Source organism: Solea senegalensis, linkage group LG6, assembly GCF_019176455.1.
Source record: "Solea senegalensis isolate Sse05_10M linkage group LG6, IFAPA_SoseM_1, whole genome shotgun sequence".
Lineage (NCBI taxonomy): Eukaryota > Metazoa > Chordata > Actinopteri > Pleuronectiformes > Soleidae > Solea > Solea senegalensis.
The window spans coordinates 9331157-9619514 of record NC_058026.1 but is presented as its reverse complement, the minus strand read 5'-3'; the positions used below and the strand labels follow the sequence as shown (position 1 = coordinate 9619514).

General features: G+C 40.6%; 11 protein-coding genes across 23 annotated transcripts; 5 read left to right on the top strand and 6 right to left on the bottom strand.

Annotated features, from left to right (window-relative positions):
* Positions 1–1830: 1830 nt before the first annotated feature.
* LOC122771438 (ecto-ADP-ribosyltransferase 5-like) lies at positions 1831–3390 on the bottom strand. The gene is made up of 3 exons (XM_044029011.1): positions 3002–3390; positions 2770–2871; positions 1831–2689 (listed from the first exon to the last, which is right to left on the bottom strand). The coding sequence occupies exons 2-3, from the start codon at positions 2863–2865 to the stop codon at positions 1895–1897; spliced, it is 891 nt and encodes a 296-aa protein (XP_043884946.1). The 5' UTR covers positions 2866–2871; positions 3002–3390; the 3' UTR covers positions 1831–1894.
* Positions 3391–5239: 1849 nt separating this feature from the next.
* On the top strand, positions 5240–13011 carry LOC122771136 (von Willebrand factor A domain-containing protein 7-like). The gene is made up of 15 exons (XM_044028506.1): positions 5240–5354; positions 5718–6044; positions 6254–6455; positions 7552–7637; positions 7742–7835; positions 8201–8329; positions 8415–8601; positions 8679–8826; positions 9129–9264; positions 9356–9508; positions 9921–10013; positions 10221–10330; positions 10923–11087; positions 11284–11607; positions 12136–13011. Exons 2-15 carry the CDS (start codon positions 5844–5846, stop codon positions 12574–12576), a joined length of 2469 nt encoding a protein of 822 aa, XP_043884441.1. The 5' UTR covers positions 5240–5354; positions 5718–5843; the 3' UTR covers positions 12577–13011.
* A 240-nt stretch (positions 13012–13251) lies between these two features.
* Positions 13252–73119, bottom strand: LOC122771138 (cytoplasmic phosphatidylinositol transfer protein 1-like). Of its 3 annotated transcripts, XM_044028509.1 has the most exons (10): positions 72780–73118; positions 28545–28693; positions 25045–25133; positions 24001–24008; positions 22938–23009; positions 19448–19543; positions 18654–18809; positions 18463–18526; positions 17014–17153; positions 13252–16766 (listed from the first exon to the last, which is right to left on the bottom strand). In XM_044028509.1, the coding sequence occupies exons 1-10, from the start codon at positions 72825–72827 to the stop codon at positions 16761–16763; spliced, it is 828 nt and encodes a 275-aa protein (XP_043884444.1). In that variant the 5' UTR covers positions 72828–73118; the 3' UTR covers positions 13252–16760. The 3 variants fall into 3 exon arrangements, with proteins under 3 accessions (XP_043884444.1, XP_043884442.1, XP_043884443.1); XM_044028507.1 differs by lacking the exon at positions 17014–17153 and having other exon boundaries at positions 72780–73119; XM_044028508.1 differs by lacking the exon at positions 13252–16766 and having other exon boundaries at positions 16773–17153; positions 72780–73119.
* A 4957-nt stretch (positions 73120–78076) lies between these two features.
* Positions 78077–82694, top strand: psmd12 (proteasome 26S subunit, non-ATPase 12). Its single transcript, XM_044027282.1, has 11 exons — positions 78077–78289; positions 78655–78714; positions 79218–79346; positions 79457–79564; positions 80016–80120; positions 80359–80508; positions 80684–80818; positions 81046–81158; positions 81459–81633; positions 81940–82017; positions 82274–82694. Exons 1-11 carry the CDS (start codon positions 78182–78184, stop codon positions 82481–82483), a joined length of 1371 nt encoding a protein of 456 aa, XP_043883217.1. The 5' UTR covers positions 78077–78181; the 3' UTR covers positions 82484–82694.
* Positions 82695–84705: 2011 nt separating this feature from the next.
* On the top strand, positions 84706–121676 carry helz (helicase with zinc finger). Its single transcript, XM_044028188.1, has 33 exons — positions 84706–84747; positions 88404–88643; positions 90383–90419; positions 91224–91348; positions 92643–92699; positions 92976–93024; positions 93711–93786; positions 94143–94341; positions 94547–94654; positions 94777–94918; positions 96042–96197; positions 96353–96623; positions 97889–98015; positions 98161–98370; positions 99987–100117; positions 101180–101359; positions 103613–103714; positions 105470–105648; positions 107905–108023; positions 108822–108967; positions 109366–109513; positions 110075–110258; positions 111125–111353; positions 113124–113406; positions 114800–114845; positions 115903–116090; positions 116335–116539; positions 116686–116768; positions 116882–117386; positions 118283–118541; positions 118653–119210; positions 120407–120651; positions 121273–121676. The coding sequence occupies exons 2-33, from the start codon at positions 88419–88421 to the stop codon at positions 121674–121676; spliced, it is 5976 nt and encodes a 1991-aa protein (XP_043884123.1). The 5' UTR covers positions 84706–84747; positions 88404–88418.
* A 3802-nt stretch (positions 121677–125478) lies between these two features.
* Positions 125479–135882, bottom strand: LOC122770625 (voltage-dependent calcium channel gamma-1 subunit-like). The gene is made up of 4 exons (XM_044027586.1): positions 135280–135882; positions 130502–130576; positions 127996–128142; positions 125479–127915 (listed from the first exon to the last, which is right to left on the bottom strand). Exons 1-4 carry the CDS (start codon positions 135515–135517, stop codon positions 127683–127685), a joined length of 693 nt encoding a protein of 230 aa, XP_043883521.1. The 5' UTR covers positions 135518–135882; the 3' UTR covers positions 125479–127682.
* A 6130-nt stretch (positions 135883–142012) lies between these two features.
* On the bottom strand, positions 142013–150863 carry LOC122770624 (voltage-dependent calcium channel gamma-4 subunit-like). Its single transcript, XM_044027585.1, has 4 exons — positions 150286–150863; positions 146046–146129; positions 144823–144963; positions 142013–144343 (listed from the first exon to the last, which is right to left on the bottom strand). The coding sequence occupies exons 1-4, from the start codon at positions 150506–150508 to the stop codon at positions 143787–143789; spliced, it is 1005 nt and encodes a 334-aa protein (XP_043883520.1). The 5' UTR covers positions 150509–150863; the 3' UTR covers positions 142013–143786.
* Positions 150864–161379: 10516 nt separating this feature from the next.
* si:dkey-246e1.3 lies at positions 161380–162728 on the top strand. Of its 2 annotated transcripts, none has more exons than XM_044028974.1 (3): positions 161380–161616; positions 161773–161869; positions 161962–162728. In XM_044028974.1, the coding sequence occupies exons 1-3, from the start codon at positions 161532–161534 to the stop codon at positions 162317–162319; spliced, it is 540 nt and encodes a 179-aa protein (XP_043884909.1). In that variant the 5' UTR covers positions 161380–161531; the 3' UTR covers positions 162320–162728. The 2 variants fall into 2 exon arrangements, with proteins under 2 accessions (XP_043884909.1, XP_043884910.1); XM_044028975.1 differs by having other exon boundaries at positions 161383–161616; positions 161980–162728.
* Positions 162729–163106: 378 nt separating this feature from the next.
* On the bottom strand, positions 163107–173248 carry xpnpep1 (X-prolyl aminopeptidase (aminopeptidase P) 1, soluble). 2 transcript variants are annotated; one of them, XM_044028378.1, is made up of 20 exons: positions 173092–173248; positions 171916–172040; positions 171496–171559; positions 170914–171018; positions 169935–170027; positions 169505–169648; positions 169285–169380; positions 168361–168442; positions 167803–168013; positions 167014–167103; positions 166882–166932; positions 166670–166728; positions 165371–165448; positions 165198–165269; positions 165006–165066; positions 164832–164901; positions 164255–164428; positions 163734–163810; positions 163512–163610; positions 163107–163382 (listed from the first exon to the last, which is right to left on the bottom strand). In XM_044028378.1, the coding sequence occupies exons 2-20, from the start codon at positions 172030–172032 to the stop codon at positions 163263–163265; spliced, it is 1863 nt and encodes a 620-aa protein (XP_043884313.1). In that variant the 5' UTR covers positions 172033–172040; positions 173092–173248; the 3' UTR covers positions 163107–163262. The 2 variants fall into 2 exon arrangements, with proteins under 2 accessions (XP_043884313.1, XP_043884311.1); XM_044028376.1 differs by lacking the exon at positions 173092–173248 and adding an exon at positions 172266–172351.
* Positions 173249–174564: 1316 nt separating this feature from the next.
* Positions 174565–186715, bottom strand: cusr (Copper-only SOD repeat protein). 2 transcript variants are annotated; one of them, XM_044028365.1, is made up of 10 exons: positions 186504–186712; positions 182152–184225; positions 181723–181822; positions 180348–180422; positions 179022–179117; positions 178629–178761; positions 178400–178514; positions 177202–177326; positions 175541–175621; positions 174565–175087 (listed from the first exon to the last, which is right to left on the bottom strand). In XM_044028365.1, the coding sequence occupies exons 1-10, from the start codon at positions 186541–186543 to the stop codon at positions 174996–174998; spliced, it is 2931 nt and encodes a 976-aa protein (XP_043884300.1). In that variant the 5' UTR covers positions 186544–186712; the 3' UTR covers positions 174565–174995. The 2 variants fall into 2 exon arrangements, with proteins under 2 accessions (XP_043884300.1, XP_043884301.1); XM_044028366.1 differs by lacking the exons at positions 174565–175087; positions 175541–175621; positions 177202–177326; ... (1 more) ...; positions 178629–178761; positions 179022–179117 and adding an exon at positions 179938–180145 and having other exon boundaries at positions 186504–186715.
* Positions 186716–189010: 2295 nt separating this feature from the next.
* add3a (adducin 3 (gamma) a) lies at positions 189011–275733 on the top strand. Of its 8 annotated transcripts, XM_044028370.1 has the most exons (17): positions 196655–196736; positions 203171–203208; positions 213371–213455; positions 244471–244714; positions 253751–253889; positions 255157–255308; positions 255642–255722; positions 259791–259940; positions 260162–260305; positions 260846–260944; positions 261716–261889; positions 263052–263309; positions 264418–264522; positions 264606–264692; positions 265739–265765; positions 267001–267124; positions 273069–275733. In XM_044028370.1, the coding sequence occupies exons 4-17, from the start codon at positions 244520–244522 to the stop codon at positions 273311–273313; spliced, it is 1980 nt and encodes a 659-aa protein (XP_043884305.1). In that variant the 5' UTR covers positions 196655–196736; positions 203171–203208; positions 213371–213455; positions 244471–244519; the 3' UTR covers positions 273314–275733. The 8 variants fall into 8 exon arrangements, with proteins under 8 accessions (XP_043884308.1, XP_043884305.1, XP_043884303.1 ...); XM_044028373.1 differs by lacking the exons at positions 196655–196736; positions 213371–213455 and adding an exon at positions 189011–189029; XM_044028368.1 differs by lacking the exon at positions 213371–213455.
* The last annotated feature ends 12625 nt before the right edge of the window (positions 275734–288358 follow it).

Genomic DNA, 288358 nt, shown 5'->3' with positions numbered 1-288358 from the left:
CTGTGTTGAGTATTATGTCGGTGTTGTGTACCCTGTAAGTTTTCTTCGTTATAGACCACTAAGGTACAGGGTGGCCTGTGCATGTGTCGCCTGGCTGATTTCTTTGATTTCTTGTATTTATAGCATGTACACATTTCAATATAATCTGTGTCTTTATGCGTATTTCATCCAGCACGTACTCCTCTTATCTGTAACAGCTTCCTGCTGCCTCTCTGTTCTCGGGAAATTAAAACGCCCTCGGCCAGGAGAAGGGAATGAAAAACAGAAAAGCAATGCAACAAAGAGAAGGGCCTTTAAAAAAATGTTGATCATTACAATTGTCAAGGCCATTGATTCAGTTTTGTATGCAGCTGCTATTCCACTGCAACATCACCTTATTCCTATAGATTTCATCTATGCCTTTACTTTTTGCATTTGCTTACTTTTGATAATTGGGGTCTTACACCCCCTCCACTACCTACACAGGGCTGGAAAACTTGTCTGCTTAAGGAAAAAGTGACTGGAATGTATTTTGTGCTCCATATAACTAATTTTGAATGATTTCATGTTTACATGTTTTATTATACATTCAGACTGCATAACCGTAACTGTCTGGTTTTGTTTTTCTTGTGGATCAATAGTCATTAGTAATGTAAACACTGTCCACGGTCATGTTAACTTTTTTTCCTCTTTTGCACTATTGTTATTGGATGTGGTTGATAAATGTACACGCACGGGTCTACTTTAAATCATGCTTTTTCAAAGTTTAAAGCAATAAACTGATGACTCTTGTGTCATGTTTGCAATTTCCAGTAAGCATTCGAGCAGGTGACACACTCCACATACAGTATACAGCAGGCCTCACGAGTTATGATCAATCAAACACGACAGCAAAATCAACGCCTTAATTCTGTATCGTTTCAATGGTTTGGGATCTTGTAATCTTGAGGAATTAGTGTATGTATTTATTTTATTTTATTTTTAAGTTGAAGTACCAGAGAAACTAGATATGTTACAGCAGCAAAGGGTGTAGCATAAATAATAAATAGCATATATTAATTATGACAAAATAATCACGGGGGGAGCTGCGGCCAATCCCAGCTGACGAAGGGCAAAAGGCAAGGTGAGACGCTTCGGATAAAAGCGTTTGCTAAATGTAAGTTACACCCTGAACAGATCGCCAGTCCATCGCAGGGCAAACATATGGGCACGAAGAGCCATTCACTCACACACCTACAGTCAATTTAGAGTGTCCACTTAACCTCTCCTTAAATGTAAATATAAAAATAGTCATAAAAGCAAGTGGAAATAAAAAATAAAGTCAATAACAGATGAAATATAGCAACATTTTAAAGATGAGGTAAATCTAAATTAGCAATAATATAATTTAGGGTTTCGATTTCAATTTAGAGGTGTCCAGTTCACCGAATCCCCCCCCATATTTCAACCGGGGCTCTAACCCGGGTCTTCTTGCTGCAAAGGAAAGAGTGCTAACCACTGCACCATCCATGTGGCACACTATGTCAACAGAGACATTTTATTAAAAGTGGGTGCCATGTGCCTCTGCCAGAGAGAGCACAAGAGGGGGAGGGTTTAGAAAGCGAGAAGGCAGAGTGTGGGAGGATCATACTTGCAGAACTTTGAATAACTATATCAGCTGAAGCAGGGTTAATCTCATTCAGGATCAGTGTTGAAGTAGAGAAATCTTACCCCTGTAGGCACATTTAACTCAACATGATGCATTCACAATACTGTACGAGTTCTTTGATGAACCACATAAATGAATGACATTTCTAATATCATCTTTAAACCTTATATACACAAGACTTCATAGTTGCGTCGTGTTTTTATTAGAAAGGTGATCCTAATGAATAGAAACTCCAACATAAGTCACAAAATGACAAAAGAGTTATTCTCATCCTTCTTTAACCAATGGCGCCGCATGTTTGCGAAAAAGTGCACAGTTTAAATTGGAGAGAGTCGTGCCTGTGCTCTTCAGTTTATACACGACGTCACATGGCAGATTCTTGTGATCAGCTCTCCTCTCTATTCTTGTTACTTTAAAAACCTCATGGGGAGGAATCAGCGCTTCCCTCTCGGACTCTCCGAGCTTTGAGAACAGCGAGATGTCCGCTCCGAAGCATGTCACAATCTCAAAGCAAGACTTGTCGCCGAATCGATCAGCGCTTGGGTACCAACCCATCGAGCTGGAGGTAAAGGAGCCAAAGCGAATCACCTTGTTGAGGACGTCTTGTCCAAAGCAGCGGTTTGCTCTGCGGTAGCCAGTCACGCATCTCTCGGCTTCAGGTTTTCGGGAGTTGAGCGTTTGAAGAGCATAGGTCAGGAAAAAGTGAAGTGCGTGATACCTGAACTTGGTCAAGTACACAGACCTGTTGCTTCGAACGGCATCATTGAAATCAAGGTAGACCTTTGGTTTGTCGAGAGTGTAAACATAAATAGCCATGATCTGTTCTTTACCCAGTCCAGAGGAAGGTTTCATTCCCTTCTTACGCTTCCATTTTTTGTTGTAGTTTTTCTCGGCTTCGACCCAGGCCAGGGTGAAATTTTTGTCGCCGTTTTTCTCATTTGGCAGATACAGCTTCCTCACCCTGTAGTCCATCTTGTCCTTGCAACCAGTGTACATGTCATCCACTGCATTCAGAGCCAGATCCAGTGGGACTTGACTTTTTAACCCAGATTCTGCAGACGTCTGCAAACATAGATTGATGATACATGTCAATACAGAGCAATCACACCTGAGAAAGACCACGGGACGATTTATACCCCAACCTTTGCAAATCCTGTACAGATCGCAAACATCAATATCATCACTGCGGCCAAAACTCCCATCATGGCCATCTCTCTTCCTCCAGGATTCACCGGCATTTAAACCTGCACACAAATGCACCTCTTTAAGTAAACATAGCTTATGAAAGTGAAACACTATCAAAAAGAAAATGTTAAGAGTCTGATAAAACACGAGACGTCAAATTTGAAGGAATCCGAGCTTTTGTTCACCTACCGCAGGTGACTTCACACATGCTGTGTGGTGATGATGTGGTGATTGAAGGGAAAGGCGTGTCTTTCATCAGCTGCAGGTCGTTCCAATCAGGGGTCAAACCTTCACATACAACTGCAGAAACCTCTTGGATGAGACGTGAACCAAACTCAGTTGCTAATATCTACATTCTTGAAGATAATCAGAGACATCTCACTGTAAGCTGTTATCTTTGCATTTTCCAATTATGCAGTTAGATTGATATGTTTACATCAAAAGTGTTTGGGTTTTTTTAAATTAACATCACATCACTCTAATAACTCACAGTTTTTGTCAAGCTTGTAGAAAAAGTAAATAGAAGAGTAAATTCTGACCCTTGTCAGTGATATTACCTTCCACATCAGTGGAAAATGGTCTAAAATGTAGAATAAAGGGTGCATTTGAAAGGGTCCATCTGATGTTTGTATTGAAAACCGTACTTTTCTCACTTACATCAACACTGGCGTTCACTTCTCTGCAGCCACCACTGCAGCTACAAGACAGTTCTCTGTGTGAATTATGAGGACTAAAGACATCAGACATGTTAATTTCATGGTTACATGGATTCCAGTGTGTACAGAGGACTCCAAAGTATGATTTTATTCGCATTTGATTTGGTTTGAAATTCAAATCTGCCTTTTGCATTGCTGTGCTGTGTACTTTGTAGACTAAAAGGCAACATCAGTCATTTGTCAAGACATCTGTGATTTTGAAAACCTCGTGGGGGGTGGGGTTCAGTTTGGTTCACATCAGCCCCGATGCATGAATACATCTCAAAACAGGACACATTATTGCCAATAACATCAGATGCTGCTTCGTTGAAGCTGTCAAAGTGAAAACACAGTGTATGTTTGTGTTGATGAACATGGTGGTTAAAATGTCCCTTAGTGCTGTGAAAGGCTTCTAAAATGACATTGCAGAATTTGAATGGCATCAGTGAGGTAGAAGTGGAAATAATGGGATATCTGTGATTACCTGTTTTTAAAATGCTTTATTGAAATGGAGTTTGTTGCATTTTTACTGTTGGGTACATGTAACTAGTATGACTAGTTTTCTTCCAGGTTGACCGGTAGTTGACCAAGGTGGCAGCTTCAGGTCAACAGCCATCATACGTGTCGTAATGGAATCTGCTGCAGAGGTAAAACTTCAGGATTAGTTATGTTATTATATTTAAGATTAGGTCATGTGGGAGACACACCTTTTAAACACAGCGAACATAACTGAAAACAAATGAGGAAAAAATGTTTTTATGGATAGACATTAACACATATTGTACAATAATAACTGACACTATTATTTGTGCACTGTACACACATTTAACCTCTCAAAGAATAATGACACTGTTGGCAAAAACTTTAAAGAGCTGAACGGGTATAACCCTGAAGCAATCAAGACACACCTTTTTAGCTTTATTTATTTTTTGATGTTATCAGCAAGCAAAGGGGGTAGGCAGTGAAATCAGGTGAGCCCTAAAAGCTTTCTGTTGATCTAATTTTTCAACGAAATGTAAATAATATGAAATGTGTGTGTGTGCATGTGAGCGTGCCGCTCTGTGTTTTTTTTTATTCTAGTAACTAGTGAAACCTCATGGTGACGCATGGACTGTCTTTGGAAGGAAACGCGGGGCTGGTGCCAATCCCAACACATAGAGACAAACGACCATCCACTCTCGCACTCACACCTACGGTCAATTTAGAGTGCCCAATTTGCCTAATCTCCAAATCTGCATGTTTTTGGAGATTAGGCAAATTCCAAAACTCCATGCAAAGAGGCCCTTGTTCTCACCAGGTCGTGAACCTGGCTCTTCTTGCTGCAAAGGCAAGAACAGGGAATTTAATTAATTATGAATAATGTTACATGACAAAGTTCTTTTGGGTTGAGTTCTTGGGCTTTTCTCCATTTGTCTGCATGTGCTGTGGTTTTCTTCTTCAGTCGGTCCAAACACAATTGAGATCAGTACTAATCCAATGTCTGCACATTAAGAATCACTAAGCATGTCAGACTGACAGCTAACTGTCATTCACAGTGTCAACGTCACACAGATGAAAATGTGTGTGGGAGCTCTTCAATGGAATCTCATCAGCTCAATCATTCAAAACAGCCGTTAACTAAAAGGAAAGAATGAGGGTGCATGCACACACACACACGCACACACGCACACACGCACACACGCACACGCACACGCACACACACACACACACACACACACACACATATAAAGTCAAGTTAGAGGATAACACACAGGAAACGCGCCAATCTACACGTAATATTATCTACCAAGTGTGGACATGGAATCCTGAGAGTGCCGACACCTGAACAAGACCCGGCTGCTGAAGAGGTAAATTTGCTGTTTAGTTCTCTATATTGAAACACTTAGTCTTCCAAATTAGGCCAAATATTTATGTTAAGATATACACTTGTAGTTTTTTTTGGCATTTATGTGGCAAGTTTAGATTCTTGGATAAACTGAATTATTATTATTATTATTATTATTATTATTTATGATGAAGCTTGGACAGGTTTTTTTTTATACCACTGTGGCACTATATCCGCTGGTTTGATTTGAATGAAATTCATTTGTTTTTATTTTATTTACTTATTTTCCTCTCCCTTGTCTTTTTTCCTCAGGTGTTTCCATTTGCCACTCTCCTCGTTTAAACCTGCTTCACTGCCAGTAACCTCTCTGTGCTTTCACACACAGTTTTCAGCTCAAAGTGACCGTGTTCGGGGGACTTGTCTGTGGGGCAGTACAGGATACCGTGGAGACCGTGTCTATGCAGATACATAATCATCCTCTTTTAATTTCACCTCCTGCATTTCCCGCATAATGACTGCCAGGCTGACAGTCACACTCCTGATGGCAGTGAGCCTCTCGCTACCAGGCCTCATCCACAGCTTCCAGCCCCTCTTCACATTTGATGGGAAATCCAGCACTCACCTTCACATCACACAAAGGGCGGTGCTTTGGAAGACGGCTGAAGTCTGTCGGGATATCGCTGCCTCTGAGGGACGAGACTTCAGCCTGACTGTGAGTAGAAAAGCCACACTGACACTGTGCTACATTAATCTACCATTACTTGTTTCTTGGGTCCAAGTTTTCACATTGCTTTTCAGGGTCAACTCCCTTGTGGAATGTGATGCTGAAGAATAAAAATGAATGACTCAGCTGTTGCACTGGGGAGTTTTCCATCAGTTTTCCAAATATGAAAGATAAAATGAAAAATATTTTGTCTCCAGATTGATGACAGCCTGTCAGCTGACAGTGTGCAAAGGGCCTGTTCTTCTACAGGTGGATCTTTCCTCTCGAGTCTCAGGTACCGCGCTTCCATTGCCGAAATGTGTTTCAGCAATGCAAAAGTGGATGTGGTGTTTGCCCTGAGTGAGAAGCACCATTTTGATAGTGAGACCTTCCAGAAGGGACGAGATATAATCACATCAGGTAAAACTTCTTTTTTTTTGTTATGTTTCACACGTTGAAGCGGTTCAAATAAGTGAATTTGCATCCACAAAAAGATGCTGCTTCCTTCTTGATTTGAAGTTGTCATCACACTTTCCATGTAGTTAGTTTACAAAGGTCAGAGTGTAAAGACCAAAAGAGTTTCTCAGGAAGACGGTTAGAAACTGGCACCGGATGGTGGCCTAATCCGTGTTTGAAGTGGGCACCCTTGCAGGTGCCATATGGTTTTATTAACATGGGCCCCACATGGAGAGCCCATGAGGGCAAACACAGGTGGGGGCACCATGAAAACCACAGACAAACCAGCCTGGGAAACCATATTATCAGCATAAATATGGACAATGCTGGCTGGCTTTATTTAAGTAAAGATTTCAATGGTACACATTCCAGACACCAGAGTAAAAGTGACTGAAAAGTCTTCATTTCAATGATGATCATATCTATGGAGGACGGAAAGTGCCTAAATTAAATAAATAAATACACCATTCATTAAATGTCATTCAATAATTAAAATACCAATACAAAAACAAACATAATTATTTAACTATTTCATTAATTATTTCATGGTCCGTGTTGCAGTGCATCATTAATTTATTTCTATTTATACACAAACCACATGTTTGAATTCTAAGTGACTAATTCCTTGCCTCAAATGATCTTAGAACTGCATTCCGGGACACAGAAAAATACTTATTTCCGGTTTATATTTGTTTTGTATATGGCTTTCTCCAGGCATGCGACTTCAGACCAAACCAATGAATTGGACTAGATCAGCATTAGCTCCGCCCACTGACAGATAAAATGAATGATGGACTACAACATGGACCATGAAATAATTAATTAAATAAAGTTAAAAAAAAAAAAGATGTTTTTCTTTACATATAATGAATTGGTATTTTAATTAATTAATGACACATTTAATTAATTATTTAATGGTGTATTTATTTATGATTTATTTATTTTGGCATTTCCGCAGTCCATACATATCAGCTACACATTTTCATTCAAACATAGACCACGTGTACACTGCAGCTTTAGCTTGCGCCTCACTCTCTCTCTGTGTTGTTCCGCTTTCAAGGCGTGGCTGCTGTTAAGTCCAGCGTGAAGTCGGATAACTTTGTTGCAGGGAGATGGATTCTCGGACAAGTCTGTCACACCCTCCAGGTGAGGTTGTGGATTGCTGTAATGGGTGGATAGTGGTGTTTTCGGAACTGACGGGAATGATTCAGATGTTACTGTGAAAAATGTGTCATCTCTTCTATTCTAAGGATTTCTACAGCCACAGTAACTGGGTGGAGCTGGGAAACACGGCTCCTTACGGCGCTCTCATCACACCAGACCAACCTCTTGAGAATCTGGCAGGTGGGATATTGTGTTTCAGGGTGGGGTTGTGGTTTTGGCAGTTTGAAATTCAGTCACGTGCTTTATTGAGAAACAACAAAGCACACTGTCACCTCATCAGTCACCCACCAGTCAAATAAACACCCTCCCTGCTGTGACTCACGCAGATTGCGTACATTTGTCTATTATGACTTTTTTAACAATTTTATTTCAACACAAGTCAGTCAGTGTCCCCAATTGCACTTTCCATTCCAGCTTTTTAACCATGAATCACAGTGTAATATAACATAAATATCAATGTCTCAGGGTAGTATAATTCAAATTACCCTGTTTCCAAGTTAACTACCCATTTAGTCATTCATTTGCTCATTTATTATATTTTGCAGGCTTAAGTGTTCCAACCTGCAGAAACTGTAAAGGACAGAACTGTGCTGACAACATTCTGCCTGACGTGCTGCAGCAGGGGCTTCTCACTTCAGGCTACTTTAATGTCTTCTCCTCAGAAAAGCCTCAAGGTAGCTTGAATGAATTCTCTACATTTGTATATGCTCCGTTATTTTGTAGCACGATGCAAAACATAATATCTCTCTCTGCCGCAAGGTAAATGCAGTCATGGTAGCTTTTTTGACAAGACCAGCAATCGAGACCCAGTTGGGGGCATCAATAAGGATGACGTTGGGTCTAGTCATGGCTCACTTCACCACACAGCAGCTGACTTGGCAGTGAACGCCACTATGGAGCTGCTGGAGGACATCAGACTGGCTGTTGGAGACCAGAACTTCCTGCAGTATGAGCCATTTTGTGAATTTCAAAACAAAACTGGGTCAAATAGGATAAATAACCTGTAATCATTGTCTCTTACAGACTGATGGGTCTCTCCCAATCCTCTGCGCTGTGTTTCATCACCAAAGGCAGTATGTCGGATGACATCGCCACAGTAAAGAGCGTTGCCTTTGGCTTCATCGACAGTAAGAGGGGAACCGAGCAGGAGTTGTGCTTGTCCGAACTACAGGTGTTACTTTTTTTTATTTGTTCTGTGAGGGAGTGACACATCATCACAATGTCACAAAATATAAAGTAATTATTGCCTGACCAAACATATTAGTACATACTGACTTTTTAAAATTCTGGAATAGTCCAAGGTCTAATCATCGGCGTCGGCTGACACTTTTCCAAGCACTGTATACGACTGACAGCTTGCCCTGACTGACTGCGGCTCCACCTGCCTCTGAGATCTTTGTCAGCGAACACGTGCAAATATCTGTATAAATGTGTAAATTTGAATATAAATGTTTCTGTTTCTTCCTCTTCAAGGTGACAGTCTTACAGGTGGTGAAGATTCCGGGAAAGCCTGACAATTTTACATTTACTGTCGATGGTTCATTAAAGGACATTACTGTGTACATCACAGGAGCCTCTTCTCTCACGTTCAAGCTCAGCGGCCCCACAGGTGTTGTTAACGCTCGTGTTATGTTATGGTTTCCTGTATCTCATGATTTTTTTTCCTTTTTAAAAAAATAATAATAATCTGTCTCCTACAGGTTTATCTCAGAGCTCAAGTGAGACCGGCGGTCCTCTGGCGTCTTCCACTGCAAAAGGAAACCTGCGTCGTTTAAGCCTCAACGCTGATAATCAAACAGGGTCATGGCAAATCACGGTGAACTCAAATAGCCCATATTCTGTGAAAGTTGCAGGTCAGTAATATAAAACATGCAAGTAAAGCTTTCGCTTTACTAACTTTCTTTACATTAACCTATTTAGAAAAACTGAAATGTTGTGACTGATGAACCAGGATGGTAAAAATGTGTTTTTCAAAAACCCATATTCTGATTCTGTGGCTCTGAAACTGATTTTAGATTTTAGGTGGGTTTGTGGAATAATGAGGAATCCTAATGTTGAGGATCTAAGTGATCTCGAGGTGGTTGGAATAGCTCTAAGATGCAGGTTGGGGCAAGACCGTAATGTTATGTGTCATAACTGCTGCATTCTGTGATATTTGAAGATGGAGGGAGGGGAAAAAATGTTTATAATGTTTAATTGTTCACCTGTAACCACTTTGAACTCTTGAAAGCTTTGATTTGATTTATTTCTGTGGGTGTATATCAGGTCAGAGTTCAGTGAACTTCCTTTATAACCTTGTGGAAGCACACGAAGGAGTCCATGCAGACTTCAGTCTCAAGGAGGGACGTCCTCTCTCAGGTCTGACCCAGTTTATAATCATCTTTGTCTTTTTACACTTTGTTCTCAGTCTAGAAAGGCATGCATAAATAAAAGATAAATGTATAAATAACATAATGTATTTGTTTATACTTGTGCCTCATAAGACAGACTCTTTATCTGTGTTTACTATGTTCATGTCACAATAATAACATTTAATTTTGTTCTCTTCTCTCTCACAATGTTCAGGCAGTAATGTCAGCCTCATGATCTCTGTGACAGGAAGTGACATAGTAAAGGTCACAGGGGTCACTCTGTTTTCTAGCTCAGGGTCAACGGAGGTGGACGGATCACTACAGGCATGTCTGATTTTACATTGCTTGGATCTGACTATGACACTGGTCTCATTAAATACACAGTGATAATGTTAATCTATGGGAGGTTTTTATGTGTGTACAAGTTGATTTTCTGCTGAACATAAAAAAAATAAAAAGTGCTGAACACAAATCTAGTCCCGTTCGGGCAAAATGAACTCCACGAAAGCTCAAAATCTCTGGATATAAAACAAGTCACTGTTCCGCAGACAGCCGTTTTATATTAAATTGTACATATGCTCAACAACGGCCTTCAGTATTAAAAACTGTTACTGCAATCTCAATTAAATAAAAACATTTAAATGATCCTAAAATATTGTATGTCACATTTCCACCAGCAATATCTATGAAAGAGTGAGAGAGCAGTAGCTAAACTCCTCCATTTTCAGTCGCTCTAGTTTAGATAAACAAAAGCTGCGGATACCTGCTTCGGGAAAAAAATAAAACAGGTGAAGACTCAAGTCTGCGAGTGAGTCCGGCATGAAATTGTGGGATATAATGACGACGTGATTCTGAGAAGTTAATTTAGTATACTGCAGTTGACTCTTGTGACAAAGAATGTTTCTGTCCACCACAGGCGTTGGGAGGGGGCAACTTCTTTGTGACATTCACTGGAATCCCAGCAGGTGAATTTGTGGTTCTTCTTAAAGGGGAGGACAGCAACTCCGCCACCAGGTCAACAACCACCAGTTTCCAGAGACAAGCCTCCACTCGGATCAAGACCTCCAGCATTTCTGTTACTGTGAGCAAGTTCTGTTACGTGCATCAATTTATCACTGCTTTGCTCCAGCATTTATAACGTTAAGGGTTTGTGCTTTCGTGGTGACAACAAACCTTTCTTTACACGTGTTTTCTTTTATCTTTTGCTACTTATCAATATAATAAGAACATACCATATCCTTAGATTTCTTACACTCTTTCTTCCTCTACTTTTCCAGACCCAAGTCACCAACATAAACGTAGAACCGGGCTCCACCATCTCCATCCCCTTCACAGTTGCCGCAACCTCCAATGGGGTCGTCAATGACTCCGCAACGGGAACGTTCACACTACGAGCCATCAATGACCGCAGCTATGCTTCCACTTCACCCAGCACAGTCACTGTAGCGGCAGGAAGCGGAGGCGCGGCCAGCGGCACAGTGACCTTGACGGTGCCGAGCAGTGCTGCATCCGGGACTGGCGTGACCCTCAGCATTGAGGCGGAGAACACGGCTGACGGTGACATCAACTACGCTGTTGTCAGGTTCTCTGTGACTGCTAAGGTGAGAGAAAGTTCTGTTTTAATTTGATTAATCACTGAACCTATTTGGTTGATTTTAGCACGTCAGCAACAGGCGGAGACAGAACGTGAAAGCGGGTTTTCGACTCATGGCAGCGACAGCTACTCTGCTGGCATCTTATATGTTAAAGAGTTTGAGGCCCTTTAAAGGTAGGATTGGAGATCCTGCAAAAACAGTTAGAGCAGGCTACACTTTGAATTCAAATGCCCCTTTCTTCAGACTTCCCTCCAATGAATTGGTTACAATCGAGGTGTGAAGATGATTTTAAGCAATACAGTAAAAAATGCTCCGCGAAATAATCTCCCACCCCATCTTTGAATGAAAAGTTACTGTATTTTGGGAGTTTTCTGGCTGGACCATTGTTAGAGCCAGTATTTTAATGTTACCTTTATCTCCATCGTGCTTTGAGGTCACAGGTCATGAAATGATTTGATCTAGTTTGGTTATTTTTCTCGGCGATTCCTCATTCATATTACCTCACCCTGCTGGCCTCTGTTTCCGTGTGTCCAGGTGACAGACTTTAGTCGCCCTGTGTGTCAGGAAGTCAGAACAACGTCCAACTGCTCATCCTCTGTGTCGTCCTGCTCTTCCTCCCAGTGGGAATTTGTGGCTAGTTTCACCGACGGCGTAAACGGCACTGGCATTGAGAACGTCAACATACGCAAAGGGAACGGTACATTAAGTAGAAAAACAACAGCTGGGGAAGGGGGAGAGGAGATTACGGTGGTTACCTTCAGCACCTCCTGCTGCAAACAGACTGTTGAGCTGACTGCTATTGACAAAGTTGGAAATGTGGCGACCTGTGTGGGACAGGTTAGAGTCAAAGAAATGACTACAGCCGCACGTGCACCTGCAAATAGGATTGTAGCTAACACAGCAGCAGGAGGGCACACTTGGAGCTTATCATACCGTTTGTGGATCATAGTTGCAGTTTCTCTGCTTTGGAATTGAAAATATTGTGGAGATATCCCGTGAATCATATGAATAATGTCGGTCTTGAAAAGATGCATCACTCAGTAAATAAAGTGGCCCATATTGGCCTTTAGTGATATCCAAACGATGTATTCCCAAAAATGGATATAGGCAGCAGCCCCAGTATCAGCCAGATTCTAGTAAAATAAAATAAGTAAAATAAAATAAAATAAAATGTAGTAGTTTTTCCACAGATTACTACTACTTTATAGTGGTATAAGTGGTTATAGTAGTGTTGAAGTTACTTTAATGCAGCCTCAATGGCCCCAGCTTTTCAAAAAAGTGATTATTTACAAGTGTTTTCAATGAATAATTAATGTGTACTTCGGTGGCAAGATTTTGTTATAGGGCTGTTTATGGACATGTTAATGTTTTGTTTTACAGGTGCAGTGGTAATAATGATGATGATAAGCAATAAAGTGTATTTTAAATGCAGGTCTTTAACTGGTCATTTCCTTCTACTTTCACCATTGCTGGTAAATCTACATGGTATATGACTTTATAATTCTGTTTACCCATCTACGAAATAAAAAAAAAATGCAATAAAAACTCATCTCAAGATGAGAGATCACAAAGTTGAGAGCTCACAATGAGCGAAAGGCGGAAGCTGCAAAACGCACACTGCGGTTTTCATTGACAAAAAAAATAACACGGTTCCAATAACTAGTAAAGTTTAATTGTCTATTTCAGAAAAAAGAAACAATAATTACAACAAAGAGTCTAATTCACCTCAGAGGGCAATAAAAATATAACAAATACAACAATAGTTAAAAGTGGAAGAACTAAGAGCAACGTCCAGAAGCCCATCAAAACAGGATTATGGAAAAAAAGAGGAACAATCAAAAATCACAACCAGTTCTCCAGCTAACTCAGCCATCCTGGATGGAAGGCACCAGTTATCAGAAGACAGCATGACAGCCTGGCCCAATGCATCGGGGCGGAAAGGGGGAATACAAAATCAAAGTACAGCAGGTTTACTACAAGAAAAGAAACAACAAAAAGGCCAAATACCTTTTACTTAATATGGCAAGTAAACGTCAAAGCAGCCACCCAACTGAAAAGAAAAGCTTCATTTTGTTTTAGAATGTGTACAAATAATTTTTGCCTTGCAAAGGTACCGAAGCAAATGGAGTCAAAAGTATGCCACTACACTGAGGAGTCTTGAGACTCGATTGGGGGGAAAAAGGAAAATGAACTGATTTCAGTATTTTCAATAATGACAATGTCATAGATACGTTCTCGCATTGCTCCTGAAGTAAAACAAACCTTTAAATTGTGTCCGTGAAGATGCCGCACTAAATAATATCCTTCTCTGTTGAAGTCCACATCCAAGAAACCTACTCTATTAGATATCAATAACAGTATTTACAATACCTTATGTTACTCTATTAAACAGAGCAGAGCTTAATGTTACACAATTTAACATTTTGTATTATTTTCAGAAGCCCATGGGAGATCAAACCTATCCCTGGATCTCTGTGTTCCTGACAAGAGAGATGGTCAATACCAGAGTCATTATTGTGTATAATCTATAAATAATAGATCAATACAGTGGGCCACATGCTGGTAGACAACATTTCTATCCTAAAAAAGGCAAACACAAAGCTACAGTTACAGATAAATAGCTACAGTTCTTTTAGTAATTATTTTTATTATTTTTTTTAACAAAAGGCAAGTGAGAAACTGTACATATTAACAATATTTTATGGCAAGACCAGTGAGGCCACTTTCTCTGACCTGCTCTCTTCAAATCACGATGCTGTATTACAGAACTTTGGTCCACCAAACCCAACAAGACTGCAATGTAACACATTCCTTCATTGTCAAATAAAGTGTCAAAGACGGAAAAGTGCAAAATGCATTTGCGCGGTAAAGTTAGAAGTAACTGGCCTGAATAGTAGAACATAAAATGACGCGTTTCCTTAAAAAGTAATATCAAGTTAGCCCTGTTACTTGAAAGTCTGATGACATTGTTTGATATGATTGTTTTTGATCTGATTCACGTTGCAGTTAGGCTGTTTGTGTGGCTGTCGCCCACTTTTAATAATAGGTTAATTTGCCACGTTTGAGCTAGAAAACAGACAAAAGTTAATGTGATGGAGTTTCGTGTTTCGCTGAAATATACGAGATTTTAGTTGACACATATGGAGATGACAATACAGTTGATGGATGCAGAGGCACTGAGTTGAAAGAGTCTGTCGGCCTACAGCATATTCTCTGGGCATGCTTACATTTCACTCAAAATCTCCTTTTTAAATGAAACAAAATTAGTACAGAGCTTCACTACTTTCAAACAGTTACTAAATAAACTGTACCAATCCAGCCATTTATAGTCTATATACATATATACTTACCATAATATGTATATATGTTATGATCATTCCATGCAGCATATAGAAACCCTTTCTTTGAATCATTGTTGAATGGGGAAAAAAGAGGAGTTTTCCATCCAAACTACGTTCTGTCACCATGATTTGTTTCTCCTTTAGGCTCCATGGTAGAAAGTATACGAGTACACTGCAAAGAATGTTCTCATTTAAAAAAAATAAAATAAAAAAAAATATCAGCAATCCTGCAAATGCTATGTAGCTAACATAGCACACAGTCAAGTCAGCTTGACGCATGTGCCCTCCTTCTCAAATTAGCCGTCGGGTTTTTGTCACCTCCACTGTGCACTACGATGGCCTTATTCCTACACGTGACGTTTATGTGATTGAAGTGATTGAACAAAATTGGATCACATTTATGTCACATGACGTGTCCAGCATTAACTTCAGGCAACATGAGTTTTCTTTAGTACCCTGACCACTCAAGTCAAGTTCGTCAAGAGTAAGATATATGCAGTATTAAAACCGGAGTTTTAAGAAATTTTAGAACTATTTACCAGTCATGCCAAAACCATGCACGCAGATTTAATATCAGTTTGACTTAAATGTTACTGCTTATATGCAAATGCTTCAAGGATAATAATGTGTAAACATTCTAACAGTTAAGTAGATTAATATAGTCATACAATATTTGTATTGTAATATTTGTGGAGGTATAAAAGGCGGCTGTTTGGCAATAAGCAGGGAGAGAACAGTATTATCCCTGCTTTTGGAGTGTGAGCCAGGTAGAGTCCGGGAGACCTGAGGTGTAAAATCTCTCAAAATCTATGTACTGATTGTACTGATTGTACTGATCTTGCATCTCAAGTATATTCTGAGTTTGGGATGGAAAATGATTACGACAGTCTGATCCACAGGCCACTTTGAATGCCTCTGGACACAGTAGATTCATGAGGGCACTTGGCTTTCTAGTTTAACATAATAGGTCTACTGTGCTAGTCTGTGTCATTTATGTCACTTTTAGTTTCCAATGTGTGTCGTTCATTTGCACACACTGTCAAACTCATAAACACCACTGGCCCAGTGGTGCTAAGGCAACTACTTCATAGTTCGATAGCACAAAAGCAATCAGCTCATTTCATTGGAGAAACATAACTGAGGAAATGATGAAAATTCACTTCATATAACATAAGGTACAGCCACTCACCCAAAATAATATCAGATGGTCTTTGTTTTGATTAGACATCATAGGTGGTCCGTTACGATAGCTTACTCAACGTGTCATAGTGGCTGAAACTACAGCTGCCCGGACGGTATCAACTAAACGGATTAGGATTTCTATACTCAAGATTATGAAAAATCACTGGCTATGTCTGGCAAACTTGAATGTTTGGGCACTGGTGTTTGGAGGTTTGTCATTGGCTCCTAAGACAGTGGGGTTGAGTGGGATAAGCTGGGGTGTAATGGTGTCCCAAGGCTCCGTTTACTGTTCATCTATCTCAGCAAGGTCAGAGTTGGAGGAAGGTGGTGTGGATGTTTGGATGTGGTTTGACACGGGTCGCGGGCTCAAAGCAGAGCCCTGAGGAGCGCCACTTGGAACAGGTTCAGGAAGGGTCAGGGTTTCCGGAGCAGACTTTTTGCGGGGACGGTCCTTGGGGACAGAGAGGGACTCGGGTGCATCAGTGCACATGGGGGTAGAGGGGGCGCTGGCAGGGCCATTGAGGGCAAAGGAGGACAAGGGTGTCTCACTGATGGAGATGGACGGGGGGAACATCCCGATCTTCTGGTTGGTGGCCTCCTGTATGGTCCGCTCAAACTCTCTCACTTCATCCATTGTCATGTCTGAATTGGAAAGAAATCAATTAAGGAAAGCAATTTTGACAGACACATGAGGGAAACAACACAAACTGGAGATTACCATAATCTGCCACAGGCGTACCCAGAAAAACACAGACTTATCATATTCTTAACATAATGAATGACATATTATGTACACATTGACTTAATCTGGGCCTGAAGTCACAGTGCTTAAAACAATTGGAGAGAGGGCGAGCAATGGAGTAAAGGAACAATGAAAAAAGACACATACACTTCCTTTGTCATGGATCTCTATGTCATCCAGTGAAGATGAGTTTGTTGTGGAATGTTCTTGCCCCTCAAGGCAAACCTTAATGTTGGTTTTCTCATGCATTGATTTCTCGTAATCCCGCACATCATCCAAAGTCATATCTGGAAGAAGGGGGAAGGACATGTGGAACGAAGTTTGAAATGTTGGTCACTCCTCTGCAAAGGCACTCCAGTTGACAGGTGGGGGAGGAGACGGTTTGGTGGCAAAACATGCTCTGTGAGTTTTTACCGGATGTTAGACGGTTAGGTTAAAAGTAAGAGTGCTTGCTTCCCAGGATGCAGAAGATCTACAGAAGACAAGACTAATCTGACCCACACCATGAAGGAGGAAAGGAAGGATGAGGTCAAGGAACTGGCAAGATTGAAAAAAAAAAAAAGCATCCACAATCCACACCAAAAGACGTAGATGGAACATTGGAAGCGGAAAAGAGGCAATATTGGCAATTAAGGGTTCACCTATTCAACGGGCAAAACCATTCACCATTCATTCAAATAAGACAATTAAGAAAGGAAGGATCCAGGCTGGTTGGTGCAAGGGATGGTGGTTTACGGAAAAGACAGGAGAGAAATGTTTCATGACAAAGGCAATGGGCTTGTCATCGCTACGTGCAAAAATGCTGCAGCCACTTGTGAATGCAAACAAGGCTGCCTCTTGTGCAACCAGACAGAGGCAGCTTTCATGTTTCCTCAAGTGCAAAGACTTACATTTCCAATTAATCCATGTATTTAACTGGTTTGGACAACATGGTTTGGTATATGATATGTTTACCTTCAAGAGTTATGAGTCCTCTCTACTTTCTTTATCATGAAACATTCAAGACCACTAGGAAACTAGAGTGCAGTGTTTGTTATTAGTTGGTTAGTGCTGACACCAAGAGGATCCATGCCATAGGGCAGTGAGCAGGACTGGCAGGGACATAAGAGTTTGATGCAGGTGGAGTGATTTTTCATGCAAACTTTACAGTAATATAAATAAACAGTAATCACACAACAGCAATATACAGTATATGGGCAACTCTGACTAAAGGCAATCTGAATTGTGTATTTGTTACATGTTAGAATACTTTTAACTACAACAATAATGCAGAAACCATTCAAGTTCATTTCACTTATCGTTCGGGTAAGTAATGTGACTGTTGATATGTGGACTAAACATTTCCCTTAAGTGCTCCTTCAGAAGCCATCCCTCTATTACAAGTTCTATTTATAAATTGCTCCACAACAGACAGGTGGCCCACCCTTAGCACAATACTGTTTATCACCCTTTGCTGTTATCTTGTTGATTGGGTTACGATCACTTACTCCCAAGTTGAAGCTAATTTCTCTTCTTTTAACTTTCCACTGACTAAATTGTTGACTGAAAATGGCTGTGACTTAGCCGTGGCATGTAAACAGCGGGACTGCGGCTTACCAATCCATTCATCCACCCATGCAAACGCTTGTCTGTGTCCCAGCAGCAGCACATCACGAATCACCTATGACACAAAGAAGAACAGTTAATAACACAAGCACTTTTAGGCTTCTTTTCTTCTTCTTTTTTTTTTGCTTTTGGATGCTATCATGTGTAAAATGAAGTGACCTCTCCCATCTATGACCTCTCACCTTGTGAACAAATTGCTCCACTCTTGTCTGCAGACCCCACACCTCAAACTTGACAGTGACCAGTTTGTACGAGCACATGATGGGGTTGTGGGTGTCTCTCCAGCCCTCCTGAAGGATCCCCCGTGACGTCTTCTCTGATTTGAAATACCGCAAGTCCTGCAATGAGGGAGCATGAACGCGAGTGTTTAATACTGCCATAATTAATCCAAACCTTCAGGCGTCGTTGTTTCTGCGCCCCAGTGGAGACAGACTTGAGGGAGGGCCTAAAATTAGTTGCATGACTGAGCGCCAGTATTAAACACCATTCGCATTATCCCTCTGGTCCTAGGAGAGTCTCTATCCAGGCTCATTAGAACCGAGGCAATCTGTTATCAAACAGCTATGAAGAAAATTACCAGCTCTCTCACTTCAAAGACTCTGAAGTATGAAAAGGTTTTCAGACTGCAGATGAACGGTGGGCGAGACGGGAGACGCATATCAAGCAAGTGCAGCTGCAAAACAAGTGGAATCGAGGTTTCTCAATTCCCCGATGTTTGCACGAGAGCAAGTGTTTGGGCTTCAACAACAAATCCAACCGATAATAACACAATCACAATAACACCAAGTGTGCTCGTCTTTTGTTTGTGAAAATCATCCCTGGACAATTACAGCATGTAAAACACTTTCAAGACAGAAAAACATCCGAGGAAGCTCAAACTTAAATCACACACTACTGCACAGTCACACATTATATTTACTTAAAACGTAACAGACACGTGCATCTAAATTAAAAACTAATACACAAACCTACTCACCTCAGACTCTTTATAGTAGCGCTCAGGGATCTCATCGTAGGCGATGTCTACAAAGCACACCTCCCTCTCCTGATCCTTCAGCTCTGTGTCGAAGATCTGAAAGCAAAAATATTTCATATGTTTGGCTATCAATCAAAGCTTCCAACTTGGCAGGTGACTTACAAAAGGCACCGGTGTGTGCAGTGCCAATGTTAACGCTGTTCAGATAAGAAATGTCGGAGATGTTCTGCTCACAAGGATAATAATAATGCACTCATCGTTTGGAAAAGCCACAAAAGTGTAATTCCCTACACAAACGTTAGGGGGTGCTCTATGTCCATGTCTCCAGTTTGTTGCCAGCTAAACTATACAGTGCTGAAAGCAATCAGTGTGTCACATGCATATTGTTTCTTTTTTTTTAATATTATTATTTTCTATCTACATATCGGTCCATTATTACAATCCCAGGGTCACAGCTCCTTTTCCTTGCGTGTGTATGTGTCTGCATGCGAGTGGTTTGCAAGTGTGTATGCTTGGGTGAATGTGTGTGTGTGTGTGCGTGCGTGTGTGTGAGTGAGAGTGTGAGAGTCTAGGCGGATCCTGGAAGCGGATTGGTCGTGTACACAGGAGGTTCCAGTATAAGAGGCCTGACCGTCCCAGCTGCAGTGGACTCCCCTTAAACCACTCACAGTCAAACTGCCAGCAGACATTTTGTGCTTGTTTTGAATACACTTTTAAAGTAGATGGGGAGAGGGAGTCGCCACGTTCATGATGCGATCAGGTTTTCCCCTAGGCATGGTCCGACACACACACACACACACACACACACACAAAACAGCAGACTGACACAGGAAAAAAGGGTGACATATGTTTGCATTTACAGTGAAGTCGGTCATTATAAATGTCACACGCTTCATTTGAGAGATTCCTCATTAACTCAACTAAAGGCTTGTTACAAGAGGATTAAACAAAGTGCAAAGGTTTTTTTATACATTGCTCCTCAAAGGGGGCCGTCTCTATTTTGGAAAATCAGAAATTCTTTCCCCAGTAGGCAGGAGCAGCTTTTCAGAAGCTGACAGCTGATTGAAATGATTTGAAGTAAGACTATGACTCTGCAGGGTGTCATCCTGTGCCATGGCCCCACTTTCTGATGCAAGCCGATTCAAGACCCAGGTATTATACTCGATATATCCTGGATATATAAACAGCATGGCGAACACAGCCATTTGCTGCCCGCAGTACACAAATTCCCCCTCTTTGCAGAAAAACACAACTTTTAAATTCACTTTCCTTTTTCTCTCATCTTCTCTTCTCATCATATTCTGCCTTTTTACAGCGCAGATGTGCAGGCACAGTGAGACTGATATGTCAGCATGTATAAAAGCCACCAAGCGACACGAATGGAGACTGAGATAAAGAAAGAAGGAGAGGGGCAGAGATGGATGAGAAAAGAAAGTGATGAGTTCAACAATAAAGAAAGAGAGGAGGAAAAAAGATAAGAATGACAGAGGAACCCTGGGTTAGTTTGATCAGACGTAAGAAAGAAAGGGACACAAATCTGTGGTAAGCATGTACGCATCACTTTGCAAAATTAAACACGAGTGCACGGTCTAATTGGATGAATTCTGGTAGTCAGTTAATAAATGACTTTCAAGCAAAGCGAAGCTGAAATGGCGGTAATGTGGTAAAATTAGAGAAGCAGAAATAATTTATGCTTGGGGAAAATGAGACAACACCTTTGAATGACTTCTCCGTTGATTATAATGGACACTAATGATGCCAGAAGTGGTTAGTAGAGTGACTGGGTGAAATGAAGACAAAAACAATGCCACAACCAGTAACAGATGTGCTCTTCTTTCCATGTGTACGTGTACCTCTTAGGAACATGTCTGGTAATTTCTGTCCAAAAATGACCCCAAAAGATGAATTTGTCACAGCACAAACAACGCAAACAAAGCACATTCATTATGTGCTTAATTGCAATCATTAACTGACTATAATTAGACAGACGTCTGCTTCGGCGGGATATTGTATGCAAATAAATTGTTAGCTTTTTTTGACAGTGCACTTAAAATAGAAAACTAAATGATTCAAGAGAGTAACGAGTGACTTTCTTTCCTCATATCTGAAGTCTGTACCAGATATGTTCTTCTTTCTCTTACGCTCACTCAGTGACATGACAGATGCATCTCTGCTCAGATCCTCGGGCCTCCGAAACTGTCAGTTTCAACCAAACATAATAACATAATCAAACACACACAAGCGTTGTTTCTTCTTTTGTCCACGAAGTGCATTCGCTCAAGGAGACTTCTGCTCTTTAAATAGAATAATACAGTCTTTCATGTGATGCCCTGTCATGTCAAATAAAAACAAGCATGAGTCTAAAACGTCACTGCATGTTTAAAGCACACCGACAGTCCATTTATGTCGCTTTCTGCAATTTAGTCCAAGGCAACTATTCTCCCTATAGTCTGAAGCGAAATACAGACTCTTGGGGTTGGAAAAACAAAAGTGCAAAGACAAACGGCCCATCGAACAAGTAGAGCGGTTTTTGGAAGACTCTCTGGGCTCTTGGATACTTGGCACTGAGATGTGTTGGGAGTGAATGCAAGGTGCTGTGAGTTGCCAAATCCTCCGGGAGGATTTTAGACACGTAGTTTTTGTGGAGGGCGTTTTCTACCATATGTCTGCTATGTGATATTTCACTTCATATATTTCTGTACGGACAGCACTGATACATTAAGCTGAGAGACTTGTGTGGGAGCTACAGCCTGACTGATTCATTGACTGTGACTATGAGCTAATATACCAAATTGATACCCAATGTATATCAAGAAAATGAAAGGGTGGCAACAAGGTACTTTTGAGTAAGTCTATAAGGTAAAATCACTCGCTGAAAAGACAGAATAGAATACATTACGTAAAGTATATATTTGTTATAAGTATATATAAAAATCAAGCATGGGTCAGGTAATACCAGTTATGGGACAGTACTGCCACCAACACCTGAGCCAAATCTACTTAAAGGAATACTTCACCTACTTGCATTTACTTGCATCTTTGTATTATTAGAATATGGGTAGTATTTTTGAAAAATTGTGCTTCCCAACCTCAGTATACCCTGAGTCGAGAAATATTTTCCTTCTTTTTTTGTTACGTGCCCACCAGTGATACTTGGTCCGAGGCTTGAAACGGCAACACTAATTCCGCACTTTTTAGACCCACTCGTAGGGGAACGGGACCTCACTCCCAGAACAGTGTCCGCCATCTTTGCTAACAGCTACGTTAACAGGACCAAGTGTCACTGGTGGGCACGTAACAAAGAAATGAATGAAGATATTTCTCAACTAAGGAGAAACTGAAGTTGGGAAGCACCATTTTTCAAAAATGCTACCCCTATTCAAGTAAAACAAAGCTAAATGATAGAAGTAGTCCTTTAATTTGTACTCCCCATATGACAAATCAGTGTTTGATACTGGACTGTTCACACACAAACACACACTGTACTCACATTGTCATTGCATCCTTTATTGTCCTCATATTTTGTCTCTATGTGGATGGAAAACTTCGGCAGGAATGAGCACTGAGGATAAAGAAAGAAAGTCCTAAGTAAGCAAGTAAGTAAACAAACATGACAGGGCTATGACATATAATATATTAACATTCTTTTTTCAGATAGTGACAGCTGTCTTGTGGCATGAAAACTCCTGATGATACATACGCATGAACAGAGGATGCCCACACACATAATACAATGGAGACACATTGTCCCCTCTCCCCCTGTGATCCCCACACCCTAAAGCTGCACCTTATCCAGGGTTCCCACACCTTAGCTGATGTCAAATGATTCCCTCAAAGGACCAAAATGTGCTGACAGCAACTTGTAAGAGCTTTTATAGATTTGCAACACACTCGCTCTGCACCTGGACGAGTGATTGTCCTTGGGATCTTGGGCAAACCAGTCCTTGTTATTTTCATGGGTGGAATTTGCATTTCCCAGTAATGTGCTGTCTTTGCTTAACGTTACTCGCTCATTGCTCTGCACGTCGACAGTGGACAGAGAGCGAAAGTCCACAACAGCGCTAGTAATTACAACTCGGCGCCTGTTCTGCGTTGGCGTAGACGTAACAGTGGTGTCGTAACAAACAAGGGCACATGGAAGGCGACGGGAGACATTTGCCGAAATATCAACTTCATTTCTTTCTTCATAAAATTCAATCATGTTTGGTGACCCGTATCGATTTTCAAAAAAACGTGCAAGGACCTTTGAATTTGTTTTCAAATTCACAAACTTTCAAGAATTTCAAGGACCCTTGGGAACCCGGCTTATCGTAAACAAGTGTGTCTCAAAACTGCGTCTGCTTATTCTGCTTCAGTTTCAAGTTTTTGCTGGGGTAAATCACAAATAATTGCACGTGGCTTTTGTACACATGCATGAACGCTTCTAAATAGGGTGAATTACATTTACTTCCGTTCAACAAGATATAAACGTACAGGAGTTCAAACGCTCAAAAGGAATTCTCACAAAAGAGAAATTGCAAACGGTGAAAAACAAAACAATAGTGGATACTTACAGTATATTCTAGAGCGTGAGGCGCAGGATGTCGTCAGATCAGAAAAGAGACAAAACACAACAGAAACACAGTTAGGCTTCTCAAAATTCAGATTAGAACCCGTACAAAATGTGTGACACACTGGACCTGTTTGCACAAAATTGTGACTCTCACGTCTCTCATGCCCCCACACACCGTGACTTTCCTCTGTACTTTGATTTGCTCTCATCAAAAAGAAACCCTCTTTAATCCTCGTTCCACTGTGTGCAGCCCTTCTCCCTCAGATCAGAATCATTAAAGCATCACAGAAATGATCGCTGCTCTCCTGACTGCGGTCGTCTGTAATGTTAGTGGTTTACGAAGTGACCCTGCTTCCACCGCAGCACGCACACTATGTCAGTGTGGATTTGTAGGAAAAACACTGCAAATAATGAGCCAACAAAAAGTAACTGTTCTTATACACAGTGTTTTTCCAGCCCTTGTAAATCTACATTGTCTACTTCTTTAGAATGTAAGGTTACAGACACTATTGATTCATGTTGAAAGCTCCTTGTTCCTCATTTGTCATCAGGTCCTTGACCTTTTGCATTACATTTGCATTTTGCTTACAGGGATAGAAAGCCTCTCCATTTCCAGAGTTGCTGTTCATTTCACCTCTGGATCCCCGTGTGCATAAATAGCCTGCTCGTAGAAAACCCCACCATATTATGTCCTTCAGGTGTAGAATATGAACAATCTGAAAACGAAAGCATCAGTGCTACTTGAATTATACAACGGCCGTGAAGCTGCACTGGCCCATGTGCTACAAAGAGCTTTTTTTTGTGCTTGTGGAAAACCTCCTGAACTCAGAATCGTGATTTTAACATTTTTTTAATACTAATTGTGAAGCTGACGTAGTTTCCATAAAAGCTGCACTACAGTGCCAATCTTTGGATTTGATGATGATGATGATGAGAGTGGTGAGTGTGTACTGTATGTGTGGCCATGGGCGGTGCTTGGTCAGTGAGAGCTAAAGATTATATCACACTGATTGGCTCGACCGTCCAGAAAACACCTTTCACTCACCTGTTATGGTGTAAGGGTAGTAGTTCCACGCTTTCTCTGTCACGTAGAAGATTTTGGGAACCACTGCTCGAGCCCAGGTGGGTAATTTACTGCAGAGAGACGTTGAGAAAGGCACAGATAGAAGAGGAAGAAGACTGTGAGTTGTAAATTGCTTCCGTTGCTTATCGTGGCAATCATCGAAAACTTGTTCAATTTGTGAAAGGAAATCCGCTGAAATCCGAGCATAGAAAGGTTGTAAGAGGGATTCTACCAAGAAGTTGAATTCAAGGACGCTGATACACAAGACTAAACACATAAGGCTACTAAATACAGCTCTACAACCAACATAAGGACACAAATCTTATGATCACATATTTTAATGTAGGAATATTACTTTTTTTCACATTTCCACAGCTATATACACGTACAAAAACCTTCACAGCTGAGAGCGGACAAGTGCAACCACAGTCTGATCTGTTCTCCTGAACCCTCAACAGCCTTTATTCAAGGGCACTTCAGTAGCAGCACTAAAGGGAGGAGCACAAGTGGTGCACTTTGACTTTTCCTTCCTTTTAGCTGTGTTTCATCTCTGTGTGATGGTAGCAATAGGATGAATTATTATTATTAATAATAAAATAAAATCTGTGAACTAGAATCAAGCCAGCAGATGATTAGCCAAGACTGGATGGAGTGAGGAAGAGCGAGCCCATATTTCTGGGCAAAGAAAATCAAAATCATTTACATCTCTGGCTCAGTAATGGTTATTTTTTGTCATAGATTAATCAATTTCATTGGGATTAAATGTTCTGGTTTTCGTTGGTCTTCCATGACAGGAAAATGAAACTGACAATTGACATTTATATGGACCAAACAACTAATCAACTAAATGACTCTGTCCCTGATTTTGAACTCTGTTAAGACTGATTGCGTCTGTATGGAGAACTTAGTTATGAAACATGTCAACAACGATGTGCACGGGCTTTTATGTGGCCAGCTTTCAAGCTCTTCTCCCTTTGATTGACATGGAAAACAGTTTCTTGAGGACAAAAATGGCGCCCACTGTATCGTGACGGCTGTGAATAAAAACAGTCTTTGACGCTCACATTGTGTGAATGTTGGCAGGCGCTCGCTCTCTCCCTCTCTCTCTCCATAACACTGACACTGACTGACACTCCTACACCTCCATCTGTTGATTTCTCCCATTCCCTCCTTGTTCTTTTCAAAATCTTTGCCAAAACGCTGCTGTGATGGAGCCCAAATTGCCAAGCCGGCAAGCACGGTGGGTGGCTGCGCTGCGTTTTCACACCCAAAGTCAACGTTTGTATTTAGAAATAACTGAAAATAAATTAAAAAAAAAACTACTTTAAGTATTTCTAAGGCAGCTCTTACTTCAATCATAAAATGAACCATCCCTTCTTCTGCTCTGAAAGAAGGTTATTGACAGAACACGGGCGGGATCGATGTTCAGGTCAGATAGGTTCATGCCAAATGTGAGGTACAGTGTGAGGCAGATGGTGAGGGTTAATGAGGCAGCTCAAGTGTGACACGAGTCCAGTTTGGCAGTGATCAATTAGAGCTAAATGTTTAGTTTTTACAGAGCCAACGATGAGTGTCCAAGCTGAGTGCAGCTGAACAGTGCATAGATTTAGTAAAATACAATATACCATACTGATAAAACCCTTCTCTGGTATAAACTGAGAGAGAGAGCGAGGGGGGGAGTATGTGAGCGTGTAAGGGAGAGAGAGCAAGAGACACAGATGTCATGTGATTTTATTTGGTGTATGCTCTGGAAAGGTCAGTTGTTTTTTCTCTATTTTATCAGCATATAGAAACTGGACAGTGGAGATGAGCATTTGGGTGGTTTTAAACCTTAAGTTTATTTCCATCCATCCCCTCTAAAACCTCCCAAAAAAGAATTGTAGAAACCTAAACACACCATAGATTAAAAATAACATAGCAGGTGCAGTCTATAGATTGTGACGACAGGACACAATATAAACCTACTTTTGAGTCCGTGTGCAGCAGAGAGAGCCCTGTGCTTCTTTTCGTACCAACTAAACATTTTAACAGGTGTAAAAACTGCTACTCTGTGACCTTGAGGAACTTCATACAGTATACTGCTTTGTGTCTACAATACATGGGAGAAAAAAAACCTCAACCCAACGTATCTCTGCTTGTTCCCTCTGGCTACTTTCTTCTTCTCCACTGCAGAGCAGAGCTGTGCTGACTCAACACAACTGGTTCCCCAGCACCAGAGAATGCTGACGCAGGTATTTGTGTTCAAACAAATGTCCTATAGCACCCACTCTTCTTCTCCTCTTTTTTACGCCTTTAATTTATTTTTCCGCCAACTGTAAATCTTTACCTTCTTACTGTCTTCACATTCACTCTCCCTAATCTCTCTGTGTGTCAGCAACACTGTGTGTGGATGGGTCTCTTACACACACAGCTGCATGTGAACATACACACCCTGGTGCATCAAGATGTTCACAGGGTGCAGTGAGATGCATCAGCATGGGATGATATAAATGCGCTGGACAGAGTCAAGGAAACCTGTGACAACTTGGGCAGCAAGTGTGTATCTGTGTGTGTGTGTGTGTGTGTGTGTGTGTGTGTGTGTGTGTGTGTGTGTGTGTGTGTGTGTGTGTGTGAATCTTAATGGACTGAATGTAAAGCTTAATGAGTCAAAATGCTGATACACAATAACCTTTGTATACCAGATCATTGCTAAGGATAAGCTCAGACACTGAATAAGTCCAGAGACCCTAGGTGACTCAGCAGTTATAATAATACAAATACTAATTAAATACTTTGTTAGAAGAAGTGGTGGTTGCTGGTCTTTAAAACAGGGGAAGCTCATTTTAGGCCCAGTTATTTATACATAAATTCTTACATAAATTGTGAAAATGGGTAACTAGGAAAAAGGAAATGCAATAATTATGTAAAACTTAAATGCTATAATAGTATTTGCAGTGTATAGGCATAAATGAAAACGAGCTATATTGCAGAGCAAATAACACACACCGACCAGCTATTTGTCTACAGTCTTCCCTCACAAATCCACACAGGACTGAGGCAGGGAAAAGGCTCCGCTGTCGTGCACGTTTCTGCACCGCTGTCAATCAAAAACTGGTTCTGTTTTTTCAGACAATTCCTCCAATCATCATGCAGAAGCCCGCCCACTGCTCCACTGACTCAGAGAGAAGCTGAGCTTCCGTGGAAATGATGTTTTCGCTGCCTTTGTCCAATCGCAAAGAAAAAACAATCAGAAAAAACAAGTCTGTGTCTTCCCATAGAGAAGAGTTGAAGCTGAACTTCCAGTGGTTTAAATACAGAGGCTGCTACGGGAATACGAAAATCACGTAAGACGATCCGTGATTCTGAACAATCTGCTTACAAGTTCCGCTGCTATTTTTTACAATAAAACATGTCCTACGGTCAAAAAGGATTCAGTCCAAGAAAGAGGACACACACGGTACAGTGAATGATGTGTTAGAACATGTTGTACATCTTCCACCGACCTGTTGAGGTAGACTCGTTTCTCTGTGAACTGTCCTTGGCCGTGTGTCGGGTCCTCGAATGGTATGTTCTGGACGACCTCCACCCCTTCCCCTCGATCGCTCTGCTCATGGCTATGTTTACTGATCATGTACAGCTGTCCAATCCGGTACTGAAATACAAAACACAGAGAAAGGATTAGTCACTGAATGAGAGCAGTCTGGGAAAACTGAAAACCTTAAAACAGCAGCCAGAGGACATTTAGATGTGTTCACGGGCGAAATAGTCACAAGTGAAGTATCAACAGGAGTTCTTCATCATCATCATCATCACTGGATGATCACGATCATGTGATATGACTGTTACTAGACTAAATGGAACCAGATGGAGTTTGAACACAATACACAGTTTTTGTGTCTAGTGAGAGGATAATGGTTGAAATCCTGCAGCTAACTAGTGGTTAAATACAACACAGAAACCACTGTGAAGAATATTTCTGATATACTGATACATCGCTTCAAAGAAATGATAGAGAATCACGACATAAAAATGTCAAAAGATATGTTAGTTTCTTGTATGTGTTTACATATTACATTCTGCATTAGTAAGAAGTCAAAACAATGGAATGTTTTTTAAGAAGCAAGCAATAATTGCACTTATCTCCAGCAAAACAAGATCACAATGACAGATTTTATGATAGGTGCCACTGTTGTGGACAACTGTCACACAGCAAGTCAGCAAAGAATAAAATTCAAAGCTTTTTTTAAGAATTTTATATACACAGTACATGGATATACAATTATTTAACTTGTTAAAACTGATTTGGTTCAAAAGTAATCTATGACATCTTCAGTATATCTTCAGTATATAAATGATGCAGCAAGACTATCTGTATTCATTAATGCAACCTCAGGGTCGGAAATACAAACAAGGCGAGTTGAAGTCTGGTTCTTCTTTATTTCTTCCTCACAGACCATGGCTGTGAGAAAGTCGGGAAACTTTACTCCATCATGAGTTGAGAAGCATAATGAATGAAAGAACAAGTTTGCCCAAGGAATGTCTGTCTGCGTGTTTCTGAGTCAGGGCTCATGTTTTATTTATTTATTGGCTTTTTTCAAGCCTGAGTTGAGAAAAAGGTCAGAAAACAAAGCAAAGTCGTGGATAATTCCACTGCAGTGATGTATCTTCAACAAAAGGGCAGACTTACAGCTTGTTTTCAGCAGACCTTCTTCTTCTTCCCAAAATATACAGAAATGAAAAGATGTGGATATAAATTAACAAATTCAAAGAGAGAAAAAAAAGGAGCTGACTGTGAGTCAGCAGCTTTGAGGGAGGGCAACATGAAGTTTTAAAGCAATACTTTACCAATTTAGCTTTGTATTACTAGAATAGAATAGTATTTTTAAAAAATTCCCAACCTCAGTTTCCCATGAGTCAAGAAATATCGCTAATTCCACACTTTTTAGACCCACTCGTAGGGGGGCGGGACCTCATTCCCAGAATGTAAACAGTGTCCGCCATCTTTGCTAACAGTTACGCTAACAGGACCAAGTGTCGTACCAGGACCTGGTGGGCACGTAACTCAGGGGAAACTAAGGTTCAAAAATACTACCCCTATTCTAGTAATACAAAAGCTAAACGGGATGAGTGAAAGTAAGGTGTATATGGCCCCTGAAGCTGCTCTTCCGTTTCCACCGGGCACTAATAACGAAGGGGAGCCAAAATCAGCGGCTTCTCACTGGATTCCACACACTCTCAACGACCTTTACCTGTCATAGCTGTACGCTGAGCTGTGAAATGCTGTCGGGTTATAAGGCTGCAGGCTGAAAACGATGTCAGGACCTGGCTGTTACTGCAAATCACTGATGAATAAATAAATGGAACAATTATGTAAAGGCCGACATGTAGGCCAGGCCTGGTGGGATTATGTGGGCAGCTACAACAAATTCTATTATTGGGGATTTTAACCCTTGGGACATGTGGAGCTTCCAGAAAACCATGATAATGTCTGATGTTTCATGATGCTCAACAGAATAAACATCGACAAACAGGCACAAACAAACAAGATCAAATGTGCAGATTTGAGCTGGAATCTTTGCCAAAATAAATGATGTGTTCATTAATTCTGTGACATTTGCTTCATGGAAAAATAATTCTTTTTTGAAAACATGAAATTTTAAATATTTTTTCCTAATTATTTACTATATTTACTATGATAAAAGCTCCAAGTATCAAATAAGTGTGTTTGTTTGACAATCTCACCACAGTTAAGAGGTTTTGATATACTGCAGGACATTGTTTTTATCTCATATTTCCTCTGTAGTTCTGGTAGTTTAAATGATGGGAAGACTCTGCAGACTCTGTTTTGTTGAAATGCAGATGCAACAGTCAATCATGGGCACATATAGAGCTGCAACTAACGATTGTTTTCACGTTCGATTAATCTGTCCTTTATTTTCACGATTTATCGAGCAATCGTTTGGTCCATAAAATGTCAAAAAACTTTAAAAAATATCGATCGGTGTTTGTCAAACCTGGAAATGATGATGTTCTCGAATGTCTTGTTTAGTCCACAAACCAAAATGATTCACTTTTAATAATTTCTTTGTCATATGGAGCAAAGAATTGGAGAACCTATTCACATTTAACAAGCTGAAACAATCCGAAATCTTGTTTTAATCATGAAAAAAAGCTTGATAAACAATTAATCGGTTTGAAAAGAGTTGATGATCGATTAATCGAGTAATTGTCTCAGCTCTAGGCACATACAGTATATTCAACAATAAGAGGAAAAGTGTCAGAACATATTGTACTTATCCTAGATTGTCTTGACACAGTGGTCTCCTATATATTGGATAAACAAAAGGACGAATGTAACCTATGGAACATGCGTGAATTGCCATTTATCTAGAGGATAATATAGGCTGGTTACTAGACACAGAGATTTTTTTTTTGTTACAAAGGATTCCAAAAAATAATTGGCTAAATTAAAATAGTAGTACGTTATTGTAAAATATTGTCAGTCAAGCAGATAAATTTAGAGTAAACAGACCCATGACGGTATATTTAATATACTTTGGGATCATGGGGTCTTGGGAAACCCTGGGATAATGTACATCACATTCACATGTACGGGTTAAATAAGTTAAATGATTGCCAACTTATCCAGTGTGGGTTGGAAGCAGAGTACAAGCTGGAGAACAAGCAAACTCCACACACAAACGCTCAAACCCAAGAACTTCCACTTTCACTCTGTGAATCAGTGCAATGTTTTTATATATTAAAGTCAACAGTTTGTTGACTTTATTGTTGCACTTTTACAGTTGCACTGCTTCCGTCGCTCGGCTATACATTACCAAACAGACTTCTTCCTCATTATGTATGAACCATGTGCATTATAAATCCCAAACACAGCTGCATCTCACCATCGTCTAATCTAAACAATGGTAAACATGTAAGAGTGCAGTGTCAGAAAGCCTCACTGGAATAAGAAGAATTAAAAAAAAACACTACACTGACAAAATCCCAGTCACAGTTATTATGGCATAAGGCGTTGTCTGACCTCTGTCGCATGTGATATAACGGTGTTTTTTCATCAACAATTTCTACATTTCTACAAGCACTTACTTGACTAGCACTTTATAGTTTGGCTTACTTGAAGCACTTACTTACTTCTAGCTCTTGTTTGTACCCAAATGTTGAAATGCACTTATTGTAAGTCTGCTAAATGACATGTAATGTAATGTAATGTAATGTAATACCGTTGTGGCGACAACAACACAGTGGACATCAACGGAGGACATCCAGCAGTTCTGTTTTTCCTGCTCGGTTTGTGGCTGTTTGTCTTGACAAGACTTTAAGCTTCGCATTAGAATAACATTTGCGGGCGTTCACCTTGACTTCCATGACACAAAGTAATGTTTTTCTGTCGCCCAATCAGCTGACTCAGGTCGTGGCTGGAGCCGGTACTCTGTACCCCAAGGGAAAGGTGGCAAAGAATGGAATGGCTGTGACTGGTTATTTTGGTACTATTCCCAATGGAAACAAAGAAAATACATAACATACTGTGACAAACCGATCCGTTCCACTTGGTGGAAACACAGCCTTTGAGGGATTATCTCAGATGCATGTAGGATGTTTCCCATACATGTATTTTGTCACACGCAATATCAACACTGATTGCAGATTATGATTTCCTTTTTTATTTTTTTATGGAATTCATTTTTTTTTATTATTATTTTAAAATGTGTGTGTGGCTTCTCTCTTCCTCTCTCTGTCTGTCACAGCCACACTGGCTATAAACAAGATCATTTGGTCTTTGCAAACAGAAATCACACCTGTGTTTATTTGCAAATAAAGCAAGAAAGTGAGATCTCACTGAGCTACAACCGTAGCTCGACCGGAATTGACTTGTGTATCAAAATGTAGTGAGTGAGTGAGGCGGAGGATACTATGAGGAAGGTGACACAGGAGCACCAGAGAGGATTTTTAGGAGTCATTTGTGTAAAAAGCAAGGATAAACCTGGAGAAAGTAAGAGAGAGGACTTAATAGAGAACGTTGATAATGGGACACAGGATGGCAGAGGCAATATGTGATGAGCAATAGGCACCACAATGAATGTGCTTGACCATGAAAAGCCCTAAAAACACACTGCTCCATGTAAGGGAAGGTCTGCACAGCGACAAATAAGAGCTTGTCCTCCTGACTCGTACACTAGCCCTATTATTTTAAACAAAACAGGCAATCACTTCAGAAAAATACAGCAGTACTTATGAAGCAATACTTCATCTGTCTGTTGTCTGAAATCTCAACAGCATGTTCCATGATTTAGCTTTCATGACTCAGCAGGATACAGAGGCACGATACAAGCCTTGTGTTTATTCGATTTGTCTGATGACAAGGCCCTCCGGTTTGTCGTCCGTCATTAATCAATTCAAATAATCTATAATGTGTTGTCATCAGTGCTGCTCACTGCAAGGGTCTGGTCATGATTGTTAAAACCAGAATAAGTGAAAAGGCTGCACTCTGAAGCGTGAAACCACCTGAAGAGTCTCTCCATCCACAAACAGCTCCTGAACCTCCTGCCTTTTTTGACTTGAAGTCAATTTTATCTCTACAGTGTAGCATCACACACACCGTTTGCCTTTAAGGGCCTTTAAATTCTCTACAGCAAGTATCATTTTTCTGTCCTTAAAATATGCCACTATTCATGAGAAAGTGCACATTTGTGAGTTTGGATCATTGGCATTTAGGGCCTGGTCACACTTTACTTATTTTATGTCCACAGAGGGTCACTATTTACATTTCCACGTGTGTGTTCATGGCTGCAGTTTTACATCATTAATACGACGTTCCGTCTCGCATGTGTGATTTCACGTGGTCACAAAAGTCTGGGGTGCTCGCATACATCGACACCAAAAATCCCCTCATTAACAAAGACATACAGTATATCATCCGACATCTTCCACTGGGTCATAATTACAGCATCATGTATACTTAGATAGGTGGATCGTGCCCATGGTGAACACAATAGTGCATGCAGATATGCAATTGCATATACCCTAATCTAATAATCAAAATTCAAAATTCTTTGTCATCATTTAAATTATTCAAACTTTTCACACATTTGTTTTCCAATTTTTCACCCCAATTCATTTCCATCCCTTTCATTTCTTTCCACCTGAAAGTGGAAAGAAATGAATCAGCCAGAAAAGTATATGACTGTGTTTTTAATAAAACCTTAAACACAAAAAGGTCTATTTATTAACAGGGGACAAGTTGTCAGGTGGCCTCTGGAGTGGAAGAAGATATAAAAGTACGAATAAACAACGTAGCGACGTTAAGCTTCATCACTCAATTCAGTACGTGGTCTATCTGGAGTCTCTCAGCCTTTCTGTGCAGTCGATAATGCTAGAGCACCATCATCGAGAAAGTGGAATGGGGAAGGAGAACAAAGGGAGCACTTAACATCCTTGTATGGTCAGTAAAGACACGGTACTGTTGTCGTAGCGGCTGGAGAAGGTCAGAGGATGAAGGAGAAAGAGCAGTTGAGGGAGTGAAATAAGATGAAGAGAGTAAGAGAAGTCTGATGCACCTCTATATTTTGAATTTGAAACTTTTTTTCAAAGTTTGAGTTCAACTTGTCAATTTCACATTTGGAAAGGATATCAGATACAAAGATAAAGTATAAATAGCATTGCCTTAACTTTTGTTGTTAGAGATGAGTTAAAAAAAAAAGCTTAATACTTAATAATAAAGAGAGTGTCAACGACATTTACATGGTATAAATATGGACAAATCTATGACCCCCAATGCTGCAAGTTAATGCCTGTTTTTCTAGCTTGACGTACACCTTGCATCAGAAAAAAAGCTATTTGGTTGATTTGCCAGGGCATACCGTTTCTTTCACAGGCTGTAATCAAGTTTGCATTAAAAAATGAGACACTATCATTCGCCTTCACAAGCATAAGGTTCTTACCCGACGAGAGAAGTGAAGCCTCGAGAAACCGACTATAAATGAATGAGTGAATAAATAAATAAATGACTGTTATTTCGCATGTATAATGACATTCCAGTAATCAATAATGGATTAACTTTTGAAAATAACCTTGACAGGTGCAGAACGCTGTTGTAGAGAACAAAAGTACCAGTGAGGACATAATTGACCTGCAGTCAAACAGCAGCCAGGTCAGCACACCTCGATATTTGAATGTCAATGGGAAGTAATAGCTCCACTAATAGCTCTGCTAATCACTGTGTTCCACTTGTAGAGGGCCACATTAATGCCCTTCAGGGAACACCAGCCCAACAGAAAGCCATTTTGTGCTTGGCAGATAAGCTACTGAAACAGGCCTGTCACTTTTTTCCCAAAAAACAAGTTAGAATGATGACCTGTAAATCATTGGAATATATTTGAACCCCCACATGGATTTAGATTATTATTGAACTTCAAATAAATCCACTGAAACACTGCCGACATGTTATGAGCAGGCAGAGCGCCCGGGAGTTTAGTCGCTACGTTTTCTTGGTGTGACAGAGTGGAATAGCACCAGAGATCACACAGAAAGCACAGAAACAATCCTACACTCACAGCTTGTATAATTGAACTCAGTGTGCTTTCCTTGTTTACTGAGGGAGACACATACATGGTGTTATCACACGCCGAGGACCAGTGGTAACACACGCTAAAAGGTGGGTTATGGCCGCCTGGGGCAGCCCACACACAGCATCGTTTCAAGGAATGGCTTCATACACATGACCCTGCGTGAAGAACACAAGAAGAAGAAGAGTAAGATGACAAAGAGAGAGCGGACTGACATCCAAAGTGCGTATGTATACAGGAAAAAGGCGGTGTTTTTCCATACATTTCCCAAAATGCTGGAGACTTTTGTATAACCCTCCCTATTTCACCAGTGGCGTCACTGCAGAGCCACATTAAAACACTGAGATGAGGAGCTTTTACGTACGGGAATGTTCTGTACCCAGGTGCCACCTAAACTAAACAAAGGACTTTTCAGTTGGTGACAACAAGTGTGACTATAAGACCCTATTGTTCAGACCTGGTATTCACATCCATCCTGAGTGATCCAAACTGCCTGTACACACAAGACTTGCTCATTTTGTTCTCGTGAAAAGACACAATGTCAGTGTGGATCTGCATGTTAATATGCCAGGCGTTGACAGTTGTACTTGGCGCTGGCCCTTTGGGATTGAATCACTCAGGACAGGATGTTAATACTGGATTTGAACAGGGCCAAAACGAAAGACATCCTCATTGTCATTAGTTCCTGTATGAGAAGAAAGAATGAATTATTAATTGTATTTAAATAAGCAAATAGGAACAACCTGATACTTTATTACAAATGCTGACCGTTTTATCTCCCTCTCACCTCACAACCATGATGGATGTCAGCATTAAGGTTGGTGATGAATTCTGGCTTAAATTTAAAATAAGGATTTTATATATGTATTCCCTCTGCATGTAACTGATTCACAAAGATGTCAATTAAAGGAAAAAGACACCACAATCCCAAGATACACTGTCTTAATTTAGACATTCACTGTGTCATAATTAAGCAACATTATGTTTCTTGTGTCTAAATGCAACATTTTTACATGAGAAATATTGCACACTTTCACTACTAGAAATCTATATATTATTTTCATGGTCCAAATCCTGATAATATGAAATAAAAAATGTATTGTTACTGTTGAAGGACTACAGTCTTTCCATACATCCGTCTCTTACACACATGCACACTTAAGTGTATAAATAAACAATCACAAATGTGCTGAGCCCATCACTTTGCCATTTCATTACCTATGATGGCAAAGGTGCACACACACACACACACACACACACACACACACACACACACACACACACACACACACACACACACACACACACACACACACACACACACACACACACACACACACACACACACACACACACACACACAATCTTGCTCCCCTGTTCTGGGCACATTTAATCAACTGGGTAGCAGCATTCAGTGCACTTGGGCTGCTCTCTCTAGATAAGATTATCCTTCAGTTGTAGGCCTGACAGTCAATAGGTAGAGCGCGAGTGTAATTAGTGTGTGTGTGTGTGTTTGCAGAGGCAAGAGAGAGACAGACAGCAAATGAAGAAGACTGAAAAAAAAAGAAAGAAAGATTGTGATTAAGTTGGTCGAGACGAAAAGACAGAGGCAAGTTGTCGAGGCTTCCTCTGAGCGCTCCTTTAACTGAGCACCATAAACACAATTAATCAGTAAACAGGACGGAGACACATCTGCGGCGCGCCAGACACATCTCACATTTGATCCTTCGCGAGAAGCCTCTTCCCGCTGCTCTCTCTTTTGCCATGGGCACTCAGCTGACATAGGGCGATAGGCGGAGTCCATCACAGGGTCACATAGAGACAACCGTCCACTCTCACTCTCAAATCTGACAGAATATCGATTACTTGTCAATGTCAATAAAAACACGTACAACTACACTTGAAGGCCAAACGTCCACTGGGATATTTCATTTTAATGGGAATTGCATTTCCAAAATAGATTTCAGTTGGCGTATATCGATTCTGACGCCAGTTCCCTTGACCTTTTGAGTGAAACAAAATGTGCAGAGGTGTCCGCCTGTGATTCAACCCGATACCTGTCAGCTCCAAGTTCCTGCTAATGTGAGATAAAGTGCTGGCCAGCTGAGGCATACGCCAGGGACACACGCCTCACCTCGGACACACCTATTAATCACCCATACTATCATTATTCATCATATCATCACACATGTAGACAGGCCTGGGCACACACAGATGATGCACAGGACAAATAAATCCAAAGATAAATCCAACGCCGCTGGCAGGCAGTCAGATAATTTCCCGAGGCTGAGATGTTAGTCATAACAACGTGAGGAAGAACCACGAAGGTGTTGAAAAATCCTTGAATCCCTTACACTAAAATGGTTACCAGTATTTATTCTCTTTGGCCGGGAACGTGGGTTAATTGCACATCTTCCCAAAAAAATTCACATGGACACAGGTTGCAGTGAAAAAAGAAAGCGATCTATTACTGGATGTCGTACCAGGTACCGTGACGGAAACACTGAAGATATGCCGCACAACTCGGCTGGAATTAAAAAAACGTCCGTGGACAACAAATTCAAATGCTGGCTGAACGAGAATAATAATAATTTATTTTCTACACCTGTCTGGATGAAGAAAAGCTCCTCACGGCTGGAAAAAAGCTGGAGTCAAACCCAAATTGTCAACCGAGATGGAGTTAAACCCAGTTTGATGTTGGCGACTGAATGAAGGTCACGGTCATGTTCTATGAATTACAGATTGCAGCCCACAGCTGCAACAGCTAGTGTGACAAGAGACAGTAACATGCCAATGAGGTGTGGGTGTGTGTGTGTATACTTGTATGTGTTACCTCTTTAGGACCTTTTCAGGACCAGTAATCCCTCATGCAGGATTTCTGAGGAACTAGATTAGGGCTACGATTTGACTTGTGGTTAGGTTAAGGTTTGGGTTAAGACTTTGGTTACGCTGATCAAATTAATGGTACTCAATGTCCTTAAAGGGATAGCTGTGCAAACCTGTGTGTGTGTGTGTGTGTGTGTGTTTGGAGGAGAGGGATGGGCCAGAGCATATGCTCAGTATTCTGTGTGTCATTGGCTTTGTCTTGTCAAAGTCAGCAGATGTACATGCTGTAAAATGAATGAGGGGCGTGCAGTTACTTAATGAGTGATATGGCGTATTGTATAATTATGTTCTCACACATACACACACACACACACACACCTTTTTCCCCACCTACCTCCACAGAGCAGCAGCAGCACACAACAGTTTTTCCTTTTCCTTCCCACAACGACGCTGATTTATGCACATTTTCGGTCATGTTCACAGAACTGACCGGTTGTTAAATTGACTCCATTCATTGACCAGTGACAGTCTGCATTTAGAACAGCACACATCCACCAGGGAGACAAAGCTGAACGGGAGAAGGCCTTTGGGAGAAATATGAACAGGAGGTCAAAGCAGACTAATTAGCAGCACAATGTCATGCTTTGACACATTTAGGAGGCAAGTGTTTCACTTGGGATGTTCTTTAACTCAGAAAAACAGAATCAGCTCATACAAAAGAAGAGTGGAAAGAGGAAAGAGTTAGGGATGCTTGTAATTTGTTATTTCAGTGTCAGTCATGACTGATTAGACCCAATCAGGAGGTGAACTTGGACATCTACTGTATGTCGTCACAATCCCATGAGATTTTTCTGTTTCTGTGTTGCACCGTAATATAAATGTGTATGGCGAAAACCTTGCTCATCTCGTCTTTTTTGTGGAATATGAGGTATTATAGGACACAAAATAAGCTATCATACATTATATGACTAATTAAGTCATTATTATACAGACAAAATTATACTTAAACTTTCCTGATAATACAATCTTCCCTATAAGTGCAGGTATCACTTCAATATGAGGACTCTCTGAAATCAAGCCATCTTCATTTCAACATGTCTTTTAAATTTTTAAAAGTCTCACTGGTGGAGGTGGCGGTCGGTGTGGGTTACTTTTAATTCACGGCGGTGTAAAAAAAAAAAAAACTTTCTCTACTTTCTCAATTTCTAAGGAGATTTGGTTTTTAATCTCACATAAGGGGAGCAAAGCCCAAGGCACATTAAGAGAGAATTGATCCAAAGACACCGGGAGACAGGAGGTAATATGAAACGAGAAGGCATCGCTAAGGCGCAGCTAAAACAGAATATGTGTGAGAGAGAGAGAATTCACTTCCATTATATTATTCCATCTCCACTGCTACTCTAAAAACACAAAAGACACAGGCTATAAAACCCTTACATGTCGCAATTTGTGCTATAACAGTAACACAGCAGGCACCAGTGCCACGACAGTCAATGTACATTACAATACATATCAGTGTCATCTTTATCTCTCTTCAAATGTTTCCACTTCAGACTCCAGCTTTACATCTGTGTGACTGCAACACAGCAGGTTTGGATAAGAAATGCCAGTTGCCATTCTGTTCATTTTGAATGCTTTATACTACTCATCAGTGCAACATTCTGTATGTTGAAATGAGTTTCCTGTGCAAACACATGCACACAGGAAAAAACCAAGAGCTCCAAAAGCTGTGATATACAAGCAGATGGTCATGAGTGAACACTGAATTCCACTGAAGAGCCAGAAAATGGCCGCCTTCGGTGTCCTACGAGCACTTAGGTATAGCTCGACTGCCGAAGGCCTTGAGATGCTTTTACACCAAGCACCACTTCCTGCTCCCTTCTCTTCACTTCTGTCAGTCTCTCAGTCCCATTCTCTCTGCAAAGTAACATCACGTCACACGTCTCCTGTCAGTCACATCATCTCCAAAAAGGTCCTTCTTCTTCTTCTCTCATCGTGTAATTTTCCTCTCGAGTTCTGATTTTCCATCTATTTTTCATCGCCACACTGTTGTCTTTCTTTTTATTTGAGCAATTCTTCTTTTCGGTTTTTTTTTTTCTTCCTAACGTCACTGTGACATTGGAGGAGCACATTCCCTGAATCTGTGATCATGTCATAAGGAGAGATTCTGGTACATTTGAATACTTTTACTGTTTAGAATTCAGTTGCGACTACGAGGGATGCAAAACTTTAAATGTACAGTGTGTACAATTAAGCAACATTTACTAGTGAAGTTGAACAGTGCAGCTAAATATCCTAAATGGAAAATAACTTACTTAGATTTTCCACACCGGACCTTTGAGACAAAAGCCACAGATGTATACGCAAATGTGTGGTCACTTAATACATCTCCTCTATGCTATCTCACTTAGCGGTTAACACACATGCACATAACACACATATTCTCTAACACACACGTGCAGCATTGGTGCACAGAGGCCACAGCAGACAGGAAACAAAGACAATGTGCAGTGACAGAGACCGAAGACTGTGGACTATACTCTAACATTGGCTTCCGAGTCTGCATTCAGTGTCTTTCTTCACTCCCCTTTCCTCCTATTGAATAACTCACTGACCATTCTTCTTGTAAATACCTTCTCCAACCATGCAACCATCCAAGAATGCAGCTCAAGACGGGTTTTTCTATCCAAACCTGACCCAGCACAGAGGCTGATATTTAGTTACAGGCGGCATCTGATGAGACCTAAATAATAATCTAAAGATGAACTGCTCTTTGCGAGGTTGACTTCAGTTTCTCCGTTATTTCCTTTGTTGCACATGACTGACAGAGCTGTGTGCACCCCATGATGCAATGTTCTGATGTTCATGGTAGATGGCAGTGAAGTATTCGTGTGTCTTCATGAGTACAAGTCTCTGGTCTTTTCTCATATCACCTGCTGTTTAACAACCTCGTCACAATCCGGCATCACTACTCCAGTCTTTGTATACATTTGAAATCCTTAACAAGGAATATGAACGGCTACATTTGTTCGTGGCCCGTCTTCCCATCCACTCAGAGAATTTGTCAGCGCGCAGAGTGCAGTCAATCCGCCTTCTCTGTCAGAGCGGCACGACAATGGAACACCATCTCAGCTCATATCAGAGAACTGGGCACATGCAGTTCATTCAAATCTCATTTCAAGAAATGGCTCATTAGTAATCAGCTCTGTCAGCACTAGTTTTATCCGTGCTGAATTCTCCGGGTTGCCAGCTGACCCGTTGCTATATTAACCTTCATTATTTTTTCTATTTCAAATGACTGCATGATTATTTTCTCTATAGGACGACTGTGTCCAGGGACTACAGATGAAAAATGGCTCATTGGCTAACTCTGGTGCATTTATAGTGAAGTTTATTCATGTGTATTATCCCTGTTGACTAAACCAATAAAAGAAAAAAGAAAAGAAAAATACTGAGCGTGTGCGTGTGCCTGTGTGTGTGTTAATGACACATTAGTGTTACTCAACTCTTAAGTTAGTGTAGGAGTGCAGGTGAATGGAGCACAGGGAGATTGTAGACTGTGAATGACAAAGACAGAGAGTGAGTGAACCTAACTTAAATGAAAAAGGTCAGGATGGGTGAAAGCAGCTTTGATGGGAAGCCCTGCTGGTGTGTGTGTGTGTGTGTGTGTTTGGTGCCGGCTGAGCTTCTAATGTTCTATTTTAAGCCATGTTGGTTGAAGTCTGACTTCATCACGGCCTAAAGACAGTCAATTTCCCCGGTTTCCTCCTCTTGTCTTCCCAGTCTTCCTTCACTCATCGTGTGGCTTCATGTCCTGGTTCTGTGTTCCCAGTCTGTTTTCCTACCTACTAACCTAATTTAAGGTGCATAAAAACAACATCTTCCAAACTACTGGCTCTAAATGTATAAGAAAACTCTACAAAAAGTAACGATCGTGTCAATCAGTGCATCAAACAAATAAAAAAAACAACTTTCTACTCTTTAAATGACCAATTACATTAAAATAATATTTGAAATAAATGTATTACACTGTGACTTGGCATTGTTAATCCTATTGAAACCTGTATATTTCGAAAACCAAACTCTGACGTCATGAAAGCTACACGTGGCAAAGCACAAATCATAGTAGACCTTTAGGTTCGGCTGCTTCAAGTCTCAACAGCTTCCCTGTTTGCCGTTGAACAAGCGTCTTTATTCATCAGAATAATTACTGCATGAAGTTCCCTGAACTAAGCCCCCGTGTTCCGTTAACACCGCACATCCCCAGGTGATCCCATCACAAGTGGGCAGCTCTTGTTACGTCAGCTCACACCTGGCATTAGCATTAACACGAGAATGTGTCTCCAGTCCACATGTGTCCCGAGGGACCAGATCTCACACCAGTGTTCCTTCCTGCCTGGGTGCGACATGACAGCACCAGCCTGTCAGCGGAGGTCAGCGTGTCACCCGCCATGTTCACAAACAACCAAGCGAGGAGGTGAGAGTGATGACGAGATCACTTTCCATTTAAATGAGTTGGACGTGTTGAGAACCTCTGAATGTGGTTGTTGTATAATAAATAATAAAACAACAAACAGCTTGAATTGTCACTGGTTATGAAGGTATTCCTTTTCATTGCTATGCATATTTTTGATTGATTTAAAAAAAAAAGTAAATAAAGTATAATAAAATAATAATAAGGAAAACTGAAAATAATCATTCATTGGAAAATGAATGATTCATTGGAAAAGGTAATTTAGTTTAAATCCAGAGAGAGCGTGAAAAAGACCTGTATTAGGTGTGAAGCCAATGAGTCACTTCATGATTTTAACTGATTAATAATTACACTATTGAAATAATATTCCTGAATACTTGTCAGCTAAGCACCTGCAGGGGGGAAAAAGAGGGGGGTAAGGCCAAAGCAGAGGGTGTTAACTCACGTAAACAAACACCAGTGGCAAAAAAAAATAAAAAAAAATCATCTGGCTGATTAAATAAAGAAGGTGCAATGTCACCTTCTTTATTTCTTCCCGGGCACCGTTAGGGCTTTACAATAACACAATAAAAATAGTATCAAGTGCAGTACAACTGTAGCATGTACAATATGTCCCCATAAACACCACAGTGTGCATAGCGGCACTTTATTTTATTGCACTATTGGCATAACTGTGTGTCTACGAATGGCAAATAAAGCTCTCGAATCTTATCACAGCAACTATAACAGTTGCTGCCAATTCTAAATAAACGCCGCTCGCCACGTCATCTGTTTATTTTATTCTTTTATTATCTTTTTACCCTATTCTTAATTGTGTCTTTATGTTGCACTGTACGAGCACTCGAGGAGTAGATTCTTTAAACGCTCCACAAAGACTGGTGTTCGACGAGTGAGACTATGGGCTCAGTTTTCTTGACTATTGTAGGACGTTTCCCTGACACTGAAATGCACTTTGCCTGTTTATTTGATACTGCCTGCACGTAGCACAGCCCACTGCCACTTCGAGCAGAGGTGTTGGTATTTTAACATAGATAAGAGAGGATACAATACTACAGTTTGAGAATTGATGACATAATCCAGATTATACTGAAGCTACAGACACGTTGTCACTTCATTCATAGAACGCTGGAGCAGGTGCACATACATCTGTAACCCGGGAGTGTGAAAAATAGCAGCGTGCACGCTTAATACTACCGTTTGCTGACCTGTGCGCTGCACAGTGTTAACTCTAGTTGTTTCAGCTGCCGTCACCTTATCTGTCCAGCAGTCATCTTTGGGTTTCAGCAGGAATGCATCCGTAGATCAGCACGTCTTTTTATGAGCCACAAACCGAATCGCTGTGAAAGACACGCGTCATGTCGACCGCAGTGTAACCCCCAGAATCAAATTCCGTTCGTCGGCGGTTGTAAGCACAGTTCTGGTTGCAGCTGCCTTTTCCTTGCCATAGTTTCCACTAGCAACAAATACTTGATCATTAATCGATTACTAAAGGAATCGAGTGTTTTTTTTAAATAATTAAAACGAGCTGTCTGATTTTTCAACTTTTTAAATGTCAATATTTTTGCTCCATAATACAAATGCATTATTTAAACTGAATAATTTTGGTCTGTGGAAACACCTGTCAGCATTTTTATGGAGCAAATTAATCAATTAATTAAGAAAATAATAGACGCAGAGGTTAATGGGATGCTCTAAATGGACCGTAGGTGTGAGTGTGAGAGTGAATGGTTGTTCATCTCTGTGTGTTGGCCTTGTGATGGACTGGCGACCTGTCCAGGATGAGCCCCACTTTTCGCCCCATATCAGCTGGGATTGACTCCAGTGGTCCCGCAACCCTCATGTGGAGCATAATGTGGTAAACAGTGAATGAATGAATGAATGAATTCCCCAAACTATCATCTAACATCTCTGTTTACACTTGAGAGGAATTTCACTTCGTCATGTCTTCATAGTCTGTGCCCAGCGGATGTAAACAAGCTTTTGCATAATGTCACATAAATTCACAGTGTGTTGATTCACCGGACAGAAATCTGGCCGCGCGTTCTACCAGTTTAGAGAGTCTGGCATCGGACGTGGCGGCTCAAAATAAAATAAACCTCAGTTGCTGTGACTTAAACTTAACACTCTTGATTCTTGTCTGCGCTTTGTTATTTATATTGGTTGGAACACAAAGAAACTGCGGCACGTTAGGCTAAGTCTGAGGAAATGCAGACAGCTGTTCAGGCTTGAATTGTTTGAATTGTGTGAATTTGACTGGGTTTTAAGTCATGAATGAATTAATCGAATTGATGCACTGCAGCTCTGTTGAACGAAGACTTTCATTCACATAACTACATGAAGTTTAGTCACCTACTGTAATCAAAACTACGTGCAAATGAACCAATGTGAAGATGTATTTTTTCCCTTTTTACTAGTAAACTTTAGATCCTCAACGAAATATGGAAAAGACACGAATGACACGCGGCTCGGAAGCAACTCGCCTTGGATCGATTCATTCAATGCCTGTGCTTGTGCTGTTGTTCGGATGAGCAGCGTGTGCCGATCTGAGAGCAGCCGTCCGAGCATCGCTGCGCTCTGTGTTATCCAGACGTGTCCCTGATGACACATCTGTGGATGTGGTTGACAGATAACGGGAAAATGCCACTGATCACTTTATAAGGCAATTTCACTCACACATTCCCCCTCTCTCTCTCTCTCTCACACACACACACACACACAAAAACAGAACCACAGCCGCAAAGACTTCACGTTGCTACCAAGGCAACCAAAAGCTAATTATAGTCATAACTAGACTCTGAGCCACAAACTTGCCCTTCCATGGACAACCACACAGAGCAGCCAGGTAATTTATGGTTGGCGAGCTGTCAATGAGTCCGTGTCCTAGAGGGCCTTTTCTCAATGGACGTCAAGTTTAAGTGAAAATGCATAAAGTCTCCATGTCTCCATGCCTGGGAGATACTGTATCAACTGCCAGTAAGGACTGAAAGCACACATCACCATATGTTTTTATGCTCGCAGTTGGCGACCTGTACGTACCCACATCTGTTTTCATCACCTGACACAAGTGCTGATTAAATATTAGGCATTAAACTAATTGATCACACTTCTATTTTTCCTCCTAATCCTAATAAAATCCTAATAAAAACATTTCATGTGCATATAAATCAAATTGAGTAGCTGTGAATAAGCTGTCACTTATCCACTGACACACAGTGTAATGTTTTGATTTAAAGGTACAGGTAAGGTTTGATTGTTTTTTTTGTTTGTCCACCCTTTTTTCTGATAATCCCGTGTGGATACATCATGGATATCTAGATCAGTACGATTGATTTCATGAAAGGAAACCAAACTTTTGTCAAATCATCATCATCGTCGTCCTCCGCTTATCTGGGGCCGGCCAAACTTCCCTTTCCCGAGCCACATTGACCAGCAACGACTGAGGGATCCCGAGGCGTTACCAGGCCAGAGTGGAGATCTAATCTCTAGATCTAATGTCCTAGGTACACCTCCCCTCACCAGATGCCCAAACCACCTCAACTGGCTCCTTTCAGTGTGAAGGAGCAGCGGTTCTACTCCGAGCTCCCCCCAGATGACCGAGCTTCTCACTGTATCTCTAAGGGAAAAGCCAGCCACTCTCCTGAGGAATCCCATTTCGGCCGTTTGTACCCGCAATCTCGTTCTTTCGGTCATGACCCAACCTTCATGACCATAGGTGAGGGTAGGAACGAAGATTGACAGGTAGATCGAGAGCTTTGCCTTCCGGCTCAGCTCTCTTTTCGTCACAACCACGCGGCAAAGCAAATGCAGTACCGCACCAGCCGCTCCGATTCTCCGGCCCATCTCCCGCTCCCTCGTCCCCTCACTCGTGAACAAGACCCAGAGATAATTGAACTCCTTCACCTGGGGCAAGGAGTCATTCCCTACCCAGAGAAGGCAATCCACCAGTTTCCTGCTAAGAGCCACGGCCTCAGACTTACTGGTGTTAATATGATCAAAAAAAAAAATTTATTTCTTGTGTGTGTGTGTGTGTGTCAAACACTCTTCAGTACCCTGGACAGCTACAGTTTCCTCAGAGACAAAAAAAAAGTGGGTGCAGTACATTTCTAACAGCCATCAACAACGTCTTCTCATGTGCATGTTCCTCATATCTATTAGACCTACCAACGAGTATTGCAGGGGTAAGGGTTCTGTATTGCACTTCTCTGTCCGTCCTAACATCTCAAATAAGCACTGACCTCACATATGCCAGTGGCACAATACACTTTCTGCATGACAGAGATGTCAGTCTCATTGCCTCGACATTAGGAGAAGACCTCAGGGGTCACTGAAAGCGAGTGGGTAATTGGTGCTAGAGTTGACATGGCAGATGCATAGTGGACTGCAATTGTGGGGGAATTGCTAATAATTAGAATTACAGAGCCTGTCAGTGTGAATCTAATCCTGTTTAAATTTGGACTTGAGCCCGATAGTGTCCTGGTAGGACACAGTGCAGCTCAACAGCTGCTGGCAAAAAAGTGGAAACATGAATCCTCTGGTTGCACAATGAAAGCCAGGGTGCCGGGTGGAGTGGAGCTATGTAGTTTGAATAGCAGATTCAATGAGCACATGGATTGTAAAGTCATTTTGTGTGAATCCATGAGAGGTTATCTGAGATTCATAATTAGATTCTCCAGAAAAATAATAAAGTAGCGAGGCTAAAGATTCTTCACACGCATGTGAAGAGGGCGATGAAATGCATGACTTGCATCACATCAAGCGCATCAGATCCAACATCACAAAGTTAATTCCCAGCACACTGAACGGCACCGACCGAGGGCATCTAACGGTGTGCGAGTATCTGTGGAGAAGCTAAATCAAAGTCCCAGCACAGTTGTAAGAATAAGCTTTCATCCTGGGGAGCATCCGCATGAATCCAGTTTGCGGGAAAAGAGCAGGATTAAAAATAGGCCTGTATGTATGATAACACGGAGACACCTTTTTGCTGAGCTGTTCCCAATGGAATTAAGCAAGGAAATGTCAGATACGGAGAGACGTCTGTGAAAAGTATGGGGCAGTGGGTCAAATCGGGATAACTTTTGCACAAAGCACTACACACAGGAAGGCAGACTTAATGCAGATTCCTGGTCACAGATCCAGTACTCACAAAGGTCAATGAATCCTCAGCTATTTTGATTATCGATTAATCGGTTTGAAGCTTTTTTCATCATTTAAACAAGATTTCAGCTTCTTAAATGTGAATATTTTCTGGTTTCTTTGCTCCATATAACAAAGAAATTCTTGAAACTGAATCCTTTCGGTTTGTGGGCAAAACAAGACATTTGAGAACGTCATCATTTCACACAGAGACATCAGACCCATCTCCATTCCGACTTCATTGGCAGTCAAAGATGCAATCCGTGTGCATGGCAACGTTTACCCCATGTTCGTGGAAGTCGCACACCTGCTGACCGCTTCCCAATACACCCAACTAATGAACTGTCAGAGCAACAAAGAAGTCAGCTGGAGAAAATGGAATAAAAGAACAGAAGACTCAGGAACGGTAGACGCATATAAAGGAGCTAAATTGGCAGAGTAACATGGGAACCAAAACACTCTCTAAATCTCTCCCCTTGTCTTTCTTGTGGAACATCATAGCTTCCCGGAAAGCAGGAATTGGCTAATTGGGAGATTGATGGTCAGAAATAAACAGAAATCTAAATGAAAACAATAGAGCGCAGACTGCTGCAGACACACGTAGAAACCTTCAGAAACAGTCAGCAGCGATATGGTTTGTCAGGAATGTCGAGCAACAAGATAATGTCGTTAGCAAACACCAATTCTCACATTTCCCAATCCTGACCGGACTCCTTGTTAGTTGATTCTGTCACTTACAGGCAATTGTCTGTCTGTGTGCCAAATTGCATTCATCCCATGATGCTCATTATGTGCAATTTGCTTCAGTCTCAATGGTCTGTTTAATCTGGAATTCCCATTTCTACGTCTGAGATGATATTGAATTATACTGTAAGAAAAACGTTCCGATGACTTTCATTCAGCCCCAGCATGCACAGGCAACATTTCAAAAACAATCTAAAAAGTGAGAAAATATAAAATTCGGCTTCGTTCCAATCTTTCCATTAGCACAAGAAAAGTATTTGATGGAACAGAGTGGCTTGCCAGCTTCATTCTCAGAAATAAATTACAAGCGGCGCAGACTGTATTTCCATTTAACAGCCGATATGTGAAATGCCATCAAAAAATATTGCCCTTGCAAAAGTGGAAAGCGCCATTGGGAATTTGAATCTGTCACATGGATTTTGATCTTTGTTGCTTAAACTTTTTGTAGCTGTTATCATGTTACACACCGAGACAATATCACAGATGAGGACTAAGTTTATCTCGTACTTTTTTTTTTTACCACTTTCAGCCTCTGCAGAAGCCACTCCAAATTTCTGCATGCACCTACAAGTCGTTTCATCAGAAGAAGCGTGCATGGATTCATCTGCGTAAGGACTAACGCAGAAATTGGCAAAGGAAAAAATGATGTCACTGCTGGATGTTTCATCATCGTCAACAAACCAAGAAAGAAGGGTTAGGGTTAGCAAATGATTTTAACTGATACTTTGGTCTGGGATGGTGCAAGAACAAGATTAAATCACACTATAGTAGAATCTACATTCATAATACAATTTGATCAGCACTTTGCCCGAAAGATGTTGATTTAATTTTGTAATTCAGTAGTTAGTATGATAATGGAGCCATGGCCAATTGGAAAGGGAACTTGGCTTGTAACTGGAAGGTTGCCGGTTCAAGTCCCCACCAGGTTGAAAGGGGCTGGAGTACCCCTGAGCAAGGTACCCAACCCCCATTGCTCCTAATTCTAGGATGGGTCAAATGCAGAGAAATAATTTCCCTACGGGGATTAATAAAGTATATATTCTATTCTTACAAAGAAAATGTGCACGATACGGTTTTAGTGCTATTTCAATTTGTCGTGAATATACTTGGAAGCGCTCTCCATACTCAAGTTTACTCTGATAATAAGCTGCTTAAAGACTCGTTCAGAGAACCGAGCTGTGCACTTTAACACATTTAATGCACCAAAACAAGGACAGTAGTAAATAGTAAAGTATTGGCCAATGTTGTTGACTGAGCTACTGACTGTGAATGAATGAAAGTCTGCACCTGTGAGAAATGTGCCAAGGTCCTGCTTTTAAATGGTGGTTTTCAGGCGTTTGTTCTGTTATTCCATTACTTTTCAAAAGTAGTAGTAGTAAACCTGTGTCTATCATTCTGTTACTTGGAATGTGTGCCTTTAAGTGTCTATTTGTTTTTTGACAACAAGGAGGACGCTATTTGACCTCTCACTGGGTTTCCATAGCTAAAGTGTGTAAGGCTGACAAAACTACCCACTCACTCTTTCTCTCGGTGGCATTTGATTTGAACTGGGTGATAATCCACACCCATGTTGTTGCTTTCGTATTCGTTTACAATTCACTGAACATTATCTAAACTTGTCTTCAGAGCATTTAAGGTCAGAGCTCAGCTCTTTTCACCAGATGATTCAGATGGAGCAGCGCCGGCCATCAAAGAATGATATATTAACAATTGCAAATGACTTTACTTCAATGAGATATAGAACTACATTACATTGTGACCATCATGGAGTCTTCATCATGGGGGAAACAAAGGGTACTGAAAAACATATTTAGTCATAGTCACACAGAGAAGAGTGTGTTATTAAAGCAGTAATGTGGCCTCCTTCACCTCATCACCTGCAGGTGGATCAATAAACAGATCAATCTCTCCTCACCAAGTGTCCACTGCAGTGGCTCCCTGAGGGGAGATGACTGTCTGTGAACGTGAGTGAGAATGAGACAGAGGTGTGTGTGTGTGTGTGTGTGTGTGTGCGTGCGTGCGTGTGACATTGTGTTAACATTTCTCTCAGCTGTTTCAGAGTGAAAAGTGACGCAGCTACAATCTTAAGACATTTCCGTAAGAGCGCAGTGATGAGAAATTGCTGAGTACAAAGCCCCTCTCACATACTGCTGAGTAACAGAGAAAAAAAAATTTGATTCACATCTGCCTCGATTCCATATGAAAGAGTATTAGGGCCAGCCAAAGAAAAAAAAAACAGCAGCCGGAGTGTGTACGTCTTTGGAGAACACCAGTTCCCTGGACCTTTTTTCTTGTGCCGGATGTTTTGATTTTATTGTTTCCTGGCTTTTTTTTTTTTTGCCTGTCCCGATAAAGAACTTCTTTATAATATGCACGCTCATGTATTTTTTTAATCATGTGGATGTTTGTTTCAAAATGCTCCTTACCCCTTAACTGTCTAAATAATTGCTGAAGGCTTTGCTCTCTTTCTCTGTCTCTTCCTCTCTTACTCAACTATTTGCTCGAGAGTAACCCTTGACAAAGAGGGTCATTTTACCCCACTGGAGGTATGAATTCTTTACAATCCTGCTGTGATGGCTCACACAGCGAGAGTGAGTGCGAGAGAGAGAGAGAGAAACAACAGATGCACTGGAATAAATGGATTAAAGTGGACTGCAATGGACTTACACATTTGCATTACAGTGTGTGTGTGTGTCTGAGTGTTTTTCATAGCTATTAGTGATGTCACAGCTTTGAGTATCGACTGATTCAGTCTTTTTACAAAATTACAGACGTCCGTTTAGGATTTTATTCTCAAAAAGTCCACATCCTGTAGCTCACGTGATCACTGCAGCGTGGCAGAAATGACCTATGACTGTATTACAGTCACAGAAGTCATAGAATGCTTGTATCACACATATATGTTAGTTATGGAGGTCTACTTACATATATTAACTTGTTTTCATGGTTAAAAACCTACTAGTCGCTGCAAACGAGCCGATCAAAATATCTCCTCACTGACGCTCTCGTCAGCCGCGCCGTTTCAGACCAAAACCACACCCCCATAATGTGGACTGTGTTGTGATTGGCCAGCCAACGAGAGCTTTCCCACTGTCCTGTGATTGGCCAGGTACCTGGAAGTGACGTAATAGATAGGCCAGCTCTCAGATACACAGCTCCCCCTCTGGCACGGTGGATTCTTTGCATCTCAGCAGCTACAACGAGAGTAGTTCTTCTTCTCCTGCGGTTGAATGTACGCAACCGGATGTGCCCAGACTAGTGCCCGCACCAGGAGGCGCTACAGTGGTGAGAGGAGTGGTGAGGATTTCTGATGACGACATCAAATTAAGGAAGTGCCGATCCGCTTCGCAGAGCCCAGGAAAACAATACAACACTATTTTCTCAGCAGTGGCTGAACTGTTTGTTCTGAAACTTTAGGGTTTCATAAATGAGGTAATGACGCAGATATACACACACAAACGCAGCGTTAATTGGAGCTTCCGGTCCATGTCGCCTTTAAATAGGTTCAAATGGACGGTAAAAAAAAAACAGTAAAATCTGTGTACGAGCTTGTGTCTACAACAAATCGGGAAACACATTTTGAAGCTTTCCCTGTTCGGTGACCATATTCAAATAGACGAGAAGGCATAAGGCTTGAGAAGTCCACACGTCTTTCCTACTCCTTTCAAACATAAAACAAAGGGATTTGTTTAGTTTAAAATGTCCTTTTATCTACATGAGAAAATGATAGAGAGCGAGAGCAAAATGGAGAGAGAGAGAGGCATGAGGTGCTGTGGTCAGAGAGTGAGCCAAGTCAAGACATTTCAGTCTTTGTAAATCACTTGAGAGACATTTACTATGTAATGGATGGTGCTGCATTCAAAGTCAGCTTGGAAACATTTCAATAAAAGGAAAACCCTACCTTCACTCATTCCAAGTGTGGGGGGGGGAGGCTTTGATCTTTTGGAAGAACCATAATGATTATAATTATCTCCAATCATGTCCAGTTCAACTTACTAATGGCTGCAGAATGACACAATTTGAAGCTTGTTCTTTACACTGAGAGTGATGCGAATTTTCACAGTGCTTATTTATCGAATTTATCCAAAGTGATGTTTCGTATGCTGCGTTGCTGTCAAGTGATCAGGCCTTAGAGGAAATGAGACAGTGACACGTCAGACACAAGATTCAGATTCAGACAGGAATCAAGATATGGACACTTCAGTAGAGAGTCATTGTAATGTATTATAAGTGACTTTCATAACTGTGGCAGCTTTTTTAATTTAATTGCTGTTGACCTTTATTGGCACTTTTCCACTATTCAATTCTAGCACAGCGCGGCACGGCTCGTCCATTAGTGACAGTACCTGGTACCTGCCCCGGCGAGACCGGAAGAGTCATGAGCGTGACGTCCGACACAAGAATCGAATCAAACAGAATAATGCCGAACTGTAGATCAGGTAAAAATAACCTTTAAAAATCGTGAAAACATGTGTCAACATTTTCAACATTTAGCAAGGACGTTTCTAAACATCTGTCTGGAGTAAGTAACAATGTGCCCGATACCAAACTGTGTAGAGTTGAGCCGTGCCGAGCCGAGTCCTGCTAAAACTGTACAGTGGAAAAGCGGCAAAAGTCATCAGTGGTCCAGACAAGAGAGCATGTGCTTTAGATCCTCCCTTAAACACCAGCACAAATGTTCATTTTTACACAATAAGCAATGACAGGAAGTCGATGAGAGACTGCATTATGATGGCTACACTAGCAGCTAGCAGTGATGTACTCTGCAGGCTGACTAAAAGGCTTTAGTCTGAGTGCCCTTGACCTTCTGTCTTTCTGTCTGTCTGTAACTAAAAGGACAAATAGCAGTGTTTCCAAAACAGTGTCACTAACAGGGACCATTGATTCAAGTCTCCATACACACAGCAGAGAGAGAAGAAACAGAAACAGACAGGTGGAAAGTCAAAACAATGTTAAAAAGAGAAAGAACAGAGCACATGAACAGTACCGTAATACATTTCGGGCCCTGTTCAGACCTGGACACAACTGGACTCCAGGGTGTGTTGTACCTGTATTTGTGACGGGATAGATCATAACTCCATTTTTCAACAGGGCCTTTGTGCCCCAAAACAAAAAACTCCAACCAGGCAAGTCACACACAAACCATTGATTATCAGCAAACACCCTGCAAAATACAGGCATCACTGTTTGGACTTGGCTGTAAAGTGACAGGGAAGCATTTTTACTGCAAACATGACTTCCCGTATTTTGTCTCAGGTCTTCTGGCCCTTAAACAACCCAACACAGAGCGAGATTCCAGCATGTAAATCACAAAGGTTAGGGTGAGATTTTCTTGTGATGTGAGAACAGCTCTTGCAGCAGGATATGGGAGAATGGTGTGAAGATAATGTTTGTTAACAAGACTGGAGAGTGTTAATGACATCAGTGCAACTGTAAAACAACACAAACTGAGAATCTCAGCCCTGAATAATTCAGTGTTTCCTATTTATTTTCTAATCGGTCCCACCGACGTTTAATAATATGAGCTCTTACTATTGTAGTGCTGCATGGAGGGCCTTTGCCTCATGCAAGCTTGTGCTATAACGCACTTGTGCTATTGTCCATAAAGTTTTTACTGCACATGCCGTCTGGCCTAACCCACATAAAAGCAAGCATTAGGCCCAACAGCACAAACTCTGACTCTTACAAAGAACCAAACAGTACTCACGAAAGCACATTCATATAAAGGCTCTATGTAAACATATTAGTCTGATTAAACTAACATGTGTGGATAATATGATCCATACTCCTGCCGGACAGGAGTCAGACTTGGCGTTCTGCACCAAAATGTACTCCCTGGTCTTTGACCCGGAAGTAGAAGGAGATGACGTATAAACTGCAGCACTGTTGCCGGAAAAGAACAAACTGTGCATGTAAACAAACTGACTGAACCCATATGTGGCTTCATAACTCTGGTCGCAATTAAAAACAGACTGTAAAAATGACTGTAGCTCAGTGACCACAAACTAGCCACACATGGTCAATCATTACTGAAGGCATGCACCTTATTCCTCCTGGGTTTATTTGTTTTATAGTGTCAGGAGCAGAAGCCACTGATGTGGTGAAACGAAACCCTTTTCAGACCAATAAACAGAGCTTGTCAAGGTCAATACGGTTGTTATGAACTTCCCAGCCCCACCTTCTTCTTTTTTTCTCAACTCAACACTGCTGTGTGAGGCATTTAAAAATGAGTACATTGTCTGGGCATACCAACAGACATGTAATAGACATGAAAAAACTTCTCATCCTATGTCACTTTTGACTTTCTTCCCACACATGACCATGATTGTGTAATCTCTAGAAAACAAAGCCTCTACTGCATGTGTAGCTCTCTGTACATACCATGATGCCAGTGTAAAAACGTAATCCATATGTGTTATCTGTAAGTGATTTTAGCACCACCTCTATTTTTCCCCCTCCAGCTGTTAGACTGTCAGGATGTCTGTACTTATTTTCGTACTTTCTGTTTTGTCCTCAACTTTCTTTCTCCTTATCAATTCCCTTCTTTCATCTTCCTCTCCCTCGACACATTTACTCCCAGAGCTTGGAAGCCACACATTGAAGGGGTGGGTGTAGGCAAGGTAGGTAAACAAATAGAGAAGGGAACTAGACGTTCAGCCTCATCATACGGTTCAGCCCTCTGGACTGGTTCCCATTTCCCTGACCAGCTGCTTGCGTCATCCATCTGCAAACATGCCGCAAATGTGCTTTTCACACACACCCACTTGGTTGGGAATAATCAATCAGTGCAGCAAAAGGCACAAGGCAAAAAAGGGAAACCACCGTGAGTGCATAATGGTTTTCCCACCACAATGTTTTGTATCAATAAAGGAACACAAACAAAACTACAACAAAAAATAACAAAGTAATACTGAAGCTTTAATAAAACACCACAAACTATTTCATTGATGTTTAACGGTGGGTACACTACACAATGTAGAATGTTCAATAGCTATGTTTGTCAAACACACACCTCTGGACTCCAGATGGAGTGTTATCATGTTCACTGTAACAGTACAAAAGAGGGAATACTAAAGGAAGGAATGCTCTATTAAAGCCTTCTAAATGAGGCTTTCAGAAATATGCACCTCAGTCCAGTTTCGCCTCCCACTGACGTCAAAGCCCTATTAAGGCCAAATCAGCCTGGCAGCAATGCCTCTCTGGCCCCTTTATTGAAAGGAAATCACTCAGCTTTTTTCCAAAATATCTGCACAGCTTATTCCTGGCCATTGTGTGTGTGTGTGTGTGTGTGTGTGTGTGTGCACTGTGTGGCTCATAATGTATGTGAGAAGCTGTGTGGGTTCAGAGGCCAAGGAAGTTGCATGTTTGGAGTGAGACAGAGACATGACACGGCCATATCTTATTAATTACACAGCGAAACAAACTACAGACTATGGAGAAAGAAAGACATCTGCTACATAGCTCTATCGCACACCAAGTAATTATTCTGAAGAGAGTCACCTTGAGTTGACTTCAGTGTATACAGAAGAGGCATATCACTGGCATGACATGCATTAGCAGCCTCACTAAGAAAGGCCTGTTTCGCTGTGGTATTCTCTCCGTCTTGCAAACTGCCACTGCCTCTTTCCTTTCCTTTCTCCGTTCTCCCGCATGATGTCTGCTGTGTCGCGCTTGTTAATGAGTCCTTTTGAATTCCAAACAGAAAGTCACAACCTTCCGTGAGACAGAACTCAGACAGAAACAACTTAGCCAGCATAAGCCATTTGCTGGTCTATTGATCGTGATGATCACTTACGCAAGGATAAGCAGGAAAGAAAAAAAAAAGGCAATTCACCAGTATGTGGCCCTAAAAGACATCGAGTTTTGTTTCAGATCAACAGTGCTGTCTCGATTTGTTGTAAAGCATGCGCACACACAGGATGCAAAATAAAGGAATGCCTGTATGCAACCAGGTCAAGGTGGGAGCAAAGGCTAATTGTAGCACAGCAAGAGGATGTAGCTTTTAAGTGAGCTCCGGAATTGTGGCACAGCGTTTTGAAAAGGCATCGTCCTCAGGAGAGAAAGATGTGGGATGAGAGTGACTCATACGCACGCAAACACACACACACACACACACACACACACAAAGGCACAGGCGTGCACACCAAGAAAAGATAATGTGTGGGAAGTGTTTAGCAGTGCGAGAGCAGCAAACAAACGGTTCCTTTTGGGTCAAAAGGCAACAAGCTGGAGAGTAAAAATAAGCACGCGGTGATCGATGTGGAATGAATGATGTCACCGCCACCTTGGTGACTCGAATCAGCGAAAACAGGGGCTTGCAAAAATAGACGGTTGCTACATAAACAGAATCTGCATTTTAGCGGTTACCTGAAATACAGATTTTTATTTTTTATGTCCCTCCCTCTACCAAATGCTACATGAGTCTTTAACACCGGTTTTGGGGTCTCATAAGAAACTAGTGTAAATACACCAGTACATACAGTATATATACTGTAATGCTGCTATATACATATATATGTATTATACATATATATATATACACACACATATATATATACATATACGTATACATATATGTATATATATATCCATAGATATACACATATATGTATGTATATATATATATATATATATACACACATACATACATATATATATGTATATATATATATATATATATATATATACATACATATATACATACATATATATATGTATATATATATATATATATATATATATATATATATATATATATATATATATATGTATACACACACATACATACATACATATATATATATATACATACATAAATATACATAAATATATATATATATATATATATATATATACATATACACACTAGTTTCCATAGTAATGTAAGGAGCAGCATGACCGTGAAGAGAAATAACCTCACTCAGGAAGGGACAGTAAAATATACTAAGAAAATCAGTAATTGTACATGTTATGAGGATTTTCTTGGGGGCTGCGAGGAGCAGCTGGATATTAACCGGAGCCGAGAAGACCGCTTGTTAAGTCCTCTTAAGGTCTATTTAAAGAGCTAGCACATCTGCCCCCTGTTTGCATTTCCAAGGCTATAAAACCTGGAAAGTGAAAAGAGGGTGAACCGTGATGGAGAAGAGATCATCTTTATGAGACGCACACTTAGACTGTTTGCACCACAACCTTCAAATGCACAGACTTGTACATACAAATCGACTGTCTCAAGTGATTTTTTTTTGTTTGTTTGTTTCCACTCGCTTTATACACTTAAGATGGCTATCGAGAAACATTGCACTGTTGTTATGGTAACGCTATGAAATGGAAGCACACACACAATAAGCGCCGTAAAGCTGTATTATGCAATTTTTGCATGTCAGCGGCCTCCAAAAGCATCTGGTTGAAATCGGAGGAATTAAATGCGTCAGAAATGATCAACAAAGAAACACACGAGGAAGCAACAGCACGCAGCACTTATTGATGTTATAAGGAGACACAGAAAAAGGAAAAAATATACTACTCCATAAAATATTTTCAAGAGATGGACAATAATATTATAATCAATACTATGTTAAATTCTAAGCAGCATCTGTCATACGTCAACAAATGTTAAAAATGTGAGAAACATTTTTGTCTGGGAGCTGCAGATAACTCCACCGCATGTAACGTCCTCCTCGAGTCAGCCTGCCTGCCAATCTGGAGGGACAATTTAAATTCTCCCTGCATCATATCACTTTTCACATCACAGCGTCAGCGCAATTATTTCATAACGTATTCTACCGGACGATGTTCAGTTCTGTGTCTTGGAATCAAGATTCCGTGGTATAAATGGGTTGACTGGTCAGGATTTAAACTTCCTCATCTGTGTGTCGTCAAACTCTGTCAGGCTGAGTGGGGGGAGGGGTTCTGGTCAGCTGCAGCTACACACAGTCCTTTCATAGTCAGGTGATTCAAACTATTAGAAAACAAGTCTATCCTACAGCTGGCATAACATCTCTGCAGGCTTTTGCTGTAGTGAAAAACAAACCCAATGGATTTCTGTATGACTTCTGAAAGCTGGGAAGTGTATTTAGTTTCAGCAAATATTACTTGCAACCACAAATGGACAGAACATGTCCTCCTCACCAGGATTTCTAATCTCATCACTTTCCTTTAGGACAATTCCCAAGAAAAACAGTAACACCTAACCCCTATTCCAAAGGCATCCAATATGACATGAACCTGGCCTGTGCACGTCTTTATTTACACCCAATTCAACTCTACAGTTAAATTGGCTTTGAGACTTAACTCAATGTCAACATACATTGTAAAAAAGTGGACAGTGGAACATGAATGAGAATACAATTTGGAAAATAATAAAATAAAAAGCCCCAACATCTCAGTTTTTCTTTTCCGATATCAATGTGTTAAACAGCTTGGCACACACTGAAGAGTGCTGGCATGTAGATGAGTACAGAGAAGCATTCAGAGCATTGAAAAGTACATTTTTCTAAAAATGTAGCAGCGGCTTCACAGCAGCTCTTCCTGTGTGAACAACAGAGCCAATGCGAGACGCGGCAGGTCATCAAAACAGCCGTCACACTGCACACACAGACAGAACAGATCGTCTTAAAGTAACTGAGAGTAAATAACTGCACCAAGCTTATGACCTACTGACCTCAGCTAATGTTTGCATTCTTCATTTGTGATGTTTTTCCCAACCCCACAGACTCTTTCCAGCTCTTGGGGGTTTTTTTTGTGGGTTTTTTTTCCTTCCACTTGTCACCTCAGATGGAATGGTGTTCTGTGGAGTTCAGATCTAAAGATTAACCTGGCCATGATTAAGTCTTCAGTAATCTCTTATGCGTGACAAAGTTTCTCCACTTTAGGATTGGATTTGTCCTCAGTGAACTGGGAGGCAAAATGTTCCTGGTGAGTTCTCAACTCAAACATCATGAGTTGGATCGTCAACAAAGATAAAGCAGTTTTCAAAATGTGACTGGCGAGCAACTTATGCAGACATTTTGTGCTCATTTAATTCACCCCGGATAGAGAATTTCCAGGGCCAGCCGCGACACTCCTATAGGTCAAGAACAGATTCTCTGTTTCTCCACACTCATTTGTGTCCTGTGTTAGTGACATTATACAATTAAAATCAGATATTCATGTTTTTAATCTTAAACCTAAATGTCTTAAACAAAAGCAATGCCACTGCCAAAATAATAATAATTTAAGGGATCGTATAAATAGATTTACTGGAACTTGCTACCCAACTCCACCCCCTTCCCTGACCACCATGTAGCCTGTGTACACACACACACACACACACTTTCTTCAGTCAATACATCTTAGCAGGCATTTCTGTCCCTAATCCTCTAAATCACACTACAAATCAGACATGGTCAGGGCTGACTCAGTTGAAAATGAGGGAAAACACACACACACAAACACACACAGTAGGGAGAACATCAATCCTAGCTCTTCTTTTTAAGACGAGGGGTTAAGAACGTGACCTAACTTTACTTAACAGTCATGTGAGAGGAAGGTACTGTAAATCTGACCCAACACCGCCAGCTTCTTTCTCTATCACTCATCACTCACACACATACTTTTCTCCCCCTCCCTCCCTCCCTCTCATCCTATCACTCTCCTGTCAGAGGAGGAATGACTGAACATCAGCCTTCACTGAGAAACCATTAAGATAAGACATGGGGTTTATCAGCTTCATTTCAGCAGATATTCAGGGAGTTGATGATCTTCAAGTTCCTTTATCACTGTTCCCTGGTGTGGCTGAAGATGTATTGACCATACATCTTCCCCTGGCTTACTGCTGTCCCTCAAAAACCTTGGACACCCAAAGACATCTACCACGACTTCATTCTCAATCTACTACTAATCCACTCGTGCTCCAGAATGGCCAATAAGAGAGGGAGCCAACTCACATGCACTATGTTTCGCTGTACTCCTGGTGCTGCACTGGTGATTATGTATCAGCTTAAATATCAAACCTGTCAGAAAATGTCTCATCCAAATAAAAGCATTTATCCTCTAAGTGACAACAGCGGAATAATAAAATAAAATACAATTGGCTGCAACCTTTGTGATGTAACGTGTTCCATGCTTGTTAGTTTGATAAAAGCAACAAGCGCAGGTCGTGTCAACATCGAGAGCTTGTCTGAGGCATAATATGAGGCCTATCTAGTGCAATATTTCAAATAACCTCAAATGATGCTGCTACTGCAAGGCTAATTGCTACCCAGTGCTGTGAGGGAAAAGGAAAAAAATATATACTTTCCCTTTGCTTCACAACAAGGAGTCATATTAGAGAACATACTGTACTGTGTGGTTTTTAATAAGGATGTCTGTGATTTATTTTTTATGACAAGTGTAACAGATGGCTTTAGGGAGTGAAGAGAGCATTTCTGGTGGCTGAACAGATCAGGAAATGACAGCCTCGGTCCCCTTTGGTCCACATCTAAAAAAAATAAAATGAATAGGATTTCACACAGACAAAATGGGTATTTTCAATCGTTCGGTCCACAAATCATCAGGCAAATTAAATTATTTCTGAGGACAAGGTGATGCCGCTACAGCACATTCTGTTTGGAGTGACGAACACATATTCACTACACTGTGATGTCAAATCAAGAACATTTGCCGCACAAGTGCACTTTGTGTTCGGTGCCCATAGAGCACGTGCGTGTCAAATCTGCTGCATTTGCACAGCATTTACTCACAGCATCACCTAATAAGAATAAACAACCAATCGAAATGGAACTCTCCACACGCAAGCAACAGATTAGTTATACCTGGAACGTCAGCGCAGCCGTATACAGTTAAGTTGCTTCATAGAACATGAACTGTTGGGCTGTGATTGACGCAAAAAGCCCCAGGCATGAGAGAAGGCAAGACACCATCAACTGCCTCTTATTTTTGATAGTGATCCTGGATGGTCTCACAGTATAATCACTATAATCCACTCTGCTATGGGGGTAATGGCAGGGATGGATAGCAGTAGTTACCATAGAAACGAGAGATGATAATGAAGTCTGTAAGCTTATGGCTATCTATAGTCAAATTAGAGTGTGTGTGTGTGTGTGTGTGTGTGTAGCCGCATTCTTCTAAGATGCATTGCACCTGTGTGTGGGCTGGAGTCATACCAGAACAGCAGAACAGCACGAGAACCAGTGCACACAAGTATATTCTTATCCTGAGTGTCAGAGTGTGCTTGGTAACATGATGGGGAAGGAGAATTTGGATGGAACTTTCGAAAAAAAAATCCAAAAGCAGGTGCTCCCATATGAATGGCAGACGCATACATGCCCACATACTTAAGTCTGACCTGTTTTGATTTAAAAGGCTGTCAAATGAATTACAACAGCTTTGAACAGCAAACACACACAACCTTCCCATTTATGGGCCTTTACACAACAGATAGATTTTTTTTGCATGCAAATGTTTGTATTTTTCACACCAGCAATGATCAGGTTGTGCTGTTGCTTTATTTCAGGTTCGGGTTTAATAAAGCTGACCTGATTACTGCAGTGTGGCAGGCGTGTAGCCCCTTCTCACATTCTGGTCAGATGAGGGCGATGCCATGTGTGCTTAGTGAAGTAGCAGCGATGTGATTTTGAGGGTTTGCTGATTTTAATCAGATATTACTTTTTTCTTTTTCCAATATAGTCGATCCACCAATTTTGACCAGAATTGGACCGATACCAATACTGAGTATCGTAATAGTGTATCCCTGCTGTTGATAATGTTAGGACTTTAAAACAACAAGTAAAAGAGAAGTAAAAAAATAAATTAAAAAAAGACCTAGATCAATTTAAAAGCCAAAAGTGTGAAGAACCTATTACAGCAAAAGTGATGTAAATGATTTTTCGATTCAAACAACACTTATATGCCCTTTTTTAAAACCACATCTCTGCTTTCACTTAGTGCTATGTTTGTTTTATTGAAATCTCCCACACTTAAAAGTAATGTGCGTACAGTACCACACCCATACCGATCCCTCCAACATCTGCTTTTGCCAGAAATCCATTCCATTATTCATGACACACATAAGGGGTTGTTGAAATTTTAGTACATTTCCAGAATTTGCACAAAGCCATTAATGGAAGTGCAGGAGTCATTGTGCAGGGAAAGATGGCACTGACGGCTAGAGAAACTTCAATAATGCAACAGGGCTATCAATCAGTTTCAATCATCCATCCATTCGTTTAGCCTTTAGCATGTAATCGTGCTATGGGCTTCACAGCTGATGGCTCACTTCTGTCAGTGTGGGTTGTGCAAGAGGTCCCGAGTCATAAACTGCGGAAACACATGGGTGCAGAGAACGAGGCTTCATCCACCCACACATTTGTGCTACAAACATATTTAACACATCAAGCTGCAAGCATCAAGGCCTGTTATCACGCAAAACTGCACCAAAACATTTGAGAGAGAAAAAATAGGAGGAAGAAAACACTTTTCACACTAGTCCGCTGCTGTGTGTGTGTGTAAAACTCTACTGTTACGCATGTATTCACAGCTGAGCATTTGTCGGACAGACATCACAATGATCAGTGTTTATATCATATTCCACGTCCCCTTTTTCCATTGTCACATTTATTTCCACCTGCCGTACATCCAAGTTACATTTCCATCCGCACATGTCCAAGCTTCTTGGACATGTGCAACACAAAAATATTCCCTTAATGTTCCAGGTTGTGAATGACGATCTATTGATTTAACAGAAATATAACAGTAACATAGGGTGACCTAGTGGTCAAAAACCTTTTTACACGGAACCTAGTACAGCTTCTAAACGGACACGTCAACCTACAAAACTGCTAGAAATTTTCCAGTACATTACCCAATCCCTCTATCTATCACAGCCATCAAGATATCAAGGTGTCCATGGTATAACATTAAAGGTCCATAAAGCCACATCCCTTTCCTTGCAAGCCTTTAATCAAAGGCTTGAGACCAACAGTTAACTACTTTAACTGTTCACAAATCACGCTTTAACAAGTAATCCTGTAACACCACTGTTTTCGTAATTGATTAATCTGTTTGGTTTGTTTCCTCAGTTATTCGATTTGTAGTTTATTTGATTTGAGTGTTGTCATGAATCTCAGACTTACAGACGTGGTCAGATGGCTTGATCCGTTTTCTCTTTGCTTTCAATTAAAACAGAAAACACTCAAGCAGATGAATCAATAATCAAAATAGTTGGCGGTTAACTTGGTAATATATTAATAATTGAATAACTGGATTAATTGTTGTTGCCACATAGAGTTACTACTACAAAACAAAATATCACCAATTCTTTGTCAAAATCGACTCACGTACCGCGTTTAATGTCTGTACATATTACTTCCCTGAGAGTTAATGCATATCGCCATCAATGACACTCTGTCTAACCACTGCTTTTGGAATCTCCTCTGATATAAACAACAAAGATAACAGGTGCTCATGAAAGTCTCAAATGTCAAGTACTTTAAAGAGGCTCTCTCGAATACGAGCATCAACTCTGCTGTTCTGCCCAAGGTTGACACACTTTTACCATATTTGGGTGATTTTATACACACATCTATTTGCAATTATTGCAGACTGTAAATATAACACTGTTCCTTCAAAGTCCTCCGTCATATTGGTGTACATCAAAGTGTGTTATTCTTATCTCAGTGTGCTGTTTCGGTAGTGTCTGAGTCTCAGTTTAAGCAAATGAGCCCACACTGAGCAGTAAGCAGTTTCAATTAAGATGTCCAGACCAAAAGTGGCTCTGGTCTTCAGAATCAGCTGCTTTCTCTCTCCATGTTCAGCCATTAGTTATAGATTTAAAAGCCTTTCGGATGTCAGGAAAAAGTAAATATCTCCACAGAGATGGTAAGAGAGATATCCTTTATCTCCATGGTGAAACAAGGCCGCTTCATGCATATACTTTGACATAAAGAGACTCCAGCACACTTAAGTGCCTTCCACATTTGATAAACTTAATGTGGACATGGCATTAGGAATTCTAATTAGAAAGTATAGCTATATCTCTAATGTTCATATGTCTTATGTACTGATGTTATAACAGTAGGCCTATAACGCGAGTAAAGATACAATATACAATCATGTACAGTTATTTTAAAGTAAATTCAAAAGGCTCAATTAAAATTTCATGAGCCACTTTTTTTACGGGCAATAAATTCCATTTGTTTCAAGTTCAAGTAATCATTTAAAAGTAATTGTGATTTTAATATTGACCCAACTTTTTTCCATAATCGAGCAGCCCTATTACCAGGTGTGTCAGAAATAATATATTACTGTTATTTGATCAAAATTAGACAGCAATTCAGCAAGTACATTTACATGTGTGTTGTGTTGGTCTTAAAATACATGTTAACAGACGGAAATTGTACTCAATCGAATTTTCGAATTGGCCTAACACACCAAGATAATGGTATGGAAGATAAAATATTACTGCATGAAGACCTTCAGTCCAACCAGAGTTGGACTCAAGCTGGCCTGGGGTGCTCTGTGCATGGGCCACAGTTTCCCACCCCCGACTAATATCCAGAAATAATAGAAGAACCCGTAGCACACCCACTGTTTCCCATTTCATCCTAAGCAGACTTCCAAAAGGACATCACAAAGCTTTTACCCTCTTTCAGCAGACAGAGACCACTGTTTCACCTCACACATCAGCTGCAAAGGAGTGCCGTCACTGAACAGACAATGAGACGATGATGATGATGATGTGCCGCCCTCTAATGTGCACATGCTAGTTACTAGTTACCAACATGCACACTTCAGCTCAGAGTGTGGGTGTGTACAAGATACAGAAGCAGAATTTATTCCTCTGATAAGTGACACTCCAGAGTGCGACTGCGTGATGATCTAATGTAACTCTTGTGTTATGAAACAGCCTCTCTTTCAATCATACACACACACACACACACTCATACACCGCCATCTAGGAAATGAGAATAGGTCTCATCCATGGATAATGGTCCATCACAACCCATGATGGTTTCCTCTAGAAGAGTAAATGGCAGCAAATGGGAAGTTGATTGAATCACAGCATTGTCATGTATACCAGATGGCAAAGGCCTTGCACCTTACCATGACACCAAAGAAACAAACAGCATCTAACAGGCTCTATTTCATAAACAAACCCTGGAGTGGATGGGGCAGATTCAATCATAAAGGAAGAAAACAATATAGTGAATAATGGGTAGCAGCGGGGATAGTGCAAAATAACAAGGGCGTCACGTTGCGAGCCTGGAAGTCTTTTATGTGTTGGCAAGCTTCCGTCTACTTGACCATAACCCCTGACCTTGCTGTGCGAATGGTGAAAACAAAAGGAGAGTTCCACATTTTACATAACTTTATATTGCAACTCATTACATCAACCTTTCTAAATACAGTAACACCCAGCCTTCCAAGGACACCGTCTTATTTAATTACCTTGTCTAAAAATATGTTCCATTTGTCTGGAAAGATGCCTCAGTGTCCACACTGAGCTGTAGCTTGTTAGTTCATGCTGCTTTTCAGTTCTCCCAGGCTGTGGATGCACAAAATTAAAAGCTGGCGTCATGGAAACATGCTCAGGGACTGAACAATGGCAACCAATCTAGTTAAAGAGCCCTTATTAAAAGGGGTTTTAACAAACCAGCAATCGCTGATACATTGTTTTCTTTACTGTGATAAAAGTGACCTGGACTATTGCCAGCACTGACGTTGGCTTCTTATCCGTGTTCGTGCACTCCATAGAGAAATGGCTGCAACGATGTTTGTGCAACATAAATGGTCTGAGTTATGGTACTTCATGGATTCACGACAACATGAAAACATGACAATAATCAAGTTTTGATAAAAATGAGCGCCGCAGATGCAGCTGTACAGTTTACACATCATGGTGTGAGACTAATTTACATTTCACTGGGTGAGTGAACTCTGTGATTTTTTTTTTTTGGCATCTGTGGGTCGTTCTACGTTATAGGATATTCATTTTCTACAATAAATTCTGCCTCGACTTAAAATTTGGAGAGTTGTTGCCTTAAAAATAACAACCCAGGTGTCCTTCCAACATCCATCCGGCCATTCATCCAAACATCCTTCCATTTATATAGTCACCCATCTCTGTGCAGACCAATCTATTTCCTCAGTCAGACGCTAGCTAAAAAAGCAACTTCCCTTTTTAAAGGTTATGATAGGATCTCACTTAATGAAGACGTCCACATGAAATCTGTTAGACATTCATTCAACTATTACACGTCAAACATACTCTCAATAGAGATCATGTAAAAATGAGACTCGCCTTCTGCAATGGAGACCTGAAAGAAAAAACCTTGTTCAGCAGATACAGCCTGGTTATTTTTTTAAGTATGAGCACAATTCTACGAAGGCCTTAGGGCTATTTTTTACTGCACAGACAAAGCAATTGCAAACTTTAACTCGCACTGAAAATGTACCATTCATAGGTGATCAGTGACAATACAGGTTTCAGGAACTGGGCGTGTGTTGTTGCTGGAGGTGACTCAGGTTAGCCTAAATTTTGGGTGACGTCAGCATTTCTGTCATGAGCTTGGAAAAGGGCACGTCAGCCACAGACAGGAAGGTGTAAGTGAGAGCTGCTGGGGTTGCAGTGGTTGATAAATGGCTCGGCTTATAGGACAGGACGGAGTTATTCTCAAGGCACCTAAAACTGAAAATGATTATTTCTTATTCTTAAACCATTTCTCTAACACAGAAGTTTGTCTTTTCAATAAAGTTGACCTGAAGTTTGATGTTATTCAGACAGGAATTTCCAGTTACACTGAGTCATCCTGGCCCTAATTATTACACAATAAACATAATGACGACAAATGACTTTGGAAACTGGAACTACAACAGGGGTTGGGAGTAGTGACTTCAAAGTGTCTGTGCTGCCAGCCTTCCTGGCAACACTTAACAACTGCGGGTGACAATAAGTCACCTAGAACCACAATGTGTTTTTACTTACTATTTGAAACAAGAAGAGACTATTTAATGAGACGGTCAATGCCCCCCTTTTACCCCTGGCATTAAAATGTGTTTTCTGTAATCTGATTACAATCACATAGCGCCTGACCACAGGTGTCAATACACCTGAGATGCATTGAGGACGGATCTGCCAAACCACAACGGGAGGGGGTCGGAGACGCCTTGTGGCCACATAATGATAGATAATGCAATGAGTCTCTGATGCGTCTCCAATTCCACCCACAACAACTACGTGAGTCACTTCACATGTGGCTATCAGGATGTGAATCTTTGCAGAAGAAGAGGGGGAGATGATCTAAGATGGGGACCACGGCGATCGGATAGCAATCAGATCTTGATGTGGACACCTGAGACGTATAGGTTAATACCAGGTGTAAATCGCACCTGCGAAGCGCTATCTGATCAATATCTGATCACAGAATACGCATTCTAAAGTCAGGTGTAAAGGGGGACAGTCACACTGTTGACCCTGTTTTATTGAACGTTTACGCTATCAGGACCATCATTTACAAAATGGATATCATGCTCTATTGAAGATCACCTGAACGTAAACTCCCAAAATAAAATACTCCCAAACCTCTATTCAAGAGAATAGAGGTTTGAAGCACTTCCCCATTGGCTTCACACCCACAGACTACAGTCATTGTTTACAGTGCATGTCTTCATGCCACACACAATGCTGAATAATTCCTTTTACATAAATGAACTAGTGGTAATTATTATATAGCGTTGTTTGCAAAAAAGGAAATTCGTTTGAATAGGAGTAGCCAATAAATAAAATTTTGGAAAAGGAGGGAAGGAAAAACTGAGGTAAGTCAGCAGAGACATGCCAGGCACAAACCAAGACAGGCAAGAGATGATTAAGATGACGACAAAAAAAAACTGCGGCTCACAGAACAACTCCCACCCTCTGATATTGCTAAATAATTTTGTCCGTGTGTGTGGTGTTTGTTAACGTTGTATAAACACAGCTCAGATAGCCGGTCCAACATCTGCTGTAGTAAGGCAATGATGACGCAACACATCCAAGCAGCAGACTGTAATCTCTTCCCAGAGACAATACACAGAAAGATGTGACCTTGTGTGTCCCCATGACTCCATAATCTAAGCGTTCACACACACACACACACACACACACACACACAGTGTATTGCTGCCTCACCCTGGGGAATTTCAAAGGAAAAAATCCCAGAACTTCCCGCATTACCCCACTACGCCCTCTACCCTTTCCGTCCTCTCTGCCATCCTTTTCCTCTATCTGGTCCTTTTCCTCAACCCCTCACCTAGCGTGCTTCATCTTTACGGAGCATCCACCCATCCCACCCTTCCTCTTTTAATTCCATCAGTCTTTACAGCCTTCCTCTCCCCTCAGGAAGGCCAGGAAACATCGTGTCAACTTTGAGGAGACATTAAGCACAATGTGTGCAGCCATGATAAGGACAAACAGAAAGAAACTACCGCCTCCAAGACATTTCCCTCTGGTCTATTAAGTAGATTTCTTTCCAAGTTAGAGCTGCAGTCAACTAACAATTACACCCTGCTTCCTGAGATTCCTCAAAATAGAGCCTCACCAAGAAGCAAAGGGCAGAGTCTATTTGTGCATGAGATGATCACTCTCCTTAGTGTCTGCTCATATGTGTGTATTTCACTATGTGATCGACAATCACATTTCCAGTTTGGATGGTTTACAGAAAATGGATATAAGACCCATGAGATTAGACTAATAATAATAATAATAATAATAATAATAATAATAATAATAATAATGATAATAATAATAATAATAATAATAGTATGTGTACATTAGGCAGGGGCCTTGCATTTCGGAGGTTTCTACAGGAGCCTGAGCTGACAAACAACCAAATTTTCCACTTTGCATTTGAAAAACAATGCAAATGATAAAGAACAACATCCTCTCTGGTAAGCAAAGGCCACCATCGTTCACTGATGCAGTTGGGAAAGTGGTGAGCAAAGGTAATCTCCATGTGTCACAATTTGCAGCCTCACAATTAGATATCACTCATTCTTACAACCTCTAATCTACGTTGAGACAAACACTAACCATTTTTGGATTAACACCAGCAGGTAAACAAAACGTGATAAGCAGTTGTTGTTGTTTTATCATTTTGTGACATGATTCAAAAGTTGTGAAAATCTTGCAATGGAAAAATGTTGGTTTCATTTTCAAATATCCAATTTTTTTTTGCCATTACATACAACTAATGGATGGCGGTTGAATGTCCCACCTGTATATAAACTGAAAGCACTGATTCTGTATTGTACAGGAAATCCCATAGAACAGGCCACACTCCTTCACAGCTTCCCATGACCTCAAAACATTTTCAATCCAGTAGAGTAGAGTTTTTGCTTTCAACCGCCGCCTTGACCTGCAATCTTAACGAATTCCAGGAAGTGCTGCTAGGCAATTATTTTTGGCCATATGTATAATTAAAGAGAGCGTGTGTTTTATGTTTTTATGGCAGCACTTTATATTTGCTCAAAATTGATCACAGGTAGAACCGCTCATTAACAGTTATCAGCTCACAAGCAGACGACTGGAAGTGGAAAAAGTTCTCAAAACTCCTCTGGGCATTAAGGACATGTGGTAAAGGAACAGAACTGAGCTGACCAGAAAATGCGTAACACACACACTTACACCCACACACAAACATTATCACACAGTCACACTTCAAAAGGTATCCAAAAGTCCATGCTAGTAAAACTGCAAACATATTGTTCCTGTTATACCGTGGTATAAGTGGATGGTGTTTCCACTCTGACCACAATGAGTCAGTGGTGAAACGCCTCTTTCACTGCTTGAAGTCGGAAAATATAACACCGCCTAGTGGCAACCAGAGAGAATAATAAACTTACTATTCTTGTCAAGGGTGTAATGCAAATGCACAGGCCTTCATTAGTAATTAGTAATCTTTCAACTCCTTTTTCCAGTCCTGTGAGAAATGCTCATCATCTTGATGCCATGCAGGTTACACATGTTGGTGCAGACCAAACGTCACAGCTGTCATGGTAGCAAGAGACTGGCGGGAAGATTTGAAATCCCCAGTTTTTCTGCCCTCATGTCTCTCCCTTTGTTCCAACTCAGAGTCTGACAATCACAGCATGTCAGTTGTGAGACATGCGGAGAGAAATTATTCCACCTGACAATGTCCCGGCCTTCAAAAACCAACGACACCCACGCATCACAACAGCACAGGCCATGGAGAGGAGTAAGAAAACAATTAGATGGGTGATAATTGAAACAGGAGCTGTTGTGCTGTATGGTATGCATGCCGGGACAAGAGGGCCATCATCTTCACCTTCTAAATATAGACCGCGTCGTGAAACCAAACAGACAAATAGACAGAATACACACAATGGCCCCTTGTCTCTGATATTCTTCGCTGAGGGCTGCACAAGTGCAACTATCAGCATGAGACACCATAAGTGCGGAGGAGTCCCTCCCCCCAACCCCCACAACCGCTCAGCACTGTGTTAGTGTCACCATGCGCAATTAGGGCTGCATGGATTTAGTGAAAGGTAATTCAGAGAGAGAGAGAGAGAAAGTGAGTCTGAATCAAGAACAGAGGCGAAACTACAACATTTCAATGGTCTAATCTTACAGGGAACGTGTAATAGACTGTCACCTAATAGGAGTGTTTGGACCAGAGGTCTCAAACTCGGTGAATGGCAAAACTGTAGTGAAATCAGTTTTGAGTGGTCATCAGGACTAGAAAAGTGCTATATAAATACAGACCATTTACCATTACCAACTATGTATCATCCTGTATGAAAGCAAACACTTTTATTTTGAAATCCTGTGAATTATTGTCATGAATACATTGTTATTGCATTATCATGGTGGAATATTGTGATATAATTTTAGGGTAATATTGCCCATACGTGATCATATTTCACAAATTTCAAAGTAAAAGTCTTTGTTTTCAATATGATATGATGCACACTTCACGATAAAAGCATGTATATGACACAAAATAAATCTATTAATACCATAAACAAACAAAAATAAGTGTGAAATGAAGTAAATAACAACATGGACAGCTACAATTAAAACACTAAATAAGCTTATGTATAGAATTTACTGCTGAATGTAATACATTTAACAATTGTGAAAATATTGCTGGCCAATACAGTTGAACAGCAATATTTACATTCTGAAGAGGTCGTGGGCCATGTTTTCATTATAACATGATATTAAGTGATGGGCCGCATGTAATTGTTTGGGGGCCACATATGGCCAGTGGGCCAGCAGTTTGCTACCTGTGCTCTAAACAGACATGTAAGAGTGGATGGTTGTTTGTCTCTATGTGGCCCTGTGATGGACTGGTGATCCTCATGTGGAGGATAAAGCGACAGAATTTGAGTGATTGCACACAACTGTAATAATTTTCACTTGACTGGCCCCTAATGACCTGAATAGTGGCCCCCAGGTTATTTGAGTTTGAGAACCCTGATTTAGACAGACAGAGCTGCTGCTATATACACAAACACTCCTTCATCAGGTAGAATTGTTTGACAGAGTACTATTTCATGTGAAGGCCACTGCTTACATAGTTTCTGTTCTCTTAGACAAAAACAGAGGCAGAAGAATAATATCCAGAGAAACAGAAATCACAAGAAGTTACGCACTGCAGCCCTTACAAATGACTTACAACAAAGAAAAAAATAATATGGGCGTACAGAAAATAAAGAATCAAGTGTTGTGAAGTCTGTCTTTCTACCCATGCAGACTGTGTTGCGGGATGATTGAAGCTCTAACTGTGATCACAGAGAAAGTACACCGTCAACTTCAGCTCAGCGGGATGATGGTTCACACACACACACACAGGCAGTGAGAGAGATGGAGGGACGAACTAGTTTCCTCCACTTCATGTTACCTCATGTCTGGAACCGCACACACGGGAGTCATGTGAACAGCACCGGACCGCAGACATTGTGAAGGTGAAACAAAGAAGAGTAGAAACGTAGAGCAAACTTACCTCCTCCACCGTGAGTGGCATGCATATCCTGTACTCCTTCATTAACATCTTCCCCCTCTTTGCTGTGAGTGTGTGTGTGAGTTGCACAGTGTGTCAACGCAGCCCCAGTAAATGCTCCCTCTGCCGCCCGACGGGATGTGTGTAATATCTGGAGACGTGTCAGCGCATGTGGGAGGATGGTTATCCCGGGTTAAGAAACACACTCCGCGTCACGGCTGACTTCGTTCATCAGAACCAGCGGACACATAAACACTCTCTCTCTCTCTCTCTCTGCGGTGGCGAACGACAGATCAGATATGAGCTCGGTTCAGGACTGTCCCTCCTATCACACTGACACGTGAAGTCACACGCAAACAGCGCGGAGCAGGACCGGAACGCGTGGGCTCTGCGACTTCAAAATAAGAGCGACAGTCGTCTGAGCATGCGGGATTAGCACAACAAGAGGGGTACATCACCGTACGTGCATGATGAATGCATTCATTTTAGTTATTTGAACTAATGCATTTAACTATTCACCATAACGCCACCCTCCCAGTGGTGGGCAGCGGAGGACAAGAACACATTTCCGCCTTGCGTCACAAGACACACACTCAAGTGCCCTCTAGAGTGATTAAAATATGAGGAAGTGGCTCATACCCTACTGGCTGCCATTCATCTGTGGCCTCTAAAGCAAAATATATGTTTAAAAAATTGATTGTTTATAAAGGAGTGCATTTTACATTAAGAAGTGGCTCAGAGTTCCTCGATGCCTGACCACCATAGGCCTCTATGGCGTCCTCAAGTTGCCCCTCACCAGTCTCACAGAGGAATTAAAATGCACGACTGCAGATGACACTGATCCAATCCCAAGACACGGTGGTGAGGAACAATGCACCAACCTTGGCTACTGGGCAAATGGACGCCAGCAACAGTAGTGGAGGAAGCAACATCAGCCCTCAGACATGCGGACATTGTGGGGAATGTGGAGTCAGGGGCCAGAGTCAGCATGTAGCCATCAAGACTGCATCAGAGGCAGCAGAGAGAAGCAGCCAGGGGCTCTGGATAAAGAGGAACAACCCTTGCTGGGCCCCAAAGTAGCTAGCAACATTAATGCAATGCTTAACAATTGGGCATGGGACGCAGGCTCAGGACTGATCACCCTGCAGCTGGCCGCCTCTGGTGAGGGTGTATAGCATGAAAGGGCCGAAACACCCTATGAGCCAGAGGAACACTACTGATGATGCGTCCCAAATTCAACCAACCTACCCTCAACCATTCCCCGTAAACTTTTGAACGTGTTTGCACAAAGGATACTAACACCTTATCCTGTGTTTTGAAATCCTATAAGATGCCCTTCCAAACCAAAATGGTGTCTTTATGAAGTTCTACCCCTACATGACAGTGTCCCAACGGGTGTCCTTGAAAGGATATTCAGTGCTGTGATAGAAAGTGATGCTGTGCTGTAAATGATTTCCCTTTATAGGTATATACTTTTCGGTGTGTGAGAATGTGGGAAATTATATACTAGTTGCACCTGCCCCACCGGTACGCAGTAAGTGCCCTTTCAATTTTCAGTGCATGTAGTGCATGTGTTATTCCTTGGATCTGATCTACAGATAATAACAGATGTGTGGGTGTCTGATGTTAGTCATATCCAAAACACATTGTTGTTGTAACTGTCTACACATGGGTCACATGGACCATTCTGCCGACAGTGAACTGCATAGCCCTTAGGAAAGCGCTGCTACACAGCAACATCAAGAGGTCTTTCATACCAATTGCAATGGCTCTATTATTTTCTAAAACACTACTGTATACTAGAACAGTGTCCTTTATCTGCACTTTATCTGTATTTTTGCTTATCATTTATAAACAAAAAAAATCTTTGTTATTAATTATTTTTGTATCGTATTTATCTATTTATTGGGTTGGGATTTGTTGGGATGTGTTTTTCAATAAACCCATGTAGCCAAAGACAAAGTTACCCATCTATGGAAACACAATTACTGTTATTATCATTATTATTATTATTATTATTATTATTATTATCAATGTTGTTATTATTATTATTATCGTTCATTCATTGTCTGTTACTTTATCCTACACATGATGGTCACAGGGGAGCTGGAGCAATCCCCACTGATAGAGGGTGAAAGGCGGGTTACACCCTGAACAGGTCGCCAGTCCATTGCCGGGCCAACATACAGAGACGGAAAACCATTAACTCACACCTACAGTCAGTTTAGAGAGTCAAATTTACCTTACACACACACACAGAGACACACAGGGAGAACATGCAAACTTTACACAGAAAAACCATATGCTGAACCTGTATTTAACCCAACAACCTTCTTGCTGTGAGCCAACAGGGCTAGCCACTACTACCCCATGTGATCCAGTATTATTATTATTATCGTTATTATAACAATAGACAAAAAAACTGGTGTAAATCAAGGCTGATGAATTGTTGTGATGCATGTAGTGCTGTAATATTATATAAATATAATCATATTAGTAGTTTTATTATGGTTTTATTCTGACTGACTTTTATCATCAACACTTCATTCCATTTTAGTTTCCCCACAATTGATGTTTGCTACGTCTTTTATTTTGAAAACTATTTGACCGCATGTGCAATTGCTTCATGCCGTTTGGCTGCACGTGCTGTAATCAGCCCAAATGTCCAAACATGCAGACAAAAAAAATGTTTTGCTTAAAGCTATGCTTCTTGTTATTTATTTTGTTACATTTTCTTTTTAAATACCTTAGTTACAGTTAAGGTTGCATAATTACCACTGAATACATGTTTTATTTATTTATTTTTAATAATACGTATTTGAATAGATTAGAAAGGAAATGAGGGTCTGCTTTTCTCCCACTTCTTAGTTGCAAAAGCTGAGCTGTCGGAAAGTTGAAGCGGTTAAAGAGCAGCCCCCGTCTTTCCACCGCTGAAATACGAGGCGACACAGCAGTGAGAGCCACAGCCCACAGCACAGGAAACATCACTGCACCAACCCCACATCTGTCTCACCCTCTGTCACGTCCTCTCTCCATTCTGAGGCGGGACAGTTTGAATTTGGACAGTGACACATTTATTCTGGTACCAGCTGTAAATCCTGTGAGGTTTGAAATCAGACTTTTGGGAGATAAATGCTGACTTTCAGCCTTAAAATAGGTTTGGGGGGGTCTTCATATAACAAACCTGCTGGGTAAGCAAAGCCCCCCTGCTCCAGTTCGAGGCAGGAAATGGTTAGTGATGTGTCGGACAGGAAGAGACAGTGGCTAATCTATTTCACATGCTGAATATGTAACTCAAAGAGAGAAGGTACAATGAGATACAATGAGTTCAGACCTGTTATCTGCATAATGAGTTTCATTGGATGTTCAGACTCTTCATACACACTTTATGTGTACAACACAGCCTTATAATAGAGTCACATGGCTGCTCATACACTGAACTTAAGTTACGTCAAACTCAAGGCCCGTGGGTCTCATCCAGCATGCAATAGAATTGTTTTTTGGCCCATAAGATAATAGTCTAGGGCCTATTCTGTTTGGGGTTCTGTTTGTGCCAATACTAAACATAATGGACCCTGGACAGGTCGCCAGTCTGTCACAGGGCCACATATAGAGACAAACAACCATGCATGTTTTTGGACTGTGAGAGGAAAGCGGAGAACCCGGAGAAAACCCATGTACACACGGGGAAAACATGCCTAACTGCAACATCCATTGCTTAAATCCAGCCTGAGACCCGGCCAGAACCTTCCTGCATCATCATAATCAACTGTTCAATAGAAGTCCTGCCAAAAAAGATCTGTCATACATGGGATACATGAGTTGTCATTCATTTTCCACAAGAAATTGCTTTTAAAATATCAGGATGGTTATTTCATGTCTGATAGTCTGTGTTTAATGTAAAAACCATATAGGCCACAGGGCAGAGACAGGCTCTCATGTTGTGAGTGGTATCTTTGAAGCAGCTAACCATATGTAGTGATGACCTATTTTCAAGTCTGTGTTGATTTGAGAGGAGAACATCGGCTGATGTTATCTTGGTTGTTGGGTTGTGGCAGTAAGCGCTGAAATAGCCAAATAGGTTTACCTCTGCCCACTTTTCTAAAGGTGAAACATGAAAACGAGGAAACAGTGTGAAGCATATCACTTACTGTCTGTCTACATCAGCTGAGTTTAACAACACATTACGACTTGTTACTATCAGGAATGTAGGCATTAAGGGGACACCTACTGGAGGAGTAAAGTCATTGCGCTGTGTTCATTCATATGCTCCCGTCCATTCACAAAGGTCTTCATTCATTGCACTCCACGTTTTATAGTTCAAGTATTGCATGCTGTCTTGTGATATTATTGTCAGCCTATTATATATGTCCTTGTCCATGGTAATGGTCACTTACATAAAACATTTCTATGAAAAAATTTGTTGATTGCAGTAGGGAAAATCTGCTATTACTATCTATGCTATCTACTTTAAATTCAAAATACTTGTCAGACTTGGTTCCAAAGCCTGATTATCAGATGAAACCTGCATCACATTAAAATGAGTGTCACAGACTGGTGCATGGATTAAATGGGTAAATCAACTGATCAGTCTGCATTACAGCTCACACACAACGGCAGACAGTCAGAGTAAATGGAGCAAATGTTATTTCAGTCCACTTCATCTAAAAATGTCTTAGTGATTATTTCTTCATTGTGACAATGTTGAATACAATTTGGCAGTTGTGTCACACATTCTCATAGCCACTACAATAATGTAGCTCTTGTTGCATGAGTAAGGGAATTGAATCAGACTTTAAAGTTGACAATTACATCTCTATTTTGTATGGAGTGGTTTAGAGCTGTCACTTTTGAATCAAGTAGTGTACTTCTTAACATTCTGTAGTTTGCACAATGCTGCGTGACTTTAATCTCTGACTAGTTTCTTATAATTCCGACTTTTATCTCTCTCTTTATCTCTTATAATGGTGTCTTCTAAACACAGATTTGTATCTTAAGTGACCGAGAAGAATTTTTAATTTAACTCAACTTCCTCGAGTACTCGAAATAAGTTAAACTGCCTGTAAAATTACACTAATTGGCATTGATTACAGGTAAGTAAAGAATGTCACATTAAAAATGAGCATTAAATTCACTTTAAGATGTTCTACCTCTGATATTCTACTGATATATTTTATTGATCTTAATTTGTGGTATTTCGAGTAATTAATAAATACTAACCATTTTACGATTAAACTGTGGGTCCTCATTGGGTCCTTCAGGCGCCTGGGGCAGTTGTTTCTCTCTCTCCGCTGATTGGTTACGTCCCTGAGTCGTTCCTTTGACAAGCAAAATAGTGATCGCCTTCGTTCGGCAGTGTGAGCAAAGAAAACCTCCGCACATTATCATCGCCTTACACCGCAAACATGTCCGAGGAGCGATCTGAAAGATCCGATGGCAAGATTGTGAAGATGGAGGTGGACTACAGTTCAACTGTGGACCAGCGCCTCCCGGAATGCGAGAAAATGGCTAAAGTAAGCAAAGCATGAAAAAGGCCCTAGCCGGCTGAGTCATGGTGCACCAGGGTTACTCTATTAGCTGCTAGGCTAACACACTCTTACTTTATTAGTTTCATGCAACTATTATTTTCCTAACTGTTCATCGCGAACGTTTACCTATTTTTAACGGTCATTTGTTTGTTTTCACTCGCGTGCGTCTTTATAACGAAACTAGCTAGCATACTAACAGTCTTGTCTTCAGGCAACAAAGCTAATCTGCTAGTCACGCAAAGTGCCTGTAATACTGTGTTTCTCGATACAAGGAGAGTGTAGAGTTAATGTGTTATTGTGTTAGAAATGAATATAACTGATACATTATTATTTGTATTTTTCCACTGCAGGAGGGGAAACTGCAGGAGGCCATTGAGAGCTTGTTGTCATTGGAGAAGCAAACTAGAACAGTAAGTATGTCAATGTGGGGCAACTTGTTTTCGTTCCCTCATAATAAATAAGGACGTTGAGCCCCAAATGAGAATATAATACGTTGTTATTAATTATCAGTCCATCCACTAAACAGTGCATTACAACTTAAACCATTACCACACATTTTAGTGTATTATGTCTAATTCAGAATACATCCTGGCTCTTTGATTGATCTAGTGTAAATTGGTGTAAAAGGTCTTACAGTACTTTGTACTTACAGTTCCTTGTATTCTGCTTTTCTGTTCATTAAATGAACAAACGTGATATCATTAAAAGTGTTTTTTTTAAAAGCTGGTTTCCTTCAGCAATAAAGTAAGGTATTGTCACGTTTATAATTAAAGATGTGTCATAAGCAATGTAAGAGGTTTTTTTTTTTACAGTCGCGTCAATGTCAAAGGTATTGGATATTTTGAATTGTATTATTTGTGTACATTATAGTCTACCCTGTGTGTTTACTTGTTTGCTCTCAACACTTGTTTAGGCATCAGACATGGTGTCTACCTCCAGAATACTGGTGGCTGTGGTTCAGATGTGCCATGAGGCCAAGGACTGGGATGCCCTGAATGAAAACATCATGTTGCTAACGAAAAGGAGGAGTCAGCTCAAACAGGTGAGATAAAAACAGCAAACTAATTTGAGAAGACATAATACAAACAAGGTTTGTCAGGTTTCATTATACAGTAGACAAACCGATCTATGTTGTGCTTTCTGTCTCTTCAGGCTGTTGCCAAAATGGTTCAAGAATGTTATAAATACGTGGACTCCATGACTGATCTGACCATCAAGCTGAGACTCATCGACACACTTCGCACTGTGACTGCTGGCAAGGTCTGAAATATGTTTGTTTTACACAGTGCTGTAAACTGCAGACAAAAACACATTTGCTTTGGGGGCATTTTGGAACATTTCCAGGAAACTTTTATTACATGTTGTAAGATCCCATGTTTCTTCTGTCAGGGTACTACCAGGGTTCCCTAATAACATTTAAGACCTTTTTAAATAAATAAGGACATTATTTTATACACTTAGAATTAACAACAGTGTTGCTACAATAACAGTTAAAGGGATATAATTGAGTATGCATGTCCTGTATTGCCAGTAGATGTCAAATAGCGATGCTTCTGACAGTATTTTTTAGATGCATCTGTCTCTGGCATAAAAATGCAAGGACAGAGAGATATATATATAAAGGGAATATAAAGGGAAGTGTGTGTGAGAAAGACAAGGTTTTGGTTTTGGACAATGGTTTTTCTGCCATCTAAACATGTCCTCCTCACAGATCTATGTAGAGATTGAACGTGCCAGGCTGACAAAGACCTTGGCTGGTATCAAGGAGCAAAATGGAGAGGTGAAAGAGGCTGCTGCCATTCTCCAGGAACTGCAGGTAAAACTTGTCTGTCTTTTGTAAGATGAAGATTTAGTTAATATGATATAACATAATATATATAACATATGATATATCATAATATAATAATAAGTTTGAACTAGTTTGATTCTTTGGGAGGGGAATCAATTTAGGCATGTTGATAAATTTATTTCATCACCATATTTTGTGTGTAAAAAAAAAAAGCACAAATTTGCATGGCGTTGTATTTGCATTGTACTTTTTTGTCAATGCTCAGGTGGAGACATATGGCTCTATGGAGAAAAAGGAGAAGGTGGAGTTTATCTTGGAACAGATGAGGCTTTGCATTGCTGTTAAGGATTACATTCGTACCCAAATCATCAGCAAGAAAATAAACACCAAATTTTTCCAAGAGGAGGGCTCAGAGGTAAGAAAAATGCCATGAAGTGAGTGTGAGTCAAATACTGCTGTATTCTCCCACAATTTGAAAAAACCTTTGAAAAGCATGTGGTGACCTCCCTGCATGTTCATATCAATAAATCTGCAACAAGTTTGTGTTGCTGGACATTAACCCTTCCCCTTTGTCTCTCGGGGCATTTTAGGAGTTAAAGCTTAAGTATTACAACCTGATGATTCAGGTGGATCAGCACGAGGGCTCCTATTTGTCTATCTGCAAACACTACTGGGCCATTTATGATACTCCCTGCATCTTGGAGGACAGCAGCAAGTGGCAACAGGTACACAAGCTTCTTCTGTATGCAGAAAAGAGTTAATAATACAGTAGTGTGCACCGTTTTGTTTGTTTATAATAGAGTATTTGCAAAGGAAAAGTATATGACAGTGTGTGTGTGTGTGTGTGTGTGTGTAGGTATGTATGTATGTATGTATATATGTATATATCTGTTCCATCCATTTATTTCGCTTGTTGAATGTCACTTGAAATTTTGATACATCTATGTTTCAGGCCCTGAAAAGTGTGGTTCTGTATGTGATTCTTTCACCTTACGATAATGAGCAGTCAGACCTTGTGCACCGAATCAACACAAACAAGAAACTGGAGGAAATCCCCAAATACAAGTAAGGCATACTTTGTAAGGTACACTTCATTGAACTTTAGGTTTCACCCTAAATTTACTGGGTAAGCCACTGAATGAGATCTTGGCCTACGGTCATCTTAATTGATAGTCATTGCCAATATTATTCACATTCTAGCCAGTAGGCTAGTCATTTTAATTTTTCCCACCATATCATATGTGTGTATGGTGGCCACTCGGGGGAAATTGATCATAGCGATCGTAAGAAATCTCATGCTTGACCACCTATAGGAATTTGTGAACATAATAGAAATGTTTGCATGTATGCTTCCTGTATTTCCAGGGACCTGCTAAAGCAGTTTACCACAATGGAGCTGATGCGCTGGGCTTCTCTAGTGGAGGATTATGGGAAGGAGTTGAGAGAGGGCTCAACTGACAGCCCTGCCACAGATGTCTTCTCTTACTCAGAAGAAGGGGAGAAAAGGTGGAAGGATCTGAAGAACAGAGTGGTGGAGCATGTAAGTTCATTGGACATGAAATCTGTTTTAAATGTCAGGAAATAATACTTTTCTAAATGATTGAGGTGAAGGGGTTCAAAACATTATGCATTGATAAAAATATGTGCGAGGGTACTAGCCACTGCAATTTGCAAAAATATGCAAAGGGGGAGGGGTTGTAGTGACTGTTTTTTGTTTTTAAGGTTGTGTTTTTTACAGTACACTCAGACAAGAACATCACTTGTGTTATATTTTAACCTCATAATTTGTGGTAATATTTATTCTGCTGCAGAGATGTTTATAATCATGGTCTCTCTTTTCCCACAGAACATAAGAATAATGGCCAAATATTACACCAGAATCACAATGAAAAGGATGGCTGACCTCCTTGACCTCTCCATTGATGTAAGCAACACTTTTGCTTCGTAATTAATGGAAGCTCAAACTAAATGCAAAGAAAACAGATTTGCTTTGAAGATGTGAATGTTTTATCATAGAAATTAGTTAAATTGCCATTGTCAAATTAGATGTTTCTTAATGCAGCTATATGACTTTAAGATATACTTCTAGAGATAGAGGACATACATTTTCAGGATTTAGACTGACTGAAGAAAATGTTAAGACAAAAGCCTGATATCTGTCTGCTCAATTATTTTGCCAGGAATCTGAGGAGTTCCTCTCCAGCCTAGTTGTAAACAAGACCATCTATGCCAAGGTGGACCGGTTGGCTGGCATCATCAACTTTCAGAGGCCAAAAGACCCCAACGACCTGCTCAATGACTGGTCGCACAAACTCAACTCTCTCATGTCTCTGGTCAACAAGACCACCCATCTCATTGCCAAGGAAGAGATGATCCACAACTTGCAGTGAAACAGGAATAATATGTTTGTTTTTGTTTTGGCCCAAATTTGTTGTTTTTTCTTGTGTGGAAATCCTTTTGAATATACAATTCATTGGCAGACTGTATATGCAGCATTATTCCAATGTCATATAATTGGAGAAAAAAGTGTGCAGCACAAACACAGCACCCCAACGTTGTTCATTTTTTACTGTCTGGTAAATAAACACTTTAGCACCTGGACTCCATTCTCGTCCTTCTGAGTGTGTTAGCTTCAAATTAGCATTTATGATTGTATAGCCAATATATCATTAAAAGGCTAACTTAATGTGAACAATAAACTTCTGACATAGTGAATAATTGTATGGGGACTGGCATGTTTTCTCATACACGTCTCTGCAGTACATCATCTGCAGAATAGTTAAATGTTCTGAGTCAATGCAATGTGATAACTCAGTCAACAGAATTGAATCCATATGTCTGCTGTTACTGATCTTATCCATCAAGTATTTTTCATGATATAAAAAGGTTGTTTTGAGAAACAATATTAAGGAAGTGTTTTCTCATAAATGTGATGACGGGGAAATAACCAGAGCATCATTAAAAAGAAGAGACGATGGGAAGTATCCCTAATATTTCTTTGATCTTCAGTTCTCCACCATAGTATCTCTAAACGTTTAATCTCAAAAATAAAAATGCAACCCTGAAAAATTCTGTCATGGTTTACAGATAGTGCATATGCCTGTATCTGTAAAGCTAATAGGCCACAGACTCATACTCCAGGCATAGTTCTGAGGTCAGCTGACCAGCTGTTCTCACATGTGCCTTGATCATGACTAAAAAACAGGCCTTGTGCCATTTTTACCTTTTTGGTTTTATTTTCTGTTCCAGCTTGCCTATTTCGTTGTTGTATTGTTTTGTTCTTGTTGTTTGTATATTATTGTTAAAGTTTTTTTATTATTATATTATTATTATGGTTATTTGGTTGTAGACATGAAAGCGTCATGTAAAACTGTTTGTCCCTGAAACTGTCCTGTTGCTAGTAGGTGGCACAATGACTGGCTTTGCAGGTTATCATCGTAAGATCAAAAAGCATAGAGATCGAGGGGAAATCTGATGTGTGCTATTTCTGCAGACAAACTTTTGGCCACAGTAATCAGCATACAGATCAAAGGACATTGGAGGTAGTGTCTGTCTGGGCGGAAGCCTACTGCGTGGCTAGTGAGAACACAACATGTGAAAATGGGTTTTTTTAGTATAATTCCTGCTAAATTGATTGGATCACCCTAAAACCCATTCATCACATTTCTTGAAGGTCCTGGTGTGCACACACACGCGTTTGGTGAGTACTTGTGCATGGAAAGGCCCTCAAAAGTGTGCTCAATGGGTAACAGAAAGAAGATCAAAGGAAGGTGAGGGTGGCGTCTGTCTGGGTGGAATCCTGCTATGTGGCTAACTATAATTCCTTCAAATTACCGGATTGCACTAAAACTCACAAAATTTACAGCAAGTTTGGTAAGTTTTCAAGCCAAGCTAGGCCCAAAATGTGAGCTAAAAAGTAAGTGAAATTAAAAGAAAAAGATGATGATGATGATGATAATAATAAAAAAGAATAATGAGAGCAGATACAATACTAATTCACACTAATTACATCTCTCTCTCTCTATATATATATATGTATATACTGTCTATATATACTGTGTATATATACGCACATATATGCAACAATGGAAGAAGGCCTATACCAGGGGTCTCAAACTCAAATGACCCGGGGGCCAATGAACATCTAGTCTGCTCAAGCGGGGCCAGTCAAGTGAAAAAAAAAGTCAAACTTTTAGAAAACGTGACTGTTCAGTAGGGGGTACTGACGATATTTCACAGAATTTCAAAATAAAAGTGTTTGTTTTGATTTCGAACAATATATAGCTCATAATGAAAACGTATGTAGGATGCAAAACTAATTTATTAATAAAAGGAGCAAAAATAATTTATATCTGATAAATTACATCAATCAGAGGGCCGCATGTGGCCTGGACCGCGAGTTTGAGACCTCTGCCCTATACTAACAATAAGCACAATGCTTTCAGATATTCACAAGTTCATAGTCGTTAATAAGAATGCTTAGTAGAATTCGGGCTAATCTAACAAACAACATATAACACACACACATACACGAATACGCACGCACACACGCACGCACACACAGCAGTCCTCTCAACCTTCAGAGCTGTACATCCCACTATGCTTTGCGACGGTCTGACAAGTGGATCCAAGATGGCGTAGAAAGTGAAGCTAGGTAAGTGTTGACTTCCCATTATCAGCCCTTTCTGTTGTCTTTTTCATCGTAAAGCCACTGACACTAATCCCCTTATTAAATCATTTGAATAATGACAAATGCTTTGAGTCAATGCACAGATTACAACACGATGTCATTTCCATTATATGTGCCTAAACGCCGTGACTAAATTGCAGGCCCGAACCCGTTTTGTTTCGGCGAACCTCGCTAGCTAGCTCGCTAACATGAACAAGACAGCTAGTCTTGTTGTGAGCTTGCCAGTTCGGTGCCATGAAAGGCCGTATTCTGGCGAGCCAGCTAACTTATAGCTACGTACACCCTGTTTAAAGTGGCAACATCGTTTACCGTGTGCTAATGCTAACGCTAAGTTAACGTACACTGTGGGGACATTTTTTAGGGCTTTTGTGGCGCTGCCGTCATCGCTCTGACTTGCAACAGTCATGACAAGTTTAGCAGACAGACCACAGCTATAACTACCTGGCGAAAACAAAACAAGTCGCCACCGACGTTTGTGTTTAACATCGTATCCGCTCGTGATATCTGCTAGCCAAGCCTAGCGAAATCCACAATATTTTATTGTCTACACGTCGCTGCCATCGAGCCTGATAACGTTATATGTACTCCAATGGGCTGCAGACGAAGCTGTAGTCACTGTTGTTGGATACAAAACTAGACCAAAAACAACACTGGTGTCCACCCACTCTATCCCGCCAAACTATTTGTTGATGTCCCCATGAAGTACCTGGCTTGCCAACACCAACATTAGGTAACACTTCTTCCTACAGACCTTTGAAATAGGAGTTAAAAAACTGCACACGTTTTACCTCCAATAAATACGGATTGATCTCCGATCTATGCTTGTTTTTAATCTATGAGATCATTTAGAAACCCTCTAACTCTTTATTTGTCACTTAAACTGCAGATTTGACTAAATCCATTATTCTCAATTGCCCCTCATTTTTTTAAACTAGTGAAATGCACTTTCCAGAATGCACCGTAACTTCTAAGAGGAATAACTTAATATGTATGTGCTGCAACATTCTACTTATTTGGTGTTTATTTCTGCCTCCTTAATTGATTATTGCCTTGTTATTCCTGTTTCCATCACTTTCATTCCTTTAGTTGTCCTATCTGGCCACTTGTCAATGCATACAATATATTACAGTTTGTTCCTGATTCCAATGTGTAAAAGATTATGCAGATGCAGAACAATTTAGTAAAGTAGAAGTTCCACTGTTTATTACGTCCACACATATTGTCCTTTTGCTCATATATAGTTTGTTTAAACGTGTGTACTTTATGTCTGATGAAATTGTAGATGTACTGTCTTTGTCAACATTTGATAGCAGGGAAAACATTACAAGGGGTAAAGATATATTTTACTTGATTAATGTTAATTTAAGGTGTTATCAAATAGGTTATAGTCTGTCAATAGCAGACTGACTCATAGGCAGTGCCAGTTGGGTTAAAGCAGCTGTAGAGGCTGGCCAGGATAAGATCCCCTGCGAGGCGCACATTTACACAAAGTCCACACCAAAGGCTCTATCCGTCTCTATATTTTTGTGTAGATTATAAATGGGCCTTTACAAGTCACAGACATAGTTTCTTAATGCTGGTTACCCCATAAGTAATTGTCTGAAACAGTTATTGCAAGGTAAATATGTATTTTATTAGGATATTAAGCCCCCCTTTTGGGCATAAAATCTCTAATGATGTTCCTTCATGAAAAGACAGTTTTGGGAGGGGCAGCTAGATTTGGCATACAAGTTCTATTTTTGACACTGGAAGATTAGCTGTACTCAAATTACTGAAACAGACATGTGGAAATGGGACCAAAAGTTATTTGGCCATCCGCCAAGGTTAATCATTTGTGACCCTGCTGTTCCCCATCAGGTCACAGTGTACCTTCCTCATCCTGGTTTACACTGATTTGTGTGAAGGAAGGCATGCTGCTATTAGTAATCCCAGAGTGAAGTTTACACTATTGCTGGAGCCCTGCTGCTTTTTATTTGTTGCCTTTAGGGAATTAAGCTGTTGCTGCAGCCATAGATACACATGATGGTCGTTATACAGCAAACGCAATGTTGTATCAACCCTAGGTTAACGTGTAATCAAGGTCAGTATTTAGGACAACAAACACCCTCCTCCTATCACAGGAAACCAATGAGCTTGGATAAACCTGTTATTTGGCCTTGTATTCTTGTCTAGCTAGGCTTCATATTAGGGTTTTCTTCTTGTCAGTAAATAATAATTATCAGTATGTACATCCTTGCTGCATATCTTTCTTGGCTTTGCTATGTAATGCCAAACAGGTTTCTGGAGTAAATGGTGAACTAGGGATGAAAAAGTGCAATGCCTAGTAAGCTGATTTTAAAAATCAGCTTACTAGGCAGCTAAAAAAATGTTGTCTTCTTACCTGATGATGTCTGCGCCAGGACTTGATTAAATGAAGATGCTACCTATTTAACTATGTTTACTGTGTACTGTTGTACTGGGGTGTTATTAATCAGAGTACAAGTATAAACACCACCCCACCACCACCTACAACCACACACATTCACATACTTACAACTGAACATGAGTTTCTGTACAAATGTAATTTTATGAGATAAACACTCTTGTCTTTGCTTTTATGTCAGTAATCAATTATATATGTTAAATAAAATAATAACTATTATTAATTACTAAGTACACAACCCTCTATGTTTACCCATATTTATATTGCTGCATGTAAAAAGATCTTTATTTTCTTGCTTTATTTTCTAGTTTAAACATTTTCACACAAAAACTTGGTGATTTGTGCAACCTGTTTTTGTCCCACTATCTGTCTTTCTCTCACATATATAAATACATTGACAAAATACCCATTTGTCATAGTCAGTTAGGCCGTTATGGTATGTGTATTTTGTACCTTTCTGTTTAATACACAAGTTATGATCCAAAAAGATTATGATTCATACAGAGGAAGACACATTGAAACATTTTGTTCATCATATTTTGATGACTTTTTATTAAGGATAAACCAACACAAAGACCAGAGAGTCGTCTGAGAGAAATTCAAGCCACTTGTGCTTTGGGACACTTGTGCCACATTATTCATGATCAGTTATTTTCGATCTTTCTGTTTTGTGTTATGATGCCTCATTTCTGGGTCCTCTTGCACATTTTCTCCCCTAATAATTGTTTCCCTCTTATTATGTATTTCATGCATTATATCCGCATTGAACATGCATTACAATGACATTACTAGATAGCCTATACATATATAATGTAAAAAAAGCTGGAAGGTATAATGTGTTTATATTTGTGGAATGTGTTTTTTAATGCCTATTCAGATTATAATTTGACGTGTTTGAAGAAAATGTGTCCCCCAGACATAGGGAAAATAGTCTTTTTTTTATACTGAACCATGTCAGCAGCATAATAACAATTAAGTGTCTTCTCATGACTTAAGCAGTGAGAACAATTTTCTTCTCCGATATTAGTTAGCAGCTGATCATGTCATCATTGTTTCCATTAATTTTATTTTTATTTTTAATCCACTACTTTATTCTATCTTTATAGATATATAAGGAGATTATCTTATTGTTCAACCCTGTTTAAGCACAAATGTTAATGCTGTGTTACCTCTTGCTTTTATTTTTTGTTTCCAGAAGTTTTGTCCCTGAGTCATGGCGGACAGGAGAGCGGAGAAGTCATGTGAAGAAGCCAGCAGATCGTTAGTCAGGCGGGAGTACGAGGCGGCAGTTAGCCACAGCACGGACGCCCTGGTGGCCCTTGTACCCCAAACTCCATCCTCCGGTGCCCCTGTACCACAGAGCCCTTCATCCATTGTTGCCACCGGATCCCTTCGCAGCCGCGCCCTGCTCTATCGAATTGCTGCCTTCCTGCAGCTGGTGAGGACCAGTGCAGTAGCAAATATTAGTTAACTAAGTGAACAGTTTTTTCTTAGTAGACCACCAAAATTGACATTAATGAAGTGGAGATTTTAAATTAAATTCTACCAGTTTTAACAAAATTGATCACATTGTCAAGCAGAAAAGTCTAAAAAGTTTTTAGTAGTATTCATTGGACTGATGATTAAAGAGAGGAGAAAAGAAGGGAGTAGTAAAGGAATGTCTTAAAAGCTAAAGCATCTCACATCATCTGTCAAACACGGTGGAGGCAGTGTTATGGCATGAGCTTGTCTGGCTGCCAGTAGAACTGGGTCACGGGTGTTTATTGATGATTCGTCTGCTGATAGCAGAAGCAAGATGAATTCTCAAATATACGGGGCTGCACTGTCCGTCGATACAATGGCACTCCATAGTCCAAATGCATAATGCACATAGTGCCAAGTGACACAAGAGCTTTCCAAGGTAAAGCAATTGAATACTGTTCAAAGGAAAACTCCATCATTTGATACCCATTTTTTAAAATTCTTTTCATTTATAAAAGTTGAAAGCTGGAAGACACAGCCAGCATTTTAACTTAACATTAAGTAAAGCATTTCAAGGGAGAACACCCATCTGTTGATGTTAATGGGTTCCACACTGCAAGAAGCTCCTGACATGAGTTTCACCTGTATTAAAAAAATTAAATCCTTGTATTTACAATCTGGTTACTATTAAATGTGCTTGATCACAAACACTAGCCATTATTTGATGATTATTCATCGTCACACTCAAAACTACAACACATTACTAGGAGGATAAAGAGATAATCAGTCTCTTAAATGAATCCCTTTGATATACTTAGGAATAGTCACATTAACTGTTCAGTTTCTTTTGGTTGGAGGAGTGTAGCATTTTCTTGGAAATTAATATAATTTTTGAGAACATGTGACTGTTGGATAGTCATCAAAAAGTGTTCTCATACCCCTAAATAATTTCCGCATTACACCAAAATGAGGTCAGCTGGTCATTGGGATTTCAATCTGATCAATTACTTTTTTAATTCCTCAATCATCAAGGAAAGAAAGAGTCATGTGAAGGGTTTGGATTTATTTCCACTTGCCGTACATCCAAGTTCCACTCTTATCAACAACACATAGAAATATTCCCTTGATGTTCCAGGTCCTGAATGACGATCTATTAATTTGACAGTCATATAGTGTGACCTAACGTAACATAGTGTGAAAAACCTTTTCACACCAAACCTAGTACAGCTTAAATGGCCACATCAACCTACAAAACTGCTAGATATTTTCCAGTACACATCTCCCTATATCAGAGTAGTCAAAGATGCCAAAGTACCCTTCATCTCATGAACTTAACTTCAAAGGTCCACAAGGCCACATTCCTTTTAATCAAAGGCTAAGGCCAACGGTTAACTACTTTAACTGTTCACAAATGACACTGTAACAAGTAATCATGCACCAATCATTCAAACTAACCCTAGACCATATTAACCCAATACTGGCTCCTACATTATAATATACACATTTTTTTCCCCTACATGGCACAGTTCTGTTATCTTCCAAGAGCACTAAAATTACATCAGTTACTTGAGCCCTAAGATTATGAAAACTGCTTAGGTTCTGTAATGATAGTCTCCATCATGAGGCAAATATAGCTATTTTAGGAGCTCATGTGAAGCTTTGACCCTCAAAGACCATTTGTTCATGTTTTAATTTTTTTCTTCTTTTTGCCAACAGAAAAAATATGATGAAGCAGATGAAGATTGCAAACACAGTGAGTAGCAGTTCAAATTGTAACCATATGCTGATAATATAAAGTGTCTTTTATTTGTATGTGGTGGTAGACAAAGTGAGCACGCTGCTTTGGTCTGTAATTTGCCTCAGTTTTTGTTAAAAAGACACGGAGGCCAGATAATATGTTCCATTGACATAGTTGGCAAATCTGTTATGAGCCTGATGTAACTTGCTGTAGACCAGGGGTCTCAAACTCAAATGACCTATGGGCCAATGACTGTCTTGTCTGGTCAGTCAGGGGCCAGTCAAGTAAAAAAAAAAGCCCATCTTTTTTGGGAAAAGGAACAGTTGCGCTGGACGTTATGACCTCAAAATTACATATCAATATGCCGTATTAATTCCTTTTTTTATATGTACTCTTGCCTCGTGTGAGATTTTCCCTCTTACTTCTTCTGTCTTTCATGCATTATTCTGTACAGCACTTTGGTCCACTGTGTTTGTTTTAAAGTGCTTTACAAATGAAGTTGGATTGGATAATTTCCAAAGTGGTTGTTTTAATATGCAACAATAAAAAAAAATTATGCAAAATTAATCAATTTATTTAAAAATAAAAACATATAGAAATGACTTGTTAGAACTTGATATTGTTTGGAGGGGCCACATGAAATCGATTGGAGGGCCACATGTGGCCCCATGCCGCAACTTTGAGACCACTGCTGTAGACAGTTTGGCATAATGGGGTATGCAACAATATTCCGACCTTGAGCTCAATGAGCTCAAGTGAAATATACTAAAACTAAATTTTCTTTCTACCTTTTCCCTTGTTTTCTTTGTCTTGTCTCAGTCCTGGTAGAAGAGATTTCCAGGGGAGATGGGTCGCTACAGGTCAGCTTCCGTTCCATGCTGTTGGATGGCAGCTTGCAGGAGGTGGCCAGCATCCTCACTAAGGCCTTGTATGGAGAGCCAATGGTATGTATAATGAGCAGCGGTGACAATACATGCATATATCTAAGAATAAGATGAATATTTTTTTTCTGAGATGCTTCAACAACATCAGTTATGCCTAGAGTGTGCAAAATAAAGAAGTCAAGTTCCTGTGCTGCTGGATCGTTTGCAGGAGTTCTGTATACAGTCATTCAAATGTGCTTACAAAATCACACAGGGAAGAAACGCATGCCCTATTAAAAATAATTTAAAAGGACTGTCTTCTGGGTCATTCACATAGTTGAAGTACTTAATTTGGTGAAGAATTAATAGAATTGAATATTGGAAACACATACTGTGAAGTCATTTTTCTGCAAGGCCACAAATTCAAGATGTAGCCTATCTGTGCTTCTTTCTGAATGTTAGCACACACTCAAGGTCACTTTTTATGCTTTCTCTTCCTTTTGACTTATGTGTCACTTTACTTCTCCAAACCACTTTCTTTATACAATAACACACTTTTTGCCAAGGTACCTCCTTTAGCTTCTCTCTTCTTCTGTTTGCAACCACTTCCTGCCCACTGCAACACACACACCCCTCTAAGTAGTCGGAGTCATGCAACTTTTAAGCAAGTGAGGACAGACCTGTTTACTAGGCAGGGCTCTCTCTCTCTCCCCTGTTTCATATTCTCTCTATCTCTGTGTTTTAATTTAGACTCAAGCTATTTTTCAGTTGACTTTGTGAAGATTTTTCTAGTTTGTCAGTGGTTGCATACTAGAGACAACTGTGTAGCAAAAACTATGACTTTTCTCAGGACAATGAGGGAAGCGCATGAGTAAAAGTGAAAACACTGGAGGAGGCAGTCAACTTTGGTTCTACTCTCATTAATTTGCCACTTCATTTTGGGCCAGTGTGCGGTTGGCACCCAACACAGTGTATTTAAGCTTTGCTGTGGAATGCCATTTTAGTGCGTTGCCATTTGATACTTAGCTATTATAATGTACCCAACTGCCAACTATTTCAGGGACTGACCCCATGTCTTTTTCAGCCATTAGGGGACTATTATTTATTTTTAATTTAATAGTAGTTTTAGAGAAATGACTGGGTTATGTGCAGTACTTATCAGTTGGCCCATAGGTGACTTCTTATTACTTATAAAATAACAAAAGTGTAAAACAATAGAATATAATTTTTTGTTGTTGTAATGTAGCATGTTAATAGGCAATAATTTCTGGAAATAACATTAATAATATTACACCAAGAAAAGTACCAGTTTTTAATATAATAAGAACTATGAACTTGTGGTGCTAATTGCAGTATTTTCTTTTTTTAATCATAGAATGGCATCGTTGCAAAAGACCTGACCAGATTAAAAATGCTCCTTTCAGAAATTGAGGTAAGTATTTTCTGTCTGTTAGTTACTTAGTTTCTCATTTCTTTGTGGTTTAGCAGCTGAGTCATAAAAATGGTGACTGGCCTTATTCAAACTCTAACTTCATTATTTTGCACTCTGCCTAGCTTGTAGCTATGGTGGATTTATTGTTATTTTAATAATTTTAATTTGTCCAGTACTGCATCCATTTGTATGTGTCTAAGTTAGCAGATGATGATGATGATGATGATGATAATGTTTTTTTTTTTCCTTTACCCACTTCATCTCTGTCTCTGTTAGACTGTAAATAGGGACATGGCACCACAATACACAGATGACCAGGAGGAAGGTGAGCAAATAAAGTACTTAAGGCACCACTAGTTTTGTTGTTTTCATTTTAAATCCTGCGATCATTGGCATTTGGATTGCAATGATGTGACTGAAAGTCAGTCTTTTATATTAGCAAGCGGTGATGTGTGTGTATGCTCCAGCATGTCTTGAATAAACCTGGCATAATAGAATATTTCACAGCAGATATTGATATTTTTTGATGTGAACTAGTAGGACAAACACAAGTTTTAACCTGTATAACTACTTATAATTAGTTAGAGTAGGGCACACCGAATACTTTGCACTTTAACCTGTAGAGGCCTTTTTTGATAGAAAAACAACAACACAACTTAAAATATATATGCTGATGTTTCTATAATTTTCTTGATGTCTTCCAATAAAGTCTTCCTAATAAATAATCAAACTGTATGCTCATTGCAGCATTGCTACAACAAAACTAACTAAAACACTTTAGACTTTTGTACAGTACTGTATATATCATGAGTCAATTACAATACTGCCCTCATCTTGTAAACACAGGAATAATCACCAGCATGTAAATACAAAAGGTTGTAGTAGTAGGTTGATGTTTTCAAAGTCTTCACTTCACTTGAGGATATTCTTCACATATTAGCAGCTATCTGAAGCCTGTAATGATGTTTTGGCTCAGTGTCATATTGACCACTTGACTTTTTGTATTGACAGAGGTTGAAGATGGCTGGCACTTCCGGCCACCTCCCCGAGGAGTCACCAGCAGTGAGGAGTACACCCTCTGTAAAAGGTATTTTATTGTAGTAGTAATATAGTAATATAGCCATGAGGAAATATGTACAGTCATGAATTATAGTTGTATCTGTCTTCACACTGAAAGAATCATTTACTTAATGCTAAAATATTTTGTGAAGTTGCACAACTCATATGGTGAACCTCAAGACATCGTCTTGCAAGTCTTTTTTTATCAATAGTTATGTGTGTTTCATTTGTCCTCCATAGCCTCTAGCATATGTCCCATGACAGCACAGAGAACAAAACAACTGGAAATTGTCATTGGAAAGCTATAACTATTTTACTTGAATAATTGATAGATCAACTACTTGTCTTGGCACCACTTCAGCATGCTGTTTACCTTCCCTTTAGGTACTTGGAGCAGGGTCTTTGTCGGTATGGGGCCCAGTGTACATCAGCTCACTCACAAGAGGAGCTGATGGAATGGCAGAAACGCTATGCTTCACGCCTCATCCGCCTCAAACAGCAGCAGGAGAGCAAGCACTTCACAGAAAACTACATGGAGACCCTGATAGAGAAGTGGATGAACTCTCTCTCCCCAGAGAAAGTGGTGAGCAGTTGTGGTGCAGTGCAAGCTCAAAAGAGCCACTGTCAAACAGCAAGGAAGCAAATACATTTTTAAAAAATTAGTGAAAGACACTGCCCCCCCCAATGGATAGCTTTTGTTAAGCTTAATTGTAGAGTAATTCATTTTGCAATAATGAAAGTACTGAAAACTGGTTTTCAACTGAGTCGTTTTTGTTTTGTTTTTCTAGCTAAGTGACTATTTAGATGGAGTGAACGTAGAAACCAGCTCCAGCCTCTCTGTCACTGTTGCCACCAAAAGATCCTCGCACTCCTGGACCTTCTCCTTGTTTTGTAAGGTAGGTAGTATTGTGTTCACGTGATAATGATATTTACACAAGTTGTCTTGCCCTGTGAGAAGGATCATAAAACTGATCATATATTTATTCTTTTTGACTATGTTTCCCTTTCCCTTTACTAGCCGGCTAGAAAGCTGTATCGCATTGCCCTGCTCTATGATGCCCACCGACCACATTTCTCCATCACTGGGGTGTCTGCTGGGGACCAGCTCCAAAGTGTCCCCAAAGGCTGCCAAGAATGGACTCCAGGAGAACAAACAGCATGTATGCCTATGTGTATTTTGTGACCAATAGAGTCTTTATCTGCATTTTGGCTTGACCTTTTAAAGCTAACTGAGAAATTCAAACCCAAGCCGTCTTCCCATCGAGTGGAATAGTTTGGTTTGGTACAGTACACTTCCATTAGAATTAGTACCAAAACAACCAGCCCTATACGTTCCATTTTTTTGGCACCATTCCCTTGGGGTTCCAGAGAAAATGGTACGGTAAGGCAGCACCCACCCATAGGTTTTGAGATCCTGTTTTTAAGTTCTCATCTTTGTGCTTGACAGGTTTGTTTTACCTTGGTCATAGTTGACTCTGTTAAGAGCAAAATATAGTAACTGTATTTAATGTAATCCAATCCTCTGCACGTTCCAAAATAATATATAGTATTCCATGTAGGGATATCTCGATATTTTAATATATATCGACACGGGACAATATCGCTTGTATTGATACAGTTCATTTTGCATTAAAATGACAATACATGGCACACGCACCTATTTCTCCTCTCCCTCTCCATGCGTCCCTACACACACACCGGGGCGTCTACCCGTGGGGGATGTGGGTGTCTTAAATGTGACCGGCTGATGATTGGCTGTTCTGCCTTAAGGCCTCCCATGGCTCACCCTCTCTCTCTTAGTTACTTCCGTCTCCCAGTGCACCCGTGATTATATTGACTAGATGTTACCGCCCCCAATTACTGTGATATCAAAATAAACAGCAAAAAGTAACAAAATATAAAACCTAAATAACCCAAATATAAGCCATTAAATTATATTACTTATTTCATCATAATGAGCAGCTTCATGGCTCCTACACTGACATTTGGCATGTGGCTTAAATTTATAATGGACTGTTTGTTTATTATAGGGTTTGCCTCTAGAAAACATTTTATCTAATATGCTATAATGCTTTGGGGGAAACCCCAATTACATCACAGAAAAAATACCGAGATATATATCGAGTATCGCCATTCAGCGAAAAAATATTGAGATATGACTTTTAGTCCATATTGCCCAGTCCTAATTCCATATTCCAAAGGTATTTATTTATATATGCACTAATATTATGGAAGTTATGTCTGTTTTTTTGTTTTTTTTAAAATGAACTACTCTTCTGACAGTGGCAGCAGACAATGGCCTGGACAACTGTGTCTACAAGGTAGCAGTGAGCTTCAACACTGAGATCTTTGGCACCTTTCGACAGACTGCTGTTTTTGACTTTGGCACAGAACCTGTGCTAATGCAAAGGATCATGGTGGATGCTGCCTCTATTGAAGGTATGTTGATGCAGCTGTGTTTAGAAAATGTATATAAATAAATATACAATTATTATATATTCAATATATAACCTTTTTTGAACATATTTGGGTGTTTCTTCAACAAAGTACTGCAAATAATTATTTCACCTCCTCTCTTGTCTTTTGTTTTCCAGATCTAGAACATTTGATGGCCGCCAGGCAGCAGCTTCTGATGACTGCAAAGCGCTGGGACTCTTCCTGTAAAACCATAGTAGAGTTCACTCCAAATGAGACAATGGCTGAACTTGAGCGCAGCCTTCTTTCCCGCTATCAGATCCCCCTGTCAGCTGATCAGCTTTTCACCCAGTCAGTCCTTGACAAGACTCTGACCAAAGACAACTACCAGGCCAGACTGCACGACCTGCTCTACATAGAGGAGATTGCACAGTACAAGGAAGTTAGCAAGTTAGTACACACCTTTTGATGGATTCTTCAAACCAAGGTTGTAAAACAGCAGCTGATTTCGAATATTGTCATTGCAAGATGATCACTGTTAAATTTCACGAAAACATGTAAGCCTTAACCAGTGCTGTTTTAACAGGAATGCATTTTTCACATACTGCAAAGTCTGGAAAACATTTCAGAAATTAGACTTAATTAAACTGAATTATAATTATGTTGATACAATGCCAGTGCCTAAGGCTGATGGGTGTATATGGTGTCAGTGCACCACAAGGTGTCAGACTCGAACCTCAATCTGAATTTGCAATGTTAGTGATCTGCCACAGTTTTCACACACTAATACCCAATCCTGTATTCAGTAAAGTGAGTACAGTATACATCATTCACCAGAGAGTTTCATTTCTGGCTTTCCCTTTGCTCTTAATTGGATTCTATCTCATGACACTTTCTCATTTTACTTGGTCAGGATTTAAATAATAGATCTCTTTCTGGTCTTACTTGCACAATGACATGTTCTTTTAATCTTTCAGAATTTCCAGTGTGCATATAAATAATCCCCCGCCTGTTAAATCATCCATGTTGTGCTAGACTATAATACTTTTCATGACTCAGTCTTACTGGGCGAATTAATTCCTGTTGGGTTACTCCAGACATTTAAATGATGGTTTACTGATAACCTTAAAATATTTGTATTACCGTAAATCTTATTTTAGTTCAAATGTGTCTCACTATAATTGCATAATGAAACCATTTTATCTTACCCTTCTCAGAAATGACAGGAGAACTTTTATATCAAACCTTTATTGCACTGCAATGCCATGTCCAACTCTATTTGTCTTGGGCTTGCTCATGCGATTGCATTATCACCCATAGTGTGTTTAATGTCCACACAGTGTGTACTCACCTGTACCAGTACAGTACCTATACTATACTGCAGTTTTCTCTCTCAAGCAAGAAGTCTCTCAAGTCTGTGTTCCTTACCATAATGTTATTTGATTAATAATTTGGTTTCATCATTTCAGGTACAGTAGAGGCAAAGAGGCAGTAATAATTGATATAGAACCAATTTTTACCACAGGTTTTACTTCAGAGATTATGTAAAAGTAGAACTCACGTTTGCCTTGGTCACAAAATAATGTTTTGGCAAATTGGTGCTATTTTAATAGACAATTAATAAAGTAACAATATTTTATAATTTATATTATTGGTTGTGATGTTTTAAACTGATCTGCCAAAATCTAACCAAATGTTTGTGATTGTCCTCCCAGGTTTAACATCAAGGTGAACCTCCAGTTGGTTACCAGCTTTATGCTGACTGGCATTTCAGTTGGAGCCAAGTATGCTCAGAATGGACAGCTCTTTGCACGATTCAAACTCACTGAAACACTTTCTGAGGTAATGGGGTTGTTTGCATCAGCATTTGCAGTAGACTCTTTTTTTTTTTTTTCCTCTCGAATACTTTACCTAATTGTTGATGATACTTGTAGTCCAAACTTGTCAGCTAGCGAGCTCTTCTGAGCGTTGTCTTTTATTACCTTAGGACACATTGGCTGGACGGTTAGTGATGACCAAGGTGAATTCAGTACTTCTTCTGCCTTTGGGCCGTGAGGGGTTCAGCCATCCACCTCCTGGTGTGAAAGAACGTGTTTATGAGGCTGTGATTGAGGAGAAGACCAAGGACTACATCTTCCTAAGGATCTGCAAAGATTGCTGTTTGGAGCTGGGACTACAGCCTGACAGAGAACTGCAGGTATAACAATATGATGCAATATGACTACTTATTAGGCACCTCCATTCAAAAGAATAGAACATCAAACACACACTGCTACATATCGATTCACATATGTCCAAATTCTGATTATTTACATATTAAATTATGTAAAATAAGACGGTATGAAAAGGCGGAACTCTGAAGTGCAGCGTGCCGTCACCCGGACATTTTATAGGGAGCACATAACAAAGAAGCATGACTTGTACATCACTATAACTGCACACTTTGTCATCGATGACTGGCGGGCTAATGTCACAGCTGTTGAAAATGTAGCCTGTAAAAGCATGATTCACATTATGATTTACATTATGATAGATATGAAATATGTAATTTCTGATGTTACAAGTTAAGGTTGCTGCTATCTTTGTTTTTTTACAATGCAGTTTACAGTACAATCCCAGTTTACACTGTTTATTTTATACTTAGTTTATTTAGTGTAGCAAAAGATAATGGAAATAATTAAACTTGTTTTTCATTACAAATTTGCTGTTGTTGAAAATAGCAGTGGGTAAGTGACGAGTGATTACACACTGAGACAAAGACTTTACAGAAGAGAGTTTGAAAGTGCATCAAGATGCATTGAGTTGCATCGGTAATTGTTTTATAATCAAATCGTGAGGTACCTAAAGATCCCCACCCCTATTAAACCATATGTTATTTGTACCAAATAACATAGACACTTCCTATACTGAAGCATGGGGCGTCTTTGTCTTGCTGTCACTGTCAGATGCAAAATAAACCTCAAAGTGGAGAGGGTTGCTGTGTGCTCTTGTAATATAAAACTTGTTGTTGTACAGTCTTGGAGATGTGACTTAGTATCTGGCTGATGATTGTTATTACATTAGAAAACTGACGATGAAAGGTTCATCCATTCTATTTTTTTCATAAAACAATAATACGATGAAGGTATTTTTTTTTCACAGGAAAACCACCTGTGTGTGTGCCCTGGCTGCACTTGTTTCCCTGGTTCTGAGAAATATATTAAATGATACTACCTTTATTAGCATCCCTTTGATGTATTACTCCTCCCCAGTCATCAGCAGAGGAAACAAGGTTGCGTTTGTTCTCAAAACAACCCTCCACCTTTCTATAGTGGGCACATAATCTTACGTATTCTTGTACATATGTTGCATGCATATATGCTTATCCATCTACCTATCTCTTGATGTGGATTGTACAATATACGGCATAGCAGTGATGTTTCAAGTATTCTCAGCGTTACATGCGCCTGATTAAACCAAGTCATCAAATGGAAATGTAATGGCTGAATATAAGGACGCAGCAAATTATCTGATTTAGAATCACAATCGGGTTGGTTGAGGTGTTTTTGACTAAGTTATCAACTACCCTGCTGTGATCAATTTTAATATTGGTTTTCCTGAATAGTTGATGTTATGTTATCATAATTGGGTAAAGGTACTTGTGGATACAGTGCATTGAAGTATTATGAAATATCTTGGAAAATAGTCAATCATGTAATAGGTTGCACGTTTTTTATCAGACCCTTGTTCTCTCAAAGAAAATTGATTTGTGGGGCTTGATATGGATGGTTTGGCAGATGATTTAGTACGCTCTTGGTGTTTCCTCTGTGTCAGGTGGAGCTCCAGTTCCAGCTGAACAGACTGCCACTCTGTGAGATGCACTATGCCCTGGATCGCATTAAAGATAACACCATCCTTTTCCCTGATGTTAGCCTTGTCCCCACCATCCCATGGAGCCCAAACAGGTGTGTATACTCGCATATGCTCAACTCTCTCAGTAAAAGTAATCCTCAACAGATTGATTGTACAGAAACGTCTTTAATACCTGCACATCACATTAGCTTGACAAATACCCTCATGAAGAGTACACCACATTAATTTGAGAGTTGCCTGAATATCCGTCTCCTTGCTGACTTAGCTGTCATTCTGAAATGCTGGCAGCTTTATGCAGCTTTAGATATCTCTCTGAAGTCGACAGGTGAGAGGAGCGAAGCAGTAATCCTTATTGACTGGAGCTAAAGTCACATATAATCTTGTGATTTTCCAGACTGCTACTTTATCTCCACTCCAGACTGATGTAAACCTCCGTTTAATTGGAAGTTGGATAAGTGACTGTGTTTTATTAAATATGGACCAAAGAGTTCACATTTGCCACAAATCATGGTGCAATAAAGCTTTTCCAGCTTTTTTTAAAGCTTTTTTTTATGTAATAACTTGTGCAAAATGAAAATGCACTTTCATCAAAAGGGTCTACACTGCATTTTGCCTTGAATGTTTTGAGGAGTGAATCAAAAGACTGAATAACCATGCTGTCACGTCCTCTCCACATCTTCCCTCTCACAACTTTACTGCTTGAGTTAATAACCTTCAAAAACCAGATGTATCTGCATCACTTCAATAAATTAGCTGCCATGCCTCTCCCTCTGGACATTGTTTGATTGTTATGTCCTAATTTGTCGTATCTGAGTAAGGATGGAAACTATGCAAACTGTTGGTGTTTTTTTCTTATTTTGGAAACATTCATTTTCAGCCAAGAAGAGCTTGTTTATATTTACCCTGGTTACATTTAAGGAGAAAATATGGTGTGCAGTAAATAGTTGCAGTTTTCGTCATTCTTAACAGTATCCTTGATCCATCTTATTTGCACAAATAAGCACACACAGGTTTGTGCAGCTATCCTTCTTAGAACACTGGATTGACCTCTGTTAATTTCAAAGCCCAAACTGAAATGTATTCAGTACAGTAAGTTCATTTACACATGCCCTATTCATTCTTCTAATCATTTCCCTATCACCTTTCAAACTCAGGCAGTGGGACGAGCAGCTGGATCCCCGTCTGAATGCCAAACAAAAAGAGGCCATATTGGCCATCACCACACCTGTCGCTCTTGCCCTACCCCCAATCCTAATCATCGGGCCTTATGGCACAGGCAAGACGTTTACCCTGGCACAGGCTGTTAAGCACATCCTCCGCCAGGACCACAGCAGGTTTGTGCATGTTATTTTCAAGGTGTATTTTTAATTTATTTTTTCAACTTTCTTCAAATACCTTAATGTCTCCTCTTGTATTGTTGTAGTCCCTTTTAACCACAATCCTACACATCTTACTGAAATGTAGCCCAAAGCAAATCACTGTCATGTCACTCTCAAGAGTTGTTCCATTAGTGCAGCCTAATACAATAACTCTGCAAATACACCGTCTCCATGAAGGTTATTATGCATCCAACTTAATGGTCATTTTGAAAGCTGGGTGAAATGGAGAACCTTTTTTGTACCAAGGGCCATTTGAATGTTTATAACATCCTTTGAGGGCCATACTAGGTTATTGAACAAATATCTGTCTTAGTAAAGCCTCTCATGTCAAACTGCAGTGATGATGGTGCTAATAACATCTGGCTCTCCAAATTTAGGTCAGTCAGTGTTGATTAGGAGCCTGTATTATGAAGCTGGGTGATGAGTTGAATCTCTTCTTGATCAAGGATTGCCATGTGTCCACACTAGTTTCGAAACTGAGCTTCTTAACAATATAGGGGTTTTTCACATTAAATAAATATACTTAAACTATTGTACTTATATTTCAATTTAACAGTTTGATTCCCAAAAAGAATCTAAAACATTTGAGGTCAGAACAACATACATAGACTGTTTCTCAGTACATGGAAATCAAATCTAAGCTGTCTGATGTCTTTTATTAGAAAAGTTAAATAATCCCCAATGAAGGACACTTCAGTCAGACTGACCTCATCACACATTAATTACCTTTCTATTTTTGCCATAGAAACAGTCTGACTTGTATTCATTATATTTTGTGTTGGTTTTGTTGTCGGCTGGTTTCACATTTATTATTCTTAACTTATTTTTAACCTGTTTTTCCAGTCCCCTTTGTTTACATTTTTAATGTTTAAGTTTTAAATTAATATCGATATATTTGCATATGACACACAGAATGAGACAATATTGTTTTGTCAATATTAAGCAAATCCTCACCATTGGTAGAGCCATGTCATCCTGGATATCCTTCTGCAGATATGACCTAAAATGTGTATTGCAGTAATTGTATTGTATTATCGTATATATGTTTTTAAAGGTATACTTCACTCATAACATGATTCTTCCTCTTTTCATTTAACAAAATGGAATGTATCTGAAAAGTTTGTTTTTACAATTGAACGGTTTTATTTTATCAATGATTTTCCGACAAAAACTGATGGAAGTTAAAACCCATGAAAATCAAACAGTTAGGGTTAATGGAAGACTTTCAAAATTTGCCTGCCAACCAATCATGTTGGTTCATTCTGTCCTATGGATAGTGGCTAATCCATTACCTTTTTATCACTCACTGACATTTGGAGTTATACAGGCACAGCTGTAATGGAGGTGGCACGAGATGTTTGAATGTGCCGTCACCTCAGATTTAGCCCCAAGCCAATAACAGCCTTGGGTTTAACATTTAAAATTTAGTAAAGACTGGACTGCAAAGTGAATGTAGACTGCAAAATGTGTGTCCATTCACATGGACCTTGGGACTCAAAATGTGCAACAATAAAGGGCTTCCAGATTTTCTTATTTCCTTTTCCTTAGTTATCTGTGTGTAAACAGCGCATTAAGTTATGCATTTTCCTGGTTCAGAAGCAAAGCAATGTTGCACAAGCACATTTAGTTTTCCCTGGTCTTCATTAAAAGTAAATGCACCACCTCGGGACAGTGTCCTCTAAACAGAAGCTCACAATATTTTTCTGCTCTGTCAATATGTGTGTACTGTATATATGTAATGTAAAAGAAAAAATGGGCTGTGTAGTAATGTAATATTCATTTGGCATTTCACTTAGAAGTATGTTTAATATTCTATGTTTAGGATGAATTATAGATATTTTAAAAGCCAAGACAAGGGGAAGTGACCTCGCGGTTGTGCTACCTGCTTATCAAACTGGCAAAATAGTGACAATTTCATATGTAGTCCCTGCTCAGGCATACCTTGTATGTGTTATTATATAAGGTTATTATTATTATATTAAGTTATGTCTCGCTATGTAAGCTAATACATTTTTGCACAACTCTTCACTTGTTCTAAGTGATAATTTAAAGCAATTTAAAAAGACAGTTCATGCACAGATTTCATAAGTGACATCTACTGAAGGTGATAGTGTTGGTTTTACGTTTCTTGGGTTTGTCTTTGCCTCCAAGTATAGCAGCTGTTTGTTATGTTTCCTGTCTGACTTTGTCTGTGTCTGGTCTGTACAGGGTCTTGATCTGCACCCACTCCAACAGTGCAGCTGACCTTTACATTAAGGACTATCTTCATCCTTATGTTGAAGCAGGCAATCCACATGCCAGACCTCTCAGGTAAAGAAACACTCTCATCAAAACACCATGTGATGTCTGAAGCCTGTTTACTTTGAATTACAATTAAGATTTAAACCAATAATCTCTTGACTGGAGCTCAGCCTGTGTATGCCCACTCCCTAAACTGAAATAAAAAAGAAAGTTGTATATTCCTAATTATCCCTGACCTCTAAATGCTGGTGATAAAGAGACACATTTAACCTATTGCAAGTCAGTAAAACATCAAAACAAATCTCACATTGTTGGGCAAAATATCTGCCTAAATTTGCTTTAATAAAGAAAAAAAGAACTGTTTAAGTTTATTTTGTGTTTGTTGTTGTGATGTATACATCACATGGAGATTAGTTGTTGGAAGGCCTGCTGTCATAATGTCACATCCGTATTGTTCTGAGACTATTCATTGGCTGGATATGCAGACAACATGTCAAATTTGGGAATATGACTCCAAGAACTCTCCCTGTTTAAGAACTCCACCTGGAGCCAAGGAACACACACACAGATGCACACGACCTGCATACACTGCACCAGTGATTTCCAGTCATATTTTAGAAATCATGGAGGTCACGGATGAAAGGAAAGCAGTGCCAATTTGACCATCCATGAATTAACATGACAGCTTTGTGTGCCTATACACACAGGCCTTGGGACCGTACGGGCAGTCAAATGGCTTGTTTCACAGAGTGGATGGGCTGTTTTCAATGGGTTCAATAGAATTCCTCTATAATCACACACAAGCACTCCTAAATCTGTCCTATCTTCAAAAAAATCTTTTAGGGACCAGTCGTGAAAAAAAGCCAGACCGTCGTCTTAAACTGTGGGTAAAGCACTTTGTAAATGCACTTTTGTAAGTCGCTTTGGATAAAAGCGTCTGCTAAATGACATGTAATAATGTAATGTAAAAAGCAAATACAGAGAATTTCCTCTTTGCTTATTATACATATTAGAAAATAGTATCTGAGAACATGTGAAAAATTACAACTATGGAGTAAAGACTGAAAACAGTATCTCCAGTGCTCTGTTCAGCCTTTTTGGTATGTCTAAAAATATGGCAGAGCCATAGTTAGCATAACTTCTCCTTAAAATGCTGTAAAGATACAAAAACCCTGAGGACTCTTTGTCAGCCATTTACTCATATGTAATTGCACCTGCTCCTCCACTACTGCCTTTGCTTTGCTAGCTAGCTGAGATGTCTTTGTCCATGTGTCTGAGAAAATGAAGTACAGAAGAAGAACAGAAAAAAATTGCAGACTCCTGGTGTGAGGCTGCAGGCACCAGAGAAAGAGAGAGGACAGGACTGTAGTTAAAGACATTTCCCAGTTTTGGGATCACTTAAGTGCATCCAGCGCTGTTTGTATACAGTATGATGTTAAACTGCAACCAAAATGGTGCCTCTTTACATATTTGTTCAACAAATGTTTTGATGTTGGAGCATTGTATACGTTATATTTTGTACAAACACTGACAAACATTTACCTGCATTGATCCCCACTAAACCGTGTGTGTGTTTGGCTTCTCCAGTGAACAGGCCCCAACTGAATGTTGCTAAATTTTAATTATTTTTTAAATTTTAAACTGAAAATTGATTGAGCCTTTTGACACGATATGATGGGTCAAATAAATCAATAAATCAATTTGTGTTAACCAAAACTAGTACTTGTTGAATTGATCAACAAAATAGACTTGAATTTTTGATGACGCATAAAACATACTTTAACAAACATAGTTTTCCTAATCCTTTTTCATCTCACTCTCCAGGGTATACTTCAGGAACCGCTGGGTGAAGACGGTCCACCCAGTTGTCCAGCAGTACTGTCTCATATCCAGCACACATCTCACTTTCCAGATGCCTACAAGGGAGGACATCCTCAGGCACCGTGTGGTGGTGGTCACCCTCAGCACCTCCCAGTACCTCTGCCAGCTTGACTTGGACCCCGGTAAGTTATATATCTCCCTTGTCAACTTGGAACATGAGAATTTCTTTGAAAAATAGTAGAAGAACTGAAATATAATTTGCAATGTTCAAATAATTTTCAATCAAAAGACAATTTATCAGATGTACATAAAAAATGTCCAGTGAAATATGGAATATGTGATGTGTCTATTATGATCTTCAAATTTAACTGGTCAATTCAGGAATTGTGGAAATATTTTAAATGCCAATGTCATGCTATATGGTTAAAAACTACAATATACTATTGCCTTCTGAAATCACTTTGCTTTCGAACCTCATCTTGCTTGTTTCTTGTAAAATAATTACCCGAATGGTCCCTTTCGCATTCATTTTCAGTGTGAAAAGGGTTAGGGAAAAATAGAGACTGAGAATGTGAGAAACGTGGGATATATGAGGTTTTGGGGTTGCTGTTGGGTCACCCCAATCACCCCTAAATCATTTCTGCAACACTGTGCCTCTAAACTCTTTACCTCTGTTTTTTTATTATTCCTCTTATCTTTACTTTTGTTACCATTGTTTTGTCCAAACTGTAACATTATTATCAGTCCAGTGACAGATAGCAGCTACAGAAATGTAATTAGGATCTCTTGTTTTAGAGATAGGTTCCCCAAGGCTGGCAGCTGTGTCCCAGGTGAAACATTAGGCCCTGTTCTCCTTCATGTCTACACGTTCATCTGCTTGGTTTTCATAAAGACCAATTCTGCCTCTCTCTAGTCTCCTTTCCAATCTCTACTTCCCTGCCAGGGGAAACATTCCCATTTGTAATGACCCATGTACATCATTTGCGAGCATTATGTGGCCCTTGCGTGTTCATGTGGATCAAAGTAAAAGAGCAAGTAGGCGGGATGCAGCAGGCCTCCTCTTGACTGCAATGTGTTGTAGAGGTCAACAGAAGTGCCTGGCCTCAATAATTAACAATCTGATACAAGGGATAGCACATTTATACAACGTCCCAATGGCTGCACTGTTCGGGCAAGACAGGGAAATAATGAACAGCTCAAAGCAAGCTTTGATAGCACTGTCTGAAATTACTCTCCTCTTGGCATTCCATTGCTCTCAACACAGTGAGATACTGTGCAACTTGGCTGTTCCTTAATTTATACACAATGCTGAGAAATTACTCAAGTGCATGATTTGAAGTTTATGCCTATTCTCCAGATGTTACTCATGTGCATTATTGTATCCATATTACACTATGTCTTCCCAGTAAGTGACCTCTTTGACATCAAACAGTCTTTGCTATCTAACAATTCATTATCATAGACTCATTATTACATAATTGAAAAAGGATAAAATGTAACCATGTTGTGGAGATATTTAACTCATCTACCTATCGATAATTATTGTTTTTTTTAAACTTATTTCTAACATGAAAAAGAACCAGATAAGAAAACACAATTAAGAGAACGGTGCACAACTTCTCTCTTTAATAACTAAATGGCTTAAAATATGCTTAAAACCAAAGGTTTTGACAACACCAGAGAAGGTATAAAAGATACATTTTAAAACAAATTCAAAGCCACATACTAAGGCATTAATGCTGCCTCAAGTTGCTCTTTTTTTTCTCTTATTTCCAACCATCACATTTCATATCTGCATAAATGTTTCAGTTGAAATGGTAGTCTGGCTTCAGACTCTGTTTTCTGGTTGTTATTCAGGCTCTCTCTTACCTGCTCCATGCTCCTCATTTGCAATGCCGTTTCATCCCCTCCTCCTATACAGTTGAGCACCGTTTGAGCTTTTTAAATCAGGGTTTGACTACTGTTCACCTTTGGTTTGAAGTGCTGGTTAAAAGAGAGAGGGTGACTGAGAGAAATAATGTTCTAATGTGTCTGTAATTAAAATATTCTCATTACTTACACTGGTCATCATCTGAATAAACTGGGCTCTTGTTTGATTATATTCACTTTGAAACGTAGCAGTGTTTCATTTGTGATTTTGCGAATGTTACATGTAACCTAAATCTAAGTAAAATTATTTCTGAGGTTTGTGTTACTGTGTTGTTTTGGTGAATGGCTGGCTACACGTTAACACAGCTTTTATAAATCATCATTGCGTTAGACCTGCATTATCCTATATTTAAATATGGGCAATGGATAGCTATGTTGCAGCTGTGATTGCTGCTTCAGCTAAGCAAGCAGTGTTATATATGCCCCCTTATCAAAATATAATAAAATTATATAGGCATCAAATGACACTTTTTTTCCAAGTAACTTTGGTTTCCTCTTTGTTATGGCAGGGTTGTTCTCTCATATCCTACTGGATGAAGCAGCCCAGGCCATGGAGTGTGAAACCATCATGCCTTTTGCTCTAGCTAGCAAGACCACTCGCATCGTGCTGGCTGGAGACCACATGCAGGTAAATACAAGGAGTCAACAACGAGTCTGCAGTTGTGGAAAAAGGTCACATTTTGGTCTTTGCTTGTATGTAAATCTGCAGATCACATCAATTCACATACACTTAAGGTCTGGGGTTCATTGTCTCAGATGTATGGAGGCTTCTCTTTGTATAATTAGTTAAATTAAAATGAAACTTGTTGACATTGAAAGTTATATGTAACACAGTGTGCTTTGCTGTGGATTACTCCACTCTTGCTTCAAATACAAAGGAACTGACAGTTGCCATTGTCACTAAACCAAAGACAATGCACAGGATTACTGGTCAGCAGTGGATATTTCTGAGCCAAGAGTTGGCCATGCAGTCTTATTGTCTAGCACTTTACCGCCCATGTGAGGGTAGGGGGGGAGGGGCGGGAGCCAATCCGAAGGGTACACCCTGGACAGGTCACCAGTCCATCACAAACCCTGGCCATGCAGTAATTGCTTCAATTCATACTACATTGTATACGGGTGTATCTACCTTTCGCTCTCTCACACTTCCGTCCATCGAAGGATTTTGTCATTTATTCCTTCATCTCCCCATTGCTCCCACAACATTTTGCCTCATCTGTCATAAGTGGAAGAGCCTGCTGAATTATCAATGAAAGCTAAGGCTCTGTTGATTTTTTTTTTTTAAATATATGTAATCTCATGGATATATGTAACTTTAATAATGTGATGGAATGGTGAATCACCATTAACATCCTTTGAAACTAACCTCACTCTTCTTTCTCTCCCTGCCCGTCTTTGGCTCTATCCTTTGTCCCTTGATTTGCAGCTGAGTCCGTTTGTGTACAGTGAGTTTGCACGAGAGCGTAACCTGCACGTCTCACTCCTGGACCGACTGTATGAGCACTACCCCAGGGAATTTCCCTGTCGCATCCTCCTGTGTGAGAACTATCGCTCCCATGAAGCAATCATCAAGTAGGTGTTAAGCCCTCAACACTGCCTTGTGTTGAAACGATGGCTAAAAATGTGGAGGAAAGATGAGACAATAGAGAGAAGAGGTGATGGAAGGAGGAAAATGGGGAGCGAGCAGTAGAGGAGAAGAGTTGAAAAGAAAACTAGGTTCTAAAGTCTACATTCATGCAGGGACTAGCTTTATGAAAAAAATAAGGAGCTGTGAATGAGTACACTTCAGATGTATGTTATTTCATATTTTTAGCTGGGTGTAGTTAATGTTTTTATGATTGGATTTGCTTTAAATATTAAAGTCATGATCAATGTTATCATAGACATCCATATCCATAATTTATAATTTTAAATATCTTACAGAGAAAGTGTTCTTTAAAATGTTTTTTTTTCTCTTACCCTTCCTACAGCTACACGTCAGAGTTATTTTATGATGGGAAGTTAATGGCAAGTGGAAAGCAGCCCTCTCATAAGGACTTTTACCCACTGACCTTCTTCACAGCCAGAGGAGAAGATGTCCAAGAGAAGAACAGCACTGCTTACTACAACAATGCTGAGGTATGTGCTTGAAGAACATTGCAAAATAAATTTGCTGGGTATGGAATGAAACACATTTTGATTGGTCTATCTGCAGAATAACTTTGGTCATTTGTTCTGTCTGACCTTGGACCCTTTTGTGGACATGTTCCCAAATCATAAGCAGTGCTTAACAAATTACCACCATCTCTTTGATATCCATGTCAGACCTTTCCATTTTAGTCTAGATGGACGGAAGAAGACTCTTGATTATACAGTTACCCGATTTCACTTCCTGGTTGATTGTGGTTCCAGCTGTAAATGAAAGGTTCCTTGTATACTTCTTTGCACTATTGTCAATTAGTACAAATTGACTATTAGTTTTTCTTTTTGAAAACCACACAAACAACTACAGAAAAGAGAATCGACATTCTCTTCACACATGCCCAGTGTAGGGATGCAGATTAACTCTGATCCTGAGCCCAAATCCTTTTCTGGATATTTGAGAATTCCCCTTTCAAATGAAAACATAGCTGAATGAATGTGACGTTCATTTAAACCTTGCGGTCTCTTTCCTGTTGTGTTGCTTCGCCATCCCCTCAGGTATTCGAGATTGTGGAGCGAGTGGAAGAGCTGCGCAAGAAGTGGCCGGTGGCCTGGGGGAAGTTGGACGAGGGCAGCATTGGAGTGGTGTCCCCATATGCTGACCAGGTGTTTCGCATTCGTGCTGAGCTACGAAAGAAGAGAATGCATGAGGTCAGCGTGGAGAGAGTGCTCAATGTCCAAGGTGAGAAATGGCCATACCATGAATTACAAGCCAGAATTTTTCTATATGAACTAAAAGAGAACCTCAAAATACTGTAACTAAAGCTTTAATAAATTGTCAAAATGTTTTGTTGTAAATGTTTATTTCCCTGAAGTGATAGCACAATTTACAAAATCTGATTGAAACTGAATCTATGATCAGCCAATCAACACCGTAGCTCCACAGAATACAATTAAATCCAAAAATTGATTTCTCTGATTTATGAACATTGTTAACATTTCTTTCATGAACGTCATATCATAACAGTCAGTAAAATAATTTTTTTGCCTGAACAGTAAAAATGTTGTTGATGTAATGTACATGTTACATCCTTCAATTCACCAAATCTCAGTACAGCTAGTTAGGACTGCTTTTCACAATCTTTCATCTTCTCCTTAGTGTGGCTTTCATTCATTGCATCCAGCTGCTTTGTATGAGCATTAACTCCTTCATTAATCACACATAAAACAAGTCGATGGATGCACACACTCGCACACAGGAAAAGTGCTCTCCAGTTGGTGCTTAGACTTGAACATATGTTTAAATTATGTTTATTATTATTGTTTTTTTATCTGTTAGCCTTTGGAGTCAGATGAAGATCAGACGAGTAGACAATTTGTTGCAAGCAATCTTAAGAAATGGCTTCATTTTCCACTCCAAGTATCATGGAAGCTAATGGATTCAAAATGTTGAGATAAAATGTGTTAAGATACTGAAATATTCTGTTGCTTACTTTTTAGTCAAGGGAACTGTGTGCTTTAATCCATCCACTAATCTGCTTCTTTTAGTGATATGTGTTACTTGTACAACTATTCTCAGAGTACTTAGAAAGGTTTTATTGTTTACAGGTAAACAGTTCCGGGTGCTGTTCCTTAGCACTGTGCGGACACGGCATACCTGCAAGCACAAACAGACGGCCATCAAGCGCAAAGAACAGCTGGTTGAGGACTCGACAGAGGACCTCGACTATGGCTTTCTTTCCAACTACAAGCTACTCAACACAGCTATCACCAGAGCCCAATCCTTGGTTGCAGTTGTAGGAGACCCAATAGCACTGTGCTCTGTTGGGCGCTGCAGGTAATTATGAGCATTAAAGCCTGCACTATGTAGAGAATTATGCTTAAAGCGCCTTTCTACTTCAATTAATACTTTGTATAAAGGCGCAGGGTATCTCACACCATATGTTTTAAAGGTTGGGTGCAAAGTCGCATGTAATTTGTTTCCTTTTCTGAGCTTTTGGTTGCAGTCCTTATAGCTATAAGCTATATTTCACTGCAGAATCTTAACTCCATTTGAATCTCTTCAACTAATCTCTACACCTACCACAACTCCCATCTCCATAGCAACTGTCTGTTTTGTCTCTGCTTGTCATCTCCGTGAGCCAGACCCATTTGCTGTTGCGGTTGCTACTAATGTCAGCCTGCAGAGATTGAACAATTAGATGTTTCCAAAAAGGGCACATTATTTGACCAGCGTTGAATCCTTTCCCAGAAACAAAAGGTCTAGGTCAACGAAGTAGATGAAGAGTGTGTCAAGATACAGTCAGTAGGAAGTAGCTTAGGCTAAGCTGGGTGTGGATGTTACTAAAGGTTGGAAGCCAATTTTTTTTCATGCTTGTTTTCTGACTACTCTTATCTTGGTACTAAGTGTAGTGTCAAGTTTTGGAAACGATTAATTGTGTTCACAAAAACTGCCAGCTCATTTGTTAATAGTTTATGGAGAGATTCTATATGAGCACTCCCCCTGTTTTACTAGGCACTGTTTTGCCTCCAAGCTGTACTTTGTTTCCATTTAGTGCGTTTCATCTTTTTGCTGATTTTCCTTTTACTTATTTTCCCCCTCTCTTGCATCTCCTGTGCGTTTGCAAAGTTTGTTGAAAATAGACATTGTTATTTTATATTCAGTCCCAAAAGAAGGGGAAGCAGGAAGAAATCAACAAGATGATTAAGGATGGGAACAACATGGCAATTTGAGAGTCGATTGTCGAGGCCCCCGTGTCGTATTTTTGTCGAATTGTCGGACTATTTTTCTTTTCTTTTTTTAAAGCAGCAGCGTGGAGGGTGGAAAATATTCTACGCTGTACTGCTTAATTTTAGGCTCAAAAACATGGCTGTAATATCCAGAATGGACCATCAAAGCAATGACCAACAACTAAACAAAACAAAAAGAGATCAATCACGCTGATCTAATCGCAAATAAAATCAAACAGCAGTAAGAGTAAAATAGGTGATAGAGCTGCGTGGATGAGCTATAATGTCATCCGCACCCGCTGCTAAATAACAATAATCAACCCGCAGCAATGTTTTTTTCAACAATTAATACCTGCAACCGCCAGCCACCCAATTGTTGTAGCAGTCTCCTAAACATAATATGTTGTTATGGAACACAGCAGCTTCGCAGATCCTCTAGGTCAACTAATTTGTCCCTCATTTCAGATCTAGTCAATATGTTAACCTACGTATTATTTATTTATTTATTTGTTATTTCAACCATGACGTTCACGTGCGCAATCCACCCGCTCCACGGATTACTGATGGGCGCGTGTGTAACCGCCAACCGCGCATCTCTAATAGGTGAACTTATCTCACCATTTCGGCCTAGTTTTTGTTCAAGAACACAAGCATGTCCACGTGTTTGGGAAGAAGGCGAGTGCGGAGTCTATTCACTATTAATCCCGCGGCAGAGAAATTTTTGTTTTTGTCGAGGTGAGTCTGTATCGATTGTCGTCGTTTAGTCGAAAAAAAAGTCTCATCCCTAAAGATGATCTATAAAGCACTCAAACAAGGAACAATGAAAGAGAATATAAGTCAATTTCTCCATCTGTTATTCCCCTTTTTTAATTTCCAGAAAATTCTGGGAACACTTCATCTCCATCTGCCACGAAAACACAAGCCTACATGGCATTACCTTCGAGCAGATCAAGGCTCAGCTCGAGGCTCTGGAGCTCAAGAAGACCTATGTCCTCAACCCACTGGCCCCAGAGTTCATCCCACGTGCCCTCAGACCTCTACAAGCGCATCATTCTTCTTCACAGGCTCTACATCTTCACCATCATCCACATCCTCAGCACACACAGCCCACCTCCAACAAGCAGGGCCCACAACAACAGCAGCAGCAGTCACCCCCCAAGGTAAGGTGTTTCTCAGAAAGCAGGACATCAAACAGATGTGATGTGCGAGAGTAAAATTGTTGAAGCGATTTATGCTATGTGGTGTATACATAAATCAATACATTAGTGTTTTAAAAACAAAGATGCAGACGGAGTGGGGAGGCAGAAATGAAATTAGGTAAGGTAGGTAGGCAAGCCAGGGTAAATGGTGTTTTAAGAAGCTGCGTTATTGATAGTTTTTCTGTGTTCATAGGGTAACCATTTACTGGTTTGTGGAAATGGCAAACACATTATCAAGAATAAATTGAATGCTGCATATTAGAGAGGAAAAATGATAAAAGCTTTAATTTCCACCAGAGGAAATCACATTATCATTCATTTTAGACCCAGATAAACAACACAGATAGGGAGCTGGCTTTGCAGGTCGGCAGAAGGATGTGATGCCTGATTGTTTACCTGAGGTTGAAATGTCTTTGTGTGTCTATCCTCCCTCCTGCCCTGAGGTAAAGGTTAACGAAATCACCACAGCTGCCAACCTGCTGCCATCACCCACTGGGCCTAATGAGCCACAGCTCCGCAGTGGAGATGCACACACAGACTCTCTCTCTCCTCTGCTCACTCTCTTCACATTTATATTATATAACTTTCAGCCACAAAGCACAGACTGTATATGCAGTACCAGTATGTACTGACAGACAGACAGACGACTTTATTAATCCCTTTGGGAGGTTCCCTCGGGGAAATTAACAGCTCCAGCATCCATACACAGCACTGTTAAAAATAGAGAATAGAATAAAATAAGATAGATAAGATAAGTATAAAATAAGATACTAATATATAGTTTATCTTTGCACACATAAATGTTTGTAATTTAAAGCTCAGACCAGTTTCTCTACACATGATTGATGCATGATGTATGCAGCCAACAACAATTACAAATGTGATTTGATAATATAATTTTCATAATTTGAAAAAAAAAAAGTATCACAATACCTCCTGAGAAAAATCTGTTGTCGTCTGTTGCTTCAGTGAGACATTTTCATCTGTTGCCGACCAATATCACAGCAGTAACTCACTTTTATTCTTAATAGTCAGGTGCAGTTCATTGAGATGTTGCAGCTTTTTTGGTTGATCATTATCCACTATGGGTTGATGTGTTGAAGTTACTGCACAGGACAGTGTAATAACTTGCATACAAGTGTGTACAAGGCAAACATCGATGCTATAAACGGATCTACAGCGCAGCAACAGAACAAACAGCGTAACCTTAATTTATGATCTTTTATGATGATATGGGAACTGTAAAAATTGTTTTGGTGCATTACGAACTGTTGTGAGGCAAATTGATCTATGGCTGGCTGCCCAGTCTCACAATTCTCAGTGACTTAGACATTATAATTTTCTTTTCTTGCAGGGAAAACATACAAACCACACTGAGCACCTGCCACCTGAAGGATATGGTAAGTTTAAAAGCTACACACATTTACATGTTATCAAAGTGAATTGTGAAAAATGTTTCTCCTGTGTTTTTACCTCATAATTCATTTTTGTCTTGTCTGATGTTCGATAAAAAAATATTTTTCTTGTGTTTCAAAACATTTTGTCTTACTTACGTTTTTTTTTCTGGCAGTAACTCATCCTACATCCTGCAGCTAATCCATAAGTAGAGCTGTAGAAAACCAGTCAAAATCAACAATCAAAACAATTTCATGCCATGTTGCAGATTTTTTTTTATTTTTATAGCTGACTTATTTTCAAGAATTTAACAAAGAAGACAAAGGAAATGGGTAATGGAGTAACAAAGGTGTCTAAACAAGCTGCTCAGAGCTTTAGCTGGAAGGATGAGCGTACAGAAAATGTGTTGTAAGCTTCAACAAACCTGAAGACAAAAATGACATCAGTATACACTATTGCTGAAGATGTAACAATGTAATACAACAGCACACAAGAGAAAACATCCTCATTACAATTCTGTCCTCATTACTGTATTTTTTGTATTAGAGACGGGTTTTGGAAACTTGGCAGTGAACATAGCCATTATTTCTTTTTTCTATCTAACTACAAGCATACAAACACACATTGACAGCTTGATATGAGCCAGTCTAATGCCCTGGCCCAGATGGGAGCATGGCTGCCTGAAGCTACTGAAGACACCAAAGTGATGCAGCTGTGAACAGCACAGCAAGGATTTAATAGGATGTTCACAAGGGCAGACGATCGGTTTGCTTCAGCCATTTACAACTGCAGATTGTCAAGGTGCCAAATTAGCTCTAACTGGAAAAAAGAAAATCTAATGAAATGTGCGCACATCTTTTCTTTCTGTCCTTTATGTCAAGATCAATACAGGTTATATTAATATTTTGTCTTTCTCAGAATTGTAGTGTGTTGTCAACACTTTCCTATCTAATAATAAGATTTAACTCAATCTTGTGTGCCGCCTTCTGTCACTTTGTCAACACTCCAGGGTTAAGAAACATATGATTTCACTTGTATTACATTTCCACACTCTCATTGCAGTCCAACCCAACCCTGCCGTGCTCATGGGAAACCCTATTCGGGCATATACACCACCGTTGGGTGGTACACCAGCAGGCATGGGCAAATCACCCAGTCCTGTGCAAAGGATAGATCCACATACAGGTGCCAGTATCCTGTACGTTCCAGCTGTGTATGGAGGAAACATGGTCATGTCCATGCCACTGCCAGTAAGTTTTCTACATCTAATGACACATTTAAATAAAAATCCTATATACTGAGCTACTATTCAACTAATGTTTAAGTCTCATATTTCAACTAATATAATCATCAAAAGTGCCACATGGTGTGTTGAGTAAAATAAAGATAAAATTCTTCAAAGGTCTTTCTTTCCTTGTTGGGACAGTCCTAATGTTAACCTCCCTATATTCTGTCTTGGAACACTTATCAATTATTATTCTTTTTTTTTTCTAGTTGCCTTGGCCAGGATACCAGAATCGCTTTGCCATGGACCCTCGCATCATGAGCCACCCTGCAGCCATGGCCTACAACTTCAACCTGTTGCAGGCACAGAATCGAGGCTCCCCCATTCCTTACAGTGGAGTGGCCCACCCCTCTCCTCTAGGAATGGGCCAACCCAGTCCTGATAAGGAGCCACAGGCAGACCCCATAAGAAACGGTTTGCCTTTATTTCAATCACTTCATCAAATAACCACCCAAAACTGTTTTACTGTAATACTTATGTCATCAAATACAAAAAAGAAATTAAACTGTACAGAAAAGCAAAAGTTTTAAAGTTTGTTTTGTGTTTTGACTTCATCTTAGGTAAATTGGAAGCATGTCCTAAGTCAGAACAGAGCCGTCTTCTGACACCAGAGAGGAAAACGGCTGACATGAAGGAAAAACAGGTATGTGTGTGTGTTTTTTTTTTTTTCATCTCTTCTATGTAGATCGTTATTGCCAGAGCTGGAACATCATACGACGTGCCAACTGTAATTTTTTGTGCATATTCTAAATTCAGGGAGATTTAGACACAGGTCGAGGTCTAGACTCACAGACAGACGGGCTGGTTGGATTTCCCAATGCGCTGCTCCATCGAAAAGACCCCCCATCCGCGCAGAGACCCCTCAATTACCACCTGGCACCCCCCAATACAGCCTTTCCTCCTCATCCTGCCAGTGGAAGACCATTTCCCTCACAGTATCCAGTCTCCAGGCTTCCTTTTCGGGTCAACCAGCCTCAACACCCAGGGATGGCCCAGCAAGGACAGCAGCAGCAACAGCTCAGTCCAGCCTATGCTGGTGGTAGCCACAATGCTTCCTTCTTCAGTGGCCCAATACCTTCTCACAGGGCTGTTCAGTCTCCCACTTTGGATGGATCAGAGTCTGGAGGGGTTGAGGAGATGGGTAGCTCCATAAGGACTCCAATGGGCCATCCAGGAAGCCACCACCCTGGCCTGTCGCAGCATAACAGGGTCAATAGCTTTGGGGAGGATGGACAAGATGGAAGCTTGGGAGATGGTCTGGGTGAGTGCTCATGTAGATATTTAAACCTCGCTAAACAAAGGAATTGCTTTTTCAATTTATTGACTAATTTACATTTAATGAGCTACCAGAGTGATCAACGTATCTTTAAATGTGTTACGGAAGGGAAGCTGGTGAAGCTTTATCATATGGTCCCCGTCAGTTTCCCATTATTTATTTTTTGTAAAACAAAATTTGCAATGTAATAAAAAAGGCTTTAAGTATTGTGAAACACTGGACAAGGTCAGTTTTTTTGTGTGTTTTCCAAGAGGCAGATTAGAATCTGGTTTTCCACACAGTTTGGTCGATATTATGTTCACTTTTACCTACATTTTTACTGAGGCTGTTGACACTGTTAATTACATTGCTTTTGCAAGATTATCTTTCTAAGATAAATCATAGATTTTCTTGTTTTAATGTTAGATTTGATTACAGTTGGATTACATTGTTCACAATGCACTAAACAGACAGCAATGAGAGATGAGATTCGGGACAAAGTTCTTTCATTGCTCTGCCTTTTTTGTGTAAGATATGTGTTCTTCATTACATGAATTTGCAAGTCGATGCTGGTTAGCAAAAAAATAAGATGAGTATTCTTCATGTTAAATTGCCATAGGACTTGGACATGTTGCTTCAGTGTCCGTGTTAAGGCTTAAACAGTAAAGACGCTTGTAATTTTTCAGTAAATCTATGTGCAAACCTGAATCTTACTTTGTCTTTTGTTGCTGTTGCTTTTAATGGCACAGAAGTTTTTTCTTCTTCTCGGTTAGGGTTCTTTGTCCTAAATTCAGCTGATTTACTAGGAATTGATTTACAATGATCTTTTTTCCCTGCCTGTAAAACCACCAGGACAACACCAGTGACCCCAAAAACTAATCACATGGTTCTTGCCCTTTCAGACCTCCAGGGTCCCTTGGCTCTAGAGGCCCTCAGCCAGCAGCAGCAGCAGGCAGCCAGACTGGGCCAGTGGGGAGAGGTAGCTGGACCTTTCCTCCAGGGCAATGTCGCCTTTCCATTGCCTCAACAGCTCACCCACCTCGCACAGCCTGGCATGCCTCGCATCCCCCACCAACTTCTCCGAGCTGCTAGTTGGGGCCTTGGTGCCAATATGGAAGATGACGCTGTTTCTTCTGCCTCCACTGGACCACCGTACTCAAGGTAAGATTGTTCCATTACAGCTTAAATATTAAACAGTTTGGTAGCATGTGCATACTTTTGTTTGCCTTTGCTTTAAATGATGACATAAATCAATGCATTTTCAATTCCCAGGTACCCAGGCCTCTTGAGAGAGATGCCCCCACAGGAACAGCCTGAGCCCAGGGACGCAGCTGAGATGCAACCCCCACCTCAGTCTCGTCTTCTCCAGTATCGGCAGTCTCAGTCCCGTACCTCAAGTGACCCTACATCCTCCATGGGCACCACCTCCAATCACGTTGTCCCTTTCCCATCAGGACCTTACTCCCATGATACCGGTCGTGACCTCCTTAATGACAACCTTCTCAACAACCCAGCTCTGCAGCAGCTGCATGCAGGGAACCCCCTTTATAATACTGGTAGCTACCCACATCAGCCACCAGCTCACTCTACCAGCCCTCCTCCCTCCCAAGTCAAATACCTTTTACAAGAGGCCCAGTGGTCCCACAGTGGAGCTACATCAGTGAGCCCACCTCAGCAGAACCACCTGTTGGGGAACCAGGGCCATAACCTTCCCTATGGACTTCCCATCATGGCTCACCCCACCAGGCAGGAGCAAGTTCACCTGATGCAACTTCACCACCATCAGCAGCAGCAGCAACAACAACAGCAGCAGCAGCAACAACAACAACAACAACAATAACAGCAGCAGCAGCAACAGCAACAACAACAGCAGCAGCAACAACAGCAGCAACAGCAGCAGCAGCAGCAGCACAACAACAACAACAACAACAGCAGCAGCAGCAGCAGCAGCAGCAGCAGCAGCAGCAGCAGCACCACCAACAACAAAGTCAAGGTCCAGACCAGGAGTCCTACCACCCACTGTCCCCCAGAACATCAGCAGCCACAGCCCTTCAAAATGTAGATGAGGTAAGCACTATTCATTTATGTAACTCTCTATCTGTGATTTAATATTTCAAAGAAATGGACAGTAGACCATACCTGGTTAAGCAAAATCTTGGTCTTGTAAATACGTCTTTGAGAAAATATTATTTTTATCACATTTTTCTTTTCCAATGAGAAAACAAATATTAACCATTACAGGAACATAAAACAATGATTTTGATAATTACCAATGATGTTAATGTAGGGTATCTGTGGCATAAACCTTACATAGGGTGGTGGTCTAATACATTTGTTAAGCACTGTACCTTTCATAAGCTGTTTTTCAGTTAAACGACTCGATTCAGTATCACGAGGAATTTCCTATATACTAATGCCCATGACTATGCTTTCATCAAAAAAGTGAGCACTAAATATTAATATAAAATATGATAATAATATAATATTTTTTTTGTTACAAATTGAATTGAAGTGTTCCATACAAAAAACTAAATAAACCTAATGCTTTTGCAGTCAAGCTGCTGCTTCTAGCAACTGAAAAATCAATAAGCATTGTTATACATGGGAATGTGTTGGTATTGCACTGTTGTGCCTTTACGGTAGTAGTAATGTGTTACATACAATCAATTCAGTCATGTAATATATGTTTGAATTTATGTTAAATCCAGTTGTACGATTCTGATTTGATGCACACATACACTTAAGCGTCAACTCTTCACAAACACACACAGTCTGTATTGATTTATATGGCAATATAGAAGGAAAAACATGGTGATGGGATAAACTGTAAGGTAAACAGTAAGGGATAAACTGAAGAACTCATTTTAATTTGTGCAGCTTAAATACTGAGGTTTCTATCTATGACTGTCTTGCTAGATTAAATATCTCACTCTTGCCTCCTTTTGTTGTTTTCCATCCTCACTGTATATACAGTATGAACCTAGAGGTCCAGGTCGGCCACTCTATCAGCGCCGCATCTCCTCCAGCTACCCGGATGAACCGTCTCCAGCCAACACCCATAACGCCCTGACTCAGCAGTCCCAACCTTGCACATCAGACCACCAGGACCACTCTCATCCACACATACAGCATCACCAACACCCACATGCCCACTATGTTTATCCCTCACATGAGTCCTGGCCCAGCAATGGTGGGGGTCCGGGTCCGGGTCCATTCCAGAACATTCCATGTAATGGAGCCGGCACACTTGCTCAGCACCGGGACATTATGGGTAGGTATCATTAAATTTGCTGTTGTTGGGAATTATTGTTATTATTTTTGTAAGTTTAAATCTGTAGTGTGTAACATAAACCTTTAAACAAATGTTTGTTATAGTCAAATGAGTCAACACAACTGCGAATAAGCTCATAAAATAAGATCAAAATACTGTGGTGCTGTTTAGATCTTATGTTGCCCAGTGATAATCTCACACTGCACACAGGAAGTGATACATTTTATGTCAAGACAGGTGGAGGTGCTAGCGAGACTGATGCAAACAAGTTGGTGTATAAATGAAAACATAAAAGTGCCCACACACAGTTGCAGACATGAATTCAATTTTCAGTTCAACGGCTTTCAGCTTCTTGCCCCTGCCCACCCCTATGCTGCCGCTGTTTACACACAAATGCTCCCTCAGTCCGGTCTGATAGTATTGCTTGACAGATGCCAATTTGGATGTGGCATACAAATAATAATAAATTCTGTTCACAAAGACCAAACAGAGGCAGAATAAAAATGGCCAATAGTTATGCACTTTAGCTTTGAAATCATGGCTGTAAAATCTACAACTTAAATGTTCACTCCAAATTTAATTTGCCTCCCTTGTCTTCTTGACTTGTCTCTCCATGTCCAGCTTCCAAGGCCCTTCGTCAGACAGAAGAGCAGGTGAAGGCTGAGGTCACAGCAGCACAGCAGACGCACCCACACTCCCTCAACTCCCTTCAGCACCTTGGACAGTTTCCTCCTCTCATGCCCAGTAACAAGCAGCAGCAGCAGCAGCAGCAGCCGCAGCCGCAGCCGCAGCCGCAGCCCCCGCAGCTGCCGCCTCCACAGGCTCCTGCAGAGCCAGGCCCGGGCGCAGCAAATTTAAACAAACCACCCACCATGTCCTACGCGAGTGCCCTCCGTGCTCCACCCAAGCCTCGAGCTGTTCGCCCTGAACAGGCCAAAAAGAACAGCGACCCTCTCTCTCTCCTTCAGGAGCTGAGTATAGGAAGTTCAAATGGTAGCAATGGGTACTACTCTTACTTTAAATGAGTGTCACCTCTCCCATGTAATATGTGATTAAATAAAGTAATTTAAAAAAAACAAACAAAAAAAGCAAAACTTTTGGAAAAAAAACAAAAAAAAAAACAAAAACAAAAAAACCAACAAAAAACCAACAAAAAACAGTAGTGCAAAATGCATTTACAAATTGTTTATATCAGTAGGTTTGTTTAATGCATTTTGCTTCATTTTAACTTTTTATTTGTAAGTCATCTTTTCTCCCGTTTCACATATCTGTCAAGAAAATAAGTATATATAAAGAATGCATTACTGGTATATATACATACTCATTATGTATATATGAATATATACTTATATTATCTACACTTGTATATGTACGTAATGCTAAAAAAAGTTATTAAAAAAATTTAATTAAAAAAGGAGACTTGGTTGACCACTTAGCTACCTGTTTTTTCCTCCCCCTTACTGAAGGTGTTGTTTGTTTTATTTTTATTAAGTACATTGAAGTTTTAAAATTTTGTATTCCTCAGTTTTGAGTGGTTGTTAAAATCTTGATTTTCAGACTGCTGTAGTCTGATAGTGGTAACGGACAAAAGCTGAGTGGTCAACTGACGCAGTGTATAGAAGTAGATACTTTTTCCTGTAATCTGTACATATAAAGAAACTAAAAGACTGAATTGTATGCCACAGGCATGTCCTTAAATTCCTGTACCATTAGAGCATTTGCATTATGAATTCATTTTCTCTTTGTTGGCTCCTGATCCTTAACTCTTTCTTTGACCTGAGGGTCATCTTCAGTAATTTTTAGTGATTAATGTGATTTATTTACTGAAGAAAAATAAAACGGATACCGAGAGCATATTTTGCTTTTCACCTATGCCTCATCAGCAACAATAAATACAGTTTAAAAATGGCAGAATAGCCACAGCCCTGTTGTTCCTGCTTTGGTTTGCGTTAAGGACCAGAGAACAGCAGACTTCACTCTGTGTGCTAAAGCTCTCCTGATTATACTGCTTCACTTGTGGCAGACACTCAGTCATTTTATTTTAAATCTGTCTTTGTTAAAGTTTATTTCTTTCAAGACTGTCTTTATATTGTGGCTGTTGTTTCTCATCTTTTGTCAAATGTGGTGACAACAATGTCTTCAAGGTTTTTTGCTTTTTTTTTTTTAAAGTAACTGCTCCTTTCGTCTCATTAAGTTTATGTTTTGTGTTTGTTTGCTGTACTCAGTGGGTTCGTGAAAGTGAAGAGAGAGTGATGAGGTCAAAAAGTCGCGTCATGAGTCTAGGTAAGTTGAAAGTGAGGGTGTGATCGAGACTGCCAGTCAAACACTTTTTAAACACAATGAATTTTAGCTCGTATATTGACTGTATAATATATACCCTGGAATTTGAAAATGTTTATATAAAGAATTTTCTGGGTGCAAATTCTTTTTGTCTTTTATTTTATTGGAAATGGTCGAACTGTTGGACAAACTGGTTTCCCCAGATGTTTTACATCAGAGATTTTCCTACTTTGTGAGATGCCTTCAAAGTATCGGAGGGTTTTGCCCATGTACCCTTTCCCATTTTCTCTGTGTGACAATCTTTGAATCCCAGATTAATATGAACTAAGACGTTCCTTTTTGCTCCCAGTTTCACAGATGTGTAGATCATTTCCCATAAAATATGAAGTCAGAAGCACATTCTTGTTCTTGATATTTTCTAATCACAGGGCATTAAAAACAAACCGTAAGATGAATTGGAAATGTTTTCGAGGTCGCTCCTGATCATTCAGATGGTTAAGTCATCGGTTTGTAGACTGGTTAGATCCGATTGATACAATGACATTGACTCTCACGCTCTTTAATCCCTGTGAAAAAGTGGCAGCCATGCCTTTTTAATCTGCTTTAGCCACATAGATTTTTCTCTTGCATCTCAATACACATGAATTTCACTGCTGACAAAAACCGTACTGGAAACAGTCGTCCAGTGCCTAATTCTGTTACATGTAGTTCATTAACTGTGAAAACTCCACTGCCCTGTTTGCAAGTTGATCTGATTGTAAAACATCATGGCGCCCATATTGTAGTCAGTCAATATTAAATAAAAATGGAAAAAAGAAAAAAAAAACTGTATACCCCACAGCTAACTAGTAAGATGTGTTTTGAACAGTTAGCAGAGAGATTTCTACACACATTGGTTTTATTTTACGTTTTCACATTGTAATTCCAAGTTCTGGATTTATTTGTTTATTTTTCTATGTTTATTATTTTTTATTATTGTTACTATCACTTAGCCGAGAACAACACATACTTGTAAATATGCATTTTCTAGGTATTTACAAACGAAAACTTTGGGAGCGCCTCAATTTTGTAGAAGCTGCTCAAAGAAGAGGTATGCCCTTTTTAATTATGCAAATTCATGAGAAATAAACAATTACAGAAATGGACAACAACCCAACTTTTAAAACATTTTTTTTAAAACTGTGTCTGGTTTGACAAAGAGGAGAATTTATGTTGCAGCTGTTAAAAGATGACTAATTCACTGTACATGACATGTTTTTAACTACCTGTTGCTGGATTTGTCTTTTTCTGACCACTTGACAGCTGTACAACAATCAACATGGATTTCTTTTTTCTCTCTCTCTTTCATTGTGAAGACTTTTTAAATTTTCTTTCCTGCATGTTAAACTAGCCTGGCTGGATTTATCTTTGTTTTTATCAGTTTGTATTGATTTGTGGTTAAAAAAAATCAAAAAACAAAACAAAAAGGAAAAAAAAAAACACGCTTTTGTTCAACAGACAGTCAAATTTTGGCATATTATTTGATGTGTACGATAACTTGTGACATTATCAACAAAACGTATAATATTTTACTAACATGTCAATCAAATATGTACTGGTCATGTAAGTTCTTTTTTTTGTTTTCTGCAGTTATTAAGCAGGGCCTAGAGCTGAGGTTGCTCCCTGGTGTGTGTTCAATTTCCAAATCTCTGTTTGTTTAAGGGAATCCATTTTTCCAAACCACAGTCGTTGGCTAATCTCTGAAGTCGTGCAATACTAATAGTTCACCGCTTCGTCAGCTACACTTTTATTTATTTTGAAGCAGAAGAGATTGAGCCAAAGACATTTTACATGCATTTTATTTACAGTTTGTTCAGAAATGAAGGGTATATCGACTCTTCAAAAATGAAGTTTTATTTCAAACGTTTCACCTCCCGGTATTGCACTATGTATCACCATTTTTAAAGTCGACATTTTCTTTCCTTTTTTGAAGATCGCAAACACCTTGTGTGTGTGTGTGTGTATGTGTCACATGGAAAGGGAGCAACCTTTTGCCCAGCCAGTAGAGAGCACTGTGTTCAGCCTTTTCTAAACGCCACATCTCTTTCCCATTTTCCGTTTGCTCTCATCTGTTCTTCACTTGCTGCAGTGAATTAATGGCACACCTGTTCCCTCAGCCTCCCAGTCCCATTGGCTCCTCCCTCGTGGGTACAAAGTAATGAATAGATATGTTTTACTCTTCTTCATTTCAATTGGTGGTGGTTATAATAAAAGATTTAGACTGTGTTTAAAAGGTTTATTTTCTCTTTTTTATTATTTGTTTCTCTATTAAAGTGTTTTTATTGAAACGTGTTGAGTTTGACGCCTTTTTTTTGGACGGTAGCTTTCGATGGGTCCAGTGCCAATAGTTTTTACATTTTTTTTTTTTTATGTTTAAATTTGACCTAAAGCATCGACTTTGGACTTGTGGTCGATCAGCAGTAGCATCTTCTGTCACTAACATCCTCACTTTGTTGTTATGTAAGCAAAGGAAGGTCGGGCACACAGTGATGTCAGAAGAGAGACGGATGTTTTCTGAATCAACTTTTAATGTTCATCACAAACACTCTCACACACACAATCTACGCTAACTTCGATTTCTGTTTGATTTCATGCTAAGTGCAACGAAAAAAGCCAAAAAAAACTCGCAACAAAGAATACAGTAAGCTCACGTCAGCGTTTGCCAATACTATACTTTTACTATAAATGTTTGTTTTTGTTTTTCAGTCAAAATATCACCAAAGTCACAGTTGAGAAAAAAGACATGTTTATAAATAAATCATAATGAATTAGCATGGATGACTGCAGCTGCTCAACCGACAACTGTGCAATTCATTCTCTAAACACAACAGCTTTACACAGGCGGGTCAAACACATCAACTGCTGTCAATTACTAACATACACGGTGTATAATGCATATGTATACATGGTATATACAGTATGTATACATAGTAGCACTTATTATGGGTGATGCAAGGCAAAGTCAAATCATTTGGTCCGATTGAGTGACGGTTAAATACAACCGCAGCATCGTACAGGGATTTTTTCTGTAATTTGTTTACCTAAATGTCTTGCAATTTTGACCAGAATGTATTTCAAATAACCAGAATGACGCAGTGTTTTTCTTTTAATTCATAGCGTTGTGTTCTTCTTTGTTGTGATGCCGCACGCCACCTTTGGACAAAATGTAGCTGAGGCCTCGCCGAAGTTGTCCTGCTTCTCAAACCCAGCTGGACCTAAGTGATTTGAGCTTAGCCTTGCAGCACTGGTCCACATTTTTAAAGCTGTAGCTTACCAGCATGGCCATTCATTCTGTAGACCGTTACATGCAAAAGAAAGTCAAAACGACAAAATGACTGATGGCAGTTAGTATTCAAATCCGGGTTAGGGTTACTGTACATTTTACAATGGGTTAATATGTTTATTTTTGTTGCTTTTCCTTTATTTTATTCATTTTTCTCAATTGGCGTAAGTTTGTTTAAAGCAGGGGTGTCAAACATGCGGCAGTGAATTTGTTAAAATTTCACATCATGATTACATTCTGCTCATAATGTGACTTTTCAGATACCTGTGACTAAATGTGTTGTGCCTTTGCAGAGCCACTGTGTTCTGTACGTTGTGTAAATGGTAAATTGCACTCTTGTTGTTTATCGGTTATTTTATGCCATTATTTTACTGGTCTGGCCCACTTGAGATCAAATTGCGTTGTATGAGACCCCTGAACTAAAGTGAGTTTGACACCCCTGGTTTAAAGGCTGAGCTGGCACTTTGTGATTGTTGGTGAGTCTCGAGGTCACAGCTTGTTGCTTACAGATGATGACCTTGTGGGTTTTTAAGCTTTGTCCTTTTTTTGTACATTTGATCCATACTCATACACAGTAATATGTACACACAACAATCTGTGACAATGAACAGAGAAATGTTTGTAATCAGATTTTTTACAGCTGTCAACATGAAGTAAAAGGCCGCCTCTGTGCACGAACTGGAACTGAACCTTTTCCAGCACCATCAGTGCTGTGCTGTGACTGTGGGTGTTTAGCATTCAGCCTGCCACATACACACACACCTGCTCCGTGCTACTGTTTTGCTCTCAAAGTTCTATTTTAATTGGATATTTATCTATTTGGGTACTAAATGAATGAACTAAAAGAGATTTTCAATTCGACCTGTTTTCTTCTGTCTTCCTTCTGATAGGTGACTCCACGGCTCCATGGCACACACAAAGAAATCATGTACATATCAAACATAAAACAGCACTTCCATTAAACTTGGGTTAACGTTAACTATGGACACAAAACACGGAAATCAGTCAAACGTCTTTGGTTTTTTCAGATGATAAAAAATAAGTGGTTAAGAATAAGGAGCAAAGGGGAGCAACACAAAGGGCCGTTTCAGGTGTAGTACCATTTCGCCCAGGTCTGTGATACAATGTGATTAACGCCACAAGTCACATCTGAGCGCTGGTTCTCCACCGTGAATCAGACGCAGGAAGGTGGCGAATATTGGAATTGTCTATATGACGCTCCGTGTGGGTATGCAGGACAAAGTAAACATTTAAAACTCCAACCAAAGGACAATATTCAGGTTGTTGTGTAAGTGTTGGGAGGTAACATTTTTCCATCATGGTTATTGTCCATCCTCACCAGAGCCAGACTCTGTCATCGTGTCGTCTGCCTGCCGGCCATAAAAAGGCACAGTCGCTCTGCTCCCGCGTTAGTAAGTCTGTGCGGCCATCACTCTACTTGATCCGGCTCAGCATCCATGCAAGTCTCCCATGGATTCCTGGGCATATGGGGCATGGATAGGAGCAGGAGGGCAATGCCAGTGAGGAAGAGGATGACAAAGCCGGAGCACGCACAAGCAAAGGACCAGGAGTAGTAGTATTCGATCCAGATTGTATCCTCACTCTCAATCATTCGCTTGACGGACTGACGCATCACCTCCAGTGAGACAAACATGCACAGACCTGGGAAAGGAGGAGAGTTGTGTAAAAACCTGTTTTTTTCCAGACACTACATGTAAGATTCTGTGTTTAAGTGGACTCACCTGCAAATGCAAAGAACATGCCAGCTGGTTTGAGGAGGTAGTCTCTTCCTTTGCCCTTGCCAGTACACGATCCCACCAAACAGAGACACCCCAGTATTATAAAGCCCAGACAGAAGATGGAGATGGCAGCAGCAGAGATGTTGTACTCTGAAATGAAAGAGATTTACATGGTCCATGTCAAAAAGACCATTGGATTTTGGAGGAAATTTGTGCAGTTGTTGGTGTCGGGTCCGGCCTAAAGGATGAGGTGTACTTTATTCTACTTTATAATCTTTATCATTGTTGTCAACTAATCCCACAATGCGACCTGAACCTGGAATGTCTTTATTTGAATTTCAATCTCTCTTGTTGAGCTACTCAAACAAATTTGGGAACAGTTTTCAGCAGCAAATTACCACATATATTTGTTAAAGGGCCGTTGCCCAGGGCAACAGTACAACACTGAAGATCTATGGCAAAGAAGAGCAATTTCTTTTGTTGTCTTTGACAACAGTAGAATCATTATTATATCGGTTTTGATCTTTTCCAGGACTTAGTCTAATCCTAACCCTACTTTCACTTCAAAAATACACTATCGGACTCTTCTTTGGTCCTGGCGCCGACAGATACGCTGCATTTGTGAGACAGGAACAGAAGCTGGCTTTTTTTTTCGGAGAGGTAGAGAAGATGTGAGGCCTTTGATCTGCCGCCTGTTTGCCTGTGAACATGCCCCAGGGAGAGGCGCTCCTCTGGGGCAGAGAGCCTTCATCTTCTACTGACAGTCGACGACAGACCGTATCACGAGCACTCTCGCTGTGAAGCTTGTTGGCTAACTCAGTCTGAAATTCAGGATCAACATCAAAACGATACCACCAGTTTCTTCATGTGATGTGATGTGATTTGACGTGACGTGACGTGACGTGACGTGACGTGACGTGACGTGACGTGACGTGACGTCAAGCCCCGGCATCTGTTGAAATCAGACAGTCCCGCAGTGGCACAGTAGTGTTTATGCGTTTAAGTGTCCTTGACTATTCCGTTTTTAAAACACTTGTGTTCATTTACTTATTAATGGTGAACTCACAGAGGCCAGTGACAGATAGCATTGCTGTGTATGGATGAGTGTGCCTGTGGTGACACACACACACACACACACATACATCTACTATGCTCATTCAACCTTACGTACCATTATGGTAAAGCCAAATGGCTCAGTCAAGAGTGAACAGCGCAGCGGGGAACCTCGGCCAGCGCTGCAGTCGTTCCAGTAAACTAAAGAGTGTGTGCCTCAAGGGCTGGCTGTCAGCACTGGCTGTGTATGTGTATCTTTGTGAGGACCAAAAAAAACCCAACAACATATAAACTATAGGGCGTGAGGACATGTTGAGAATGTGAGGACAATTTTGGCTGGTCCTCACATTCTGTCTCGTTTTGAGGGTTAAGACTTGGCTTTAGGGTTAAGGTAAGGCCTTTAGTTGTGGTGGTTAAGGTTAGGGGAGGGGCTGGGGAATGCATAATGAGTGTCCTCACTATGAATGCTGCATAAACGTGTGTGTGTGTGTGTGTGTGTTAGAGTATGGGGGCAGGGTTTCCAATGAATGTCTGCATTTCAGCATCTCGGAGTTCGGGGGGGGAGGATTTGTGTGTGTGAGTGTATGTGTCTGTAAGACTTCATGTATGAGTCTGTTCACATTTACACCTCATTAATTGGGTCTGACAGTGCTCCACATGTGCTCTGCCCCCTGACGCACATTACATGGAAGGCCTGTTATACAATAATGGGTTAACTGACATAAGTGCTTCTGTCAGGGTCACTGAGGCCAAGGAGGAAGGAATGACGTGTAAACGTATGTACAGTACGCACACAGCATCTCCTGCACGGGTCCTAAGGTAATGGTATATGAAACACAGCTCTTGTGTCAGCAGCACACACACACACACACACAAGAATTCTGCCCCCAAATGGTGTCCACCATGTGAGAAACAATCTGTAGTTTCCTTATTTATTTGCGTATTCATCAAAACTGTACCCTGTTTGTATGTTTGCAGATTTACTCACTGGATGGCTCGCTTTGATGTGAAGAAACTTAAAATCCTAATGGCCTGCATGCACTCAAATTCAAATATCAGTCCCCAGAGTCAGAGCTTGGAAAGACAACTTTTAACCAACTAATGAAAAGACCGTTCCGGGTCAAATGTTCTGGAGTTTTCTTAGTGATAGTTTTGAATATTGTGCCTTCTCTGATGTTTTATTTATTGGTTTAACAGTGTGTTTTGTCATTGACAGATGGTCACATGCGCCTGCTGTGATGCCGTCGACTGTGCTGCGGTCTGAAGTGAAAGATGAATGAAATTCCACAGAGTCCACAGAGGGCGGCAGCAGCAGCAGGTGAGGTCAGTTGGGAAACTGGCATGAAGCTGTTTTGAAGTTGAACTTTACACAGACTGGGATGTGCTGCTGTTCCAAAGAACATATATATAAAACACATTCATAATTAATCCCCCCCACCCATTTTCAGAAACCTACCTTTTTGTGTTTTATATTCAAATATCTCACTCTCCTGCCCTGGAGTGAAGTGCCCGAAGTAAGTGCAGTTTCCCGCTGTGGAAGAAAGAAAGGAAAAGAAGTTAAGCCCAGATGAAATCATATTTTTAATCCTCTTTGTAGGCTACACAAAAAGCAAACACACTTCCTATTATCACCTTATAAAAGTTGCTGTCACTAAAATGTCAACCTATTTGCATTTTCAACAGGCATGGAGCAGCATTATCATTCACTGGAGGTCATATTTGAGCCCACACAATTATTATTTTATTATTTATTATTAAGTCACACATTGACCGTTGTTTTTGCTCCGTTTTTGGGGGACTATTTCTGGCCTTAAACACTTCACCATTCAGCACCAATCTGTTTTTGTTAGTTCACGGAACATATCAGATGTAACGGCCGCATGTGTCACAAGCGTGCCTGCCTGCGCACTATAATGGCTGAGCTTGAGCTCCACCTGCTGTGGTTCACATGTTAATATGGCGCTTTAATGGCGCACTTCACACAGCATCAGATCGACCTCTCGATGTTTTTCCAAAAGTGTCTCACAGATTGACACCCTCGGGATAGAAATATCAGCAAATTTCCACTTTGTGAGACTCATAAAGTATTATCTGTTAGCATTAAACCACTTACGTGATGTCGAGCAGATTCCTGCTCTGCGTTTGCTCGTTTAGCTGTCAGAGAGACAAGCAGACGTCACACTCAATTTTTACTGGCTGAACGAGGTGTAAAACCTCAGGGATTTGAGCAGATGAAGTCAGACTGCTTAATGTGTGTTATCAGATGGTTGTTGGAGTTAAACTCTTTGATGCTACGCCAAGTTTCAGCACAGCAACAGTTGAATCCAGTTGTAGAAGCAGGCTCAGTGTCGTGTCATTTGTCTTCCCTCAGTATTGTGCTTGGGGTACAAATGTGCTTAAACTGTATATTGTTGACATAGACGGGCTCACACTGGGTTAGGCTCCATTATGTAGGTTTGGATGATGTGTATGATATGATATGTATAAGCAGGAGGATAAGTGACTTCCTCTCACACAAAGTCAGGTACATGTCAGTGATCCTGGTTCTGCTATGACGTCTCACCACTCATAATATGCTGTACTGCACGGTATCGTATCACAGTAAGAGCTCAATGACGCATGATGGGAGGGATAAATCATTTTGCCCCAGAAAGCCTGGAAATAAGCCGAAGGGTTGTCAGGGCGGAACATTAAATGAAATGACACGGGGGTAATTATATGAAACAATATTTCGGCGTCGCGTTTGTGGGAGAAATTAAGTCAGTGTTCAAAGATCAAGCTTTTAATTGCTGCGTGCTACACTGTCGACCCACATACAGTAAAAAAAAAAAACCAACATGTTTTTATGAATGAGGACAGGGACTGGTCATCAAAAAAAGAAAGAGAAAAACAAAAGGGCTGTTACTAAGCAACAAGCTCCACTGTCTTTCACTGTGGAAGGCACATATGAGGATGTTAGAGGCTCATCAACTCCTGAGCAAAACTGAGGAGGTGGAAAAATATCTTTGAACCTCATTCATTTCCCCCCAAACTGCTGAATATTCATACCGTTATAGGAATGCTTATCCACCTCTGTGTTATGCTGCAATGAGAAGCAATGCAACTCTTTCAACACCATAGACGTGTTGTCTAAATGAGATTCAAGTCTAATGGCTCTTAACCTCAGTACAGATACATCTGGGTTGCTGTGCATGTTTAAGTGGAGCCGATTAGTATTTATTGGGAGCCACACACACACACACACACACACACACAGATACTGATACACTTTGGTAGTGGTCCTTTCTCTGCCTGGCTGTGTTGACAAGCCGGAGCTCTGTAAAGCCTCTTGTCCGTCAACTTTCCAAATATCGGGACTACGCTGGATTAGCAGTGTCTGTGTTGTCACATCGATTGTCCTCTATGTTTTTGATTCTGATATCAGTTGAGCGTCGTACATTTAGGAACTCATACCATAATTATCAGGCTCCATATAAATAATCCTGGCTGGAGTCATATTACACATATTCACACATTCCTATATATAAGTGAGTGTTAAAGACATCACTGGACATGCCTCATCCCCTTATAAGAAGTCTAAGGGTCACTATATCACCTGAGTTCCTAAGGACAAAATACCAATGGTTCCACTTGCGTTTTGGACCACACAGCCCCACCCCAGCATTTTGTAATTTGAGCAGCTACATGAGTCGCACAGAAATGCGAGGCTGCAGGAGGGTCTCGTGGGAACAGTTCTGTGGGACAGCAGGCCTCAGAGCTATGCCTAACTCTTCCAGACGGCCCCATCACTCAGAGGGACACTGGCCGCGTCGTAAACACTCCAACTCTCGCGGCGTCCAACCGAGACAGCTGAGTATTTACATGGCCTATATTTATAACTACAACGAGTGCTTGCTGAGCAGTTTGGACAACATTTGGCCACCAGAGCACCGGGTTCAGAGTGTTTGCGATGTCTTTGAGAATTAAGCACGAGGCGAGGGACACGGAGAAGCCTTGCAACCTGATCGCTAAAGAGAGGGGATATCTGCAGTCGCTCAATTAACAGTTTACAGCAGCTCAGAAAACCAATGTGAAAAACTCAGGGATGATACCATCTAACCTGATACAGCATCTGCACTCAACCTTAACAAGTCGCCTCATATTTTCCAGCTCAGACTCTCACAGAGAGGAGGACCTGCTCACGTACAGCTGAAGTCCTGCTTTGGATCAGAAGTTGACGTCTTTTAAGACATTTGGCATCATCATAAACAATAATGCTCCTCTCCAAATACAGCCATTAGGCCTGGGGAAACATCTACTGCATGTATTTATATCAGTCTATAATATGATGTAATATATATAAAAAAGATCATGTTGATCTATAGTGAATCCTGTTTTTTTTGGAACATGTATAGATGAATATGTCTGAGGCCAACTGGACTTCAACTAGATCTCTTCATTGCTTGTCAGTAACTGCTTTACATCCATTTTCTTCAGTTACAGTCTGTTCTTTAAGTCAAGCAGCACTAAGTGCGTCTTTTATCATACAACACAAACCTTTACTACTGCCTATGACCTGACCGCCTTAAAGCAGCATTATTATTATTGGCTGTCGTGGAGTAGATATTTAGATTATTCACTTAAGCAGAAAGAAAAGTGCTGATAGAAATGTGTAACCGACTCCACTTATAATTACTATGAATACTGACTCATTATCTCATCACATGTATCTTTTTATGGAGTCAAAGAAAGACCTTTTTTTTTTATCTACTGCTTTTATAATGAAGCTATAGTATGCTTCTGACTGGGGATGCATTTGCTTGTTGTTTACTGATAATAAATACTGTGTGGACTGAAAAGACTCTAATTTCCTTGGGCTTAATGTGTTTATTTTATTTTCACATGTTGACTTGTTCATGGTTCATGTGCCACATGTTCATTGAAAGTTGGTCAAACGTCAGTTCACTACATACAGTTAATTCTTTAATAACGATCAGGAATCTTTGGGACCAGTGACATGGTCTATGTTAGTTCACAGGCTGCTTGTGTAGGTCATGAACAGGTGTCCGTGTTTTACGGAGCAGCACCAGTTGTCTTCTCTGCATGCCTCTCTCAAAAAAACAGTCGTAGAGTCCGCTGATGTGGGATTTTGTGTTTGGGTCAGTGGACACCTGCTGTGTTGGGATGCTGATCTATGAGTGACAGTTTTTACAGCTAATGGACGTCTTGGACCAGACGTCCAGAGGTCTGGTCATGGAAGCTGTTGCTTCCACCGACATCCTTTTGTTTGTCTAAAGAAGGAGCAGAGAGGACTATCGACCAAAATGACTGAGGACAGTTTTCGAGTATTTCAATACCACTGACAATTTAAATAAAAACCCTGCGCTTTAAATGTTTATATATAATATCAGACCTGATTGAGGGAGAGTTTGTATGTATACAGCAGTAGCCCGGGGTTGGCATTTATCCCGTCAAACTGCAGGTTTTCAGTATTATGAAACCTTTTGTTTCAGGGATACACCAACCTGTTAGATTATATTAGATTAGATAAACTGTATTCATCCCCTTGGGGAAATTCAAACATCCTATAGCTCAAACTGGATTCATATAGACACAGAACAATGCATCTAACCATGAAAACGTACAGCAAAAGTTGTAAAAGTCTTAAAAATATCAGAAAAGGCAGGACAATGCAATGTTACTGTTGCCTCTGTCCGTCTTGTAGTAAAAATAAACCACTTCCTGTCTGCAGTGTGAGAATGTCGTCGGGCGACACGAGATCCAAACACTGCTATACTTGCGTTGTGTGGAGCTCATTGACTTCATCAGCATTGTTTGAATTTATTTGACAGTCGTGTGTATATCTAACAGACTTTATAAATATATATATATGTACATATACAGTATATTGAAAAGTTACACACCACAGTTTGAAGTGTGCTCCCTGTGTCTAACGATGCAGAGCTCAGGTGTCGTTACCTTTGGTTTCAATAGGATTTTGAAAGCACACACACACGTATGCAAGATCATTCTTTTGTTTCACAGTGGGAGGGAGTTTAAAATGTCATATGACTTGCTAATGGTGATTTCATCCGGACTTCTATTCTTAGTAGCCTCCTAACACATAAGCACTGGGATGGATTGCAATAGGGCACCTCATAGTCTCAGGCCAACAATATTCATGCATTACAGAAATGTACAGAATTTTGATCCAGAAAGAAAAAACAGGAGGATTCTGCTCAGATTTCCTCTTACCTTCAGCCCGACTCATGGGTCCGCAGCCTCGTCCCTCCACAAAGTTATCCACGCCCATGAAAATCTGCTTCTTGCACAGTCGCCACAGGCCAAAGTGAGCTGCCTCGCAGGTCTCATTGACTTTGTCCACCCGTGGGCTCAACACTGCCCAGTGGTCCGTTACCACGGCTGTGAATGTGCAAGCCATGCCCACCAGCAGCACAAAGATGGCAATCTTTATCTTGGTGCTCTTGTGCATGTTTTCAGGTGGTGATTATTTCTGTTCAGTGAATGTTCCTCCTTAATTTCAAAAGAAAAGAACTCTTTATAAATGGATTTTCTGCAATGGGGACACACGGGTCTGTCAATGACTGCAGCAATCGTCCCAGAAAAATCTCCTCTCCTTTCCCTAAGACTGGTGCCGTGTCTTCACTTGTCACGAGTCTGTGCCTCTGGTTCGAAGGGAAGGGGGCCAGACTGCTCCTGTCCTACTTTCAAGTCCCGGTTTCCCCACTCACTATGAGTTGCTGCACAGCTGAGTGGCTACAAGTTTAGACTTTCAGCTGTTGAAGTAGATCAGGAAAGTTGATGACCAAATCAACTGTCTGCTGTGGTGGGCTTGGAGACTCCTGCATGTGTTGCTAAGTGTTTTGCTTGGGGCTGGGTGGGGCAGTCGGATACTATAAATGTGACAGATGAGTCAAGTTGTCAGGCTGACTGCTTATCCTGTTACACTCCCAGTGGGTGGAAATGTGTAACTTGCTAAAACAAGTGAACTCGCAGCCTCCTTTAATCCATATTTACACACAAGCTGAAGCATGAAGAATTGTAAGAATACTTTTCCATGCGCCGCGTTTCCATCAATCTACAGCGGCTGTGCTCACACTCTTGCCTTGTCCCTGTAAACTATTTATAAAGGGAAAGTGGACCTGTTTATAAAGAGCAGCGGCAAGGCTCCAGCTGTCAGAGAAGAGAGGAGTTTATCCAATTAAACAACTCTGCTTTATTTATGTATGCTCTCTAAACACTGTGAATAAAATGTTCAATCTCAATATCTGTCTTTAGGATTTGAGCTTGAACCTCTCACAAAAGTCTTAAAAGGTGAAATGATGTCTCTCTACACAGGAAGAGTCATTGCTGTGCATTTAACATTTGACAAGTCAGACATGAGCAGAAGTGGATGTTTAGGCTCTAAACATATGCAGTGTGGTTTCATTGTTAATGTCCAATGTCATGTTAATGTGTGGAACTGTGGCCATATGTAGGGACTGTCTGCAGGTATGGAGGGACCCTCATACAAATGAGATATAATGTGAATTTTCTCTATGTTTACTGTTTAGAAAGCTCTGTCATTTACTTTGAAATACTCACTTTGCATAATTGCTTTGCAAATAATTCACATTACATGTTGCATTGAGCTATATTTCATAGAGAAAAAGACAACTTCACTTGATGATGGTTTGGAATTGGCTGTGGTGACCCATTGTGACGCCATCCTCAGGTTTATTATCTGCCATTTCAATTTCAACTGGAAGGTTGTGGACTCCTGGCTCCGCTAGTCCACATGCCGTTATCTCCTTGGGCAACACACTTAACCCCTTAATCCACAGCAGCGTGTGTTTGGGTATGAAACTGTACTGCACTGTATGAAAATGTGAGTGAATGGCAAAGCTGTAGTGTAAATCAGCCTTGAGTGGTCATCAAGACTAGAAAAGTGCTATATAAACACAAACCTTTTGCCATTTCTATTCAAACTGACTTCTGATTGCAACCAATGCAGTCATTCCTGGTGGCCATTCCAGTGAACACTACCTTTACATACAATGCATTGACAAGACTAGAGGTTTTATCCTTGAATTTTAAGGCATACACACCAAACCCTGACTGTTCTTATTCTTTATTGGTTTTATTGATTCTTTCATTTTCTATTTTTATGTGCAGTTTCCTGCCACAAGTTCTCATAATTTGTAATATCACCTTTCAGCTTGTTGATTGGTTTATTCATTCTATTGTCTTTTCAGACCCTGTGTTGACCCTGAGTTTTGCAATCATCCTCACCTGGTCCTCATTAGACACTATGAAGCACCTCTTTTCCACAGTTCTTTGTCAGATGGTCTAACGTTCACCTGAGCATTCCTGTTCTGTCGGACCTGTTGAGAACACCAGGTCGTTGGTTTTTGATGTTGATATCTGCTCACTCTGTTTGGGTTTGTTTGCCTGTGTTTTCTTCACACTGTATTCCAGGTAACCTGAACTTTGCTAGTAAACTAACTGAACAGTATATATATATATATATATATATATATATATATATATATATATATATATATAAGTTATATGGACCAATTTGTACTGTGATATTTATCTTTTAATCTGAAAAATAACTAATTATTCAAGAATTATGACTAAATACTCTTTTAAACGTGATTCCCCCACCCCTGCAAAATGGTGTAAAATAGACGGAGGATAAAATGAGAAATTTACCTCAGATTGTGCTAATATCCTTTTTATAATTCTCCTAAAATAAATCACCTTGGCATGTCTCTGTTTATCTTTTTGTAAGCCTTGGCCTCGTTGGAGTCTCGCTGTAGGAGTTGTGACCCACTTCCCTTTGGTGTGAGCACAGGTGCCAGTGAAAGTCAAAAAGTCTCCACAGTAACAAAAGTAGAACTTGAGAGGTGACTGCGAAGCTGCGCTCACTCAACACGATAGCATGTATATAAATGTAGACGCCATCTGGGGGATCGCTCTGTCACCAGCCACTCCCACACACACACTCATGTCCCAGAAGGCACTGGAGTGGTTTCTCATTTCAGCCCCTCAATCAAATCCTCATAAAAACATTTCTAATTCATTTTTTCTTACTTTATATTTTGCCTCTGGCAATTTTTCTTTTAAAGTCCTCCTTTTTTTTGTAGCTCAGGCCATCACTTCTACATGAACAATGATTTCACATCACTTGCTATTTTACACTCTCAAATATAGCATCAGAAGAGCTCTGGCTTTAAAATAAAGCTCCACAGCACATAGCTAACACCCATATGTATCCAAAATGATGTCATGCACGTCCGTAACTGGATACGAATATGAATATGACTTACTGACGATATGGATAATAATAGTGATGTTGGAGTAAAACAGCGGTCATTTATGACTCCCATGCTGTACGTCGCAGTATATGTTGTTCTTTCTCTGTCGTAGGAAAACTTGAACAACAATCTAAGTCAGCGGCTTTGAGGTTTGAGCCTCTAAGAGGAAAGGGTCATTCCGTAAATCAGCGTGACTGTCAGATTACATTGCTCTCCTCACCTCACATGCATGTTTGCTGACTCAATTTGGTACTTACATCCTAATATTGTCCCTGGGTGGACATGTCTGGGGTGTGTCCTGCCTCTTGTGTAGTGTTAGGCTGGGACTGGGCTGGAATGAATCCCATTCCCAGTGAAGTATTTCGGGGCAATAGGTTACACATGTGAAACACCTTTGCCTTGACTTTGTCGCCGTGTTGAGTGAAATTATCTTTACAACCTCATACCAGTCTGTTTAAGTGCCGCGGGTCAAATCTTTGAAATGCTCCGCAGTACAGAGTATCCTTGTATCTGTGTTTTAAAGGTGATGTTCGGTGAGGCAGGAAGTATTTGTATGTCTTCATGTGTTTGTGAATGTGTCATGATCGCTGTGTTTCCCCGTTTAATGACATTTAATCATCTATTAAATCGAATTGATGGGTTTCTATGTAAATTAACATAAAAGTATCTTCTCAACCTAAAGAAATGGAATGATTGATTTTTGTAGATTTAAATATTTTAACTATTCTATGTATAAATATGATCTTCAAAAATAAGATTTTATGTTTACAGTACATATAAGTCTATTATATTTCATTACTGTTATTTTGATGAACGATTTCAGCCTTTGGAGATCAATTCTATTTTAGTCAATAATATATTGGCTATTGTTTGACTTTCACCATTAATGGGCGTCGTTCATTTGATTCCACACATTACAGTGAAGTTAAAGGAATGGTGGAAATGGTTTGACATAGTTTTTAAAACCGCAAAGAAATCTTTTTATGGTTAAGAAAAAAAACTTCAAATGAAAAATGAATTATGAGACCATTAAATGACTATCAAGTAACAATTTAGGTTAGTTTTGTGTGCAGTCATGCAGGGTCGTTAAAAATAAAAATAAAAATGCATGTGTGCTGTGGTTTATGGAGGCGGAGCACACGTGTATTTTAGCCTGGATGGTTTACATTCTCCCAACTCACCTTTATGACTTCCACAAGAGTAGCAACCCACGGATCACACGGACATTGGCTGGCTTGCCAACCTTTGACCTTTGTTGCAGCCCCTCTGGTGTTGTAAGTGTAGGTCTGAATCCTCGGGGAACGACTCAGGCTCGTCAAATATCTTCCCAGGGAAATAACCTCATCCTGTGGATGAATGTGTGGACAGAGCCTGGGCCACTAAGCTTATTGACTGTAATCACAGAGGACACATGGCGACATTGATTACAGCTTATCATGGCCGTTTCTCAACTGCAGGGATGAGACCTTGATGCGACAATCGAAGGTGAAAATTGGAAAGGTTCATTTGTATCACGGTATGGTCGTCTGCGGTTCCAGATGACCTCGTTTTTGTTTTGTGTTTGTAAAGTGGAGAGGTGTTGATACTGTAACTTTGCACTGCATGCAGACCCATACGTGAATAATGTGTGCAAGATGAATGAATCAGCCTGTGTTACAGTGGAAAAATGGCAAGGAGGAGGAAAACGTAGTGTTTATAAAGTGATGATTTGAATTGTTCTTATTATGTTGAGCTGAATTTAAAGAAATAAAACAAAGTGATGATTTGAATTGTTCTTATTATGTTGAGCTGAATTTAAAGAAATAAAACAATCGGTCCTTTGCAGCAAGACGACCTGGCGTTAGTGAGTCTCCTGGTTCTCCGGTTTCCTCCCACAGCCCAAAAACATGCAATATGGGGATTACGTAAATTGGACATTCTAGATTGACTGTGAGAGTGGATGGTTGCTTGTCTCTATTATAATGATGCTATTTCAGTTGAGTTGAGTAGTAATTATCTGACAAATGGACAGTGGAGGGCAGAGTTGAGTGTAGGATACATTAGTTAATAACAACACATTTCTGAACTCAATAGACCTTATATTTCTCTCTAGTATTTCATTTCATTTATCTCGTTAGCCTAGAATGTTTACAGTTGCATTTGCCTTTATATTTTCAAAAATGTATGAGAAGAAATGCAGTTGATTAGGCATCATGTGATGTTATATGCATATGTCTTTCTCCACTCATGGGAAACACGACTGGATGTGCTCAACACCACAAAGATCTCTTGTGTTTTTTCATCTGTAACTGCTGCCGGCTAAATCCAGTCTTGGTACAGAGACAGCTGCCATCCTAATGGATGCCTGTGGTTCCTGGATCAACAGTCTATGGCACCAATATCAACAGGGAGCGAGGAATCAAGACCCCCACTGGGAGAAATGTCAGCCATTTCATTTTTTTTTAAGAACTTGGGAGGAGAAAGGCGGCCTGTGGAGACATGATCTCTCCGGGAGGAAATAGCATCCGGCTTTCACACTTATTCTGTAACCTCACATCCTTTTTCAACTAATATTACAGATGATGAAGCAATGAGTCTCTTGTATAAGTGAATGATGTAAGATGTGATAATACCAGTGTCATTCACATTAGCAAAGGTGGGCTAGATTAAAGCTGACAGGTAAAATATCTGAAATCTAAAATTACAGTATAGCTCAGAAATAGTTTTTTGGCTGTAAATGTTTTGTTATGGCTTACGTTTTGTCATTTCTTTAAGAGCATCACATTTAGGATAAACATAGCAAAGTACATGAAATGATTTATTTCATAAAAAGCACATTTGCTATTCTTGTGAATGTATGGAAAGGCGGCCGTGCCATTTTCCTTCCAATTACATGAGGAGATATTTCACCAGGGCACCACGGGGGGGCAGGAGGGAGGATAAGGGCTTTGTTGTGGAGGAAAATATCACTAAGGGTCTGTGGCATTTCAAAATCACAGGGTCTTGGCGATAGACGGAGGAAAGTGCCCAACTCTTGGACTACAACGGGGGAAAACAAGGTCATCAGACCAAAGTGGTATAACAAAAATACACCACACACATGCAGAATAAAAATAAGTCTAATTCAAAGCAGCCTCTTCTCCCCGACAGTGACTTGAAAGAGCAGTGACTCTGCCGTGACTCCGCTCCCTCTTATTGTTCGGTATGGTTCAATGTGCGTGGCGATGTGTTGTGACAGCTTCACAAACCAACAACCACATTAAGCCATTACTAAACTACTGCCACTGAGAATACTCAACCGGGAAACAAATGATGGATCTAATAGAAACCAGTCAACCGTGTTCTATTTGAAGAGTGAGCCATTTGAACTTCAGCTAACCCTCCAAACACATTCAACGTCCTCTTTGCTCCAGCTCTTGTTTGGAGACATGTTATCCAGAGTCTGGGAGAGCATCTGGGCGCCTGTTAGTTCAGCCAAGCATAAAGCTGCCTGATGCAGATTTCCTTCAACACCCTGTGGTTGCCGGAGCGTCTGCCATGCAGTTCCATAATAGAGCCTATCAACCCTGCATCATTAACTAAATTCTTCACTTATGAGGAAAAAGCACAGCCCGTGTTCCCCTCATTCAACCAATTCTTAGCTCATATTTAATGTTAAACCAAAACCAAAGTGACGTTTCCTGTAATTAGGTTTGAACGTGGGAGCCAGTCTTTAATTATGATTTAATACAAACCACTGCTTTTCTGTCAGAAATGGGACCAAAGGCATTTTGACAGGGATTTACATCAACAGCAAACCAATCAAAAGAGTAAGAGTATCTGCACACAGAGCCATTCTTTGACATGACAGTGACATACTGTATTTCAATATCCATCATGCAACGGTAGACGCGTCCGATTCAGCAGGACAATGTTAACGTAACTACATTGTGACACAAATGTTGGTTCTTCTTCTGAAAAGAATTATTGATAAACATAGAGACATTTTAATTGCAAGTTCTGCATCAAATGTACAAATCCCATTTTCAGACACTGCTCTAAAAATGCAATTAAAATACAAAAGGATTTAATTTGTTAAACCACTTAATCGTGTATTTAAAGGATTCAAATCCTTAATTTCCCAAAAGTGATGGACAAAGCATCTGTCTCTTTGTCTGTCTTTGTTTGTTTCTCATAAAGGCCCACAGAAAAGATTTTCACTGTTTCCCACTGACAATCCTGTGCTTTGCAAATGTTTGTTTTTATAAACCAACAATTCTTAAAAAGTCGAAAGACAGAAATATACTGTACATAACTTGTATAAATAATGCTGCACTGAAAGGTTCCACAATGAGCAGGTTAACTAATAGCAGGTGAGGGTATAAAACAGACAGAATTGTTGATCAGTTCATAGACTATGTTTGCCTCTGTCCCAGTTCTTTGTTGTGGCCATCAATTGTTTTTCATCTTCCGTGAATTAACAAACTGCACATTCTAGATTTCATTGTATTTTTAGAAAGTGTCCCACTTTTTCTTGAAACAGGGTTTGTACAGTAGGCGATTCTTTTTGTGACATGATCACAAAAAAAAACCCCAAAACTGTAGCAGACATAAACCTTAAGGCAGTAAATGCAGAAGTCATAATAATTCAACAGCAAGACATAACAGTGTGATCTCACCTCTGCTTTTACACACCCCGACTGAAAGTCTGTCTGGTTTAGTGCAGAAAGAAAATGTATCGTCCCTGAGCAAATGGAGAGCAGTCTTCACACACAATCTGTACAAACAATGCTTATACTGATACATCACACTGCATACTGGAATGTATTTTGGTTGACATACGTCTTCGCATATTCCATATTCTTAGAAGGCTTATATCTCTTAAGTGTTTCAAAGCCATAATACACACATATTTACCACGCGACTCACACACGAGCTTGAGAGAGGTTACTGAGATACAGTTTAAGTATTCAAATGGCAGTGGAGAAAGCTGGAGATGATCAAAGGTGTACGGGATAAGTTAGCACCGTTTGTGTTAAGTTACAGGGAAACGCAGTACAATAACTCTGATTATGAACAATCTTTTCTCCCTCAGAAGAAAGGAGATTAATTGATAAGATGAATCCTTTAATTGAGTCTTATGTGACTGTCCTTCAATGTGCAGTACACTGTCAGCCTCTCTGTAAAAGCCAACATCACAAATAGTGTTTTGTTTTTTTTCTATTGTGGGAATCAAATGTTCAAATATTGCTACAGAAAGTCACATCATAAAATGTGTTCTGATATCCGTTTTCTTCTTCCTCCAAATGAAACACGGACTGGCACTGTTCTGTGACAGAGAGACGCAATTAATACAATTCTCAGCTCCGACCTTTAAACATCGCTGCTGCGTGAACAGAAAGTGTCCCTTCTCATCAACTGTACAAACTCAAATGTGCTCCACGAAGCTTATTGTTTTCACAGAGCAGTGCACTCCTGACCTTATACTGGTGTGGTCCTCCTGTTTGCTCCTTCTTTCAGATCTTTCTGGAAGCAGTTGTGGACTTGTAGAAACCCAGAGTCTCTCTTAGGACTGTAGGGCCCTGCAGTACCACTTCCACCCTTCAGGGGGTCCCTACTGAGTGTGTACATGGATATATCCCCCATTGGCAACCCCATTCCCAACCCTCCTCCTCCTCCACCACCACCTCCTCCACTCTTCATCCTGACTGGGGAGGGATCCCTGGATGGGTCACTAGATCTTGAACTGGAGCGTGATCGCCTTCGCCGGTGGCGGTAACTGGGGATGCGAGAATAAGGTGAGGAGGAAGGTATGTTTTTGAAGTCGTGCTTAGGTCTAAAGCGCGTCTCCTTGTTTTTCTCGATGTATATGTTGACAGCAAGAACGCCAACTGACTCAGCCACAATGAAGGAGAGGGCGCCGAAGTAGAAGGACCAGCCATAGTTGTAATGGTTCTTCTTGTCCTCGTCTTTCTTGTCACTGGGATCACCAGCGTTGCTGGAGATGTAGACGATGATGCCAATGATGTTGCTCAGGCCTGATGGAAGGACAGGTGAGAGAAGGAAAGATGGAGGATGGAAAATGTTAAAGTCACAGCACATCTTCGTCCAAATGAAGAGACAAAAGCCCGCTGTTAAGTGCTGTCAAAAGCATGACAAGTCAACAGATGGTGATGTAACTGTAAAGCCTCGCTATTACACAACTTCCTCCTGTGTTAACAAATGCATACAAACAGCATACAAGAGGTTTTATCATCACAATAAAAACACATGACTGCTGAATGCTGCCATTCAGAGAGAAAAAACATTGAGTATGAGACAAAAACACAAACAACAAAATACACCAAAGAGAAAAACTGGGCTATTTTTGTGTGGCGAGAAGTAGAGGAAAATTTAAACACAGACACTGTCTTCTCATTTCTGAAATCCTCCTCCCCGTCTGCAACAGTATACAGAATCTATTTGTTCTGTTCTGTTTTGTGTGTTTATCTGTAGCGCACTGTCAGTTGGGTCCCACCTGCAGCCACGAAGAGGATGCCAGCACTGAGCAGGATGTTGTTCCTGCTGCTGTAGACGCGTCCAACCCCGACACACAGGCCGCCCAACATCAGCAGGATGGTGCTGAGGATGGGGAACAGGCTCGATGCACGCACTATACCTGCGACAGTGACAGTGTGCAAGTACAAATGACACGAGGACCCAGGAAATCAAGTCAAAGACAACGAGACATGTTACACTTTTGAATGTAATGTGAATGTGAATTATCATAAGTGTCAAATAAGTAGCCTCTCAACACTTTCTAACAATGAAAGCAAAGTATATTAATATGCTGTTTGCATATTTAAAAACAAATTAGCATGTATATTGTGTGATTTATAAAAAGAATACAATATCACATACTGATACTGACCATAAGAAAAAAATATGAGCAATATATGATTCATACATGATGACATCAGAGCCAATTAAAATAAATAAAAAATAAATGCTACATTAGACTAATGTATTTGTCAGAGTGCCATAAATAACTACAGAAGCAGTTGTTTTTGTGGCTGTTTTTAATCACAGAAAATAATAATAATTAAATATTTTTCAGATTATGTAAAACACACTAGATCAACACTGTTAGAATTATATATAAATACATATATATATATATATATATATATATATATATATATATATATATATATATATATATATATATATATATATATATATATATATATATATATATATGTATTGTATGTAATATCCCTCACAGGCGGAGACAAATCAGATCAAAGCTTCCACTGATACTAGGTTGTGATTTGTGGCCACACCCTGACTCTGCAGCAGCCGTTTCTGCTTTTCCATGACTCTATAACCCAGTGAGTGCCCGATTTAATTTCCACAAGTTCATTTAAGTCAATAAATGTACTGTAGAAAACATCAAAGACGGGAGAAGGCCTGTGGGAACAGGTTCTAAATCTGGAAACCAAATGTGATACATTAAGTGAAGCTCATCTGATACCTCAAGAAAAAAAGATAAATGGACGAACAATTTGAGATGTGCGCTGATGTGGATGAAGTCATTGTTTTAGACTTCAACACACGTACACACACACTTCATCAATTCCAAAGCTTCAATTACAAACATGAAATCCGGCTTCCATGAGGGAGGGATGGAGATGTAAAGAGATTGTGCATCAAACTCCATCAAAAAGAGCAGATGAAGATGAACAGGTTGCGTTGACTTACGTAAGATGTACTCAGAGCTGTCCGTGTCATAGTCATTGTCGTCGGGAAAATGATTGATCCGGAAACAGCTTCCTTTATTGATACCTGCGAAGAAGCCGAAAGCAGCACGACTGTTACTGAGACCAACGTGCAGGGAAGCAAATGCTTCAAGGTCCAGTTAAGACGGTGAAACCACATGTTGACCATCCACTGAGTCATTGACTTTCATGATACATAAAAATAAAAAAGAATAAAATAACAAAGTCTCTTCTTTTCCGTAGAGAATATGTGAACTATATAGAACTCAACAGTTTTCCCCCTCAGCCATGTCAGAATCCATTTTAGGCCAGGATCTGTTGTGGATCTGAGTTTCAGAGGTTCTCAAGCCCTCAGGCACCTTCTATTCAAAGAGTCATTCCCTTCACTGGGAAGAGATTATCTCCACTTTGAACAGAATAAAACATTGGGACATTATTAATATTAAAAGATTAGACTTTGAATTCAAATTGTGACGCCTGACTTTGCTGACACTCCTTGTCATCTCGGTCTTTGTATTTGTGTTAATATTAATATTACGATATTACATATGTGTGGATGTGTCACCTGACATGAGAACTATCTGTATCTATAATAGTAAAACAAAGAAAATACCATGTAAAGTTAATAAACTAGATGAAAAAGAGATCATTCCCAATGTAAGGTTCAATCATGCAGACTCCAAGTGAAGTTGTTTTTTATTTATTAAGAAACAAAAAGTTTCACATCTTTGCACCTGAAGAAATACAGGCTTTTATGAACACAGATTCTGCTGATATAGAGATGCAAAGATGAGATTTGGTATTTCCATGGCCAATATTCTACTATTTGACAGTTGGTGCTAATAATGCACCAAGAAAAACATTGGGAATTTGGTTTTCCCCAGGATGAGCGTGTGCATCCCAGTCACCAGGATCATATACAAACCTGTACTCTTTTTCCAAACCACAGACAAGTTACCTCACGGTTCATTTGTTAGGAAACAATGATGATAAAAAAAAAACACTGTATCCCAAGGTTAAAACACGTTTGTTCCCTGTCTGATCTCCAACTGTGTTCAGTCACATGTTGACAACTGGCTCACCACTGACATAATATTATATAATTATCATTCAATACGTATGAAATGTTGCAAAAATGAAAATGTTTCCATATTTTGCAGAAATGTAAAAGGTCAACATTTGGGATGCCAGGCTGGAAGTGTGGAGTGCGGCTAATGATAAGCTGAAATGTGACTTCAAAGTAAAAAAATCAGTGTCAACATTGGTCATTGCTGCCACGCCTGACTGGATCTATGTCTCCTGGTGAGTGTGGTTTCTGGCTGTGTGACATTCTGTTTCATTGGAATTGTGTGACCAGGTAAGAAATGCATTCACAGCATCACTTTATACTTTTATGAATGAGAAACAGCATATTATAGAGGTAAACGTCAGCTATTTTGTTTGTTTGGATTTACAGCGTCACTGATTCCTCTCTCTCTCTTAGCCACATTCTCCCAGGCTCTTTCAACTATCAACCTCGACACGCTTTCACCACTGTCTCGTCTCAGTGATCCACCTCTTTCCCACTGCGTGCTGTAAATCCTTCTCCTCTTCAGCCCTCTCTCGTTTTCCTTTGAATTTTTTATGTGCCAAGCACACTCTATGGATCGATGGCGACGCACAATCACAGTGTAATATATTCAGCACACTAGGTGTGTGTGTGTGTGTTTGTGTTTGTATCTATGTGTTCTATACTTTTGAGATCAGTACTTCTGAGTAATGTGCTTTTCATGAGTGTGACCCCAAACCAAGTGTGCAAGAAACACACACTCAAGGAATTTAAAAACCAAGATAAAAATAAACAAAAAAAGTGAAGATGTCAAAGAAAATGTATGATATCAATACATTTTACACAGGGGGCCAGCAAGATGGTAATCCAAGGGATTTGGGTGAGACAGATAGAGAGATGAGAGTGAAATTGAGCTCAGTAGGGGAGGTATCTCCCCAGAGCCCATCTGTCTGAGAGACCAGAACCCATCTTTTATTACTCAGCATAGCTTCACCATGGCAACCTCCCCCCGGCAACCCAGAATCACATTTCTATCTCCGCTTCTCAGAGGACGCCTTTGACATCTTACTAATGCATTCAGCAAGCTTTCACACACACACACACACACACACAGAGAAAGCACTCACTATGATACAGAGAAGCTCATGAAGCTCAGATTTGTGTCTCATAAATGTGAAAGTTGCACCAAATATCTGTAAGAAACAGGTGTCACTGCACGGTGTTCACTGGTCATGACTGATAAAGGGTTCTATGTCAGCATGAGTGGCTGCACTTCACTTGTTTCCTTTAAAAGCTGATTTTTACTGAGCTTCCCAGTTTCTCCACAAGACACAACACTCATTCAGATGTCTGCTCGACACATAGATATTTGATCCAATAGAACTGATTAAACTTCATCGTCCCCCGTCGCTAGAAGAGTTTGTCTTTGAAGTGAGAGACAAACAGTTAAAAAATCAGTGACAGTTAAAGCTGTGCTCTTCTATTTAGGGACAAATGTGCAGCCATGAAGCCAATGCATACATTTACATGTTGACGTTCAGCAAAGGAATCCCAGCGTCAGTCTGTTGGCAACTGTTTGTTTGAAGTCACGATGTAAGGCTTTGATTGGCTTGTTATTGTCACTGTGACTTACTGTCACAGAGGCCAGGTAAACACAGATGTACATGCATGTGTGTGTGTGTGTGTGTTCAATTGTATTTATATCTTTGCGAGGTCCAAAACACTCAAAAACCCATCTTTGTGGGAACATTTTGTCTGGGGCCAATACATTTAAAGGGCTTTTTCAGGGTTAATACCTGGTTTAAGGGTTAGGCACTTAGTTATGACGATTAATGTTATGGTAAGGGACTAGGGGATGATGTGTCCTCACTAAGATACAAAAGCAAGTTTTTGTGTGAATAAGAGAAAGTAACAGGTAGAGAAAGTTTGTCAGTTTCAGTTGAAACAAACAGGGAAAGAGAGGAGGGCGGGGGAAAAGACTGCAGATGTTTAAGAACAGTGTGTTCTCCATCTCACTTCTGCCGCTGATGCTCTCAAGAGTTTGAAGCCAGGCAGATGAAATGTGTCTTTTGATTATCCTTGAAATCCATGAATAGCAGTGCATCCTTGAAATCTAAAGTTATAGCAAGAGTGGCAGAGGAACAGAAGGAAAAAAGCGCAGGGAAAAGCAAGTTTCTCTTCTGTAATAGCATCACGTGTTCGCATGAGAAACAGACCTCAGAACAAGTGGTTCCCCTCACTTGGAGCCTTCACCCACAACAATGTTTCACAGACATGTACGTTTTCATTCTTCCTCCACAGGTGCACAGGTGCTGTCATATCTGCATCTGAATGGTCTGCAAAGTAAAGGCGTTTCCTATGATATACAAACCTCAGAAAAACCAAACAAATGGAAAAGAAGCTGACATCAGAGTGGAGAATTCAGCACCCGGAGCAGTGGACAGCGCACTGTTACAGAGCTGACGGAAGACGTCACCACCCGTGACCACTTTGATTGATTTGGTCTCTTTGCGATCAAGAGTCGCGTGCAATCTTGCGTAACTGTTACTGACACTGTCTAAACACTGGCGAGCGGTTGTCCCACAGGACAGAGGCTGCTCCATGCTCGTCTCCTCTGGGGTGTTGTCTTCGTGTTGGACGCATGACAGTATATTAAGAGCATCTCCTGCACCATTAAGAGTTGTATGGAGTTTCATGCAGTTGCCGAGGAGCTGTATTGCATTAATGAGAAATAGAGAAACGCACAAAAAGTAACACTTTCCCCCAGAGTTTCTAATAAAACGCCATTTACATTTCAACTCTAAATGCTATTTAAATTCAAATAGAATGTGCGGGAGATGATGCTGAGCCGCAGTGTCTGATTCACAGTTTTTCATGCGTTGTCACACGACAACAGCGAGGTCTGACAAAACAGAGAGTTATTTGTGGCGACTATTCGTGGACTGTTTTACGCACACGGACTTGAATGTGGATTATCTTTACGCAGAGGTCCCAACATGTCTTTAAATTTACTTTTATTGCTTTAAAGTAACATTTTGTGATTATTTCATGTATCATATTGTTTATTCTACACTAATCTACAATAAAAATGACAGTCCTGTTCGTCAACGCAACAAAAAAGTTTGTTAAATCAAAAACACACACACACACACCAGCTTACTAGACTTGGTCTCACCTTCGATGCAGCAGATCCTCCACAGTCCAGAGTGCGTTAGGTCCCCTTTGACTTTCTTAGTTTGTATTAGGTTCTCGTCTGTGGTGACATTAGTGGCGTTACAGATGTACGCGCGAGAATAAAGCCAGTAGTCGGTGCCGATGGCGATGGTCATGAGGCTGAAAGCAGCAAAGGCTCCCGCGATGGCCAGCAAAGTCTGAACCCCTCGATCACACCATGCCATTGCGTCTCATAGTGTGTGGATCCACCACAGCGATTTACGCACAACGCCAGGAGCGCACGGTGCCCATAGTCAGAAGAAGCGCTCGCGTCTCGCGGTGTTTCCTCTCATCGCTGCTCTCAGATTCGATCGTTGACGACACTTTTGTTAATGCTCACACTCCCTAAACCGCAGTTGGAGTATAATCCAGGCTGCAGCTGTTTCATTCCTTTAAAAGGTGTGAACATAATATTTAGCTTAAATCCAGCTACAGGTGGCTGAAATCCGCAGACTCACCAACGTCCACCAACAACATGTTTATCATAAAACAGGAAGAAAGTTACAATTCCTTATCAGTCTCGCAGGGCTGTGGCTTCTTTATCGCTTGTGACTCAAGATTAAACTGCACGTTTTGACAACGGCTGCGGCGTCGTTCATCAAAACCACACCTTCCACCGCTGCAGCCTCTCAGCCAATAGGAAACGGCGGAATGAGCAGCTGCCACAGAAGAAAACGTCAGACCAAGCTTGTGATTTAATTTAAATGGCCTCGTGTACTACACTTTAGGATTGCTGATTTTGGATTCATTTATTTACATAAACACTGCAAATGAACAAGTCTTTTCATGACATGACATGACCCATTGATTCCCAATTAACACCAAATCTCACTGGGTCACATGACAGAGAAGCAGTTGAATGAAAACTGCAATCATTTGATAAACACATCATTATAAAAATAGAAGAAAAGTAGACTAACATCTAAGATATCACAAAGCTAATGGAATAACCTCTGAGTAAAACACCCGTGGTTAAGGGCAATGCAACACCACTGCTGAAATATTTCTTAACACACCAATCAAAAACACTTTGAAGTTGAAACAGATTGCTGCAGTCTATAAAAAATAGTTGGAAAGTATCCACAAACTCAGAGTTTATGTTAGAGCTGCATGGGCCGTCAGCTGTTCACAGATGTGGAGCAATTCCCTTTTTCTCTCACTGGTGCAGAGAGGAAGGCAGCGGTCCTGTGGTGTTTGGACCATGGCTTCTGATGTGTGTACTTTTTCAGCTTTTTGTCTGAGGGAATCACTATCATCCCAACTTTCTGGTTTTGGCAAAGACAGCAAAGGCAATGTAAAAAGAAGGTGGAGGAATTATATAAAAATTGAGGAGCAGGGGGTGAATACCAGTATTTGTTAAAGTAGCTTCAGCAGAGTGGTAGGTCATCTTACCAAGTGAGACTGGAGGACTCACAGCAGACGAGCAGCAGAGTGGTTGCATCATTGGATAGAATATTATAATATTATGAGGTGAAAAAGATAATAACTATAAAATATATATTTAAGCTTCATTATTGGATTGGAAGTCCAAAAAAAGTGACTGAGTTAGTTTTAGTTTCGGTCTTGAATAAAACGTGAAGTTTATGAGTTTGAGTGACAGCTGGTATCATCCAAAAGAAGCCTGATTGCCAGTGATGCCAAACTGAATCTTGATGCTTCCTGTGGGTCACGACATGACCAGTTGCCACTTGAGTAAACCCAGTGCTCAAGAAGTGAGAAACACTCAAACAAAATAAATCACAGGTTCAATTCTATTTCTGTATCTATTTCTGTTTCTTTTCATGCACAAGATTGTTATGTCCAAATACCATACATGAGAAAGTGCACAGAGCAGAAGTCTCAATATACTGTGTATCAAGAGATCTCTTAAACTTTGGACCACACACTAAATTATGAAATTTTTGTGAGTTTTTGGACCACATACTAAACTATGACTTTTTGGTGACTTTTTGGACGACATACTAAATATGACATTTTTGTCACATTTTGGACCACACACTGACTATGACATTTTGGTGACTTTTGCACCACATACTAAACTATGACTTTTGGTATATATATATATATATATATATATATATATATATATATATATATATATATACACAGTTAGGCAAGATAATCCTCCTGACTAATCATCAGTCAGCTATGAAATTGTCAGGATATTTATATAGTCACGTTGTTTTTAAGTGATGTTGCAGTCGACCTCCTCCCTCCTCCTTGTGTGTGGAGGAAAAACAGTAGGTCGTCTGTGTTTATGGGAACTTTCAGTGTCTTTGCTCTTTTCAAACAGGGAGCTAATAAAAGTGAGTGGCATATTGTGATGAAGGACAAGCTTGCCACTACAAAAAAACAATCTCGGACTGAACTCTGCACTGCTCTTCATCTGTTACGTTCCAACACGCTGTTATTATGCATCCATCAGATGTCACAGTGAGTTCAAGTGGTAGAGATCACTGCTGCGGCTCAGAGCGCCGTCGCTCCCGTTTGGAACAGTCAGTGTCGTGTCGTGTGACCTTTTTTAACGTCATAACTAACAGTATATGGAAAATCTATATGACGTCTGTTTGACTGTTCCCTGTGATGAATTTCCTGAGAAAAGGATTTTGACATAACTCATTCACTGTGTGTGAAAGTGCGTTTGTGACATTGTACCAAACAAAAAATGATCACCGATACGCAACACTCGTGATGGATGGTTTGTTCCAAGTGCAGGGATTTAATCAACGCCAGCTTATGACTCACATTTACTGGGAATTCCTTGTTCACTGGAAATAATTTATTCCCACTATCACTATCTAGTGGGCTGTAGCAGCACACCTCAGTGATTTTCTTCCCCTCTTTTTATTTATTTATTTAGATGCTATTTAGATTCTTTCCCCCCTTTCTTTGGATTTTTTTTAGGATGATTTTGTTAAAAAAAAAAGTATCTTTACGCAAACGAAATGTGTGAATATATTGTTTTGAGGGTGATGTATTTCCTACATTTGTTTCTTTTCAAAAGAAAAGTAGGCATTTTTTCAACCTACTTTTCTGTTTTTCAGTTGGAAAAAAGTGAAAAAAATGTGAAGATGTTTCTTGGAAAGGGGATTATGGTGTTAAATTCAGCATCGTACATCATGTAAACCATGAGAATAACGCTAATACTGCCTGTTATCAGGTCTTTATATTAGCACATAACCGCTCTGAGAGGACATAAATGACATTGCTTATGTAGAATCTCCCTAAGGAGACTTTGTCTGTAGTGGAACGTCATCAGTCACTGTCATTAAACTACATCACATACAGTCTGGTCGTCCAGCAACCACATTATATACAGTGTGTATCATGAAATCATGACAGACTGTATCTTTCTGTCTGACTGGATTGTGTTCTTAAAAACCCTGCTATAGGACCATCTATAAGAATAACTTGACCTGACCTCCTCCACGCCTCCTTGTTTGTTTCCCATAGTTTTTTGAAAACTACACAGATGGAGTGAAGGTCCAGGAGCAGCTGCACTCTTTAACACTCTGCATTTTTCATTGTGGAACGTCCAGTATTCCAATTAATTCAGCAAAAGATTTGCACAATTTCCTTTCTGCTCTTGTTGTCATGGCGTCCTGCAGCAGCGCTTTACAAATGTGAGCTGACCTCTCCTTCCCCTCGGTGTCCCAACACTTTTCATTCATTCACTACAAAAAAACGACTAATTGGGGTAAATATCCCTGTCATGTTTAAGGCATTTCAATTCCTGTCTTCCCCTCAAATAGCTGAGACCAGAATCTGTGTGGAGATGTCGGGAAAACTCAAAGCAACTGTGTTGCATTTCCCACATCCATCCTCCAAGAGCTATTTGCCAAACTGTATTTACTACTGGCAAGCAGAGGATTAGGTCTGGATCTCGTCAGCGGTGCAGCGGCAGCAGCGCCAGCAGCGGCAGCAGCTTCTTGGTGTCCAGCCAGTGGTGAATAGAGTAATGCTGAACCTGAAACTGTGGGTCTGTTCCGGTTTAGTTCTGACAGTTTGGTTTGGTGATAGTTCAGTCTGCAGGTGGTAGTTGAAGACAGTTGAAGACAGTTGAAGACGGACATTCGCCTGGATTTCATGTTTTGTTTCCAGCAAAGAAATCCTCACATTTAGATAATATTTATACTGTGTAAAGTTGTTTTAGTGCACGACTATTTAAAACATATTTAAAACTGAAAGTTGAGAAAGCATGACATTTGATATTCTTGTTTTTTGTTTTGTTTTTTCATACAGACCCAGGAAACGTTGCTCTGCTTAAATAGAAACTGCTAACCTGAACTTCAACTTAGGTTTAAAAACAAGACGCGTGTTTCCACGTGTTGGCGCTATTTCTCAGCGAACAGTTACTGTTCTAACACAAAGCTCCTGTAATTGAGTTTGACACGTTTGGCTTAAACACGAAGGCTGCAGAATCTGTTTGGATATAACGTGTGAATGAGACAATCGCTGCACGGCTGGAAGGTTAATTTTTATTATTTCAACAGCCACTTGTTTTGCATGTATCTTTGGTTGCTAGGTAACATTCTACTGCTGTGGTGTCCAAACTTTTTTCAACGAGGGCCAGATTTCCGGGGACCAATGGTCCTTTATTTTCCCCTCTTTTTTTTTAACAGTAACATTTACATATCAATGAAATTTGATTTTCATCATCACAATTATCATTTTTAAATGTAAATGTAACCAAATCTAAGCGACTGGAGTCAAATAACATAATATGAGATAAGTGCATATAGCCGTCTTTTTTAAGCAGTTTTTTAATCAGTGTTTTCATAAAGGCCTTATTTTTTTGCATTTTTTATTTCGAAAAAATACACAGTTACTATTTTTGTTTTACATTTTAATCAACATTGTTGTTTTAAATGAACAACTGAACACAGAACCTGCACCTAAACGAACAAACCATAAAACCATCTGCCAAAAGATGAATTATAATATTATAATAATAATAATAATAAAGATCAATTAAGTTTAATTAAGAAAATAAAGAGATATATTTCTATTTGTCTTTTAATTTAACTTTGAATGTAATTTTACACAAAGACGAATGCTCTTATTTGGACTGATATATCTGCTATCCTTTAGGGTTATAATAACAATAAGGACTATAAGTAAGCTCTAAATTGTTTGACAAATGTTTGCCTGTGCCAAGTTGACTTGGTGAAAGATATAAAGAAACTATAATACTGCTTGCACTCAGTGTGAGATAAATCCAGCCTGAGGAAACCGTTCACCGGGCACCAGGAGACATAAGGACTTAGAGCAGTGATCGCTGTCCAGAGCGTTCCCCTTAAATCCCCTTAAATTACACTTATGGATATTAAGAAGCGGGATGGGCTTTTCCAGTCCACAATAAAGGTTTGTTTTTATGAAGAAGAAAATAAAGAACAGGAGAGTAAATCTCCAGGTCAGTGTGGGGAGAGCGTATTACATGAGGACATTTTATGTAGACAGTTTGTGTTTCTCTGTTTCTTCCTCTCATTGTTGTCTCTCGCTGCAGCTGAGTTTATGTACATGAACAACGACTTGTGATTTGTTCTGACTCTGCACATCACCTGTCAAGTACAACATGTGGGACGGAAGGAAGTATTGAGTTAACGTGGGTTTCCAGTGGGTCGTGCATCACGTATGAAGTCTCACAGCCTCCTCCTGGAGCGTCTCTGTGATGACAGCAGGAGTCGTTGAATGTCACACGTAAACGTGAAACCCGACTCCTCACACGTCTCCTCTCTGTAAATCCGTGCTCCTCACTGTCCAAGTATGTTTCGGCGCGGTGTTGCCAAGAGAGCGGATCTCAGATTTCAACATTTGTCAGGATGAATGATGTTTTTGTTTAGTTTTTTCCCCTCAGATTAAGCCAAATAAGTTCCATCAGGATTTGTGAGTCATAAGTACTCAGACATACGGGTATATAGGGGTGATGGTAGCTCAGTGGTTGTGGGTTTGATTCCCAGCTCCGCTAGTCTATGACACCGATGTGTCCTTGGGCAACACACTCATCCCCACATTGCTCCTGACGGCTGTGCCCGGCAGTGTGTGAGTGGGTATGAAAGATGCACATACAATAGATGCGTGCTGTATGAATGTGTGAATGGCAAAACTGAAAACTTGACGTGTTTTTACTCCAATTGTCAGATCTGTCGGATTAAATGATATTTTCTACTTTTATCTCCTATATGACAATTTACACTTCAAGAAAGAAACATGCAACCTAAGCAACATGAACCTTGATAGGAGTGAATGTCATTCTCACGCCTTGTATGTGCTCTCTTTTAAACGTCCATCAAGTCTTCCATGGTGCACAGTGGCATGATCGCCACATCACATGCAGCTTTTTTGTGCGCTTGAACATGGACCTCCACAAGTTTAACTGACAAGTGTAATAAATCAAGGCAGGACCTTCCCGATGAACCACATCAGGACAAATGGATCACGCCAGAACGCTAATTCCCCACCAGCCTCTGTGTAAACACAGAGAGGGTGAGGCAGAGGAGGAGAGAGTAGCACAGGGTGAGGAAGGGTGAGGCCGGGCGATGACGGATTGTCAGGAATTCACTGGCTGCTCAGGGAGGAAGTTGGGGGGGAGGGATATTAGGAGAGATTATGTATATGTATATATACATGTGTGTATATATATATATATATATATATATATATATATATATATATATATATATATATATATATACACACACACACGTATACATATATGTATACATGTATATATGTATATATATAGACACATATATATGTATGTATATACACACATACAAGGCATACACATATATCTACACACATACGTCTATACATAGATACATATACAGATATATATACATATACATGTACATAAGCAGATGTATGAGCAAATAAAAAAAACACTAACAGGCAAACAGGAGACAGGAAGGAAACAGAGTTTGAGGAAATAAAGTGAAGGAAATGGTGATTTCTCAGTGTTGGGACAAGCCAGTTTGTCAGTGAGTCATCGAGCAAGACATTATAATCTTACCTGCTTAGTCACTGTAAGCAGACAGTGATTATAGGACAGAAACACCATGAAATGCAATGTAAATAATAACAACAAAAAAAAAAAGGTGAAATGTGAATTTATGAATGTATGGATGTGTGCGGGAACAGTAACACACTGTTATGAGACAGTGTGTTACACTGATGCATGAGGTGCTGGTTATGGATGGGCTGTGCCAATCGGAGCAATACTTTAACACAGATCCTCAATATTGAATTCACCGTGTTTTTGAAAAGTTGGCATACTCGTACCGACCACACTTCGCATGGCTGCACGCGAAAATGCTTCATATTAAATAAACAGAATAAATCAGTCCATTATTCTCTGTCTGTCACCTGATGTGCACAGCTGTCAGACGTGAAGAGGACTGTACATTTGTTTTTGTCTTAAATATATGTATCATCATTTGTTTGTCTATTTAAATTAAGCATTTTTGTCTCTGTGCATGGAAAATAAAAAAGTCTCATGATCTAACATCTTGTTGGATTTGTATGTGTTGTATTATCCTGGTCTGTTGTACTGTGGATATCCAAGTCGTTTCAAGCAGCTCACTTAAACCACATGAGCATACTAATATTTTATAAAGCAGACCAGACTTAATAAAGTGAAAATCGGTTCAAGAATTTCATTTCAGTATTGTTTTTTGTCGACTGTGCCCCGTCGGTTTAAAGTAAGAAGTGTTTATGCTGTCGATTGAGTTTCCAAAACATTACTCAGTCTCCGTCAAGTTGTGTTGAAAAATGGATTCTCTCCCATAATTAACTAATGTGCTTGTTTAAAAAAACAAAACAAAAACAAATGAAAGTAGTCTCACCACAGGGTTTACATTTAAGTTCTGGCAAAGCTGAAAGAGTGTGGAGTTGGTTTATGCAAACTGCTCTGCTCAAATAAACCAAACACCATCCTAATGCCACACACACACACACACATGCCCGTCTGCAGAGGAACCAGGGTGGACGTGGAAATGAAACAGACTGTGAGGACATTCAGTGAGCTCATGAACACATAGTTCAGACGCTGTGTCATTGCTTATTTCCTATTCAAGTCAATCTCCTGTACTGCAGTTAGTTCATTATGTCTGATTTTTGTTTCTTCTTTCTGTCCAAGGGTCTTTTTTCTTTCTTCTTCATATTATTGTTGTTGTTGTTGTTGTTGTTGGTGGTATTAGTAGTAGTAGTAGCAGTATTAGCAGTAGTAGCAGTATTGGTAGTAGTAGTAGTATTAGTAGCAGTATTAGTAGTAGTAGCAGTAGCAGTATTGGTAGTAGTCATAGTAGTATTAGTAGCAGTAGTAGCAGCAGCAGTATTGGTAGTAGTATAGTAGTAGTAGCAGCAGCAGTAGTAGTAGTATTAGCAGTATTAGTAGTAGTAGCAGCAGCAGTATTGGTAGTAGTAGTATTAGTAGCAGTAGTAGTAGTAGTATTAGCAGTATTAGCAGTATTAGTGGTATTAGTATTAGTAGTACAGTAGTAGTAGTAGTAGTAGCAGCATTGTTATTAGTACCAGTAGTAGCGGTATTAGTAGCAGTAGTAGTAGTAGTAGTAGTAGCAGTATTATTAGTTGTATTAGTAGTAGTAGTAGTAGTAGTAGTAGTAGCAGTGTTATTATTATTATTATTATTAGTAGTAGTAGTAGTAGTAGTAGTCGTAGTAGTAGCAGTAGCAGTAGTAGTAGCAGCAGCAGCAGTATTAGTAGTACTAGTAGCAGTAGTAGTAGTAGTATTAGTAGCAGTACCAGTAGTAGTAGTAGTAGTAGCAGCAGTAGCAGTATTAGTAGTAGTAGTCGTGCCATATCAAGCGTCCATTCCAACACAGTGTAGATACAGGCGAGGTCTGACACCTAGTGGAGGAATTGCTGCATTACTGACATTTTGTATTGAATAGTGTAGAAAAGTAAAGTGTCACATGTTAAGTGTGCTGAGTTATCCTGCTCGTCATGTGCGTGTGCCTACTGTTACACCGTGTGTGTAGTACATGCTGTACTCTAAATATCTGCAGGACTGTTTTTCAAACTGAGCTTATGCACGAGTCACTGTTATGACTCCAGGGCCGTGTTGTGTGGATGTGTCTGCTGAGTGTGAGAGGAGTTGCAGGTGTGTGTGCTTGATTGATGTGCGAGAGTCTGGGTGGATCCTGGGAGCTGATTGGTCCTAAACAGGAGCTTCCAATATAAGAAGCCTGATCATGCCTTGAACCACCAGCAGACATTTTGTGCTTGTTTTAAATACGCCTTGAAAATGGTTTGTTTTACTTGTTGCTGGTGGTTTCTTGGGTTGAAGAGTTAGATGCATCACTTTGAGATTTGAATCCATGTTATAGCTGATAAGAACCTGGAAAATGCTGCTGTGATTGGTGTCTGTGCAAAAATAAATAATTCTAATTCAGAGCTCGGTGGTCTTCATTTTTTACACAACACTAACATTAATCTGGGAGTTAAAATAATGAAAGCTGGAGGCATCTTAACACTGTGACTGTGGGAAATAACTCATGACAGTGTTTGTACCATTTTATCAAAGACATACATTAGTTTTCAGACTCACATGAATACATAAGTGAATTTAAATTCAAAGTCATTTTAATAGATTCTATACATCTTTTTTTTTCCAACTACACAAGATTATGCTGAAGGTGTTGTTTTGTAAATTATTTTTATTTTGTTTTGTGGGTAAAACAAATCTGTCACTTCCTTTCCATTTCCTACGTTGTTCCTCCTCATTAAACTGAGATTTCCTGGTGGAGAAAGCAATGTTTTGAAAAATAACTTGGGTTGGTATATATTTAAAAGAGCAACAGTGATTTAAAAAAAACGCAGGAAACTAAAGTTTATGCATTCACGGAAGCCGCAACATGATTTAAGAAACTGTTACTTCAGATGCTTTGTGGCCTGAACCAGAAATTGCAACCATTTAACTGCATTTTAGTTGTAATAGTAATAATAATTACTATTACATGCTATTACTATAGTAATAGTATGTACTCTATATCCAGAAAAATGGATAATTAGTTAGTCTAATTCAAGTCACTTGAAATAACTCTATAGAGCAGCGTGTCTTGTTCTACGAAGAGAGAGAGAGAAAAAGGTTTAATTAGATTCTTAACTAATTGCATAATATTTCCCATAATGCTGTGGGGTGAAGTGAGGCATGAGGAGAGAACAGAATGATGTCTTTGTTGTCCCCTCTTTTTTTTTTTTTTACTGGCTTTGCAAAAAATAAACACAAACACACAGGTGTAACAATAAAGGAGAGAATATTGTGGTTCATTAAAATTGATCTACACAATCCCAGTGATATCCTGGATATTTGTACATCTTTTGGAAGTGTTTTTAATATTTAAGTTATTAGGTTTGAATATTAATGTTCATATAAATTAAAAACTAAACTGAAAAAACTGAAATTAAAATCCAGTATATAAAGGTTGTGATTTTACAAATAGACATTGTCGTCACATGAAATTGAAGCTATTGAAAACAAAATGTGTTTTTGAACATTAAATTAAGGCACTAAATAAAAAAAAGAATATATATATGTTCATATAATATTTATGAGAATAATTTAAAGAGGTGTGTCCTGTTTCTTTAAAAGAAAACTCTTCATTCATGTGTCATCTTATTTGATTTTTCATAATTTACAAAAAAAAGTGACACATTCGATGCAACAAACATGTACAATATGATGAATGTGATGCCATTTAAGGCTGAAATTATGAAAATAAAAACACTTTCAAATGAAAAAAAAACAAGAGCGAGTTTCTCTTTGTTTCATGTCATACGTTTGGTCCGTGCTCTTTAGAAGCTGAAGCCCGCACTGGGTGGTTTCGGGGTCACCACTCACTGCTCATTACAAACAGTATGAAGAGCCAAACTGCCCCTCACCCCTGAAAAGCTGCACAGAATAATGAGCAGTAAACAAGGGGAGAAGCAGAGAGGGAGAGGAGGAGGAGGAGGAGGAGGGGGAGGAAGGGGTGTTCTACTCTCAGGGAGTAGAAGACGGGCTACAAAAGAGGGGGTTCCTCCGCAGAGACTGGGTCAGGCCTGTTTGAGTCACATGGCCCCAGTTTCTATTGAGACCAACAAGACGAGGTTTGAAGCTCTGAGCATGTTATTGCACAGCAGCAGCAGCAGCAGCAGCAGCATCAGCAGCAGCAGCAGCAGCAGCAGCAGCAGCAGCAGCAGCGAGCAATGACAGCAGACAATCTCCACCTGAACACCACTGCAGCTCTGGGTCTGCATGACATGGACGAGGACATGGACGCTGCTGTGTTTGGTCTGTTGTCTTCCATTTTCATCACCTCAGGACTAGATAATCATTTATGCCAAAGTGTTTTCTTTTCTTTTTCTCCATTTTGGACATTGTCTTAAAGTGTCGTCTCACTGAATCATGTTTCCCATGTAAACTTTTTCTCTTTTTCTTTCTTTCTAGGGGTCAAAGTGTTTAATATAGTCATCATTGCTGTGGCCTTGTGTATCCTCACCATCACGACTGTCTACTGCTTCACAGGCTGCTACAACCGCACCAGGTTATTACTATTGTTATTATGATTAGGGCCCGAGCATGCATGTCAGGTGAGTGTACACGATTGAGAGAAAAAACTCATTTGTGTAACTTCAGTTCCATTTCCCTCCTCAGACAGTCAAAGCGAGCCCTCATGTACGAGAGCGCAGTGAGCCGGGAGGAGCCGCTGGACCCCGTGGCAGTTAAAGCAGTGAAGAGGTCGACCAGCTTCATCAACCCTCTCAACTTCTTCAGGAGACCGGAGGCAGCAAAGGACAACTCCAGGATCTATTACATCTACAGTAACCCTCTGCCTGTAGGGGTGAAGGACGAGGAGGAGGATAAGGAGGAGGATATTAAAGCCCCGCAGAGACCACAGCACAAACCTGCACTGCCACTGTCCATCCAAGACTACGCCAGCGATGCTAACAGTGGCGTCATCCTGGACCCTCCCATATTTTACATGCAACTTTAACTTTTGTACAGTAGGGTTATTGGTGCAAGTATTATTATGGAGTATTACACAGTATGTCACAGTCGTGTACTAAGGACTAATGTCATTTTGGTCATTGGTGTTTCAATGTTAATCCTTCTATGTTTGTCATCCAAACCTAAATCACTTAAGTACCCCTTTAAAACCCTTATGTTCTAAATGATAGCAACAGTTCATCAGTTCCTCAAATGGAATCAGGGCAAACACTGTTAGGTGAGAACAGTGAACAAGTACGTGTTTGATTGGGGGTCAAGCTAATTTTGGACTTAGCCGAAGTGAAGCCCAATAAGAAGTAGTATAACATTTCCTACAGGTAGATGCAGGACTTAAATTGAATTGATGTTATAATCAAGTACATAAAAATAATGTTTGAATAAAGCAGTTCTAAAAATGCTTTGTGATTCCAATTTTGTTTCTACACTTTTTTTTAACTCTGTCAGAGGTTATGTTTATAAACAACATAACTCAAAAAGGAAACAGATCAAGTTTTCTGGGATGCAAATAAAGAACCTGTATTAACCTTTCGTTAAGAATTTAAATAATACTTCAGTTTTGCTAACTAATGTAATGTAATGCTAACTAATATGGTTTCTATGTTACTGTAACATTCACCGTCACTTATGGATATTGTTTGTGCTTCAGTCAACAGGAAGAGTTTGTTGGCCTCTGCCTCCAGTGTTGGTCCAAATGCAGCAATCCGACATTACAGGTCAGTGGGCGATAGACTCTTTGTTTCTGAATTTAAATAAATAGAGGGTACCAAAGAAGATTAAGCAATTTCATTGATCTTTAATTAAACTGCTGATACAATGTACTTTACAAAAAGAAGCCAAGTGTGAGACACAGAGAAAAATGAGAAAAATACAAAAGATTATCACTGCTGAGCAATTGACCATAATCCCTCTCAACATGATTGGATCAGTCCTCAGACGATTGGCTGGCTCTCTCTGATCAGCCACTCCAGCGCCTCCTTCCTGCCCTGCCTCTCCAGCTCTGCTCCAACCACCTCCCTGCACTTCCTGTGGTAGTCGTTCACCCAGTCACGCTGTAGGACAGTGAAGTGAGGGTCAAAGCATGTGTTTTAATCCGTGGTTTATGATTTTAATATTGATAATCTGGAGATAAACTGCTCCAACTGTTCCTAGAACTTGTATAGTAGCTGGACGTAACTAACCTCCTTCTGCGTGAGCAGCTCTGTGTCCATCATCTTCACTTGGATAGGGACCAGAGTGAGGGGCTCAAATGTCAGACTCCCTCTGTTTCTGTAGTTGTACTGCACACAGAGAACAAACACAAGTCATTTTCCTTCTCAAACAAATACAGACTGTAAAAGACACAAGTCAAAGATTTGATATGTGTTTGGTATGTGCCATAGCATTAGAGTGTTAAGACCTACTTTGGGCTTCGTTGGTACGACAAGGACCACATTTTCCAAGCGAATGCCAAAAGATCCATCTTCATAATATCCAGGTTCTAGACAAAAAGACAAAATCAGAGATTGGGATGTGGAACTGAAAACTGACTTGTGTGTGTTTCACTTCACATTCAGAGTTCAGCGTCATCTCTTGGAAACATTTACTTCTGGTTCTCTCTGTTCAACAAAACAAACAGCTGAAACACTGAAGAAGGAAGTAAGCACTGGAGTAGCTAGAGATCAGCAGAGGGTCGTCCTTAATCCAGACGGTGATTCAATCTCCAACCTATTTACTAACCATTACTGCTGTAGTCAGAGGCCAGTTTTATGACGACACAACCAGTTGTGGTTAATTATTTAATTCATCATTTGAAACGTACAGAAAGTAGACGTAGGTCTGTGGTTTTCCCCAATGAGTGATGTGATATGACCAAAAAATGATCTAATCTAGCCATAATGCTGTTGCTATGTAAAAGAGTAGCCTTTGTGTAACCCTGCCCTACCATCACTGACGATCATGCCAGCCTCCAGAGGTTCATCGGCGAACGTCTTGTAGCTGATGCCGCAGGGCCCCTCGTGGACATTGAGGAAGCAGCCCACGCCGTGGCCTGTCCCGTGAAGGTAGTCCAGGCCGGACTCCCACAGGGCTGCGCGGGCAAATGAATCCAAAAGGTGGCCTAAGGGGAGAACACGAAGATTAGCGCTAGCAATCACACATATGAATGTCTGAGTGTAACAATGAATCGAGCAGGAGACCTAAACTTTAACCCGTTTCCTTCCATCAGATCTAAAGACTGCAGAGTTAACTGAAACTCTGTGACAGACTGTGTGTCTCTAATGTTCAAAACTTGATGACCTTGTGTGAATACTTTAATTATAAGGTCAAGTTGTCTGGAGCTGTAATTACATTTGCTTGTGTCTCCTCTTTTCTTTCTAAAGTGTCTTTGTGTGTGTGTTAAATTCTCCACCACACAAGACTATGATTACGACTACTGATTTGCCAGAAGGAACGTCTCCATTAAGACATGAACAAACAAAAAAAAAAAGAAAGGTTTCATGCTTGAATGTAGTGTGTAGCACCTTTGGTTCCATTGGGGAAAACAGCAGCGCTGACGGCTATGTGTCCCTTCAATACATACGTAAAGCACTCCTAGAGGAAGAGAAAGAAAGAGAGCACACAACAGAAAACAATGCTAAAGAAAAACTAGGCGGACAAACGATATGTCAAGGATATGAAGGTGCACACAAATGTACCTTCTCAAAAGCAGACGGTGTCCCAAAGTGCACGGTGCGTGTCACATCTGTGGTTCCATCACTGTTCAAAGCAGAATATGGACACTTTAATGCAATAGGAAAAACCACAACTAAACCTATGCTGTTTTTGTTCTTATTGTTAACAGCCATGGAGATGATTCCTATCTGAATTAAGACACAATGCTTATTTACACATATTGAGCTCCAGAGTCAATCAGGTAAACTTCATTCTCGGTGAGGGTTCTGTTGGTCTCGGGCAGTGGTCTGAATGAAAAACAGAGAGCGTCATAAACAAAGGATTAGTTCTCTAGCGATTTGCTCAAAAGCAAGAAACAAAGAAATGACTTTTTATGTCACTCACTGACCTGTAATGTATGATCGCTCCATTTGGACCAACGCTGGAGATTGTGGGGAAACTGAGGCCGACAAAATCTTTCTGTTGACTGAAAACACACAATCAAATGTTACTCTTGCTGTAAAGACCAGTAGAGGGTGCTAAAACTCCACAACAGTTCACCGCTTCATCCCTTCTGCCCCCGAAAAACTAATACAGCTGCAATTACAAGCTGTTTGGGAATTATCTTGGTATGGGTTCAAAAGAAGAATAACACTCGAGAGATTCCACCAGAAAGTGTAAGCATCAATGTAGATGCCACCGTGTCAGAGTAAATGCAGATGGAACTATTGCATTTTAAAGAAAATATCACTTTTGAAAATATGCTTAAAACATGCTGTGCAAGGACTGATGCTGCTGACGTGACTTTAAATTACAGAGGTTTTGGTAAAGGAAGGCCAGTTTGGCACCATCTGTGCCATTTGAGATTTCTTAGGTACCAAATTATAAAACCCTTTTCATTTTATTTACACAAAAAATAATAAAAAGGCTTGTTTTGAATTGTTACACACACATAAATATTCTATTCCATTCAAATATAAATATTAAACTTATATTTGTCTCCAACTGGAGTAGATTTACTGAAAATTGCAAACATAACAAAAACAGTAACAACGACCACCATAATGGTATAAAAACCTATTTACAATTTTCACTTTACAAAATATGTACGACCTCAACATGTATTGCATTCTTTGTATTTGCAGAGAACAAGTAAGAAAACTCGCAGCTGGTCGATACTCCCTCTGCGCTATGTGCTCCGGGGCAGAATGGCAACGCAACGCCTCTGCAGCGTCTTCAGGTACGCAGGGCGATAGCTATGGCTTGCATTGGTCAGTCTCGGTGGAATCAAGCTCCGGTCTCCATATGCATGTCAATCACATGGCAACGACAACGACATGGCAAATACCACACATCGTGCATTGGCCCTTCTCCAATCAGAACAATTGAATGGTGCTCTGTAACCCTTCACACTGGGAATAGTCCCCAAAAGCATGCTGGGAGATGTCCTTCTCCATTCAAATTGGGTTTATTCAAGTGGATTGATTGTGTTTTAATGGTGTTTGATGATCATGAGAATAGTTTTTATGAGCTTTTAGCCGGCGATTCTGATCTTTGTGTGGGGTTTGCAGCATGTCTGCGTTCCCCACGTGCTACGAAAGCCCCCGGTGCTGGCATCAGGGAATAAACAAGTTAAACAGCATCTTCGACACGCAGCCAGAGAAGTTATAAATCACCATGGTCGTAACTGACAGGGAAAACAAAATACCTGCGGAATTCTTCAGCCTTGTCAGCAGCAGAGATCTCAGTCACGGTGCCTTTAGGAATCTATTAAACAATGACAGCAGCGTACAGTCATGCAAAGAAAGCTCAAAAAACAGTTTAAAAAGTGTAAAACAAACAAAAAACCTTTAATACACAGTTTCAAATATGTATTTTTAAAATGTCAGGGTATAAATTGGTAGGTTTTGAAGGACATACCTCCTTTTCCAACCAGGCAAAGAGCTCACAAAGGGCGACGGCATCCTTGATCTGTGAGTATAAGTGTAGAAGGTGAATATTCACGTTTTTATAATACAAATAAACCAGAAATCAGATAGAAAAAGATCTTACATGGGCCATTTTCATGCCTTGAATCTCAGTGGCGTTTTTCACAGCCTTGGCAAGGCAGAGTGGGGTGTAGGGAATTGGAGACCTGTGAGACTGAAACAGTCAAACACAAAATAGTCACCAGTGTCACCAAGAAAGGTTTGCAGAATATGTTTAACGGTGCATGTTGATGTTGTTTCGGGGGAACATATAACTATTTCTAACAGGTGGGAACAAAAACCGACGTAGTAGTTTATTAGGTCTCCGGCAGCATGAAAGTTTTCCACAACTGGAAGTTCACAGACGTCACCAGGCATCTATTGGACGATACCAGCTGTCAATCCCACTGGTGTCCACTCATTATGTGCTGTGCTTTTTCCACTGAAATTGTTTTCCTCTAAATGTGGACATACTTTACGAAATGAATACCATGTGCTGCGGTAGAGGCCAATGAAACCAATGATTAAGATCATTAACTCCTCAGGAAACTGCTAACTGATGTTATTACCAAGTGAATAGTAGCCTCATTTTGCCCATAGAGTTATTTTTGCAACCAGCAGACTCACCCCATTCTGGCTAATAGCTGCTTTTATCTTACTTCCTAAGCTTCACTTTTAAAACCGAACGACTACATCCGATTTTATTTAGTCGTTGGTTGAGACAAGGGCCATTCATATCTAAATCCATGTCCTCCCACTAGATAAACTGTGATACAGGCTGTGAGTGAGTGAATTGAGGTGCACTCTGTTGTGAACACCAGAGACAATGGACTATCTACTGCACGTTGCTGCTCAGTGTGCGCGTGCTTCTCACCTTGGGGATGACCTGCGTGAGAGCACAACTGGCCTTGTCGCAGATCCACATTTTGTCCTTGGGGCCGAGTGCAGCGCAGATGGCCTGGAGCTCAGAGGAGACCAACTCGTATGGGAACGTCTGGATGCTCAGCTCAGGCTTGCTGGGGGAGTCCAGCTGCAGGTGGTCTCTCAACGCAGGATCAGAGAGGCGGTTTGGGTCAATAAAGAGTCTGCAGAGAGGGGAAAAAGTGCCATGGTGGGTTTTCTGAACCACTTCCTGCTGAAAAATGTTCCATAGTTTATATTTTGGGGATGAATGTCAATTTACAGTGAAATGTGAAATAGATTACATCATAGAAGCATCATGCCATAGCAAGTTAAATATATATATGTGTGTATATATATATACATATTTACATATATATTGTAGATTAATGTGAAGCACAATACTGTGTTCAATCCTTTGGTGCTTCAGTGGTGTCTAATTAAAAGGAAAAGGATGAATGAAGCTGTATTGACTAGGTCTGACTTGGAAAAGAGCTTTCAATGTGACCTCCTTGCTGTAATATTCTATTACCTTATTGTGTTCATTCCCACAACAGTGTATGCAAAGAAAACTGGGTTGTACTCGATGTCAGCACCACGGAGGTTAAAGAGCCCTGAAAAGGGGAAATAAATAGAGCATTGTGTTTTAAGTAGAAGAACATACAAATAACATTTTACAATAATTAACATAAAACTGTTTCCATAAGGCACTTGACTCATGATTGGGGGAAAAAAAATCAATTTCCGTAACACTGTATGTTTCATTTCAAACCACCATACACACTGTTTGGTGTTAAATATCAACATTATTATTAGACCGTCACTCCTCCTCCTGTAGATGCCTGTGCAAATCCCCTTCAATTTAATGCCCATTCAAAGCCTAAATGCTCCTTGAAGACAATCAAAATCAGCATTACTCTAATTAACACAAGCTCTCAGACCACACAATCAGAAACAAGAGCTTATTAGGCCCAGTGAACGAGGCCCTCGAAGAGACATGATGAGGGACACCCGTGCATCCCTGGCTCCTTGGATCGTGATCTTGTATCAAAACATTTACACCAATAAACCGAAACGCCGCTAAACTGTGATGGGGCAAAACAATTGTACACACCTGAGGAGTGGAAATAGGATTTTTTGGCTGCAAATGTTTGGCTCTGATTTTCCCTCATTATTTATGAATACTTTCAGCATAATGTCAATCAAGTGTCATGATTCTGCACCTCCTCTGAAACTGTTAGAGTGTCATTTGAAGTTTTATAACCTATGAGTAAAGTTAACAATGGATATAAAACACCTGCAAAAGTGAAAAAGTTTAGGCGACATCACAGACACATGCTGTTTTAACAGAAGTAGTATGTCATGTATGTAAATGTACTTATGTGCTACTACAAATACACACAGTTGGTTTAGGGTAAAGTGCTGTAATAATAATAATGAAAATGTTTAACCATACATGCAATCTCGTCCAATGCTGTGGCAACAAACCAGCTGAGTTTCCTCTCGGTCATCTTGGCTCGCAAAGCGGTGATCTTATCCTGCCAGGACACACCTACAGGTACAGAGCATCAACATAAAAGACAAGGGAAAACCGTATTCAAATGAAACCAAGTTAAGGACAGTAAATCCAACTCTACTATGCGTAATAATGGTGGTTTCGACAGCGGCTCACTGACCAGTGTACTCTAATCCCAGGGTGCGGAGCTGTGTGCTGGGTCTCTTAGGACGGTTGGTCCAAACTGCATCAATCAGGTTCTCCTGCACCGCCACCAGAGAGTGGCCTGCACTGGTCAGCGCTGTGGACATGTTCTTCCACTGGTCTGAAACATTACAGCAGAGGACGGTGTTAAGAGACACAGGCACTATGTGAACATTATGTGAATCTGAGCGCAAGCTCATGGATTATCTATATAGTCAGATTAGATAGAAGACTCAGTCCCTGCTGGTCATTGTGTTTGCTGTGGTGTTTGACAAACCCTGTTTTCATAAGAATAATTTAGAAACCAGTACAAGAATACCAAGTATACCAGGAATAGCACAGTGTTCATAGTAATCCTCCTGTTGTTCTGATACTGATGCTGAGAGGGGAATGTTACCATAACCTACCAGCAGCATAGATCCAAGGATCTACTCCCACTTTGGAGTTCTCTGGCAGCACGGTAATGAGCCAGTCCTCCTGAGATGGTGTCTCTTTCAGTCCTGTAGAAATCCAGTGTGTAGGAATAAGTGTCAAGGCCACATTGGTACAGAATTCTTTACAACCACAAAAGACCGTTTTATTTGGCTCCTCCCACTCCACGTGAATGCATCTCTCCACTGTTTATTGTCCAACATCAGGAACACTGCCATAAATCTGAGCATCATATTAGATTATGAACTTTTGTTTTACAGTCAGGTGACGACACGTGTGCAATCTTGTCCTGCTCAACCCAGGCTGATTTCAAAAGCAGAGGGGTTTCTCTTAACTGCTGACTTTGCGAAAGTGATTCATGCTTTCATTTCAACACGTTGGAACAATTACAATGTACTTTACTCAGGATTTAACCAGAAGATAATCCCATCTCTAGCTATTACAAAATGCTGCTGCTAGGATATTTACAGTACCAACACTAGGATAAGGGACAATATTACGCCGTTTCTTTTCTCTCTACACTGGTTGGCTGTGAGTTGTAGAATTCATTTGAACAGGGCAAGGCTCCTGTTGGAAAGACATGCTAGTCCTTTATAAATAAAAACTTAGTCTGAGATCTTCAGGTGGGACTTTTTAAGTCAGCAATCAGTACATTTCAGACAAGCACACTCTTCCCTTTCCCAAGTATGTCAAGGAACTACAGTGGCTTTTATGTACCAAAAAGGGTAAACACTCTTTTGCAACTCCCATTCATCTATTGTCTCGCTCTCTCTGCTGTTTCCACATTAGGTGCAAGCGGGCAGAGCTTTCTTTTGTTCAGTAAGCTTATTTTCTCCCAGTATATTCTCCTAAATGTTACACAATCCATACGTTTATTAATAACTGGCAAGGCATTACTAAGAGGCAGTTAACGTTTTTGACAGCGTACAGTGGAGACATAAAGGAGGACATTACCCATCTTCATAAGGGTCCAGTTGTTGTCCATCTGCTGGGTGGCCTGGAGGAAATATCGCCCATCTGTCCACATTGCAGCATACTGCTCTGTGACAATGGCTGTACCTGCACATCACAGCACAACACAACACACAAAGTAGAGCTGACATTTCCAATAACCGATGCTATGTTGAATCCAGTTTGTTCAATGTAAGAACATGAAAGATTGCAATGAAGTTAGGATCAATACTGCGATGGTGAGACACAGTGAGTTTTCACTAAGCAACATCAACAGTGCGTGCATACTTCTGGAATTACATCCAAGAACAAACATAGGCCTGAGAGTGAGTGAACAATTTTTCTTCTTTCCTTTTAATCTGCACTGATGTCAGAGTGAAACTCAAGACGTTTTATTACAAAAGTAGGTTATAAGAAGTCATCTGACAACTAAACTGAACATGAGAGTGGCTGATCCTGAAGAGATCTTAGTCATTATTTCACAGTCCAGAATGAAAAACAGGTCTTGGCGTCTAGTTTGGCCAAACAGCATTTGAACAATAAAACCTGTGTGTTCACCTCCATTCCCACATACGCAAAACTTACCTGCGGAGCCATTAAATCCACAGATAAACTCACGTCTGCAGTCACATGGCGCAATATATTCACTCTGAGAGACACAGGGACAGAGACAAGGAGAAAGGGTGAGCGATCAGCTTAGTTAACAATCAGTGTGAAGTGGCCGTCAACAAGTCAGACATTTTAAACGCCACCTTTGCTGCTCTTCTAACATCACATCTTGAGCATGGAGAGGGAAAAGGGAGGAACAGTGCGCAAAGGGCTACAATTAATTGCAAAGGTCATATACTAGATAATTAGAAGTAAATTCATCATGTACACTAAATAAGATAGACATATACAACAAAGCAGATGTGATATAAGCTTGTGGATCACCTTTTTTTTTTAATTAAGGGTTTATTTGCACATGTAAGGACAAAGTGCTTGTATGTGTGTGGTCTCATTTACCTGGTGGGCATCTCCAGAAGGAATGATGTATGCCTGTATTGGCTCAGCGAAGTATTTGCAGTTCTTCATCGCCTGGCGAAGCTGCCTCAGCAGATCTCCAGTGATCTTTGGAGACATGGCTGTGTCTGTGTGAAGATAAAATAACTTCAAAAGGATAGTTCACATAGGCTGACGTTACCTAATAGGTGTGTTTAATATCAAAATGTAAGATAAAGGCTGCAGACAGTGTCTAAAACAATATGGTTAATATCCAAATCCAACATTTTTAAAGGGCGACACAAACACTTTTTTTAATAAAGTTTCCTCCGTCATCAACACTTCAAAAGCTCTACTAATTATACACAGATTACCTGATTTTGGGGAGGTCATGTTAACTTCAGGTGTCTGGAGCTGGGTAGTGACTACAGGTCTATTATCCTGGAGTTCATAGTCTGCACCAGAGTCTTTAACCTGCTATATAACCAACTGATAAGTAACTGTAATAAGCTCCAGGGTTAAATATTAAAAGAAGGGACACATTTTGTTTGTAAGCTCTTTCCACTGCAGTAAACTTGTAAAACAATGGTGAAAGGACACAGTGCAGCAGTGATTATTTTTCCAGCGGAATGATTCGACGGTAACACAGCGGCAGAGAAGCGGCCAATCACGTTAACGCGAGCCTCATCGATGAGCTCTCCTATTGGCTAAAGCCTCCACATGCAATTGTTGTTTACAAGTTAGCATTACATGGACTGCTATTCAACATGAAATAACTAGCTACCTACGTAGCTGCAATATAATGAAACGGCTGTTTGTAATTAAAATAAACTACAAGTGACCACACTGGGCAGTAAAAGCGAGGGAATATTAAATTATTCAACGCATCGTTGTTTTCAACAGGCCAACCGTTGCACACAATAACTAATTCATTCAGTGAGCGGACGTTGGATTTCGTGGTGGGTGTGGTAGCACGCTGGTGGCTTTTTTTGTAAAAGTTGCTCGCTACTTTTCACGGATTTACGACGCAGGGTAACGATTTTCGGTCAGTCTAGTAAGTAGAAGCTTGGGGCAACCAGTCGTTTCCCCTCGGGTGAAAAACAGTCAACATCCCCCTGCGCTCGCTGCGTGATACCTCCATCCGGAAAAAAACAACCCAGAGGTCCCGCACATGCAGCCCGTGAGCCGCTGTATACACACCCGCTGGTTCGGTCTTGGAGATGTGAGTCTTTGGGGTCGAAGAAGGCAAGAAAAAATAATATATTTTTAAAGAGCTTCTTCACCAGCTGGACCTTGTGTTAATTTACAAAACAGGAGGCTGCCATTTCGTTGTTGACGTTTGAGGTCACGTGACTGCAGTGTCTTCCAGTAAACGCAGAGGGCTCGAGACTCGCCTCTTTTTCTGTGAGTAATCGCCACACAATGTACACGAGCAACCATGTACTCGCACATAAACAGCATTTAATGTGTTGTTAGCATTAGTGTGTCAAAATAGTCACAAACATAATACTGTATAAACAATCTATCTGATAAACACACAGGAAAATAAAAAAAATCATACATAACCATGCATATCACTGTTACAGTGTATATAGAAAAATATTATCATACAGAACTATGTACTGTCATATGGTATAAAAGAACACAAACATGTAGTAACCTGAGGCACTGTTCAGGTATGCTACACCCGCAGTTACATGATCACTATTCTACCATATGTCTAACAATATACATATCATAGCTAATCATCAGGTACACAGGTCAACGGTGGCCTTTTAAAGATAATATCAAAGGTCTTCTTCAACTTCCCAGTGTGCTTAGGAAGTGATTTATTTTGATAAATCTCAGATTAATATCAAAGGTCATCAAAGATCCACGATACCACATTACTATCATTACACCTTCAACGTTACACTGTATACAAATAACATAACCATAGCCTACATTGACAGCAGATTACTTACCTTCTTTAATATTCCTGTTTTATTTAAAGACGCCAGTCTGACAGTCAAAAAATAATATATATATATATATTTAAAAAAATCTATAGTTTGTAGAAGGCTAATTGTAATGAAATTGCAGGATAACTGATTTTTTGTTTGTTTGCCGTAACCGATATGCCGATATATCAGGAGTCGATATGGGCTGATATGGAGAGATCATTGTGTCTCTTCCGTAGTGAAATTAGCATATTATTTTGCTTTCTCATCCGGCAGCAGGTTTAAACTTTAAAAAATAATAGTTGAAGAGGGTGCCAATAGAAGTCAAGGAGGTAGCGGCCTATTAAGCCTACTGTTGTAGTCATTAGTCACATCGGCAGATCTTGGTGTGTGTTTGCCGATATCTGATAATGCCTCCTAAAGCCAATATCTGCTGATATCTGCCGATAATATTGTGCATCCCTAAATGGGATATCCTAATGTTTCATTTTCAGTCATTATAGATTAGCTCTAAGATAAAAAGGGCTCACTCACTGATAGTTTATCTGGCATTAGAAAATGATGACCATAATAATAGTGATAAAAACCATAATAAAATGATTACTTACTACTTACAGATCTTTATAAAGGATATCATATGTTAAGAAAGTACTGCCCTGAAAGAGCACTGTACTCTACACATATTTACCCGTGATTTTCACAGATTTAAATGAATAACAACACACACTCATCGTTGGCAATGACATAGAAACGTTACTATTTTTTTATTCAGAACTTTCCATATAGTATTTACACAATAATCTTGAATATATAGATACAGAATGTATTGATAGTGCATACACAAATAAAAAGGTTAAATCAAATGCAATACATTTAAATAACTCCCCTCACCCATTCCAACTGTTTAAATGGATAAAACATGTTTGTAAAGGTCACAATGGACATATAATGGACACATTGTTGCCTAAAATGCATATAACAAGACCAAATGTAAAATGGCAAGTGACATCTTCATTGGTTTACAAAAGAGACACCGATATTGTTTGTTTCGTCGTCAATGAAATGACCACAACAGCTACGTTTCAGAAACACATTCACAGTGTCACAGTAAGAGGATCCGTGTACCTTTTTCTGATGATGCATGGTTGTAGCTGAATCTCTGAGCTATAAATAAGCTGCAGATGGCAGCAGGCAGGCGGCAGCAAACGCCAAGGCAAGAAGAAAACCTCCTGGCACCAGAGGCATAACTGCACTACCTGAGGGCATCAAATTAAAAATGTGAGCAGACATTGTTCAAGCCAGGAGTTCACTATTAAAAGAGGTTATGACTTATGGTGAATGTTATTTATGTACTCAGAGGTTGTCCTTTTTAGGTATAAAGACATGCACTGTATACCTCTCCTGAAGCTGTGTAATTAAAAGTAAAATTGAAATAGGAAATAATGAGTGGAGTTTGTATTTCAGTGTCATAAGTCTTATTTTATCCTTATTTATTGCATTCAGTGTGATTCAGTGAATAGTTTTAGAGAGCTGGTTCCATAAATAAAGGGACGGTTTCCCTAATAATATGACTTATTTTGTTTTTATTTATACAGTGTTGAAAACTCAAGTTCTCTGTATTGCATGAAAGTAGGAGCCCTTGAATTAGCTCAAGGGACATGTTGTTTTTGTTTTTGAATGAATGAATGAATTGAATTAAGTGTACTTACTTGCACATGAGTCTGACTCCCTGTATTTGCCCATCTTCTCACTGGTTTTGACAGACTTGAGAAGTTCTGGGCTGACATTCCCTTTAAGCACAAAGACAATGAACATTAACACACTGAAGTTCAAAAAGGAATAATTTTTCAATCAAGTCAGATGATGATACACCAGGATGTGAAAAGTGTTGCAGAGAAAATACAGTTATAGGACGTTTTGTTTTGAGTTACAGTGCTTTTCATTAAGAGACTCAGTGTTTGAGTCTTTTTCTATGGAAGTGCATTGCATTGCCATCAGAATCAGAATCAGAATCGGAAGAGCTTTATTGCCAAGTATGATTTGCACATACAAGGAATTTGTTCTGGTGTCATTGGTGCATAACAAGCATACAAAATTAAAAAAAAGTTAAGTTAAACAGTATACGTAAACGTATATATACACAGTATATAAATGTTTTTTGTTTTTTTTTAAAAAAAAAGATGAAAAAGAAAAAGAGCACTACAGAAGATGTTGTTATAAATCGAACTCTCAATAAAGGAATGACTGTGTTTATTGTTTCAAATGCTCTCTAAACTAAAAATTATTCAGTAAATCAGAAAAAAATGACTCAATCCAAAAAATAAATTATTTAGAAAAATAGAAATAGTTACTCAAACCAACATTTTTTTTGCAATGCGCTTCCGTAATTTTCCACTTCCTCAAAGGTACAACCCTTTTTTCATCACCCCCTCTCAGCGATGCTCTCTGAAAACCCCTCAGTGTCCTGCTGCCTGCTGCATTCGTCTCAGCAAGAGAGGCTTTCTCAAAAATGATCGCATTAGCAAAGTGTTCTTGTGAGGGAATTTTGAGGGCATAAATGCCCTTCCTGTGCTATACTGTGTGAAACTCCTGCACAGACTCTTCTCTGTTCCTCCCTCTTGGGACAGAGGAAGGGACAGAAAATGAGACACACAGACACTCAACTCCAGCATCAGGTTACTCAGCAATTTTTCAGGTTTTCTAAAGATTTTCAATGCCCATAATTGTTCATTGTCCCGATAAAAACAGCCAGTCTGGAGACACTGTTAAAGGGTTTTTAGTAGTACATACAGTCTAATAGATTCATATTTTATCACAAAGACCTGTTTTTGTTTATGAATACAGAACCCACTAGTTACTAGTATTCATGCGATTACATTAATCCATTATCCAATTTACTAAACATCATTTACTGAACATCATTTGTTTTTCTTGCTTTATACCATATTTATATCTACTTTTAAACAGGTTTTTTTTAAAGATAATATCAAAGGTCTTCTTCAACTTCCCGGTGTGCTTAGGAAGTGATCCACGATACCACATTACTACCCTTACACCTTCAGTGTTACACTGTATACAAATAACATTGACAGCAGATCACTTACCTTCTTCAATATTCCTGTTTCATTTAAAGATGCCAGTCTGACATTAATCCTCGAAAGTCAAACAATATAATCTACAGTCTGTAGAAGGTTAATTGTAATAATTGCAGGATAATTGTTTTGTTTTTTTTGCTGTAACCAATATGCCGACATATCTATTTATTTATATCCACTTTTAAACAGATTTTAGAGCCACAGCACTCGTTCAATGTCACGTCATTTATCCCACTTTCAGTGGATGCAGTCTGCTTTAATTGCAGATGCCTTACCAGACACCATGAAGTTGACTCGCTGACACTTTCGTCCCACTACAGACTGGGGAGAGCTGGACAGGATGGTGACTCTTGCTATTTCCACCACCAGGGTACTTGCAACTCTCCTACGGAAGTCGTATCTGGGCAAAATGAAAATATGAACTGAATATTTGCACAATATATTAGGTTTAATCAATCAATAAATAAACTTCACTTAGTTGTTAAAGTCAACTTCATGATTTGTAATGGCTTCAAAGATCCATTATGCAACATTTAGCCAACATCAAACTCTCCCTCCCTCTAGCAAGCAGCACTTTTGAATTGAGCAAACAAAAATTGAACCAGAAATTACACAAATTGCAAATTTAATCGTTCAAAACTATTGTATTTTATTTGTTTGAAAATACACTTTTTGTTTGCAATGATCGGAATTTTGTTTGCGCTCCGGAAGCTGCCGTTTGATTGGCTATTGAGCGACAGTAGTCGCGGGCTTGGCGTCGCTGTCTGGAACTTATAATTGTAAGTGTCTAACGTTTGTTGGATTATAAAAGTCAGAAACGTACAATTATTTTGTCAGATGTTGACGGGGGAAAGCCGGTTTTATTTCTTCCTTGATTTGTTAGTAACTTGATGCATACATAATCTTACATGTCTGTGTTCATGGTCTTGTTTTGGTCTGACATGCTGGCACTCAGTTTTTTAGCATGTGTTATAACTGTATAACAGGGAACCAATGAAAGCGGCACTGTGCTGTGACGTCGGTTGCCAAGCTCTATATAAGAGTATTACTATGTGTAATATGTGACGATGTGGCTATATAATGACCAAATGACTTTAAGTTTATGTGAGTAGTAAACGTGTAAAAGATCAGCTGTTAATAAAACTTCAAGCAGACCAAATTAGATCCCGTTAAAAATGGACATTTCAGACCCCTGTGATTGATCGCAGAACTGTATCAATTCTCTTCTGGATTTAGTAAGTGATAGTTACTCTCATTTAAAATAATACAACAAATACAACACAACAGATTGTTAACGATGGCTGCAAAAGTGAGGATAAATGAAGAAATAACTAGACTATCAATGTGCAATTATGTATCTTCATCATACTGTATATTTTCAGGCAAAACCTGAAAAAATATTTGTACTAAGAGTAAACGTTCTATTCTGATTATGAGTATTAATCAAACAGAGTGACCTGTCGTCACACACACCTGCTGAACTCAGTCACAGTGGGAAATGTCTGCTCTGCTGCAGGGGATTCTGGGATAATGTCAGCGCATGCAATGACGCTGTCTCCATTCTTCAGCATGAGAGATTTATGGACCACTGAAAAGAAAACCCACCTCAACCGTTATTACTAGTAAATATAAAGTTTCCCCCCCACTACTGATTCCCACTTTTACCATCATTGTACTGCAAACAGCGTTGTCAGTGTGGTACCTGTGTTGTCTCCAGAGAGCTGGATGATGCAGTCAGTGAAGAGTTGCCTCTTGGTCAGACTGACCGAGCCTTGCCTCGCAGATATTTCCCCCACCACACAGCACAGAGGGTTTGCTAATGAACATCCAGAGTGCTGCAGAGGGAAGAAAATGATGGAAGCGCATCTCACATTTAGCACGAAAGAGACATTTTGATTGCTGCTTTGAAATCGAGTCTTACTGTACTCACATATTTAAGGTTATAAATGTACAATTGCTTCTTTTTTAACATGAAGGAAAGATGAAGGACAAGTTGTGGAGGACAAACGGGGACATAAATGAGCATGACGATATACGGCAACAAAGTGTGTGCAACCTGGTGTTTGCAAAGACAGGAAGAGAGAGTATCACTCACCCCCGATGTCATGTTGAAGGGGTTGTACGTGTCTCCCGCGTTGTTACACTGTCTGCCTGTGCGGCTGTTTGTGATGAACAAGGATGCCTCAGGTGTCTGCAGCAAGCCATATATGGAGGAAGTTTTAAATGCACTTTATAACTTCAGTCAACTTCAGTCAACCTGCACCAACTGTTCACCCTAATGCACGGCCTCTCTCCTTCAGAATGAAGGACACTAGTTATTCACTGACCTGAGAATCAAGAAAACGGGTATCACTCATTTGTCTTGGGCCTTTTTTCAGACCTGGGATCAACATCAATGCCATCGCGTGTGGATCGCTCTACCTTGGACTGTTCACACCTGGCATAAAAATGCCTATAGGAGGCGTCTCCTATGAGATCGGATCTGTCTTCCCCACCTTGGTTTGAGGACACGTTCAGGAAGGACTCGGAAGCGTTCAGACCTTTACGTAGTGCAACCTGCACGTGTTCAGCTCACTCAGGATGGCAGGATGGATGTAGCATGAATATTCAAGCTATCCGTTAATGTGACTTTTTGAAATTCTCACAGATACAAAACTGAAAAACATTTTCTACTCCAGTGACTACCTAATTTGTAGTGCATCTATCATCACAGGGTGGTAGCAGCATCAAGCGACTGCTGTCCAGAGATTTTCTGAATGTTACTTGAAGCTGGTCCTCTTAAGCTCCACATGCTGTAGATCCCATAGAAGTGATGGCATTTGTCCTTGAATGCATATGCTGCAAAGCCTGCATTTCTTTCACCCACTCTCATGCGCTGGAGTTTAGAACATTCGACTAATAACCTGTGTCAGCTGGGATCGGCTCCAGCAGCACCCATGACCCCCATGTGGAGAATAAAGCGGGTAGACAATGAATGAATTAATGAATGAATGAAATGCCCATCCCTAGATGGATGTTTATACCAGGTCTGAACGGGGTCTTAGTGAGTGCCTCTTGTGTTTGGTTTTGGCTCAGACCTGCAACTAAATCCTGATTATACTAAATTAAATTCAACACCTTTCTTTTGTCACTGTCATAAAACCAACCCGAGCACTATTGATGTGGATCTTTTTGTGTTGCCAGTGTTTCCTCTGTCTCAGACACTGGCTTCTCAGGTGTCTTACTTATCTCATAACATTTCCTTTCCGAGTTCTTCTGTTTGTCCTTTCCAAAAGAAAGGTGGCACGGGGCTGAAGACTGCTGCTGCCCCGCGTCGTTTTTATCATTGACTGTTGCAATTGTATTTGGTTTGGACTTTTCCAAACCAAATAATTGATTGATCGACATGATTGTAGAGTGTACAGTATGACTCTGCACTTACATTTAGCCTCGATGATTGAAGGGTGACCAAGAGTGTGGTATCACTGCTACTCCCATCAGGAAACATCTGCTGGCTCTAGAAATGATTAAAAAAGAAAATTAGGGACTCGACTTTGATTTGAACGTCACATTCTTACACCCACGACACCTGTTGTTATTAGGTAGCTAAAATGGATGGCAGTGGGGATTTGGGGATATTACAGCATTCTTTTACGCTCACTCTGTGACTCTCTGATTGACCTAATTAGCAGGTTAAGCTTGAGATTCATCCCTGAGACTTTTCATTTTCCCCTCAGTGATATGTCTTCTTTTCAGATATCATGAGCTCTGTAGAGCATAGCCCAGTATGGGGCCTCTGGAGGGGAGCTGACATACACAGCTGTTCCCTTGGTGAGCTTGCTAGTTCAGGGGGCCAGTAGGACTCACTAGCGATAGCAGACGAAGCTCAGGCTCACTAATGATCTCTGCAACCCAGACGTAATGAATTCTATGTCTGTCCAGCTCAGAGGAAATACTCTGTCATGTTTTTGTGGCAGCTTGGCTTGGAAAGAAAGGAAACCTCATATGTTTTTCTATGAGATCTTGTAACTTAGATCTCGACAAATCATAGTTCATTTGTCCAGGCAAACAGCGTGAGCTGACCAGTTTTAGAGCTGTGCAGGTGACATGACTAGATGAAAATAAATCGCAGTCAGCTTCCCCAATGCATTTTTTTCTTTTTTTATAGCTTATATCGTATTTCAATTCGGCCCATTCACATTGATTCAAATGCAGTGAAAAATAAGCCTCTTAAGCTGAGAAAGAAGAGCTGCCTTTCCTCCTTAATAGTCCAGGGTGTAACATTATTGTTAGAAATTGAATATACTACACATAAGTGGCTTTTAATCATGTTTAATCTCTTTAAAATACCCTTGCATTAGAGATATACAGCTCACTACTCAAACAACAAAGATGACGTCATCCTTTCTGGCTTGTAACATGCTTCATAAGAAGAGAAGTGAGCAGTGGAGTTCTCCTTTTGTTACAATCTGCAGTATCACCATTAGTTTTTTTTTCCTCCATCTTATAAAAACTGGTGACATTTTTAGCTGTGGCAAACTTCTTCATTTATAAATGCAATCTTTGAAAGGTGGTGTAGCACATGTGAACAGCTGTGTTCTGTCTCAAAAGATTTCACCCATAGCATGTGATATAAAGGCCTCGACTTTAAAAAATAAATACATCTGAGTGTCCACTCTATACACACAATACACAGTGTCCAGTGTGTATAGTGAGAAAGAAGTGAGGTTAACAGAACTCTGTAGACGGTCACAACGGAATACAGGTATGAACATGAAAAACTAAACTGCATTTAGTAGAAAATATTTAGTTCCTACCAATTGAACTGTTCCAGTCACTGTACCGTTGAATATAGCCTTGGCAATAGTCCATTGTCCTTCTGAATTTCTTTCATGTGAAATGTCGGCACACCTCATTCTAAAGAAGCACACACATGCACACGCACAAGAGGACAGGACACAAAAACAAGATCAAAACACATTTAAATCCTGCATAGTTAACGTTGAGGAAACTCTATCTCCTAGTATTTTGTTGAGTCATCCTTAATGACTGGGAATCTAATCCTTGTTATCTGTCATCTAAGAAACATCTTTTCAGCAGTCACAGTAAAATAAATACATTCCTAATCCTTATCTTTACTTCTCTCTACTACAGCCTACATATGTAAAATGCTTCACTTGATTTCACTTTGACCTCCTCTGTTGGTTCATGTCTAATTAATCTAATCAGCACAAACAAATTCTCACCTTGATCCATTGGCATAGTGAACCACCAGTGACCTTCCCACTATGCTGTAGGGTCCAGTTAATTGGATATCATTGTCCATGTAAAGAGCCTCAGAGTGGCTGAGGCCATCCAGCATCCCAAACTTTCCACTGATGTCTCCAATTTCATACTGGTCCACAGTACCAGTTCCTGGTGTGGGAGAGTTTGATATGTCCAATGGGTTGAAGTGACCCATGACGTTTGCATCGGAGCAGGGCTTTACACTGCCATGTTTCACTGGCAACATATGAACATGATAGCCTCCTGCTAAGGCATTCAAGTTAATCAAAGATACATTAATAGTCGTAGGGCTTTGCGGGCCAGCTTGGGAGAACCACACTTGGCCAATGGACACCCCAGGGCCAGACCAGTTTCCCAAGCTAGCTTTGTGGACCCGCATTATTGTAACATTGGCACAAGCAATCCTTGGCCCTCCTCCATCTGCTTCATGGATGACCACAGAACGACCAATAAAACCTGACTCAGGCAACCAGGAAGTGACATCGGTGAAAAAGTGTTTTGTGTCTACTCCACCCACCCTGGTGCCAAGGTTGATGGGGCTGTGTTTGCTGGAGAGGTCTGCCACCTCACAGGATAAGGGACTGGCTGAGCCACAATGGATGGCATAGCTGCTGTCTCCAGTGTTGATGTTAAAGGGATTCCAGTGTCCCCCTACCGTGCTGCAGTGTCTCTCATCATCATCCCTGTCTGAGCTAATGGGGTAGGTGTGAACATGCCAATTGTGATTTCTGGTTGGTGTCTGTGTGGGATTTCCATATGACAGATCCATAAAGATGGATACGTCAGACAAAGGGTTGTTCTGTAGTTGGGTGAACCAGATCTCGCCGACCACAGGGCTCTGAAATCTGGCTCTGGCAACAATAACTTCACCGGGGTAGCTGATGCTGGCACAAACATACCTGGCACCATTTGTTTGGTGAATAACCACTGAGCGTCCCACAATACTGTTCTGTCCAAAGAGAGGAAGGTTGAAATCCAAGAACACCATATTGATCTCATCTTTACCTGCGAGGGACACGTGTTTGGTGCTTAGATCTCCAATCTCATACTTGTCGTGTGTTGACCCAGGAACTTTTGGGTATGTTGGGTCATTAGTGTTGACATCAAATGGGTTCCAGTGGCCACCCACATTGTCATTTGAACACTGGCTTGCTGCAGAGAATGTGAATGAAGGGACAGGAAACAGGTGGACATGGTAAGGGCCGACTCTGCTCTGCAAGTTAGTCAGGTTGACCCGCATCTCTGTCACATCAAAACTGGAGGCCTGTTGGAAGCTAAAGTATCCTTTGATCCCTTTCATATTCACAATAGCAGTCACCTGTTTCCCTGGCACGTGATAAATCTGAGAGCACTTGTAACTTGACCCCATGTGGAAAAGAAGGAAACCAGGGCTGGGGTTTTTCGTAATGTCCAGACGTGATTTCTCGGGTTGCAAAGGGGTTCCAACTTTGACTATCCCCAAACTAGTCAAAGTGGAGACGTCTAAGCTTCCAAGTAGAACATCACAGCTTGCTGCAGTGCTCGTAGATCCAAAGAGAGTGATATTGGTTTGGGAGGCATCAACCTGACCAATTGTAATTAGGTCTGCAAGAAGCCTAGGGTTGGTCTCTCCCATATTGAGGCGAATGTAAACATTACCGGCAATAGGGCCAGTAAACCTGGCCTGACGGGTCAAAGAAGTTTGACCTTGACTTACAACAGTGCATACTTTAGTGCCGTCACATGTCTGCAAAGTCAGTGAGAAGTCATCCAAGTGTGGACGTTGTTCAAAGAGGCTTGACACATTAACAGTGGAGTTTGATGCAGGATCAGCTGTGAAGTTAAATATGATGGGGCCAATGTTTGCCTCTGAACAAGGTTGAGCAAATTGGCCAAACATGACGGGGAATTCACTGAGAGACATTTTAACTGGCCCACATGATCCTGCACCAGATACTGTGACAATGGCTGTCTGGGATGTAGAATCAAACTGCACCTGCCCTGTGACTCCTGCCATGTTCAGAGGCGCCCGAAACTGAATACAGGAAATAGCATCTGAAAGACAAGAGTGTGATTATTACAATGTGTGATGCACAGTGCAGTGGACTAGTTTGGTTCTGTGAATCCTACCATGTTATGAAAAGGCTTAAAACGATGTAGAAGTGTGAATTTTTGTGATTTTAGGGTACCTAACTTTATCTACAGTGATTATCAAATGTGCTGATTTTGAGCATTTTATAGTCACGTTGTGAAAGTCGCAGTTCCACTGTTGACTCTCAGTTCAAAAGCCAGGTTAACAATAAAGAAGTGATAGTGGCAACTAAATAACGGTAGTCAGAATTGACTCGCATTGTTGCCTTACAGTAAAAACCCTTTCTGTATGGAGTTTTCATGTTCTCCCTGTGTGTGCCTGGGTTTTCTCTGGGTACTCTGATTTCCTCCCACAGTCAAAAAATATGTAGAGGTTAATTTTACACTCTAGATTGGCCATAGTTGTGAATGTGAGAATGAATAGTTGTTCATCTCTGTGTGTTGGCCCTGTGATGGACTGGCGACCTGTCAAAGGTGTACCCCGCCTTTTGACAGCCAGGATTGACTCCAGTTGATTAAAATCCAATTATGCTCCTATAATATCTACTCATTTCAATTTGGTTAATGATAGATAACTAGAGTGATTGGTAAGGTCAGGGATATTCCCTAATCTAGCTGTGAGGCCCCTTTTATGGTTACTGTAAAAACACCCTTCAAGTGTCAGACTCCGATGGTGAAATATCCATGTAACAATATGCAAAACTTGAGTGAAGAGCAGCATATGCATCCACCACTTTTTTTTAAATTTTTTTCATATTTTGTTACACTCACATAAATTTCACTATGCATCACCATTCCTCTTGCATTGCATTCATAGAATGCAAGAGGAATTTTCCAAAGGTAATGTTCCCCTGCAAGTGTGGCATAAATACTGAAACAAGTCAGGCAAGGAAATGCACATATGGTGGAACATTTAAATGAATAAAACAGCCTTCATAAACGGTTGATAGTGTTTGAAGATGTGTAGAAGGATAATTATTTTCCTGGCTCTTTCTTACACCCGGCGCAAAGTGTTGGACATCACAGTGCAAATATTGTTGCTAGTTTCCATTCAATGCTATTGTTATTTTCATGCCCAGTGCCCATGTTGTGTAGGTAGGAATTGCACACACATTGCTATCTTGAGGCAGCAGAAAGTCACTGTGCCATTGACCAAACAAATACCTAGATTCAATTGTGCAGTATTTTCAAATGTAGATTGAATTTGCTATCCTGTCTGAAAGAATTGTTGATGGGACCTATAGGATCAGTAGATGGCCAGAGGTAGAGGGTCCACAGGTCATGGACCACGTACCTCACAGGAACCCTGAAGGGTTCTTGCTAGTACACAAGCAGATCTGACTCCTCTGTAGAGAATCGTTTACTTCTCCTGTTTAATGCATTCACCACATAAATATAGATAAAAAAACACACACAGGTTGAATTACCCCACAAGAAGGTGTGTTGCTTGGGATTGCATCTAATGCCACTAATAAATAGAGGGTTTGTACAACGGGTTCTGCCAGAGATTATTTTTTTGGCAAAAGTGTTTTCCTCTCCTCTTTGTTCATTGTGTGAACTGTTGGGTTTCTCTTATTTCCCTGATTTGAACATTTGACGGCACAGACTATTTGCACACAAAAACTTTAGGAAGTTACAGTAGCTATAATTACCAACGGCTTTTAAGAAAAAAAACATTTACAATTGGTGATTAAGGCCGCTATTTAGTAGCCATTTTCACTTCTTTATTGTTAACCTGGCTTTTGAACTGAGAGTCAAGTGGAACTGCGACTTTCACAACGTGACCATAAAATCCTCAAAATTAGCACATTTGGTAGATGAAGTTAGGTTCCCTAAAATCACTTTTTTTTTTAATTTACCCTTTTACATCATTTTAACCTTTTTCATAACTTGGTAGTATTCACAGAGTGAGATGTAACTCCTAATCCTTCAGGGGTAACTGTCATCTGTTGGTGTAAGTATTGCAGTCTGTCTCAAAACAAGTTACATATTATCAGGAAAACAATCAGTTTTAACCTAACTAGTTCACTGGTTTTCTTTCTGACAGAGTGAAATACCAGCCTGTCTCGGCAACAAACCGAAATCAGTGTTGCAAGGTGTAAACCTGGACACTCTCTGTCCCCTGTGGAAGATGTTTTAAAAACATGAATACACACAGTAAACATAATGAATATATCGTCCATTAAGTCTTAAGTATCAGGCATGCAATGTAAATTTGTAAAAGAAATTTAAAAATACTCACCAAGTAAGGAAAATATAAGGACTCCTGTCAGGAGGTACATCTTGCAAAAAAGAAGTAGTATAGTAATTAGAGTTCAAACTCTAGGTGAGGGATAAAAACAGCTCAATTGCAAGAGGGAGTTTGCCTTCATTTAAGTTCAAGCGCAGCAAAATGATGGTGTGTGTGCACGGGTGTGAGTCTAAATGTATTCTCCTGCAGCATGTCATGTGTGACTGGTTTTCTGTCTGCAGTCTGTCTGTGTCCGCCTGTGATTGGTCGACAGGCAAGTCTGCCTAATGTATGAAAGCAAGGGAGGTGGGGAGAATATTTGGCAGCCCAGATAAGTGGAGGTGACCTGATCCTGGTGTGATCATTGTGTTAATATATTCTGCTGGACTCAGTCAAGTGGAAAGGCAAAGGGAATGTTGATTGGTAGTGCACTTTAATGTCGCAATATATCAAGTTGTTGATTTGTGATTATTGAGCAATACATAAAGTCATTTGGTTGAAAGTATGCACATTCATATGAATGTGGCATCCTCGGTGGAAATTAAAGAGAAATCAGGTGCTGAGAATCATCAAGCACCTTTTAAACTGGAAGCTGAGGCCCTTAAAAAATGTTATCATAAAGATATTCTTAGCTTTCTCCTTTTGCCCTTTCTACCTCTTCCTTGTTCTTTGCATAGGATATTCCTCAGCTGTCCTTGTGAGGGTTGGAGGAAAAAAAAAAAGTAAAAATAGCGACTTGTTCCAAGAATAGCAGCCCGATGGCCCATCGTTGTGAGCTGTTTGGAGGGGATGGGCCGCGTCATGATTTACAAATATTGGAGGACGGGTGAAGTGGGTCAGGTCCTTCACCTGGCTTTTTTAGACCACTGATTGGAGCAGGAGCTGGAATCATGATGTGACAACGTCTCTGTCCCCGCGAGCCCACACAAGTTTACCATTTACACATGTGTGCACACACAGAGGACAGTGACAGCTAAACACACAGGGGCCAAGTAGTAACTGATTAGATGTTACACTGATAGTAGATTGCTCCACATTACTCACACCAAGAAAACTGTATCTGTGTAGGTTTGGCTTTTTTTTAAAGGAACATTGTATTGTTTTCTTATTTCAGACATAAAACATGTCAAAGATATCAACACGTGTGTGTGATTTCTCTTAAATCTACATCAATGTTCCTTGATTGGTTTACTGTAAACCAACAGATATCTTGTGTTCAAACAAGATAAAGTAGAGTAGCATTCTCAAAGACAAAGTGCAGCTCCTCGGCTCTGGAATACCCTGCCCTGGCACGTTAGATGCGCCCAGAGTGTTGAGCATTTTAAATCGTCTTTAAAAAAAACTACTATTACTACATGGCGTTTAACACAGCTTGAGCTGGACTCCCATTGTTTGTTTGTTTGTTTGTTTGTTTAGCTTCTTTTCTTTGGAACACTCAGTTAAAGCATTATTGATAGTTTGCTTTAGAATGCAGGTGAGCGGGCAATCGTTCCCCATGTTTATCAACAAATGAAGATTGTTGATATATTTGATGATTGATGGAGCTGGTAGCAGAGCAAGTACTTGCATAGTGCAGATGTGTCTGCTGTCAGATTATGTTTGTGTGTGTCCATATTTGTATCTGTTGAATTGTGGTTAGGTTAAGGTCAAGGTTATAATTATAGTCCAGGAAATGACTTCCACAGTCATAGAACAATAAAATCCAAGTGTTACAGATGTGGTGGCAGTTATTATTATTAGACCTGTACCAGTTATTTAATTTTAGTGTAATCTCTCGCTCTCTCTCACACACACACCATCACAACGTGCATATTTAAAACACAGGCAGACATTTACATGAGTCTATTTTATGAATTAAGATCACTGAGGAACAGTTGCCGTGAATAAAAAGCACGCTGATGGCCACCAGATGGAGGCAGAGCAGCATATACCTGTGTCACATTTGACATTCTAACACATGCCCATGTAATGTATTCCGACTGAGTCTGAAGCCTGAGCCAAAACTACCTCAATCTTCCCATAGAAAACTTTAATAAGCTTTATAATAGTTACACCAGCTTTTGTCCAGAGAATATGAGGAGTAAAAAAAAAGTGTCCAAAAAAACAACCTTTCACCCCCTGTATTTGTGGGATCATTTATAAAGTGCCCCTCTCAGAAGAACTAGGACAAACGTAAATAATGAACATGAACTTCACAGAGCGGGGGGGGGTCGCGTGTGCTCAGTCGCTCAGCAGCAATGGATTTGCGACAAAATGAGCCACCGTTAGCAGTGGCCGGGACTTCGCTTCCTGCCGCATTGTGAGCCAGCGCTTCCGGTTTAGCCGGCTGTCGTAGATCTCCACAGCATGTGTCGCCGTTGAACCGCGCCGTAGGCATCGCGTGAGCACCATCCCACTGACTTAACTTCTGCGAAAGTGCCCCGACACGTCGCGCTTGAGCGGAGTCATTGAATTTAAACGTTCAGAAGAAGGTCCGCGGACACGGGTCGAATGTCAGCTGTCAAACACAGACCTCCTCCTCCTCCTCTTCCACACCAGGTATCTGCATGCTTGTGTCAAATGTGTTTAGATTTGATTTATAACTCTGCGCTGTCGTTAGTGCTGCTCACCATCAAGTTGTTATCATTGGTGTTTCGGTGAAAACCACGAGGTAATCATTAGGATATAACACTATAACCAGAAATGTGAGGGTAAGTTTTATTTTGAACAGGTAAACCAGACATTTCCTTCACAACATTTATGCATTTTATGCAAATACATCCGAAAGAGTATGGATCCAAAATGTGTAAAACACTGTCAGTAAGCTTTTTATTAAATATTGGACAGTATTATCCCCTTCCTAGGCTCGAGTCTCTCTGAGTGGTCAGAATGTTTCTGAAAGACAGAAACAAGTGTCCCACCTGTTGTGTTATTAAACTACTTTGAAACAAGTTGATTTATTTTTGTGGAGATCAAAAGTAGTGTGTCTGCTCCAAGCAGCAACACTCACATGGGGGAATCACTACATCATGACAGGAGAGGTGAGCCACTGGGTGGAGAGGAACCTGGTGTTATGTGAAGTCAGGATTTCAGTCCTTTTAGTCAGACTGAGACATGTCATGTAAACGTGTTAGTGCGCCTAAATTTGAGCTAGTCTTAATCAGACTAACATACCCGGATAATGTGATTCATAGTCTGATTACTCCTGCATGTATATGTTTTGTCAGACTGGAGTCAGACTTGGTGTTCTGCACATGCACCAAAGTTTCCTCCCTGGTCTTTGACCCGGTAGTAGAAGGAGACCATGTTGAAACTGCAGCACTGTTACTGTTGAAAATCATATGGTTGTGGCGGCTTTCTTGGTACTCGGCAAGTTGTCCTATTGTTCGAGTCTTAGTCAGACTTAGCTTGATTAAACTGTGCATGTAAACATACTAAATTATTATATAATATATAATATTTTATTCCTAGTGAGCGTTCAGAAAAAGACTGGAAAACAAATCCTTTCATGACTCAGCTGTGGGTTCCAACCCAGTCTGATCTAAGCAACTACATAATTTGCAACACATCACTTAAAGACTTCTTATTGTATTGTTATTGAACCCAGTTGGGTGTGTGGATTGCAGCATGCAGTGAATGATATGAATAGATTGTATTCCTAGAATTTTTGCTTCAGTGGTAAAAGTAACTGGTAAAATGTCTTGTAAACTGGTTTATTCAGTGTATCCCACTGAGTGCAGGTTTTCAATATGAGTAAATTGCTCCATCCTGACGAAAACATTAACCGTTAAATGACCAACAGCTGTGTTTCTCTTCCTGCGTCCTCTTGACTTTCCACTGATATTCCCCTTTTTCTTCGTCTCTTCAAGGTCTACAGATTAAAATTCTGGATTCCTCCCACCAGCCCCCCTCCCCCTCTGTCCCTTCTCTTCCCCCCTCTCTCCCCCCTCAAATTGCATGTTGACCTGTAATGATTCTGTCAGAAAATCCATTTCTACACCAAAGTCTTAAGTAAAAAGAAAGGAAAAAAAGAGCTTAGACAAATATGTTAATTGTCTCCAAAAGGCATTTACTTTTACTTTTCATTTGTTTCCTTTCTCCGTCCTTATTTAGTTCTGCAGGGCTCTCTGAAAGCTGCGGATGTTCACCATATGGGTCTGAAATCCAAAACAGTATTCCACCCATTCTCTGAATCACTTGGATAAAGGGGCCCTAATTCTCAGGGACTTTCCAGAAATGATTAAACACATACCATATTTACTTTTCTTTGCTCAAATTTTTTTTTGTTATGCTTAAAGGTAGGGTGGGAGATCCTGGAAAAGCTGTTTGAGCAAGCTACATATTTAATTCAAAAGTCCAAGCAAGACTCTCCTACGAAGCCACACCTCCACAGCACAGGAACGTGCAATGCATACGAGCATTGGTCTCACACGGATTCACGAGCGCTGCATGGCATCGGTAACTTTCGGTGGCACAAACTTTTTTGGATACTTGACGAAAAACAGTGCAGCCCGTGTAGGTTTTGCATTTGCTTGGTCCTGAGATGAGGAGGCGTAATGAAGCCTCCTGGCATCAACATCAAGAAAGTTGTTGTGACTGTCATGCATGCAGCCAGTCAATCTGAATAGAGCATGCTCCTCTGCTGCCATATTGCATTTGTAATAAGCTTATACTGCTTTAACCTTTATATTGCTCACAGAATAACATTTAAATAGGGCAGAGCAGAGGGGAATCTCTTGTTTCAACACATCTGCAGAAGTCTCACTCTCTCCCTCTCTCTCCCTCTCTCCTGTTCATTTCCTCCCCTGCAGTGAAAGGTTTTATTATAACCAGAGCCACAATTGAGCCCAGTAAACATTAAGATTCATGTGGAGACACAGGAAGTTCAATGTCATTTATGGTGGGGGGGTGGAAGGACTGACATTCATAACAGAGCAGCTTTGACCAGTGCAGTGGGTGCTGTCTGCATGGACTGTTAATGAAGCATTAAGTCTTGATTGTCTAGGAATGTTTTTGTGGGAACGTAAGTGCGAGGAGGGGGATTTTATCGCTTTAGTGTTTTCATGGTACGTGTGAAGTGGAGCTTGCTCACGACTTCCAGCTCCTTCACTTCATTTCTGTCTCTGATACAAAAAGTTAAGCGTGACATTTTCACAGTAACTTTTTTCAAATGCATATGTGTGTTGGTGAGCCTGAAGCTATTTAAAATGCACATGGCTCAGTGAATTTGAACCTGTCCAGAGGACAGCGATGACTTCATCATTACCTCACCATGCTCTGCTAGAGGACTTATCAAAAACATGTGGCTCCACTCTCTCCTGCACACTGCAAATTGATTGAATCTTGGTTTCCAATATTTTCCCTTTGTTAGAGGAGGATATGTGTTTGCTCACAACCAGGCTTTTATTATGCTGGATTTACTTGTCTCTTCCTGGATTCTGACTTTGTCTGTCATTCATTTGGTTTGTCTCAGCGTGTAGCTCTGCTCTGGGTTTGGTCAGACAGGACTGAGGACCCACTAAATTGGACAGGATTATAGTCTCCGCCTGAGGAGTAAACATGTGCATACGTGTCTGTTACACCCGGTGAAACCAGATGAAAAACACAACAGGATATTTTATATATGCATTATTACACAATCTTACAGTACAGTCAAGCGTATTCATGTTTGCTGTCCTGTTGAACGTTGTGAATGAAAAGAAGACTGCACTCAGATGTCTTTTGCACTAATGTAATCTAACCAAGCTTGCTGCTGGATATAGATTCAAATTGAAAGCTCATTACAACAAACCTAATAAACATCTTCCCCTTCATGAACACTTCCTTGTACTTTCCCCTTTAATGATAACTTGAAATATAAATATGTCTAGAGAAAATTTACTTGTTCACATGTAATTTGGTTAGAGAAGCTAAACGAAGGGAAATTAAATCTTGCTAATAATGCTTTATGACACTAACTGGTGAGTTAACTGTCCGTCCATCCACCCACCCATTTTCTTGTTCTTTTCCAAGGTCAGGTCGCAGTGTCACCTTTGATTTCCTGATTCTGATTCACAAGGTTTCATTCATTTAGAGACATTTCAGTTTCAATAAGAATTCTGCTTGGTTAGTAAAGAGATTTTCAAAGAACGAATGCTCCAAATTGTACCACATTTGGATCTCTCTAACATTGTTAAAAATATTTATTTACATTACAAATTGACCTTGCGATGAGTGCAGTTGGCCTTTCTGCATGGAGTTTGCATGTTCTCCCCACGTGTACCTTGGTTTTCCCCCGGGTTTCTCCGGTTTCCTCCAACAGTCCAAAAACATGCAGATTAAGGGAAAAGGCAAATTGGACACTCTGAATTGACCGTAAGTGTGAGTGTGAGAGTGAATGGTTGTTTATCTCTATGTGACCCTGTGATGGACTGGCAGTCTGTCCAGAGTGTAGCCCGCCTTTCACCCTATGTCAGCTGGGATTGGCACCAGTGCCCACCACACCATGACCCTCATGTTTGGCCTGCATTCATTCCCCCATGATATGTTGTTTTGTGGTGACAATAGAGGACACAAAAAAACCTCCTGTCTTCTTGAGTGAACAGTCATGACCCCAAAGCATCTGAAAAGCATCATTTGGAAGTATTTCTGGTTCTACGCCATAGATGGCAAAATAACAAACAAAAGCTGTGGACTCAGCTGTTAGCTAAGCTCATGGTCATGCAAGACCATCACAGTCAAGTCTTGTGTGACCACGATAGTATTGCAAGACTTGTAAAGAGGATACAGGAAATGGCATTTATTAAAAGATCGATGTGAGGACCAGATCGAGATCCAGATTTTATTTTATTTTATTTTTTTAACCCAGCACATATGAAATCCCTCCAGCAAGTTCTTCGTCTTCCCTGGTGTCTCTTCTATATGCTTAGCATGTTCTCAGGAAAACGTCTTGTGGCAGAACTCATTTCAGCTGCTCAATCTCATTATTTCAGTCACTCCCCTGAGTTTGGGGACCATAGTCAACAATGAATGCATGTTCTTGCAGACAGTTTAGGTTGTTAGCTGGCGTTATAATAGAGCGATGTCTCCATTTCCACCCTTTAAATATAGAAAAATAAATGAGTCCTTTATCAGTCCCAAATTCCTTCTCAGGATGGGTTCTGCATTGAACCCATCCTCTACTAGAAACCGTCCTAGAATTAGGAGCAGCGGGGCAGCCACTGAGCAGTGGCTGGTGGGGACTCGAACTGGCAGCCCTCCGGTTACAAGCCAAGTTCCCTCTCCACTCGGCCATGGGCTTATTATTTGAGAAGGTTATTGTTTATTCTACTTCAGAGAGGATTAAAAATAAGTTGCACCTGGCAACAACACTGTTACAACATTTCTGATTATTTTTACACAGTGGCTACTGGTCATTTACCTCGTGTGAATGCTTGTTTGTTTAGTTTTGATCCCTCTGGTGTAGTTCTCCAGCACGTCTACGGATCTATAACTTCAGTGTTGGTTTTTATGCTCTGATTCCCTGAAGTGAAAGACTCTGACAAAACGGAACAGTCTCTCATTTCATGCTATTGTGCACGCACAGACAGACTGCCGTTTGATGTGATACATGTGTGGGCTAAGTGTTTAGATTCCACAGTTGTTTGGTTGCCAGTGCCAGAGGTCCCAGTGGGTTGGAGTTAGAATAACCTTATTATACACTTGTGGGTGGATGTGTTACTTAGAGTATCTGACCCCACATGGAGTAGACAGTCCAGGTTTGGGAAGTGTGTATGTCCATATGTGCATCCATAGGCCATGTACATACGCGTCTGAGCTCTTAATATGTTTGTGGTTAAACAGGCCTTCCTCTGTTTGTGTGAGGGGGGCAAAGTCTCTGGCAGACAGTCAGCTCCGGCCAGCATGGGTCTTCCCCATGCAGCGGAGAGGCATTTGGCATGGATGTTAGAGTGCAGTGACCATGGCAACGGGTCAGCCTCTAACCATGGGAGAGGGAGAGGTGCCAAGTTTTGGGCCAAATGAGCTTTTGAGGCGGACAGCGGCTCTTTTGATCCCTGTGGCTGTCACCTTATGAAAGTGTCTTTCTGAGGGTTAAACATTTGAGATGGTGAAAGTTCAGAGCTGACATTGGAATGTTGACTCCACCAGACGATTAACGATGAGACAGAATTGTTCTGTCTTATCTGAAAGTACGTTATTATGATTCAGTCACTGGGATTAGGCAGTTGTGCCAATGTCAGCTCAAAGTCAACAACTCTGTCAAACAAAAATACAAAGGATTTGGTGTTGAAGCCTTAATTCTTCATTCCATTTTTGATTTAATTTGTAGATCTTACTGTTAATGACTGATGCCACTGTGAACAGAGAATGACCCTGATGTGGTATGCTGTTATGGCTGGACTGTGTGCCAGATAGTTTGCAGCCATGGGGCACTATGATTGTCTTTGTCTGTGTGCATTATTATGGACATTGTGTCTAAAATCTTCTAGTTCTACTCAATTAATAGACATTAGTCATTCCTCTCGCTCCCTCCCTCCCTCTCTCTCTTTGTCGCCATCTCGCTCTGTGTGTTTGTTTGTGTGTGTGGAGTCTAAGTATTATGTTGCTGCAACTTGGGTCTGGCACAATGTGGAGACTTGTTTTCCTTCTGGGAATAAAAAGCATGTCCCCGCAACTTATTACATCATTACATGGTGAAGACATGCTTTTACATTATACAAGTTATGTTGCGTTTTAGTAATGTCCTGATACAACTTTTCCACTTCCGATATGATACCGATATTGCAGCCTTGAGTATTGGTTGATACCGATATCGATCCGATACGATATCAGCACAAATCATATCCATATCTTATATCCGAGATTTTAGAGGCAGTCCGATATAATCCGATACTCGTTTTTTGGCTTATATCGGACCGATATCTGATAACAATATCGGATCGGAACATCACTATGAGTTTAAGCATACTCTAACTCCTTATGGTTACTCTCATGGTAAGGAAAGAAATCATGGTAACACAACTGTATGTGTGTGTGTATGTATGCATGCATGCTTCTCTTCTCTTCTCTTCTCTTCTCTTCTCTTCTCTTCTCTTCTCTTCTCTTCTCTTCTGTCTCCTGCCCTGTTGCTCTGCTGTTTTATTACCCTGCTATAAAAGTCCTACTTAAAAACATAACTCTTCCGAACGTATGTAGACGCATAAAAATTCACAGTTGAGTCCCGAATCCGTCCTGCAGTGACATTCAACTCTGATTGTCTTCTTTCTTCACACTGAGTGACTTCACTGAGCGCAGTAGTGCGACCTTCTTCTCCACTGAACTTCATTGTAATCGTTGTGCTGTATTATTCATTGTTTAAAGGGACACACACACACACACACACACACACTTCTGGAATTAATTCCTCCCAGTCTAGTCCACACAGCATGTTGATGCTGTATGAGGTTTGTGACAAGCGTTCTGCCTGATAAAAATAAAATGTAGTCAAACTTGTTGCACTATTGCTTTCTAAGTAGGTTAACCACGAGCTGCGTCATTTATCAGCACCATATCAGTTTACATTACTTGTTTAGTTGCTATTTGAATGGCTCTCTCGTGTGTATTGTGTCATACACCAGTGGATTTGCTTCCTTCTTTGTTTGATTGCTTAATCTTGTTCTTGATGTAATATATATGTACTACATAGAGCATTATTTCTCCATTAATCGAGCAATCGTTTGGTCCATAAAATGTCAGAAAATGTTGATCAGGATGATGTTCTCAAATGTCTTTTCTTGTTGTCTTGTCCAAAAAGCAAATAAACCATAAAACATTCACATTTAAGAAATTGAAAAATCAGAAAACTTGCTTTAATTCCTTAAAAACACTCACTCAATAATAATAATAATAATTCTTATTATTATGATAATGAATCATTTTGCTTTGTAGTTAAAACAAGACATTTAAGAACATTATAATTTGAAGGTTTGGGACACACTGATCAACATTTCCTGACATTTTATGGACCAGTAAATGGTCTGATATGACATATGTGAACTGTTGTTGGCCTCCTATATCCAGGAAACATGCTTTATTGCCTCTCTGACCAAACAACTACATTTACCACATCATCTGCCACTGTTTTAGCAGACACACCCATGCCTTGGTTCCTGTTTGTGGACACACACACATGCATTGCACACACATACACACATACACACCATGGTATTGTCACATCACACGCCCAGAGGCAAATCACACTTGGCAGCACTGAGATTAGCTGGTTGCTGGATCCCGGTGTTGCTGTGGGTATGTAACTGTGCTGTGCTGCACCGTTGTCTCGTCTCTAACTGGGTCAGCCTGTGAACTAAACAATGGTTCTTGAACTAATGCACCGTGTCAGCATTGCAGAGTGTGTCTGTGTCACATTGTCGTGTTTTGGTAGTTCTATGTTGTCTTAGTCATAGTTTTATTAGTTTAATTTTAATTTTGTGTGCTTTACTTTACAAGACTGTGCTGATGTTTACATGGGTAATAACCTGATTAGTTGTGCACTTGTGCTTTCCAGTCATCGCTTGTCAGTCAGTTGTGTGTTACTTCACTGCTCCTAGTTAGTTATTGGGTGTATTTAAAGGTTTGGTACAGGAATAAGAGACTAGATCCATATGGCCACAATCTACAGTTTATTTATTATTTTATAGCACTCGTAATTGCAGTTCGGGTAACTTACGAAAACAGTGTTGCGTTAGATCCTGTTCAGATGTCAACACAACCCCTCCTTAATTAAAGAACGATGCACAATACTGACAAAAGTGCTGTGGAAAAAAAAGACAGCGATAAACAAGATATAAAACCACACAGCTTTATAAATCAAGTATGTCATGTTTTCTTTATTCTGATGTCGTGATGGGCTTCAATTCAATTTGTACTCCGTCATACTCAGTTAATCTGGGAGAGTGTGTCGATGTCAGTCTGCACACAAGATCATTTTGACAGAATTTCAACTGAATTCATTCACAGTGTTACAGTCTTACACATTTTAGCAAGAGTCCATAAAACCTCATTAAATAGTTGTCAACCCTTGACAGTGACAGCACTGTAAACTTCATCCAATGCAAATTCAATCAGTTTTTCCTTTAAGTCAATAAACAGATCCTCATGACAAACGTACAGTTTCCACCTTATCAGTTCCCTGTCCTGATGAACGGACACCCTCATACACACAGTTTCCACTGAGGATGTATCTGGTCAGAGCCAGGGGGGGAGATACCGATGTCACATGTGCTTGGTGTTGTCACATGTCTTGGACTCGCGTCGCAGGATGGGAAATACGGGGAGGCCATATTTCCTTTACCTCGGCAAAGGAAATCGGTCAACAGGACCCATCTTTTGTTCTGTCCCTTCCAGGGCAGTTACTGATTCACTCGAGTTGGAAGTTAGACAAACACAGCATGTAGCACAAGGTCATGCGATATATCCGCCTCTGTTGACTTTATGGGCCAATGACACCATGTAGTGCTTCAAGAACAATTGTTTATGACTTGCACGAGTGATGTCATACTTGGTAAAATGAGTGCAGTGGCGTGTCCTTTACATGATGTCATTTATTTTAGCCCAACTTTGATGTTGTTCTGCTTTGGGAAAATCTGTTTTATGTTGTCTGGCACAATATAACACGGGGGAACTGTCAAAATCTCTCTATGGTTTGCTTAAAAGCTAGATTGTTCTTTAATCTTTGAATTGCCCGACCCCAGCTTACAGTAACCCAGTATTCAGCAATCATTTGTCACATCTTGTTATTTGATTTAAAGTGCATATTTCTGTATTGAAACACTTAGTTTTGTCAGGGTCCCTGCCATCAAAAGCCTGAGCTATATTGGTGCTGTTTTCATTGGCAGTTGGAGCTGGGAGTGCAACTCTAAGCTGGTCAAGACAAATAGATTTGGTTTAGTGATAAATGTGAGGGGAGAAGGCTTTCTCAATCAGCCTACAAAAGCTTCACAAGTTTATATCATGTGTGTTTGTAGATTAACACTAATAAAAGTAAGTAAGTAGTACTAAGTAAGTTAGTGCTGGTGTTTAGTCTACTTCCTTCTGGTTTTAATCATCCATTACTTCATATTCCTTTATGGCTAATAGATTACAAGATTAGAATACTAACACCACGTCACTTCTCGTTGGTAAATATGAAGTGACACATGACATTTATTTCAATGATCTCATCTGACTTCCATCTTCCATCAAGAAAGCAGCTGTCAAAACTGTTCCTGTGGGAAGACGTAAATTGCCATGTTCGATCCTTTTGGTAAAGGGTCGATAAAGTACAGATGTAGAAGTTGGGGAAAATGGAATCAAGCTGTATTTTTACAGTGGCCTCTCATTTACAGGAGTTTTATCGTAGTTACATTGATTTTTCTTGATGATTTTGCATTTCTTGATCCCGGTATTGTAAAGTCTCTCTATGAGAGAGAAACCTGTTTTACTTTAAAGGCACCAAACAGTGCTTGGATGTATTGGTTGAATACAAATGGCCTGTGTAAAAATAATAAATACCAAAAGTACTAGCCTTATTCTCTTCCTTAAATTGACCAAAAGCCATTCAGTTAATCACAGTATGCTTATACTTTCATTTTGGCAGCACATTAGGTCGTTTTATGTGTCGACTATACGGCCTATATCACATTATAAATCAATCCTTGAGTGTGTCAGAACAAACTTCCTAAGTTGTATCCGCTCCAGAGATGATGCTGTGAGGAAGAGTCTGCTGCCCGCTGGGACTAACGGAGTATCACATTTTTGAGTTGTTGTAATAAAAACAGATGAAAACATAACGGAGTGTTCAATGGGGGTAGGGTTAGGCCAGTTGTGTCATGTACTCTGCCTGAACTCATCCCTCAACGAGGCTCTCTTCCTGTTAATACAGCTGTCTGTGTGATGGCGAGGCAAACTGCCAGAAGTGAAACAGATTAACCTGAGAGAGAAAGCAGTGCCGTATCTAAATTATAGACTACAGTTAATAGCCTTTGCTAACTATTGTATGCTTGTCTTGTATGAGGAATGCAAATAAATTGTCGTACCTTGTGAAAAACTGCTCCACCTGATGGGAATTCAGCTTTTTCCTCAAGTTGTTCTTTGGCCAGGTAGTTTGAATTTCATTTTAGAATACAGCCAATCAAATCAGCTTGAAAGTGTTTTACATACTTTGTCTCGATGCAGCTGGAGATGTAATGTTTCCTGGGGTCATCAGGTGTTAAATCCTTTAAAACCTAACCCTCAAATTTTGTTTTTGCTTATTTTAACCATAAAAGGACCAGGAAGTGAAAGTGCTTTAGTCCATTTTTCCAGAATAACTTCCAATGTCTGGCAGTTATTTACAATGTACTGCATGTTAAAATACTGTTTTAACAATTTAAAATGAAGAACAACATAAAGGTTTATTTACAAAAACACTGCAGTTGTACATGAACAACACATTTTGCGTGTTAAATTTAAAATTTGAAGAATGTAAAACATATTTCCACTAAAATAGTTTGAGGCTGCTTCACTGGCTTCCTGAAACAGCGCAAGTGAAATTACCGTAATAACCACACGTCGGCTTTGATGTGCAACTTCAAGCTTTTGAGAAACCATTGTGGCGTCGTGTAACTGCAATAATGCAGACTGCGCTTGTGCAAACATGTCGTCAGCGATATGCTTGGTTTTAAATAGTTACGGGTCTTTCAGCATCATCATACACCCTCGCCCAAGCGACCCAGCTGGGGTTCATCAAGCCCCAACTCAGCAGCAGCAGCAGCACATCAACTTGCACACTATGTTTATCCTCCAATTTGAAATTGTTTCATTAGAGAATAGACTCAGTGGACTCTTGTACTCACACATTCAGAGGAAACTAAAACCAGACTTGTATTACTTCTAAGCAGTGGTCAAAGAACACGGTGGAATACTTTGCTCTCATGTGTGATCACTGGTGTTAATTGGTTTATTTTCTGGCCTGAACAACATTTGATGAAAAGTCATCTGCAGATATTTCCTGCCTCGTGATCACAGTCTGGCAGACCGTCTTATCTTCCATCTGCTCTGACGCTGATGAAAAGCTAAACATATTATAACACAGGATCAACATTTTTTGTTTCTCTGCTTACAGACTGACACCCTGCTCTGGTGTCGAATTTGTGTCCCTTACTTCACCTTTCATAGTCTAGATAGAACGTCTCATTTCATTCACGTATCCTCAATCAGTGACCTCATCTTGTTAAGTAAGGCCTAATAAATACCCTTGAAACTTCTTTGGTTTTGTGTGCCTGGACATTCACCAAGTCAAGCCACCACAGCAGTCAGCCGAAACAGGTTATGTAACTGTGCTCGTTTTCATTATTATGACAAGCCTCTCATGTACAGTGTATGACTTGTTTAACCACTTAGAAGTGCACTTTATTTTGATTATTCAGTTGACCTGGTTAAAGGTCAATTATGGCCTTGATACAGATTATTTGTTTCAATACCAGTTTTATTGAGTCATTTTAACAAAAAAACATGGCAATGTGCTTTTGTTAAAATTCTTGATTTAGCTGTTGAATCTTGTTGAAGTTTTATACCTAGCCAAAAGTTAAGTCAATACCACAAAAGTCCTGAGTTTGATTCCCTGCCCTAGTGTTAGTGATATGCAGGCCTCTTATTGCTTTTTCTATGGTTATCTGTGTACGAATGCACACTTACACACCTCCTCATTGTGCACCAGAAAACTGAAGGAAAATGAATTACTCCATCTCCACTAACAATACGTCCCCACCATATTCAGCAGGTGGTTTCGGTTACTTTTTATTCCGCCAACCTGGACAGAACTGCAGTATTACGACTTCTCAGGTGTTCCATAACCGTTTGCACATATCCCAGAAGTGGAAGATACACCGCTAACAGTTATGACCACAGTTACTGTTTGTCATTCTGACTGATCAGCTTATGGCCTTTTTACTAAACACAGTGAGTCCTGTGTCGGGATGAGCCGATGCGATACTCAATACTGGTCAGAATCACTGGATTGGATATCGGACATATAAAAATGTATAATCTGATACAATCCGAAAAATCCTTCATCGCAGTGTAAATAAATATCAACAAAATCATTTTAGCTGAGTCATATTGTGGGCTGGTTATTTCTTCTTTATGGGAAAATAATGTTGGATATTCATGTCTTTGAAATAACTTTAAATTATTTAAAAGATGTAAAATGACTGTATCGGACTGAGTTTGTGGTGGTATCGCACCGTCCATAGTCCAACTAGTTTTGACTCCTAACCCAACCGTGACGAACATATTTGCACAGGTTGCTCTCTCTACATAGTGTTCCATATTTTGTCGACATAAATTTGGAAAATTTATGTTAGATGTTATTTTGAGCCAATCCCAGAATTCCCAGTAGCCATTACCATTAGACTGGAATGCAGGCGTAGCACCCTCAGCAATAACACATCTCACATGCTATCAATAGCCCTCGTATTCTCCTGTCCTGAGCTGTGCTCCCCTGGTGTTGACACAGTTGGTGTTTGTGTAGATGACATAGATGGCTGTCAAGGGCAGATTGCCTTCCACTCCATGTAGCCAGCCACCATTTACAGTACAGAGACGCCGCTCAATCTCTGCAGCTACAACTGATGACCAAGAACACACAGGGGTCGTAGAGATTCACAGTCAGTTTGGGCAATAATTCAATAGCAATATACAGTATCTATATCACAACATTATTCTCTTCAATAGTAATTAAACACAAACATTTCTGAAAGCCAAAATGTGGGTCAAATGACTATTTTAGATTAAATATTGTCCTGACCTATAAACATCATGCTCTACAGACAGAAGATAACACCTTTGTTTCTCACAGATCTGCATAAATATCACACAGTAATCATTTTAAATGTGTTATTCAACTGAAAATGAGAATGATTATGTAAAAACTACCATTTCCTTTCGCATCAGGAGTCAAGTCATAATTTCAGTCAAATTCATCACAACTCCATATTTATTCAAAGTCTTTCAGCCCTATTCCTTATAGAGCTCTGGGTGTCACGTGACTCAGTTTGTTTACTCAGCCATGTTGGCAGGAAAAGTTTCTGCAAAACTTAACGCCACCAGTCCCGGTTTCAGGCTGTCAGAGTTCACCTCACACTTGAAATCCATGGAGATGGAGCAATCTATTGCAGAACTAAATCTATCTGACTCTTATAATGCCCCCATGGTGCTTTTTATGGAGTATGGAAACCGCCAGAATGAACATTATTCCAGACCTGCAGTATTCTGACAAACGTTCCTTCATCCTACCTTGGAGAACACTTAGACATTGCTTTAAAAAACATGTAAAAGAAACAAGATATTAAAGTTAGTTAGTGTTGGATTCTGTACTGGATATCAAGTGATCACTTCACAAGTAGAATTCATTGCCTATGGGTTCCTTCTGCTCCATCTTGTATTATGGCAGTGATTCACCCCCGTCACCTCATGGGATCTTTGGGGATCCGGCACAGTTTTCTCCCACCTGCTTGCCCCTGACTGTTTCAGTATTCCAGAGCACAATAGCTATATATGGATATATATTACAGGGTATATCTTAGAACTTAATTCTATGTTCATGTGAAAGGTTACTTCACCTCAGACAACTCACTTGGCTGAGGTTCCTGTTTAACTGTAGCAGACCTCAGGAGACTTGGATGCCGAAAGTAATTATGTGTTTATGTCTGTTTTTGTCCTAGTTGGCGAGACAACATTAAATCAAGCTGTCCCCAGAGAGGTAAGACACCTGTTGATTGCATCAGAAGCGTGGCACTGTGTGGAGTATTATTTTATTCCATAAAAGTCGTAGCTGGTGCGAAATGAAGTTTAAAAAAGTATGGCATGTAGTGTTGACTGAAGTGGAAAAACACCTCCACCCTCTACTTTGTTTTTTTTTTGTTTTTTTGTCAAGGACTCAGGGAGTATATAAAGTGTAATAGTGAGGTTTTTTTGGTAGAACCTTGAACAAATTACATGTATTTGGTCTGTGCTAAGTTTAAAAACTGCATCTGGTCAGACCTTTTACTGTGCTGGAAGTTATCCTGTGAAGGAAATTGTGACAGGCTCCTCTCTCTCTCTGTTTGTACAGCCCTACCTTGAGAGCTTTCTCCATTAGGGGAAAAGTCTAGAAACCAACTAGTAACATTCAAGCTCCATTTTGTGGCACATTTGTTCTTTGAAGTCCTCTCTTCTTATACATCTTTCGTTCTACACCTTCCAAGTCTTGGCTCTCACAAACATGCTATAATATGTCTGGGTCAATTTGTCATTTTCTCCTTTTTCTTTATACAATTTGAACTGACATGATCTCATTTGTTGCAGTACTTCCTGCTAAATGTCAAATCTATGCCTATTCCCAGTCTGTGTTCTTATTTCTTTCTTAACTCCTTATTCTCTCACTACTTCAGTGTCCCTTCCTGTTGTGATTTATCTTTTTTCCCCCCATAGTTTTGGTACATTCACATCCACTTTTAAACCAGTTGTCAATGTATTGGTTCAAGACTGAAATTAAGATGCGCAAGTGTCACATTTCTGGACTCTTTAATCCCACAAATGTTTCACAATAATAAGGAAAAGTTGGAGTGCTTTGAAACTGCTAAAGGCTGTGATGTCGTCAAAGATACTTTTCACTGTCTGTTTTTCTATGAAATTTTTCTGTTTAGCTTGTGGTAAAAAATAAGCTGAGAGCTTTATTGTCAAGAAAAGTAGTGTGGCTCATTTGAATGTCTGCTCTAATCTGATACCATGCGTCCAGTGTGGCCCCAGAACTGAGCAATGATTCCAAACCTTTTGGCAAGTCACTGTACTCAGATACTTGGGTTTCAGTTATGTTCCACTCTGTCTAGAACATCAAATGGAACCCCTTCTGACCAGTGGTTTGCTCAATATGATTTTTTTTTACACTCCACCTTTATCAACGATGACTTTTTTTAATCTAGCACAGAGGTTGACTACTGTTTTAGTCTGAGGGTTTCTAAATATTTTCTCTTTGGCTTCATCAAGCATTTTCAGATCAGTTATGCACTAAACAACAGCTGTCGCATAAAACGGAACGTGTGACTGTGGTTTCTTGAATTGTAAATCTGGAAATGTTTGTGTATGAAAACTGAACTCATACTCATGAAAGTGCCTCACGGGTGCCGTCAAATTTTCGAACTCAATCTAATCTTGTTACAAAAAACTCAGTTATCTTGTAACATGAGGAATTTGTGTCTTTTGCGACACCGAATTTAACACCGGGATTCCCACTCGACAGCGTTATGATTTAGTTTGCCAGTTAGAGTGCGAACAACAGCAAACACATCTGGATAAGCTCCCTAAAGTTCCATTTGTCACTTGCATCATAATACGAGGGGGATTAACAGCTCTCCCATAATCTCCCAATGAGTGTCATAATGTCATTTAGTCTAGACTGCATTAATATCAGGATTTCAAGAGCAATACAAACCACTGAGATAAAGTTTTTGGTTATTTCTTTCCACACCATTTAATTTTTCAGCCTCTATTTAACCAAGTTAGTCCCACTGAGATCGCAGAACTGTTTTACAAGAGAGACCTGGCCAAGATAGCAGCAACACATTTACAGTATTGTTAAATAAAAAACAGACAATTAATAATTGGCCAAATAAAAAGAGCTTTAGCTTTTTTAACAACATACAGAATGTGCTCCTTAAAAGACAAGTGGTCATCAGTTGTAAACTCTAGATATTGAAAAGTAGGTACCAAATGTATTTGTTGACGTTGGTAAAATATTCTCAGACAGTTGCTATTAAGTTGTTATAAAGTTGCTGACAGGTCTGAGCCATGTGTTCCAGATGATGGCCGTCTGAAGAAATGGTGAACTTTAACCATCAAACCAAAAATAATAAACAGAAATGAGGGCTACTGGTGGTAATTCAGTTAAGTATTTTTGCTTGTGCCATTGTGGCTTTAAAAAAAATAAATAAATAAACCAGCCACCCCCATATGGCCATTTGAGAGAATTCAATTTTCAGGAACTTCCATGTTAGATTTACTTCCCAGACCCATTTTTATATATATATATATGTATGTATATATATATATATATATATATATATATATATATATATAATCCAGTCTATTCTCTTTGCAGCCTTTTCCTCCATTGTTATTATGAAAGTATTGATTACAGCTGCTTTGGTGGTTCATTTTTAATGTTTCATTGCTTATTTCTTTATCTAACTTCTGGACCTATTTAAACCTTGGTCTGCAGATCCAGAGGTTGGTAAGGAGAACTAATCAAAAACACAAAGGGAGAGAACAGAGATGTAAAGCACACATGGCTGCTGAAGCATTTATTGGAGTAAGAAAGCTAAGGTCAGAACTTTCCACTGGTCATTTTCTCTTTCTTCAGCTGGTTGAAATGTCATTATAAAGAGTTTTTACAGAAATATGATCAGCTTTGCAGAGTAGACTTAACAAAAAAGTTATGATTTTTGGACATGGGCTTGTTATTCTGTGAAGCAAAAGTGGTAGTTTATAATTTAATGCCATTATATTTTTGTCCACCTCAGTCTGGCAGTAATATGAACTTAATAATAGCAGCTGAAGAAAAAGAAGAAATGGTTTTCTTTTTAGCGTCTTGCATTTTCTTGTCCACTGTAAACCAACAGTAGCGTTATATCATCACCTTCATTTACCTGAAATGACTGTATTTTCCCACTGGTCCTTTTCCTATTACCAACATTCTCCTCTCAAAAGCAGCTTCTGAAACCTCCAGGCTGCTGTCACCAGATGGCTTTTCCACGTTGAACACTTGATTTGCTCAGCACTGACATCTAATCTTCTGTCATTCGAATGACTCCACAGTTGATCTCAGTGTTGGTTAAATAACCATCAATACCGTTAGAAATTGCATGAATTAGGGATGGGAATCCCAGGTTAGCTCCCAATATGATACGCGATACATGGTCCGCGATACCAATAATATCACGATGCAACGATTCTGTGATAATCAAGTATATGGGAAGACAGTCATATAGCGATACGTCACAATATCTGTCTAACTGAACAAAACGAAACACCCGTGAGAAGTTAAAAGTGCAGGATTTATCTATTTCTTCACAACATGGAGAACAAAGTGCATACTGTGTAAAGCACTGTTTCCCAACCCTGGTCCTCAGGGAACACACCTGATTCAGATGACCCGCTCGTTATCAGGCTTCTGCAGAGCTCGATGACGAGCTGATCATTTGAATCAGGTGTGCTGGAGCAGGGTAGGTAGCTTCTACCCAAGCTTCCCCCAATTCATTTGAGCAGCCGCGCCATGAGGAGACATCAAGTTACGATGCCCGGTGAGTGAAACTGGCAGGGACTGTTTACAAAATATCGATATTGGCCCTGGCGTATCAATTCTCGTGTTACACGAGCAAGGGCGACAATGTATCACCAAATTGAAATTTGGACACACAGCCCTAGCATTAGTATTCTACTAATTTGTGTAGTTGGTGTATTGTGCATGTGGTGGCAGTGCAATCACCAGTAAAATGTAAAATGTGTGTGTGTGTGTGTGTGTGTGTGTGTTCTTTTTAAACATGACAAAGTGTTCCATTGAATAATGGTCGGCTAAGTTTTCAGCAAGTGGTTGTGGTTAATGCAAAGTGCATAAATGCCACACCAGACCCAGAGACTGAGGTTTGCCTCACTGATTCCCATCTGTGGTTGAAGCAACAAAGGCCCTTTTAGTTTAGATATAAGATATTAGGCTGTATGTAAATACATTGTTATCAGTGTCATGCTCAATTCTACATTCTCCTGATGTGTTCCCTATCCACATATGTTATGCACCGCATGTAAACAGAAAACAATTTGGTTGCATTTACATACATTTTGAAATACCTTTGCCGTTGTAATATGTTGTATAGGAGTGAGGAGGCAGGGTTGCACACAACTGTGAAAGTGTTACCAAAACACTTAAAAATCACTACCTTTTATATAGGTCTGTGTTATAGTGTGGATTGGTCAAAATCTGTATTGACACCATCAGAAATGGCTCACAATGTTGCTGAATTGTACATAATTTAAACACGTGGTAACTTAACATTTTGGCACATTTTCCTGTGGTGTGACCGAGCCAGGAGAGATACTGTATTTTTCATCACTTTACACACACACTTAAGTTATTTTAATTGATGTATTGTTGTTGAAAAATTTTGTTTGGCTCGCAAGAAGATTAGCACACTAAAGGTCAAGTTCCCACACATAGATGACATTAATCAAAAGGGGTCTTACCGAGAGGCGAGGACCGACATGCACACACTCGTAGTTATAAACTTAATGTTTTAACCATAATCAGGACGGGTGTGTCCCTGATAAATAACAGCTGCTTGTGTGTGACTCAACAGAGCAGCTGTACACGGTTTAGTTGAGTGTGTTTTTGTAAGATCAAACATGTAATGTATTGGTTTAGTGATTTGTGACCATACTTGATAAGAGTTGTTGCCCTTTGTTGACAGAGAGGACTGAAGAAAGAGTTGTGGGCTTGTTGAATTGGCCCTTTATCTTTAGCTTTATGGCTGTCTGTCTGTCTGTATGTATGCCATGGATTTGTGGTTGGGTTTATGTTTGACTCTGGTTCTGGACCACATGATGATGCTTCTCATGTGGACCCGGCTTAACCACATACACAACGCACAGACACGTGTAGCCTGGTCAAAAGACGAGACAATTCTTTTTTTTTTTTGATAATTTAGCCTACTTATGCTCATTTATATTGAGTCAAATGCACACAGCAGTAGCATATAGACACGTATAGTCAAATATACACTGACTCGCACACTTTCATTTTCAGCACCGGTGGCCTGTGAAGCTTTTGTCGTGCCGCGAGGCCACAAAGAGCATCTTTGTGTTCTGGGAGGCTGGGAAAGTTGGACCACAACACACAACACACAGAGACACACAGAGACACATGGACACACAGAGTCACACACTTTGGCCGTGTCAAAGCCAGTGCACAGATCTGTTTGGCTCAATAGGCTGATTCATTTGATTCCCCTCATGACACCAGAAGAGAAAATGGACTGGAAGTTAAACACTAATCTCCAGGTTCGCCCTGAATATCTTTTAGCGTGTGTTTGCTTCAAAGGATGCTTTTGTTGTCTCAAGGGTTGTTTCATCTTCTCTTATAATCTGTTATAATCACATTAAAATGTTGTTTTAAGTCTTGCTTCACAGGATTAAAGTAACACATCATTCTTTCTAATAGCATAAGAATGAAAATGGCCATACCCATGTGTTCCCAATAGCATATCTCTCATTAATTTAATTTTCTCTGCTGGAGACATTTTTATTCATTTGTCTTTTTTTAGCAGATTGTTTTGATCTGATATCATCATTAGTGAATTTGGCAGCCAGCAGTGGACATGTGTGATGGAGTGGAATGGGTGTGTTAGTAATGATGCTTGGCAGTGAGCCGTGTTTGTCTGGATCTCTCGCTCACCATCTCCAGTCGGAGTCAAGCTGACTTAAAGCCTGGGCTCTCTGTCAGTGAAATACTCCTACAGCCCAGTCTCTCACCCCACACCCACCCAGTTGTTTATGATTTACTTAACGTTTTAAATGCTCTCTCTGGAATGTGCTGGGAGATTGGGTTGAATGTCCATATTTTTATGATGAGTAGTAAGTGCAAATGTGTGTCTTTTTGTGTGCAACAAGAAAACGTAAAACGTGTTCAGCGGATCGAATGTAAATTCCAAATGATGTGCTTTGTCACCGTTTTAGCAGTTTGTATTATTAGGTTTGAGTTAACCTTGAAAACATGTTGTAGATTCCTGCAGCAGTGTACAATCTGACCATAATGAGCACCTCCTGACCTTTTGGCAAACATGGACTCATTAGCTGAGACACTGTCACATGGTGTTACTGTCAACATGGGGAATTAAAGAACACCTCCCTCTCCACCCAACGCAGGCTGTGAGTCTTGATGCCCTCTGTTCTGGGCACAGTTGCCTCAGGACACGAGACGGCCGAATTCTGTCAAACACACAAGGGGAAATTAGATGAGATAGGATGAGTTCAGGCCATTTTGCCAGGTTCACTTATTACAAGGCATGACTTTAGGTCAATATTTATTAAATGATAGTGGTTAATATTCACACGGTGGTGTAGTGGTTAGCACTCTCGCCTTGCAGCGAGAAGACCCGGGTTCGAGCCCCGGTTGGAACAAGGGCCTTTCTGCATGGAGTTTGCATGTTCTCCCCGTGTGTGCGTGGGTTCTCTCCGGGTTCTCCGACTTCCTCCCACAGTCCAAAAACATGCAATGTGGGGATTAGGTGAATTGGACACTCTAAATTGACCGTAGGAGTGAGTGTGAGAGTGAATGGTTGTTTGTCTCTAGTTGTGTGTGGCCCTGCGATGGACTGGCGAACTGTCCAGGGTGTACCCCGCCTATCGCCCGATGTAGCTGAGATTGGCACAGCACCCCCCGCGACCCTCTGGTGGAGGATAAAGCGGTTAGATGATGACTGACTGATAGTGGTTAATATCAAGAGTTATGAAATAAGGTCCCCTGATATATACAGTCCATACATATACATTTCCATACAGGACACTGCAGTGACATCCATTCATTTGGACAGCCGAATCAAAGCGTTATCCCGAACCAAACACACATTATATACTCTCCTCCACATGCACTCTCCTTCCACCTCTGGATAAAGGCCAACAGTCTACTGCAGGCTGCTGCAGGTGAATCCCACCACTTCATCTGGGTTTTTCATGGGATTTGAGCTTGCGTCAGCAGCCACGTCGCTTTGTTTTGCTCCCAGTCTTGCAGAGAGTGGGGAGAGTTTATTCAGCCTGCATGCAGAGTTGGACTCTGGGCAGATAAATTTTGTTTTGTCTTTCAGGCTCAGTGAGTTCTGTTTCATAAGAACAAATGCGGGCAGACAAAAAAAACCAAAACAATTATTGCATTGTTTTATTCTTGTTGATGCTGCTGATTTATGGATATGGTATTTTCTGGTCTTGACTGTTGTGCTTAGCTGTTTTCGATCGGGGGAAGCTGCATATTTGTCACATGTAACAGTGGAAACAAAGTCTGTTGTGGCTTGACGTCGGGCAAATGGCAAATTAAAATGGATAGTGTCGGCATGAACATGGTGGCTCACATTCTCAGAAACAAAATACTCTGCAGAGTAACTACTTAATAAAACACCGGTCTTGCGTCCTTGAAATTACTGTCGATGGGTAAAATTTTGTATGCTTTGACACCGTCAGGTGTTTTACAGCATTAACATTGGTGCCAGCTCCCTGTTGTCGATGGAAATATAGCCAATATCTCATTGATTTTAAGTTTTCATGTCGCAGTCAGTATTAAACCCACCGGGGTAACTGGGACATGTTATGTTATGCTATGTTTTTTTACCAAATACAAGATTGAAAGTCTTCCTTTTGTTTGCAGTTTGGATGTGGGTGTGTCGAGAACATCCTGAAAATGCCAATACACTCCTTTTTCCACTGGTGAGAAAACGCAATCATCCATTTACATCTGGCATCTGTCTGCAATGGGAACACGATTGGCATTCACTTCCAGGTCAAATTACTAATTAAGAAAACTTAATATCATAGAAACAAGTTAGTCTGACTAAAATCGAGCTAGTCTTAGTCAGACTAACATACCTGGATAATGCGATTCATAGTATTGTTGGCAGGAATCAGACGGCGGTGGCATCTTTCTTCGTACAATACAGCACCCACAAGAGCCATGCTCGATTGTCTCACGATTAACATGTCCTGTCTTAGTCAGACTACGGCCAGCCTTAGCTCGATTAAACTGTGCATGTTAACGTACTGACTGACTAACTTTGTTGTTTGTTCACTCACATAAAAAAATCTTCCATTGCCTATAATCAAAACACACATTGATCTCGTTTTTCTGTCCTAAAATGTGAACGTTGCTTGATGCTAATGTCAGATCACCAGCTACTGTGGTACTGAGCCACAAGTTGTTTTCAGCGTTCATCAGGTCATAAACACACATGCACACACTTTGCTGTCCATTTGCTGAGTCTGCAGGTTTGGGATGAGCAAAATTATTTAAGGATGTGTTAGTGGGCAGATGGTGACAGACAAGCACTGCATGATTTGCTGATTAATAATTAATACATTTACCTCTGCAGAGCTTGTTTACACACATAATATGAACAACACTGAGGATTTTCATCCCCACACTGACTCTACTATACCATATATTTACTATCCAGTATGAGGGATTTTCAATGTACACTAAACTGTGTGCACACCATCTGCCTTTGCAAAGTGCACTTCTCCATCTTCCCCTTCCTCTCCTTAAAGGAGGTTTGGTCAAGCGTTACAACCAGCAATCTCACTCATTAATAATGTAGACGTGCTTTGCTTTTTTAACCCATGGAGAGTGCCTGCATGCACATCTCACTCAAATATGTGCTAATGTTAGGCCAGGCCTTCATCTCCAGCTATGCCACAGGAGGCCATAGGGTGAGGGTTATTTTGGAACAAGTATGCAGAGTCTGGAGTAAGCTGGAAAGATGTTGCACTGGTCGTTGTTACTGTTTAGTAAATGGGAGGAGCTACAAATTATTCCTGACTTCAGTACATTTACATGATATTAGAAATAACTGTACTATTGTGTAAATTCTACCAAAACTCATGCATAAATATGTCAGTCTGACTGAAATTGAAATTGTACTTTCTACTACTCAAACTAGTGTTGGTGCTCTGCATATGTGTCACAGGTCCCACACTTGGGAACTGCTAATACACAATGTTCAGGTTGGTAAATTCTTTGGACTGATGAGGAGACCTACTTTATACTCTGTTACCTTTAAGGATTGGTTATTTTTAAGTTTGTGGACGGTAGGAGCGACAGAGAGACGCCAACAACGGAGAAGAATACATTGAGCTTGTGCATAAACGTTGTACACAGTGTACAAAGATTTTTAATTAAGTGTACAAATATATATATAAGAAGTGTCAGAAACAAGCCGGGGTGACTAAGGAAAAATGAAATAAAAAGTTATTATACAAGGAATTTACTAAACTCCAAACACTAGTAGTAGAAGAAGACGATGCCAAAGCGTTACAAAAACTTTGCAGATTCTCCTTAACTCGTTCTTGTGTGTATGAGCCCGAATATTGACAAGCTTTAACGAGCATTTAACCGCTTAGTGGGACGGACACACTTCATTCAATAGTCAATTCCCCTAGCGCTTATATACTGGGATGGCATAATCGAGCGACATTCGTGGCATGTGCATGGAAACGTAGTGACTGAGGATGCTGTTTATTACGGCGCACCTTTGACATGCAACAACTTGTCTTTTTCAGCCGTAAAGAATGATCCATCCTCTCGCACTAGATCTGCTTTAATAAATACAAAAAGACACTTAACACACACATATGAGGAGAGTAAACGGGGAATCTTTTTCACTAAAAGACGCATGGCTGATTATGTATTATCTTGGCTGGACCGCATCTTCCCACAACCCCATCGCGGAGCTTCAATAATTGATTGGGAATTGATTTGGGCTCAGCTGGCTCTTCAGCTGCTTTTTGGACGCAAGCTTTTATTTTTCTTCCAATGATTGTTGTCTGCCTTGTTTGTGTGCTGGTTGGCAACAAACCCAAGCTTTAAACTTGCACATAAAAACGGTCATCAAAAATTCATTTGAGATTCTTTTGTTGCCTTGTCTGCCCATAAACTGCACACACCAGCAATTTGCTGTTACATGTGGGAAGTTAAATGTCAGTTGACGCTCTTGTTAATTCTACTAAACATGGATTTGAGAAATTTGAGGCCTCCTGGAAAACGTTTCAATCTTCCTACAAGCTGTTGAAACCTCACTGAGGAAATTATGTTCATAAAAGTCTGTAATGTGTAGCACGGTCTTTGTATTTTCAAGGGAAATGCAGTGTTGGTGAGGAGACGAGAAAGGAAGGACTGTGGAGATGCCGCCTCATTTGAACTGTGCGCGGTCAACCTTGTCCGTGAGTGAGCCTTTCACATGCTAATTTAATGTCATTCCTCTGGCCTCTCTTTACATCACCCCAGTTAACAAATTGACCTTATCAAAGAGATGTGACGGCACCAAAAATCCTTAGTACTGCCAATGAGTGCTATTTAATCTTATTAAACATTTAAACATGTGTGCTTATAGTTTATTAAATATCGTCTCTGTTTGATTCTGAATTTGATACAGATGGGAAATTCATTCTGTGAAGTTATGAGAAACTGGATACCACTCATGTTGAGACTGAACTTGAAGCTTAAACCAGCAGCCAATAAGCATAGCTTAGCTTAAATGCAGGAAATGGAGGGAAACTGTTGGCTTCACCGAAAGGCATCACAGTGTCTTAATATATTAAAATATTGCATTATATCATGTTTGCAGGGCTGAAATTGGCTATTATTTTCATGATTGATTAATTTGACATGGGGCCACATTGTGTAGTGGTTAGCGCTCTTGCCTTTGCAGCATGAAGAGTCTCTCTCTTGTCATCAAACCATGGCATATTGTGCTTTTACGAAGGCCTTTGTAAAATTTAGCAACATATATTTTAAGTATTGGGAAAACTATGTATTCAAATTTAAGAAAGAAAACATAGGCCTGATGTTAAGAAGTTTGGAAGGTGAAAATGAAAGTGATAGAGGGAGTAAATCCAGTGAGTACATACGTTTTTATTTTACAAGAGCAATACTTTTTGTTTCACTTGCCTTGAAGTGTGTCAAACCAAGAAACTTCTTCACAAAAGATCACTCCGGGGATAGAACACCATCTCCCTCCTGTGTGTGTGTGTTTGTGAATTTAAATTAGGTCTACCCCTCCCCCGTCCCCTCATTAACCCCCCCCTGCATTGCATGCTTGCTGGCTTGTCCCATGAAGCCACTGCTGCAGATAAGTAGTGGTTGCCCTGAGTTTGTGCAGATAAAGCTCAGCCACTCCTGAATTAGTGGGGAAAGAAGAGCAGCAGAGAAAAACGGGGTACACTGTAGGAGGAGCGTGAAGGAAAGTGGGCAGCAACAGTTTTGCACTGCTACAATGGGAGAGGCGTGTTGGGAGTGTGTGTGTGTGTGAGAGAGAGAGAGAGAGAGTGAGCAGCAGCACAGGCAGAGGACTCTCTGCAGTGCAGGTGGATCACAGCCGTGTGGTGAAGAGGAAGAATCCTGAAGGCAGCAGATTAACCCTGATTGGCTGTACATTAGGTTTGTACTGCAGTTTGTTTATGTGCCATACTCGCTGTCTGCTGTATGTTTGGTGCCTCTCTCTCTCTTTGCGTCTGAGTGCTCGGTGACTGATATAATGGATGCTGTGTTCGCCGCCATCGGGGCTGCTATCTCCCTGCTGTCCACTTTCATTGCCTCCGTGCAGTTGTGACACTTCCCAGAGCCGACAGCACGAAGGAGTGGAGCACAAATCTGTGTTAATCCCATGCATGTTTGCGAACCTGTGGCAAGGGCTGTGGTTTTATTTTTGCTGGTTTAACATGCTCAGGAGTTCAGACTACACAAGTAACTTTTTTAAGCTGCACAGGGAATGAGGCCTTTCTGCTCTGGATTGCTTCAGGCTAAATGAAAAAGCAGAGGCCCTCTTCCCTCCATTCAGATCAAGAGTTCTTTTACTATGGAGATGAATAGAGCTGGGAGCTGTGAATGGGCCTGTGATGGCTTTCTGTGTGCAGAAGAGCGGTGCCGCCCTCTTAAGTGTCACCATGCTCAGTGGGAAGGTGGAGTTGGGGTTTGCAGAGGGGGCTGGGTTTTATTGCATATTGGTCCCACGAATATGTGACATGCTTCTACCTGTGTTCAGTATTCTACATGTTGTAAAGTGCTCGTTTTTTTCTGTTGCCTGATTACAGTTCTGTTCTTTACCCCCTGAGGGAAAGGAGGGGTGAAACAGTCAAGTACTGTATCAGTCAATCTGTCTTTTCATAGGTGTCTGTTTACTCATGACCGAACTGTGATAAGGAGCTGTTAGGAGTTGCCAATTTCTATTTCTGGCTGTTGTTTTCTGAGTGTTCCTATTGAAGGCCCTCTCTCTTGCGTGACTGATGGGAAACTCTGTGGTTTGGCTGCTCTGTACTCGTGTTGTTATCTGTTTGCCAGCTCTGATTTTTCTGCTCACAGTTTTTACGGACCTTTAACTTCCTCGTCATCTAGGTCTCAAAGTTATGGTGTATCTCTGCTCGTTCTGCCCGGTTTTCTTTTTTTAAGCTCAACAGAAGAATAAGAGCAGAAATCTTACACCATGTGGAGCCACCAGTTTGGCAGCAAAAGTGTATTAATCTATTGGATTTGGATGGAAAGGAAGGAAAGTATGGATATGAGTGCAAGCTGATTCTTGTTTTTGCTGCAGTTGGATTGTTGCAGACACACATGCAGTGAGTACAGCGTACAGCGAGTTATCTGGAGCTTTCAGTTCATAGTCAAAAGAAATCTTTCTTCTTTCCTGATGAGTAGACCCAATATAGTGTTTTTCTGATGCAGGCAAATCAACCCTGCCTCGCTGCCATGTTTGTCTCCTCTATGCTTACATAATGAAAACTGATGGATTCACCACAGTGACATCTGCATCCACGATGCTGCCTCCTGATTTCAGTGACCTCACATCTGTTGTGTTTACAGTCTCTCTGTTGTCTTCACCAACGATGCATTTGGTTTGCTCTTGAGCTGTATATGAGGGGATAATGGATCTTGTTCTAGACATATTGTGGTCACTATACTCTCTAAAATGATGACTTGATTTTGAGTGCAGTCGTATCATCTCATGTGCCCATAGCTTTGCTCTAAGTGTTTCAAAATTGTGTGGTAAACCAAAATTTGCAGAATGTACCTGCTTTGAGATTTAGTGCTGTGTTTGGAGGGTAGTTATAATCTGCTTATACACACTGCTTCCATGACACTCGTTGGCATGGTGATAGCCTTGGTCCTCTAACAAATCCTGAGATGTCTCTTCAAATATTTGTCTAGAGTTCTTTTGCAGAGGAGCAATATAACAACATAACCTCAACCTTTGTTTGCTCTTCATCCTTTTAGCCACTTTCAGAGGTTTTCTCATTGTTTCAGGAATGGTTTTGTGTGTTGCCTGAAGAAAATTGCAGCTTTGGCCCAATTTATTTGCAGTCCTGCTGGCCTTGATTTCCTCTTGTATCAGACTGAAATGAATTCAACAGCACATGCCTGCTTTCAGGTCAACGTTTGAGATATATTGTTTGTGGCAACTGAAGAAAGATTTCTCAGTGTTACATGTGACTTGAGTGCACTTTGAACTTGAACATGTAATTCAATAACATTTTAAAAGTAGTCAAAGGAAGTTGCTTCCCCCCCGCATGCTGACTCTGAGGAGGTGAACACTGAGTGCTTCATTGGTGAAGTATTGTCCTGCTTTCCCAATCAATCCTTATGACCCAGGCACCTCTTCACCTCCTCTCCTTATGTTTCCACTTAAGGACGGATGATAGACTGTGTAGACTTTTCAATCAGACAACATAGCGGTTCAGAAGACCCTTTAAATTGCAGCAAACCCAGCAAAATTATCTACTGCCGCCGATTTTATGCCCCTCCCATTCCATATTTGTACTTCTTATCCAGAAAGTTCCACAACATCAAGCCCTCACTTAAGATGTAGGTGTGTGTTAAATAGCTTGAAAAGGCCCAAATATCATATCATCCAAGAAATGGGTGTTGCTCTTCTTGCTGATTTGTGTAGTAAATCACTGGTTTATGTAATGTGGCACTGTGTTTGTGTGTGTGTTTCTGTGTGTGTGTGTTAAAAAGCTTGGCTAGCCTGCCACTGATTATGTCATTCAACATGGTTTCCAGCTGTCTGAGTCAGCTGCATTTAATTTTGCTTTCGAGACAGTCATCCCCAACCACAGAATGTGTCATGTTGGTATGTTTACAGTGTGTGTATATATATATACAGTATATATGTGTAGTCTTCGTAAGTATTTGCTCTCTAACACTAAGGCGTCACATGCTGGCCTGCAGAGACAGGAAATCATGGCTGACAGTGCCTGGCTGATAAAAGCTCTGAATCTTTTTGTGGTGCTCTTTCATGATCGTGATAGAACACCGTGGTCCAGCTCCTTAAGTTAAACCAAATGTATTTGGGCTGGGTCCCTCGCAGGGGCTTAAATGTGAATTTTGACAAAAGGACAGCCTCCGTTACAGCTTTAATGCAGGTGCACATGCAGGGCCCCAAACTCACTGAGATCGGGTTTCTCTTGCAACAACCAAAGCAAGAATAGAAAGTCTTTGAAAAATGTGGATGGTATTTGCACTCATGATGATTTTGTTCCAGAAGCACCAAGGTTGTATAAGGTTTGATATTTCAGTGAACAAATGGAAGCGATGCTCCGTTTCCTTTAGATCAGGGGTGCCCAACCTTTTTTTTAAATCAAGATCTACTTTAAAAGTTTCTAGTCGGTTGAGATCTACTGGTTCACATAGTCATCGATTGTTGCTGAAAACATGTCAAATTAAGCATTTTTCTACCTTGGTGCTCTGACACTGGGAAGAGGATGCTAGGTTCTTGTAGTCAGGACAGTAGGAGCTGGTTGCTCAGGCCACAAGGTGGTCATCTGTCATTGTGGATCTGTTACAATGACCTGACAGTAGACCCGGGTCCGTGCACAATCTGTTCAGGCTGACACGACCCATTAATTGTAATTATGAGCCTGAGCCCTGATTTCAACCCGACAGTTTCTTAGTAAGGGGGCCGTTATAACCAGTAGCGTAGGTTTGCGTATGGACGGTGTCCCCACCAATATTTGGAGAAAGCCAGAGACAAGAGCGAGAGTGAGCAAGCGAGCAGATTTCACGAGCATTGTGAACGCATCACAGCTGAGCAGTAAATTCGTTGCTAGTCAGAGGAGTTGAGAGAGAGAGTGCACGTGATGTGTTGCTCTGACAACCCAGCGGTGACTTTTAAGGGCAGTCAGTCCAGACCTTAAGCACACAGACGTGGTAGGGGCCACAAACAAATTATTAAAGAGTTTAATTTACCGTTGTCGAGGCTACATCTCACGATCGACTGAGAATTAGTCCATGATCGACTGGTAGATCGCAATCGACTGGTTGGGCTTCAGATGTTATAATGGTATTGACAGATTGACTTATTGTTTTTCACCCTTGCAAGTTGCACTCCTATGACTTAATCAGATTCCTTGAAGAGCAGTGTTGGGATGTTGAACTCTTGCTGATATTGGATTGATGTGACTGATGAGTAACAACTGTTCTCATTATATCATTGTATGCTCTATATTGGTTAATAATATCAGCCAATTCAAAAGTGTGAGTTGCTTGGCTCTTTTCCCCAGCAGTGGTTCGACCCTGCACTGCCCTCAACCACAGTTAGTTGAGGCTTATAGGTGAAAACCAATAATGGTTGGATACTCTCCCAACACTTTTTATAGATGGCTCTGGCCAGGTCAGAGTTCATGAGAAAGCTTTGGTGAACTTGTCTTCACTAAGTGACTGGATCTTCTGGCATGCTTCTCATGACTTCTCATGCTCACTAAAATTGGATCTCATAGTTATGTGTTTAAGAATAAGAGAGAATCTCTATGCACCTGTTCCACTATCTGTGTTAAAGTTCCAGACCAGCTACTAGGACTCCCCCACAAAAAACCTGAAACCTGTTGCTATTTAGGAGCAAGCCATTCCTTAAAATCTCAATTAAATCTTAAATGCCAATAAAAGACAAGAATATATAATTATCATATCATTGCTTGTTGAATTTTGGATTAGATATATGCTAACTATGCTCAAGTTGTGTTTTGGGTTTTTTTTAAACAGGAAGGGGGGAAAAAGCTTTAAAATATGCTGTTTAAGCATAAACAGTGGTAGGATTTGCTACCAGAAAACACTGTTTGTGATTGTCTGATTTTGTTGGTTGTGTGATAGCTCATTCACTGGAGCCATTCCACTCTCTCACACTTGGTAGAATGAGAAGAACCTCCTCATTCCAAGTGTCATGGCTCTATTTTTTGTTTCAGAAGACAATCAGTGTGTGGATACTGAACGCTCCAAGATGGACACAATGAGATAAAAGTTTCCACCAAATTTGGCAGTATTCACCAAAACCACCAGATGATTCAGGCCTTGGGGACATGGCGTAACAGGACAGCACTCCCCAGCAGTCATGACCAACTTTTACTTTCCATTATCCTCTGAGTTCCTTTTGGTCTCATGTCATTTACTTTCCCATCTTAAGTATTACACTTGTTTTTCTGTGAAATGACCTAATACAATTTAATCAACAGATGTAGTTGGCATCGGTATTTCAAACCAAAATACGATTGAAAATTCTCTTACTTAAGAGAATTAGTTTTACCATGAAAGAGTTACGTGGTTACCTGTACTTTTTGGCTTTGGGGAGATTATTACCTTTTCCTCCTTTGTTGCAATATGACAGTTACATAGAGTGTGTTGTTAACTTACCAAATACCCTGGTAATGAAATTACAATTTATGAACGTTTTATTTTTTTGTTTAGTTGTTAGTGCAGTTTATTTTAGAATTAAACTACCATTTGAAAACTGAAAAATCCTGACAATCCCTACATTCAGACAGTTGTTTGCTTAAAATAAATATACTTTCTAATAGAGCTGAAACAATTAATCGATTACTAAATTAATTGTCAACTATTTTGATAATCGGTTTGAAGCTTCTTTTTTTTCAAACAAGATTTCTGATTGTTTCAGCTTCTTAAATGTGAATATTTTCTGGTTTCTTTGCTCCAGATACCAAATAAGATGAATATGTATATAATATATAAATATGCACCAAACCATTACTCGATTAATCGTGAAAATAATCTTCAGTTGCAGTTCTAGTTTCTAAGCAGTCTCCTCTTTATCATGGGCAGCCTGTCTTGGCAATAACAATGTCACAGTAGTGCTGAGTCACATGCAGGCATTATCTATCATTCAGGAGTTTTGTTTGAATAAAACTTGCACCAGACTGCCACGAGCATTAGTTAGCAAGGGTAATGCAATGTACTCAAATGAGAAACAACTAGGCAAATACAGGTAACTTATAAAATGTTATATTGGTTGTACTGCTTACATTCACAGATGTACCAGTGTTAACGTGTCAATCCTTTGGCCTTAAATGAAAATGATAGAATTCCTGAGAAAAAAACAAAACAATGCACAGGATGTATGTTGCTTTACTTTTCCCGACCATGTCGGTTTCTACGTAACCTAAAATCAGACAAACCATGTGGTAGAAGTCCATGGAATATGCTGAAATCCCTGCAGACCATTGTTTTGTTAGTCCAAAAACAATGACTTCATCATTCACTGTGGTGGTGATGATGAGGCTGAGCACACAGCCTTTTAATTTCCCCCCAAAATCTTTGTCTTTATGTTTTCCCTCTCCCTTCCCTCGTTCTTAGCTAAAACCTGGAACTCATTTGTGAAGTCAGGATGGGGTTTCTCCCGTCCAGAAGTGGATATGCAAGTAGGCCTCAGTGAGTAGGGACTTCACTTTGACATCCCACACCTCCCATCAGGGGGATTGCATCAGAGTGGAGCTGAAGATCTCAGTGCTGGAACCATCTGTGGTTAAATTTTTTTAAGCTTTAACCAAACCTAGTTACACAGCAGAGGCAGTGTTTACCACAGCCACAGTCTTTTAACACTCACCCACAAATGATCAAAGACAAATATGCGCACTTGACTGCAAGAGGGAAGAAAATTGGTAAATATGCAGCACAATTCATTACTAATGTTGCTTTTGAACCTACGAGAACAAAGGTTTGTGAGGACTAAAGACCATTATAGAAGAATGCAAAATAACCAGTGTCAAGTGGATGAAAAGAAAGCAAAAGAAAAATACATGAACTGTCGGGGGATTATGTCTTTGTACCATGGATGCCCATATAGTACTTAAACTAGAGAGTAGCAGATGTTCAGCGAGAACGCTTTAATGCTACAATTTGGGGGAAGATCTGTGGGTCCACAATCCAAAATGATCTAATCATTGTGGGTTTGAAGTTTGGAGAACACATCCCAGATTCTTTACGCATGAGAGAAGTCCAAAAAGGGAAAGGGGGGGAGAGAAAACAATATCGGTGTGAGTGTGCAAGTTTCCTTAGTTTGTGCAAGACAGAGTCATGTATCAATTTCATGGGCAGATGGTCGCAGCCCTGATGAAATGAGTTGGAAGTTCAGATTGAGAAGTACGGAGGGAGGTTGAACAAGCCTCCTGTGTCTGTATCTGTATCAGCACCGGTACCTGAATTGGTAGATATCGTAACAAAGAATTGGTAGATATCGGAAAGGAGATATTGTTAATCTTGTTTGTTTCCCTCCCATATTGTCATTTCCCCTGCAGCTGGTCCGGAGTTGAGAGGGGAAGAAAAATAGAACTGAGGAGAGGAGAAATGTAAACACCGCCCCAGACATGTTGTCTGATGTAATGGAGATGAATGGAAGGCCAAGCAGGAATATACATGTATGTTGCACAATCTGTGTTTTTAGTAAAAGATCTATATTAAAAGAAAGTGGATCAGGTATTTGATTATTGTTGTCTTAAGTAATAAACCATTAACCATTTAGCTGTTTCAAGCATAAATTACCTTGTTTCTCCCTCTCTTAAATAGGTCTTAATAATTAGCCTGACGTGAGTAAATCCACAGATTTATTGCTTTGCCTTGACCTTCATCAACCCCTCGTCTCCTCTCAGGTCAGGTCACTGCAGTTGACCTGGCAGCCTCTGGGTCATGGCCGCACTAAAATAAACTCCCAACGAGACCAATGTTGGAGGATATATGTTTGAACTGTATTGTATATACACTACAGACCAAGCTGCACTGAGCAAAGAGCGTTGGTAAAGAGTGTGAAGAATACTTGGCTCAAAGATGGTCACAGTATGGCTCTGCTCTCAAGATGATCACCATATGTCACTATCTAATGCATGCAGATTACATTGCCAATACAATAAAGCGTATCATCCCATATTGGCAGGATGATCAAGGTTATTATTCAAGCAAAGGTAGTGTGTCTGTGTGTGTACATATCGGAGAGAAAGATCTGTCATCTGCACATTATCGTCCATCTCAATAATTATATTTAATATTGAGTCCAGTTCTTTTTTGATTAAGTGTGGGAGAGAGAAGCTCTATGTGTCAGGTTGTGTATTTTTTAAATGATGGATATGTGTATATATGGCTTCTTGCTCGGGAGAACTCAGTGCTCTGAAGGATGCTACCAGGGTCACACTCACGTCCATCCTCCGTGCTGCTGAACTGGCTTATCAGGATTCTGCTGCTTCCCTTGTGCTGCCTGGAGTTTGGCAGGTAGAGCAGCTAGAGTTATGGAAGTCATTAAAATTCCATGGGAACATGTGGACACTTGTTTATTTTTCCACCAAGGCTGGGAGAGCGGACAGCTGCCAGGACGCTGCACTGTCCTCTCAGCGCGAAAAAGAGTGTGGACAGTGCGCGCGAGAAAAGTAGGACCTGATGGAAGAAGGAGATGAAAGACAGATGAGCCGAGAAGGTAGGGATGAGTGAAGCGGAGGAGAGGTGGGGTAGAGGGGCTGGGAGATGGAGGGAGAGCGGAAGCTGTTGGGAAAAAAAAGGAAATGGAGAACACCGGCATGAATGAACTTATAAGAGAGGGGGGATAGAGAGGCACACACTCTCAACTGGATACCAAACAGAGTTGCACAAATGAACACTGAGGTTTCAGTGAGCAGTAAAAGAAGTGGATTAGTTATGGATGGGAACATGGGTGGATGCACAAGGACAGAGATGACTGCAATTTATATCACTGAAAAGAACAGTAACTAATAAGTGATAACGGCTTCAAAATAAAATCTAGCACTGAAATACACAGCTGAATGGAATGAATTTATCCCCTTTAAATAATTTACTTATTATATTGTTTATGGTTGTTGCTTTTGCACTAAACCAAGAGGTGAACTTATGACAAAACAAGACTCGCACAAGATACTGAACAGACCCACGGATCATTTCTCCCTGGACTCTCTTGGCCATTAAAAGATGTCAGATGGCATCATGGCAACTTCCTCCGTATTGAATACGTGGTCATCGCCCACCAACTAGCCATAAATCTTCCCTTCCCCCATTTTAAATATGGAAAGATCATTTCATGCTTCTTCTTTTTTTAAACACCATTTCCAAGAACTGCTGTGATGGTGGGCGTTTTTTTGATTGGTGAAACAGAAGGAAGGACTATCGGTGTGGAGCGTTACCCTGTGGGAAAGCTTTTGTATAAACAAAGTGTGTCAGACAAAGAACAGAAAATGACTAGTCTGTATGCCAAGACAACCTTAGAAGACAGAGGAAGGGGCATCACCTGAAAACTGTGTCAAGACACCGCCTTGACTTCACAGAATCTCCGTACTCCTCCCTCTCGTCTAGTGATGATAGTACGTCTACCACATGGCGTTATAGTAGCTTCATCATTTTTGAGCTTCCCAACCAACACCCCACATACTTATGTAATAGTAACTAATAATAATATTGGGGAGAGATATTTTAAAGGCGCTACAGGACGAAAGAATTGAGGGATGAGTATGATGCCGCCAGCCTAGGAGGATGAAGAGGCAGAAGAAGAAAAGACAGGAGTGATGGAATTTCAGGGTGCATAGTTGTGGTATTACCTACACAGCTGAAAAATGTATCAACGTGATCTTTCTTGTCACTGATACTCCCCTAATCGTAGGCTTGGAGACACCGATTGTAGCAGCAGGCGTTTGGTAAGGCCATCTCTTTCCATCTCTCTCTCTCTATATATATGTATATATATATATATATATATTTCCCTGTGTTTGGTCATTTCTAATTAAAAGTGACACTGCAGTGTGGACCCTGGGGGTGATCCTGGCATTTAACTGCCTCGTCAAAGTTAGTAAAGTGCATGTCAACGAATCTGACACAACATCAGTTAATTTGGTCATTTTTTAAATTGGGAGAACTTGTAGAAACATCTAACAATGTCTCATCCAATGGCTGAATTGCAATCGTCAATACTTTCAACAGACGACAGACAAAATACTTGAAGATAAGGGGAGGCAATAAGACTTTTGGCCAATCAAAACATTCCTGAAAGTAAGTATAGCAGGTTTGTGTATAAGTTTTGTCTTAATGGTGTCTCAGTGAAATGCTGTTGTCACACTAACTGACTCTTGATTATTCTTATTTAAAAAAAATTCACAGACAAGCTAAGTTGATGCTGATGCACAGTGATGAGCTGTAGTTCCAAGTAACCATTAGCCTGCAAGAGGTTTTGTTGAATGAATGTAATCTTTATCCCAGCGGGAAAAGAAGATCAGACTTCTAAGTCTGAAGGTTGAAAAGATAATTCCTTGTTCTTTATGATCTGCCGTCAGTTGTGTAATCCTTCCTTTGCCTGCTTTGCTCGTATTGTACCTTTCTGGAGGCCTCCCTTTCTACAGCGGTTTTAAGATGTCTGTCATTAGATCCTTTGGTGTGTTCTTTGTGTGGCTCAAGTTGACAGTAAAATGTGTGATCATCAACTATAGAGAATCTTAGGATCTTCCTGTTAACATGCCAAGTAGATAAAAGAGCAAGAATATATTTTTGACAAAGAAAGAAAATCAAATGAATGCCATGAATTAATGTTGATGTTTCTACATATTCTGAGCTGGACCATATCTTTCATTTTGAGAATGAAAATAAACCTTTTAGGGGTTTTCTTTTGCAAAGCTCCTGGATGCTACACCAAAGCTCCAGTGATGTCAGGCATTTGTTGCCTGTTTTCTTTTTTTTAAAGTTTAGAGTTTTATAGAGAGATAAATGAAATACTTTGAAAAAATGAGTAGAAAGAGAGATGATGAGCAAAAATGTCCATGCCTGGACCTGAAGTACAGCTGCTACTTCAATGGTTTGAGCTATGTAGCCTCAGAACCAAGGGCTGAAGGGGGAAAGGGAAGCTCAAATAGGACAAGCAACTAGCATAAATAATTTGTGATGGTGGGTGCAGAGATTACTTCTTACAAAAGCTGATGGACCATCATTTAGCAGAAGATCCATAACCTGTAAAATCTCTCAAAGCATCATTTGGAAGTTTTCCTTGTATCTTTGTGCGTGTCTGAATTAGGCTAAGATATTTTAATTGTGGTGGCTGTCAATGGTTCAGCCATGCTCCAAAGTTTTCCTTCCTGAATGCATCACTAGCTCTTGTTGGTGACTGTGAGTCATAAGACACACTACGCTGCCTCTGAGGAACAAGATGTTGCTACAGTAATATGCTTTACGCTCTTCCTGCCTGACTGGGAAGGATGGTAGCTTGTGTTTGCGCTGGTGCCATAATGGGAATGAGATTACGTGAGGAAACAGCTGCACTCGCTCACAAAAGCATGCACATTTCCACAGAAATGATCTGGACAGTTGAAAATATGTTGTCATTTATACAGTAAAAAAGATGTTTAAACCTACGTATCGAACCTGTAGCCATGAATGAGATGCTGTCACTAAAGAAGCATGTGAGAGATGTTAAACTCAGTCCCATAAATAGATCTTTTACCACCTGTGAGTCATTATATGAATCTGCTTTGGGCAACACGTGACACCAACAGCCACAGGCAATGACTTGTTTTCCTAAAACACCTACAACAATATATAATGTTCAACACGACTGCACAACTGCAGACTTGGATTGGATCCGTGTTTGTGATCTTTCTTTACAAATTTGCTGTTGAAAAAAAACCCCACCCAATTTATTTATTTCCCTTATTTTAAACAGTTGTATCAATAAACACTGGCAGATTCTATTGAGAAAGAATGCACCTGCCAAAGTTACCCCGTTACATCATTTTGCACCTGTGAGTCTTTGGGTAACCTTCTGTTTTTGGACCGTGTTAGATACAGATGAGTCTGGTTTTACTGCCCTGAGTCAAACTCTCAACATGTTTCTTCAGCTACTGGAATAGATTTGTGGTATAATACCTGGAAGCAATGTTACCCAACACACAACTGCAGAGAGACTGTTTTGACTTATTTTTGAACCACTGCTGCCTTACTGATGTTGAATCCCATTTTCACAGCTGCTTGACATGATTAATATGTAGCGGGCAATTATTTGGTTGGTTTTGTGAATGAAGTGTGGGCTGAGGTTTGTGGGGCAGAGAGAGTTGCACAGGATTTAGCAATCTGGAAGGAATCACTTGAAAAATAGATTGTGGAGGTCTCGATTAGATTATAAGACCAATCACAAGAGTGAAATCTACCTAAAGCATTTTCTTTTTCAGTGCATCTTGATTCACTCAGCATCTTTGCTTTATTTGTGCAAATCAGAATGATTTTTCTACATTTATTCTGGACAAAGAAACTGACATGAACAGGAATGAAAAGAGGAGTAATAATACAGAAATTGGCATGTTGGAGATGAAAGCAGATAGACAGGATGAGGTTAAAGGGCATCTACTATATTATCTGAAGTATTGTCCTCTTCCATGGAGATCTTATTACCCAGAATCTTCATCACACTGGTCGTTGGCCTGATGCAGGTTAATCTAGAGCTCTGTCGTTGAAGAGTTCATGAATGAAACCTCCCAATAGAGCACAAGTCTAAAGTCTTGATGGTGTCAAAGAATTTCCCACGGTTGTTGAGTGGACTGAATGATGCTCAGTCAGCGGTCAGAGAAATCTGGATGTGGGCAATTGCACATGAATGCATGCACTACACACACACACACACACACACACAATCAACTCAAACACACTTGGACTGAGCTGAAAGTTGGGACTTCTGGCTATGATCCACTGTCCCACTGCTGGGCCTCACATCCTGACAGGAAGCTTGTCCTTCCTTCACACACATTTGTTCAGCCAGAAAATAACAGTGATAAGGAGATGACAACAAACTAATAGAATTAATTACACAGGCCACAAATGTGGGGAAACGTTTCCTCCATTACCCCGGACCACATATTGAGATCCTGGCATCCTTATGTTATCTGCACAATCATCACCATTACACTATTTGCAGGGTTCCTGGTGGATGCTGAAAGAAATCTCTAAAGGTACTGAACATCACACAGATCAGGACAGGCGACGCCAACTCAACAGTCACATGTTTCCACCCAGATACTCACAGCAGATGCATGCCAGCCAGCTACATGACCTTTAATGTACCAATCACCTTATCCTGGATGACATAGGAAAGTGTAGATTTAACAAGAAATGTCTTAGATTTGAATGCATGGCTGAAACCGGTACGAGTAATGGTGTTTTTTTTATGCAAGAAGTGTTTCAAACTCAGCACAATGGGAATCCAAACACACGTGTCAGCAAACTAACACCCGGTATTTCCCAGTTCTGCTCTCTCTCGTGATACGAGGAATAGCAGCAACAGATCTGTGGACAACATATAGTTGGATGACTTTATTTTAAAAGTTATTTAATTTTGCCGTAAACTGTAGGAACCATGTATTTGTCACTGTCGTGTTTAACAGGAACTGTAAAGCCCCAAGCAATCAAGCAATTGTCCGTGTTTGTGCTTGGCTTTTTGAAGTTATTGTAGTCATGTGTATGGAATATTTTTCGAATTCTTCTAATTCTAATAATTTCCGGCAAGCTGTACACTGAGAGGTATAATTCCGCCCTCCACAATTTGAAGTTCTTTATCACAGCTCAGCTGGCGAGAGACGCTGCCCCCTGATTTGAATGTTGATTGATTTCAATGGTTAAGGGTCAGAAAACTATGTACTATGTAACTATGTAAACACTTATATGGTATTTCTGTCTAATCACAGTTGTAGTTTTGACAGGGGGCCCTATGCAGATGCCTGACCTTCTGCATGTCACCATCTTACCATCATCATAGGTTGCCTCTACTATTCTTTCCATGACGGATGTCACAACCCCTAAGGCTTGAGCCTGGCAGTACCGGAAACACACACACGTGCGCTCACATTAGAGGCTCTCTTTCCACTCTGTTCTGACAGCTTGTCATTGAATGGTCAGATGTGATAGAAGGGGTCAAAGCACAGCATAGTGACAGTGACTCGCTGAGAGGGACTCTGCTGGTTTCCTTTCCTGTTGTGGTGGAGATGTGCCAAGATTTCCTTTCAAATAAAACAAGTGCTCATCAAAGCAGCCAAGGCCAAGTTTCAGTGTGTGGTCCACAGGCCACATCGGGCCACGCTGTAGCCCAGAGCAGTTTTCAACTGTCAGTGCTCTGTTTTCTTTAGCCCGTGTAACACTGTAGTAAATATTTAGAATGCATGGAATGATTTTCTGGCCTACCTGTCTGCGAGGGAGTGGAGTGGCTCAGTGGTTAAGACCGGCACCCTGTGTGCAAAAGGCTTCATGGTCGCAAGTTCAACTCCACCCCTGGCAGGTTGTACTCAATTCCCTTGTAAGTCTGCTAAATGACATGTGAAAGTAACCGCATTCCTGTGCTCACCCTGCCCCTGCTATGCATGACTGGAGTATTCAGCCAAGTTTGCAGTTCCACACCAGGTGATTTCCAGTGTTTAAATGCAAAGTGTTGACAACAGGGTTAATGGAAAAGATGAATGTATCTGCGCAGCCCATTTAATGAACCGGCTAAATGGTGACATCAGTGCTCTTTTTTTGGTTTGAATAGAATATTTCTTTCACCTTCTTTACACCCAGAAGCGTGCCGTGGTTGTATGACTGGGCAACGTTGCAGCTCAGAGGCCGTTTGCCTCACCTCACGTTTGTTTTGCTGGTTTTTGACGTCATCTTCTGCTAAATGCATTAGTTCTTTGGTTGATGTCTGAAGTTAAATGTCACTTAAATGAAAGGAATCAAACATAGTCAGTTAATCAATTAATAACTATTAATAGTAATTAACAGATTACCATGCCTGGCCAAGTTACGTTCTTGCTCTGGTTGATAAGTTGTTTGTGCGGTTTGTTTTGATCCATACTCATTAGCAGCGTTTACATGACTCTGTTTGTAAGAGTGAGTAAACATTTTGTCAAGAACAAACGTAGGCTATGAGATGAAAAGAAAAGAGATTATGAGATTCAAATATGGCAGGTTGTGGTAGGTATTTGTTGACAACAAGTTCACCGTGGCTCCGCTCTGTTCTTAAAATGCAGTAGTCATTCAAGTCTTCAGTGTTTGAAAATGTAATAGAATGTTAAGATGTTGCAAAAGATGGACGAAAATGCCAGCAGTCCGAGCGGTCAGACATTTTCAACCACCAGGGCATATAAATGCCCCACTCCTGTTAATGTGCGGATGTGGGCTTCTTCAACCTTGACTGACCTTGGGAGTTGCTAAGCTTAAGTAATGCCTCACAGGCCTCACTTTGATACAGGCCACATGCCTATTGTCGGTTGTTCCTTTTTGGTTTCTGGAGCTCTAAGGTGATTTAAAAGGCCCTTTTTTGTGGGGTAGTTGATGTGTGGTGGTCCTGTGTTCAGGCTCCCAATTGTGTGGTGAGAACAGAGTCAGAGGCCCATGAGATGCTAGTTGGATGAGGTCCTCTGCCTTCTTGTGAAATCCAGTCTCACCAAGTAACCAAACAAGCAAATCTAAGCCATGAAGCTTTTATGTCTGAGAATGATTTTTATGAATGCTTGGTTAAGTTTTTGGATTTTTATGTGGAGGGGTAAACACTAACATATGGAGTAGTTTTCTTCAGTTTTGAATAAGAAAGCATGCAAAATATCAAGCATATGTGGCTGTTGAATCCCATGTAATGTCCTTCATTACTGCCTTCATCTCTGTTCTTCCTTTCTATCTTTTTATGTCTAGTTTTTGCCCCGCTCTCTCGGTTTTTCCCTTTTTTTCTGCTGGGGTGGGGTCGTCACATGCACAGACACTGTTTGTTTGGAGTTGCCGCGGAAACCGATGCGAGTGTGTGTGACTGCTGGTGCGCTCATGCCTCCGTGTGTGCCTGTGCTGTTGTGATGTGCCTGCAGTTGTACTTCATGCACGATGACCTCATCCACACACAGACCTCCACATATTGAAGCTGTCTGCTTCCTCGGATTGTGTAATAGATGTCCTCAAACACACACACACACACACCAGTTCTCTAGCTGACGCCCCTTCAGTGTTGTGTTGTTGCTGGACCGTAGGGTAATAAGTCTTCGGGCCCATTTCCTCAGCAACAATAATATAACTCCATTTCACAACAGGGCTTTTAATTATTTTTATATAGTGAGTTAAGAGTCAAATGAAACTTATTAGAATGAAAAGAAGTATCAGTATTATGTGTTATTTACAAAGGTGGAAAACTTCATGAACTGATGGTAAACCTCATCACCTGAGTGAAACACTTCAGCTGCTAATCTCAGATAGTGTGAGAGTGTGATTTGGGACACGGTCCAGCCATTTATGTTTTTTTTTTTGTTTAGCTGAGAGTCAAATTGAGGGGTTTAAGAAGTAATCTGTGTGAAGTAAAAAAAACAAAAAACCCTGCAGCTTTCTCAGGAGAAAAGTTCAGTTTCATTTCACAAAGATTTGTGGAAGATCCACCCTTCACCAAAGCATAAACACACACTGTTATTAAAGTCACGATTATTGATCTGCCGTGTGACTGTGGGCTGTATTCGCTGTACAAGGGGCACATTCACACGCACTCTGCCTCGGTGCATGTTTCAGATGAGAAATCATCGTCCGCTGCATCCAGTTCATCATTTTGTTTGTCGTCACTTCTCGTTTTTTTTACTGCTGTTACATAATCGCGTTTGATAAAGAACATACATGTAAATCAGTTACAGATACACATCACCACCTGCCCGTTCTCAAAGCAGGCTCTTCTGATAGTTTGTTGGGCCAGATCACAAACAACCTGCAACAAGTACACAAAAAAATCCCCTACATTTTTCCTTTTTGCCATGTGGGTAATTTGCCTATTTGCTCCCACATGTCCGTTCAAGCAAAGTCTGTGTTCACAGGCTCAGATTGGCATGGAAACCATTTGCCTCGGAAATGAATCTGAAAGCTTTATGGGGCCACAAAGTGTGATTGTCTATTTTGGGTTGTTAGTCATTGGGGCAATAAAGACAAATTATTTCAGATGTTGTTAATAATCATAACAAATTAAAATTGTCACTCCAATATGAAATCACTGCACTTGTTCCTGAGACCAAAATTAAGTTAAGTTAATTTGGCAATTTGTTTCTTTTACAGTTTGAAGGAATCAGTTTTTCTCCACCTCCCTCAATCACACGCTGATGTCAACAAGAGCTTTTAGAACATGTCAGGTCTTTCACCCTTAAGCTCATAAAGCACACCAGTGTAAAAACTATCTGGTGCTGTGTAGGCTACTGTGCTGCCCGACTATAAAGCAGCGTCAGACTGCGAGGACACACGGTAGCAGTTTGCAGCAGCAACACGGTGAAAATGGATTGTTTTTGTTTGCATGGTTGAAGCAAGAGGGGTCAGTTAAGCTGTGTCAATGGCTCTGTCATTACCAGGTATAATTACAGGGAGATAAGCAGCCAACAGTGTGTGTGTGTGTGTGTGTGCAAGCACACACTAGCCTTTATCCCTGTCTTTCATTTGGGTTTTGGTGTGCATTACTTTTTAAGTTGTTCTAAATCATCAATGTCAAAATGACTTGCTGCAGATGAATTGTACCGTAATTTATAGTCTATTATGTTGATATATATTGCTATTTCGCTGGTTTTTATTGCTCTAAATCATGATTATTACACGACATTTTCACGATGGTTGATCTTAAAAAAAACAAACATCTGTTTGTTCCTAGTGTTTAAAATCGTGACGATTTGTGCTCACATTTCCATATCAGGACCCAGATATTTAAAACATATATCGCCGGGTTTACACCGAGTGGAATGGTTTGGCGCAGTACAGCACGTATGTTTTTGCAATTCCTTTAGGAATAGTACCAAAATAACCAGCACCGAAAATGGTACAGTATGGTGAGGGTGGAGCTACACCAGCTACACCCATCTGATTTTTGGTGACAGAAAAATGTCACTCACCTGAGATCTGTATAAATATCACATGGAAATGTTCACATCCTGTCTCATACGGAGCAGGGAAAGAAAGAGCTGCCTGATGTCCTCCTTCGTTCTCTGTTGTCCCCCGTTTTGATGTCGTCGCCCCGGTGCAATGTCGCGCTTTGATTTCGCTGAAGTGGCCATCGGGCACAGCCCACAGGGCCTGTACACAGTCAGAGACATTGCATCCACACACAGTCAGTGGGTTAGAAGGTCATGGGCTGCTTTCATGCTACATGCTCTGCAGCTTTCACTGCCACAGATAAAAGTGGCTTTTCTCCTTCCTTCACGGCTTTGATTCAGTGGAATTGGCCTGGATGTGAAGCTACAAAGCACTTTTTTTGTGTCAGAACTTTGGCTTCCATGTCACTGTTTCATTGAATAGTCATGCACTGCCTGTGTGGAGCTGTGTGACGGACTTGGTTCTCATTAACTTCAAAAACGCATGGTGCGCTTTGAACCTTTTAGGTGAAACTGAGTGACTGCCAACTGCGCCTCACTCATATACAGTTGTAGCTTCAGCTCTGAGCTATTTCTGATCGTGGTGAGAGGACATTTCTCTTGACACTGTGTTATGTAACATTTGGTCCCAGTGGCTGCTTAGAAATCTGACTTCTTTTCATTCTAGTTTAACGTTCTTATTTCACAAAATAAACTCTGTCAATATGAAAACCTAATAAACACGAACCTGTATTTACACCCAGAGGCCATGGTACCATTGTAAAATTTCGTTCTCCTGTTTTGTTGACTCAAGGTGTGTGGTATTCTATTGTGAACGGGGAGTGGAAATGGTACATGCCTGTTTGTATGGGGTTATCTGATATGCCGTGATTGCTGTGGGAGTGACAGTGGTGCACAGGTATGACAAGCTGTGTTTAGAATGGATCTTGGGCCTCTACATGCAACACACAGGACAGATAAGGAAAACTATGGCGCACTCCACTGAACCTATAACAGACTCTGTGAACATACGTCAACATCATAAATCAAATGGATATTCAAACTAAATACTTGGTTCCACTCTGCAGTTTTGGCAGCAATAAAAATGACTCACATTTGCCCTCATGAGAATTCCAACTGGAGCTGGTCTTTGTCTATCTAGAGAGCTTTTTCGGAAATGTGGAAAACATCGTTGCATAATCTGAAGACAAATTGAAGAGCTTCAGGCGAAACCCCGCACATGATGACGACAAGGACGTTGTGGGTTGTTAATATCATTAGTTGGCAGTTAAGCCAGTGACTTCTTGAATCCTAAATGAGTGTCTTTGAGCAAAGGCACTCATTTAGCTCTATATTTCCTGCAGATAAACACCGTATTTCCTGAGCAATCAGTCACTAAAGTTCTTTTCAGTCGTCACGCAACTTGACCTGCGATAGCACATCTGACCCAGGTGACGAATGGGTGGTGACTCCCCATTGTCATCGCTAGGTCTAGTTTCATCTGCACCAGCAGAGGAAATGGAGTAATAATAACAAGTCCTTAAAATACACACACACACACACACACACACACACACACACAACCATGCTCATTGCACTCTCTGTTGTCTGTTCACCTCCACCAGACAAAAAATCTGACATGTGTCGGGGCAGGGGGGACAAGGTGCCGCAATTATAAGGCAGCCAGGTGACCATGTCGTGGTTGACACCCAATAAACATTTTTATGGAAGAAGGTTTATATGAGTAATTCGGCGTGTGCCTTCTTGTTTGCTAGTCAGCTGCTTGCTTTGTCATTTCTGTGTCTCTTTCTTGTCCTTTAATTACCTGGAGATGAACACACAACTGGCCACACAGCTAGCATTGTTGTCTCTCAGCAAGACGGTCACCGTTTCACACGGTTTGACTGATGGGTTCTCTTCAGGTACTCCGGCTTCTCCCATGGGCATTTGGTTAATTGGTAGGGAGGAGAATCGTATCGGTCAGTATCAGTATCGGTCCAAAAATCCTATGTATCGCATGCTTCACGATGCATCGGCTGTAAAAATGTAAATAAAAAATGAGGCGGAGTCATGTTTGGGCTGTTTATTTCTTCTTATTGGGAGAAGAATATTGGAGAATGGAGTTTGCATGTTCTTCCCGTGTGTGCGTGGGTTTTCTCCAGCTTCCTCCCACAGTCCAAAAACATGCAATATGGGGATTATGTAAATTGGTCACTCTAAATTGACCATAGGTGTGAACGTGAGAGTGAATGGTTGTTTGTCTCCATGTGTGGCCCTGCGATGCACTGGCGAACTGTCCAGGGCTATAAAGATGTGAGCAGGGGTCTTGTCAGTGTAGCCTTGGGAGGAAGAGGCAGACTCTCCTGGTCACACTGGAGTTCATCACTGTAAATGTATGTGCGTGTGCTTCTTCTCCCTGCTAAGTAAGACAGCTGCTCAGACAGTGACAGCATTGTTCCCAGCGAGCGCTCCAGGAAGTGAATCTGAACGTATCTCAGTGCGTTAAACATTAGCTGCTCTCAAACACGGATTAGTGGCTACTTGGGATCACTCCATACAAGCGTAAACAGGCTGTTAAAAGCCAGGTGAACAGTGGAATGACAGCTTTACATTTAGTGAGTGTGCAGCACGTCTGCGATGTTTCTTTCAACCCCGCAGGGTTAAAAAGGTGATGGCCTAAGCTTGCACCACCCTTCACCCTGAGAGTCATAAAGGCTGATGATAAGTTCTCTGATTTATGTTTAGTTATTTATGACCAAAAAAAACACAGTTTTGTCTTCAGCACTGTTTTCTACATGAACTGGATTCTGTGAAACACTATCGATATAAAAGGAAATTGACACTGAGAATAAAGAAATCACACATTGGGTTTGAAGCATAAGAAATGTGATTATTGTAGGCTGGATTCATTAAAATAGCAGCAGCATGTTGGCTTTGTCAGACTGCAGAGAGACTGAAACTGAAAACCGCTGCCAGTGAAGCCAATAACAATTTCTCTTTTACACAATCTCAATTTACAACTTTTAGAAACACATTGTACAGCAAAAAGTAATCATTCACTCACTCACTCACTCATCTTCTGCCACTTTAGCCTCCATTTGAGGGTTGCATATTTCTTTTAATACTAACATTTAAAACAAAACATTCTCCTTGGGGTTAAAGTGAAGCCTTTAGTTGCCATTGCATTTAAACAAAGTTTACAGAGGATGGTGGTTTGTCTGATGCTGCTAAACAAAACCAGTTACACGCCACTTGGAAACAGAACTTCAGCTGTATGGCATTTTCCTTTTTTCGTTCTAAAAACATTACGAAACATTTGCAGATTCCCCGTAGCTCATCTTCATGTATGTGGGTCCTGAGCGTTCTTTCAGGAACAAACTCTGTACCTCACTGAAATTTACTCATTCAGTTAATTCAATCAATGAATTGCCCCTAACATGTGTTTGTTCAGCAAATACATCCTTTTATTTCTTTAATTAGCTCTGGAAAATAGCTTCAGTATACCTTTTCAATGGGACCACACACATGTTTAACGACCAAACGTGTATATCATTTTTAAGACCCAAGGTTTTGGACTTTTTCACTTTTAGGGCTGTGTCAGGGCGTATGCCGGCTCGCTGTCATGGTTAACTGGTAACATAATAGAATGAGGCCACGAATGTCCGGTAACAAACCAACCCAGTTGAAGTTGATCTCTCTTGCTTGGTTTTTCCCAAAAAAAAAAAATCTCTCGCAGGTTGACTCATGATGCAAACAAGATGTGTAAACTGATGAGCTGTACTGTACTCAAGGAAAATGATGTTTGAAGTCAAGGTAGTCAAAACAACATTGTGAAGAAAAAACAACCTGTCTCCTATGTCAAAGGATTGGCCTCATAACCATTAACTGAATATGCTTTATTTTCTCAAGAATGACCACATCTGTCAGTTCACCGCCGTGGGGTCCCCACAGCAGTTGGAAAGTTGTCTCTCTCGTTTCTGTTCTTGGCTAGAACAAACTTAGTATTCCCATTAATGAGCTCAAGTGTTTTTACATTCCTGAACAGTTAGCATCGGTGAACGTGCCCCCCCCTTCTCTTCTCCCGTTACTGATCACTGTTTGGTGGGAAATGCTGACAGAACGCTGATAGCAGTAACTGGACACCAGCATGCATTTAGCCCAGCCGACGCTGAGGTCTTCCTCTATTCTGTTGTGTTTTGCTTTTGTCCACCACTTATCACAGGGGTCAAGGAGGGGCCGACTCCAACAGAAATATGGGATTACTTAAGAGCAATGTGGTGTGCAAGGCACGTATTCATCATCCGACTTGATAACAGTTACATGGAGACTGTAGAGTATCAAGCACGGACTCGCCCGTCTGGGTTCAGGCTAATGTGTCACGTAAGGCAAACAATAACAGTAATTTGGGTTTCACGAGCGAGGTCATGATTAGGTATTGTGCCGAGACGAGCCTGGTGTTGTCAACCAGTGAGACACACACTCAGTGAGACACGCACTCACTACACCTCTGCGACTGCACGTTCACGCAAATGTAAATGCAGTTCATTTAAGCATGTAGACGTGGTCATGACCACCTGCTAGAGTTTAAACTGAGCATCAGCATGGGAGGAAAAAGGTGATTTAAGTGACTTTGAAAATAGTATGGTTGTTATTGTCTGACTAGCTGCTATGTATTTCAGGATCGTTGAGAAGTGAGTGTAGAAGTGAATTCCTCCACTTGTTCCACCAATAATTTCTGGAAGGATAATGTTACGATGCCGAAGATGATGCTCAGTCCGAAATCAACAGTCCTTTCCTGCTATTTTGCACATGGGTGTGTTCTTAGAGGCATTTCTTACAATATAATTCCACAGACCGGCACTGCAAGTTTTTCCCATTATTTTAATTTGTGCATCGGGCTCGGTTTGTCGAAAGGGACAGTAAGTCATGTGGCGACAGCAGGATGATAGATCTTGTTTGTTGGAACAAACCAGCTGCAGCCCCCCCGAGCAAACACTCGACTTATTTCCTCCACATACATGTGATAGTATTTAGAGGAATCAGGAATCAGTTTTACATTGCCAGCAGCACCAGATCATGTCTGAGGAATGCATATCTGTGTGTGTGTGTGTGTGTGTGTGCAAAGAGGGCCCGCGATCCAGTCCCTTCATTGCTGTGTGTGATCAAATTCTTCAGCCTGGTAAAGTCAGTGAATGAAGCAATAACTCATGAAAATGCAGTGAGTAAAATAGCAGGGTTTTAGAGATATTGTCTCCATGAGTTAAAAGTATTGTACGCACAAATGTCTGGTAAAAAGAAAAAAAAATAGTATTATCGGGAATTCATTGAGGGGAACATCGTAACCATGAAAAGCTTTGAAATTGTACATGTATAAAACCATAAAAACAGTATAATAGACCATAAAATATCACTATGTGGATTAATGTTAAATCATGAGAAGCATTTTAGGTATTTGCTGCTATGGCTTACTTTTATTTGGAGAGCCCAAACAAAGCTTTATCTCTAACCTTAACCATAACCAGTTAATGGTGAACCCTCACCTTAACCTAAGCAAGCACTGTTCAAATCTTAGACCTGCACTCGTAGGGCCAGATTATGGTCTCCATGATGGCTACTGCTCTTGACAAGGTAAAACACACACACACACATGCACATAACATGAAGTCATCCAGTGTGTGGAGCCGTTTTCTCACCCCCGTTATTCATTATTCGTTATTCACGTCATTGTGGCACATACAGTGTATTTGCACCACTTGCCTGAACAGGTATTACACTTTGCTCAAATCCCAACAAGCACAAGTTCGACCTCAACAGCCACAGAAGCTGCAGGAGGAAATTAGCTGTGGAAAACCGACGCCGAGCTGAAGTTTAATTTTGGCAGATGTTCAACTTCGGTGCGGATCATCGGAAAGGGTCTGGCTCGGTGTGTGTTGCTGCAGTAATGATACACTTAATCTCACACGGCTGTGCGTCGTTTTTATCTGAGCTGTGAGGTGGTGGCTTCTGGCATGCGCAGGTTCATTACCCTGGAGCTTTCAGCCTGACATACTCTGGCACTGAAATCGTTCTCTTTTGAGATGAACGTGATATTTTCTGTGATACCGAGTTCTGTGCCAGTGTGAGACTGTGACACACTTTTTCAAAGACAGTTCACTGTTAAAAATGAATATAGAAAAGAGAGAGAACTGGAGGGGAATGACACACCGGCAGCAGAAGTTACCCTAACTAAGGGAAGTGAAGGTCTGGGTATTGATTTTTCTTGCAGTTACACTCATATTCTGCACACGTTAGATCTTCTCAACATACCGTCATTCATTCAACAAGTGCCAGACTCTTAAAACACCCAAATGCACCACACACATCAACAAAAAAGCATCTGCTCAGCATTAGAACTAGTGTGTCTATGACATGAAGTGAGTGAAATCTGAATGTATGTTTGTAAAACGGTCCAAGAGAAGAGAAGAGTAACTTTGGGCTTGGCTGACAGGTTGTCGACAGTGTGCTGACTCTCTGTTTTCTTTTTTCACGTATGAAGTTTGAACTATGGAACCATGTCCAAATATTAAAAAGAAAGAAATAGGAAAAACAGCTTTGTTTTTTCTAATGTGGTTCAGTTTCTGCCACATGGCGTGGCTTCAGATAGGCTTTGTTTTGCGTTTGATGGATCAACACATAGAGGAACTTCCTTGTCGCCACTAGAAGTCTCTGCAAAGGTCAAAGTGTTTTTTTTTCCACTCCCATTTTATGATCCAACTGTTTTCCCTCTTATCAGACAGGTTTGACCACGGTCTCAGCAGTAAATTAAACATTTTGCAGCATAGTTATACGTGGATCGGGTTACGAACAAAGTTTTTCTCCAGGCACGGCACTGGATCATAAACAGCTGCCTTGGGTCCGACCTTGACCTCTGACCAGGGGATGTGACCTGCAATCATTGTCACATTTCCTTTTTGAAATCATCCAGACTGTGGTGTCTTACATTATTTAAGGCATCGTGGCATTTCAGTTCACCTTGGAACAGAGCTACTTTTACTCTGATGGGCCGCGACGTTGTGTGACTGCCAGCCAAACCCATAAACACTGACCTTTAGTACAGTCGTCTGGAGGGGGTTGTTGGGGGGGGGGGTGTGAATGAGAGGCATAAAGAAAGAGAAGGACCACTGTGGAATGTGTGTGTGAGAGAGAGAGAGAGAGAGAGAGAGAGAGAGAGAGAGAGAGAGACCAGAAATTGAATGGATCAGAGAAAAAAGAGAGAGATGAGGGGAAAAAAGTCTAGACCAGACTAGACAGAAAGCGAGAGAGAGAGGGGGAGAGAGAGTAGGCAGGGAGGAGGGGTGATTAGTGTGTGAGCCTGTGCCCTGATTGGTCCAGCAGCCTGTATGTGTGTGTGTTTGCCTGAATATCTTCATGTGTATCTGTGTGTGTGTGTGTGTGCTTCTAGCCCAGTGGGCGGGGGATTAAGCGTCCGTCACGTGGTCCCTTTAGCTTCTTTACCACACAAACACACACACCCTCATTCTCTGAGGACACACACACACATACACACACCCTCTCTCATATACAGTATACACTCACAGCTGTTGATACTCCTCTCACAGTCGACCACTGTGGCAGTGGAGGAGAAGAGCCTGCAGGAGTCTGAGAAAATCTCCTGCCTGGAATATCTGGACAGACGAGTGGACCGACTGTCGTCGCTGCCTGGCTTCCACGTTGTCTCTCTCACGTCTTGCTCTTTAACCCTTTTCCGTCTCCCGGCGTCTCTCTGGAACTCGGTGTTGGAGTTTTTGAGCAGAGATAGCGAGCAGAGCAAGAGCAGAGTAAAATAGAGACATGTGTGTTGCCTCAGCAGCCTGCCTGCTCTCTCCCATTCACTGACTGAGAACGAAATACAAGGTTGGTGAGGCTTGACTAATTTGTTTATTTACTGGTTTTCATGTGGAATATGGGAATTTGATTCCTCGGGTGTATCTCGTTCAGATATTTCTGTTCATTTCTGGGGGATAGTAATTCATCTTTTCCTACGTTTATGTTTTCCCACCACATTACAATCCCTAAAAGTGACTTGTACTATGAGGGGAATTCCATGAGTATGTTGGGCAATGGGCACTTACTCAAGCAAACACACACTCCTGCACTATAAACACACTTGGCAGTAAGAGTGCTGTGAGCGTAAGCACCACAGATTAGCTCTGGCAATTATCTCTTATGTGCACAACACAACAGACTGTATGTAAAGGCAGATACAAGTAAGCACCGCTGCAGTGAGAGGAGCCGCTCTCTTCACTGTAGAAGGTCGGAGGAATGTGTGCACACAAAATAATCCAGATAAGGATTTTTTTTTTTGTCTGTGCTGTAACCTGCATAAGAATCAGCTGCTGCAATAACACGAGGTGGCACAACAAACAAGCGTCAGAATACTTCCACAGACAAAACATGAGCAGCTGGCACGTCACGGGGCCTCGGCAGGAGAAGTCTTCCTCAGGTCTGGTAGAAAATCCACTGGGTGGATCTGTAAGCTGCTGAGCGTTTGGCTCCAGTTTCACTGCTGGATCTGTCATGCAGTCCTGTTTAGACATGTGCACACCTGCTTCCCGGCGTGAGTTGTGTGTGGATCTGTGCACGTGTCCTCATGTTGCCATTTACAATGTGAGTGGATATAATTAGCCCATTTACAGATTATTTCCTGGTATTTCTTTGCTGTTGGGTTTGAAACACAACCCAGAAGGCTTTTTGACTATCTTTAGGGTTGGCAGCTCATGGAGACTGTCGTGCCTGTCCACACTTTGAAGCTTCCCTCCACTAAGATACAGATACAGAGGTGTGAGTCACTGTAAGTGCACGCCTCATCACTCCATGTTCACTGCCTGTCATATTAACCAGCATTGTTGTTGTGATTTTCTTTACTTTCATGTGTTGGTTATGCCTTTCTGTGCCGTTTCTGAGCAGTTACAACTGACAGAAACAATATCAGATAAAGACAGAGAGATGGACAGAGATCCCTGTCACAGAGATTTGAGTTCAAAAATCTGATGTGCCCCGACTTTCATATCTGTCCACTCCGTCATGTTATTCATCTTATAAATCTAATGTTAAACACACGCGGTCCACTATGTCAGTACTTTGCAGTAAATGCTTGTTACGTGGTATATTTACATGTAAGACAACAAAGTGCTATTCTACAAAATTTTTAAAATGTGATTGTGAGCATTTGCTGCTTTTCTTCATCTTGTGTGTGAGCAAGTGGAACATCTTTGGAATTTAGACTCTTGATCACTAATTGTAAGACATTACATGAGACTTGAGACCTGATCTGTCATTATTTGACATTTTAAAAAATAAATCATTTTTTACTGATCATTAATTGATTATTTTTGTCATTTACTTAACTTTTTATAACTTCTTAAATTTTATTTATTTACTGTATAAAATATGAGAGAATCCTGCAGTAGTAGCTTGTTGTTGCCTGGAGGTCAAGCCTGTGTGTCTGGCTGACTCGCACTATTCATCAGTAACTCCTGGTAACCAGAAACATGTCAACGTGTCTTTCCTTCATAGTGGTAATTAGTTTAATGGCGCTCTTTAAATAACTGTTGATAGATGAGAAAGTTTTCACGGACAGCTTCTCCACAGATGAAGGCGGCTTATGCCTGCAGTGCTGCAGGGAGGGAGGGTCACTGAAGGCCACAGGGTGAGAGGTCGCTGTCACCTTGCCTCAGGCTTTGGTCGCAGTCGAATGCCCCTCACCAAACACAGCATGCCTCATCTCTCTGCCACACAATAATGGAGCTTAGTTGGCCCATAATCGGTTGCTGAACTCTGTTCAAACCTCTGGCCTTGTTGTGGAATTTGAACAGGTCTTATTCAGGAAGCTTTTAATGGAATTAGAGGCGAGCATCTGCCGTGCGGCATGAAATGTGAATCGTAAACATCGACGCTGTAAGACGAGGATCAGGTATTCTTTCTCAGGTTAATAGCATGTGCAATCTGTGACACGCCAACAGACAAACAACCACCTCAGCTCCTCTTTAAATCCTCTAAAACTGTCCAACTGTCGATCTCTCTCTGGACATGACCAGACCAGGAAGTTGTGTAGTGATGGGTACAGTGATCTATTGACAGAGACAGAGGGATGTGGGGGTTTGGGGTGAAGGGGGCTGTGTTTATACCTTGGGCGGCGGGGGGGGGATGTGTGTAACTTTATTTTGGTAAGACTTCAGCTGGCCACGTAGAATGCCACTCATTCAGAAAACGTCAGGCATGAGATCCAGCTGTCAGTCGCACCTCCTTAGATGTATTTTTGATTTTGTGGCTTTTAATGTTTTGGGTTGTTTTCTTTTTTGGCTCTAGATCATCAAGTGCAAGCCACAGGTCAGCTTTCCTTCTTCAGTCACTCGGTCTGCATTTGGGTTCACAGTCCATCATCAGCACACGGCTATGACTTTGGTTTTCTGTGGATGCTAATCAGTGAGCGGACTAGCACAGCGATGCAGGAGGATGGATTCAATATCAGGTTACATAACTCTGTGCTGTCCAGCTGCCTCCAATTAAAGAGGATTGTTCAGGCAGCTTTTGTGCGTTTCCACAGTAAAGCATATCTTTAAAAGGAAGATCAGGTAGAGAGCGACAAGCTTCCTGTTTTCTAATTTGATTCTCTGGTTTCCATAAGAAACACATATAGCAATAAAAACCTGGTCATTGACATGGAATGTTCTGGCGATTTACAAATGTGTTTTTGTTTGCTTTTGTTCATACTACTGCCTACATTTCCTTTGTTATGTCTTGTACCTAAGTGATGCTATGACAGAGTTCATCCATCGTAAAACCACATGTCATCTCTCTATGCTCATCTGTGAATCACTTCACTAATCTCGACCATGCTTCCGAGTGGCATTTGACCTGAATGAGTAGCTTAGCAACGTGTGTCAAACTGAATCACTCCTCCAAACCTCGTTCCCACCGCTAAATGTGTGTGTGTGTGTGTGTTGCGGGTGTCGATTCTGGCCCTGAAAACCCACCTGCTGTCGTATGACCTCTGAAAGCAACAGGATCCCTTTCTTAAATTCTTCCATGCTTTTTCCTCTCGGTCTTTCTTCTAAGAGACACCATCTGGTAGAGATCCCATAAGTCCCGCCTCTCCCTAATACACCACAAGCTTATTGTCTGTTACTACCACATTAACCATGCTGCAAAAGGATCCTGGACAGTGTGGTTTTTCATGTTTCAGGGTCTTTCTCCTCTCTGTCACGTCACAAATTTGTCTGTCATCTCCATCTGGAGGGATGCATGTTCGTGTCATGTATCATGTGCTACACTACAAATTCCCCCATCTTATCTTGTTAGATTTTCAATATATTTATGAATTGGGTGGGAAGTTTTCCCATTTGCAAAACACAAGCATAGTTTGTAATTTAATATCAGGTATAGGAATGTTTGTGTAATAAAAGCAAAATACAATCTTTCACAAACTTCATTTCCTTCATCTTTGTTTTTTTGATCACGCTCCTTGAAACCATAAGATGTTAAGAAGCTCTGTCACACTTTGATTTCCTGACAAGTGTTTGTTGCTGTGCCAGGTGACCTGAGCATGAACAGTGGGAGTGAACCGCTTCACCAGTCAAGGTCTGGGTTTAAAAAAAAAAACAAGGCCTCTCCTGTCGTTTTCCTCTGCTTTGTTCAGAGGTGTGTCACGGTGTCCTGGATAATGCCTTTTGTGAAGTTGTCTCCATGCGAGTGTCAGTGTGACACAGAACTCGAAACTCTAAAGCAACAACAGAAACTGGTTTATTATTGTGCATCACAACCAAAGTGATATTTCCTATTTCAAAAACATAGGATATGTATCAAATATCCGTCCTTCATTTTGATTCTGCTGTATTATCCGTCGTTGACTCTATTGACATTCATCAGTGAAGGCTTTTTTTTGTTTTCATGGAAAGTAGAAATATGGCAGCATTCAAATGTCTGCAGGTGCTGCGTTTGGATCCTTTCCCCACACTCCCTTCTTTGTGCTATGAAATATCGCAGAGCATTTTTCCAGTTGCTTTTCCAAAGACATGATTTACACGTTTAACACGTACTTGTCTCTCTCTCTCTCTCTCTCTGGTTTTCTTCTCAGGTGAGAGTCAAGCAGCGGCCATAGAGTGTACAAGTGAGGTGCGGCCAACATGAGCTCGGACAACCATGAGGTGGTGGTGACCACGCCTCCTCCGTCTGGCGGAGGAACCAAGGAGCGCTACTTTGATCGGGTCAACGTCAATGATCCCGAGTACATCAGGGCCAGGAACATGTCACCTGACCTCCGGCAGGACTTCAACGTTCTGGAGCAGAAGAAACGCGTCACACAGATACTACAGAGCCCTGTGAGTTAGTTTCCTTCTTACCTAGACTGTAAAACACAGAGAGACACAATCTAGAGGAGAACCAGCTAACCCTAACCCATTACTAGATAGTCCTGAATGGTAGGATAGTTGCTTTCTTTCTGATCAATGACTTAACATGACAGTGAACAATGTGTCTACATGTCTTTCCATTGGAACACTGGTGACGATAAGTCAGTTGTAGATTATGACCCTGTCTTTCATCTTAGAAATGAACATGTCAGCATATATCAGTGTGACACATCAAACATAAAACCTACACAGACATCCTTGGGAAGGATGGTCTGTATTTGGGATTTGTTTCTTCATTCATTCATTTAGGTCCTATTCACTTGCTATTTTCAGCATTTCCCCAGTAGAACATGATTGTCAATTTTATATTGACATGTGGAAAGGGAACTTGGCTTGTAAACAAACAGTTGCCAGTTCGAGTCAACACCGGGTCAAGAAATTGCTCCCCGGGCGCTGCTCAGTGACTGCCCGCTGCTCCTAATTCTAGGAAGGTTTGTAGTAGAGGATGGGTTAAATGCAGAGAAGGAATTTCCCCTGCGGGACTGATCAGTTATTTTAAAATTGTGTTCCCATTTAGAGGAAAATAGACAATGAAGCACGGCACCTGGTTGCAGGCGATGTCTATGCATTTCTTGATTTTGTAGAAAACTATATCCATTTTTATAGACAGTCTATGGTCTGTCTACATGTCTTTGTCCCTCTGATGGACTGGCGCACTGTCCAGTGTGTTCCAACATAAGTGCAGGAGGAAGCAAGTCTTCACAGGACAAGCAGTTATATTAAAGAAAAAAAAAGGAGAAAAAAAGACTGCCTGTTGTCTTTGTCTTTTGCCAAAGAAATAGCTGAGTAGTGCTTATTAAAGACACAGTTGAGCTGTCAGGATTGCAGAAGAGAGAACTGACTGAACTTTTCACCTGGATGACCAATAGTGTGGGAAATCACTTCCCATTTTCTCTCTCTGTCAGTTATTATTTCTTAAGAAGTCACAGTAGTGAGTGCATCACATGTGCTTATGTTTTTGTGCTCATGTCGATGTGACACTGGCAACACAATCTCCAGAGTCAGCAGGCCACTAACACCCTAATATAACCACCAGCTACCACACCCTTATTCAGACTCTCAAAGTGCCCAGTGGTTCTCATGCTGGTCCTGGTTTTGCTGAAACAAACCACACAGGGCGAATTGTGCAGTTTTCACCTAACACAAATAATGCAGTTAGAATTTGAATGTTGTCCCTGGAGGTCTGAATAAGTGTCGCCAAACTTCATAGATGTTTTGGAGAAACGTTACAACCTCTGGCTGAAACCAGACATAGTTACTTGTGCATTGTAGTGAACGTAAAGGAAAACACCTCCTAGCTCTCGTTCCTTTGTTGGCTGCAAACTGTTGGCTGTATATATATATATACACATATGTACATATATACTGTATATATGTATTTATATAAATATACATATGTATATATACATATGTATATAGAATATTATTCCATTAGGTTTTTGAGACTAAAAGGACCAGCTCATAGTACCGTCTGTGTCTGTGCACACAGGTCCACTGTAGTGTCGCCGTTCAGCCTACACACGTTATATTAGGAATATTTACTCTGCATTATTGCCACAGGGCAGGTCTCTGTCCTATTATGCTCCTCACTGTTAACAACAGGAGTGTTCCTCTTTGCACATACAAATTATGTTTGTTTTTGTGAATTGAAATCATTTTACATAAGTTTATTGGTTGAGAGTCAGCTGTAACATTTGTAAAGGATTTAGGTGAAGGATAAGGTTATAGACGCTGCTAAGGCAATGAATGTCATGAATGAGTGCTGCTTACACATAGAGTAACTCAAGTGTGGATGTGTGTGTGTGTGATTGATACTAGGTAGTGGCTGCTCTGTGGTTTGGCTCTTTTCTTTTTTAGCTTTAAATGTGATCCACATTCTGCACATGCCCAGTGCGGTTTTCTTGGCACACAACATTTTGTGCCAGATGTCTGGAAGGGCAGGACCCTCGTGCTGCTGATGCAGGTTTCCACTTGATACTGTGCGTGCGTGTGTGTGTGTGTCTTGTCTACGTGTGTGATTAACTGCCACAAATGTAGTTCGAGGTACATTTTAAGGCCCTGCTCGATGCAGACTGCAGATGCAGTGCTGCCATGGAGCGTCGGAGCCCGACCGTCACTGCTGTGTTTTGTGGTATGTCAGTCTGGTACAGCTGGCTTCAGTTTGCGCTTATCAGTGGCAGCTCATGTTCAAAAACAAGCAGAGGCAGTTGTGTGAGAGAGTTGTCTGACTTTCGCATCTCTTCATCTCATCGTTGTCATAAGGCCCTCACTCAGCTCCATTAATTACCCCTGCATCCCTTCTGCTCGTTGCTCTTGCCTTCGTACAGTGTCAAGTGTATTATTCCTTGCTTAATGTGGTTTTGAGCACATGCCAAACGGCTCTCAGTTCACAGTAACAGGTGGTCCCCTGTGGGCCGAAGATTGTTTGCAGGCCTCACATCAGGACAGTTGGCCTCGTAGCACTGATTTACTCGTATCCAGCAACAATGACAAGCGTGTTTCACCAGCTGCATGCTGCCATGTGGGCTTGTGTCAGTGTCTCACGGCTGTGTTTTTCTATTTCATCTCTGCCTGTTGACGTCTCATCTTCAACCACACACAAAACAAAAACAACGGCGACATGCGTTTCAGCGGCAGGATGTCCACACTAAAGCGTCTCACTCCGTTCCCTCTCGCTCTGTTTTGATTCCAGTGTTATGGGACCCGTGGCGGTTTTAGATTACATGGTTTCTAGCGCTCGGATGGCAGGTTGTATTTAAAGTCAGACCAATATAGATCAGGCGGGACTGAATCAACTCCGCAGACTTCATCCACTTGTCTAATTCATGCAGCTGTGTTTACGTTTAAAAGTCAGGCTACAGCTGAACGTTGAAGTCTCCACCATCACCATGTGTGCATGGATACTTACATTGCATGTATGCAACAGCAATATTGTCTTAGAAGTCAAAGAAAGCCCACAAGTCCAAACTCTCTTAATCCTCAGATAACGACATGGAAAACACACTTAGAGGGAAACTTATGTTTTAAGCAATAGAATGAACTTTCCTTAAAATAAAGAGTACAAATGTATTTTTTTTTTTTTAATAATGGGCTCTGTGAAGCAATACTATCAGACCTGACTTAGAGAGTGTTTGTGTTTGTACATGAGCAGCACACATGCAAGCAAGGGCAAGAAGCATTTAACCCATCAAACTTTAGAATTCAAAGTTTAGTGGGCACATCTTTGTGTTTTCAGTCCTGCTCCAACCTGTATGCAACCCACTCTCTTTACTTGTGCAATGTTGCGGTTGCCTCCACCTCTTTGTGTGTGCAGCAACAGAAAGACGCCAGGCAACAAAAGACGTTGACTGCCATCATGAGAAACGCAGAGACAGTGGTGCTGAGCACTGGGTAACGATAGCTCAGCGGTAGAGTGAGTCGTCTTTCAACTGGAAGGTTGTGGGCTTGATTCCCTGCTTGGCTAGTCTGCAAGCGGATGTGCCCCTGGGCAAGACACTTAACCCCATGGCTGTGCATGCAGCATGTGAATGGGTGTGAACGATGTGTGATGGAAAATGTGCTACTAGTGAAGGGGTGTGAATTTGTGAATGGCAAAACTGTAGTGTAAAAAGCAGCTTTGAGTGGTGTATGTCAACCTGATATACTTTAACTTATTTAGTTTTTTGATTATTTATAGCCACAATAAGAAGGAAAAGAGAGATGATTAAGAGAACAGCTTTTGTTGGATACACCACCTAATTTAAATAGTATTTTTATATCACATGCAGTGATGAAATTAGCCTTGAGGTGGTTTGTAAATCTCTCCAGCTGTATTTGTCTTTTAAGGGTCAAAGCCCCATCAGAAACTTCAGATTTAATCAGATCAGATTTAATTTGAGTTTGTCTTCCATATGCTGATTCAATTTTTTGCATTTCCTTCATTTTGGTCTTTGCCAATAGGGTTTCCTTTCTCCTCCTGCACTTCCTCCACTTTTCCCCCAGTATGTGGCACACGTTGTGCTTCATCCATTGAAATTATCTGCAGATGCCAAGTGTTAACTTTGCCCAGTCTAATATCCTCTCGACCTGGGGATCTCAGAGGAAGAGCATATTTTCTCCTCTTCACTTCTTCACTCCTACTTGTCAGAAAAGGGTTGTGAATTATTTGCTTTGGTGGCTTCTGTTGAGAAGGGTTCTCAACAGAAGCCACCAAAGCAAATAATAATTCGTGCAAGGCAAATGTCATTGCTACTCTCTACTGTGTTTTCCCTTTTTCTTTTTTTACAGCCTTAAAGGCTAATTTGACAGAACATTAGTGGTTAAACTCGCTCCAGAGACTCTTAAATACCACAGCCTTTCCTCTGTGCAACCGTGTTTAACTTTGACATTTCACGAGACATCATTTGGGTGCTGAACTTAGTGAAACCTCCACCAGTGCCCCCAGGATTACAGGGCAAAATGCAGAAGAGCTACAAAGTCCACTGAAGTTCACGTACAACCTCAGAGGGAGAGGCCAAAAGTCAAAAGAATGTATATATAAGACTCCCATTACTATCACCAGCTGGCAACAGAAACAATCATTTCTTTAGAATTCAAAACCAGAGACAAATGATTTACAAAGGACCAGGAGAAGGAGAAGCTGCATGGCTTCAACTGATCAAGCAGGTGCTTTTCACTTAATTTGCTTTCTTTCTTTTTTTTATTTTAGTTTTACTGGCTCTTTCCGTCAATCAGCACATAAACCTCATGGGATTCTTTGGATTCTTTACTCTTCTACCTTGTACAAAAATGGTTTAGTCCAGTGTGTGGATTCAGTTTCCATACTGACTGTTGTAAGTAAACTTGTGTGTCAAACATGATGAAACCAAACCACATTGTATACAGTTTCAGTGTCATTATAATCTAATAATCTAATAACCAGCATCAGTTACTTCCAGCCTCAGATTGAAGTTTTAGTCACAGTGATGTCTGACCTCATGTTGCCTCAAATAAAACTTGTTTCCACTCTGTGGTAGTTTTACTCACTTGTGGTTAAATATAGGGAGTATTTATAACACTGCTGCTGGTATCAACAGTGCACTGTAGATTAGTCCCAGCTCACATAATTCATTTAACTATGTGTGGAATTTAAATGACTAAATGTAAATGTATAACATCAATTTACATGTATATATTCACATATACAACCACAGATGCAGAAGTGTTGATGCCAACAGTGTAACATACGGCATTATTCAACAGGATACCACAATTGTTTCTCTTATAATCATTCATTGAAGCTTGAAAAAGAACCATTACCGTTAAATTGTATTCTTTTTTTAGCGACACACTAATTTGAAAAAACTGAAATGTTTGTTTTGCTAATGTTGTTTTTTCTGGCATTAATATCAAGTTTGAAATTCCAGCATCCTGACAAAGCAAATGCAGTCCACTTTGTTGAATGAAATCAGTGTTAATGTTCCCCAGTGGCCATATTTTCTGTGCGGGTGAACGAGTGCATCCTCTAATAAAAGAGGCCAGAGAGTTTATGCAGAGTATGGAGACACTGCAGTCTGTCGAGAGGACCCATTTCACTGGCGCACACAGAGGTTAGACGAGGGGAATCAATAGTGATGGCAAGCTTACAGGCAGCCACTCTCCCTCTTTGTAACATCGTCACATGGGCCTTTTGAAAGAGCGACTTTATGCTGACATCAATAGTCTGAAATTACAGGCCTCACCTGGCTTGTTTTTGAGAGATTGTTTCCTCGCCTTTTTTTGTTTATCGACACATTTTTTGAGTATTTCACACTAAGTACGTTCAGATCAGGTTTTGAACGCCTCAGATTCAGCCTTTATACACTCACTACATGCTCAAAGATATGGTATTTAAGGCCTCTTGCTTTGGTTTTTGAGCCAAAACAACCTTTTTTTTCTTTTTTTAATGCTCTTAATTGAGCTCTGCTGTAGTGAGTCACATGGAACCAGAGTGGTGTAATTTCACATGAGGACACGCACAGATGTGTTTGTGAGGCAATGCTGAAACCATCAGGAACAACACACACACACACACACGTCTTTGATCAGGCCTAAAGAACAGATGTGTAAGATCGCTCCAGCAAACACGTACAAAAGTTCCGTCTTTCTTTCCCACTGGTTTTCTAAGTGCGATTTTAAATGTCACCTGAACGTGCAACAATAACTGCAGCACAATCAAGGGAATCGCAGCAAAAGCAAACTTATCGGGAAGTACGATGCCACAAGCTCTTGTAAAAGACAAGACACTTCCTCATATAGTGAAAGGAAATAATCTCATGACCTACAACAAAGTCCTTTGTCCACCATCCACCCACCGGTAAAGTGGTGATAAAATACTTTAACAGGAGTGACATCAGCCCTTATCAATGTCCTTCAATAAGACATGACTCGTGGATGATGTCTGCAGATTATCTCGTCTGCTCAGTAGAGGCTATGTTTCCTGCATGAGTGCACTTCAATGATAACATACAGACTAGGATTGAAAATAAAGGCTAGAACATTTTCAGTGTCAGACTGTGACTCAGATTGACTACAGTTTCTCTTTTGTCCCTACGGCATGGTCACTGCACTGTCCACGCTGGAGCTTTGACTCCTCCCTTGAGGAATTGGACAAGCCCTAGTCTTTAGGTTGACTTAGTAACCATAAAGGAATACTTCACTGATTTGCATTTAGCTTTGTATTAGTAGAATAGGAGTAGTGTTTTTGAAAAATTGTGCCTCCCAACCTTAGTTTCCCCTGAGTCATTCTTTTTTTTTTGTTATGTGCCCACCAGTGACACTGGCTTGAAACGTTTCAGAGGTGCTGATGTCATCTAAATAATTCGATCCACATGTGTTTACCACCTTTCATCTGATTGTTTTGGCAAACTGAAGTGTGTTCATTCACTTTCACTGCTCTCAAAACATTGATTTCAGTTGGTGTCAGTGAAAATGAAATGCATTAAATGATTTATTGGCATAACATTGGCTCATGGTAGTTGTCAGTCTTTGAAAACTACTTTATCAAAGTGGCCGCAACTCTCCAGCACAGATCCAAATTATTTTGATAATCCATTTATTGTTTGTTTGTTTGTTTTTAATCATTAAACCTACCCTCCGTGCTCTGGCTGCAGTATACTTTACCCCCGGAGGTCTCACATCCAGGACAACAACAGCTTAAAAAAAGCATATAAATAAAGAATAGAACCCTAAACCTCACTGGTAACATTACCATTAAGGACAAAGGACTGGTTAGATTTCAGACCCTGCAGTGCTACAGTAACTGTATGTGTCCTGGCACAGGAGGACGGGTGGTGGGTCGGTGGTGGAAATGATCCGGACTTAACAATTCATCTCCACCTGGGCTTGAAACCAAAAGCTCCTCATCCATCTGTATCACACTAAAGGACCATGGCGAGGGCAGAGACGAGAGGAAATACAGCGTCACATGTGTTTTTGTGCACAGACACAGCTGTAGTGGAATATGCTGACTGTTGCATAAGCACTGATATTAAGTAAAGGCCCTGTTGAAAGTTATCAATAACACATTTATATGTTTTAAAAATGTTATTAACATGACATCTTAGCTTTCATTTTGTTCTAAATCTCTGCATTATTTTAGCATGTGTTACACTGGCATTGCAAGCTGAGATGAGATTTATTTGTGGTGAAAAGGACACGGAATCACATTATGTACAGGTGGTCAGATATAATTAGATGAAGTATATTTTTAGGAGTATCTTGTTTCCACCCGTTTTAATGACGCACATTTGACAAATCCATAAGCAGCAGCGCACTGTCAGTTTTGTCATTGAACACAATTGAGAAGATGTACTGCGGAAACAATTACATGTCGGAAGTATATTCAGCAGACTCTGATTTAGGGGTGGGCATGAGTGTTATTACTGTGATTATTCATGATATAATATACAAAATAAATGTTTATAAAAATACTTTATAAACACAAACATTTCTACTCCAATTACTGCCTAATTTGTGGTGCATCGCTTATCTCAAGGCGGCGGCAGCAAGCATTTAGTTAGTGGACTTCATGTTTGTTTGCCTAAGTGATGAAATTTTAGAGGTTTCTTGAATGCATCTTAACGCTGCTCCTCTAAGCTCAGCACACTGTGAACCCTGCATTACTTTCACTAATTCTCATATGATATTTGGATGTTTTGAACAGCATTTTTACTAAAAATGCCCATCCCTAATCTGATCCACTGTTACCTTCTCCATCTGAGTTTGACTGGAGCTTTATGAAAACATCATGTCTGCTGTAGTTGCACAGCTGGTAATTCCCGCTTGAACATTGAACAATTATACCGAGCGTGATATGACATAATGCAACCCAACTGTTTTTGTTAGCGTTCACTGTATAGTGTGTGCCTGTGGATTCAGCTGTTGACTGTAGACCTGGACATGAGGATTAGCCACAAGCTCTCCCAGTCATTTCGAGTAGCCAATCACGATGCTGCAGCTTGTGAGCTTGTTAGACTTGCCAGTCCTGACTCAGCTTCCTGTGTGTGTGTGTGTCCAGCTTCATGCATCCCTCACAGGATGATTCGCACTGACACCCGAGGAGCATCTGTAATCTGTGACTCGTGCATTGTCCTCATTCTATCTCCTGTTATTCCGAAGCTTCCTGTCTCTAAATGTCCCCACATTTTTCCACAGTGTCATCTCTGTCACCAGTAATATCCTGCTCTCTCTCCACTCTTGATTTCTCTTTCTTTTATTTCTTTAATATCACTGAAGAAACCTGATATACATTACGCTCCATTGTTGTGATCAAATAAATGAGCAGCACGCTCCACATTCAAAGTGTTGCATTGCACTGAAGACATGATGTTGCAGACTCTCAGGCTCTGAAACAAGTTTTAAAAATCATTGAAAGATTTGTCAGATCTGCATTTAGGGATCATCATGGTGTCACATTATTTTCTCTTATTCGCCACTCTTTTCTCCCAGGCCTTCAAGGAGGAGTTGGAGAGTCTGATCCAGGAACAGCAGCGTAAGGGGAACAACCCCACTGGCCTTCTTGCCCTCAGACAGATCGCTGACTTCTTCATGGCAAGCTCAGTGGCCGGTTTCAACACCTCCCCTCTCAGTGAGTACACACCCTAACATTCAAATACATTCTGCCTTTGCCTAGGGTTCTTAAAGAGCATCAATACTAGAACAATAAATGAACATATGCAAATATGAGCTTTTTAAGCTTTAGGCCATAAACATGCTGAGAAGACACAACCCCAGACTCCGGAAGAGCTGTGCATTTCTCTTCAGGTTTTTCTGTCCAGCCAGGAGTACATATGTGAAGTCTGCTTTTAATCAGACTGCTGGAATGCACAGATTATGCTGAATTACACGTCAGAGGCAATATAATAGTCCAGTGACGCTTTTCCTTGAAATACTGAGGATAATGACGACGAAGTCTGAGGATGTGTGGCAGTAAATTCTGGAGTAGTCAGGATCAGGATCAGATCAGGATCAGGTTGCTATATTTATACCCGTAGGTGTAGTGTTGATTTGACAAACGAATTACAGACGGCAAAGATTTGGCAGGCATGATAATACATAACAGCAAAACATCATAATAACAAGTGAAAAAAGAGCTCCAGGGCTCCACTCACCGGGATTTAAAATACATAATAAATAGCCAAAGAATTTGCCAACCAATTAGTAATTAGTTATGTGGATTATGAAGCCTGACATGTCTGATACGGAACAAATCAGTCATGAAGCGAAGATGGTGCCTGTGTGTGTTTGCCACGCCGTGTATCGCTGCTAATTACTGTTATATTATTACTGTTTGTGACACTTATGTGTCACTAATAATGTCCACTGCACCGGTGCACGGTCGCCAAACACTTCTGGATGTCCGTCTCTCTGCCAAGAACAATGTAGTGTTTGATCGTGACGGGCAGAAAAACTTTTTGTTTTGTTGAATTCATTTATTCCCCTTAAACGTCTCTCCTTAACTCCAACTACACTAATCTTACTCTAACTTCTCTAAATACTTCAACTATTCTACTACACACCTCCTCCGCTCCTCCGCTCCCTTCACTGGCTTCCTGTAGCTGCTCGCATCCGCTTCAAGACTCTAGTGCTTGCGTTCCATGCTACAAACTGATCCGGTCCAGTCTACATCCAGGACATGATCAAAAACTACCTTCAATTTTTCCTCTAAATACCATTATACTCTCACTCTATTGACTTTTAGTCTACTCTCACTTCTCCAAACTCGTTGCTCTAATGTTTCTCCTCAAATGACTACGTAACACTAACTACTATTACTATACTGTACACTTACTTTCCCCAACTCTACTCTGACTACTCTGCTTTTACTCTACTCCACTGTACTTTTGTGTATCCAGGTCTGGGGATGGTCACTCCCATCAACGACATGTATGGGGTGGAATCCACCACGTTGGTGAAAGGCGAGAAGCTGACGCGCTGTAAGCTGGCCAGCCTCTACAGACTGGTGGACCTGTTCAGCTGGGCACACTTTACCAGCGCTTACATCACAGTGAGTGACCACAGAACCAGCCAGACACTATTAGAAAGTGTTGACAGTGTTGTGATTTATATATATATATATATATATCAATAATATATATATATATATTTATATGTATACATACATATATACATACATATATATGTATATATATATATATATATATATATACATATATATATATATATATATATATATATATACATATATATATATAAAAACATTGAATATATAAGTTCAGTGTTTTGTGTGAAAAGTGTCAGGTCGTCCCAATTCTGACGCTACACAAACGCTCTTCTTTAATCTGTTTAATTTTGTAACGTGACATTTTCCTTTTCCAAGGCTCGAGTCAGTAAAGAGCAAGACCACATTCTTATCATCCCCAGAGGATTGTCGTTCGCTGAGGCATCTGCATCAAACCTGGTAAGAAACATTAGCACCTGCACTGTTTGTATTTATTCATATAGTCTAGCACAAGAAAAAACAACAACATTTGAAATCTTTAGAAAGTGTTTTTGTGTAGCACCTTTCATACAAGGGTGCAGCTCAAAGTGCTTCACAATAAAAGAAAACAATTCATTTTAAAAAGCAAATACATCAATAAAACACAACACGGGGGAATGAAAAGGAAAAGTGTAAAGTCACAAGGTTTTAACTTTGAAATAAAACAAAAAATGCAAATAAAACAGTAAAATACAACACAGGGTGGAATAAAATAGGAAATGGCTTGAGGCAAGAGGTTAAAACCCGTTTTCACTTTTAATAAACTGAAAAGTCAAATAAAACACAACACAGGGTGGAATAAAAAGGAGCTAGTTGAAGGCTAGAGTAAAACAATAAGTTTTAAGTCTTCTTTTTTGCCTTTAATACACGGACATAGAACTTTCCCTATACAATGTTTTTCTATTTGGTTCTTTCATTTCAATATTTGTCTTCATACACAAAAAAAAACATAACCGCTGTAACCGTAACAGAAATACACCAAGAAAGAAAAATATTAATCGTAAAAAAAGGAAGAGACCAAACAAACACAAGATGAAGAGGACGACCGCGAGGGACATACAGTAGTGGCGGCAAATGTAAGCACGAGAGAGAGGCGGGGCAATGACGTCATCGTCTTCCCAAAGTTGCATATTGGTTTGAGTTTTTATCACTCTGGGATTTGCTCCCCAAAAGTAGAATTTTATGGCTCCCAAAACACCCGTTAATTGTGGATAAAAAGCTAAAATGACGCCAAACGTGTTCTAGTTTGCACTGAGCTTTTGTCTATGCTTCGTTACTATGGCTACTTCATTTATTTTTAATTTTATTTAAAAATGGTGTAGATTCAGAACTGAAAAAACAAGTAATAAAATCCTCTCTGGCACAAACTCTTGTTTCTTCTTCAGAAATTGATCTTGAGGCTTTAGTGATCATTTGGAAATAATGAATAAAATAAAATAAATAATACAGGGTTGTCAGTGCCCTTGTCTGTGTCTGTATGTTTTGAATGTGCTTTGACCTTCAGTGGACACAGATAATCATTTTCCACCTTGCTTAATCAGCCATTTACTTCCTTGAATTCACTTTCTTGTGTGTGTGTGGTTTAGGTTGTCTGTCTCTCTTTTTAGTTTCAGTTCAAAGATTGAACGTGTTGTCACAACGTTGGGGCATGTCGCACAACAACAACAACATGTGTAATAATCTGTTGGCAACCTCATTTCCTTCTGCCTCACATCTGAACTCCCTCTAATTCAGTTTCTATTTCCATCTGTTTCTCGCCCGCTTGTCTCCCTTTGTCTCGACTTAATGCTGCTGGTTTTGGTGTCATGTTATTCCTATGCGTCTTGTTCTAAAAGATAAAAAGAGGCTATAAATGTCACGACATGTCTGTGAATACAAGCACATAGGCTAGTTTCAGTAACTTTTATTTAAACTTTTATTTATTTAAAGCAGTTATTCCTTAAAAAAAGATAGCAAGGTATGTCAGAGATTAGAATAATCCATGGAATTTGACATAAAATAACATGAAACACCACTAAGAGAACAATTGCCTTCATTCTTTTTGTCTGACAAACTCACATTTTCTCTCTTCCATATTCCTGTTCTGTTTGCTTTGTTTTACATCTGTTCTGCCTTATCTTAAACACCTGTGCACACACACACACACACACACACACACCCCTGCAGTATTGCTGCAGGTGGTTGACAGGACCTGTAGTAGCTTAACTACTAACGGACACACTTCACTGTTTGACCTTGTGGAGTTGTTGGCAGGTTTAGAGATATTTAACGAAACCCAGCTGAACTTCAGCTGCAGACCTCTTCATGCAGGTGTCTGCAGTTGCAGCGTGACACTCGTTGCTAACTTATGCTTCTGAAGTGATTTATTATTCTCTGAATGTAAAAAAAATAATAATAATAATCACACAGTAGAAGAAAAAGGTCTGTTTAAAAGGCCAAGGATTACAAAAAACAACAACCTGGCTATTGCACCAAATAACAAGAAACAAGAAGAGATGATTTAGCTTATATTGTTGGAAAAACAGTTTAAGACAACATTATTTAAACTTGGTATTGTTTTCCAGGATGTCAGGACTGGGCCCACGCCCGTCTTGCAGTGGTTGTCAGTATCAGAGCGATGATCACTAAATGATGTCGCCTATGCAGATGTTCTAGATCGCTCTGCCTGCATTTTAGTTGTGTTTTTAAACCCATGACCTCTGTACACACACACACACACACACAGATTTATTTAGAGGAAATCATCCAGGAAAAGAGCGCTCGAGGTCTTGTTGGCGTGAGCCAGGTGGAGGCTTGGTAATCAGAGAAAGTGCTGTTGTCCTTGGTCAGTTTCCACGCGCCTCTCCTTCTCCGCGTCTCTGTTTGAGCTCCGAGGTGAAGTTGCAGTCATTTGAGTTCGCATGTCGGTCCATCTCGATGCATTTGGTACTTTTATGTTTAGTTTAATGTCACTGAGTGAGTGTCATGACTAATGGTGGAGAAGATGACAAGTAAACATCAGAGGTTTTTTTCTGCTTCAGTAGATTCACAGAAGTCTTGCTACTGCGAGCTACGGTGGCTGCCTTTTTTCTTTCTTATCGTCTTTTCAACAACAGCAGACCTTTCAGATACCTTCTGACACGTCCTTTGGCATCGTTTTTATAATTAGCAGAGCTGTTTATCAGTAGGGGCCTCTCAGCTGACTGATGGAGGGCGTCCAGGGCGAACTTATACTGTACTGTACCAGACCCGTGATGTAAACAATCAATGTTCAATCATCTGACAGCATTTCATCACGCTGGGTGAAAGCTCAACAGAGATAAAGCATTGATCCAAATGTCCATATAAGGCTGTTAAAGGACAGAGCAATCACTCAGGAATATAATATAATATAATATAATATAATATAATATAATATAATATAATATAATATAATATAATATAATATAATATAACATAATTAACCTGACAGAATATACATATCTTCCCTATTTATATTATGTTGTAGTGCTGTTAATGTATTTATGTAGTGATGCAAGCACTACAAGGAAACAAGTGGTTTTGGTACACGGGAGCTTGTTGCTAAATGTTTGCTGTCAAAAATCATCCTTGTGGTTTCTTAAGAGAATAAAATCAGATGGAAAAACCAAATAGGGAATGGGAAGAAACAAGTGAACCATGTTATTTAGTATGTGTTACTAATTCTTCTTTAGTTTGAACGATTAACAAAACCTGATTAACCTTATAATAACTGTGGCAGTTATTTGTAATGTAGGGTAACAAGAGGCCGAGTCCCTGTTTTACAAGCTCCAGATGTGAAGTGGGTGTATTTTATTACTTTGAGAGTGTTATTATGGGATGCCCATCCCCGTTGTGATCATGCTGAATGGACTCTGTCTTGTGAATGAAGAATGTAAGTTATAGGTTCTGGTTTGAATCAGCGAACACGTGGCTACGATGATGGCACATTCTGTACGAGCTCCACAGGCTACGCTGCAGTTTTCTCTCTTTATTATTTGCTTTTACTGCTGCAGACAGCATCTCCAGCTTTTATGTCTTAGCCTTTCTATCCCTTCATCTTTTTATTCTCCAACCCTCTGCCCTGCAGGTTTTTGCGTTTTTCTTCCTCTCTCCCTGTCCATCGCTCATCTCTTTCCATTGTGTAATTGCCTGGTAATAAAATTGGCATAGTAAGAGACAAAATATCCATTCTCTGACTATATTGTCTTTCTTGTTGATCTCCAAATGCATTGTCCCTTTTAAGAGCAGATCATGTCATGTGACTTGTATTTCTGTTCATTTCTTCTCACTTAATGTTAGCGGGGTATCGGCTGCTTGGATCGGGCATATTTGATGCTTTAGAGGCAGTGTTAGTTTTAAAGTATCAGTCTCCTTCGTCCTCTCGATCTCCCGTCTCCCCTGTCGGGCTGTTCCAGTCGAGCTTTACACCGTGCAGATGAAACTCACCGAAACACGCACTGACTCTGCCTCGTCTCCTCGTTTTCTCAGGTGAAGGTCAACATCATCGGGGATGTGATCGAACAGGGCACCACCAACCTGAGGATGGACCCTGTGGGCTTCAGCCCTCATGCTGCCATCTACTCCATGCGTCCAGACATACGCTGCATCATCCATGTGCACACCCCTGCCATGGCTGCTGTGAGTTCACACACCACAGCAGAGCGACTGTGGAACTTCTGGTCGATCTAATCGAGTCAATTATGAGACAGTGATGTGGAAACAGTCTGTGGTGTGTTCTGTACACCGCAGGGATTCATTTATCGTAAACATCAGAGCCGTTTATTTTACACTCAGCCTTTAGAAGACTCCTATCACTCATATGACTTCACTGCCTTCTTCTCATCTCTCTGCCGATTTAGGTGTCGTCAATGAAGTGCGGCATCCTGCCCATTTCCCAGGAGTCGTTGATCCTGGGTGACATCGCTTACTACAACTACCAGGGCAGCCTGGATGACCAGGAGGAGCGCAGAGACCTGCAGAAGGCCCTGGGGCCAACGGCAAAGGTAGGGAAACCCAGGAAAACCAAAAGCCATTTAAGATGTTTTAAGATGTTTGTAAATTCGACTGCAAGCCACAAACGAGAACCAGACAGTTTCAGTTCAGTCTTGTCCTTGCCGTCAACAAACAAAGAAAAATGACCTCATCACCAGGGTGTGGAGTAAGTTCAACAGGAGCAAAACGATAAAACCAGCCCGTCCTGTTGAAAAGTTCGCTGTGTTTATTGTTGCCTCATTTTGTTCCAACGTGTTCTGCACCACGTGAGTGTCTGACACTTTCTTTCTGTTATGATTATCTGTGATCAGCAGAATTAAAATTGGCAAGAATTCTGGGAATTTGGCGGGGGGTTTTCCACCTTTGCTCTGCCGCCAGGTCCCGCTGTCATCACCGAGTGACCCAACCCTTGTTGACACAGAGAATCAGAACAGTTTGATTAATTCATTAACAATGAAAAGGCGTGTTTGGTCTCATTAAACTTGACTCAACTTGGCTCTGTTCTGGTGTGCCTCAACATTACGACATCTGTGTGTTTGTGTGCGTTGCAGGTTTTGGTGCTGCGGAATCACGGCGTGGTTGCGCTCGGAGAAACCATCGAAGAGGCCTTTCATTACATCTACAATGTCCAGTATGCCTGTGAAATCCAGGTATGCACGGAGCAGCTAACTGCCGCTGCTGTTTCCCACATGTGAATGAATGAGCCTGACCAGGCGGCAGCTTTCTCTCCTCCGTCCCAGTCTAATTTCTCTAAGCTGCTGTCACTTTCTTTTAACAACACTATATCTATAATCTCGTGCCATGTGGAGGATTTAGACTTCAGTCTACAGTCTAATAATCGTGCTATGATGAGATGTGACCGATGAAGGGATTAAAAAGTGGATGTGTTTTTGTCGATGCTCTTCATTTTAACTGTGGCGGAAAGACCCACGAGATTAACCAGCACGTCACACGTTTGTGCCGTCAGCTTCTCAGCACCGTCATTCCCAAACGGTTGAATAACTGCCAGATATCGAAAGTGAAAGTTATAAATAATAAATCCAGGCAGCCTGAATATCATGACGGTCATAAGAGGGTTAAATATATATATATATATATATATGGGACATAGCAAGAGGTACTAATGAAAGTATGGATGCGTTAACATGGACCAGACTGTTTATATCGGCAGATTTGATTATTAAGATCTTTCCACTGCTGGCGTCTTTGTGTTCACTTGTAGATGTGTTGGATTTTCGAGATCTGATTGACTCTCCCTGGTAAAGCAAAAGGAAAATATTAATCCATCCTGCAAAACCCCAGCTTAATTTCTATAAATAAACCTCCCCCCGCCATGTACTGTATATTGACCTCTCCATCTGTAGTTTGCCCTCAGTAGAGGCTGACATCTCTGTCCCACTGTCCTCTCTGCATGGCTTTAGGTGAATGCCATCTCATGTGCCGGCAGCGTGGACAACCTGATCGTGCTGGAACGGGACAAGTACAAAACAATAGTGGTCAGTGCGGCTGAAGCGGGTGTCAACATGGGGAACCAGGTCAAGTGGAAGCTAGGAGAGCTGGAGTTTGAGTCTCTGATGAGGATGCTGGATAACCTGGTGAGTCATGTACTGCACATAATAATGCTATGAACGAGACATTATCTATCTCACTGTCTACATCTGTAATTACAAAGCACTTCCGTAGAGATAAGCACACCGTGACCCATCGAAGTGTAGTTTTTATATCAAAAACTGACCTTTTATAACTTATAATATGATTCATATCTTTTTAACAATGCCAAAATATAGACTTCTAGTCCTAAAAAACTTAAATGAACAAACTGACACAGATAGTAATTTGGGGATGAAGGAAGGGAAAGAGGAAAAGAGACAGGAAGTAAATAAAAATAGACGTTTGTCTGTGTCAATCTATGAAGGTGTGTGAGACTTCTACCTACTGTATGTTCTCCTTCTATCTGTTTCTCTCATTGTCTTTGCTTCACGATGCCTGTCTCGCCCTCTCACCTCTCTCACCCCACACTTCATCGTTCTCCCCATTTCCTTCTTTTCCTTCTGGCCTCTTCCCCTTCGAGCAGCTCATCTGTCATGTCTTCCCTCCACTCTTCTCATCAGCACAAGATTTGCTTCGGATAAACTCTCAGTTTGAGCGTAGAGAGTGACACGTGAGGATACAGACACTGTAGATCTGTCGCAATCTTACAGATGTGACTGAATATTTACAGGAGAGGTTTAAACCAGATTTCTAGATTTAAAAAAAGGGAAAAAAAACCCCAGAAATGAACGGAACTTGGCTGTCAGGCTGCATGTGGAAAAATGTATGAAAAACAGTGGAGGACGTGGGACAGAGAGAAATATGAAAAGGAAAGGAAAGATGAGGATAAAGAGGATGGGGGGATGCAGGGAGAAGGGCAACAGAGAAAGGGTCAGACAGGAAATGGCACACTGTGTTTGTCCTCTGTGCTGCCAGAAACCCTGCGGTCATCGCTCTGGTTCTGCCTTTCTTTTCCATTTGCTAACTGTGAAACTGGCGGTTCAATCAGCGTCACAGGAAGTGAAAGTCAAAGAATAATAAATGCTTATTCTGTTGTGCTGCAGCTGTGTTTGGAGGTTGGATTAGCCCACACAGGCTACTGGAAAAACAACGTCTTGTGAGGCCATGTGCTTTTTGTTTCCGAGTCGCTTGTGAACTAAACAAGCCAAATCCTTTCCGATCAAAGAAAACCAACTGTAGGACTTGTGATCGTATGTCCCGCTGCAGGGTTACCGCACAGGTTACACCTACAGGCACCCCATCGTCCGGGACAAGCCCAGGCACAAAAGCGAGGTGGAGATCCCTGCCACCGTCACGGCGTTTATGTTCGAGGAGGACGGGGACTGCGGTGCCACACGTCTGCCCTTCAAGTTCTTGCAGCAACGACAGCAGAGGGAGAAGACGCGCTGGCTCAACTCGCCCAACAGCTACACCAAGGTCAACGTGGAGGGCGGAGAGGAGCGCTACAACAGCCGGACAACCACAGTGAGCACTTTGTGCTTTTATTTGTGTGTGTAAAGATGTGATGGTGTAACACATGTACGAAAGTGACCTTCAGTCTTGTTGCAATCCTAATTGAAGACACGTGGTTCACGTAGGTTGCCAGATTCTCCACAAACTGAGCACACACACACACACATTTTTATAAACATTAAACCTGATGTTGTTATTTTTAGTATGTCAGCAACACGCGGTGATTGAAAGGGAAAGTGTGTCTGCTTTAGAGCAGCATCAGAGAATCATCACACTGTAAAAACCTTAGTTCCATGTGTCAGTGAGAGAAGTCTGTCTTCAACATGCTCTCAATATTCAGTCATCTATGTTCTTTATGCAGATCCTCGTTTTGAGAGGCTTTTTTAGTTGCAGGATCATCCAGGATCTCTGCTGGCATCCCATGTGTTGTTGTGTTATTGTGTTAGGGTTACAGAGCAGAAGACCAAACCAAAGCAGAAACACAGTTTGCTCTCTGTATTTTGTGAATATACTGTAGCCAGTATTTCAGTCTAGCGTGTTTCCTCAGTCTTATGTCTTAATATTTTCATTTAGTTTCGGACATATCACCTTGTCATGTATATTTTTGTCTCTTGGGGACATGAATATGTTGTGATGAGGACAAACACTTCTGTTCTGTTTTTTGACATTTCAAAATTGACACTAGATCGCCACCTACTGGATGAAAAGGGAACTATATCAAATCAGTTGAGCCGACTGAAATCAGTTACACAAATCTCATCCCTCTCTCTGCTGATTCCATTTTCTTCTTTGTTGGTAAACACATCAGGTTTTTGTGATCAGAGCCATTTTTCTTTATTTGCACATCAAGCCTCCACTTAAAAACATGAAGTGCACACTCTGGCTGTTTTTTGCTTTTGGTGTGTTGCTGTAGAAACATGTGGGAGTAAGACGACTGCATCAGTTTATTCTTAGGCCATAAAAAAGCTATATTGCTATTATACATTTATACAACGTTCTACCAACAAAGCCTCCCTGTGAAACTCCCTGTGTTTGTAATCTTGGTAAATATACAGTATGTTACTGTTATATCACAACCTTTTGTTGTTATACTGTTATATGACTAACATATATATTATAGTGGATGAAGGCGGAGGAGACAGGAACCCCGATCAGGATCGAGGACCCCAATCAGTTTGTCCCTCTCAACACAAATCCCACTGAGGTGCTGGAGAAGAGGAACAAAGTGAGTTTCACAATTCACGTGGAGAGCTGTCGCTCAGTCATTTAAGTCTTCTGATGACATCACTGTGTTTTGTTCTTCCGCAGATCAGAGAACAGAACCGGTGTGATGTGATGACATCTGGTCCACGCTCTCAGCACCTTGCAGGAATCCCTGTCGACCAACCACGACGGGTGAGGATGAGCTCTGTTAGATACTCGTGTCAAGCTGTGATTATCTGGCACCAAAGCCTGAATGCCATTCACATGAGGACGTATATAGGGAAATGTGGAAGGGGTTACCGTTTTTAACCCATGGTTTACAAACTTTAGCACACTCTTAGGTATTTAGCTTGTGTTTAGGCATCAGCCAGGTTACACTTTGGTTGAGTTGCACTGGAAATGACCTGAGGTGAGTGACATACGGCATAAAGGTGTATGATGGTGCAATAAAAGGATGTCACAAGAGCGCAGTGGACACCGAAAATGCAGAACAACAGAATCACAGCTTCAGCTGCGATTTACGTACGACTACGAGCCACTGATCAGCTGAACTTGAAGAGCATTTAGACATTTGTACACAAATAAAGGATTTTTAAAAGCTATTATGTAACGCACTGGGAGCCAGTGGATGGAGGATGATGTGCTGGTGCCTGTGTGTCCTTGTTAAAAGGCGAGCAGCAGCAAACTGAAGATGGGAAAGGCCTGGCTAACGCCAACATAAAGGGCATAACATAACTAGACTAAATAATAAAAGCGTGAACACATTTTTTTTGAGGTCCTGACTAGAGCTCATCTTTTAACTCTATTTTCTATAGTTCACTTGATAACACTGCCTGCTGCTGCTGCTGCTACTACTACTACTACTACTACTACTATCGGCACCCTGTGTCCAAGTGGAAAGGGAACTTGGCTTGTAACTGGAAGGTTGCCGGTTCAAGCCCCCACCAGGTCAAAAACCCCCATTGCTCCCCGGGCGCTACTCAGTGTGGCAGCCCAGTGCTCCTAATTCTAGGATGGGGCAAAATGCAGAGAATAATTTCCCTAAGGGGATTAAGAAAGTATATAAAATTAAAATAAAAATTTTTACTGCATCATCACACCTCCTGACCACTAGGGGGAGGCAAGTGACTACATCATGCTGAAGCAGTCTTGTGCTCATATTGCCAGTTGTTAAGTGACTTAAAAGAATGACATCAAATGTTGACGCTGATGTTTTCTGTGGTTGGTGTCTTGTCCAGAAGGATGTGGTGCAGATAAAGGTTCTGGTAAATATTCACCAGTGTTTTCTAATCATTTTCACTCTTGCACAATGTGGATTCATGTGACACATTGTGTTTGCTTGCTCACAACCATGGAAACACTGCATGTGTGAGTTGTGTTTTAAAAGTTGACATCAAAGACACTTCCTTTTGTTTCCTGTGTGTGAGTCAGTGGAATGTGACGTCGTTTTGGACCCCGGCGGTATTCAGGACATTCCGTTTTACACACTTGGGTTGTCTGCACGTGTGTGTGACTTGTTTTGTGGGTACAAATCTATTCACATGCACATCGGTGCGTTGTGTTTGTGTGCCATGCATTTGCTGTGTTAATTGTCTCTGTTCATTCTGTTACGAGGCTGTTCGGGTTCACGTTCTAATTGGATTATAAACTCAGTGTGGAGCTGGCGATTAGACGAGTTCTGTGTGATGTGGTCAACACCCTTGTTTTATCTCTTTACAAGCAGCTTTAGTTGTGTTGAAGTGCTGTGTGTGTGTGTGTGTGTGTGTCTTTGTAGGATTCTGTCAGTCTGTGTGAGAGACGGATATTTCTGTATGCAGTGTACTGTACATCAGTTTACTCTGTAATACGATTACCATATAATTGTCTTCAATATGGTGCTATTCACTTCAGTTCATATGTATTTGTATGGCGCTGAGTCACAACATACATTATCTCACAGCACTGTACATACACAACATTATCGAGAGCGTGTCGTCTGCCTCGACTGGTTGGGGTGAAAACAGGTGGGGGACAGAGAATGGACATGATGGAGGTGAGGTAGAGACCGTTTGCATTTGCTTCAGATAGAATAGAATAGAATTATATTTAAATAAATAGGGACAATAATGCAACTGATGTTGCACGTTAAAATGTAAATGCTTGTACATAACAACTACAAGCTAAACACACAATAACAACTGTCAAATGATAAATATGAGACATAATCAGTACAATGACATTTGGTAAAACTAGTCTAGTAAGTAGTTCACAGCCTTCACTCAGGACATTTAACATTGTCTGATTTGACACTTGTGGGTTTTTTTATCGTGATAATTCCTTTGACCACATTGCCCAGCCCTCTGTGTACTTGGTTTTGTGCATGGTTTTTTTTTTCCGTGTGTGTGTGTGTGTGTGTGTGTGTGTGTGTGTGTGTGTGTGTGTGTGTGTGTGTGTGTGTGTGTGTGTGTGTGTGTGTGTGTGTGTTCACCAACACTCACCCTTGTCCCTGTCTCCTCCTCAGCCATACGTGCCCACAGAGGAGGAACAGATGGCTCCCCTGCCACCCAACCCCTTCAGTGAGCTGGCGGAGAAGGACCTCAATGAGTACCGCAAGAACGTCGAGGGAAAGCAACCGGGCCTCAGTGGTACGACACACACACACATGCAAACCTATGTCCACCTGCTCATAAATGCATGAATGTGCAAAGGCACAATGACATCATGTTCGGCTTGTAAATACAGCAAGAGCAGATCCCATGAGAGAAACACACACACACAGACGCAACTATCCTTTTAAGGACTCTGCATCGACTTCCATTAATTTGTATTTAATTAGATTCTGCCTCATAAGGACCATAAGGTTTTGGTCTTTGTGACCTCTGGTCTGGACAAGGTCAGTATTTGTACCAGAAAAGGTCCCACGGAGGTAACCAATTCAAGCACACACACACTCTCCCTGTCTCTCTCTCTTAATGACCTGCACTTAATGCCTAAGTGTTATCGGCGAACAATCCCTACAACTCTGAATGCTTGTTTCACTACAGAGACACTGCAAGGCACAGTTTGAAAGCACAGCTCAGTGAGCTCGCAACCGTTGGTCTGAGTGAGAAGCCGATCTTAAAAGATGCATGCTTCCTGTTTTTTTATTAGAGCACAACTGATGTGTCAGCAGCCAGCACCTGCTTGATATCCGTGTGTGTCGGCACAAAGCCGGGTGGGTGCATTTAATTGTTTTGTAGATGTTTTATAGACAGCATTTTTTCCAATCGTTTACGATTAGATAAGATTAACACACACGGTCTAATTCCTTTTCTTTCCCTTCAAACTTGCCAATACACATCCCGGTGTGCACCACACGCTTTTTCAGTTGTTGAGGGAAAGAGCGTTTAAAAGGAGAGACGACAGGACCCTAAACAGGGAGATATTGACCGTGTGTCCGTCTGAAGATGCTGTTAACAAGCTCCGCCTGACATCCTGAAGTGCTCAGAGTCAACTGAAAACAGCTGGAGGACATTTCAGACATGTGTTCACGAATCTGTGTCTCCTCCTCAGGCCATGACTTGCAGATGTATGATTGCAAATGTGTTGTGTTCTCTCTCTGTCAGCAGTTGTGTTGTTTCAAAAGAAATCCATATATTCCTGGGTCTGTCGCCTTAGCAGCAGTCCCAGTGAACACTCCCCGACACTAACACACACACCACTGGGGAATCTCTTTCTTTCTCTCTCTCTCTCTCTCTCTCTCTCTCTCTAATGGAGCATCACTGCCTTCTTCTGGATTTACTTCTAGATCCATTTTTTTGTCCCTCATCCAGCCTTTACACACACACACACACACACACACACACACACACACACACAGGCAGACAGAGGATAGTCGTTGCTAATCATATTAGTTAGCCCTCTGCCCCACTGTCGTCCAGAGACACAGGAGAAAAATCAATAGCACAGATAGTGAATGGGGTTATCCACCAGTCGTCTCTCTGCAGCGCTCCTCCTACCCCCTTCAACCAGATTACTGTGTGTGTTCCAGGTATTACTCATGTTGTGGGGACCTAAAATGTAATGTCCTCTGAAGTCATGAAAATCAGACTTGTGTATGTGTATGCACGTGTGTTCTTGTATTTGTTACCTATTTGGGACCTTTTCTGGCAAAAACGTTGAACTTGTGGTCTTAACCGAGACCAAACCTGGTCCTTATGAGGCACATGTGATCATGCATGTGCATGGAATCATCCAAATGTTCTCATGTTCGCGCGTGAAACACGGTGAAAGTGTGAATGCACGTGAGAGAGAGAGACTGGTACGACTTTGATGGCAGACCGCACAGACAGCAGGTCTTCACACCCGCCACATGAGCGGAGCCCGTTGCTATGACACTGTTGCCCCCACAGCCCCATGAATCCCCGGTGACCAATCTGGATGCAGGCTGGAGACCGTCTGGAATGGCCTGATACATGCCTGGGCTACACACACACACACACACACACACACACACGCACACACGCTCGTATTTCCAACTACCTTATCCCTAACCACAACCTATTCACAATTAGTCCTAAAAATCAACCAGTTCCTCAGAAATGAGGTTCTGCCATGGCAGCAGGACCAGGGTATGGTCTCTATTAGGACTACTGGTCCTGACAAGGTCAGTGTTTATGCCAGAAAAGGTCCCAACACACACACACACACACACTGCAGCTGCTAGTTCAAAACTGCCTAATGTAAAGGAATGCATTTATACTGGGACGAGTAATCCTCAACATGATAGAGCTCTTGCATCTCACTGCACTTAATTTCAATTCCTTGACCACGTGACGTTCACCATGCGACAAAGAGTTTACGAGTGACTGTCGCGTCGCGGCGTACGCGCGAAACCATTGTGTGACCTCCAACGTGTCAGTGAACGTGCAAAAAATGGCAACGTCATTCATGCATTCACTCTGTTCTCTGTGTTTAAAGCTAATCAAGCTGCTAATGCTGAGCTGGACAGTAACGTTTACGGCACTCACAAAGTGGTTTTTATAAGAAGTACAAAATAAAAAAGAGCCAGGAGCCATAATGTGTGGAAATGAAAATAGAATGTGCATCGTGACAAAGGTAACACTGACTTCAGCGTCTTCCAGTTTCAATATGTACAGTATTGTGATGCAGAGATGATCTTAGAAATGCACGAATGACGCCCAGATCCCCCGTGTGGTTCCTCTGGATAAAAGTGTCTCTCACTCCTGGCCTGCATGTTAAAGGTGTTATAGGTCGTCCTTGCTCCAACACGCCACACGAATCAGGTGTGTGCAGGGCAGAGGAGAGAGACACCCTGCACTAAACATTTAGTCATTTATACATTTTGTCTTGTGCTGTTCGTCTGTCTTCACAATCAAAAAGCTAATACTGTTTTTTTTTCTGTTTTAATCGTGTTGTGTTTTAGTCGGTTGTTTAGGGGATCGAATCTGCAGCTCTTCAGCGACCTCGGGGACAAATAAAGTCCTTTGAGTTGAATGTTTAAAAATGCATCAGTTGTCGATGAAAACGCTGCTGGCTCAGGTTTTTTGTTTGAAAACAATGGAGCTGCTTTTTAGTCTGGATGAGCGTTACCGGAGACCTTCGGAAACTGTGACGCATTTACCTCCTTTTCACTCTACAGAGTGTTTTTTAATTTGCCGCGACTCAACCGTCGGCTGTGATTGAAAAGCTCTGCTGCCTTTCACTTTCACTTTGTTGTTACGATTGTTGTTTGTCATCAGTGAACTCTGTCTGTGAATGCTGATGTGTGTCAGTGCGGACTCCTGCAGGCGACGTCTGATAAGGGGCTGAAATGCTCGTGTGATGATCTTAAAATGCTGTTTTCAGATGGAAACATGGTCGAGCTTCTCTGAACATCTGTCCTGTCACTGAGATATTACTTAAAAAAAAGAAGCAAATGACAGATGAGTGACATGGATTTGGGGACTTTTTTGGGAAAAGCAGCTGTGCATGGCCTGATTCTAACATGTGTGTAACCACTAATCTCTCAACCCCCCCACTCTCTTTACCCTCTTCTGACCCTTTATCTCAAATCCTTCCATAACTCCCCTCTCCACCTCTCATCCCACTCACTCATGCTGTCATCCTTACACGTCAATCCCTCACACCGCCCTGCAACCCTTCTGTCCACCCCTCCCTCTCCCTCCTCCCTCCCTCCCACCCCCCAGATGGCAGCAAGCTTACCTCCGGCAGCTCCACTCTCTCTCAGTCTCTGTCTCTCACCCAGTCCCTGCAAAGCACTCCAGCTAGAGAAGGTATCGCTCGCTCGCTCACAGAGGGACAGAGACGCTTTTCACAATGATGCTCACTGCCATGCCGTGTGTGTGTGTGTGTGTGTGTGTGTGTCTGTGCTTTTATGATCCGTGCTACATGTTTGTCATGCACTAATGATTTTACATATAAAAACACACAGTATAAATCAGGGAAACCTGTTTTTTTTTTTTTACATTTCTATGATTGAGGGAGTCACGTATACTGTGTTCAGTCCGTTTCAGCGCCCCCTCATGTTTGATGTTGGAATTGGAAAGTCTCTCAGGAGCCGTTACGTTTTTGATGACAGTTCAGAAATGGTGGAGTCCGTAGAAGTTCAAAAGAGTTTTATTAGTCTCACAAACAACATACAGTATATGTCATAACATTAACTTTAACCTTAACCTATTTAACATGTACAGGGTTCTCACAGGTTTTTTGAGGATCACCCTAAACCCTAAAGCGACTTATATAAGCTACATAGAAGAAGTCTTAGAAAGAACTCCACTGGTTAGGAACAGTGGACTGATAGAGGGGGAGAGTGCTGAGGTGGATCCAAGTGCAGAAGGAGGGGCTAGGGGTAAGGTAAGTGCTAGGACAGAAGATGCTCTTAGAAGAGCTGGATCTTCAAGAGCTTCTTGAAGATAGACAGGGACGCCCGTGTTCTGGTCGTGCTCAGTAAGGCATTCCACCAGCGTGGAACGGCCGTTGACGTGAGATTCCATGCAGAACAAAGAGCGAGCAAAGTTGCCTGGGAAATCCCATCTTAAGCTGTGTCAGCACATTCGGTCCTTGAATATGAGGGAATTGGTCCTGGAAAGTCCTTGAATTTGATGTCAACCAAGGTGTGGGAACCCTATAAATAGTGTCTCTCATTTGAAGCCGAGACGCACCTGGGACATTTAAAAACAAACAAATCACACCAGCGCCTGAACGAGTTGTAAATAATGACACTGTGGGATTGACTTCCTGTCAGCTTCCCCTCAGCACAAACACACAAAACCACACAATGAGGCACAAATGAACCCAGGACAGCACACTTGACTCAGGGGCCCCATACCACTGTGAGGTCAATCTGTTGTTGTTATGTTGAAATCGGGTCAATTATTGTAATGGCTTCTTCTTCACATTTCTTTTCTTTCATGTTGTACGATGATGGAAATAAGCCAGGAAGGGCATCGTCGTCTTTATGTTTCAGTGCAGTAACTCGATGCCTTCAGTGGAAGGCCTGTTTCACTACATTAGGGTAATGGGTGTAGTCCACTGTTCACAGCCCTGGTTTTTATGTTGTTGTTTAGGTGAAAGGAGGACACACTCTGGGCTATCAGGTCACTGGGCTGTTATGAAATATGTAGAGCACGGGGACAGTGTTTCACCGTGTGAGTGGGGGTTAAAAAACACACTTCAGATGGGATTAGCGAGTGAGGGACGAGCATCACAGCAAATACATACAACACAAATCTCTATTTAAAGTTTTTTACGTCAATATATGCTATGAATTTACTACCTAAGTGACAGAAATAATACATTTTAGCTGATTCATTGTCTACAGTGTCCAATTCACCTCATCTGTGGGGGCATCCGGAGAAAACCACACACACACACACACACACACACACACACACACACACACACACGGGTTAACATGTAAACAGAAAGGTTTTCCTTGGTCTTGAACCTGTTTCTTTTCCCTGTAAGGCAACAGTGCTATCCACCACCCCACCATGTGGCCCCTACTAATGAGTATACTACAGTATGAGTCAGGGGCCTCAAACTCCTGAGGGCCGGTGAACTTCTAGTCTGGTCAGGAAGAGGGGTCCAGTTCAGTGATTTGAAATGAAAGTTCTATCGTGATAATCAGAGTAAAGTAAACAGTCAGGATGATATTGCACACCCTTTCAAAGTAAAAGTGTTTGCTTTGATGCGTGGTTCACGAAAAGCTAACCTGTAAATAACAAAAAAACTCAAATAGAATCGACATATTTAACAGTAACATGTAAACAATCTAGACAAGCGTGTATATAATTACATGTTGAATTGAATACAATGTGATAAATGTAATCTAATGTATTATTATTATGAAAATATTGTTGACCGGCCAGTTTTTATTATAACTTTAACATAAATGTAGGGCCACAGAACTTCAACTGAGGGGCCTCACGGGACCCGCAGGCCACGAGTTTGAGACCTCAAACTCAACCTTCTCAACCTTTACTTATAGTACAAGTAAAGATAGAGTAGTATTGTTATTAGCCAATGTGATTATCTTATTGTTATTCTCTCCCGTACTCACTCGGCTCCCTCCTCTCCTTCCCTCAGAGAACCACATGATGAACGGCAAAGACACGCACGCCGACGCGGACGAGGAGCTGTCCAAGCGCGTCAGTCAGCTGACCACCAGCGTGGAGAGCGTGGAAATAACGGTGCGCTCCGGGGACAAAATCGAGGAGGCGCTGTCTCCGGAGAGCTCGCCCTCCAAGTCCCCCAACGGCAAGAAGAAGAAGAAGTTCCGCACCCCGTCCTTCCTGAAGAAGAACAAAAAGAAAGAGAAGACCGAGGCCTGAGATAACATGTGCAGCGCGGGGAGGAAGACCCACTGCATGGAAGGAGAAAGAGGGGCAGCGTCCCCATGTTCTGTGTCAATGTCTGTGTTTTTATTTTTGTCTCTGTTTTCAGCTGTTTTTAATTTTATTAGAAATTTTTTTTTGGTGCAAAAAGGTGATGGAAAGGATAACAGAAAAAAAAAAGGAATTGGTTTGTAACCGTAAAATAATTGGTGGATCCACACGGTGACATGGGGGGCAGGTGTTGTGCATCTACACACCTGAGAAGAAGAAGAAGAAGAAGAAGAAGAAGAAGACAACCTGCCGTTAGGCCACATTTGAGTCTGTTCACATCCCGGAGAACTTGCGTCTCCTAAGTTGTTTCCCTGAACTTGAAACCACGTAGCATTTCTTTTATTTCTTTTCATTTTTATTTTTATTTGTAAGCTTCAAAATCCAAGTTTTATGTAACGATTGGATTTACAACGTGAATGTTGTAAAACTGCACAAGTCGAAACAAAAACTCAAATTTGCCCCCGTCTCACCCGACGCAGCTGCACCGGGAACTGAGAGGCCTCATGAAGTTTGAAGTCACACTGGAGAAGTGTTTGTGTCGGGTTCATTTACTGTGGGAGACGTCGTTCTTTCGCTCAGCTCTCGCTTTACTGTCTCTCTCTCTCTTCCGGCTTCTTCCGGCGCGGTTTGGAAACTGAGTTAACTTGTTGTTAAACTGGACGAGATAGCGAGGAGATGAACGCCGACGCTGACGTCATCTCAAAAAAAAAAAGAGCTGCCGACCCATTCACTCTATTTTTTTATGTAGCATTTTCATATCTTGTCGTCATCTCAATGAAAGAAAGAAAAAAGCGTTGCTCTTTGTCATCTCATGAAATTGGATCTTTTGTTTTGTACTGAACGCAGTAGTTTTGTACTCATTTCTAACAAAGCTTTGACAGAGAATTCAGATTCAGTTCTGCATGTTTTCTCTGGAGTTATATCCTTATAACATGTGATTTTCAATGAACTCTATATTTCATATTTTATTGTTGCTGCACTTTTCTTGTCGTGTATTAACTCATTGTGGCCGCACGTGGTTTGAGCCGTGATGGAGATTTGCAAAAAAAAAATGTTGTTCAAAGTCGAAAGAAGCGTGAAGGTTTGGTGTTTGACAACAGGAAGTCACAGAGTGAGTCCGATCAAGACAAAAAGGAAAGTCTTTCAGTGGTGTCGGGGAAACAAAACCGCAGAACTGCAAATGAGAATTATGGGTTGAGGAGTGTGAAGCGATGACGTATTTGTTTGTCGTGTGCGTTTTGAAAGCCATATTGTCTTCTCTTTTTTTTTTTTGACGAGACAAGGGCTTGCGATTGTCGTCTGCCCGCTCGGGCGTCAAAGAACCCTCACGAGACTTGTGTAAAATCACCCCAGTGACTGCCTCGACACCTCTCAGGCGCCCAAAAACTCTTCATTTCCAGTAGCTACATTCGCAAAATTGCCATTTACTTCCTCCTGGAACTGGATGGGGGAGAGGGGGAGGGGTCACATGGACATTTTTTTTATTATTATTTGAAGGCCCCGCGAGCACGGCGGTGGTCTCAGTTTCTAAAAGCCTCCCCTGGTGTTTTTTTTTCCTCTGGTAAACGCGAGCGCGTTGTAACTTGTCGGATGACCCACGGTTGAACTGTGCGAAGCCAAAGTGTGATGGGTCGCCGCTCATTCTCCCCCTCCTGCAGTTTCACCACATCTACCAATATCCCAGCCAGCAATGTGAAGTATTGGATTTGGACGGAGGGTTTAGGGACACGTCTTTAACTGTGTTTAACAATAGCTTTTGGGCTCGGGGGGGTGGGGGGGTGGGCGGGGCAAGCTGAGGTCACACGGCGGAGTGATGGAGACGGGAGGTGTGAGTTTAGAAATGAAAGTGCACACGTGTGTGTGTGTGACACAAACTAACACACCATGTTGTAATGACACACACTGTCTTTAGTTTCTCATGCCATCTCTCCCCGATGGTTCCTTCCCATCCTTCATTTGTATCGCAGTGCGCTTCTTTTTCTTTTTTTGTCGTTCTTTTAGTTTGCAGAGAGAGAGAGAGAGAGAGCGCGCTCGGCTTTTTTTAATGAACCGTTTTACGAGCATATGTTGCTCCCAGATGAACTGAATGTGCATTGCATCCTTTTTATTATCTCCTCATCTGTTCCCAACTGTTTGCACCTTGCTTCACTTTGCTTTACTAACGCCTCTATCCACCCTTTTATTTTATTTTATTTTATTTTATTTTTATTTTTTTTAAAAAAGAAAACTTTGCTTTGGCATGCCAGAATGAGCCAAGCTACTTTGTGACCTGTGAAAATCCTATATAAACGGTTATCTAATGGAGTTGCTTTTAGATGTATTGCTAATCAGTGTAAATTCACAAATAAAAACTGTATTTTAAGAAACGAGGGCTCATTTTTCATGTCTCCGCATGACAAATATACGTCATTGTTGTCTTTGAGTTCAACATAATCCATACATGTTCATTTTACTTTACGGTCACGATCACAACATGAGCATTTAAACTCGACACTCAAAGAATATCAACGCTTTTATACAGACGCGTGTGTTTGGAGAGCAACTGGTGCCTTTTTTTTTGCGAACCTTGTGTGTGAATCGGGAAGCTACGGCACATTTATGGAAATGATGGTCATGAGTGACAGTGACACTTTACAGATGTTATGTATTGCTCTGTTTGTACCTCAACATGAAAATGGGTGGGGTTTGCTCTCTGGAATATAATGTGTATTTTTGTTATTGACACGCTGAATATGCTATGCACATTTTGTTGTACCTATAAATTATATGTAATATAATAAGCCCATTGCCAAAGCTGGAATTCCCCAATTTATTTTAATGATGTGGCCTTTCCTCCATCTGCGGATTATTACTAATTAAAAAGAATCAGAATCTGTGGCTCGCCACTTAAATGTTTTTTTTATACATGTGTATATATATATATATATGTATATATATATATATATATATATATATATATATATATATATATATATATATATATATATATATATACATATACATATTAATTTGGCATCATAAATATGTGTTTTTAATTGTGAATCATAGGTATTTGGTAGCGTATCAAACCAAAAACCTTTATTTTGAGCCTAACTACTTATTTTAAGCCTAAAAGGACCAGAAAGTATCCCATAATGTTTTTTATATCTTTCAATATCTGGTAGTTACTTACAATGTACTGCATGTTGAAATATTTAAAATGAAGAAAAACTCCGGGAAGTTTTATTGAGACAAAAACACTGTAGTTGTACACAAACACCAGACTCTGCGTGTTAAATTTGAAATTGAAATGAACAGTATAAGACATATTTATAACAAATAACATGAGTTTTTGTCTCAATGTCCAAAAACAGGCCATAAAAATGAAAACTCTCTCCTCCCTGGTGACAAAGATGCTGCTTCTTTCTGCAACAGTGCGAGTGAAATGACCGTAATAGCCACATGTTTTGGCTTAGACGTGCAACTTTTGTTTGAAACAAACCGTTATGTAATTAAAGTGCACCTGCAAACGTGTCGTCTGTTAAAGGGTTAAGCTGAACAGGTGTTTTCCTCCACACACTCGGCCTTTTCTTCACTTGACCGCCCCCTACTGACCAGACTTGTCGGTCATTTGGCTCCAAGCTCTAAGGAGAGTCTTTCTACTCTTTTATGACACACGTCTCCACGCTGGGGTTTTTTAAGCCTCGTTTCCACCAGCGCAGTTCGTCTTGGCATGGTGCGGTTTGGAATGGTAAACCCCAGGGTTTGTGAGCCAGATGGTGTTGGCCGAGTTAATAGCCTGACGCTGTGTGCACACGACTTTCCTTCCCTGTTGTAACCACAAGCTCAAGTTGAGTTTGATTTATGTCGCACGTTCGCGCACATCGTTAAACTTTGGAACCTGGAAAATGTAACTCAGCTGCAGACGGTCATTCAGAGAACTGGGTGTGTTAAGCGTGCGTTCAGTAAAACAAAACAAACGTGTCCTTTCTTCTAAACGTGTATTTAAGTGCAAAAATGAATGTTTAGAAATGGCTTTTAATCTCTCCTGGGCTCATTTTCGAATGTCGGACAAGACGAAATCAATCATTTATATCGCGGTAAAGCCATAAATCCATTTTTGTAGTCCTTTGAAAGTGGAGAAGCTACTGAACCATCATCACATTTGGTTTATTTGTAGTCGAGGAGTTGCTGAAGGTGACGATAGAAATGTCACTTTTCTCCAAATTGACTCAGGCATAGTAACAGACAACAATGTGAGGTCCCTACATGTCCTGAGACACCAAGAACATGCAAATGAATTCATTAACGTGGAGCAATTCTTCTTTTATTCTTCGCTGGGTTTGTCTTTTAGGCGTTTTTCTCAGAAAATACGGTCAGGTTTAAAGAAGACAGCGACAGACGTGACGCTTTCACAACTCACTTTTTTTAGACTTGAACAATCTGTAAACAGCAAATGTTGTTTTTCTTTTTGTCGACCACAGCTGCTCACGTGAACACCAAAGAGTCCTCTCTGCTCATTCTTGTGTGTCATGTTCGTACAAAGGAGAACGCGGCACAGTGAGCGTGGACTGGTGGACTGTACTGTATGTGAGTATCTGTGCCAACGTGCCTTTCACTGCATCGATATCCTCAGACAGAAATATGCAAAACACATCACGACAGCGTGCGCTAACTCTCTCTCACACGTGATGTCTCTCGCTCTCTTCATATTACAGTAGTTATTTGCCCCCACACATTTCTTGTCCTGTGATAATCAGCTGCTGCAGATAAAACACTTTCTTCTTAAATGATGTCTCGAAACCTTTTTCTCAGAGTTGCCTGTTTACTACTGCACTATGTTCAGCTACTTTATTAAAGTATGTTCTTAAAGATCATTTGCCCGTTTTTTTTCCACTCCATGGTCCCAGCTCGCCTCGGCACGGTTTGGTCGGTTTTCCATTACTGTGGTACGTCCTCAGTGTGGGCGGAGTAGTGACTCGTAAAGCAGTTCTGTACCGAATCATTAGAATCAATTCATTAAAAAGATTAGTTGATTACATCCTGTCGCTAAACACACCAGACTCCTCTGTTCAATATGGAGATTTTAGATATTTCCTTTGCTAAATGTTGGAGATTTTTCATTATTCTTAAGTCTTTTTTAACTGATCCACAGTTCGACATTGTTCAGTTTGATTCTTGTGTCTCTTCCAGTGACGCCACTCTGACTAATCAATATCAGCTCGCTTGGAACTTCACCAGAGCAGGTACTAAAAAAAGTACCAGGTACTCTCGCTAATGGAGAAGTAAAATAACCGTGCCGCACTAGTGGATAAGGGGCTACAGAGTATGGCTTTTAAATGAATGGTTGTGGAGATAACATTTGAAATGTCTGACATGCGTGTGGTGACGTTAATATAAAAAACAAATCAACCTCCTGTGGAGTGGATCTTCCTCTGTGGGCCGTAAAGAGAGACACTTTGGTGCATGTGATGAGTGAATGAAAACTGAACTGTCCTCTGTCTCCGCCTAGCATCACATGAGTTGAACACATTGCATTGCTTCTGTATATATATATATATATATATATATATATATATATACAGTATATATAGTACTTACAGCTTTGTAATCCTGGTGTCAGTGAATGTGATATACAGCACTTTATTTGGCTATGTTCCTGAGATACATAATAAACACTAATAAGTGATCATGTGACTCAGTGTTTCTGTCGTGACTGTTTTGAGACTCACTGTGACGCACAGTTGTTAGTCAGAGAGGGAAAATGTTGATTTTCTTTTGGTTTGATTTGTGTGTGTTCATTTTCTTTTAACTCTAAAAGACATATTTTAAAAAAGGCAAGCTATGAAACTATTGTTTTCCTTTGGAGAAATTAGGTCAGGGATCAATAAATGTTTTATCTCGTATGTCACATCATTCAGAATCTAAAAACAAGGTCTCAGCAGCTTAATTCACATCTCCACTATTGTGTTACTTTAAACGTTTCAATCAAATGCAAAGGACTTCATTTTATATACACTATACATATATATACATATATATGTATATATATATTGTATATATTAAAGTTTGTGATGAAGAAATTGTCAAAAAGTGAGAAATAGTTTTTTTTTCTTTCTCTCACGATCTCAGATATCTCAGATGGAACCTTTAATGAGACACAAATACCTGCTACATTCAAATGTTGTCAAACGAGCTCACACGGTGCTGATTAAGCCTGGCAGCGCCACACGACTCGCTCCGTCTTGCTCATTATAGCCGTGTTTTGTTCTTGTGTAGCCTGGCGACATTCCTTTGCTGCACACAGGAAGTCATTAGTGCCGCCAAAAAGTTCCAGAGGTGAATTCTTCGGTTCAAAACAACAGCTGTGTGACGGGTTAAATGCAGTTGCTGCTGATAGTTTTGCTTGACAGAGCCCGTTTTCAGATGAAGGACACGGCGTACATACACTATGACATTGCTTCCTAACAGAAGTGTAGTGATAACATCAACAACAAGAAGAATGACCAAAAGTTACATACTGCAGCTTTAAATGTTATTGTTATTGTCTTATCTTTAGCCTTTGAGCAAAAAATCCAGGACAAGTGGGGAGCGATCACTCACTGAGTGTGGTCTTGTGCTGCTGTCGTGCATTCAGAGATAGTTGTCGAGGTGAAATGTGGGCCACACCCCTTTAACGGCCTGAGTGCATCAGCTGAGGGTGATCTGCTGATCACCTGGTGCTGGAGAAGTGACTGAGGATCCAGAACTAGTCTGTGCAGAACGAAGCTGGTTCGAACAAGGAAGAAGCAGACGGTGAGCTTCTGCTCTGTTTACTGGGGCTTTGTTGTTCATATTGCTATAGTACGCCATTTTAAGTCATGTTAATGAGCTGGTGAAGGGGTGTGAATGCAAACCTAGCATGTGGTTATTCAAGCGAATAGTGCGCCCGCATCATTGCAAGCCATTTTTCTTTGACCTCTGGCATCAACAAGCCATTCTCTGTCACAGTGTCTGAAACACTCAAATCCCCTTTCTTCCCCATTTTGATACTCGGTTTGAATTTCTGCAGCTCGTCTGGACCACGTCTGCGCGAACAAACGCACTGAGTAGCTGCCGTGTGATTGACTGATTAGATAATTAACAACACATAAGAAAAAGTCAGAGGTGGAAAGAGCACTGAAATACTCTACTGAAGTACAAGTGCCACTATTTTACTGAAGTAAAATGACTGGTCTAAATGCACACAAATCTCACATCACTGGTTTTTAATTAAAGGCAAACCTTTACAAAGTAAAGTGCTGACAAAATAAAATATGTAAACATGTAATGTATCAGTCAAAGGTCACAAATGTTTTAACTTACTCACTCAGGAGCCTTAATTAGCGCCAACTGACCTGTCCTCGTCGTTCACCTGTCCTAATAATTCCAAACTAACATACTTAAGTAAAAATAAAATGACACAAAAACCCCACTCAATTACACTAACGAAAATAAATGTAATTCATTTCCACCTCAAGCATGTGTACCTAATATAATGGCTGTGAGTGTGGATTGTAAACACACACGCACACACACATTCATAAAGCATCGTTACCCCCCCCAACACACCAGGCCACACTACTCAGTGCTGCACAGCTACCACAGACTGCCGCGATGCCACTGGGACGAATTAGGGACAGTTAAACAACACGAGGGGTCAGTGAGGTCTGAGCACACAAAAGCAGGACCACCCACACGCTCACACAACAAGCTGCTGTTGGTGCAGCTTGTTCGTCTTCCCGTGTGACGGAGAACTTGACGAGTGACGGCAGGAAAATGAAAGCCAGACCGCGAAGTGCCGTGAATTAAAAGTAATCAGTTTGTCATCGACCAAAAACATATTGGTCCTTAAATCATGGCCACGTTGGCTTTCCCTCGTGCCAGATGACGCTGAGTGTGACTGTGCTTTCATCAAACATTCAGAACAGTGACTGTTACACTTTTCCACCAGCGCGGCACGGCACAGTTATTTTGCTTTTCCATTAGCGATAGTACCTGGAACCTTTTGTTAATCTGGTGAGGTTCTAAGCGAGCTGAGCGGATACTCAAAACACTTCAAAATCCTGAAAATGTCTCAAATGTCAGCATTTAACAGAAAGTTAAATGCTGAAAGTCTGCGAAATACTAATGAAAACGAATGAAATAACGGAAACTAAACATTTTGGTTTATAAAAAGAAAACAAAGAAAACAAACTAAAATTGTAGTTAAAATGTGCTTAGTTTTCATCTTTGTTAATTCATTTCATACATAATCAATTTTGAAAGGTTGTATTTGAGACACAATCTTTTATCAACTTTTTGAATCTTGCACCTGGCAAATACTCCATATTACAAAAAACGTACACTGAAACTGATAAGAACTAAACTAAAACTCAGCGTTTACGAAGATAAAAACTAGCAAACCCGCTCTAAAAGTGAATTAAAACTAACTCGTCTTAAAAACCAAGTCAAAACGAAATAAAACAGCAACTTTTCGGAGCGATATTGCAATTTGGTTTACAATACCATTTTATTAAATCAAGCTATGAATGAATTCTATTTGTATAATAATGGAGGAAACAGTTACTACTGTGTATTTTAACTGTTTCAAACATGTATGATTTACATTTTAATAGAAAACCGAGCGATCATAAATGGAGGATTTTTATTAATTTGCTAATTGCGTTGTTTCAAACTGTGATTTTGATTCAAAACCCACTAATTCAGTTCAGCTGCATCAGACGCCGGCGTTCCCCTCCGACAGAGCGACGTCTCCCTGTTTGCAGCGACTTCACCAGATAAGCAAAGCCAGCTCCTGGCTCCGGCTTCAAATTGGCCAAATTGACAAAATGTTAAATAATCTATAACCTTAAATCACCTCTTTCTGCAAAGCACACAGTCACTGCAATATTAAAGGTCCCTGCAGCCTGTAAGCAACACAGCTAATGAAGTCAACAATCCACCGCAGAGCTGAGTTCACTGATTAAGATAAGAGAATGCATTATTACACTGTGATTTTAAAGCTGCACTTATTGGCTCTGAGTACAAAACCAGCTCCTCATCACACTTTCCTCCTGCGGTCAAGAAAAGGAAGGAAGGAGGAAATGCAAGTCAGTGTGTGTGTGTGTGTATGTGTGAGCTGATTATTTTGTGGAGTCACTCTTATCGATCAACCGCTCTATCAAATCCTCCAAGACGTATTGTGTTCATTTGGTGCCGCGGGACGTTCGAGATCTCACTTATTGCCCTTTAATCTTCACCTCATTGAAGGCTGTGGGACAGAGATTATAGATGTTGTTTGGGATTATGCTGAGGAGCATAATCTCAGTGTTTCACATTCTGTGGCCCAGAGGGGAGTCCTTGTCTACTTTTTAAGCGGCAAACATGCAGTAAGTTTGTGAAGTTAGTGAAAACAGGACATTTATAAACGTTAAATGTACGTGTTAACCTGAGTCACATTTGTTATTGCACAAGTTCATAAGTGTGATATCTGTCCTTTTATAGACTCCATAATAAGAAGAAGACAGTAACGCAACGCAATGGATCCCAATTAACTGCCATAAAACATACCAAAGCCACAAATTAAAAACAGATTAAAAGGAAAAGGGAGACAGACTCAAAAACATGTACAGATTACACTGATTTAAAATGCAAAAAAAAAAAAAACCCCACAGAAATACAGTCCAACTTCTATGCACAATTTCATCCACAAAACAGAAGCATGTAATCAACAGAGTGTGTGTGAGTGTGTGTTTAAAACCTGCTTTACATTTTCAAAACTTAGATTATCCATGCGACAAATGCAGCTACTATTGAGAGTGACTCGTGGCACAGATTGCCTCTGGCCACAGTGTCACTCATTTCACTCACTATTGACTCCCTACTACTGTACGGGTTATATATATATATATATATATGTATATAGGCCACTTTGTCGTACACTCCTCCCCCCCACTGTACAATGAGACGCGGATCCTTTTGCTATTGGATATCTGATCCTCCATCGGAGATCAATTGCGTCCTATTTCCTCATCCCATGTCAAGAATTCAGCAGAGCACTCGTGTGGACTCAACCTACAGCTCTCACTTGCCTCTCAGAGTTTAAATAATTGATTTGATACCAAACCCAGTACATATATATATACATATGTATATATATGTTACTCAGCATTAATATGCTTATGTCTTACAGAGCATCTGTAAAGACTTCCATGTATGTTTTGGAAATATGTTATACATAGTTAGTCCCAAAATAGCATCGTACTGTATGTAGGAGAACTCTATAAGTTTACAATAGAACACAGGTGCAAATGTAACAAAAGAAATACGGAGGAAGTGTCACTCGACGCCTCCTTTACACTCTGACACACACCTAAAGCCCGTGGTTCACTTCCGCAGGGTTCTCATATCACGGGCCCTGGTATACTCGCGCGTCAGGGTCCTGTAGTATCCCTCTTTCCCCATCGGGTGGCGGCGCAAGTCTGAACGCTGGGAATAGGACGCGTTCCTTCCAAAGAAGAAGAGAACGATGCTCACAGCTCCCTCGGACACGTGCGGTAGCATCGTTCTCTTCGGAAGTTCAGTTCGCCCCTAACCCAGCGCGCACTTTGCGCTCGCTTCCATACTTTGGTCAAGCATTGTGCATTGAGTTTGCACAGGTGCAACATGAGTGAGACTTAATAGTAATCAGGGTGATGCATTTTGAAGGTCAGCTCACTCTAAAATGAGTGAGTGAAGAGCTGACATTACACAATCATCCCGTCATGCCATCAAAACACCGCCACACTTTTCGGAAACATAGACAAACATGTATATATACTGTATAGCAGGTAATATGTCTTTTGTCAGGGAAAAGCATTTTAGTGGATCCTTAAGATCCTAAAGTGTTTCACAGAGGCTGATGATGGAAGTGTGTTTTGTTGCTTCCTCAGCAGAAAAGGGAAGAACTGTGGTCAATTACTGTGATCTATAGTTTACACACACACACACACACACACACACGTCGCCCTTTGACCTACTTATCACCACAAACCAGGGATCCAGGAAGCAAGAGACAAAGAACTGGCAAGAACATCCAAGGCTAAACTGGGCCAAACACCACTGGGTTTGGACTGAAGTGGGATGAAGTAGGCTAAATCGTGCAGGGTTTGATCGCCCTGGATATGAGACTGTGACATTAATCTGAGTCGCACTGGATTGGACAAGTGGACAGAAATGTCAGGACAAAATGAATTTGAATGTTTAGGATTTTAAGCGACTTATATTAATTTAGGATTAGATTTAAAAGTAACATCCATGCACAGTCATGGTTAAGACATCAATGTGTTTCTAGTTGAGTTGTAATAAAATGATTGACGCTGTAATTGCCCTTACACCAGCTTCCATTCTGTGCTATTTCTGATGAAGACGCAGCTCACAGAGTATGCGGTGCCTGCACGACACCGGGGACATGATTTAAACACAGGAGCAGTGAGAATATGTTTTTAAATCAACTCAGATAATTGCAGCACTGGTTAATACCACTTGTCATAGGCGTGGGGACTAAAATAAAACCCACATACAAAGGCAGGATAGCAGATAGCATCAACATCATTCGGTTGAAGCCAATGCAGTTTTTAACGTGGACGTGTAGATGGTCAAAATCTATGTAAATCACATTAAGTGAATATAAGCAGTGACCCAGGATGTATTTGCTGTATAGCACAGTGTGACGCACAGATTTAAGATATAATACATAAGACACAGATGCAGAAATGTCGCTAAAATTACACTTTGAAAGTCCAGTGTGTAAGATTTATCAGCAGAAATAGAATATACTACCCATAAGTATGTTTATATGAGAGTATACTTGCTTTAAAATGTAAATAATTTGGTTTCATAGCCTTACGGTCGGTCTTTTATTTGTACCTTTGTACCATTTGCTTTATGGAGACCAAATTGTTCCTCTTGGAGTTCACAATGGTGTGAAAGAGCACTGGCATCCTTTCTGGTACGTAAAGGCCACCGTAGTTCCCTGAGTGGTGTTGCTATCTGCACTCTCACCACTAAATGTCACTAAATCGTACATGCTGGACCTTTAATATCATGACTAATTTGTTCCTAGAGGCCAAAAATGTCACTTTCAGTCTTTTAAAACTACTTAAGCCTTAAATATACATATCAAACATTCATTATATTTTTGAGATTTTAACCCATTAAAGGCCAGTATGTTTACACAACTCCACTGTTTGTTGTGGAGTTGAAAAAAAAAAAAAAGATAATTTCCAGAAAATAGATTTTAAGGAGAATTTGACTGTAATTATTATTAGGCCCTGAGATGGCTCACTGATTGACAGAAACATTTATTTTGATGCATTGTTGTTTTCTGCAGTGTCAGATTCTTTTAAAAAAAACTGACTTATTTATTCCAAGTGGCAGAAAATGTCACCTTCCCCAAAGCTGCTGTAAAAATATTAAATATTAGATCAAATTTTTTTCCAAAGATGTATATTCCATCTTCATTCATTCAACACAGACACAATGGCTTGACAATAAACAAGAAGTTTAAAATAAGACACTTTTGAACTTGTGTAAAATGTATCGTCATAAGGAAATCTGTTTGTGAGTTTAATGAGATTTATTTTATATTCTCTTCCTGACATACGTCACAGTGATTTGAGTGAAACACTGTTTTTTTCTCTGGCCACCGAGAAGTTCAACAATTGTCCAGCTCTGGCACGGACAAACACTGCTCGTGTGTGAGTTGCATGCACATATATCACTGCCGTGCTAAATGCTTGAGGTCACGAGGCGTCCTGAAAAGAGGGTGATGTACATGTTTGCTGACAATGACTTAATGGAGACACTGTATCATTTCTTTTTTTTTTTCTCCCCTTCCTTCCCTTCCTTTTTTGTTCCTTTCTCTTTCTGCCACACCCCGTTAAAGAAAGGGGCTGGGGGAGGAGAGGAGGACGACTGAGACAGATGCCCAACTCCCTCACGAAAGGGGTGCATCTGCCATAAAGGGGGTCAATAAGGTACAACCAGGCTACTGTGAGATGTGTCTCGTGGGCTGATCCTCTCCCTTTGTGTCGGCCACTATCTCTCCAATGCAGCGCTAATGGGAGGCTTAGATTTCCCTAAGTGACACTGATTAATGGCTGAGAATGAAGGCAGATCCTATCAGTACAAGCCCACACTTATCTGGCCTTGAAGTATGAAGCAAAGTGTGTCTTTGATGGAATGTTTTGACTTTTTTGGAGGTTGAACGAAGTTTCTTGAAAGCAAGGCGACGCCTCGGCGCCTTTTGAAGCAGCTTCAATTGTTCTTAAAGTCTCTTTCCTCTGGCATCTTGCTCAAGTACACCAGTCCACAAACATGACGTGCCTTTTTAATTTTTAATATAAGTCGTTTAATCAGGTCATCTCTTTGTGAATGAGACTTCAAAGGGAAGCACATGGAACACGACTAAGAAGCAACTAGTGCTCAACAGATAACAGTTTTAACATCAGTGGTGTATGAAGCTTTTTAATCACATTAGAAAGTTGTGAAGTAAAGACCACTGCGTTGTGCCAAGATTAGACGAGCTGTTGGGGCGCGTAGAAGGAGATGTGTTTGTTGGATTGTGGTGTGTAATTATACGATTTAAATGTTAAAGGCAAATTTATCCTTGTCATGATCCTCGACCTTGACCCTGGATTTATTTCTCGTGTTTTCATTTGCTTGGACTTTCATAATCCTGGTTTAATTAGTGTTTTGTTCTTGCCTGGCTTTATCAGTATTTTATTTTGAAGTTGTTCTGCCTTTAAATTTCCTGCTTTTTGTATTCCTACTTGGGTCTCTTATGAATTTATCAAACGTCCTGGTGATCCTCGTCTGCTGACGACCTTGTGTCATTTCCCACATCATATTCACTCACTGACAGATTGTTTAGTTTGCTCCTGGCGATTTGTGTATGTTTGTGGTTTTTGGATCATTTCTTTTAAATCTTGAAAAATAATAAACCATATTTATATAGCACTCAGCACAGAGCATTTTGGCGGTATATAGAGTATATAAAGAATGTGCAATGTAGAGTGTCTTCTATCCTTATTTCATCACAATCTAGGAAATCTGATGAAAAATCTTTTATATATACAAAAATACCTGAGCAAAAAGTACTCAAAATGTTTAAAATCGGATTGAATTGGTGAAATTTAAATACCTCACAGTTCAAAGTTCACTTGGCTGGTTTTTATGACGTTTTGTGACTGTCTGCACAATTATTTGCTACTTTATATCACGACTAACACTTTGGTATGAAATGAATCATAACTTTGACTCAACAACACGTAAGATTTTTTAAAGCCTGAATATGTGACTTATAAACACACACCCACAGGATGTCCATATAAGGAGTTGTGTATTATTCCCACGGCAATTTACCAAGAGTGCACCCGCGACACAGATCCATACTGCGTGAGCACTGATGGTTAACAAATGTTACAAATATTATTCCCAAATACGGAATGCTAAAGATAACCACAGTGTGAAGCCCTTTTCTTTCTTTGACATAGTAATAGGCTGCATTGTTTTGTTTTTTATGTAAAAAGTAGAAACTAACAAACTTTGGGGCTTCTTCGTGTTATTCAGTGGAGTGATGTCACTGAGCAGCAAACACATACTGTGTGAGTCTCATAACACTATTCATTTCCAGCTCTTCAGATATGTGTTATGTACACACAGGCACCATATCGTCCCCCTGGGAGCCGCCAGTCGTTTTGTCTGGCCTGGATCCCTCTTTTGTCTCTCTCACCGCTCCTGCCTTCTTGTACTCGCCCACCCCCATGGTCCCAAAGCCTAATATTAAAGAAGGATTACCACTAAACAACATGGGTTATTTCCTGCTTTCCTGAGAACTACCCCTCACCGAGAAGACTCCCAAACCCGCTCTCTCCCACCACCTTCCCTCGCTGTTCCCGCGTCTATGCTTCTTGCCTGCAGCCTGCCAGGGGGGACGGCACAACACGGCGGGGATGGTGAGGTGAGGAGGAG

Excerpts from the sequence above, each read along its gene's own strand:
- LOC122771438 (XM_044029011.1), bottom strand. The coding sequence starts at position 2,865 with ATGCCGGTGAATCCTGGAGGAAGAGAGATGGCCATGATGGGAGTTTTG. Across the intron at positions 2,690-2,769 it reads TCTGTACAGGATTTGCAAAG|ACGTCTGCAGAATCTGGGTT; the intron begins GTTGGGGTATAA and ends CTATGTTTGCAG.
- LOC122771136 (XM_044028506.1), top strand. The coding sequence starts at position 5,844 with ATGACTGCCAGGCTGACAGTCACACTCCTGATGGCAGTGAGCCTCTCG. Across the intron at positions 10,331-10,922 it reads AGGTGGACGGATCACTACAG|GCGTTGGGAGGGGGCAACTT; the intron begins GCATGTCTGATT and ends TGTCCACCACAG. Across the intron at positions 11,088-11,283 it reads CCTCCAGCATTTCTGTTACT|ACCCAAGTCACCAACATAAA; the intron begins GTGAGCAAGTTC and ends CTACTTTTCCAG.
- LOC122771138 (XM_044028507.1), bottom strand. The coding sequence starts at position 72,827 with ATGTTAATGAAGGAGTACAGGATATGCATGCCACTCACGGTGGAGGAG. Across the intron at positions 25,134-28,544 it reads AAACGAGTCTACCTCAACAG|TAAATTACCCACCTGGGCTC; the intron begins GTCGGTGGAAGA and ends GTCTCTCTGCAG. Across the intron at positions 18,810-19,447 it reads GCTACTATAAAGAGTCTGAG|GACTTGCGGTATTTCAAATC; the intron begins GTGAGTAGGTTT and ends CCCTCATTGCAG.
- psmd12 (XM_044027282.1), top strand. The coding sequence starts at position 78,182 with ATGTCCGAGGAGCGATCTGAAAGATCCGATGGCAAGATTGTGAAGATG. Across the intron at positions 79,347-79,456 it reads GGAGGAGTCAGCTCAAACAG|GCTGTTGCCAAAATGGTTCA; the intron begins GTGAGATAAAAA and ends CTGTCTCTTCAG. Across the intron at positions 80,509-80,683 it reads TCCAAGAGGAGGGCTCAGAG|GAGTTAAAGCTTAAGTATTA; the intron begins GTAAGAAAAATG and ends GGGGCATTTTAG.
- helz (XM_044028188.1), top strand. The coding sequence starts at position 88,419 with ATGGCGGACAGGAGAGCGGAGAAGTCATGTGAAGAAGCCAGCAGATCG. Across the intron at positions 98,016-98,160 it reads TCACTGAAACACTTTCTGAG|GACACATTGGCTGGACGGTT; the intron begins GTAATGGGGTTG and ends TTATTACCTTAG. Across the intron at positions 114,846-115,902 it reads CCTGCCACCTGAAGGATATG|TCCAACCCAACCCTGCCGTG; the intron begins GTAAGTTTAAAA and ends CTCTCATTGCAG.
- LOC122770625 (XM_044027586.1), bottom strand. The coding sequence starts at position 135,517 with ATGCACAAGAGCACCAAGATAAAGATTGCCATCTTTGTGCTGCTGGTG. Across the intron at positions 130,577-135,279 it reads ACCCATGAGTCGGGCTGAAG|CGGGAAACTGCACTTACTTC; the intron begins GTAAGAGGAAAT and ends TTTCTTCCACAG. Across the intron at positions 127,916-127,995 it reads CATGTTCTTTGCATTTGCAG|GTCTGTGCATGTTTGTCTCA; the intron begins GTGAGTCCACTT and ends CTCCTTTCCCAG.
- LOC122770624 (XM_044027585.1), bottom strand. The coding sequence starts at position 150,508 with ATGGCATGGTGTGATCGAGGGGTTCAGACTTTGCTGGCCATCGCGGGA. Across the intron at positions 146,130-150,285 it reads GAGGATCTGCTGCATCGAAG|GTATCAATAAAGGAAGCTGT; the intron begins GTGAGACCAAGT and ends GCTTCTTCGCAG. Across the intron at positions 144,964-146,045 it reads CAGCTCTGAGTACATCTTAC|GTATAGTGCGTGCATCGAGC; the intron begins GTAAGTCAACGC and ends TCACTGTCGCAG.
- si:dkey-246e1.3 (XM_044028974.1), top strand. The coding sequence starts at position 161,532 with ATGACAGCAGACAATCTCCACCTGAACACCACTGCAGCTCTGGGTCTG. Across the intron at positions 161,617-161,772 it reads CATGGACGCTGCTGTGTTTG|GGGTCAAAGTGTTTAATATA; the intron begins GTCTGTTGTCTT and ends CTTTCTTTCTAG. Across the intron at positions 161,870-161,961 it reads GGCTGCTACAACCGCACCAG|TTCCATTTCCCTCCTCAGAC; the intron begins GTTATTACTATT and ends GTGTAACTTCAG.
- xpnpep1 (XM_044028376.1), bottom strand. Across the intron at positions 170,028-170,913 it reads CTGGACCCTTATGAAGATGG|GACTGAAAGAGACACCATCT; the intron begins GTAATGTCCTCC and ends GGATTTCTACAG. Across the intron at positions 163,611-163,733 it reads TCGTACCAACGAAGCCCAAA|TACAACTACAGAAACAGAGG; the intron begins GTAGGTCTTAAC and ends CTCTGTGTGCAG.
- cusr (XM_044028365.1), bottom strand. The coding sequence starts at position 186,543 with ATGTACCTCCTGACAGGAGTCCTTATATTTTCCTTACTTG. Across the intron at positions 180,423-181,722 it reads TGACTGGAACAGTTCAATTG|AGCCAGCAGATGTTTCCTGA; the intron begins GTAGGAACTAAA and ends AATCATTTCTAG. Across the intron at positions 178,762-179,021 it reads CCTTCAACATGACATCGGGG|CACTCTGGATGTTCATTAGC; the intron begins GTGAGTGATACT and ends TTCCCTCTGCAG.
- add3a (XM_044028373.1), top strand. The coding sequence starts at position 244,520 with ATGAGCTCGGACAACCATGAGGTGGTGGTGACCACGCCTCCTCCGTCT. Across the intron at positions 260,945-261,715 it reads AGTATGCCTGTGAAATCCAG|GTGAATGCCATCTCATGTGC; the intron begins GTATGCACGGAG and ends GCATGGCTTTAG. Across the intron at positions 267,125-273,068 it reads AAAGCAACCGGGCCTCAGTG|AGAACCACATGATGAACGGC; the intron begins GTACGACACACA and ends TCCTTCCCTCAG.